Genomic DNA, 210,252 nt, shown 5'->3' with positions numbered 1-210,252 from the left:
GCCCAACTGACAACAACAAGGAAAGACATTTCCTTTGTAAATCTAATAAAAATGTTTAAAACCAAGCTAACTATTGAAAAAGCAGCTGAAATTTGCCTTTGAACTAAACCAGCTTTCATGTAAAGGCAACTTAAGTCTTCTGTGTGATAAAGTAAATAACTTTTAACCAAATAGATATTATTTTAATCTAGTCCTTGAAGTTAAAAAGTTAACTTTCTCTGTGATTTCCCCATTTGTGACAGCCCCTGGCTGTGTTTTTACTGTCGTAGCAGCTTCTGGCAGACTGCATATCTCTCACATTCACTACAAAGTAAACAGGATTTTTTTCCAAGGGCAGCTGGCTGGGCTCCAGTGGAAGAATTCAAGTTATTCATAAGTTCTGGTAGGCTCATTTCTGCTTAATATGGTCTGTTTTTATTGTAGATTTTATGAAAAAAAAAAAACCTGTGATTTTTTAAAATCCCCTGGGATTGTTTTCTTCCAATGTGTGGGAAATGGCCTCCACCCCAAGCCCCAGCACAGAGTTATGTTGCTGTTTGTCCTGATAATGTTCACCTTTTCCCACCTGAGGCCCATCAGGCTGCCAGGAGGTTCCCAAGATGCAGAGAGCACATGCTGTGCTATTTTGAGGACAGAATTGCTGCTGCAGACTGAGACCCATCAGTGTTCTGGTGAAGGGCTGCAGAGTGTGGCCAGCATGGGCCACCCTGCACACCCTCCATCCCAGCAACAGGCAGGGCAACAGCAAGGGGCTTCCTTCTGCCTGGATAACCCTGGCAGGAAAGGGAGAAAAGGCCTTTAGGGGTTCAGGCAGCTTCAGTACTGAGGAGACACAGCAGGGCCAGGTGAATTTTGCTCAGTGCCATGGCACTGGCAGGTCCCAGGTGCCCATCCACAGAGCTGGGCTTTCCCTGCTCTTGCCTGGGCTGGTCTCTGGATTTCCTTTGTAGTTCTTTCAGCTGGAGCTGGGACCTGTGGGAGTACACGGGATCACTCCTGTCTAAGGAGAGAGCTGGGGGCCTGTGCCAGCAGGGGAAAAGCTGGGAAGCTGGAGGTGAGGCTGTCAAAAGGACAAAAGGATATGGATTGTCCAAGCATAAGCTGGAAACTGCATGGAGGCTTCCAAGCAGTAATGAGGTTCTTAGAAGATTTCCTGGGAGGAGGAGGAGGGAACTTGGTGCATTAAGAAAGGGATTATATCATAATGATACAGAAACACTGATTGTGCCAACTGGAGAGAGAATTTGATAACAGGGAGGTCCATTTCCAGCTTAATTTCCTCTTAATTTCCTTCTATAGTTGCAGGAGCACAGCTGTGCAAGTAGAGTGTAACTTCTAGGAGGAGCAGATCTTCATTGACTCTCTGAAATGGGTGAGTTGTTAAGCAAAGTGAAAGTGTTATCATGTCTCTAACCTCCATCCTGGATAAATCAGCTGTTGTAATTGGAAACAGCACCACACTCAATGTGGTTTGCATGTTAATGTGTGAAAATTCAGGGCAATTAAACCAAGTAATAAACTGAATATTTTACTTTAAAATTGATAATGTTTCTGTAATACCTTTTAATTCAACATTTCAGGCTGTTTTACCATCCAAACTGTCTTGCAAAGCTCAGAATGTAAATTGTATTTTATCTGGCTGTGTTTATGGAGAGTGCAGAAAAGAGGGTGATTTCTTCCAGGTCACTCCAGGACAGCTGTATAAGGGTGAGCCACAGAACCTTCTAGCACTGCATTTTTAGGTGGGAGACACCTATGGAAGTTGCATGCAGGGAATGATGGACATTGGATGTGGCATGTGGCTGGTGAGGGCCCGCTGAGGAGCCTCTTGGGATGTTTGTGGCTCATCAGCTGGGCAGAAAATGGTTTTCTTTATCTGCCCTGTGGTTAGAGTCAAGCAGACAGGTTAACTCAGCCCAATTTGTTCCAATCCCTCTCTCCCCAGTCTCTGTTTTTCCTTTGACTATTCCGTGCCCGCCTTTTGTTTCCACTCTGCTCAGAGAGGACACTTTAATTTCACATGAAAGAGCAGATTGATGTGTGGTGCCAGGGATTTACCCAGCATTGCTGGCATACTCAGCTCTGCATTTTGGCTGCCTGTATGTATTTGGAAATTAGAGTATTAAAAAAAAAAAGGGGAGACTATTCCTCATAAAGCTGAGCTTTATGTGACTCTTCTGCATGTTCAGAGCACTGTCTAGACATCATCTAAATCATCTTGTGATCTTTCCAGGGAATGGAAATGTAAACAGAGTTATCTCTTTCCCTCACAATGAAGTAAATTGCTCAAGGCCAGCAGTGGGAAAGGCTTCCCTTCCCTTCCCTTCCCTTCCCTTCCCTTCCCTTCCCTTCCCTTCCCTTCCCTTCCCTTCCCTTCCCTTCCCTTCCCTTCCCTTCCCTTCCCTTCCCTTCCCTTCCCTTCCCTTCCCTTCCCTTCCCTTCCCTTCCCTTCCCTTCCCTTCCCTTCCCTTCCCTTCCCTTCCCTTCCCTTCCCTTCCCTTCCCTTCCCTTCCCTTCCCTTCCCTTCCCTCATTTTGATGCCTGCTTTAATCAGGAAGTGAGTTGTAAAGAAATCTCTCTCCCTTTCCTCATTCCCTGGAAGAGTTGAGGACATGAGTAGATGTGGCATTTCATGATATGGTTTAGTGGGCACTGTGGGATTGGAAGGATGGACTTGGTGGCCTTGGGGGGTCTTTTCCAACCTCTGTGATTCTGTGAAACCTGGGCATTATTTTTCATATTACTGCAACTGCTGTATCCCACAGAACTGATAGGATTCCTCCTACCAGCAAACTCTGAGAAAGCTGTACTTACTGACTTTTCCTGTTTGCCCCTCAGTTTAACATCTGTGTGTGGAAATGTATTGTACCTGGAGTGCAGAATTTGTCCATGAGGAGGGTCCTGAGCCTGCCTTGGAAGTCACACTGCATCATTTCTGCTCCTAGGGCACTGACTAATCAGCTCCTGCACCAGGGAACAGTGGAAATCCTGCCTTTGGCACCATGATTTTTGTGCCAGAAAGCTTTATCCAAAGGTGGTCACAGTTCAGGCAATTTTCTTTTATTCCTCTCCTTCACTTAAAAAAGAACAGCAGGTGGGCAGAACTACTTCTACATGAAGATGTTCCCTTTATAATACTCTTGGAAACAAAATTATTTTTGAGGCAGGATATACCAAAGATGTTCTAATTATGAATGGAGTAGATTTCTTTCCTTCTTGTTAAAATGGAGATTTCTGATACTTTCTCTTGGTAAAAATCATTTCAACTAAATTCAGTAATAGGTCACAATGTGGTAAATGTGTGCCACCTGCTGAGAGCACAACTCAAGTAGCTTGGCTAGTAGAAATGCATTTTTTCAACCTGTGCATTTGATGTAGAATCAGCTGTTGAGTTCACCTAGGCATGAATTTTCAGGTGAATTTGGCCTGGAGGTCCTGAAGCAGTTGGCTGGGAAGCTCACCAAGCATTTCAGACAGCCCCACTGTCATGGGCTGCTTTTGGTCCTTTCCCTTTTGTGTGCCCCATTGCTGATCCTGGCTTGTCTGTAAGTCTTGGGAAGTGTTGGTGTTAGTTCAGTGCTCTGGTTTCTCCATGATGTTCTCTGAAAGGTTTGTACAGGTTTTTTTCATTTTCTCTTGGCTTATTTGCCTTTTCCTCTTTCAGAGATGTTCACTTTTTCCCTCCTACTAAAGCTGAACTACTAGTCCAATACAGGATATATTTAAGCCTTCTTGCTGCTTAGGCAGAACCCATCTCATTTTTCTTTGAGAAAGATTAAAAATTAATTTTAATTGTTCAAAAGTCACTGGATTGCCTCTCTTTAAAGCTACACCACTCTCCTTTTCTCTCTGCTTCTCTTCTTCCCCCCATGATTTTCTTTTCAAAGCACAACAGACTCCTTTCCTTGTTCTGGGTGTTTTCATCCTCCTGTAAAAATCACTAATGAATCCTTTGTGTAAGTATTAGCCTGGTCTTTCAGGCAATAAATGGGAACAGAAAAAAGTGACAAAGCTAGAGTTCAGGGTTCTGTATTTCATATGAAAATGAAATTGCATCCTCTTTAAAGCAAGGTTTTTCTGCAGCTGCTTTGTCATTCCTTTAGGTGTTGCCTGTGAGCTCTTCAAAACTCCAGCCTTGCATTATGCTGTTGGCAGAGGTGGGTCTCTCCAGAGGGAGGTGTAATGTAATAAAAAATGAAGTAATGGCTCATTTTTAACAATATAAACCACCTCAAAACCTTAGTGGATGCTGATGGTCTGGTCATTTGGGCAGGGAAATTTCCAGCTCTTGTGCTGCCTTGTGTTCCTCCCTTCACAGCATCCAGGGTAAATATGTTGCCCACTCATGAGGATTTTAAACTGTAAGATTTGATGAAGTAATCCTTTCCTTACCAGATGGATACACTAACAGGGTCCTGTTATACAGATGGCACACTGCTGTCATAGCTAAGAATTTCTAGTCACAGTAAGAATTAAAATAAGATTTTAAAAAGGTAGGTCCTTCCAGAAACCTCCAAAAGGGCCTCACGCTCAGCACATTGGCCATTCTCTCAAGACCTGGCACTTGTTCTGTTTCTTCTTTCTTGATCAGTTTTATAATAAAACAATAACCATGGAACCCACTTTTCCTTTAGGGAGTTTTTTAAAAGAAATTACTTATTTTCATCCCTAGAAAGCACATTTTTCCTCTGTGAAGTAGAGGAAATGGAGTTCCTCCTAAATAAAAACATCATCTGTGTGTTTGATGTTCTGGTGTAAATGTTTGAGAAGGGGAGGCCTTCCAGTGCCTGAGGGGAACCTACAGGAATGATGGAGAGGGACTTTGGACAGGGGCCTGGAGGGACAGGACAAGGGGGATTGGCCACAGGCTGCCAGAGGCAGGGTTAGATGGGATATTGGAAGGAAATTCTTCCTTCCTTCTCTGGCACAGGTTGCCCAGAGAAGCTGTGGCTGCCCAGAGCTTGTAGAATCCAGTCACTCTGGGCCTCCAAAAATTATCTAAAGCAAATTACTAAACATTTCATGTGGCCTTGAATTGCATTAGAGTTTGCAATGACACAAAACACAACTCAAAACCTCACTTGAGAGCAGCATAAACACACTTGCAGAGTTTCTCAGTGTGATTTTCCCCAAAAGATAAACACAATAGAAGACAGTGGTGTTTGTTTTCCTCCAGTTTCTGCACAGTTGTTGAATATTTCATTCCCTTTTTCCCTGGGTATGCCATGGAGGAGCAGTTCCCAGAGAGAGTTGAGTTCCTGTTTGGCCTCTGTTTCATTAATATTTGTGTACACAAACACACTGACACACCAGACAATGCTCTCCCTGCAGAGCACTCACACACATCCCTGCTGCCAGAGCATTGTTTTCTACATGGCAGGAAACTATTCCAGAAATTACTTTGCAGTTATCTGGCAAGAAGTGAAGAGTTATAGATTCCTTTGCTTCCAGCCTCATCCTTAGGTGGAGTCAGGGAGATATTTCTGACCTGTTTAATTGGACAAATTCATCACTGGGCATGGGGATGGGGGGGTTGGACTCTGGTGCAAATATTTTCTGCTAGGACTGAGGGCTGACCTGTTGCCATGTTTTGACAGCCTGCATTCTCTCCTCTTACCACCTCCTCACCTGGGAGAGCTGGAGGCACTCAGCAGCCAGGATACCCTCTGGCTTCCTCCCAGTGGTGGAAGGACAGCTTTCCATGGGCCAGTAAGGGGAATGAGAGCTCCTGCCTTTTAGCAGGAGCTCTGGAGTCATTAAAGCAGGGCAAAGAAATGTCACTCAATTTTGAGTCCATCTCCCTACAAAAACTAAGCTAAATTATTCAAATATCATCAAACCTCGGGCAAAATGACTCCAAGAGAAGAGGGAGTCTGAAAGGAAAGAGAGGCACAAAGAGAAACTGGAGAGAGGAAATGTCTCTGTTAATCCCCAAACATTTTGTGCTCAGTGTTTCTTTTCTCACATTTTAATGATTTGGCACAAGTGGGGAGAAAAAATATGTGAGGCATGTTGATGCTCACAGAAAGCAGAGCTGTGTCCTCTCTATATACAGAGCTCATGATAGAGATATGAATGAGAAATTTATCTCTTTCTGGAATGCAAAGGATTTAGTGAACTTTGGGAACCTTCCCAGTTCTTTCTCTTCCTTAATACTCGTAATGCAGCTTTGAATATAGACGTGCAGATAATCAGTATTAGCTGCTGGTGATGGGCTCTTTGTTTTCAAAATAATTTGAATTTCATTGAGCTTCTCTTTGTTTGATCAATAACTATTTGCTACTTCACAACATTTCCTGATGTGCAGCATTTTCCAGTGGACAGAAAACGTTTTCCTGCTGGAAAGAGATTACCAAGGAAATTTTGACCTTAGCAGCTTGAGTGATGTAAGCAGGCTGGGAAGGGAACATCCCCAGGGATAGTTGGGGGAAACATTCTGCCTGCTGATGAGCAGAGATGGCAGGAACACTTCTAAGGAAGCAAAGCAGGAGCAAAGCTGCTCCAGGACTGGAATAACATTAACATTTCCTGAAGAGCTGTAGGATTCTCTGTGCCCTGGGAGGGTTGGCTCCTAACCCCCTTCCTGCCCTCCACATCCACAGCCATCCCAAAGTTTTCCTGATTGTTGAGGCAGGTGCCTGTAAAAGAGGAGGAGTGGGCTGAGGAGCAGGGAATTGGATGCACAGGTTCTATTCTGACAATAAACTGCAAACTGTGACTCCTGCAAGCCATTTGGCTGCATTTTGTATTCAGTAGCTTCATGAAAAAAATTAGATCCCTAAATAAAAACATTCCATCATAGATGAAAGTTCTGAAAAGAGAGAGACAATGGAGACTGTTTTAATGTAAAAGTATCATCTGAAAGCTGGGAGACAATAAATTAAATGACCAGTGCACCTTAATCTGAGCCAATTAACAAGCCTGTCTTCTATTTAATGAAGTGCCTATTGTACATTATTATTTTTATTATTATTTTCAGCGTTTGAAAGGTAAAAGATAAGCCTAAATGGTTCTGTTTTCTTTTCCTCTGCATTACTTGTTACTTTGCTTACAAGTGTGGGAGTGTACCTGTAAGTTTGTATTCCTGTCTAGTCATTTGGAGATTACTTGCTAGCATCACTAATGGATAGTGATAGAACAGGTCTGTGTTTCCTTTAGCCAATATTTTAAGTGGTTGATTTCTTTTTTTTTCCTTTTAATTTAAAAGCTTTAATTTTTACTTCACTCGCAAAGTGTGACTCAACCTCACATAAGCAATTTGTATTTTGCTATGCCTCTGGCCTCCCCTTTCCTTTTCTTTTCTGCTTCCAGCTAATATCATGCATTTTGGCCCTTTGATTAAATAAACCCTGAGCCTTGTACATATCAAATCTCCTCACCTTATCAGTTCCTGATTTCAGTATGTGCTGTGAGCATGAACAAGATACTGAGCAAAATCCCTGTGTGCTTAGAATACCAAAGTGTCTTGTACACAAAGCTGATGGTAAAAGGAGAGGAACTGGTTGTGTGCAAACCTCTGCCTTGCTGCTGGTCCAAGACAGGCTCTTGTGGAGCAAGTTTGGTCTTTGGTTTATTAAATATATACACCCAGCACTCAGGAAAAAAAACACCTTGCTTAGCACAGACACCCACCTGTCTGCTGGCACATGCAGCTTGTGGCCACTTCTGAACACTTTACCTGTTCATTTCTGTTCATAAATGGACTTTCATGGATTCCTTTTCTGCTTGCTAGTGAAGGAATCATGGAACAGTCCTTGCTCTCTACAGCAAGTAGGTGAGAATTTGTGCATTTAGGAATCTGGGAAGAGCCTGATTCTTTGCAGCAGTTATACTCATCACACAGCAATGTAGAACAGTTAATTGGAAAAGTTAATGTAACAAATCTGGCTGTGATTTGGTTTTCCTGCTGACATAATGATTTTACATTGAATTTGAAGTGAAAATACTATTTTCATATCCCTACTATTCATATCCCTAATACTATTTCATATCTAGGCCTGCGCTTCATTGAAGGTCAGTGAATACAAAGCTGACTTCTAAGGATGAATATTTTGTATTGGAAAACACTTAAAACTAGATAAACACAAGGCATAAATCCAGACTAGTTTCTGTAAGGAGCTGAGTAACTGCTTCATGCATATCTTCTTATCAGAATATTCAGCATTACAGAAAGGTTTGTGCCTCTAAATTACACAAGAGATTTTCTCTCAATGGTTCTATTACTATAATAGTAGGTCAACACTTTAAATATTAAATTGTAGTCTCAAAACTGCTCTTCATCAGCATATTTGTATTGACTAAAAAAATGGACATTCCAGGCTTTGACTTACCTGCTCAGGAAATCAAAGGCTGTGAGAGGAAATGAACATTCTCTATTGCCCTCTGCTGCAAGTGCCTTCAGGAGGAGCTGGAAGGACTGTCTCTGAGATGTGGCTGCATTTGGATCCCATGATCTATCAGTTGGAAGTACACAGGAAACAAGTAAGTTATGGGTATGTTACAACTATTTTAAAATTGCTTTTTTGCATTTTTTTCTTCTCTGTTGGCCTGGCTTTTTTGGAAGCATATGAATGCTCTCAAGGTAGGAGGTCTTTACAGTCTGGACTCTTTTTTATTTATCAAAGTTTTTATTGTTATGTGATCAATTAAATCTGAGATGTGGAGCCAGTTATAAGACATAAAGAGTTTGCTCAGCCATTGCCAGGGGGGTTAAATAGGAGCAGATGGTGGTGGGGGTTAGGAGGAACAGTAGGTTATTCCCAAAAGAATGGGGCATAGTGATTGACTTTATGCATGTAATGGCCCTGAAGAAGTCACAGCAGGATTTCTGGGGATTGTAGCATAAATAATAATCTCTTGTGCATTACACATACCATATATTTCATAGCCTTTGGAGGAGTTGCCTATTTTGTTTGCCAATTTGTCAACCACTTGTATTGAAAGAGATTATTCCTCCTGAAGGAGACTTTCTGTGTTTAATCAGATTATGGCACAAAGATCTTTAGTGCTTTCCAGCATTTGGGAAAAAATACTATTTCCCACTACATTTATATACTTAATTCTTGAGTCTGCATTAGATCCATGGCCTGTTATTCCCCATATATAGCCTATTTATAATCCCAGTTAGAGATATTACAGCTGCTTCTATGCCAAAGCAAAAAAATCAAACACAAGAGTATTAAATCTAATTTTCTGCCCTTCATGTAAGACAAAAATACAATGTTATTCAAGCTAAGGCAAAAATGTGGGGGAAGTTGAAACCATTCAAGCTGGCTCAGCTGTTTCTAATTTAACCAATAACCTTCTGAAATTCCTCAGAACTGTAGGTTTTGCCTTTTTAAATGGGGAAAACACCAATGGTTTGGAGGTTTGCCATATATTTGAAATGTTTGAAAGGATAAAAAGGTGACCCAGAATGTCTGTGGGCTGTTTGCTCAGTGTCAGTTCTGGTAAGAGTCCCAGGGCAAGGGAGGGCAGAGCATCAGCCAAGTGCTACAGGCTAAAGATGGAGTTTTGTGGAACACAGGCTTTGTTAGTGGCTTTGAGCTGAAGCAGGGCAGGTCTAAACTAGCTATTAGGAAACAATTCTTGGCTGGTGAGGATAGTGGGACACTAGCACAGGGTGCCCAGAGAAGCCGTGGCTGCCCTATCCCTGGCAGTGTCCCAAGCCAGGTTGGATGGGCTGGAGCAGGCTGGGCTAGTGGAAGGTGTCCCTGCCCTTGGCAGGGGATGGCACTGGATGGGCTTTAAGATCCCTTCCAACCTGAACTAGTTTATCATTCTATGCCTTCAAAAGCAAAGCTTTCAGTCCTATGACATTAATCCCTAAGAATCTCTGTCACAAAAGTGTAAATGTGTCCAGCCACACAGGTGTGTTTGTGAGCACAGGGCACTGTTCTGCCCTGCCGGTGCCACGGCTCTGGCACTGCCCCTGACCAGGGGGCACTGCCCCTGACTGGGGGACACTGATCACTGCCCCTGACTGGGGGACACTGTCCCTGACCGGGGGCACTGACTGTGACCGTGGGGCTCTGACTCTGACCGGGGACACTGCTCCTGACCGAGGACACTGTCCCTGACTGGGGGACACTGATCACTGCCCCTGACTGGGGGACACTGACCCTGACCGGGGGCACTGATCACTGCCCCTGACTGGGGGACACTGTCCCTGACCGGGGGCACTGACTGTGACCGTGGGGCTCTGACTCTGACCGGGGACACTGCCCCTGACCGAGGACACTGCCCCTGACCGGGGGCCACTGACCCTGACCGAGGACACTGCCCCTGACCGAGGACACTGCCCCTGACCGGGGGCACTGACTGTGACCGTGGGGCTCTGACTCTGACCGGGGACACTGCTCCTGACCGAGGACACTGTCCCTGACCGGGGGCCACTGATCACTGCCCCTGACCGGGGGCATTAACCAGCCCTGCGGGTCACGGTGTCCCCGCTGTGCCACGCCGCGTGTTCTGTGTGCTCCCTGGGGAGCCGGGCCGTGTCCCCCTCACACGGCCCGGGGCTCTCCGGGCAGGTAAAAAGGCTTTTGGGGTAATTGTTATAATTGGACTAAGCGTTGTAAAGGCCTCCACCTCGTGGCTGTGCTGTGCAAGGAGCCGGCAGCACACGGCGTGGCTGGAATTTAACTTACCGGTAATGCTAGGCGCTTTGCACGTTTTGCTTACTTCCCTAATGAGTCTTTTGGGAATCCTAAAACCGTGTGAGAGGAATGTGAGGGATGGTGTTAAAGCAGCGGTGTCCTGGGCTGTCCTTTGGCCCGGTCACAGAGTCACAGAATATCCTGAGTGGGAAGGGACCCACAGGGATCATGGAGTCTGACCCCTGCCCTGCCCAGGCACCCCAACAATCCCACCCTGTGCATCCCTGGGAGCTTTGTCCAAACCCTCCTGGGGCTCTGGCAGCCTTGGGGCTGTGCCCATGCCCTGGGGAGCCTGGGCAGTGCCAGCACCCTCTGGGGAAGAACCTTTCCCTGAGATCCAGCCTGACCCTGCCCTGGAACAGCTCCAGCCATTTCCTGGGTCCTGTCCCGGGGCACAGAAAACAGAGATTGGAGCTGTCCTTTGGGAAGAACTGCAGCCAGCTCCTGGTGAGCTCTGCCCTCGGTATCCTCCAACTGAACAAGCCAAGTGCCCTCAGTAGCTCCTTGTATGGCCCCTCCACACCCTTCACCATCTTCATGTCCCTCCTCTGGATTTTTCTCAAGGAAATTGAAAGGACAAGGAGGAGGATGCTGCTTGCATTCCTTTGCATGTTGAGCACATTTTGTTTAACCTCTAGAAGACCTTAAGCAGACTCAAGAGACACCAGTCTGGCCTGGCCATGCCCAGGTGCTGTGTGATCCTCTCTCTGTACCCATGAGACACCTCATGATGCAGGTCAGAACTGCATCAGGCTGTGAGACAGGTGGCTTTCTGGTCGGGCAAGGGGTAAACAGCTGAGATACCTCAGATGGCAGCCAAGAGCTCAGATATAGGCTGGTTTTGTAGACGGCTGTTGGCTGAGAGGAGACACTGAAAACTGCTTGTAGAAACCTTTTGACTAGATATGGCTGGCCAAGTTTAGAAGTTTTAGAATATAATAGAGTATTTCAGTTGGAATGGACCACAAGAATCATCAACCCAACTGCCTGAGCACTTCAGGGCCCACCAGTATTACAGTGTGTTGTTAAGGGCATATTGTCCAAATGTCTCACTGACAGGCCTGGAGCATCCACCAGTTTTTTTGGAAGCCTATTCCAATGTCTGACTACCTGTTCAGTAGAGAAATGCTTCCTAATATCCAGTCTGAAGTGCCCCTGGCACAGCTTTGAACCATTCCCACCCATCTTGACCCTGGAACCCAGGGAGAAGAGCTCAGCACCTCTCTTTGCACATTCCCTCCTCAGGCTGCTCCTCAACCTCCTTCTCTTCAAACTAGACAAGCCCAGAGCCCTCAGCTGCCTCTCCCAGGACCTGCCTTCAGCCCTGTCACCCTCTGGATGCATCCAAGGACCTCCACATCCTTCCCCAGTGTTGGGGCCAGCCCTGCACGTGGAGCTCCAGGTGAGCCCACGCTGAGCCCAGCAGGACCATGCCCTTTCTGGATCAGGGCTGTGTGTGATGCCCCCAGGATGGGATTTGCCCTCTGCTCTCTTCTCCCCAGTACTTCAGTGAGATTCTGGCCACCTCATGTGACAGAGGATGATTGAATTCCCACTTCCTTTCCCAGCCCTGCTCAGCCCAACCTTCTGAGGCAGTGATGGTGGTCCCAAAGGTGCTGTTCCCAAGAGGACAAACACAATGGTGCTGCACTAGGCTACCCCTTGTAAGCAGGGCTTGCTTTTTCTTTCTCACATCCTCCATCTTTGGCCCCTGCCCCCAAGGAAATATGAGCTGCTTCTCCAGGACTGGACACAGCTGTGGTTTAAACAATGCTGTTTGATCCTGAAGGTTGGTATTCCGCAGAGATTAGAGATCTCTATTTGATCATGAGAGCTGGGGTTCTGCTGAGGTTTGTACTAATCCTCATTTCCCACTTAATAAGGTCTTTGAATATATTCTGAAAAGAGAGTTCTGTTTAAAAAGTAAAATAAAATTGATCTTCGGAAGTCCCAAGCTACCCATGTCACATGAATATTCTCCACTTGTATGCTTCTTCCTGCTCTCTAAAAGAAAAACCACAAGCTTCATCAAGACTCTGAGTGGATTTAACTAGATCAAACCCAAACAGATCCTTTTTCTTTGCCAGGTCACATTTAAAACAATGTGACAAATCTAAGTACTGTAATTACTAATAATAATTGAAAATAAACTGTGGACCCTTTCTTGATTTTATCCATCCTGCAGGTCAAAGTATTTGTTTCAAAATTACCTTTCTTCCAAATCCAGTGAGAGAATGTAAACAACTTAGATATTGAACTAATTTTCATTTTTTGTACAGATAACTCATTTTTCTTCCCAGTTTCTTTCTCAATTCTCTGACAAAATTGTCCTGGTCTAAAGACAGTCAAAGCCCATTCTTTACCCACTATTCCCATTTCAGTGCTCAGGAGAAGAATTCCCAGTGGTTTAATAACTGAGTTGTGCCTTTGGGTTTATGCACACGCTCCTTTGTTCCGGCCCAGGAGCTCCAGGAAATGTCTCTGCCCAAGATAGCAAATCTAATCTCTGCCTTTGTTTCCACAGCCTGCCACTGGGAGATAAGCTTTCATTGAAAGCAAAGCTGTCACTGTGCTATGGGAGCAATATTTGGTGCAGCAGCTTCTGCTTGATTAATAAAAACGAATAATTTAGAGAGCCAGTAATCATTACAGCCGTGTCACTTTGAAATCAGAATAGAGGGTAACAGGTGATTCTGAGCCCAAAAGGGCAACCAGGGGAGGTGGGATGGGGCCCTGAGCAAACTGATCCAGTAAGTGGCATCCCTGCCCATGGCAGGGAGTGGAAGCAAATTATGTTTAAGGTCCCTTTCAATCCAAACCATTCTGGAATACTATGAAATAACAGAAATGCTTGTGAAGAGGGCAATTGTTTTACCTGAGAGCTCTGTACATCCAAACTCCATTGAATATACAGAGAAACAAGCTCTGAGCACTAACCCAAAAGTTATAGTGGTACCACTGCAGTTTCTATCTGATGTCTTGCCCTGAAAGCAAAATCTTACTGCCTGCCTTTTTCTGAAGGCTCTCTTGTTAGTCAAATAGTTAAAAACAATACAGTCCCAGAATGGTTTGGGTTGGAGGGACTTTAAAGCCCATCCAATCCCATCCCCTGCATGGGCAGAGACACCTTCCACTAGCCCAGCTTGCCCCAAAGCCCTGTCCAGCCTGGCCTTGGACACTGCCAGGGATCCAGGGGCAGCCACAGCTTCTCTGGGCACCCTGTGCCAGGGCCTGCCCACCCTCACAGGGAAGAGTTTCCTCTGAATATCCTATCTAAACTTACTCTTCAGCTTAAAGCCATTTCCCTTGTCCTGTCACTCCATTCCCTTGTACAAAGTCTTTCCCCAGCTTTCTTGTAGGTCCTTTCTACAGAACAACTGTGGCATCAGTGAGATAAAACTCCTATGCTTAAAACCAATTACTGAAACCTTAGAATATTTTATTTTGCAAGAGACTGTAAACCTTCTGCTTCCAGATTTTTTTTAAATTGAAGACCCTCAAGAACAGTCCCTTGATGAGGCCATCTACAGTAGAGCTTCTAAAATACATTTAGGACACTGCCTACCAGTACTTATTTATCTGCAAAGAAGGTCCACTCTCTGCTTCTTGGGTTCCTGAGCCTGTGCTGGGAAAGTCACACTGAGCATCATAGAGTGGCACTACCAGAAAAGGTTATTTGGATGCTGAATATTGCAGTTCAGCTGTGTGTTCTCTCTGTTTGTTCTGGTTTTGAGGAGTGGATTTAGAAGTACTTTAACCAGAACAAAAAATACAACAATAAAAACTCTGTAACTGCAAGCAACAGGAACTAAATGACTGTAACAGGCATTCCAAGAAGTCTGCAGAAATGCTTTGATCACAAGAACATACCCAAACCCTGCAATACTGGCACTGGTGTTATTAAGCAAGAATACATTTTATCTTGGCATTCAAGAAGTGTAACAGAAAAAATATGATGCATTACCTTCCTGTAAATTATTTTATTTTACACACAGAAGTTTATATTTTAAGTTATTAAAATGTGAGTATCTTAAAAATCTTCTCAGCAGCTCAGGAAGGCTGGGAAAAGACAATATGTGTTTTTGAGATGTTCTGTGGCTGGCATACATGGAAAGGGCACTTCCCCTCACCTTCAGCTCATCTACAAGCCATGGAAAGGAGAGGTCTCTCTGTATTATACTGACTGGATTCTAAAGCTCATGAAAATTAGTTTAGTACTGTTGTTACATGTTAATTACTGGGCACAGACAGGGGTAGAAAGGAGTCATGCAGAACGTTGCCAGCAGACCCATGGGCTTCAGCAGCAGTCTTGCTAATCTAGGCCCTGCATTTTTGGAATTTCTATACATGCCAATATACTTGGCACCCTGATCAGTTGATTCAGAAAATCTCCCAATGGAAATGAAGTACACAGGTAGGAGAAATGGCAAAGTTTATTAGGCTGCTTGTGTCTGGTGTGTGGCCTCTCATACTGAAGGAGCAGCTTATTCTGGGTCTGAACACATTGCCTGGTTAAACAGGGATGGGCTAATTGAGAGATGGCTGGGAAGGAAGTGAAGGAGTTCGTTCACCTCTTCAGGCCAGGAATGTGTTATTGTTTGTATTTAACTGGAATCAACATTATTTCTGACACCTTTCAGTATAACTGATAACATTTTTCTTTCAGACTTTCAGACCCAGGAGCCTGAAGGCAGGAGGTAAATCTACCCAGGACTGGAGCATTGAAATAATAATTTGTCTTTTTAAGCATAGCTGTGATCATTCCTTATAGGAGCTGTCCCTGTGCATAGGCCAGATGCTGCAGTTGCAGAAACAATTTGTTTTCCCAGCCCAGCTTATGTCATTTACTGATGATGTGAATTTACCAAGATTCACTGTGGTGCTTCAGAAAGGGCTTGGCATTGATTTACATGAAGTGAATCTGCTGCTCACTCTTTTGGAGCAGAGACAAACCACAGGCAGTGACCAGAGCATCACTTGATGCTCCACTGAGCTGGAGCAGAATAGGCTTGCTTGTCTCACATGCTGCTGTGGCTTGGCTCCAAACCAAATTTCTCTCTTGCAAGTCAGGCTTTGTAAGAGAAGTTCAGCCTGCCACAGGCACTGGCAAAACTCACTTAAGACTGAGGTCTTAGAGTAGTGACAGGAACCACCGCTGTGCTCAGACTGTGACCGAGGGATTTGGTGACCACAGGGGAGTGACCTCTGGTGCTTACAGCTGGCTTTAGCCCCACACTGCTGCTGCATCAACCTCCTGAGGTCCATTCAGGACCACATTTGACACCCACTAGAGCTGCAGACCAGCAGGTTGGCTTTGGTATGTGTTATAAGGTAAAGCTGGACAGCCTGTCAGGGCTGTGCAGACCGGCTGCAGGCATAGCTGTGGGTATTTGTGCAAACAATTAGATGTTTCAAGTCTCAGAAAATGAGCTTGAAATCCTGGCAGCATAGACCTGTGGCTCCTGGTCTCCAGTTTGCAGAGCTGCAAGCCTGGCTGTTGCCACCACCACCAGGCTCAGAGCTTCAGAACTTCACTCGGCTCCATCTCAGAGCCCTGCTCTGTGCTGGGTTCACTATCTGTGACCAAAGAGTCACCACAATCGAAACGGTGTCAGTTGACCTGTGCTGACTCAGGAGCCTGGTCTCAAGTAGTGCCAGAGGACATTCAGATTGGATAGTAGAAAAAATTTCTATATGTAAAGAGTGGTGAAGCACTGTCACAGGCTGCCCAGGCAGTGCTGGAGTCATCATTCCTGCAGATCAAAAACTGAGCATCCATAGCACTTCATGATATGCTTTGCTTGGCATGGTGGGATTTGGTCAAAAGTTGGACTTGATGGTCTTGGATGTCTTTTCCAATCTTCATGATTCTGTGATTCCTTCCATCTTTGATGCAGAGCTCCTGATACTGCTGGTTCCTACTTTGGACACCATTTGGCTCCCTGCACTGTGCTTTGCAAAACGGGTGCAGAGAAGGGTACAGATGGTCTTGTCTGGGGCAGTGAGTGCTCTTGGAAATGCCTGAGTTCTTTCAGTGGAAAGCCAACAAAATCACCTCAGAGCAGACTTTTACCTGGAAAATTTCAAACCAGACCATGAATCTAACAAAACAATAAGGCCCTGAAAGCAGGTTTGGAATGGAAACTGCCAGGTTACCTGATGCCAAATGATGATTAGCCATTTCTGCTGTCGTGTGTGTATGCATTAGCAACTATGTTTTGTAAGAGGAAACCTTTTTTATCACCCTTTCCTATGAAAGGCTTTTTATTCTTATTATGAATAAAGGCTCAAGTCCACTCTTACTTAACTCATCCCTTTAATCCTAGAAAATGCTGTGCCTGACAGAAGGCTCACATTTCACAGCAGAAAGAGAAACAGACAATAATGAAAGAATTTATATTCAAAACATTCCACGTTTTAAGAATACCTCTGTTATGCCAAGAAGAGTGTGACTGTGGAGAATACAGTCCATATTGGTAGTAAAACTAGCTCTCCACTACCTCGAGGTCTTGGAAATTTATCCTTGTTAACTACTGGGGAGGTGCTAACTTACAGTCTGGCAGGATTTTAAAGGATGCTTTGGTCTTTATGGGCTTAAATGTAAAAACTGAAACTGCAGACTAAAAAAAATGACTCAAAAATTATGAACTCATAAATTGGGTAAACTTGGTTTCTTCAAATGCTGGGAAAACACATCTCACATGCCTGAAGATATTTAGTGCTCTGTGGCTGAAGAAATCTAAAGCAGGATTTTTAATAATGTGAGAAATATTTAAATTAGCCAGGTTGACACAAAAATATAATATTGAGATTGGAACTGTGAGCTAACACTTTCATGCCAGTGAGGATAGGTGGGGAGAGAAGTGCCAAGCAATTTTCATCAGAGTCTCAGCCTGTACAGACAGGTGCCTGGAACCTGGACTTATGTTTGGTTTAAAACAAAATACTTTTCTGACAGGCTTAAAAGGAGCAAAACTACAACTCTGGAGAACTAAATATTTATTTCCTTCTTTACTATGCAAATGGCACAAACACCAAACTCATTCCCATTCCTGGCAGGGCTCTAGGCCAGGTTGGACAGGGCTTGGAGCAACCTGGGCTAGTGGAAGGTGTCCCTGCCCATGGCAGGGGGTGAAATGGAATGGGCTTTAAGATCCCTTCCACCCCAAACCATTCTAGGATTCTATGGTTTGTCATTCCATGAAGTAGTTTTATTTCATGATTTATGATCAAGGATGCCTGGATCTCTTTCACTTCAGCTTTATCAGAACACACCCAGAGAACAGCTCTATCTAATTTCTGTCATGGGGTGTTGATTTGATGCTGAACCCTAACTCACTCCTCCTGAGAAGTTAAAACTAGAAGGGTTCATTCCAAGGCATGAGGTGCAGTAATTAAGCTCATCTGTCAACTGCATTCCAGAGGATAGCTCCAGGTATGAGAGGAATGGGATGCTTTGTGATTTTATCTATGGTTTGAGTGTCTGTCATTGACTCCAAAACAAGTTTTTGTCTGTAGAGCCAAAGTGGCAAAGCAGCTGCCCTTTGTAACAGGATTATGATACTTGAAGTAATTTCCTCTTCTTTCAGAACCTATTCTGGATGCCAGCCAGGAAATATTGCTGCTTGCCTGGCAGATAAGGGATTGCAGAGCTATGCTCTGGACTAATTCTGTCAGCACTGTATCAAACATCTAACCTCAGGTCCTTCTGCAGTGTATAGGACTTGCTTTAGTGATAAAATAATTGAGAACAGTTCTGCATATCCAAAATTGCTGTTACATGTTATAGACTGTCATGTGATGGAACTTTTGTAGATTTTTCTGAATATCAAAGTTCATTTTAAGTAATTCAGAACTATTAAGGAGACAACAGAAAGGTATTGAATGCTAGATTTTCTCTGATCAAATTATTAAACAAATCTATCATTGGACCAGTTTTGAAAAAAAATATACTCTAAGTAAATACATTTTCCCCCCCAATATAAAAAGTACTCTTGCTTTTTGAATTCTCCTATCACTAGAATCTCTCTGTGCAACTTAATTTACTTTCCAGAAAACCTTCCTATAGAAAGGACTTATGTAAATATTAAGTACAAAACATTTGGGCATAGGGAGGGTCTGTGTGGATCTGTGGTGTTTGCTGCTATTTTAAGGTTGTTTTCAATCTCACGTGTGAAAAGTAATTTCATCTTTTATTCTCTAACTTTATTAAAAATAATGCTAAAAATCCATCCTTTCTCTAATCCCTTCTCACAACATTTCATTGTGATGTACCAGCAGAGGGAGATCATGTTCTTGTTCTTCCTCTTGCTTTCCTAACACAGCCTGGTTGCCTAATGGTAAATGTATTGATAACGCTGACATGGTCCATACAATATGTTGAAATTCTCCAGAATACAATCCTTGCCAAGGAAAAAAATTTAAAACACCTTTAAAGATTATTTTTAAAAAAATTCCTGTATACAACAGGCAATTACTCCAGTGGTGAAAGCAGTAACTGTGTAGTAATTTTATCTGTTTTCATAGAATCATCGAATTGTTTAGGGTGGAAAAAAGCCATCCAAGACCACTGAGTCCAGCCATTCTCCACTGACCCAAGTGCCTCACATTATTTGAACACCTCCAGGGATGGGGACTCCACTACTGTCCTGAGCAATCTGTTCCAATGCCTGAACACTCTTTCCATGAAGAAATTTTCCCAGAAACCTCCAATCTAAATCTCCCTTGGTGGATCTTGAGGCCATTTCCTCTCTTTCTTGTTTTTTTTTTTACATCTATACATCTAGTTCTCTATAAATATAATTTGATGTAAAGCTCATGTGTGCAATTTAATGCATGTACATGGAGATTTCTTAGAGAAATCAAATGGGAGATCTCCATGGACTGGAAAAGGAGCTCCAGGTGTTTAGGGTGGAAGTGGACACCCATGGTCAGTGGAGATAATGATATTTTAGGGGCAATGGACCCCACACTGCCTCATGCACTGCATTTAATACACAACCACATGTAAGGTTTGCATGATGACATGGCTTTAGGTAAAAAATAGCTTGGAATAATGGATAATTAGCATGAATTCCCCATGTGCAGAATTAAAAAAATTAAGTACATGATTTATTGATCTTCATGGAGCTGATCTTGAAAAATGACCTTTATTGCATGGTTCTTTTTCTGCTTCTTCAGTGTGTGATAATGTTCCTGGTGTTTTAATAAAGAAATACATTACTTTTCTCATTAAATATTTAATATATTGAAATCTCCATCTGTCAGTTTATCTTCTCTTTTGTTTTTCCAAGTAAGCAGCAGAGCAGGTCCTAACTTGGTCCTGGTCTTGCTCCATAATTGTATTAATGAAGGCAGCAACTCTGCTTCTGAGCCAGAAACAAAACTTTTGACCCCTGACTTCTATGTCATGATCACAGGATGGCCTGTTGTATAAAACAAATGTTTTATAACCAAAAGCAAAGTGATTTCATCTTGCAGATGAGAGATGATTCAGTGCTACAGCGGGGTGAAATGGTCTCTTGGCTCAGGCACAGGGTTTGTTAAACAAACTACTCCAGTTGCTACAGCTACTTAGGCCTGTGTCTCACTCTTTTTCACTGGGATGTGAGAGTTTGAAATGTGTTGAACTGTGAATCAAACTGACATTTGTATTTCAGCAAACCTCTGTGGAACAGAAAGAAGATTCAAAATGGCAGAAGTGTCTCTGCAGGACTTCTAGATTCTTCACAATGTAGAGCACACAGCATGTTACAATATCCCATTTTTACAACTTTTACATGAAAAACTGCCTGTCATCAGAAATGTTTGTAGAACACAGGGAATTGCTACCATTCACCTGTCTGCTCTGATTCTGCTGGAAAGCATTAATTGGCAAAGCCATGAAATATTAGAGCAGACTGAGTTTAAAAAGGAAGCAGGAACCATAAAACACAGGAAGGCCAGAATTCAGCCAGACACTATAGGTGTGAACATTTCAAACCAGATTTCAGTTCCCAGCTTATCTCTTTATAGCTGTAGGGTAGGAGCAGAGAACATAGCCTGTTCAGATTCAAACCTTGTTTCAGATTCAAACCTTTTGGGAAAGTAGAGATCAGAAACTTGCAAGTTCTTCAGCACCTGGATTATGTAATAAAAACATTCATTCCTACTCAGATGTTAGAATCCAAGGGTGTCCTTAACTAGAGCAGGTTGTTTCTAGTCAGGTGGATTCTGGAGAAAACTCACAATGTATTACCCTTCTGAAGAGTCAGAAGGCAGAAGTAGAACCAAAGTTACATACATCCCATGTTTATATTAAATCACAGTTTTTATATTGTTGACAAAGGTAAGGTACCTCACAGGAATCTGTGAATCCTCTGAGACTGAAAGGCCTTGAGATTGTTCAGTATAGAGGCTCTCTGGTTCTGTCTGCAGCTTTTAACCATCTTCAGTGAGATGCCTTGGTCACAGAGCAGAGAGATGAGTACTAAAAACACACTGTCCACGTGTGACAGCAGCTGCACAGCTGAAACCACAGGGCACAGGCTGGAAAAGGGTCAGGGGTTATTTGATCCCTTCAGAGTCTGAACACTCATCATATAATGGCATTCACATTTCAAAATCTCCCCCAGAAGCTGTGCAGGTCTTTTCATGGTCTCTGTAGATGAATATGAAGATTATAACAATATAACCACAGATTAATCTATCAGCCCTTTCTCTTTTCTGCACCTTGCTTATCTTTCCTTGCAGATCTCTAAGCGGCAGCTCCAGTGAGCTTCATTACCTGCTTTCAGACTCCTGACATACCTGCTAATTCCTGTTGTAGCATTCCTGTCCTGGGATGGCACTTTAACCCTGCCCTTGCCAAAAGCAGCATAGATTCTGCCTGCATGCAAGAATTTGAGACAAAAAAGGTTATTTTTAGTTTTAGAGCAGTGAATTTGCAGCTCTCATATACAGGACCAGAGTGTCTGCACACATAAAATACAAAGACAGGACTAAATGTTGGCTAAGAAAATACAGTCAGTGAACTGGAGAGATCTCACTCTACAATACACACACTTCTCACAGGGAGAGCCAAAGCCACCTACCCAAAACAAACAGCACCCATTCCCTCCTTTTCCACAATTAATCAACTTCAAACAGAAAAAAAAACAAAAAAAGGAAAGGAGGGATGGGACTTTTAGCAGGAGTTGGAATAAAAGCTTTAAATGCATAAATGCATAAAAAGCTTTATGGAGTTCCAGAGGAAACAAAATACTGTCAAATGCCTGTGACAAGGCAGCCCAGAGTATCTGGGATATGTGCAGAACTTGCTGGCCAGGAGAGAGGTGTCGTGAGAAAGAGCTCTGGTGGATGCAGCCTGCTGCGAGTGGTCCATGGGATCCCAGGAGGAGCATCTGTTTTGGGAGCAGCAGTTGCTCTGTAATTAGAGAGCAGCATCAGCTTTAAAAACAATCATTTTGATGTTCTCCTTCAGATGGAAACTTGGGTTTTTGAAGAGGAGTCTTGTTTATTATAAATGAGGATGAAACAGTCAACTCTTTCCTCATTAGCAGCCACTGGACAGTAACTATTTTTAGCTGCAAATTACAAAATGGAGCAGATTCAGACAGAAGCACAAAGGGTGAAAAGTATTTCCTTCCCAATCTTCTAAGCTAGTATACAAATTTTATTCATTTTAACTCAGATGAGCTAGAAAAAGGAACTAAACAACTTATTTCTTTACTCCACCTCAGCTAATACTTTACAACAGTCCAGGAGAAATACATAGGGAAAGACTCATGGACTGTTTGGGTTGGAAGGGACCTCTAAAGGTCAGCTTTACCCACACTTAATGTGACAGTACAGGAGTGTGGTGGCAGGGGGTTACACTATTAAGACCACATCTGTTGGATTATTCCATGCTCCCAAATTACATAAAGAAAATGCTAAATTCCAACCCCAAAACAGGCACAAAAAGATGATCAAGGTGAAGCTAGAAATGTTCAGAATTAGGAAGTGTGAATACAACTGCAATATCTGTGCATATGAAGGAGACTCCAGTGGACCTTGTGAGGGTGGCACCCGCTGTGGCAGAGCCAGGGCTGCTCCCTCTGGGGTACCCCTGCACCCCTGCATGCCCTGCCCACAGCCCCCACCCTGACAATCCCCAGGTGTTCCTGCCACGGAGCACTCCCACAGTGCCTGACCTCAGAGTGCCTGTGCTTCACTCTCATTCTGGCATCATGTCAAAACCTTACTGGAGAGCATGTCAGAAGGAAAACAAGGATTTTTTTTTTTTTTTTCCAATAGATGAGTCTTTGGCAAACTATGAAAACCATTTCATTGGAGAAGAAGAAAAAAAGTTGTTCCTCTTGCTACAGGACTTTCTGCAAATTTCAAAGGCCTGCTGTGAATAATAGTGTCAGAGCTTCCAAGCTGCAAGGCTCTTTTATAGTGGAAAGTGTGAGGCAACCAAAATAAGAATCAGTTTCCACTGTTACAATATAAAGGTTTTGCTTTATGTGGTGCCTTAAAAGCCATGTTCAGGGATGTGTGTTTTGGGACACAGAAGTAGGTACCCCAGAGGGTTATTTTTTCATACAGCCATTGGGTTTGTTCTTTCTTGTTCACAGCAAATTGGGAAATAATTTGAGACAGAAAGAACATGATGGCTTTCTTTATGATGCAAAACATAACAGGAATTTGTCCTCCTAAAGGACTGAAGGCAATCCTTAAATCCAAATGCTGCCAGTCCTTGGGATGTTCGAAATACATATTCCTATTTAATGGCGTGAGTGCATCTCTCCTTAGACAATTTGTGAGTATTTTTGACAAACCTGGTCCTAGTTTTCTGCTAGCAGAGTTACAGATGAGACAAGTTTTCCATGGTTTGGGGTTTTATTGCGAATGCTTCACACAGCTCTGGTTATGTGCTCCCTTCTCATGACATCAGTGCTGAAGGGGAGAAAGAATGTAAACATCTGCTTTTTATAATTCAATTCCAGGCTTATAACTTGATTAGGATAAGCAATGTTTCTACATGATTTATTTTCCAGTCACAACAATGCACAGTTTTAGCAGCAGTTTGAAGATTAGTAAAATAAGGATGGAAACTAATGAGGTAAATCCTGCTTCATGGTCTACCTTTCTGAGCTGCACTGAACATTGTGCAAAGGCTGGGGATTTCTCTCCCATCTGGTTTTTTAAATGATGTCCTGTTACTCCCCACAGTGCAGGAGGCAGCCCATGGCAAGGAAGATTACACAGCAGCACTGAGGTGAGCTGGAGCAAAGGGAATTTGGCTCATGACTCTCTGTGGAGCCCTTCTGTGTGGCATTGGGTCAGGACTGAGTTTTCCAAAGATGCCTGCTGGGACATTGCTGCATCCCTAACAACTGAGGCCTGAAATATAAAGCCTCTAATCTCTTTCACTGCCTGAGCAGAGTTAAAACTCCACTCTGGTCACTTCCCTTCCTTTGTTTTCCAGGCTTTTTCTTGCACCAGAAACTGACAGTGGCTGGTGCCATTGTCCTGGTTACAGTCTGGAGTCTTTTCTACTCCCTTTAAACTATTAAATTTAGGAATTTGCTCATGGGCACTGAGGAGGGCTTCAGTAGTAGTAGTGGATGTGTAACTGAAGCCAAGGGACAGCCAGGGTGGTAGCGCATGTCAGAGTGATTTCAGTCTTGTATCACGTTTCCAATAATAAAACACTAAAAATCACAGAATCCCAGAATGGTTTGGGTTAGAAGAGACCATAGAGCTCATCCAGTCCCACCCTCTGCCATGGGGAGGGACTTCTCCTACTATCCCAGGTTGCTCCAAGCCCCAGTCCAGCCTGGCCTTGGACACTTCCAGGGATCCAGGGGCAGCCACAGCTTCTCTGGGCACCCTGTGCCAGGGCCTGCCCACCCTCACAGGGAACAATTCCTTCCCAATATCCCATCCGACCCTGCTCTTCTGGGACGAGCCGGCACTGCCACCCTCACCTGCGGCAGGTGCGGACACACACCCCGGGCCGGGAGGGGATGGGGAACGAGAGGACCCCAGGTGAGGGAAGGACCCCGGCGTGAGGGAGGGACCCCAGGTGAGGGAAGGACCCCAGGTGAGAGCAGGACCCCAGGTGAGGGCGGGACCCCAGGTGAGGGCGGGACCCCAGGTGAGGGAAGGACCCCTGAGTGAGGGAAGGACCCCAGGTGAGGGCGGGACCCCGGCGTGAGGGCGGGACCCCAGGTGAGGAAGGGACCCAGGTGAGGTGAGGGATGGAAGCCCGGAGTGAGGGAGGGACCCCAGGTGAGGGAGGGGCCCCGGGGGTGATGGAGGGTTCCCCAAGTGAAGGCGGGATCCCTGCGTGAGAACGGCGACCACGAGAAGCGGGAGGGACCCCAGGTGAGGGAGTGACCCTAGGTAAGGGCGGGACCCCGAGGAGGGGGCGAGACCCCGGCGTAAGGTCGCCGACCCCGAAGTGAGGGGAGACCCCAGGTGAGAGCAGGGGCCGCAGCGGGCTACGGGAGGCAGGACGGGGGCGGGCGCCGCCTCAACGCGCAGCCGGTGCTCCCGGGGCAGGCAGGCGCAGCTCCATCCCCAGCCTGGCTGGCAGCAGCGGCCCCGCGGCACGGCCGGGGCTCAGCCCTGTCCCTTGGGGCGGCGCTGCCCCAGCCCTGCCCGGTAGGGAAGGCGGAGCGGGGCCGCAGCCGCGCGCAGACAAAAGCGGCGGTGCTTCCTGCGCCGCGCCTGAGGGGAGAGGGCGGTGGGCGACGGGGTCCGCTCTCCCCTCTCGGTCTTTACTCCCCTCGGTCTGTCCCCGCTTTCCCGGTTTATCCCAGCGCTCTCCCGGGTCCGTCCCAGGTCGGTCCCAGCACTCTCCCGGGTCCGTCCCGGGTCGGTCCCAGCGCTCTCCTCGCTCCGTCCCGGTTTATCCCCGCGCTCTCCCGGGTCCGTCCGGGATCCATCCCCGCTCTCTCCGCAGTTCGTCCCGGTCTGTCTCCGTTTCCCCGGCCCGACTGCCCCCGGTGCCGTTCCCGGCCGCCGCGGGGGCCGCCGCGATGGCAGTCGGTGGGAACCCCGGGGCGCCGGGCACGGTGCTGCTGCTGCTGCTGCTCGCCCTGAGCGCCCGCGCCGTGCCCGAGCCCGAGGCGGTGCCCGAGGGAGCCTCCACCCTGGCCTTCGTCTTCGATGTGACCGGCTCCATGTACGACGACTTGGTGCAAGTTATCGAGGGCGCATCCAAGATCCTGGAGACATCGCTGAAGAGACCCAAGCGGCCGCTGTACAACTTCGCGCTGGTGCCGTTCCACGACCCAGGTAGGGCCGGCCGAGCGGGACCTGGCTGGGGCGGGCAGGAGCCGGGAAGGGCAGCAGGGAGCTCCCGAGGGCTGGCAAAAGATTGGGTTGCATGCGCTTGCAGGGACTGGAGCCCAAGTATTCCTGTCCCATCGTAGTCGTTCTTGGCGCACGCGTTTCTCTGCCGAGGGCGAGTAACATTTTGTGACCACCACCTCCCTATCTCCCTACAAAGCTTCCCAAAGCCTTCAGGATAGACTGGAGTGGGCTCTAAGTGCCCTTTGTGCACCAAGGAGTAGCTTAAGGGATCAAATACTCCCCTTAATTGTCCAGATACGAGCTGAAGTAGCGTCACTGAACTGCACGTGTAGTACTAACGGTGCTACTGAGTTATTTTCCAATGCCCTTCCATGGGAGTGCACTTAAGAAGGTGAATAATACAGTTACATTCTTCCTCTTGTTCTATGATCCCATGTTTACATTCAGAACCTCGCAGTGAAATGAACATGGTGTGGTGTGTTTGTTGTTTTGTTTTGTTTTGTTTTGTTTGGGGTCTTCTTTCTTCCCCCCCCTTTCTGCTGTACATCGTATGTTCCTCTCTTTCAGCATCTGTTTTTTGTTCCCTTCCTATCCATTTTCTCTGGCTTTCTTCCTCTTTGCTTGTCAAATTCTTCTGTTGACTTGAAGAGGAAATAGGAACAGGATGCCTCAGGCTGGTGATGTGTGCTGTACTGTGCAGTAAAAACTCTCTTAAAAAAAAAAGAAAAAAGAATCAGAAAGTGCAAAAAAGCCCTTGAAAATGATCTTTTGGCTTTAGCTCCCATGGAATATCTCAGAATACGCTCAATGCTTAAGAGTTTCATTTTTGCAGGAATGTCAGCAAAAGAAGTGGACATCCTCTCTATTTCCCCCAGTCACAGATACTTCTGCTTACAAGATATATGTTTGCTATTGGTGTAAATACCTTAAACCAAACGCTTAGAAAATTAGAGGGAATTGCTTGTATAGGTTCTCTTTTTTATTACAGAGTTCTTCATTGTAATATCAGAGTGTTCTACCACAAAAGGGTCCCTACTGTTTCCACATTTGGTGTCATTTTCTTTTTGTTTTCCCTCTGTTCCCCTTGGCCCCCTGTTTTTTGTTAGTTTATGGAACAAACTTATTATGGGACTTAAAAAGCATCATGCCACAGAAATGAACAAGAAGGGAAAGATTTGGGTCAAGTGTACAACCTAGAACTGTTTTATATCCTTCTGGAAAATCAAGTTCATCTCTTTGGAGCTTTTTTTCCATGGAATGGCCAGAAAAATCAAGGAGGATGGGTTAGGAGTGTTTTGGTTTGATTTTGTTTCAATGATAGCTTAACTTCACTTTAGTGAGCAGAAAGGGGTCCAGGGTAGGGGTTGATAGTTCTCTTTTTCAGAGGGATTGGGTGCATCCACAAGAGCAAGAAGATCTTGTGTGGTGCACTTTTACTGTGCAGGTTTGTGTGATGGTCCTTTGTTCTTGTGTGCACTCAGTAGAAAGAAGTCTCAGCTTTCTCTCATGGGTAGTCCTGTGCTTAGTTTTCATCACAGGCACTTTCACTTCGTCTGTTTCAATAGCTCCTGTTTTCTTTCTCATCTCATATGTTTTCTTTCCATTTTTCTTCTGTACGTTTTCACTTTTTCAGTCCTTTTTTGTATCCTCCTCATTGTCTTTGCTTCCAGTGCCTCTCTAGGTTCTTTGCTTGTATTCCAGACTGACTCCTTTGACCATGCTTTGCTGTAACCATCCCTCCTTGCTCTGTACAAACCTCACCAGCAACAAATCCACTGCCACCTTCCCCTCCTTGAGTCACATTTTCCCACTTGCTGACTCCTTGCTTCCTTGCCTCCTCCCCCATTCCCTCTCCTTGCACAGGAGATCCCTTTCCTTGGCAACTGTTAGACTTCATTCAGTGGAGTGACTGAAACTTAAACCTGCAGAGAACTGACCTGCACAGCCCAGAGCTGCTGGCAAACGTGCCTCAGAGTATCCTGTTACGCCTCTCTGTGTGGAAGCCCAACTTCCCTGAGGGGGCCTTGCCTCTTAGAGTGATGGATAACTTGTGAGGGCAGGGAGCTCTCTCAAAGTGGAGGATGGACAATTTTCAACTTCATTTTGTCCTGGTTTCTGAAAACTACTTTTTTGGTCTTTCTCAGAGTTAGACACACCACAGCCCAATGTCTTGAATTTCATGTAAGGTGCAGATGACTCCTGGTTATCTGTACCGTGCATCTGATGATGACCATGCTGAGGCACTTGAAAAGAAAATGTAAGAAATGTGGTTTTGACCACTTCAGCCTCTTTTTTTTTAATCTATAGAGAAATAACTTTACTCAAAAACCTCATAAAAATATTGCTTGGCAACTATTTCACGGCATCCAATTTGTTTACCTAGTGTTGTTCTTTCTGAAGGTTGCTCAACTGAATTAATGAGCATGAAGCTCCTTTTTTCACAAGGTGTGTTGTTATTCACTCAATTCTTCTTCCAAAAAAAAAAGACCTTTTATGTAGTTGCCTCATAGGCAGATTTTCTGGATGTTTTGGTGAGGTGCTGTGGTCTTTGGGACAGATGAGATTCTACAGGGGCTACAGATACAGTTGGGGTTCAGGTCCAAGGAGCTTCTCCTTGTATAAAGGTGCCCTGATGCAGATACACTATTGATAGGTAATTGCAATTTAAATTGGGTGTGGATTTGGTTTTGAACTCTTGTTTCCCTAGTTTGTATTGCAGAGTGCACTTGGCATCCCACAGGGTACAGCTGGATTGTAAATAATTTGGTATAAATGTAGTCTAGCAGAATATAGGAGCATTTTAAAAATAACTCAAAGTGTGGCATTATTAGTGCTGTATTGAGGCACTGGAGCTTGTCCAAGGAAGGGAATGAAGCTAGGGAGGGGGCTGGGGCTGCAGGAGCAGCTGAGGGAGCTGGGAAAGGGGCTCAGCCTGGAGCAAAGGAGGCTCAGGGGGGCCCTTGTGGCTCTGCACAGCTCCTGACAGGAGGGGACAGCCGGGGGGGTCGGGCTCTGCTCCCAGGAACAGGGACAGGAGGAGAGGGAACGGCCTCAGGCTGGGCCAGGGCAGGCTCAGGGTGGACATTAGGGAAAACCTTTTCACGGAAAGGGCTTGTAAAGCATTTGCACAGGCTGCTCTGAGCAGTGGTGGAATTCCCATCTCTGCAGGTGGTCAACAACCAAGTTCATGTGGCACTTGGGGACAAAGTTTAGTGGTGGTGGTGTTGGGTTGATGGTTGGACTTGATGATGTGAAAGGTCTTTTCCAACCTAAATGGTTCTGTGATTCCATGATTGTGATGTGCCAATGCACTGGGGTGTGTGATGGTAGGTTTAAATGTCGTGTTTTCCCTGCTGCAGTGGGATTTTGGTGAAACAGGAATACAAGTATATTTTTAGTATCAAACCTGAGACTTTTGGCACAGAATTATGGCTTACGGAAAAACTTATCACATTTCTATACCATGTACCATTTGGTGGGATGCAGAGAGCTCAACTCTGGAAAAACCTTTGCTTTGGATTCTACTTTGTGAATAACCATGTCCAGTGCTTTAACAGATTACAGGGAATTTTTTTATTGTGGGCTTTCAATGCCTAAATGTGATCACAGAACTTTTGTAGATAGTGGAAAGGGCTGTTGACTAAGAAAGCTCTTGCCAGATTTGTGTTCAATGGAAAAACTGGCATGGGGGGTGGAAAATTGTCCCAAATTTAAGAAGAGTTGGCACAGGAAAATTTTGAACTGGAGCTAAAGCTGGAGATCAGCAAATGCTTTTGTAGTTGCGTGCTGTGGGTCCTGATGTCCTACTAACTCCCATTGTATCCTGTGGAAATGGGATTGGACTTGGAATGTCTTTATTTAACATCTGTGGCCAGCTTCGCTATTTTTTCTTTATGCCATTAAGGAATTTTGGAATGCAAAATAAGCCTGAGAGGACTAATTCATCCCTATTATTTTTCTGTAAAGCTAATGGAATTATACCAGTCATAACTCACTCTGTGTGATTTAATCAAGCATTCCTTTAGTGTGAATGGCTATTCTATAGACCAAACTCCAGTAATTAAGACAAAAATGAAGGGAATATGTAATCTCTGGACTTCCTAGGGTAGAGAATGGTGTTTGCCTGTTCATACTCTGCAATATCGAGAGAACTGTGAGCATCTCCTGACCCTTTTCCTACAAATCAAAGAGAAAACACTGTGTGAGAAAAGGGAAAACATTGATAATGCTAAGTTTAGATGGAAAACAGTATTGAACTTAAGTCACATAGTAAATGTGTAGGAGAACAAGGAATATTTTGTTTTGCCTTGATCCCACTCCTCTCTTTTGAGAGAGTAAGGCTCTTTCCTGTCTTGAAGTTATGCACGTAGTTATGTTTAACTGGAGTCTCCTTTAACAGACTGGCAGGGCTGTGTCTGTAACATGGTTAGGCTGCTGAACCACATACTAGCTTGGATCAAATTCAGGAGGTCATATGAAAAGTCTGGGAACTTTGGGCTTTGCAGGTTTGATAGTTTTTTTTTAGAAGTTATAATGAAGAAGTAATGTTTTTTCCAGAGGAGGAATTCTGTGAAATTAAAATGAGGCTATTAATGGAGTTAAAGTTTTTCATAGTTCCTGACAGAAAAAGGAGTGTGGGTGTGCAGATGGATAATGGAAGGGAGAGGGGAAGGCACTCCTGTGTCCTTGCTGTACCCTCAGCTGGATGGTATCACAGCTGATGTCACTGCCTCTGCCTCTCACATCCAGCTCTCCTGATAGCCCTTCTCCCATCTGCTGCCCTGCACTTTTGCATTCTTCTGTCACTTGAGGTCTTTGATCTTGGGCTTTACTCTCAGATTTATGGATGTGTAAACTTCTCAGGCAGAGGCTGCATGTGTGTAAATCAGTTGGAGAAGATGAAGAATGGCCCTTCTGGTATAGAAGAAGAAGGGGCATTGTCTTCAGCATTCCCTCTGCTTCTTTTGTGGGGTGGAAGAAGTGCTTCAAGACTTGTTATTAGGAACATGGCTGTGGAGAAACAATACTGCAGCAGTGGTTTTCAAAGCAGGGAGAACAAGTTTAAGGGAAAAGTGTTATTCTGTGCTGGTATCTGAGTTTGCCCACACCACGGAAATGGGATGGGAGCAGCATGAGAAAAGATTGGTGTCACAGCAGCTGTGGCTGTCCCTGGATCCCTGGAAGTGTCCAAGGCCAGTTTGGATGGGACTTGGAGCAGCCTGGAAGAGTGGAAGGAAGATCTTAGTGGGCTTTAAGATCCCTGCTGACCGAAGCCAGCCTGTGATTTTCTAATTTTAATGAAAAGGGAGACAGCTGAAAGAGGGAGAGGAATATCACCCTGTGTTCCTGTCTACATTCTGGAGGCCTTCTTACCTTCCTTAGTAGGTAAAACTGCTTAAAACTGTTTGAAAACTGTCTTCTGTTTGAACTAGACAAATTATTAGGTTGCCCAGAAAAAATAAACTGCTTACAAGTGAAGTTTCTGTGGGCAAATATTTCGTACTGGGTACTTATCAAAATCCCATAGTTTCTATAGGATAATGTATTGGTTTTGCATGACCTGGTTGTTTGGTAGCAGGGGTGTCACAGAGATGGCTCCTGGAAGCTTCCACTATGTCCACCATGTCCAAAACTGGGCCAATGAGAGAGGCTGGTAATGCTTCTGTGATGATTAATTTAAGAAGAAAATTGAAACCAAGTCATGGATTTTTGCTCCAAGTCAGAGAAGAAGAGGAGGTGAGAACATGTGAGGGAAACAACATGGCAACACCAAGGTCAGGGGAGAAGGAGGGGCAGGAGGTGCTCCAGGGGCCAGAGCCGAGATTGCCCTGCAGGCTGTGGTGAGACCAGGATGAAGCAGCTGTGCCCCTTCATGGGGATCCATGGGGGATGCCGAGATCCACCCACAGCCCCTGGGGATCCATGGGGGATGCAGAGATCCACCCCCAGCCCATGGGGATCCATGGGGGATGCAGAGATCCACCCCCAGCCCATGGGGATCCATGGGGGATGCAGAGATCCACCCCCAGCCCATGGGGATCAATGGGGATAGCAGAGATCCACCCACAGCCCATGGGGATCCATGGGGGATGCAGAGATCCACCCACAGCCCCTGGGGATCCATGGGGGATGCAGGGATCCACCCACAGCCCCTGGGGATCCATGGGGGATGCAGAGATCCACCCACAGCCCCTGGGGATCCATGGGGGATGCAGAGATCCACCCACAGCCCCTGGGGATCCATGGGGGATGCAGAGATCCACCCACAGCCCATGGGGGAGGTGCCCACGCTGGAGCAGGTGGATCCCTGGAGGAGGCTGTACTCCAGTGGGAGACCAAGTGGAGAGATGGATCCTGCTTCCAGGCTGGAGCAGCCTGTCCTTGGAGGACTGCACCCCATGGAGACAGAGAGCCACACGCCGCAGCGGTTTGGGAGGGCTGTGTGCCTGTGAGAGGGACTCACCTTGTGGCAGGTGTGGTTTGGCTGCTGCTCTTGAGCAGCTGGAGAAGTTCACAGGGAACTGTCTCCCATGGGAGGGCCCCCATGGTCTCACAGGGAAAGGACTCCTCTCCTGAGCAGCAGGAGAAAATCTAGGTGATGAACTGACCAAAACCCCCACACCCCGTCTCCCTGTGCTGTCAGTGGGAAGGAGGGAAGGGCTGGGGGGAAAAAGGTGTTTTAAGGGCTTATTTTACTTCTCATTATCCTCCTCTGATTCTGTTAGTAATAAAGTTCACTTTGCAACCTTAAGTTTGCCCTTGAAGTGTTTTCTCCCAGTCTTTATCTTAATTCACAAAGACTTCGTTAACTTTTTTTTCCTCTCCTTTGCCCAGCTGTGGCAGGGGAGGATGAGCAAGCAACTCTTGTGGGTGCTTGGCCTTGGGCCAGTGTCAAACCACAACAGATAGATAGAGAAGAATTGCCTCAATTCTCTTTGAAAAGAGTAAGGTCAGAAGCCAAGAAAATGATGCTCTCCGCTTAATTCAAGTAGTTGTCTTATTTGAAAGTTGAGTGGCTTTTATATTGCTACCAATGTTGAAAGTGGGAAGAAAAGATGCTAATTTAGGAAGTCTCATCTCCCTCTTCTTCTGATGGATCACAGAATACCAGATTAAAGCGGGTGACAGCTGATCTGTCAGAGCTCTGTGTTTTGGTGACCTCAAATTTGTGGACATCCCATCTGAAAACTCAAGGATGTGTAAGGATTTGGGGTTTTTAGGAAGCTGGTTTATCTTGGACTGAGATACACAGTGACAGCAATAATGAGCACATATCCAAATTCTGAGTTTTTTCCAGGTGTTTCAGGAGATGCAGTGTAAAGGTACAGCTGTTCAGTGCAGCCTTGGTATGTCTGAGAGTGAATGATAAGTAGACTTGGGCATAATAACTGGAAATTCTGCTCTTTTGTGCTAAAACTGATGAAGTATTGCTATTAATATTTCACAAGTGACAATTTCAGTGGGAAATACTGCTTCCCTAAAGCTCAAAAACTGCTCAATGTTGTTACCACTATCAAGTGTTATTGTTGCTGTCATGAGGTGAGTGGCTGTCACCAGCACTGTGGAAGTGAAGAGCTCTGGGCTGATAAGGATGAAATCTAAAGCACTTAAAGACATTTTACATCTCTGAGGCTTCTGGGATAACTGGACTAAGCCTGTGGGAAATGAGTGTTTGAAACCTTATTGTCACCCTTAACAGAGACATTGTGATATCTATAAAATGAATTCCCTGTGATTGCATGGATGTTTTCTTGTTCCTCTAGAGGGATTTATCTGGGGTCCCTCTAAAAGTAGCTGCTTATATAGATTAGAGATGACAGTAAGTATTGCCAGTGCCAGAAGCTCCAAAATCTGTGAGGCAGCCAAAATGTTGTGACATGATCCAAAAGCCTGTTAGAGCATCACTTACAACTTATTTTTCTGCTGTCTTAACTCTGCATGTCCAGCCCAGAAGATATGCACAAGGGTGAATTTCCCCTCTGGTTCTTTAATCCTTCTGGCAAAGGGAAGGATTATTCTCCCTGTTTTTATTTGAAGATACAGTAGAGATTCTTTCCTTGGGAAAGAAATGATAATGCCTCAAATACATAATTCTTTTCTGCTTTGAATTACAAATTATTTTTCATGTTACCTTTGAAATTGTTGCCTATGGAACCTAGAAGCCACTTATTCTATGCTTTGCTCTCCTCAGCTCCAAGTGGTTATAATTCCAAGGGAAGCTCTGCAGCTCAATAACAGTGCTATTCTGTCCTTATAATTACTACTGATGTCATTTATCAGGAGAGTCTTGCTGTTTGTTAGCAGTGTGCACCTTTTCCCTGGAGCTTCTGGAATTTGCATAGAGGATACTTCACCTGTTGTGTCCCATGTAAAAGTCACAGGGCCCTTGTTAACTCAGCTTTTAGGTACAATTCACAGAGGGATCTCCTCCCAGTTTCTTAACGACTTTTTAAACAAAGAAACTTCCTCATTCACCTTCCTCTCTTTTCCCTGCACTCTGAATTTATCTCCCAGGGCTTACAGCAGCTTGTATTTCACACAATCACACAGAGAAGCCCAATTAATCCTATTCACGGCAGTAATTGTTTAACACTGGCTATGGGTCTTGATGGGAGCTCTATGGTATGGAAAGCAAAGAGCAATTTCTGCTGCTGCATGCATGTCCTGGATTGGTTTAAATGCACACGAATCAAATTCCTACTGCTGTATGAAAAGCAGATATTTGATGCAGATCCTCAAGTACTTTAAGCTATGAATCAACTGTCCCTCCCTGGGGCTGATCAGTGTCCCATTTTCATCTGTAGAAAACAACTGTTTTCTGAAAATGCATGGTAATGAAGTGAATAAGGAGCCATGAATATTGTACACATCTTTATTTCACTTTAACTGAGGCAATAGTGTTGATTGTAAAGAGAATTGTCACAAAAATATGACAGGAAAGTTGAAAAGGAGGCCAATCAAAGCATTTCCCTCTTGAAATGCTGAGCTTCCTCTTTTCAAGTGCCAATCCTAGAGGAAAACTAGAAAAAAATGTCTTTGCTGTGGGGAATTAGAATCATAGAATTATTAAGTGAGATTAATTGTTAAGAGGTTGGATGACACTTCTTAAGCTCACTGAGTCCAACCACTAATCCAGTGCTGCCATGTTCACCACTGAAGCATGTTCCCAGGTGCCATATTGACATGTCTTTTGGGCACCTGCTGGGATGGTGACTCTTCCACTGCTCTGGGCAGCCTGTTCCAGTGCCTGGTGAAGACATTTTTTCCAATATTCAATCTTAACCTCCCCAGAAGCAATTTGAGCCTTTTTCCTTTCATCCTGTCCCTTGTTCCCTGGGAGAAGAGCCCAACCTCCCTGGCTGCCACCTCCTGTCAGGAGTTGTGCAGAGCCAGAAGGTCCCCCCTGAGCCTCCTTTTCACCAGGCTGAGCCCCTTTCCCAGCTCCCTCAGCCCCTCCTGGTGCTCCAGCCCCTTCCTCAGCTCTGTTCCCTTCTCTGGACATGAATTAATAGTGAATGAATGCCTTTAGGGAAGAGAATGAAGTTGAGTTCTCAAGGGAGAACGAAGGAAAAGAACCACCCAAGACCTGAAAACTGGTGAAACTGTGATCCTTAATCCTTGCTCTGTGTGCTGCACTGCTGTCCAGCAGTACTGCCTTGGTAAGGAGCAGGCATGAGGCCCTGCCCAGGTGCCTTGGAAAGCTCACCAAGGGTGATGCAGAGGTGTGCTGTGTGTTACTGCAGAGAGTGAACAGTACCTGTCCTGCAGAGGGGGCGTGGAGTGATGGGACTCCCTGTGCTGGTACAAGTTGTGTTTGAGCTTTTCTTAACCAATGGGGAGGAAAAAGGAGTTTGTATTGGGTTGATGATTTTTTTCAATGAATTGTGCAATGTTCATTCTGCATCCTGCTGGACCAACTTGTTAGAAACCTTAGAGCTATTTCCCCTGTACTGTGAAAACAGGGAATGGTCAGGACCCAAAGGCTGCCAGAGCTCCAGGAGCTTTTGGACAATGCTCTCAGGCACAGGATGGGATTGTTGGGGTGTCTTGTGTGGGGCCAGGAATTGGACTGGGTAATCCTTGTGGATCCCTATGAACTCACTTTGTGATTCTATGACTTGAGGTCTTCTCTGTCATCTTTTCTTACGTGTTCTTTATCCTTTGTGTGTGTATCAGAGGCTGCTTGGAATTCATACTAGAATGGATTCTGCTCAGTGGAGGATCTGGCTAAACCAGATTAAGGACTATGGAAAAGGAGCAGATATTTAATTTAGCTAATGTACTTTGAATATGGCCTAAAGCCTGGTAGGAGGAACCCTTCAGACAGAGAGCCCTCAGATGCCAGTTGGTATATATTTTCCAGTCAATGATTTAATTGTTGGCATATGCTGTGGCTTTGGTTTTGAAGGAGACACATGCATCAGAGGAAATATTGAGAACATATGTTTTTCAGTTTGCAAATGGCAAAACAGTTTCTCTGTTGAGAGTGATGGTGTTACTTGATCAGCTCACCATGCCTTGGTAATCAGCAGTTTTGTTAGAGGGAATAGGATGGATTCAATGAAATATGCTCTGGGCTGGCTGCTTTTTGTGCTTCATTACTCCAGCCAGGGAGAATGTTTTACCCCTCACTTACATTGTTGAACATAATGTGTTTTTTATAACTGGTGCTGGTGTTTAGGATTTCCTGTTTGAGGTGTGCTGCTCTGAGATCAGATTTACGAGATCCTTCAGCGATGCTGGCAGTGAATTCATGCCGTGCAGTTGCTGTTGGGTGAACTCTGGGTCCAAGATTTGCATTTTGCAAAGGGATTGTTTGCAGTGTTGCATTTTTAAGGGGGATCAAAAGGGTTTATGGCAATATCCCCTTGTGGTCTATGGTTAAGCTTCTTTTTTTGCTTTTTGAGGAACATGAGCAACCTACTCTTTGGTAACTGGTTTTGCCAGGGAGAAGCACAATGACTTCATGTTTCTGAAGCACTTGGATGGGATCATGTTATGTCAAGATACATGAAGCCACGGCACTGAGGACAGGATTAATCCCATTTCACTTCAGGCACTTCAGTGATCACTCTCAGCTGAGGGGCTGGTGACCCAGAGGCTCTTTCTATAAATCACAGAATGAAACTGACACCTTAAGGAGCAATTAATCCCCTGTGAATTTTGAAATACTCTTTGGAGATCTCATTTGCTTTCACTGGCTGTAGGGGAAGCAAAGGTTAGTTCAGTCAAAGCCCTGAATTTAGAATACAGGAAGTTAATTGAGAGGCTTTCTGCTTTCTGACATTCTGCACTGGGCTGATTGTCCACATAATAGTCCCTGAGGTTTGTTTCACACCTAGGTTTTCATCCTACCAATGGGTACCAAGGGCCCTCAGGGGGAATGGGTTATTCCCACATGGTGATTCCCTGGCTCCCATCAGCAGCAGAAGAAGGCCCCTGGCTGGGCAGCCTCAGCACACCCTGAGGGCTCCTGTGAGCCTGCTCTGCCAAGGGCCTTGGTGTGTGTCTGATCACGGGGCTACTCAGCAGCTTATGCACCTCCTTTGCTCTCTCCACAGATTATTGGCAGGGTTTGAACCTTGGGTGTTCAGAGACCCCGTCTGTGTCAGCTAAAGGAGTGACACTGGCAGCTCCAAGGCTGACAGTCCCTGGGACAGTCCCCAAGCAGGGGGCTGGGATGCACCTGATGCTGTGTGTGTTCATGTACTGTTCTGTGTCCCTCTGCTCCTCCATCTTGATTTGCTTTGGCACCCTTGGTACTCCTCTTCACTCTGACTGCTTTGCCAAGTTGTACCCCTTCTCCCACAACATTCCTAGCCTAGATTTCAGTCTACAAGGCATTACTGGTAAGATGTATGAATTTTTGGAAATGACATATTCCCAGACAGCGAGCCAGCATGTGTCAAACATTGCAAACAACCAGAAAGGGTTGAATTTGCTCTCAGTGATGTGTCCCTGTTAGCAGGCTCACCCATTCTCACTGGAATTGTGGCTTCCTTACCATTTGCTCTTGGGAATAGGCCAGTAAGTGTGTGATATAGGTACAATGAATGAATATTATGCAGCATTAAAAGCCAATTTCATGTAGCCTGATACATAGTGGAGCCAAATATCAACTTTATGGGGTAAATTACAACCAGCAGAGCTTGCTCAGCAATGAGAGGTAACCAAAGCAGAACAGTACCCCAGTTCTCAGCCTGGAAAAATGCTGCTGAAGTGGAGTGAGTGGGGGTGGGTTTGCAGCATGGAATGAAAATGAAGGAATGTCTTGTGTTGCTGTAGTCCCTGCTAAATGTCTGGGCTGTTTGCTCGGGATAGCAGCTCTGAGCTGTGACTGTAGGTTACTGCTGGACTCCTGCCAGCTTGTTTAAATTAGATTCCTAGCCCGGAGGCTGGGGTGGTCAGCAGGAAGCCATTGTAATTTTCATGTCTTGGACACCAGTGTATTTTCATGAGCTGAAGTGAAGTGTCTCTGGGGATGCTGAATATCTCTGAAACATTTCCTGAGTTCTCTTAAGCTCTGCAATGGTATGTCCGAGTCTGTTTTCCAAAGGATGGAGCTTTTTGTTTAGTTAGTGAGGTCTTAGTTCACTTGAGTAGTATGCTTTTGCTGTTGGAACTTAGTGAGGAACAGAAGAAGAGGAGGGAAACTGCAGGAAAAATGATGGGCTCTGTCTTAGGACAGCTAGGAGTACTGTAATTTCTTTTATGCCCCCATATTAATTTGTATTTCTGTTTACTGAGGTCTTCATGAGATTGTGACTTTAAGCTACTGTGTCAGAGCCAGGTTTTTAGGCTGTGAATAGGGGAAATGGACAAGCACACAATTTGAGGTAAAAGAGTAATAGCTGGAGCACCCAGGCAGAGAACCTGTGATTCTGCCCATCTTTGGGCAGATATTTTCCCATTTTCTGTTACTTACGCCAATACAATAGTGGTGTGATTTTTAATTAGAGATCTTTAGCATCACTGTGCACAGTAATTACTGTCATGTACCAGAGCCTGAGTACCAGAAACACAACAAGAACCCAGGGTGATGTCCCTGGTGATGCTTGTTGAATTAAGACATGGTGTGCACTGGCTGGGGTAACATTTTGGCTACACTCCTACAGCATTTGGAGAACATAACAAGCAATGTTATGTTCACAATGGTGCTTGGTCAGGATTGTTTACTCCAGATTTAACAGCACACACTTAAACCCTTACATCTCAGTGTCTTAGGATATTTCAGATATCTGTGTGCTTTGCTTTGTTTTGTTGGTTTGATTTCTTTTTTTTTTTTGAGTCTTGGGTTTTTTGTTTGTTTTGTTTTGGTCATGTCTTTCCCTTTTTAAATTTTACATAAGCTGAATCAAATCACAGGGAATTCATGTGACCTACCCCTGAGTCACAGTTCTCTGTGTTAACCACAAAACCACAAATCATTTTTTTCCTCCCTGAAATGTTTATTCCCTCTTTTCATTTCTTTCCTAGTCTGTCTGACTTCTCATCTTTTTATCTTTGTCTCTGTATTCAGCCCATCACTTCCTCAAAATTTCCACTGACCCTTTTCCCTCAGAGGTTCAGTGTCCCTTCTCAGTTACTCCCCTCCATATCTCAAGATTTCTTGGCAGTCTGGAGTATCTTTTGCATATACACACTGGATCCTGGTGGTGAAGTGTGCTGGTGCTAAAGAGAATATATTCTTGCTCTGAAAGAGGTGCTGTGTTACCCACAAAAAAGTTTGTGCAGGGGAACTCAGAATTGTGGAATGGGTTGGGTTAGAAGGGACTTCAAAGACCATCTGGAACTGCCATGAGCAGGGACACCCTGCACTAGTTCAGATTGCTCAAAGCAATCCCTTCTTTGTCACTCCAAGCCCTTGTCCTAAGTCCCTCTCCAGCTCTCCTGGCCCCTTTAGGCACTGGAAAGGGCTGTAACATCTCCCTGGAGCCTTCTCTTCTCCAGGTGAACACCCCCAGCTCTCCCAGCAGAGGCGCTCCAGCCCCAGCAGCATCTCCATGGCCTCCTCTGGACTCTGTGCAGCAGGTCCATGTCTCCAAGTATTTCTTGTGCTGAGGGTGGAGTCTCACCAGAGCAGAATTGAGGGGAGAATCCCCTCTCTCGACCTGCCAGGCAGTGTTTGCCTCAGCCTGATTGAGGCTGGTAGCTAGGACACATCTCATTCCCACTTCACATGTTGGCTATGGGAGTGAGTACTTTTGTAGATTTTGTTCTGGGTCAAAATTGGACCAACTGACCCTGATATTTTGTTTTCTGAAATTGTGCTGAATCTGTTAAGTTACACTTTCCTAAAGTTGTAAGCGTAGTGGATAAAATAATTATTGTTCTGCACTGCTTCCTGCTTCCCTCTTCTTTAAGGTCATGGCTTTTTCTGATCCCCAGCCATGAGTGCTGCCTGGCAATCCCAGATTCATTCCCAAACAGTCCAGGTTAGTAGAGGCTGAAGAAGTTCTTCAGTTTGGGAGCTTGGTTAAGAGTGCATGAGCTACCCTGGGGCTGAGCAGAGATGGTGATGATGGTTTGTGTTGTGGTGGTTCTGGCCAGCAGGACTGGCAGTGGGCTTAACTGTTAGAGCTGCAGCAGGGAGGGAGCATCCCTAGTGCTAATGAACTGGAAGGATTGAGTTACATGGGATCTGTGTATGAGGGAGAATCTGGACAGTCTCTGTGAATGCTGACAGTGGGGGAAAAATGAGGCTGCTTTGTGTGTCAAGCTTTGTTCTCAATATTCCTGCTGTGGCATATGCTTAGGGTGTGAAAAGTGGGGATCATGTCATTGCCGTAAAACGTTGGTCCTTTCTCTACTTTCCAAAGTTGATTTGAATGTCATTCTGTTACCCAAATGAGTCGTGGTGTAGGGAGGTGAAAATAATAACTGTTGGCTAAATGGCATTTTGAATAATTGGCAATTTTACCACATCAAGCAAATCTTTTAATGCCTTGGTGGTTTGTCACAGCCACCGATATGATGTGTACCTGTGGCTAGGACTTTGTCTAGAGGGAAGGCACAGAAATACTCCCCAGTCTAGAGGTGTATGGTATGGTCTGGAGCTGGAGCTGCACCTCAGCAAATGGTAAGAGTCTGTATTCCTTTCTGGAAAGGACTCAAAGGAGGCAACTGAAGAGATGCTTCAGTTGCTGTTGCATTCCTGCTTTGTGGGGATGAGTCTTGGTTCATTTCAAACTGTCCTTTCTACAAAACAAGCAAATAAGAAAAGCACTGGATAAGTGAAGCATGTTTTGAATTAACTCATTAATTTGCATAAATCTTGCTTAGGGGTAGATTTGAAGTACATAAAACTTTTTGCTCTGTAGAGAATTTTGGCTGTGGGTATTTACGGGATAACTCAAGTCCATCTCACCTTGTGTTGTTTAATGTTAAGCATTAAACACTTGCTTAGTTACTTGCAATGAAATGTCCCATTTTGTAGATACAAAGGCCTTTTTTTCCCAGTTTGATATTCTGTCTGTGATTAGGTTTTGATCTCAGTTAACATGGAGTAAATCCAGAGTAATTCCATTACAGTCAGTGGTGCTAGTTTGGATTTACACCAGTACAACTGAGCTCAGAGTCTGGCTTTGGTTGTCTGCCATCTTATTTTGCTAAATATTACATCCTTCCCAAATAACCTTTCTCATCTTGTCTTCAGACCTTGCTGGCTCCTCCTACTTTACCAAATTCCAAGAGTAACAACATAGGTGAAGTTTACTTGATGAAAGATTGTTTGAGCAGGGTCTGGTTTTTATTAGCTCAGCTGGTTTTCATTTTTTCAGCCCTGTTTGAAGTCTGATTGTGCTCAGGCTGGGATCTGGATCCATCCTGCTTTTCCTACTTGACTCAATTTTGTCCATTAGAAGTGCAGTGTTTTAAATTACAGGGTGCTCCCCGACATTATCGTTCAGTAAGAATTATGTGCCTCAGTGATGTTTTAAAGCAGTTTTTAACTCCAAAGATCAGAAAAAAGGAAAAAAGAGTACCTTAAGGCATTACTGCTAATCAGCAACATAACATGTTTGGAAGGGCTCAGTAAATGTGAGATGTGACTTTGGAGGATGAAATTAATTAAATTTTTCCTGGTTTTGTTGATATTTCCTTTGTAGAAGTGTACACTGAACTTTTTTACAGAGTATTTTAATTTATCATGTGTGAAGGACAGCTGGAATTTCATCTAGGCTATTCTGTTAGTTAATAGGGTTTATTATTCAGGTTTGCAGTTTGGACAGTTTTATCTGTGTTTATATAGTTTAGCTGGACACTGGGGTCTCGGGCCTCGTAATCATTCCAGAATTAATCCATAACATTTGTCTTAACATTTTTACAGTTGGGTTTATGCTGGTATAGTATTGCTACATTCATGTGATGATAAATAATCCTGCCCAGGATATCCAGCCCCAGCTCTAGGGATAAAGAAGGGATAGGAGATGGGAAACGCCACCTCGTTTAGTTTGGAGACCTCAGGCACAAAGTTAAGCAAAACACTTTGGAATGTTTTTATATATATTCTGTTGATTTTGATACCCTTTTCACATATCCTTAAGTGTTTCCTGAGTGAGACCTGAAGATTTTCCTCTGGCTGCAAAGGGGATGTTTGGCAGAACTGATGATTTAAACCTGAGCCATCCTGCCATAATCATTTGGATACCATTTTGTACTGTAGATACCTGAACAAGATCTTCAGGAGAGGCTGGATGACTCTCCATGTCTGTACCTGAATAGCTCCTGAATTCCATGAAATGACAAGTCTTCGCTGTGACCATTCCAGTGGGCAGTTGGTACAAAAAAATGGTGCCATGAGCCTGCCCAACAGGCTGTTGTTTAAAGAATTTTAGTGATGCCCTTGCAATCTTTGTTCCTTGGCCTTCATGTTCAGGAAAATTGCCTTGACTCCCAATGTATGCAGGAATTCCATGTTGGTTTGTGAATGTCTTAAAGACACTGGATGGGAGGCCTGAGAGAGTTTGCAGCTCGAGCACTGAGAAGCACAGCAGGGCAAAGACAGGACCAGTCTCTAAGGGAAGGATTGAAGACAGGCTGGGAGAGCTGTGGGAGTTCACCTAGAGAAGAAAGGTTTCTGGGGAGACCTGAGAGCCCCTTCCAGTGCCTAAACGGGGTTCCAAGAGAGCTGGAGAGGGGCTTGGGACAAGGGCCTGGAGGGGGAATGGCTTCCCATGGCCAGAAGGCAGGGTTAGATGGGATACTGGGGAGAAGTTATTCCTTGTGAAGGTGGGGAGGTCCTAGCACAGGGTGCCCAGAGAAGCTGTGACTGCCCCTGGCTCCCTGGAAGTGTCCAAGGCCATGTTGGAGGGGCTTGGAATAACCTAGTGGAAGGTGTCTCTGCCCATGGCAGGGGCTGGAATGAGATGAGCTTTAAGGTCCCTTCCAAACCCAAGCCATTCCATGATTCCATGCCATTCACTGGTGGCATCCTCAGTGACTGTACTTGCTGCAGCAGCTCAGGAATTAGCACTCACCCTTCACTTGTGTTGACTCATGAGGGGAGTCAACTCCTCTCAACCACTTCAAATATTCAGTGTGAGCTGTCAGACTGTATTTGAAAGGACCTGCCAGTTCAGGGAGTGGGTTTTCTTCCAGACACAATGCAGACCCTGAGAAAATATACTTTAGATTGACCTACACAAACAGTGCAAGTCAGGTGGTAACATTGATTTTTGGAGCTTGATGCCTTTATGGTCATAGATCCAAATTCCCCAGAGAAGATATCTTTGTGCTCTGTGTTGTATAAACAGGCTGAACTAGTTTAGTGAAAACAATCATCATGGTAAATGCTTCTGTTTTTAAACTGTAATCATTCTTTTAGAATAAGTTTGGTAATTATTTAGCAATTGATTATTTCATTGCCCTGTGAGAGTTCCATGTTTTTCCAGTAGTCAGCTGAGTACATTCCAGTCTGTTTGGGCTAGGCCAGATGGAGAGTAAAACTGGGAAATACAAGGTTCAAGACAAATGGGTTAGTCTAAATTAATTTCTATTGAAACATAAATAGTGGCATTATTTCAAACAAATTTTACAAGATGACTGAACAGAAAAAAAGGTTTTGCCTAATGTATTCCTGTTTAGCTGATTAGGACAAAAAAGTTAATGTTCTCATCCTCTATCCCTCTTCCCTCTCTGTTCACATCTGCTTTTTGAGTTATTTTGGAGCATGCTTGCATTTTTACAGCAGTAAAACTCTGTGGAATTTTACAACTCACAGATAATATTTAATTTTTCCCTCTCTTCCACAGCTTCCTAAAAACTACTGAGCACTGAAACCTGCATCAAGAGCAGAAATATTCTGATGCCTTTTTTCTTCTTCTTCCAAAGCCCTGAAACAGCTTTCTTCTAGGGAGGTGTCCCAGTGCTCCTGTGGGCTGTGCTGTGTCTGTGTGTCAGAGCAGGGGCACTGGGCCCGTGTGGGGAGGTGATAGAGATCTGCACAGCTGGGATTCTGCTGCTGGGCAGACAAGGCTGGGCAAAGCTGCCCGGATTAGCAGCTCCCCAGTTAAGCTCTCGTGGATCCTGCTGTAATGAGCTGCCCGGAGTTCTTGCTTGTGTAGAGGAGCTGGCAGAAGGCAGCGTGGTTGTAAGGGAGCTTGTTATAAACGACTCAGACCCTGAGTGGGGATGAGTTATAAAAAGTTTTATTGAGAACTAATAAAAAAACACAAAGCAAAAGGGACAGCACTGGGAGCGTGGTTCGATGCCAGGGGCTCGTTCACAAAATGGCGGCTACGCCTTTTGTGCACCTGGGAATTGCATCAGCAACATGAATATTTATGAGTGGTCATACATATTTTAATATTATTCTTAGATGTAGTTGGTCTCTCCCAAAGTCTGCCAGCTGACCCTGCTCCATCATGCATTGGTGGAGTCCTTCTCACAGCTTGATTGGAGGTGAGGGGTTACCATGCCAAGTTCCACCAGGGACGAGTGTCCCCCATCCCCGGCTGTCCCGTGCAAAGGGCGCAGCCTGGCCTTGGACACTTCCAGGAATGGGGCAGCCACGGCCTCTCAGGGCAAGTCCTTCAGCTTGCTGGGGCAGCTCATCTGCTTTGAAAACTTCTCATAGCCTTGAGGGTTTAGGTAGACTCTGAAGGATGATGAAGAAAGGACCTGATGAGCTTTTTAGGGTTCTGTGTCCTGCATGGATCCAGGTCACACTGAGACAGTGACATGCTCTGAGTTCTTGGCTGAGCTGCTGGTGATGAACCCTCAGAGCTGCTGTTTCAGAGCTGGAGAAGCTGAAATTCTGAACCTGAAATTCTTCCTGAAGAAGTGCATGGCTCTTCTTGCTTTTGGCTTCTTTCTGGTCTTTTCTCAGTTGACATTTAAAGCTATATTGTTATATAAGACAGGAGGGAACAGCTTCAGGTTGCTCCAGGGGAGCTTTAAATGGATATTAAGAAAATTTCTTGCCTCAAAGGGTTGACAAGCATTGGAATAGGTTGCCCAGGGAAGTGTCACCATCCTTGGAGGGATTTAAAAGCTGTTTGGATGTGTCACTTGTGGATGTGGTTGGTGGTGGCCTTGGCAGTGCTGGGTCAATGGTTTGACTCCATGATCTTAGAGGGCTTTTCCATCCTTAATGATTCCATGATTCTCTATTATAAGGTGTTTTGCTCTCTGACTGAGATGTCAATTTTATATGACAAATGACTGTGGGCAGAAATGATGCTTAGACATGGATTGGGGGATTGTTTACATACCACACAGTTTACATAAGTCAGTGAATGTGCCGATTGTCTTTCCAAAGTGACAACTAAAGATGTGCGTCTTGCAGCCAGACCCTCAGCAGCACTGAGTGTGAGACTTCAGTGCAACAGGATTCATTTACCAAATTGTCATTCTCAGGGCTTGTGTGACTACTGTGGGGAGAAGTTCTGGTTTTCAGTTCTCCTGGCAGATGAAAACCATGAAATGAGTGCAGTGCTGCGGAGGGGGGAGAAGAGCCTCTGTGCCTCTGTGTAGATGGCTCCCAGCAGCCCAGCTCCAGGGACTGCAGCCTGTCCCAGGGAGGAGAGCTGTGTGCGCTGCTGGGCCAGACTCAGAGCTGGGAAGAGCCAGAGGCAAGGCATTCTGACTGCTGTGGCCCATGGAGAGCCAGGAGACACATGAGACCACTGTCACCACTGAGCTATTCTGGCAGTGTGGAGACACTGCTCAGCCTGGCCCGACTCCTTTCCCCTTCCCCTGGGTTGTGGTGAGCGTTCCAGTTTCTCAGCCTTGGTTCTCTAGACTTCCGCAAGAAGTTTATCCCTTACTTGAATGGTTTTTGCTTAAAAATGTTTTTCTTGGTGCCATTTAGAAAATGACACAATTACAAATGATGCAGGCAAAAGTGAAGGGATGGGAGAGAGCTGCTTCCAGCTGACTCGCCAGTTACCAAAGTAAACAGTGCTGTAATGAAGCTTTTGAGAGCTCATCTGGCCATGAAAAACTTGCTATATCTTTCTTTTGAAATCGGCATTTCAATCCAAACCACATATTTTTAAAAATAGAATGAAAATGTTTCAGTATCCTCTTTTTCCTGGGTTGGCTCTGTCAGATAAGTTATTTTGCAGTCTTATTTTCTGCTTCTTTTTCCCACTGCTTTCTTGTATAATAGAGTCCTGCAACAGCCCAGGTTAGAAGGCACCTCGAAAAAATCATCTGATCCAACTTCTCAAACAGAGCCTCACCAGGAGTAAGAAATGTGTCTGATAGGTAGAAATTGAAAATTGATTATTTAGAGTCTTCACTGTTTAAGTTAGTAATAGATTTTTAAAAAGAGCAGAAAGTCAATGTTAACCTGGAACACCAGTAACAGCCCTTCTTTGAACATCCTTAAAATGAGTGTTTTAATTTCAACTAATCGATGCCTCTTTATTCACAGCAGTATTGGAGGCATCACTGGACCCTTGTTAGAGCCCTAGGGATAATATTCCCAATTGGATATTGTCAGAGTGAATAATTGGTGTACACGGACAGTGTTATCTGCTGTAACATTCCGTGTTCTGTCAGCTGTACATGGATTAGTTCTGTGAAGTGGAGACTTGTCTGGAATGATACAGAGATTTGAATTTACCGTTGTAATGCCTGAAAGGACAGGGTTGAGGTTTCTAATGGTTTTACTCTGGTAATCCTTTAGCAATTCACTTTATAGTGGAATACTTGGACGGGAGCTGGGGTCTGTTCTGACTGAAATCAATAAGAACTCTGTCAGTTACTTGGAAAGAAGGCAGATGCATTTCTAGAAGTAAAAAGGAAAAAAAGAATATTTTAGGTACAGAGTAACCTCATGCAGAATATCTGAATTTTGTACTGAATGTGACACTTCTTTCTCCCAGCAGCTGGCGTCAGATTACGTGATTTTTGTTATGTCTGGAAATATGCATTCTCAAAGGATGGCAGCTGGATATATCCTAAAGCCTTTTTGAGTATCTAAATGATGATGTTCATGCACATGTATGTATATGTGTGCAGGCAGACACAGGTCATGTCCTAGAACTTTGGTTTTATTCTCCTAGAATTTTCAAAATCGAACTTTTTTCTTTCTTCCTTGTGTTCTATTGAGAGACAGGTAGCTTGGTATGAAAACTGAGGGCTCTATTTAGTAGTGCTTGAATTATTCGAGTAGGTAGGTCTGTGTTTAGTGTCTATCTTTTCCCTTTGTTTAGGGCCAATTGAGTAATGACGTGGTTTGCTGATACTTTGCTGAGCAAAGTTTAATTAGTGTTTCAAGGATTGTGTCTGACATCTGAAGGAATTCTAGCTCAGTCTTTACTTTTTCGTGTTTCTTTTAGGGAAAAAACCCTAAAACTTACGACAATGTGTTTGAGCTTCATATCCAACAGTGGTGTTTTTGTCCCAGGCCATGTAACTCCTTCCAGCCAAAGAAACTTCCAGAGACCCATTTAAACCTAATAGACCATAGTGTATCCATGGTCAGATGCAGAGCCACCGAGGGGATCGGGGCATGGAGCCCCTCTCCTATGGGGAAAGGCTGAGAGCATTGGGATTGGTCAGCCTGGAGATGAGGAGCTCTGTGGTGACCTCCCTGTGGCCTTCCAGTGCCTGAGGGGAGCCCACAGGAAAGATGAAGAGAGACTTTTTACATGGGATGGAGGGACAGGACAAGGGGGAATGGCTTCCCACTGACAGAGGGCAGCATTGATTCAGTGTTAGGAAGGAATTGTTCCCTGTGAGGGTGGGGAAGCCCTGGCACAGGGTGCCCTGAGAAGCTGTAGCTATACCCTATTCCTGGAAGTGTCCAAGGCCAGGGTGGACAGGGCTTGGAGCAACCTGGGATAGTGGAATGTCCCTGCCCAAGGGATGGAACTAGATGAGCTTTAAGATCCCTTCCTACTTAAGCCTATGATTCTATGATGATTTAAAATAAAATGAACTTTTACCATGTGAAAGCAACCCCCAACATAAGCTTGTTAAAGAGCAGGATAGGGTTAATATGGGAACATACACTGGGAGGTCCTAATGTTCCCATGGTCTTTTGGCACTTTTAAGGACTGATGGATTAGTGCCATGGTCTCCATAAAGCTTGTTAGGAGAATGGCTTCTTGAAGAAAACACTGACTGCTGCTTTATTAATAACTGGGGGGTAATTACCCCTGTTAAGTACTGTTCCTGCCTTGGGACTTTGGTTTATGCTACATGATGGGGATGTAGAATCTTTCTCCTCATCCCAGACTGAGCAGGACTGGGTTATCCTGCTCCCAGGATGCTTGGGTTGCTGATGGTGACTTATTTTGCTTACAGGGTCTGCTTTTGTGTAGCTGTGGGTTCTGAGTGCATTAGTAGTTCGTTATCCTTTGGGAAAGCAATGCAGCTGCACTTTCAGCAGGAAAGAGCCAGTTGCTTTTCAGTTTGCTGATGTCTCAAGATCAAAAAGCTGACTTGGCTTCAGTAAGGTAGCTCTCTCCAAGGATCTTCCAAATCTCTTTGAAGGAAGTAATCTGGAAATACAATCTTCCAAGCAGAAGAAGCTTTTAATTAGCCATTGTAATTGACTTAATCTATCCTGCCAATAAAAGAAGCAGTCACTTTTTTTGCCAGTCAGCCACTGAACCCCTCTTATGGTGAGGTACATTTGGGGACACAGTGGGAGCCTGAGTTCCATGAAGAAGGAGAAGGAGCTTTATGGATGAGGCTGTGGTACCCTGCAGTGCCAGGAGGCTCCCGACGGTGGAGCTCGGACATTCCTGCCCGACAGCGGCGTGGACAGCAGCTCAAAATCAATCATGCTAGATGTCACAGTAAATAAGTTCATCTTGTAATGCAATATTAAGTATAAATTGTGAGTTAAAAATTGTGTTTTAAATCCTTCCTGATTTGACTTCAGCATGGTAAGGTAATTAATCACAAAGCAGCACTGTGAAATGAGTAGTTGCATTTGTTCCTGCCCAATTCCTCAGTGCACGTTTTTATCCAGTGCCATTACAAGTGCAGAAGGAGCAGTGCCAAAATACACAGACCCATAGATGAGACAGAAATAGACCTGGACTGAACTGGAGTTCAGTCTGGAGAAAGAATTTAAAGAGCATTATGAACTGAGTTTTACTCTGCTCAGCCTGTTGTTAACAAGGGGAAATAAACACAAACAGAAAGTGAGCTGATGACCTTCTCAGATGTTCAGTGGGAGTTGGGAGCGCGGGCCAGCCCTGGGATCCAGCACTGCTCCCAGGCTGGACAGTAAGGAAGCTGTGTCTGCAGTCCTTATCAGCTGTTTGTCCTTTACTGTAGGCTGAGTGAAGCAAATTGCTCAAAGCTTTTTCCCCTTGTGTCTGCTTGTGCCTTTTGTTGTTGGAAAAGCAAAGCAGCCCCATGAACGCCAAGCACAAACCCCAAGCTCTGGGCACACCGGAGATGCAGGAGAGCACAGGCTGCAGTCCTGGACATACTCAGTGCTGGGATGGAGCTCCAGCTCAAGGCTTGCATGTCAGGGACCACCTAGTTGTAAGAGCTTCCCATAATGTCCGTGGCTCGCTCGGCCCTTGGCCTCTCTCAGGGCCTGTCAGCCGAGCTGCCAGCCGTGGCTGGGCTGGGAGCTGGGCAGCCACCCACAGAGGGCTGGCCAGAGGCAGCGCAGCCAGCTCACACACGGCACTGTGGCCCCGCTGGGAACGGACCTCCAGGCTGTGCAAAAGGCTGAGGCAGGGAGGAGGAAGGTGGGGCTGCTCCAGATTTCAGCATTCAGTATGTTTGCTTGTCCCCAGAAAGGAAAAAACCTTGATTTGTGTGCTTTTTTTGGGACATTTATTAGCCAGTAAAGTCGTTACTTTAAATCTGAAGCACATGGACTCAAGTGTTCTTTGCTCATAGTTGTGCACCAGCAATAGACAAAAACTTCTGACCTTGCAGTGGAGCTAGAGGGGATGTTCAGATGGATTGCTTCTTCAGAACAGTAATCAACCTGTGTTTCTATTGCATTGAAGCTATCTTTTTCTCATTTCCAGCCTAAGGGAGTAGTTATTTAATTAGGATTCCTTGGTTAATGTGATGTGCCACTCATGCAAAGGGTTTGAGAAGTTCCAAGACTGTTTAGTGCATCACCTATTTAAGAGAGCATTTGTAGCAAACCTGGATTTATTTTAACTATTTCTGGGTACAGGAGGTTACTCTCCACACCCTGTGGTTTCTGACTGTAGTTCTGAGAAGGTGGAGTTAACAATGTGCTGGGCAAATCTGTCCCTGATTTTTATTGTTTCTTACTGCATGTGGTTAATAACTTTTAGACAGCTACACTTGAGGCTCATAAGCTAAACTTAGTGCTTGTTGCAATAGTCAAAAGATGAGAATAATACGTTTTATACACTGTGGGTCTCCAAGTGAGCTTTCTTTTCCAAGAAATGAAGCATGTATAATGCTTTTTTTTTGTCACTGTTATTTTTATTTAAAAAAAAAGTCATGAGCTCATAACTATTAAAACAATGGGAAATAACATCACAAATGTGGCACTTGCTAAGGCACATTGCTAGTAAAGCTTGTGTTAGATCTTTGGTCACTGAGTTTCAGCCAGGCTCTGGCCACTGTCCTGAGGTGAAGAGTTTGATGCATGAGGGTGGTGGCCCTTGCCATCCATGAGGATGGAGCTTCATCAGTTTCACTGGTGCTGGGTTGGACTGCTTAGCAGGCCTCTGCAGTTCCCAGGATAATCTATCTGGTTTGTCTGTGAACAGCCAACTCAAGAAAAACTGGGTGAAAAACTGTGAGCAGTCTGACTCCTTCCTGTCTGCTGTTACACTTACTTGTCATAAGTCATGAGGCTGAAAAATGGTTTTAGAAATAAAAAGTGAGTGTGTTAAGGAAATGTGAGCTTGCTGGGCTGGTTTGGCTCATTTCTCTCTGGTTAAGAATCTGGTAAAAGTTGATCACTGCAGTTTCTGGGCTCTTCAAAAAATTCATTATAGCCAGGTTAGAATCTGAAAGCAGCTGAGTCATGAGGAAATATCATTTAGGAGGAAACTTTAAATACCCTGTTACAGGTTCTAGTGCTAAGCATCTTGGCTTACTCAGTGCTCCCTGAATCCATTGGGATGGTCATTCCCATGGGATGTGTGTTAGTCATTGGGGGGGCTCACGGCTGTAGGCAGCATCTCCAGTGCTGCCTTATGCTCCTGGAAAAATTCATCAAGGTTTCTATCCACAGCTCCCATCATCTGAATGGGAGCTGGGGCTGTCCTTCACTTCAGAGCACAAAGCACAAGGCTTTAAGTTTGGTCTTTTTTACTCCATGGTGGAGTCAGCTTCTTGGTTTGGTAGTCTACAACAGAAATTTGCAATCAGTTAAAATGGAGCAGCATTTTTTGGTACATTAAAACATAATGCTATGAAACAGCTTCTGATCCTGTGTGCATGTACTTGTCAGCTGTGTGAGGAACAAAACCATTCACTGTCATTTGAGATGTCAGTTACAAGTGGTTTTCTTCTATGTAGTTTCACCTGTGTGATGACTCCCTTTAAGGGGAAGGAGAGCCCTGTGAAGCACTTCCAGTGGCAGCCCATGAGGGATCTGTAGAGGGAAGAGCCTGCAGGACGCAATTTGCTGTTGGAAAATTGCAGATTTCTGCTTCTGTGCCCTCAGGATGGACAGCTGGCTGGAGCAGCTCTACCATTGTTCTTATTCTCTGAATTGTTGGCAGTGGCTGCTCCTAAAGGTCTTCAGAGACATTATAAGCAGAGCTTTGCAATGGATTGGATACAGTTCTCTTCTTTCTCTGAGAAGAACATGAAATCAGATAAAAATCAGTGCTCAGCACTCTTAGGAAATGGCTCTTAGGGAATAATTGTACACCAGCTTCTTCTGGCAGGGATCTTGGTTTAGGCATTTCAGCTGTTTAATCTGATTACTCCTAATCCTTGAGCCTTGCTTCATTTGTGGTGAAAATTATTTGATATACGTGTACTCATACACACACACATATATCAGTGGCCAGGTGAGGATTTGTATATGTGGATATGTGAAACCCATAGTAATCCTCTGATCTCAAAAACTGTCAGAATTGCCCAGTGCTAGACTTGTCAGTCCACTTCAAAAATAAAAAAGAATGTGGAAGATAAATGTCACACAGGTTTTTGCTGTGTATACTGTGTTATGAAGAGATAACTAAATCTACTAATAACTATAGAGATAACTATAATATTAGTTTTTGTTAGTATATAATTTATGTAGTTATATAATGGAACAGTGTAATTATTTTGGTATATATATTATATAATATTAATATTGTTATTGGAATATCAGGGATTTGTTGCTATTCTGTGGTAGGCTTTGAGGTTTTGGTTTTTTCTATTTTCCTTTTTCATTTGTAGTGTCATTGCTTTGAAATTTATATTTTTTGGAAGTATTCAAAGGTGTGGAGGACTTTTGGGGGGATATCCTTGCTTTATTTATTTAGTTAGTTAGTTTTAATTCTGGATGTGGCTTTGCATCAGGAGAACATCCTTGCTGTGAATTAGAAGAAGGAATTCTGTGGGTGAGAGCACTCCACAAGGTTTAGTATCTCTGCCAAAATTCCTTCAGCTACCATGTATCACTTAGAGCTTTCTTATTCCTTCTGGAATAAACAAATCCAGTGTTCTGAGTTGATGAGAGGTAGCCAAAAGACTTCCATATTCCTTTGCTAGATCTCCTAAAGCACCCAGCTGTCCAGAGCAGACATTTGGTGCAGATGTGTTCCGTGGTCAGGACTAGGGAAGTGCCAAATATGCAATCACCGTCAGTGCTAATTATGTGTGATTGTGTGTCATGGGGAAATCTGTGGTTTTCCCAACATGCTTGCTGCTCAGCTTGCACATAAGCATGTGGCCATTTGAGGTGTGGCAGAAAGCCATGGAAAAACAGCAGGGCCTTTTGGAATGGCCAGTTTCTCAGGTTGCTGCAGGCTTTTCTCCTTATTTACCAGTGAGATGGTTTTTACAAGACTTTCCCCAGAAAGGAAGCATCAAAATCCTTGATTTCTGTGTTACTCAGTCATGTGTTGTCATAGTTTAATTGCTTAGGTACAAGCTTAGATGCCACAGTGGCTACATTGACTTTTGTGATTCCAGTTTCAGAAGTCCAGGCTTTGCTCAGGGATGTGCAGCCATTCCTTTAAAACGTTTCCTTTTGGCTGGTACCAGTTTGTGTGTGTGTAAATCTGACTGCTAATTCCCAAGTCAGTCTGGAAGAGCTGACATTTACACTGTGAGGCCAGAGGATTGGGTTGGTGCCTCAAAAAGACTTGCTGCCATTCTTGGGCTGTGTCAGCTTTTTTACCTTTGCACAGCTCCCTCTGGGTGACCATGAAAGTTTTGGAGTAGTGAGCAGTGGAGAGACCCCCACAACAAACCAGTTCCAAATAATCCCATATCAGTCTCTAAAAATGGATTCAGATTGCAGCATGAGAATGGAAAACCACACCTCCCCATCACTGGAAATGTCCAAGGCCAGGTTGGATGTAGCTTGGAGCATCCTGGGCTAGTGGAAGGTGTCCCTGCCCATGGCAGAGGGTGGGACTCTAAGGTCCCTTCCAACCCAAACCATTCTGTGATTCTGTATTCTGTTAGAGTATTCCATGTGTCAAGCTTCACCTAAAGAGCTAATGAAGTTAAAAAGCTTATTATTTTCTTCTGCTTGGTGTGCTTACAGCATGTAGTTTCTGAGTGAATATTCTGTTTAAACTATGCTTGTTAAGTAAATTTAAATCACTTCCCATAATGCCCTTTCTTTTTTTATATTCTGGACACTTTGAAGGCCTGTGTTCACCTGTCTTGGTGAAACAGCCTTATTTGGGCTGTACTTGGAGGTCACCAAATGAGGAAGAAAGAAACTGAAGCTGGTGAAGGCTATTAAAGCTCCTCTGGCAGGCAGGTGACATAAGCTGGTGGCACAGCAGTATGTGAAGGAGAGCTGCTGGGTTTTTTTGGACGAGCTGGTGAGTGTTCAGGTGGTGAGGAGGAGCACCATCACCATTCAGACATGGCCTCGGCTGTGGAATCAGCTGAGGGCATCTGCCCTGCATGGCTCCTGTGGGGCTCTCTGCTCTGTCCTGCCCACAGCACTCGATGCTGACTGACCATGCCTGGCTCTTGTGGCCTGGGTGCCATTTCCCAGCTGAGCTCTCAGCAGAGGGCAGCTGGAGCCCTGATCCTGCAGGAAACTGGCCAGGCTCTGCTTGGCATCGGCACTGCTGGAGCCAGCCCGTGCTGCCTTTGGGGGAATAAGGCCAAGTTCTCAGCCCAGCTGACCTGATGGGCTGTTTTAGCATAGCTGAAGGAGTCTTGCCTTTCAGATCTTTATTTTATAGGGGAAGAAAGCCTTTCCAAAGGATTTACTGCTCTAGACTGAAACACTGAATCCCTCAAGGATAGGAATAATGAAGCTAGTGGGGTTACTGTATGGATAAACTCCAGTCAGTGATGTGCTGTAGAACAGTGCTTGGCAAGGGGGAGATTGGAAGCAAAACGATTTGGAGGTAGCTTTATTGCAGGTGTTGGCTGTAAAGGATACCCAAAGGAGAATAGTGCCAGGGAGAGCGGGAGCACAGCAGGATGAGGTATGTGAAGGAACAGAGTCCTTATAATGGCTCTTTTAATGGTAGTGCAGCATTTTAGTACATGGCATTCACAGATAAATGACTCACAGCCATACAAAAAATCCCCAAGGACAGTTTAATATTCTAGGAAAGGTTTTGTGTGATCTCGTGGGTGACTTTCAAAGAAATTAAACCAAAAGACATCCATAAATAGAGCTTGCCCAGCAAATACTAGTGTGATTAGAGTAGAACTTAGTGATGGCAGTTGTTGTAACTCCAGTGAAATAAAACTTTGGATTGTTTAAAAAAGAAAAATGTCTGTATTATATGGAAGATAAGTGCGTATTAACTTTTATAGAGCTTGGAAAGTTTTGTGAGGTCTGCTGAGGCAGCACTTCCCTGCAAGCTGCAGCTGTATTAAATTGGCACCGTTGCAGTTTCATGCTTGGCTTTTACCCTGACAGCAGAATTGTGCCCCATTTGCTCTGTCGGGACTCAGCTGATCTCTGAGTGCTTTGGAGCACTCAGCTGGCAGAAATCTCTTCATTTGTGTGTGTGTGTGTGTGTTTATTTATTGATTTTTGGCATAGCACCCTGACTGCGCTTGCTGAGCTGGGTGAGTGCCCATGGCCAGGGCAGCAATGCCAGCCCGGGCCAGGCAGAGAATGGAGGGCACTGGTGCTAAGGCAGATTGAGGTGAACAGGCAGGAAATCACGGCATAGGAACCAGCTGGCTGGAATCACATGTGATACCAGTCAGGAAGGCAGCTGTGTGAGGAGCAGAGGGACAGCTCCATGGGACTGGGAGATGCTCACGTGTGCTGCTGTTACACACCCCAGGCAACTTCACTTGGATGTCCTGCCCTTCCTCAGTAGCCAGACATGGCAAATGCCATGCATAAAGTTGTTTCTGCTTTGGTTCTTTCTGACAACTCCTGCTAGATGTGCTGGACTGGGGATAGGGCTCACACTGGGATATTTCTAGAGGTAGATTTTTTTTTTTTCAAGGAAGAGATGTGGCACATGTCTTTTTTTTCTTCATTTTTTTTACACGAGTAAAATTGCAAAGCCAAGTATGTGTGTTCTGTCCAAAGAGGTCTTTACATGTTTACCTAGAATCACATAGTTGTGGAATGGTTTGGGTTGGAGGAGACCTTAAATTCATCTTGTTTCACCCACAGCCATAGGGCAGGGATACCTTCCACTACCCAGGTTACTCCATGCCCCATCCAGCCTGATCTTGGACACTTCCAGGGATCCAGGGGCAGCCACAGCTTCTCTGAGCACTCTGTGGCAGGGCCTCCTCTCCCTCACAGGGAAGAGCTGCTTCCCAAGTATCTAATATCTGCTAAGTCTGAAGCCATTTCCCTTGTCCTGTTCCTCCAGGCCATTGTCCAAAGTCCCTCTCCAACTCTCCTTGAGCACCTTTAGGCACTGGAAGGCTGCTATAAGGTTTTCCTGAAGCCTCGTTTTCTCCAGTCTGAAGAGGCTCTTTCTGGAAAAATATATTATTTCTTGGTCCAACAGCATTTGTTCTGGGAATTTTTGTTCCTTTTTTATTACTAAGAACAATTAAATGCTTGATCAGAATCAAAGGTCAAAGGCTTTATGTGCCTATGAATGTTTAAGGCACATAGAAGTTGGTGATACTTGAATATTGAAGTTACCAGATTTGAAATCACAGGTTTCAGTACTGGGGATATAATTCTCTACTACTTTGAATGCTTTTAGTTTCAATTTTTTTTACTACTGTGTGTCTTTGGATAACTCTGGGTTTTTTTTGTATTTCATTCTAGAAATTGGTCCTGTGACAATAACCACAGATCCCAAGAAATTTCAGTTTGAACTTAGGGAACTTTATGTTCAGGTGAGTAACTTGTTTCCTATGCAGTTCTAGCAAAGACTGTTTCCTCACACCAGCTTTCCTCTTGTGCTGATATTCCTGCTGCAGGAATTCATGAGGATGTAGATCACTTGCCTCTGTCATTTTGCTTGCACAAACTGTCAACTTCCCGCTCATCCTAATTTAGGGTTACGAGTCATTCCTTTGTCTACATCATTGTGTGGAGACTCAGTTCAATAACACAAGAAGGAATAGTTAGGTAATGCTAACATTTAGTTGGCATTTCCATTAGTCCTGCCACTTGTCCACAGACACATTTATGGACTTTTACTGTATTATGGATATTACATTCCATGAACACCATTCAAATGAGAGGTCTGTAAGATCATCAGATTTTCCATAGGTGCTGCCTTCCCTGCCGTGTGTTACTTGGCACTTACTTATTCAAAGGCTGCTGAGAATCACAGAATATCCTGAGTGGGAAGGGACCCACAGGACCAACCCCTGTGCCTGCCCAAATAACCCAGCAATCCCACCCTGTGCATCTCTGAGAGTGTTGCCCAGATGCTCCTGGAGCTCTGGCAGCCTTGGGGCTGTGCCCATTCCCTGGGGAGCCTGGGCAGTGCCCAGCACCCTCTGGGGAAGAACCTTTCCCTGAGATCCAGCCTGACTCTGCCCTGCCTCTGCTCCAGCTGTTCCTCCAGCTGATAGAAAAGAAAGAGGAAGTACTGGAGGGGAGTTATCCTTACTGACAGAACATATGCTCCTATTGTCCTGTCTTTAACCAAGGAAAATGCTTCTGACCTGCGGTGAACCTTGCTGGAGTTAGTGGTGCCAGACAGGCTCTCCCTCAGAAACTGGCACATGATATAATGCCTGTAAAAGCAGATTGCTTGAAGATTACTTCAAAAGTTGGCAGGAGGTTTGAAATCCAGAGAAAACAATAGCTATTGCAGTTTTCTCCTTCATGGGGAAATTTAAGCTTTAAAACTCCATCCAGTTTTCATGTTTTGTTTCCTCAATAGTTGTACTGGACAGTAATTGCAGCTGTTTCTAAAAGGTGGATTATTTAGGTAAAGCTTTTGGGAATTTCAAACTCTTAATTTCTAATCAAGTTGTTTAAAAGTTTCTGTCTAATTAATTTTAAGTTTCATTTTTTAATGCTGGTTGATCGCATATTTCATAATTGCTTTCAAGATATGCTCATTCTGCTATATAGAGGCTCTCATTGACTTGTATTCATCCACTGTAGTGGTGAAGGGCCAAAACAGAAATCAAAAAATGATTAGAACAGGACTGATAGGTCATATTGCAGTAGAGAAAACATAAACACTTTCTACAGGTTTGTTACTGGTATTTTCCCAAAACAACTGATAAAAGATGCAAGAGTGAATGTTGTGGAGGTAGAGAAAATTTCAAGCTGGGTTTATTTTGAGAAAGGGCATGGACAAAATACTCTCATTAGTGAACAAAGCTAAAATTAAGGTGAAGATAAATATTTCAAGGCATCTTGTGTATAAAACATATTATATCAAAATATGCTCAACTTGTCCTCCCTGAACATCAGGGTAAGTCCAGCTCTTGTTTTCCATTCATCTGTCACGGAATAGTTGAAGGGTCTTATGGCTGACATTTGACATCAGGTAAAAACTGGGCTGTGTACATTTCACTGCAGAAACTGGGCCCTGTTCCTTTTACATTCATTGTGATAAAAGACATCCTTGGATACAGGATCAGCTTAGGGGGTATCACCTATATTTCATCTGTAATTACCCTTGAATCATTCTTACAGACAATATGTTAAGAATGTGTACTTGGGCAGCAATGGCTCCTTAGTGTTGTTTTTGGTTTTTTGGTGGTTTTTTGGGTTGTTTTTTTTTTAAGCAGATTTTTTTATGCATTTCTGTGGCCCTGTTTAAACTGAAGGGAAAATGAAGCTTCCTGAGCTTCACTCACCTCAGCTTTTCCAGAAAGTTTCATGAGGTAGTTGTATTATTTCAATTTGGAGAGAAAGGCAGGAAATACTGAATGTACTGAATGGAAAATTTTCTACTTTTTAAAATTTAAGTAAAGACAATACTAATGTTAAATGTTAGGAAGCAATTCTGCCTGTGAAGGGGGGGTGAGGCCCTGGCACAGGGTGCTCAGGGAAACTGTGGCTGCCCCTGGATCCCTGGCAGTGTCCCAAGCCAGGTTGGATGGGGCTTGAAACAGCCTGGGATAGTGGAAGGTGCCCCTGCCCATGGCAGGGGTGACACTGGATGGGCTTTAAGGTCCTTCCAATCCAAACCATTCCATGACCATGATGTTTTGTTGTTCTACCAGCTGACTTTTAACAGTATTATTCTACATTATAGGAATAAAAAAGTCCATGCTAGTTCTCAGAGCAACCATTTTGCTCAGTAGTGCTTTTCGTGTTCTATGTAGAAAACAGATGCTGCCATACAGAATAATATGAGATGATAATCAAGTAGACTTGAAGTGGGAATAGAAATTTTCCTGTTCCAAGTAGATGTCTGTATAAATTAGCTATTATTTTGACTTTGCCCACAAATTAAAGCTTTATGTGGAAGAGTCTTCTGCTGAAAGAATTTGGAAATACTGATGTGTCCCATTGGACTGTATAGGCATTGCCAAGATAAAGTTCTGACATGTGTCAAAAATCTTTTTGGAGTTCTCTGTTGAATTTCAGGCTGTCTGGAGCCTACCACTTGCTTTTCCCGTAAAACTAAGGCTACATTTAGGAGAACTGATTTTGAAAAAGAACAGTGGTTCTTATATGACTTACAGAAAAACAGTGACCACATGCTTATTCTTTAGCATAGATGAGAAACTTATTAATATTCTTGCTTTGAAATTAGATTGAGGATACTGATAGATTAAACTTGTTCCCAACATGAACATTTCACTGAGGACAAACAAAATTCTTAAGTATGAGGGACTGCTCTCTTTTTGCCTTCTTTCCCAGCATGTGTAGATTTGTACATACGTTTGTGTGAAGGCATGTTGATTGTAAAAATAAAAGAAATCAATTTTATATTTAATACTTAAATGCAGAGATCTATTGTAGATGACAGGGCAAGTTTTACAGTTTGTATCAGTTCTTTGGAAAGTTCTGTCTTCAATATGCCAAGTTAATTTTTATGTAAGTTAGCTTTTATTTAAACAGTATTTTCCCCAAATTCTTCATTCAGTGAGAAAAATGAATCTTTTCCTATAAAGATAAAGTCATACTTGGAAGCATTTTGATTGAACACATGGCCAGCTCTGCAGCAGCTGCAGTGCAGAGCTGTGGGAACACAGCACCTGTGCCCTCTGCTGAGCTCCCTGTCCCAGGGTGGAGTCCAGGGCAGGTTCTGCCTGCTCTGGTGTGCAGAGATGCTCCTGGAGCTTGGCCCTGCCTGCCTGGGACCATTTCCCATCTGTCTGTGCCCCTGGCCTTCTGCGGCTGCTGTGTGCTACCAGAGCAGGGGAGCTGTCAGCCAGGAAGGGAGCATGTCAGTGTGGGAAATGGAACTGTCACAAGAGCTGGAGCTGAGCAGGACGTGGATAGGAGTGACCGTGACACCAGCCAACATCAGGGCTCTTCCTTTGACTTTATTTCCCTTTTGGAATTGTTGCAGTTGCTGGTTGTGAGTGTGTTACAGCACTCTGAAGAAACCATAAAATCCTTAGGGTAGAAAAGGTGAATAAATGGTTAGAGGCTGAGGAACTATCTGTTTGAATGTCCCAAAAAAAAGTAACTTATTTGGTATGGTTTTTTTTCTTAAAAGAAAATAAGTTATGTTTTATTTCTATTTGTGAACAGGGTGGCGGAGACTGTCCAGAGATGAGCATTGGGGCAATAAAGATTGCTCTAGAAATTTCCCTGCCTGGCTCTTTCATCTATGTTTTTACTGATGCCCGATCCAAGGATTACAGACTGACCCATGAAGTGCTTCAACTCATCCAACAGAAACAGTCACAGGTACTGAGGGGATTTGCATTCCCAGCTGGGTTGTGTGTTTAATGCTCTGTTTTCTTGATGACTAAGGGTAGAATTCTCCTGTGTGAAACTTGGTGAAATCTTTTTACAGAAGGGACCATAATACTGCATTCTAAGTATTTTTTTTTTAATAGAGTTAACTGATCTGGGTAAGGAAAAACTTAGTGGAAATTCTTTTATTATTGTGAATTAAATAATGTAACCGAATCTTCTACCAGTATATGTGGTTTTGGAAGCTTATCACTTATGTGGATTTTTTTGTTGTTGCTCTAAAATAGGTATTATGTGAATGACAGAGCTGATTCATTTTTAAAGGGATTTTTTTCTATTCCTTTTCTTCTGCATTGCTTTTTCCATCATTACTGAGTGCAATGCCTCTGTCCATGCAGAGTAACAAACCCATCTCAACTGACATATTCTTCTGTTGTCTTGCCTTAATGCTACCATGGCAGTGTTTTCCTCACCTATGCACCATGTGTCCAATGATTCACTGCTTTTTCTTAAATCCAGGTGGTGTTTGTGCTGACTGGAGACTGTGATGACAGGGATCATATTGGTTACAAGGTCTATGAAGAAATTGCTTCAACAAGTTCTGGTCAAATTTTTCACTTGGACAAAAAACAAGTTAATGAGGTAACTTTGCTTGAGTTTTGCAATTGATAAAGAAAATGAGGCAAGAGTTACACTGTAAATCTTTAGGAGACCTGGTGGTGGGTTAGAGAGCAGAAGGGGAACTTCTGAATATTCTGGTCTTAGTATGTGGACTCTGTTCCACCTATTCTTTCCTTCCTTTCTCCATCTTCTATATCAGGATGCAATTCTGTGACTTTTGTTGACAATAGGGAAGTGTGAAGTCGTATATCATACTATAACCTCCCCAACTTCCCTCTGCCTGTGCCAGAAGGCTTCCAGGAGAAGAGCCTTTAAAAAAGGAGCAGTTCTGGGCTCTGTGTAACGTAGTGGCTTTTCTGCTCAAAACAAGAGCACACATTTAGCTTTAAATGACTATTTTGTGAACAAGCAAAGGACTGTTACTCAGCCTAAACAGAAATGTTCCCCACAGAGGATAGATAGTGTGAACTCTCAGGTTTGCATTGTTCACAGAGTCATGGAAGTAACTTTTTAATTGAGGTTATCACTGCAATACTTTTGCCACCTCTGCTGCCCTCCTGCTAACTGTGGTTCCTGATCCACAGCCATGAATGACTATTTGCTTTGGGAACTTCGGTGAGTCTCAGATAGGAATGAAACTTCAGAAGTGCGTGAGAAAACAGTTTGGAGAGGGGTGAAATCACATTGTATTTATCTGGAGAGCTGGAATTGTTTATAAATGTTGTAAACATTCTCCTTTGAATTCCCAGTGTAGGCAATAGCTAGCTGAAGTTATTTAATAAAAATTTGCCCTGGTTTGTTCCTTCTTCTTTATGTTCTGAAATTTTGACAATGATAAATGTTGGAGATAAATTGCATTTTTTCTACAGCTGTTGCCTAGAAAAATTGAAGTTCTCATTGGGATGATAGAAGCTATTGGCAGTGATGTGAAGGTGATCAAAAGGAGAAACTTCGCAGAAGATTTATCCTTCAAAAATTAGGTTAAAATTTGGAAGGAAAGAAATTACCTGTTTGGTCTGTTCCTGGCCTGCATTTTGCTGTTATGTATAAAGCGTAAAACTTCTCTGTGACACTCCATGAAATCCCTTATACAGAAGGGATCATCATGGAACGAGATGGTCTTTAAGGGCCCTTCCAACCCAACCAATTCTGCCACCCTCTGATACTGCCAGTGGGGAATGCTCTTTGCCAGGACTGTAATTTTAGGGTAAAGGTTTGGTTGGAATGTTGTGCTTTTGTTTTCTTCTACTTTTGAGAGGTAGAAGTGAGCAGATAAAGGCAGCAGATAAAGCTAGACAGCACTGTGTTCTGGAGTGGAGCTGGCACGAGCTGCTTTCCTGAGTGCCTGCTGCTGCTTTCTGAACTTGGCACTTCCCTGTTTCTAAGATCACCAGCTTCTGCCTGTAAGGATAGACTGCCTTGGAGTTTTGGGTAAGGTTTTAAGCAGGGGATTTTAGTAGCTGCTTTCACCCCCTTCCAGCTTCATTGCAACATTTCTTTTGAGTAAATAATCGTAGAATTGTCAAGTCGTAAGGTGTCCTGTGTTGCAAGATACCTTGAAGATCATCTCATTCTACCCCCTGCCATGGGCAGGGACACCTTCCACTAGCCCAGGGTGCTCCAAGCCTCATCCAGCCTGGCCTTGGATACTTCCAGGAATCCATGGACAGTCACAACTTCTCTGGGCATGCTGTGCCAGGGCCTCACCACCTCTGCACAAGAGCAGAGGGTGAAATTAGTAGGTGAAATTTTTGCAGTGTTTTTTTGAGAGAGAGGGAAAAATACAGCCTATGGCCACTGGAAAGACATGCTTAAACAGTGTAAGAGTTTGCCTAAGGTGGAAAAAAAGCAAACCCTAAATAACTTTCAGAAGTCTTCCACAATAACTGCTGAACAATTTGTGTCAAAGCCAAACCCAAAAGACTCTGCAATTTTAGTGATTGTTGGCATTACATAAATCTGTGTCTGGGCCAAGTGACTGTGAAAATGAGTTGACCAAATTGCTGCCATCCCAAATAAAACCTTCTCTGTGGTGTCAGTTCTGGATCAGCATTGATTCCAAGAAGCACATCCACCAGTGGGTGGATGCAAACAAACAAGACATCTCAAAGAGATCTGATCAGCTGTTTGTGGGATGCCCCTCAGGCAGGATTCAGCTGCAATCAAGCAATCACGCTTGCCCTCCTTTTTCTCTGAGGAGTCAATGATGTGTAAAGAATGCAGTTTATAAACGCTGAAGCACACTCACCGTTGTGGGCCTAGAGACAGCCAGTGCTGGACTGGGGATTGGGGAATGGCTACAAAGTCCCTGCCGAGTACCCTGCCAAACCAACGACTTGTTTTGTTAAAACATTTTGATTATTCTACCCCCCAAAAACTCAAACAAAGCTATTTTTAGTATTTACAGTTTCAAACCATTCCTCTTGTTCTTGCCCTTTGAGCATTAAGTGCAGAATGAAGCAATATTCTAAGCTAGATACAAGGAAACACAGCAAAACAGTACTTGATACACATCCAATGCTTGTGTACTGAGAACTGTGAAAACTTAGTGCCTCTTTTTTACTCTGAAAAACATGTTCTGATTTCAAATACTACAATTAACTTGGGCAAAATTATTGATGATTGACAAAGTTGTGTTGGGCTCAGTCCAGCAAAGCATGAAATACTTTTGTATCTCCACTTACCTGCTGAAGGTAGCTCATCTAAGAGTCTGGGATGAAGGTCCTATTTTTACAAACTCACAGTGATTTCTGTGCATTAGATAAATGAGAATATTTATCTAGTTAGAGTATCAAGGCCCCATCCCTGGGAGTGTTCAAGGCCCATGTTGTGGGGCTGTGAAAAACCTGGCCTCTTGGAAGGTGTCCCTGCCTATGGCAGGGGGGTGAGACAAGGTGGGCTTTAATGTCCCTTCCAACACAAACCATTACAGGATCATAATATTCTGAAATGTTGTCCCCCATGTCTTGGAAAGCCTTTATCAAAGTGCTTTATCAAAGCATTGAAGTCCTGGTTTTGAAAAGTGTTTCTTTAGGTGAGATTTCTCTGGTTGCTTTTGTAGACTCAGGGCTTAATTTACAATAATTGCTTGAAATTTAAATGAATCACAGACTATCCTGAGCTGGAGAGGATCCTTGGAATCTGCAAGGATTGAGTCCAACCCCTGGTCCTGCCCAGACACCCCAACAATCCCGGGTTCTGCATCCCTGGGAGCTTTGTCCAAACACTTCTGGAGCTCTGGCAGCCTTGGGGCTGTGCCCATTCCCTGGGGAGCCTGGGCAGTGCCAGCACCCTCTGGGGAAGAACCTTTCCCTGAGATCCAGCCTGACCCTGCCCTGGCCCAGCTCCAGCCGTTCCCTCAGGTTCTGTTCTCATGGCATTGAGAATATTCATCAAGCATGGGTTAAATTCCCTGTTAGGAGCACATTCTCTATTTTCCTAACTGTGCCCAGTTTCCAAAAGGTACTAATTTTGACATGAACTGAAGTTACATTCCACCACACCTAATTATCCTTCTGTAAGGAAATTCCTGTAAATGGTTGTGATGCTCAGAGGTTTGTACTGGTGCCAGAGGGGATGCTGAGATGAACTGTGATGATCAGCAGAGTGTGAATATGGTGCTGTAGAAAATACTGGAGATTTATTAGTAATTGGTAGTTCAGGTCATGTCTTCCAGTCGTTTTGATTGTTTGTGGCAAAAATGAGTCATTCCTATGTCTGATGAACTGGATTGATCAGTGTAGAGCTAGGAGTTCACAAGGACTGAGCTGGTGAGTGGTCTTTTTCCATTTCTTTTAGTGTTGAAGCACTTGATTTTTCTTACTTCTAACCTTTCTGTAAGAAGGGAGGAATTCCTGTCCTTAAACTGCCTAAAAATACATATTTTTTCCTGATTTTTAAAATAAGTAGAAATGGATCTTCCATATACAGAATATTGATGGGAGGAGAACTGAGAATGACATGGGGGCACAGCTTGGACGTTGATGGAAGAAGGGGATGTTGTTGAGTGACTTGAAAGCTGGATGAACCTATATGGGAAAACCAGGAGAGTTTGGAATTGGATGAGAAGCCTGTGAATTAAAGGGATGCTGTGGATGAGATGAGATTGAGGGGGGACTGAAGACAAGACTGGTGACAGAACATTTAGAAAGGATGGTGCAAAAGGGGTTGTTGTTGTGGGGAAAGTATCATCTGTAAGGTCACAGGGAATGGGGTCTGGTGGTGTTCACTCACAAGTGCTCTGCTGTAGATAGAGGTCCCTACTAACCCACTGGAGAACATCCCATTTCTGCTGGCTCTTAGTCCTCCCAGGGGATGGCAGTGCAAGGGTAATACCAACACAGCTGGGGTTGGTGTTACAGGTCCCTGCTGTGTATGACCAGTGTGTGTTTGGATGATGCTGCAGAGGAAGCAGTGTGAAATCTTGTTTCCCTCAGTTAGAGGTGTAAAAAGCCCCTCCACTGCTTTTCAAGGATACAATGCAGGTGACAAAGTCAGAAGTTCAAAATTACATTATAGAATGAAAGTTTCTTGCATACCTCTGTTTCACCTTTTCTTCTCCCTGGTCCCAAGCAGGCATTATCCATTTTCATAGAAAAAGGAGGAATGGTTTCATGGGAGAAGCAGCTGAATGCGTCTATTCTGAAGATACATAATGTACAGTGAATGCCAAACAAAGAAAGGAAAAACAAATAGTTACAGCTGGTCTTTCTCTGTTTTCTATGGAATTTGGAGTCTGTGGAAAAAATAAACCATGATCATGTACCTAAGGCTTTTTGTCATAAAGCAACTGCAGAAGGGCTTTTGAAAGCAGACAGGCTTACTTCTTGTGGTTCCTAACTTTGAAGAGCTTGAGATCCAGCACTAAAACTTTTCAGTCATGTGATTTTCATACATGTTATATATATAATTCATGGTTTATTTTTACAGTATTGTTCTCTCATGCACTGTCTCAGTTATATTTTTGATGTGCATTTGAAAACATTATTAGAACATTTTTCCTCTTTGGGTGTAAGTATGAACCTAAACTTACTTCAGCAATGAAACAGTTAATCTGAAATCTGTTGCTTTGACTGCTTGAGAAATATTCTTGAGTCCCAGAATAAACAAATGGGAATAGAGGCCATGCTCCACAGATTTTCCAGGTTTCAGTATGCATTCCAAGAAATGACCTGACAGCAGGGCAGGTTGCAAGAGCAAATTTTTTAGGGAAAAGTTATAAATCATTGCTCTATTTGCCCTTCCCTCTCTAATAAAATTCATCACGTCACATTTTGGCAGAACAACAAAAGCTGCTGTTCTTTTGGGGGCTTTCTGTAAAGCTCCTGGATGAGAAAAAAACCTACTTCTAAACCAGTGTTACAGCATTATTGCAAAGCTCTTTGGAATGACAGGGTTGGGAAATGGATCTCCCAGAATTGCCTATTGAACTTACACAAGCAAGCTGCTGCCAGACTGCAGACAGCTGGGTTGTTCTGTTGCCTTCCATTTTCAGTTTTGATCTTGAAAAACTCTCAGAAACTGAAGTTTGTATGGGTTCGTTGAATTTTACAATCCATTAAAAAACTTACCTGTGGAGGTGAGATCCTGGAATTAAATGGGAACTTTTCCATATGCCTCATAGAAAAAAGTGTTGTGTTCATCTCACTGGGAGTAGAACATTGAAATTTCTTTGGAAGCATTTTTGGACCCAGATGTATAATTTCTAAAGTAGAACTTAAATGAGTTGGATCTTTTTGAAGCCTTCTGATTCCTGTTCCAGGCTTGTCTAAAGCAAACACAAGTTGCTCCCTAGCTGGTGTCACCAGCTGTTGCACAAACCCCAGTTCTCTATTGGGCCAAGTTGCTGCAGGGCTTTGAGCAGCCCAGGCAGTTTTACTGTGGTTTTTTGGGTATGTTGTTTTGCAGACATGTCCCAGCAGCTCGTTTGTGCACACCCTTGGTGAGGGGACACCTGGTCAGTGCTGTCTCACCCTGTGCTGGGAGCACTCAGCATAGCTCAGGTGGGACATTCCTAAGAGTGGAAGGGGAATGGTTGATGAAAACCTGCCCCCACCATTTCAAATGTATTTTCAATGATGTTTATTTAAACTTATTTCATCCTTGTACAAAGGTTGCTGGGCATTCATACTGTAACATATGAGAACAAGTACACTTTTATAGGAGGCTGGAATCTAGTTTCTACCCCAAAGTCATCTCACACACAAACCTATGGCATATTTCCATTTTTTAAATGACAAAGTTAGCAAATAATGTAGAATAAACCAGGGGAATGAGGTTCTTTTGGGCAATGTGTTGAATTGGGTCCTAGGTTGAAGGACTTGCCCTGGAGATCCCCAGTACTGAGGGGTAACATATCAGGTTAGTTTCTTGCTGGTTTCCAAGTCTTGAACTGACATAACCTAATGACAGCTCTCCTTTACAAGATGTTTCCCAATGCCCCCATGGTCAACTGCAGCTTAAAACCACAGTTCAGCATTACTGTGAGTCACATTCACATTGCTACACAAACCCAGTATTACTTCAGTGGGATTTAAAAAATATGCTGCAGCTCTGTGATGTACAGAGGTGATGCAAAATCATATAGTTTGACAAACCAGGTGTGTTTCTGAGGAGGCTGGGTTGGTTGTGGTGGGTTTCCCTTGGCTGATTGTCAGGCTCTCACTCAGCCACTCACTCATCCCTTGCAGAGGAGGAATGGGTTGAGGAAGCTTCTGAGTTGAGATAAAGGCAGGGACGTCACCAGTTGTTGAGGGCAAGACAAAGTTGGCTTAAGGAAAATGAATTTGTTGCCAATTAAAATAGATATTCAATTATTCCTTCAGGCAGTGGGAAGCAAAGACAGGTAGGGGCACCTTTGCGTCCACTTGCCCAACTCAACTCTCCCCTGGTTCCTTCTCCCTTCCCCAGTGCCATCAGGAATCGGGTTGTGGTCAATATTTACAGTTTTCTCCTGGCTGCTCTTCCTCCTCACACTCTTCCTTTCCTTCACTGTGGGCTCTCCTATGGGCTGCTGTCCTGTCCCTGGTGTGGGAGCCTCTGTGCCCTGCAGGGACATACTATCCAAAACTGTGTTCTCTTCCAGCCCCAGCTCTGTTCTGTGCCTAACAATAATTTGTATTAGGTGTTTTAGGGGAAAAAAAACCTGGAGAAGTCCAGAGATAGCAATTACTCAGTACATCTGGATGAGAATATTTTCCTTGTTGCTTCATGCAACTAATAATTGATGAGCAGAAATGCCTACAGGTTTGTATCCCTAATTCCTTTAAAAATTTACCTGTGGTTGTTGTGTAGAGATGAGTCCAGGTGTGCTGGTGAACTCCTTTAAACACCATGCTGACCATGGCTTTGCTAGTATCTTCTATTAAAGTTGCATTTCCTTTAAGTATTCACATTTTTTTAAAAATAAACCAATATGGAATCTCTACAAGACAGTAGAGAGAGGCATTTCAGCAGAAAATATTTCAACAGCTAGTACTGCTGATAGTATAGTTACTGTTCTTTTCTCTTCTAGGTGTTAAAATGGGTTGAAGAAGCAGTTCAAGCCTCCAAAGTGCATCTCTTGTCTACAGACCATCTATCCATGGCTGTAAATACTTGGCAGATCCCTTTTGATCCCAGTCTGAAGGAAGTTACAGTGTCCTTGAGTGGTCCTTCGCCAGCAATGGAGATTCATAATCCTCTAGGTGAAGTACTTTATACTTTCTTTTGTGGTATAGAAAAAAGGGAAGGAAAAAACCCTTCTGGTATTTTATTTTTTTTCCAATATTCCATGGGGTTTTTTCACTTGGGGGAAACTGGAAAACTTCCTTATTCTGCCCACTTCATCTCACCTCCGTCTTCTTTGTTACAATTTTACCTTGCATTCTAGATTACTGGACACTTAAGTCTTTCATCTGTTTTTATATTCCCTGAACCATCAGTTACAGGTTGTACATGATGGTTGGGTTTTATGTGAGGAAAGTTCAACCATGGTCTAGCTTTTTTGAACTGAGAACATTCAGAACCAAACCTGTCTCCCCTGCCCATCTCCAGCTGAGCAGTGTGTGATGGAGAATGCAATGACAGACTTGGAGCTAATTTGTAATAGAAGCTATTTTGAACAAATCTGTTGTTTATTATTAAGTTGATGCCCTAGGAACTTGGAACAGCACTCCAGAAATAAATTTGGATCATATTTTGTATTCTCTGAATGACTTTTGCCTAAGGATATTGCTTGAGTAGCTGGGAAATATTTTATGCCCAGGATGAGTTCCCTGCAATGTGGTCTGGTCTGTCCTGCACTGAAGCATTCTTGTTTACAGGAAAGAGATTTGCTCAATATCTGTGTTCAAGCCATGGCAACACACAGCCCTGGGTGCAAGTGTCAGGCTTCCCTGAAGCTGTGACCCCACCTCTTTTTGGCATTTCTCATAGATTAGCGCCATGATCAGGGTTCACTGAAATTACTCAAGGCAAATCTAGTAGGTTTTGAAAAGGGGCACTGGGACATCCCAGTCTCCACTTATTTTTTCCCTTTAGTGCTGTGAAGGAGCCAGATGAGTTTTAGTGCTGATGATTCTTCAGGGTCAGCCTTTAGGGAGCAAAATCCCTCTCTAGAGGGCCAATTCCTGCACACAACCACCCACATATAAATGAACATTTTCAGTATTCTGTCAAAGAATTATAGGGAATTTTGACTGTTGTAAATGTGATTGACTGCACTAAGTAGTGAGTAAGTCAAGTATCAGAAATACATTGGTCCAAAACAAAAATATTGTATTTACTCTCTGTTTTTTAAAAGCAATGCTGTGTTTACTCCATCCTGTATTTAGTTCCTGTTTCTGTTTTTTCAGGGAAGCAGCTCAGTAAGGCATCAGGACTGAATGAATTGCTAAATATCCAAAACTCTGCAAAGGTAGTAAATGTCAAGGATCCAGAGCCTGGAACATGGACAATTAAGGTAAAGTTATTGCAGAACTTCTGAGTGATTGTCCTGTAGCATATTAGTGGGTTGTATAATGATTTCCTACGTTATTTATCATAGATACTTACAGCTGAGTCTGTGTTACAGTAAATGTCCTGTGATCTTGTATTTAATATTGTTGTATACCTCTTTATGTAGGTAAAGCTGCATGATCCCAGCTTTCCTAAATAGATGTGGAAACAATCCTACTGGTGTAGATCCTTTCTGACTGAACTATTCCATTGTAGCAGTGTAAATACTCTATAGTCATTTTTGGAGGGGAAGGCACCCGGGTGAGGCACTTTATAGGCAGTGCTGAATGGATCCTGCTGTGCATTGTCCCTGCCCTAAGCACAGAGGTGCTTTGAAAAGGACCATTAATTCACACACAGCCCTGGGGGAAGCTGTTGATCCTGCTGCAGAACTGCAGCTACAAAAGCATGTTGAGCTCAGCAGCTCTGGGTAGAATTGTTTGAATGTCTGTCTAGGACTGGGGGCTTACCGAATGAGGGATAGGGACTTTTTATATGGGCAGATATATGGGACAAGAGGGAAAGGTTTTTAACTGCCAGAGGGGAGGGCTGGATGGGCTCTTGGGAAGGAATTGTTCCCTGTGAGGGTGGGCAGGCCCTGGCACAGGGTGCCCAGAGCAGCTGTGGCTGCCCCTGGATCCCTGGCAGTGTCCAAGGCCAGGCTGGACAGGGCTTGGAGCACCCTGGGCTAGTGGAAGGTGTCCCTGCGTATGGCAGGGGGTGGCACTGGGTGACTTTTTAAGGTCATTTCAAATTCCATGATTCTGTGACCAAAAGTGCTGAAAACCAGTACAGAGACAATCTGGTGGGCTATTGAAAGTGAAAAAGGTTTGGGTCCTGCTGGACATGATAATGTGATCCACATTGGGTCCTGAGACCTTTTCCTACAAGTCAGTGCAGTAGGATTCACTTCTGTCACTTGTTGGAGGCTTCTAGGGAGAGGGATCAGTGCAGCAAGTATCCAGTGCCCTGCAGTGCAGAGGGGCAGTGCAGGAAGAGCCCTGTGTGCTCCTGGCTGTGTGATGGGAGCTGAGCCACTGCTGTGTGTCAGCACCAAGTGCTGGCTGCTGGGGACGAGTCCTGGCCTCAGGGTGGGACCCCTGCAGGGCCAACAGTCCCCTCATGCCCAGGCTGCCACTGGTGGCATGCACTCCTGGCAGCAGGACAGCAGCCCTGTCGAGCCATCAGGCTGCTCCTGCAGGTAGGGCCTGCAAGTTTTTGGGGGTTGGGAGGTTTTTTTGGTTTTTTTTTCCTAATCTCAGCATAATGCTGTCTCCAGCTCTATGGAGAGCATGGACGAAACATTCAAATTTATATATTTTGGGTTAAAAAAGAAATTAAGAAAATCTCTTGAATATGTAGTTGAAATATTTAAATCTAAATTCTATGAGCAAGCCAGGTCATGCATTTCTTCATAAGATACCTGTATTTTGGGCAATTTTTTGATGTTGTTTGCAAAACAGGAAAGCATCTTTCACAAATATGTATTTGCTCTTTTGGTTATACTTATCCAACCTGGGATGGCAAACACTACAGTACAGTCTCTGTAATCCTTGTTCAACTACAAATAATGAGAAGAGACCTAAAGATAATAATCGGAAAGCAGTCCTGTGTGATAAAACTAATTCCTTGTGTTTACCTAAACACCTCCAGCTCCTAGACATGACAGTGAGAGATGTGTTTATTGTTATTAGGAAATGCTAAAATTTTATAAGGTTATTCCGGCCTTAAAAGTTGCAAATAACCAAAGGTCTGAGTAATTCATAAAGAGAAATGATTTCCCAGTATATTTTTCTGTGGATTGTTTACTTGGCTTTAGTCACTGGCTTGGTTTATTTACACAAAGATTTTAAGACTTAAGTTTTGTGAAAATTTTATTCACACCATAAACTCCTTATACAGATGCACCAAGCTATAAAAACAGAACTTTATCACTGAATTTATCTAATGAAATTTTAACTGGCAATTAACGCTTGATACCTTGAGTTGTTTGGCACAATTAAATATTTCTTTATATTGTTAACAGCTGGCTTATATAAAAAGGCTTTAGTGGTTCTTTTTCTGAGGTGAAAGGCTAACTAAATAGAAGGAAATGTGTTGTTTTAATCAGATAGACATTGATTTGTCATGGTGTCTAATGCCTGTCCAAAGGCTGTTAGTTAGAAGAAACAACTGTTTAATTTGATATTCACATGCAGCGGTGGCAGAGGGGGTTACTCTGGAGGAACCTCTCCCAGACAGCTGCAGGAATTTGAGAATGGATGAGGTAAAACTCCAGGGAAGCTCAATGGAAGCTTCCAGACACCTGAAGGGTGTAGAAGTAGGTGAGGAGGAAAAGCCATGGGTTCCTCTGCACCTTTGGCAAGTAGCCCCTGACCTTTCTTTCTCTGCGTAGAATCATAGGAAGTAAATTATAATTACTTGGATTTGTCTTCTTTAAGATGAAAGATGTGCATCAAAGCTGCTGTACTCTCCAGAACATGAAGCTCAGGCTGTTCAAGGATGATGGATGGGTGGGGGTTGTTCTGATTTGTTTTTTGCTAGTTGAAGCAGAATGACAAGGTGAGGGTACAAGGGTACAGACCAGAGGGGAGAGGTACCTGTGCATCCCCTGTTCCCCCTTGGCTAGGGAAGAGAAGCACCTTTAATGCATAGATTTTTCTGTTGAGTTCTGATTCACTCACCATTTTCTAGTGGAGTTTGTAATGGTCAGGTCCTAACTCCCAGACCAGTGCCATTGCAGGCACTAGCATGTGGCAAGGAGTTGTGGATTTGTCGGTGTGATTTCCTTCCAAGACAAACTGGCTGTTTTTGCTGACACCAATTGCAGGGCTGGGTGTGAAAGCAGAGCTTTATTCAAGGTGCTTTTCCTTACCACCTGAGCCATGAGGCTCCTGTCTGTGCTGCTGTGAGCCATGCTGGAGTCAGTCCCTGAGCTCAGGGCTGGCTCAGCTCTGTGCCGTGCCTGCAGTGCTGGTTCCACGTGCTGGCTGTTTTGCAGACCTCGAGCAGCGGGAGGCACTCTGTGCGCATCACGGGGCTCAGCACCATCGACTTCAGGGCTGGCTTCTCCAGAAGGCCCACCTTGGACTTCAAAAAAACATCCAGCAGGCCAGTGCAAGGTTTGTTTCCACTTCAATCCATATGAGATACCTTCAGGTCCCCAAAGTCGAGTAGAGCTCTAAGATGAGCCTTGTGATAACTCTGGGGATGCTGTGGGTTGGTTCCTGGAAGGGGCTTTGTATCTGTGTGACATAAATACAGATATTCTTAACTATGCCTCAAAATTGCAGTGATGTTTCTGTTCTTTTTGGAGCTTCAGAAAAAGCCTTTAACCTAGAGGCATGGTGAGGAGTTAATAAAGAAGCTGCTTTTTTCAGAAACACCTGTTGGAAATCAGTAATTTAAACTCTCCCCAGCTGGGTCTACTCACGGCTAATAAGCAGAGCTCAGCTGAGCACAATTTAGTCTTTCCCTACTCAGTAGGTAAGGGCTGGAGCTGAATGCTGCATTCATGGGGTAGTGAGCAATGCAGATGGAATTTAATCTTTCATGTTTTAATTATCTGTTTTCTTTAGCACTTAAAATAGTGTGTTTCTGTTTTTCTAGGGATTCCTACCTTCATGCTGCTGAATACCACAGGGATCCTGCTTCCAGCTAGAGTAGACCGACTGGAACTTCTGAGTATTACAGGGGAACTCCTTAAGACCTTGCCTGTGAAATACTATCCTGACAGAAAACCCTATGGACTATGGAATATTTCTGACTTCATTCCACCAGATGAAGCTTTTTTTGTTAAAATAATGGGCTATGACAAGGATGGTTATCTTTTTCAGAGAGTTTCAAGTGTTTTGTTTTCTAGTATTATTCCTGGTAAGTGACTTTAACTTGAAATGACTGTTCATTTGTCTCATCTGAGTCAGTTGAAATTGAGGTCTTGTATGCTTTTATAACTTTTGCAAGTACTTTCTGTGCTGTTTCCTTCCAACGTTCTGTCTCTAGTTCATAATGGTCAATACCTACTAAGTGGAGCTTTATCAGAAATTGAGCTTCCTTTTAATAAAAGGAAAGGATAGGATTTGTGTTAGTAGCTGTTAATATACTTTCTGGGCAATGTTTTCTTTCTTCAGATGCCCCCAAAGTTACAATGCCCATGAAGACTCCAGGATATTATTTACAGCCAGGCTCTGTTCCTTGCCATGTTGATAGCCTTATACCTTTTACTCAGCGTTTTACTAAAAATGGAGTAAAACTGGGAGTGGATCAGTTCTTCAAGTAAGTAGTGGCCTTTTTTCATAGTGCTGCTTCATTTCCTATTCATAGCTTATGCTCTCTATTATTATTTACTGCTGTGTGCTGTCTACATCCTGCTACTTCTAGTCTATTATTTTTGGTGCTCTTCATCAGGAAAGCTGTGTTTTTATGGAGATATTGATAATATTTATATACAGAGAGATATATATCTATATATGATGTATAGAGGAAGTTATACATTCTGCATGTGATGGGATTTTTAAGGTTCTGGCCTAAATTCCCCTCAAATGCGTGCTCTGAAGTTATGATAAACTGGGTCTAAAAGTCTAGAAGGCAAATGGTTTTAATTTATATTTTTAAATATTATGCAAAATCTGTAACTAGCTTTGTTTATTAAACACACCCCTCACTCTGGCCCCAGTGATATGTAGATGACTGGGCATACATTAAGTTTTGATTTTTGATGCCTTTCATGGAGGCCCCAGAGGTATGTCCTATGACTTGCCCTAGAAACCTTCATCTTCAGAAAATCTCTCAAAGAGCAAAATTTATGTGGGATGTACCAGAAAGCTCTTCAGATTTCTGTATAGAAAAAGAATTGTTTGCCCTTTCTTTGTAGGGTGAGAGAATAATAAAAAAAAAGGTTAATTAGTTAAAATACTCATAAAGTGCCCCTCTTAATTCTGTTTTTTAAAACCAAAAGGTAAGTGTGCCCTAGGAAACAGTGTCAGCAGCCTCCTGTGCAGCCCAAAGCACCTCAGGAGCAGACTGTAGACTAAATTCTGCATTCCCCAGCAGGTACAGCATACCCAAGTGAACACATCCTGCAGCTCCCCTGTGCACTGCTGGCAGTGGGAAATGCTGCAGCTTGGTGTAGTTTGGGTTTTAATGAGGTGCCACTGACACACAGTCAGCCCCAGCACAGCACATACTTGGGCTGCTGTGTAATGTTTTCCATTCCTTAGGTATCAAACCCCACGCTTCTCCTTGTTCTTCACACATCCAGCACTGCTGATTCGGCCATGTTTCTCTTTTTTCTGTTACAGAGCAGATGAATGAACACATCATCCAAGTTAATTTAACAAAACATATCTCAAGCCAGATATTGTTAGTCACGGTTAAATAGGATCTAATTCAGCTTGGCTTGTTTGCTTCTTATTTGTAGTGAAGTTCCAGGCAGGGTTTGTCCAGCTTAGTAGTTCAGTGCAGATTTGAGCTGTAGTATTCCTCTGCATTGAATGAGTTTTGTTCTGGTGTTGAGATGTCTTCACTCAACTGTTTTAATACTTATTTTAAAACCTAAATGGTTTATGAGTTGAATATTGTATTTCTATTGTGACAGTTGTCTATGTGAAAATACCCTTAGAATGACTACAGGCTTAAGGTTCATGAGGAGAACAGACTTTGAAATCTGATTTTTTTTTTTTTTTTTACTTCCAGAGGTACTATCAGCTCCAGTAATAATTCCTAATTTTAAATTAATAACATATGTTAGGAAGAAGAAATTTTGTCAAATTGTAACAGCTTTGTCTTTCTACATTTCTGCATCCTGTGGTACTGTAGTAAGAAAATTTGTGTTTTGCTTAATATCCCAGTGCACTTTTTACCAGTCTGATAAAGGAGGTCAAGAGCAGGAGTTGAGCACCTCATTCCAGTGGGCAGTGGGAGCTGAGCTGTCCATTCTGAATTATAAATAGCAGATCCCACCAATCCTGCAGAGATTAGAACCAGCAAAAATAAGACATTAAATTCTGACAAGGAAGGCAATTCATGTAGTTAATCAAAATAACAATCATGATAATTAAAAAATTCACTGATAATCAACTGCTATTTGTGGTTCCTATTCAAGTCTAGTAAACTATGCAGAATATATCCCTCCAAACCATGTGCTAGGAAGTGAAATGATAGGTTTCATTTCTGCCTGTGAGCTGTAGCCTTCTGCTGGTGAGCTCCCAGCTGGGTCTGGAGCAGCATGGTGGGGATGTCCAGGAGGTGAGGTCTGACACAACCCAAGCACCACCGTGCTCTCTGCATGACTGAGAACCAGGGGTTCATCTGGGCTGTGGAGTTTGAGTGTTTGTAGTTGCCCAGCTGCCCACACAAACAGCCCAATCAGCAGATTGCATGAAATTAATTTGGTAGATAAGGGTGGTGCTGGAAGGTGCTGAATTATCCCATGACATGTGCTGTGATTTGTGTGCAGTTACAGCTCCTCACCCAGTGCCCATGTGTGGAGCAGATGCCCTGAGCTGTGTGTTAGTCCTTGCTGCCAGTGTTGGTTTGATTTCTAGATTTTTCTTTAATAGTCCACCACTGGTCTTTGTTTTGCCAAGCTGTTCCATGCCCCTGGGCACATTTCCCTTTGTGCTTCTGTTCTCAAGGCTTCCATGTTTGACATCTGGCATGTAGCACAAGTCAGGAAGGAAGCAGAACAGGATTGCCTAACCTCACTTTTAACATACTTTCCATGAAATAAAGGAGTTTCTCACTCGTTATTTGGAAGAAACACCACCTTATTCTTTAGTGCTGGCAGTTGCTGCCATGTCCACGTGCCAGCATTGCAGTGGGAAATGTCATAGATTTGAAGTATGATATATTAGGTTATCTAGAGTAAGTATGAAGTAAGAGGGAACAAGCAGAAAGCCATTTAAGGTCACTGTACACTGTTTTCATTTGTGGTGTGGTTGGATTGTCTGTCTCATGGTGCTACAGCATTGACCTTCCATGCATATTCCAAGTCTCTTGTTCCTTCTGTATCCTTTAAGGGCTGATAAATCAATCTATTCAGACAAACAAAGGGGTCATTAATGTAGTGTTTTCCTGTAATGTGGCAATGACTTGCCAAAGCTCTCATAGATATTTTGGTGCTTATCAGTTTTGTTTATGTGCCATAGCAACAGGCCATGGGGAGCACTGGGATACTGCAGAACCACTGGTTTGCTCATTTATGTTGTCCTCTGTGTGTCTGTAGCACCAGAAGTTTATAAAATGTGGTTTTGTATCATAAGAGATCGAGAATGTTTGTTTTGAAGCACGTGTAAGCAGCCTACATAGCTAGAATTTTATTCCCTTCTTGCTTTCACATTGTGTGTGATACCAATGTGGTGTTACTGCCCAGCAGCCTTGGCCTTGCTGGGATCTAGAAAATACCTGCAGCGGTTCTCTGGATTGCTGTACCTGTGAGTTTGGGAAGCTCAGGTGGGAGGATGAGACCTTGTTGCCTTTGCTGGTAAGAGGCTTGGGTTTGGTACCACACACTGGTTCTGCACAGAAACTTGCTGGCATCAAGGAACGTGTCTTCTCAGGTGTTGAATACAAGCAGCAAATATACTGCCTTTGGGTATTGTGTGAGAACTGCTGACTCGTTAAAGGTTTATTTTTTGATGTGCAAGTGGGACATTCTGCAAAATCTTAGGAGAAAATAGCATCCATAAAATGTCATCCAATTTGATTCATCAGAGGGTCTGTCTTGCCTCTTAATGATTGTGAAACTCTCCTGTGCCTGCAGTCAGGAAACCAAGCTGGTGTAGCTCTTGGCTCTTTGAGGGATTCAGTGGGTGCCCTTTTCTCCTGCAGGGAATCATCCAGCATGAGCTGGGACATTGCCCAGGTGTCCGTGTCCGACGAGGGCTTCTATGAGTGTGTGGCCAGCAGCACTGCGGGGACAGGACGCGCGCAGACGTTCCTCGACGTGTCAGGTGCGTCCCAGCCGCCCCTCTGGGGTGGGTTACTTGGGCTACAACACTTAGGAAAGGCACATGGGGCTGATAAAATACATTCCTAGTTTTAAGTGTATTTTTAATTACTGTGTGTTTTCCTCACCCATGTCCACAAGTGAGCTGAGGTTTATTCAACAGACCTGCTTTAAATATCAGAGTTGGTTTGGTTTTGGTTCCTGCTATGAGTTGGACTTGCAGAATAGATCTGACCTGTAAAATCCAAAACCTAAATCTCAGATTTCAACTGTTCTCGTTTTTATTTCACTTTGTACCAATTATATGTTGGCTTGATTGTATGTATGTGTTACCTGATAGACAAGGAAGTATGAAAGTTGTGTTTGAATTTCTGCTTTTTTACAATACCAAATTCAGTAAATTGTTGGAAATCTCATCTATTACCTTGAATTTCTTAAAAGTGGTAATAAATTTGAGGAAGTAAAATGAATGAGGTGAAAAATAGGGTTTATCACAAAGATAATTTTGAATAAACAGTATGCCTATTTCTGTCTGTGGGTGGATGGATGCGAGCCCTGCCCATACTATAGCAAATTTTGTCACTTAATTTTTCAAAAACACTGGAGCAGGTAAACTGTGACAGGGAGGAATGGCAGAACTCAGAACAACATTTTCAACTCAGGGTTTCATTTAATGGCTTGAAATTAAAGTTGTCTCTTGCAGTAGCTACTCCAGGTAGCCACTCCAGGTGGATTATGAATCACAGAATCACAAAACAATTCAGGCTGGAGGCACCTTTAGAAGTCATCTAGTCCAATTCACGGCTCAAAGGGAATTAGCTTCCAGGCGTGATTATGTTTTTCAGGAACTTGTCCAGTCAGTCTTTGAATGTCCCCAAGGGTGGAGATTTCACAAGTTCGTGGGCAGCCTTCAGTGCTTAACTACCCCCACTAGGAAAATATTTTGTATATCTGGTCAGAATTTCCCCTGCTGCGTGTTAGGAGCAAAGACTCTCATCTTTTCTTCCCCCTCTCCTGTGCCCTGAGAACAGTCTAATTGTGTATTCCCTAAAACAACTCTCTCAGTAGCTGAAGAGAGTGGCTCCATAACCCTTCACCTTCCCTTTTCCAGGCAAAGGTGTTCCTTTCATTGTACTATGAGCAAATTCTAAGAAACCAGTGTGATGGCATTGATTTTAAGCAAGGCAAAGTTTGTAGAGAAAGAGTCCTTTTAGACCAAAGGATGCATTTGAGGAGAGGAACATCCTTTTATTCACATGAAGTAGTGAATAGAAGGGAACAGTAACATCTGTCCTAACCCAAGTCCTGGTTCTAGAGCACTAGTTTATATTTTAGCCACAAAAATTCTTCAAGCAGAAAGGATATTCCCAGATGCTTGTTTCCAACCATGGCTTAGAGGGCAAGCAGTTGTGGGCATAAAGATTCTCAGTCTGGAAGTTGCAACCATTCTCCTCATCAAAGAGAAACGTGAAGGAGAATCCTGACCTTTTTCTTGTGATGTTGGTAGCACTTGAAAGCCAAGAGTAATAAGGGGGAATATCCCATATCCCCTCGTTTACAAAGCACAAGAGATGGCCTGGAACTGAGTCACTGTGTAAACATGACAATTTGTTCTGTTCAGAGCCCTGCAGAGGATTAATGGGAGTGAGATGCTTTGAAATCCTTGTGTACAAATATTTGCAAGAAAATTACTTGAAATTTCTTCTTGAAGCAAAGTAAACAATCTTTTCAAGTGTTCTTGGTTTACCCAGCTGACAGACAGTATAGCACAGATAATCCATTCTGGCAACTGTTGTGTGAAAGGTACTGGAGCTGTGCCAACATTTTCTCATTTCACAGAAAGCGAGCACTTGAGTTTGACTTTTACTCCTATTAAATCTCTAAAATGTCAAATGGTTCATTAGCCTGTGCAGCACCCTAATTGAAGGGCCCTGAAGTGCTGGGGGATGGCTGAGTGTGAGCACTGCTGTGGGCAGTGGCTGGGGTAGTCCAAAACTTGTGTTGTCCCACTAGACTGGCAGTCAAAAGATGAGGATTCCAGTCCTGTACTGGCCTCATCTCTCTCTCCTGAGTTTAGGTAACATATTTGCTGATAAGCCTGTGGAAAGCAGTAGATTTATGGTTTCTCCCAAACACCACAAACATACAAGTACAGGGGAGACATTCCCTTCAGTAAGCAAGCGTAGCTTTCCCTGACTCTCCTCTGCATGGGTTAAAGTCTATGGATTTGGCAATGGAGTGATTGCTGTCAGGACTTTGATTGTAGGGAGGCAGAGCTGCACACCCAGCACACAGTGCTGTGCAGGGATCCAGCACTGAGCTTGTGAACCTCCTCTAAGCCCCCCCAGGAGACCTTGAGGAGGAGGATTTATGGCTGGTTCTGGGCTTAGGAGTAACTTTAACCCTTAATAAATACAGATTCTTTTTAAGAATTTCCTGTTATCCTTGCTTTTTTAGGATAGTTGTGTTTTAGTGTGTACCGATAAAGATTTCGTCTTGGTCTTACAGCTGTCTCATTTCTGCACAAGCATCCCTCTCCCAAGTATTATTTATTGCAGAGTTTTCTTTGTTCAAGAACCAGTCTGGGGAAAACCAAATGGGAAAACATGTGGTATTTTTAATGGGAATGCATAAAGTCATAAATAATTCATTTTGTTTCTTGAAATGTTGCCTCCTTGATCAATAATATCTCAAGGAGGAGCAGAATGACTGCTGCTATTTTAACTATCTGTGACTTCAAAGTTTAATTTCAGTAGAATATTACTGCATCTTCTTTTTTCTGGGAGCATGATAGAACTGTACAGATGGGTCAGGTAGAAAGAAGGTAACAAATACTGGGAGTTACAACATAAAATATGTATAGGAGATGATAATGGAATTCCAAGAGATTTGAGTGGAAGTGAGAGTTGAAGGATGTTGTGCATAGCTGCAGGAATTCCTCCTGCCTGGCTGCCAGAGCTCACCCATGTACCCAGGGACACCTGGTGTGCAGCAGCACAGCACTGCGCAAGGTCACTGTGGGCTCCAAGAGCTGGGGCTGGGACCCCAGGCCCCCAGGAGTGGTGCCACTGACATGGGGTTACTAAACCCCTGGTGTGACTCCAGCAGCTGGCACCCAGTCTACTCACACCAGTCCCCCAGTAGCTGGCACTTAATATTTGCAGGGATACGGAGAAGGGACAGGGACTGAGGTTACCCTGGGAGACTTAAAGAAGGGATTTACTAGTGAGAGAGGACAAGCTGGGGCTGGGGCAGACAGGGCACCGGCTGGTGGTGCTTTGCAGGGGACAGGCCTGTTTTATGCCCCTTCCTGCCTATTCCTCTCTTTTCTCCTCTCTGATTCACTTCCCTGCGTATTCCTTCATGAGGTTGCCAGCTGCCCCTCAGCCCCATCATAGCAGGGACCTCGGGTTTGTGTCCTTACCAGCTGCACAGCCTGGGCTGGCTCCTCTGTGCAATGATGCTGGTAACTTTTGGTGCCCTTCAGTCAGCATGAGGGGGAGTGGCTGTTGGCATTGTGTCTGCTGTCTGTGTGTGTACTGTTTATTACCTCCCCTTTTCTTACCCTATTTCATGAGGTCCTTAATCAGAGTATGGATGCTTTCTCCTTTCACCTTTTTTATAGAATCCATCATGAAAATAGCTCACTAACAGTGCTAATACTAATGGTGTTAACTTGGTTCCGTTGTTGCTCTTGGAAGCATTTCCTACTAACATATTTTTTTTCCATATACAACCTGTAAAAATCTACTACACAGCTCAGATGCCACCAGGTGGGGTCACACCTGGGGCAGAGATGAGACTCAGAGGCCTGTGGTGGTCCTGTCTTCCTCCCTCCTGTTGCTGTCACACTGATCCCTTGTTGGCTGTGCTCAAAAAACACAGAGCTGCCTCTTCTCATACAGGATGTCATTTTTCATTCCACAGGTTGTGGTAGTTTGGCTCTAGACCAAGTGTGTCCTTGTGATGAGAGCTCCTGGTAGGTAGCTCAGCATCAGAGGATGAGGCTGCTGCCTTGGGTTCTATTTGTGGCTTCAGAATGGGAGATGAAACTAATATTAAACCAGAATTATTAAATAACTCAATTTATTAAATTATTTAACACCTAACGTATTAGATAAATATTTTAATATTTAAATATTACCTTTTTTTTGTTCTGTAGTGTGCCTAGAGTTGTTTATCAGGAATGCAAATGTTGAAAAGTTGCATATTGTATTTCTGGGAATGCCCCGACCAAGGCAGGAACAATGCACCTGACTCCATGTTCTCAGAAGGCTAATTTATTACTTTATAGTACTATATTATATTAAAGAATACTATACTATACTAAAGAATACAGAAAGGATACTTAATGCTAAAAAGATAATGAAAACTTGTGACTCTTTCCAGAGTCTCGACACAGCTTGGCTGTAATTGGCCAATAAGTCAAAACAACTCACACCAGAATCCAATTATCAATTCCCTTCAGGTAGACAATCTTCCACAATGCATTCCACTTGTGAACAACACAGGCACAGCAAATGGGATAAGAACTGTTTTTCTTTTTCTCTGAGGCCTCTCAGCTTCCCAGGAGAAAAATCCTAGGTGAAGGAGTGTTTTCAGAGAATGCGCATGCCACAGTTGCTGAATTGTCTCTGACCCCATTGCTCTTGTTCCCGCAGAGCCCCCGCCCGTGCTGCAGGTGCCCGCTAACGTGACAGTGCTGCCCGGGGCCGGGGCGGTGCTGAGCTGCCTGGTGCTGAGCGCGGGCCGCTACAACCTCACCTGGCAGCGGCACGGGCGCGACGCGCGCCTGCAGGACCCGCTGCGCCTCCGCGTCCTGGCCAACCTGTCCCTGGAGCTGAGGCTGGCCCGGCTCTCGGACGCGGGCAGCTACAGCTGCACTGCTGCCAACGAGGGCGGATCTGCCACGGCTTCTGTCTTCCTCACCGTGCAAGGTAAGGACGGCATACCGCGCACGCGGCTCACTTGGCAGGGCTCCTGGTGGAACAGGCTGCACACAGCCTTGGACAGGCCCATCCCTGCGAGTGTCCAAGGCTGGATGGAACTCAGAGCGACCTGGGATGGTGGAACGTGTCCCAGCCCACAGCAGGGGGTGGAACGAGAGAGGCTTTAATATCCCTTCCAACCCAAACCCATTGTGTGATTTCATAAAAAATTAGTCAGAGCTAAAAAAGGCAGCATGAGCGGTACCAAACAAATCTAGGTCTGGGCTTTCGCTGTATACCAGGAACAAATATGTATAAATGCAATATTTGGTATTGGAGCAAATATTTTTAAAATTTGGAAGTACTGCAGGATTTTTTTTTCTATTTGCCTTGATTGTGTGGAGGTTTGAACCTTGGTTCTTTGGTGCCTGTTTATGGGTGAGGAGAGACAGAGCTCAAAATCTTGCAGAGAGAAAATTATTGTCACTTATAGGTGATTCCAACAGATTTCTGCTGGGCCATGTTCTGTGCAGAGAGGGGTACTGTCATTAATTAACTTTTCTGCTCTAATTTTAGTGATTTGTTAGCTAATGGAAACCTTAGAATTATGCAAAAAATAAATTTTGAATGATATAGCTTGACCTGAGGTGCTCCAAAACAGAGGTCGAAAGTGGAGTTGTAAAAGTTATTAAAGGGATGTTGTTTTTCCCATATTGGTTACCAAGGTAGAGCAAAGTAGGTGTGGAACCACTTGTGTAGGGTCTAGTACAAAATGCAGTAGAATGAAGTGTGGTTTTTCAATATCTGTTTGAATTACCTTAGATTGCTACAGCAGAGTTATACTTAAGTTCTAACTAACTTAGATTTCTCTAACCTAAATTTTTAACAAAGCTGAAAGGAAAAAAGTAATGAAAAAACCTCAACTCCCATCCATTTGGAAAACTTAGTTTTGAATTGTACAGTATTTTTCCATCAAGATACTCATTCAAGCATGTCAAAGGCATCAAGAGAAATGCTTCTCCCTCGTTCTTCTCTTCCTGGGATTTAGGTTTTCCTCCCTAACGTCTGTCGCTCAGCTGGGAGCTTTAATACACTGACCAAATTGCTTCTGGTGTTTTTTTTCTAGTAAATCTAACAGAGTTTTACTGCTGCCACAACAGAATATTAGGTTTCAAATCCCTTATATATGTGGAAAGATTGTATCAAATGATTGGGAATTACATTTTGGCTGGTCCTGGTAGTGCTAACAGCTTTCAAACATGTTTGAGGAGAACCCTCTTGGGCAGCTCAGACAGCCTTAGCTGAGAGTCGGAGTTGAGTTTTCTTTATTTTTTGTAAAGGATGCTTAGAACAGAATAAATACATAGGAAACACTAAGCTGCAGCTGAATTCAGCTTTCTGCAGTAGTGCCTGCCTCTTTTGTTTGGAAAAAGTAATCTACTGCCAGCTTTCCCAATGGCTGCATACAGAAGCTGAATGGTATCTGAAGGGTTTGCAAGTACTGTTACTTGTGATCCTTTTAATTTGCCTGGAAAAAATTATTTCCATCAAGCTGCAACATAGTCCTCTAGGCACCTGAAAAAGTAAGGAATCCCCTCATAAATTTATTTATGTTTCCATACAAGACCAATCTGATGGGAGGACTTGAGCAACTCACACTACATAGCCACTCTTGCACAACTCTGAATTTGAGCACATACTTTTTAGTCCTAGCACTCCATGGGCTTTATCAAACTGCATTCCAGGACCTTCCAGAGTGCTCTGGGCAGCACCCCCAGCCGACAGAGAGGCCCAAGTTTCACACAGGGCTGTGCCCTACCTGTGTCCTGGTCGTGGGGAGCAGTGAGAGATGGGGACAGTGTGTTCTCCTGAGCACAGAGCACACAACTGGGGCACAAAGTCAGCCCCACGAAGGCTCCAGGCTGTACTTGCACAGATGCTGGCACAGGAGTCACATTAATGTTCCATTTCAGAAAAAGCATCATCAAACCCAACACTTTCAAAACAAGGGTTTACTACAACCCCCTTCAGCAGGAAAAGCAGATGCTGGGTTATTTTTAGAGCCACCAGTATTTGTTCTCTGCCTTAACTCACCCCAGAGAGAAAATGGGGATGAAAGCAGTGTTTATTTTCTTATGATCTGAAATTCAGAGATCTACATGGAGCTGGTCCAACAATAATAAAGGGCTTCAGGATGAATTTAATTTGACCTTCTGAATTACTTACAACTACACAAAGCACAGACCCATCTCCATCAATAAACAAGACTTCAAGTTTCCCTCTTTGGCATGTTAATAATGACAAGCCCATAAAGCTGTAGCTCTTACATCTGGCCACCCTTTACTCTTAACTGCCAAATAAAAACTGGTTTTGAAAACTACTCCAGGCCCTAACAAGCACTGCAAGCTGTACATGACAATCACACACTGAGTACCCCCAGAAATCTGATGGAAATAATTTTTTCCAGGCAAATTAAAATGATCACAAGTAACAGTACTTGCAAACCCTTCAGATACCGTTCAGCTTCTGTATGCAGCCATTGGGAAAGCTGGCAGTCGATTACTTTTTCCCAATGGAAAATTTTTCTGCTCCTTTCTCTGAAAAGATACAATACAGAAATAAACATCCTGGTCTTTCATATCTCTCTCTAACTGATGGTGTGAATATTGCTTACTTAGGTCTGTGGATGCACATTGTGATAATGGGCAGAGAGGAACTGGTTATACTGCTCTGAGATCTTTAAACACAGTGAAAATGGGCCTCCCCACCCTCACAGGTATCCCATCACCCTTGCCAGTATCCCATCTGACCCTGCCCTCTGGCAGTGGAAGGCATCCCCCCCTTTTTCCTGTCCCTCCAGGCCCTTGTGCCAAGTCCCTCTCCAGCTCTCCTGGAGCTTCTTTAGGCACTGGAAGGGGCTCAAGGTCTCCCTGGAGGCTTGCCCTCTCCAGGTGAGCATCCCCAGTTCTCTCTGGCTGGCTTCAGAGCAGAGGGGCTCCAGCCCTGGGAGCATCTCCATGGCCTCCTCTGGAGTTGCTCTGTCAGCTCCTTGTCCTTCTGATGTTGGAGGCCCAGAGCTGGAGGCAGCTCTGTAGTTGGGGTCTCTTGAGAAGCTTTGCACATGTGTTGTTTAAAAGGTTTCATTGTGCAGCCTTGAATGAGGTGGGCACTGTAACGAGCTTGTGCTTCTCCTTTCATCTACAAATCTTCACCTCTGAGATACAGAGAACAAAGCAAAGAAATTAAATGGACCTGACATACAAGACAGCCCTTCTGTGTGCCTGCCTGATCCCTGGCATTTGGGCAAGAAGACAAGATGGTTAAATGGTGGCAAATGGGGCCTCACTGATCTTAGTCAATGTCTTGATTATTACAGCTGTGTATATTGATTTTTTCTAATAATTTTATTACAAATATAATACAAGTTAAAATTTCTTTCCTGTTCTGCTTACCTGTTAATACCATGTGAAAATACTAGCATGGACAGTAGTGTGTTACCAAAGCCTGATGTGTAATTGCCATCAGAGCCAGTTTCCTAATCCCAATAGGAGAGGAGACCTTCCTGTGACCAGAGCATGCAGAATACCCCCAGCATCTCTTGGCAGGATTTCAAACCAAATAAAAATAGGTGAGCCAGCTGTGCATATCATGAATCACTGGGGAACAGTTCTGTAACATGGAACCATTTCTGGCCCCTTCCTGCCACTCGTGCTGTGTGCTGGCTCTTGCACACACTGCTCCTTAGCAGCTACTGAAACATGTCAAGTGTCCCCTGGGCTGGTGGGATGGGGTAATTCCTCCTGGAACAAAGAAAGAAGGGCTGTGCAGAGCAGCCCTAGATGTGAGGTACCTCTACATTCCATGTGTTCAGCCTCTTGGACTTTCACAAAGGGGAGTTGGACTTAGGCTTTTGTCCTCTGGTTTGTCCAGGAATTCATAAATACAGAGTGATGAGTAAAAGACAAAGCTCCAAAGATGAAGATTGATTCTACTTATTTTGTAGCAGCCAGTTTCACTGGTCTCGACTAACTTTATCCATGGGTATGAATCTTCTTGCCCCTGTAAGATAAAGTCATACCTACCATAGAAAGTGTCTGTTGTCCAAGTGAACTGCTTTGGTGGTCATTTTTTACTGAGGATTATGGAATCACAGAATGGTTTGTGCTGGAGACACCTTAAAACCCATTCAGTGTCACCCTCTGCCATGGGCAGGGACACTTTCCACTACCCCAGGTTGCTCTAAGCCCTGTCCAAGCTGATCTTGGACACTTCCAGGAGTGGGGAGTCCACAACCTCTCTGGGTTAAAATGAATTAACTCTATTGAGTTCACCAATTGCTTTTCTAGTGAAAACACCTCTGAAATCCATAACATCCTTTACAATTGTTAACACTGCAGATTCACTTCTCTTGCACTTGTGTGTCTGCACATCTGTTGTGACTTTCATTCTTATCCCTCAGGTTGCATTCTTACAATTGACCCATATGAAGGTTTGTGGGCTTTAGTGTCCAGTAGTCTGAATAAATTTCATAGAATCAAAGAATGGTGTGTGTTGGAAGGTACCTCAAATCTCATTTTGTTCTGACCCCTGCCATGGGCAGGGACACCTTCCATGTTGCTCGTTGTCTGGTGTTTGTCAAAGTTGACTCTTTTGCTGCCTTTTTAACCCTATCTCAGGAAGGCCAATGCCTGAATTTTGACCTTATGCCCATTATAAATGTGTTTTAGTCTGAGACTTGGACTGTGCCAGTGGAAACAAGTGATTGCTTTCTCACCATGTAGCTATTTGAAAGTGGCAATGAAGTTCTTATCATAACCTGTCCTTTTTAACAAGACATTTTTAAATGCTGTTTTTAATTTCTTTTGCTAGAACCTCCGAAGCTTGTAATTTCACCCAAGAACCAGACTTTTACAGAAGGTTCTGAAGTGTCCATCAGGTGTTCTGCCACAGGTTACCCAAAGCCAACGGTTGTGTGGACACTCAATGATATGTTTATCATTGGCTCCAGCAGGTGGGACTTGAAGTTGTCTCCATTTATTTTAATATCATATGTGAGAAAGAAGGTTTGAATAGTGCCAATATATTTTACTCCTTCAACAGGAGTCTGTCAGTTTTGGAAACAGTACCTCAGTCTCTTTACTTTGATAACTCTTTAATTGCATTACCTCATCTCTAACAGAGAAACACTTTAGTTCTATTTTCCAGGTTTTTTTACAAGATTAATTTATGTACTTTTCACAAAATGTAGTACTAGATATAATAGTACTAATAGCGTTTATCATGGGGAAAAAAACCCCAGAAACAGTTATATTTATAAACCATCTGCTCATGCTTCTGTGGCTGCTTGCAATGTGGATATAACCATTGTTCTTTCTAATCATTTTGCTTGGTCCCTTGTGTGTTCCCAGGTACAGAATGACCCCAGAAGGCACCTTAATCATAAGAAAGGCAACTCCCAGAGATGCAGGAATTTATGGTTGTTTGGCAAGTAACTCAGCTGGGACAGAGAAACAGACATCTATCCTCACATACATCGGTAAGTGAGGAAAACTATGTATTAAAATTTAAAAAATAAACTAATTCGTTATCAGGGAGGAGGAGCTGTTAAAATGAGTAGAACCCTGCAGAACATTCTGGTAGAAATTTCAAAAACCTCAGAAGATATGTTGAACAGCTCACAGATGTCCCTTTTGCTTATGATTCAAACCTAAGTAGTATTGTTAGGTAGTATTTGGAGCTTGATGCTCTTTCGAAAGAGAAAACTTTTTAGGTTAAAAAACCCCCTAAAATAGGGTCTTACTATGAGATAGACTGAGAAGCCTGAGTCCTTTAGAAAAGAAATTCTGTTTCTGTATCAAAATACTGTGTTAAAATATTGATAGCAGAGTATTAAACTATTTTATGACCAGCATCTAGCTGGAGGAGGAGAATGATTTCATGTTACTACTTTCTACATGGTGAAACTTTTCTGATCTTGTCCTTATATTTCATGTACATTTTGTATATGATTCAGGTGCTCTGGACCAGACTTTACTTTTCCTTGTTTCCCAAGTGTTTATCTTCCACTTTAAGGTCTGTTTGACTTTTAATGCAAACATTCTTCCATATAACAAGAGAAAATTAGAGTCTTTCATGCTTTATATCTTAAAAATTACCTGTACTTTGGGTTCAGAGCTTATTTTTTTCTGTCTCGTTTCTTTTTAGAGGGCCCAACGTTGACCGTAGTTCAGAGTGAAATTCTGGTTGGTCTTGGAGACACGACTGTTATGGAGTGTAAAACAACTGGAATCCCACCCCCTCAAGTGAAATGGTTTAAAGGTGTGCTCATTTCTTGGTGATTGAGTCATTTATTTAGCAGCAATATTTTAAACAATGATCAGGAAGTGACTTCATTTCTCTCAAGAGCATTATGTTGTATTCAACCAGTGACAAGACCTGTGAAATTCTCTAAATCTAGAAGAAATGGCATTGACCTCTAGGGCATAAATTCCTGCTTCTATTTAAATATGGTGAATTAACACACTGTAGCATAAGTAATAATAATAGTAAAACAAAGCTGAGCCTCCTGCCTGCTTACATAAGGTTTGTTCTTTCAAAAAACATTTAGCTTTATGCTACAAAAATCAGAAACTATTTTTCTCTAGCCCTTATTGTTGTGTTTTCATGTAGCCTCTAATTAGGGAAGAAGTACAGCCTGACACACTGTCCTAATGCTGATCTCTGCCCAGAGATACTTGAATTTGTCTTTACCTTGTGGAACCAATAAATTTAAAAAAGATGTATTTAATGTAGTAATGAACGTTTCCTCTCAGTTGAGTGGGAGTCAGAGTTCTCATCTGCTGAGTTCGTGAAGCTGCTACGTTGTGAACTAACTCAAACTTGGACACTGTTTAGTGGGGATAGTTTTGATAAATATAGGCATATATTTGATATGAAGAGTTATATTGCCTTTTTTCTATCTGGACTTAGGTGACTTAGAGTTGAGGGCATCAGCATTTCTTGTCATTGATACTCACCGGGGTCTTCTGAAGATCCAGGAAACACAAGACCTGGATGCTGGTGACTACACGTGCGTGGCCACCAATGAGGCAGGGAGAGCTGCTGGCAAGATAACTCTGGATGTTGGGTGTAAGTAGTTAAAACCTGCATGGGGCACACTCAGATTGCTGAGTTGCTGTACTGGTCAGGGAGTGGTGCCTTGGCTTCTCAGTTCTTTCTGACAGATCTGTGTGTGTGCTAGGAACACCGTTTGGTGGTGTTGGTTAAGCAGCTTCCTTGTCCCATTTGGACTCCAGCTTGGAATCATTGAATAGTTTGGGTTGGAAGGGACCTTAAAACCCATCTGTTTTCAGCCCAGTCTTACGTCTTTTGCAAAGTAAAGAGGTTATGGGGAGGAAGAGAGGCACAGGAGGAGGAAGCTGTTAAAACCTCAACCTAACAAAATTCTCAAACAAAAATAATTCCAGAAACTTGAGTTACTATGTGAGGTTATTGTAATTTAGCCCTTCCTCTCCTCTTTTCCTAATTCTTTCCATCTGCCTGTGGCCTGACACATTGTATCCTGTTAAATGTTCCTGTTAGGCACATCTGCTTTCTCAACGCATGGCACTGCTTGCAGAAGACAAGGAATTTAGCAACGCTGATATTTAAAATGTTTCTAGAGTTGGGAATGTTAGAAGAAAACCTATGCACAGTGGGACATAAATTGAGGTCATCAGTGGTGCTAGAGCATGGGATGGCTGCGTTACAGTGCTCACTTTCTGTGCGTGCTCTCTCCCCAGCTCCCCCTGTTTTCACGCAGGAGCCAGGTGACGAATCCGCGGATCTGGGCTCCAACGTGACGCTGCCGTGCTACGTGCAGGGCTACCCTGAGCCCAGGGTCACCTGGAGGAGGCTGGATGGGGCTCCCCTCTTCTCCCGGCCCTTCGTGCTCAGCTCCAGCAGCCAGCTCAGGACGGGCGCACTGGCCATCCAGAGTAGGTAGACTCAACATTTAAAGAACAGACTCCATGAGGAGCTAAGACATTTGCAAGGCATTTAAGTTAATGTATGACTACATTAAGTTAACTGTGTAAAGAGACTGGATTTCTATCACAGATCGTGTTTGTGGTAGTGACATCAATGCTGTTGACATGCAGTTCATTTTGCTATGAGTTGTGTTTGGTCATTGCCTTCACTCTTCATGTAAACTATTATTAATCTTTGTTGAAGTACACATGGGCTGTGGTCTCTGATCCTGAGGATCCACAAATTTTCATTTTTGGTGGGGTTTTTTTTTTTTTGGTAGAGAATTGGTTCCAAACTCAGTGTTTTAGATCTGTCCTAATTTGGGTAATAATCAAAAACTTTGCAAGTGGCTTTGTAATTTTGATTATTTTGCAGCATTTCAGTCACTCTTATGCTAAGCAGTATTATTGTGTTTTCTTAATTAGCTTTTAATTCCTTTCTATATTTTCATTGCTTCTGTACTTGATGACTGATGGAAAGGAGTGCTTTGTTTCAAGCTGAGTGTTTGAAGGTGGTGGGAGAGACAGGGACATGGTGTCCATGTGGAGAGGGAGGGGCAGCATTATTTCAGATACTGCAGTCAGTTCTTTTCTTCCCCTGTAGATCTGTGGGTCAGTGATGAAGGGACTTATGTGTGTGAAGCTGAGAACCAGTTTGGAAGGATTCAGTCCCGGCCAGCCACGGTCACAGTGACAGGACTGGGTAAGAGCAGTGCGTGGCAGTGGGAACTGTTGGTGTTTGGGCCGCAGGCAGGATGCCTGGGGATTATGTCCGTACATGCTGACCTATCTGTGTGCTGTATTTATGTGTCATCCATACAAACTGAATAAGAAACATTTACCTGGAATATTGTAATTTATTTCAGTGGATTTTGCTTGTTAGAACATTTTTTTGACTGGCTACACTAACTGTGTAGTGAGAATCAATTCCACCTGCACTTTTATCTAGGACCTTAAAGAAGTGATTTATCCTATGTATTTTTTCTTATTCCTAAGTACATTTACTAAGGAATGAAAAATGACCATAATGATGGATGCTAATGATGGAGTTCCTGCTATTTAATTAATCTTAAAACAAACAAACAAAAAAGGCAGCAATAAATGTGGTTGTGTCAGTGTTGAGATAAGTGGGAAGGAATCTTGGTGATCCAAGAAGACAATAGATGTCTGGCCTTCACCACAGATTCCCACAATGTGATTTGAGTTGGAAGAGACCTTAAAGCCCATCCAGTGCCACCCCCTGCCATGGGCAGGAACACCTTCCACTGTCCCAGGCTGCTCCAAGCCCTGTCCAGCCTGGCCTTGGACACTGCCAGGGATCCAGGGGCAGCCACAGCTGTTCTGGGCACCCTGTGCCAGGGCCTCCCCACCCTCCCAGGGAACAATTCCTTCCCAATATCCCATTTAACCCTACTCTCTTTCAAATATCCATGCTGTTAGAGGCTTGCTTGTTATCTCAGTTTGACATCTGGCAATAAAAAGAATAAATAATGCAATGGAATGTGTACATTTGCATGAGGCTAAGAACAGAGTCTCTCTGCCATCAAAGAAACCATTTGTTAGCTACAAACTTATTGCAAGAGCCAGTAATACTGGTAGGGTTTGATAGACATGTTTTTACCTGTTTAGAAGTATTATTTAATGCCCAATACTTAATTTAATTTCTCAGCCATGTGTCCAGTCATGTTTGCTGTTGGCTTTTCACAGAATGTGCAGGTTTTCTGCTGGGCTGTGACCTCTCTTCTGATCCTTCACAATTTTATGCCCAATGGAAATTACAAATTACTTTTTGTCCTCTCCAAACCCACTACATCTATTCTTCAGTATTTTGCCCAAGTAAGGAAAAATGATAAATCAGCTTGGTGCCAGAGTTCACAGGGAAACCCTTGATTGGATCCAGTTTCAGCTGAATAGCATCTTCCATTTGCTCCCATTCCTTAGACTAAGGATCACTGTTGGTGTATTTCCCCAGCTTCCCATCTCTCCTGTGCTACCCCCACCCCTACATTTGTTTCTCTTTTTCTCATGTCTTCAATTTAATACTGATTTAATTTAATATGTTACATGAATATATAAGAATTCCTAGTAATTTCTTCTCGTTCTCTTTTTTTGTTCAAGTCACTCCTCTGATTGGAGCAAGCCCAGCCACAGCCAATGTCATTGAGGGCCAGCAGCTCACTTTGCCTTGTGTTTTGCTTGCTGGGAACCCCATTCCAGAGAGGAGGTGGATTAAAAACAATGTGGTGGTAAGACTACTTTGTTTCCTGTAAGATTTATTGGTAGAGGAAAGCTACAACTGACATCTCAAGGCATGATAACAGCTTGGTTTAATTTAGAAAAGTTAATGTGATTGCTGCCCGTGCCAGGAAATTTCTGACCCTGATGTAGAGATGAGGGAATAGGAGATGGCAGTGAGGGATGTGGAGGTCTAGAAAAGAACTTGGAACCAAAGTATTTGTGAGTTATCCTTTTATCTTCTCTTTTGCTTCCTTTCAAAGAAGTTTTATGCATTTTTCTAGCTCATGAACTTCAGCCTTGGACTCTGAATATGGGAACGCTAGTGAAATATACCTACTAGAATGACAAAAGTGGGTTTTTTAAAATAAAGGTACCGGAAAATTTCTGTAGATTTAGGATGTTTTAACATCTTGACTTTTCCTGTTGCTGATGGGCTGAATTAAATACCAGTATCCCTGTTCCATATCCTCCTTTCCTGGTGTTGCTGTACTCAGAGCATGAATGAGTGTGTTTTCTTTCCCCCTTGGGAACATACCATTGCCAGTTTATACCTCCTGCAGACACAGCTAGGTCATCTTTATGGTCCCTTCCCAAATCACTCAGAGATTTTAGAAGGATGCTGTGGGCACCACACCTGGGTTCGTTGTGTGAATCAAACTTCAGTTCTTTAATACTAAAATTTCTGATTGTACCCTATGAGGCTGCTTTTTATCTTTGTTCCTAATTTCTTCCTAAAACCCTTTCTACACAACTGGAATTAAAATACTCTAGCAAAATGCCTAATCTATTGTCACAAAGCAGAACCTGGTGCTACCTGACCCCTGTTCAGGTTTCCAGCTCAGTTTAGGTGTCTCTGGGAATCACTGGCTTTTCCTTAGGCTGTGCAAGGAGCACAGGCTGTAAAGCTCTGTGAGAAATACTGGCAGGATCCTCCTTGTTGAGTTGCTAATTCCTCTCTCTAGTAGTGCTGGTTTCCTGTCATTGTAAACTGCTGGGAAACGCTGTGCTCCAAGGAAAGTGTTGGAGTAAGTTATATTTAGAGAAGAATTCAGCTGCTTCTGAGTGTGACTGGAACAGATTTGCTTTCTAACAACTCTTTATGAGGGAGGGCTATGCTGCCAAGCTCAGGGTGTTTGATGTTGCTGTAGGATACATAACTCTTCAAGGGTTACTCCTTGGTGAAAGTTACAATTCTCTTTCACAATGGCTTGCTTCAGAGCCAATCTATTTGATGGATATGGAAGTTAGAAGGTTTTGATAACTGTAAAGGAAAATAGTCTGCTTGTGGAAGAAGAACAAGTCATTGCACTTATCAATTACTGGAATAACCAATAAAAATACAGTGAAGTAATTGAGCTAAATTTGGGTTTGCTTCATTAAAAGCAGGAGTGGCAGAACAGGATATGCTGTGGCAGTGTCTCTTGCAGTTCTTACTCTCACTCCAGCAGTAAATACAAGGTGCTACTGAAACTCTTAAGTAAAATTAGCTTTGTATGAAAGATGGAAAGTAGGAAAAGCTCTAGTAAAATTCTGCAGGAACACAATTTTTAACAATGTGACATAGCCAAGCAGAGCCACACAGCATCCCCAAGTGCACACCATCAGGAGTATTTCCCAGTGAAAGGTTCTGTCTCTCCTCTGGCAGCTGGTTCCCAATCCCTACGTGAGCGTGCGCAGCGACGGCAGCCTGCACCTGGAGCGGGTTCGGCTGCAGGACGGGGGGGATTACACCTGCATGGCCAGCAGCGTGGCGGGCACCAGCAACAGCACCACCACTGTCCACGTCTTCGGTGAGCAGCCGCCTGCCCTTCCAGCCTGGGGCAGGAGGGGCAGCACTGACCGCAGCAGCTCTCGCTGCTTCGCTGCACTTACAGCTGCCCACGGTGCCTCTTCTGGCATGATGCTGCTTTGTAAAGTGACACAGGGGAGACTGGGTCCACTGTGCAGGGAAGAGCTGAGTGATCAAGACTGTTTTTGAAGTAAAATCAAATAAAACTATTTTGTGTTCGCAGAAGATCCTCATTCAGAGGCTGTGCTGTGCAGTCTTCATCTGGTTTAATTAACAAGCAGGTGCAAGTGGGAATTGGCTGGAAAACCATGAGAAGTGCTGTCTGAATGTTTCATAACTGGTGTAAGGAAGCACAGCTCATGGGAGAACTAGAATGAAAGAAAATGAATTATGAGTTTGGCAAAAGTCATAATTTGTTTGTTGTTTTTGGTGTCATCCCCATTCTCCTCCTGCTTATTTTTTTCCCTTTAATTAAAACATACCAAAAACTGCACTGACAGCAAGACAAAGTGTTAGCATTTTGGGTAACCCATCTGTATTTCAGCTGAGCATATTTGTGTTAACTTTGTGAGGCTACAATCACTTCATAGTTTCTCACATGTTAAATTTTCTCACATGTTAAATTAATCATGGGAGATTTATTTTGAGCTTCACTGAAGATACCGAAACCTCCTTTTATATAAAGAATGACTATAAATTTTTAGTACAGGCAAGTACTCATAAGATTTTCCATGTCAACACTTATTTTCTTGGATGTTTCAGAGCTTGAGAACAAAAAGGAATATCTTTGTACGTGCTTAGAAATATCTAGGTTTTGGTATTGTACCCTTAAATCTTACCTTATTTTTGTGTTAGTTCAAAGGAAGCTCAACTGAGTGAGAGAATTCAGGTTTTTCTTGTCTTCCTGATACTGATTTTGCAAAGCAAAGCCTAAAATGTTATCAGAGGATAATGTGACAAAGCAATTCTGAAGTAATTTCAGTCAGTGGAATACCTGCAGTTGATTTAAAACTGTGTACATAATGCAGTGATGAGCCTATGGCTGGCAGGCTCTGTAGTGAACAGGGATTTATTCTGTCCTGAAAGGCTGGAAAGTGGCTCCTTGTCCATGTTAGGGTTGGAGAAGAGGCCAAAAGGTCCCAAACCCTCCTTGCCTGTAGGAAGTAGTAATTGAATATAAGGATTTTATCATAATAGTTGTTCCATGTTGAAATGTGTTCTGCATGTCTTTAATATTTGCCTGTGTTTGTAGTCGTGCCTGTCATTCAGCATGGACAGCAGATATTCAGCACCATTGAAGGAATCCCGGTGACACTGCCCTGCAAAGCAAGTGGAGTTCCCAAGCCATCCATTGTCTGGTCCAAGGTAACTCCTCACCTTTGAGCTGATCATGCTGAAAAATGGGTTGAACACATAATTTAGTTGCCATAAACACTATACTCAAAGAACATGGCTGAAAACTGCACTTGTGAGGAACCTGGAAATCTCTGTTTGTTCAGAGCTGCTTTTGTTTCTTAGAGCAGAGCTTTTGGCCGTGGTCCTGCCACAGCTCAATGTTCCATTATTTGGCAGGGCTTAGGTTATCGCTGTATCTTTATGGGGTTTACACTTTAGAAATTGTTCCTGTTCCTGTTGTGAGTTGATAATTTGATTTTAGGCAGCCTGCCACAGGCTGAGAGTTCATTTTTCTTGTGGAGCTCTGACTTTTTTCTCTGAGAAAAGTGTATTTAATAATGGCATTGTTAACCCATGACTTTTCGGTCATGGCCTTGACAAGATGTGCACTGAGGAGGTCCTCAGCCTTTGAGGGAATTTGTCTTAAAGCCAGTTTTAGGATTTTTTCCTGCTTGAACAGGATAATTTCGGATAGTAATAGGTATTTGGGTTATGTTACAGCTCACATGATATGGTGTGGAGGCACTTTTGGGTCTCAAAAGTTGTGCAGATGTAACTGATTGGGACCTTGGGAACAGCTTTGTTTCAAAGAAGAAATAGAACATGGTTAACTGTTGGTTTGGTAGGGAAGAGAATATTGGAGGATTTATTTTTCTTTATTTTATCACTTACTCAACCGCAGACATGGAGGAGGCAGCTGACCAAGAACAAGTTTCTGTAATGTATACAAGATTCATTTTGACATCAGAAATCAATGTCAAAATTAACTCAGTTAAAATCTTGATTATTATTCTTCACTATTATTTTTTAAATTTTCTTTTAAGACTTTGGGTCTGTAAAATGTAGTAAGTTTTCTGCGTAAGAATCCCTCTGCTTCTGTTCTTGTTACTGTTTAGAAAGTGATAGTCAAGGACTGTGAAAAGTCAATTGTAGTTAATTAGTTTGTGTAAATGGAATTTTATGGCCAAGTTTCTTTGCTGATATGAGATATTTTGTCCATCTCAGCCTTGAAAAAATAAAAGCAGCTTTTATTGAATTAAATAATTGTAATTTGGATTAAATGATTACAATTAAATAATTGTATTTTATTTTGGAAAATCCAGGCACTGTGGACTTTGATTATTTTTCTTTCCACAGAAAGGAGAGGTAATCCTTCCCAGCAACGTGAGGTTCTCGGCAGGGTCGGATGGAAGCCTGTATGTGGTGTCCCCAGGGGGAGAAGAGAGCGGGGAATACGTGTGCACTGCCACCAATGCTGCTGGCTATGCCACCAGGAAGGTGCAGCTGACTGTCTATGGTGGGTGTCACCTCAGCTCAGCTGCACTACCCCTGCCACCCAGCCAGTGCTTTGGGAGAAAGACATACCCAGAACACATGGCATGGGAACTCCTCTCTAGGTAGTGCTTTTGGATCCCCAAACCAGGCAGTTCTGTACATGGCTGATCCCAAAAGGCCTGTCCCTCAGTCATTATAATTCCCTTAAAGCCTCCTTATCCCTCTTACCTCAAGGTCACAGACCTTGGGCTGAGCATAATTTCAGCTTTATGGAAGTGGATAGGAAATATCTGTACAGGAGTAGAATTTCCTGCTGGGAGAGGAATGAAGATCCCTTAATCCCACCAGTCTGAAGCCTTCCTGTCATCATCAATCCAATGTTATTAAAATTTGGTTCAGGTGTAGGTGTGCTTTGCAGGGCTCTTATGGCTTGGAGTTACTGGGGCTGTTGTGTAACAGTCCAGGGAGTGGTTGCTAACTACCTATGCAGTACAGAGCTCAGCACACACAGGAATTACAGCCATTTGTTGTGTCCATCTTTTTGAATGGATAGTCCAGGCTTTCTGGTGTTTGTGGTGTTCCATGTGGGCATCAGTCTGTGTCTGAGCTACAGGCACAGTACAGCAGCATGGCAGGGATTTATCTCTATTGCAGACAGGTCATTAAAACAGGACTGTAATGTTTTATACCTGATAAAAAGAGAGATGTTGTATGGTGTTACATTTGTACAAATACGTATATTCATTGCAGCTTCTTAATGTGTTCCATGTTATAGTGAAACCCAGAGTGTCCAGGCCTGGAGACCAGCAAGGAAATGCGCATGATAAACCCATAGAGGTCTCAGTAACTGCAGGGGAAGATGTCACACTTCCATGTGAAGTGAGGAGCTTGCCACCCCCCATAATTACCTGGGCCAAAGAAATGCAGCTCATATCTCCATTCTCTCCAAGGTAACAATGTTTGATGAAAAACTAAAGAAAACTGAAACTGCCTCTAAACTGTCAGGATTTTGGAAGGGTGTGTGATTTCTGACTGCCACAGGATCGCTCAGAAGGTGTTACTGTGTTACTTTGTCCCACCTGACCTCTTGCACTGGGTCTTGAAACTCTCTTTCCCAAGCCTGCTAAGCCTGTGCAGGGTTGCACAGCTCCCATTCCAGCATGTGCTTATATCCAATCTCAGGGGGCCAGGAGGAAAGAGATCCTGGGTATTTGTACTGTGGTAGAGCCCAGAGACCAACATCATCTGTGCATGGTTATAATTGTTTAAAAACCGTGTTTCTTTTCTTATGTACTTCACATTTATGTCAGGGGAGCACTGTCTGTGATTTACGTGAAGCCTGGGCTGCCAGTAGGATACAGATGATGATGATAAATGTTTGGGTGTACTGACAAGGGCATGTTGTGTGCTGTATTTTGGATCCAAAAACTCACCAGAGACTTTCGAACATGTGAAAGCAGAGTTAAATACCTGTAAAATGTTGAGCTGACAGCCTTAGAGAATGAAGATCTGGGGACTGTGTTGGACAGTGTTGGAGTTCTCCCTTATTATTTAATGTTGCACAGAACAAGAGGGAGATGAGCTGGTGGCTATTCCCTGGACACTCCCCATTGGAGTGCCAGATAGTGTCACCAGCTGTGCTGCTGCTTTCTGCTTCTCAGAGTCCCTCAGAAGGGCCAGGCACCAGTTGTGTCCATAAAACAGGGAATGGCAAGGCTGCCCACAGGCACACTGTGCTTGCTGGAGTCTCCCAGTGATCCCATGGATGGAATCAGCCAGTGTCTGACCTAAGGAGTTGTACTGGAGGTCCTCTTTGCCTTGTGGCCAAACCTGCACCTTGGAGACGTTCCAGAGAGCCTGTGACAGCCTCAGCAGATCTTTTGCCACTATGTCTGCTGAAGGAGGCTCATGTGCAGGGATTTGGCTTGTTGTCAGTAATCCATGAGGGATTTTCTGCTATGTCCTGTGAGCGTGTTGCATGTGCTAACAAATCTGCGTTCTTCGTCTCTAAGTTGTCCTTGTTTTACCTCAGGAGACACTGATAAATTAGGGTACTTGCTCGTGGCTGTTGTGGTGAGATCCAAGTTGTCCAGAGGAACAGAAGTCCAGCTCAGCCCATTCCATAAAATTGTTTACAGATGTCAGCAAAAGTTACAGATTAGTCCAAACAGAACTGTTTGAGACCACCCAAAGATCTTGTTAGAAATGTGAACATTAAACAAAGGGAGAGGGAAATCAGATATGAAGGAACTTTTATCAGAAAGCAAATGTAATTACTGGACAAAATCAAGTAGGAGAAGTTGCCTCAGAAATTTGTCTTTCGGGCTTATTAAAAAAGTGCCAAAAAGTTTGGAAAGATACAGACAGCAGAGGAGGAATTGTAGTCTCAGACAGATTTTACACTGGAGAAAATACATTTCACTTTCATTCATCTCTCCAGCCTTACAATCCCCAAATTCACCATTTATGTCCTTGTGATAACGTTGACCTAATTAGTGCCAAGAAAAGAGAACAGATGATCCACCAGTTCTGGAGTGGCAGGCTTGGATTTCTTCTCGTCAATCCTTAGCTGTCATTTTTCTTTCCTCCTCACTTATTTTCTCTGTCTATCACCTTTGACTCTCACAGAAGATTTTGGCTTAGCTGGCCAAAGTAGCTTCTGGTGTTTCAGATCTGTGACCAGAACTGTGGGAGAACTTAATGCTGTGTAGTTAATTATTTACTGGGGAATAATGGCAATTCCTATAAACACCAGAACTGGCAGTTCTGAATCAAAATCCTGTTTTTCATCTTGAATCAATGTAACATCACTTTTTTGCCAGGATGAAGCAGTAATAAAAGTTTTAACTTTCTGACCCTACTGACCTGAGCTGAACAAAAAATTTTAACAAGAGGGTGAAGAGCTCAAGTTCTCTGCCTCTATCACATTTAATAAGTCATATGAAATAGCTAGAACCAAATTATGTAATTGGATCTTAAATTTTAGATATTTGCTGTGTATTCTGAATATGGGGGCTCCATAAAGAGTTAGAAAAAAGAGGAGTAAATATAAGTCATAGTTGTGTAATATGGTCAGAGTGGTGTTATTTTAAGCTCATAGCAAACATTAGCAGCGTGCAGGGAGAGGTCATTCCACCTTTATGTCCATATTTATACAGTTTATCTGCTTCTTCTTTTTCCAGACACACTTTCCTCCCCTCAGGGTCGATGAAGATCAGCGAGACCCAAGTCTCAGACAGTGGAATGTATGTCTGTGTCGCCACAAACATTGCTGGGAACGTGACTCAGTCAGTGAAGCTCAGTGTACATGGTGAGTTGGAACTCCAGGGTTCATCATCTGCAAGTTTCCACATGGAACTGGGCATCTTTAAGATGTTTCTAAAGTTTTTTCCTAATTGACAATAAATCCTCTCAGCTGTTTTTCTTTCAGGTTGTATTAACCTCATATGTGAGTTATTGATTTTGTTGAAAGTAAATATTGTATAAACACCCACAAATACATAGACATGTGTAAAGGTGTCCAGTGGCTCCAGTCAGGACCTGTGTCCCTCTCTCTTTCCTTACCTTTATCTCATATTGCTCCTTTGTCTCTCTCCTGCTCTTCCCACACTGGGCCCAATCACTGTCTCTTAAACACTCACACAATGTCAAGTGTGGAAAAATGTCACTTGTTATTGTTTCAGGCATTTTTTCAAGTCTTTTTATTGCCAGTGATCCTTAGGAAAAAAAATATTGTGGCAAAAGACTTATGGTGAATTGATATTATTCTGTAGGACCAGCAAAATCACTTCCAGTCATATTTTGTCTCTCTTGTCTGAACTTGTGTTTGGAAACATACAAAGATCAGGGATTAGGGAAAGGAAATTAAAATTCCAAAAGGAAAATGTGATTACCTCTATCATAAAAGCTTTTGAATTGTTTTGTGTTATGAAGAGCCAGTACCCGCAGCTCTTCCAGTGTGCTCAGAATATGACAGTGCTCATGGGAGTTGTGCAGTGTAGCTTGTTCAAATAAATTCAGCACCAAGGTATCTCCTGTCCTGTTCTGTGCAGAGAACATGCAGGGCTGCTCTTGTAGTCACCTGAGGGCATTTGATTTCAGTAAATAAGGAACATTTTGTAAAATGATAAAAATAGAAAAGAATTTCATAGGATCATAAAATGATTTGAGTTGAAAGAGACTTTTAAAAGGACATCCAGTGCCACCCCTGCCATGGGCAGTGACACCTCCCACTATCCCAGGGTGCCCCATGCCCTGTCCAGCCTGGCCTTGGACCCTTCCAGGGATCCAGGGGCAGTCGCAGCTTCTCTGGGCACCCTGTGCCAATTCCTCACCACCCTCAGCATAAATAATTTCTTTCTTATACCTGGTCAGAATCTCCCCTCTCTTAGTTTAAAATAGTTCTCCCTTGTCTTGTCCCTCCAGCTCTCCTGGAGCCCCTTTAGGCACTGGAAGGTGCTCTGGGGTCTCCCTGGAGCCTTCTCTTCACCAGGCTGAACACCCCAGCTCTCCCAGCTTGTAGAATGATCCTGTATGTTGTTTCTTTAACTTTTCTGTGGACTGAAATTATCTTCCTCAGTTCCTCCAAGGATCCAGCGTGGGCCTCGAGTTCTGAAAGTGCAGGCTGGGCAGCGAGTGGAGCTTCCCTGCAGTGCCCAGGGCGTCCCTGCCCCCTCGGTCTCTTGGTTCCGAGGCACAAGTGCCGTGCCCACAGACGGGGGCAAGTTCCTGCAGAGCCCAGATGGAGCTCTGGCCATCAGCAGTGTCCAGCTCCCTGATGCTGGTATCTACACCTGTGTGGCCACCAACAGTGCTGGCAGTGACACGGCAGAGGTCACAGTACAAGTGCAAGGTACTCGTTTGGGGCCATGCTCCTTCCCTGGCCCAGACTGGTGTGGGGTAGGGCCTTGCAGGGCAGGGCTTTCTCTCACCCACTGTTACGTGATGCAAAAGCCACATCTGGTTTAGATGTTATGTTCTGATGGTAATTGAGGAGAGTTAGAATGAGCAACTAGTCTTTGGAGAGGTTACAGAAATAAAAAAAAAAAGTGTGCACACACTCTCTCTATATTTAAATTCAAAAATGATGTTGAAATGGTAAAAGGGTAAGTGATCAATGTGCCAATTTAAATACGTAGTGCAGCTCCTCACCTGAGGGCTGACAGATGTCAATGGAGCGTGACTGAGTTAAGCTAAGCAGGAATTGTTTCTTCTTTGCAAGTCTAAAGGCAATGTTCTAATCCCTTTGGATTAGAGATGCTGAGAAATGCTTCCTACAGGCAACAAAGAACTCTCAGTAACTATTTAATTATAAAGAATATGCTTCATATACTCTCAGTCTGCACAGGAGTTTAAAATGAGACTTGAGAACAAAGGATGGCAGTAGCACTAAAATATGTGGTGTGGGGAAAAAACAGTTAAAATAATATTTTTGAAAAAAACAGTTAAAATATTTTTCAGATTATGCAGAAACATTGCTTTGAAAATAAATTTAGCAAGATTTCAAGAGAAATATTTTCTATCAAGATGGAAAGCCTCTTTGTCCTGCTTACTTCCTAAATATTCCCACTGAAATAGAAACTACTTTTGCAGTACCCATTCCAGTCAATGTAAAGAGGGTTATTGGAATGTGACCTCGTGTGAATGAGAGAGACTGAGTGTTATGTATTGTCAAACTGTATTTTTCTATTTGGAGCAGAGATCAAGCAGTTTTTTGGGTCTAATTTTCTTTCAGAGCCTCCCACTATTGAAGACCTGGACCCTCCATTCAACAGCCCTTTCCAAGAAAGAGTGGCCAACCAGCACATTGCATTCCCATGCCCTGCAAAAGGTGAATGTCTTGGTGACAAAAAGATCTTTATCTGCACATTACAATACTGCTGTAAAAATGTCCAATTCACACAGTATTTTCCATGTACGCTTTATATGGAAAAATTCAAACTAACAGTGATTTAAATCAGCACTGTGTGTGGAAGTCCTGTGGAAAGTCATTGCTAGCCAACAAGGATTTTACAGTGTTTAGGATGAAGATTTTTAATGTTAAAATCATCCTGTAACAGCTGGAGCTTCCTCTTGGAAGCTTCTGGCCTCCCTGTGTGTTGTCCTTCCAGCAAGCAGCAGGAGTTGTTTGAATCAATCTTGTTCTGAGCTGAGGGAAGCATTTGTGGTCGTTTCCCCTTTTCCTTGCAGGTATTCCCAAACCTGCCATCAAATGGCTGCGGAACGGGCGGGAGCTGAGCGGGGCTGAGCCGGGACTCTCCGTGCTGGAGGATGGGACCCTGCTGGTCATAGCTGCCCTCACACCCTCAGACAGTGGGGACTATGTCTGCGTGGCAGCCAACGAGGCTGGGAGCACACAGAGGAGATACAGCCTGAAAGTCCATGGTAAATAATACACACAGCCCTTGGGGAGCTGCCTCGGGAAAGTATCTTCTGTTTTCTTCTTGCAAATTGCATGGCCCAAATCTGCCCTTGTGCTGTTGAATTATAAAATCTGAGTACTTCCTATTTTTCTGAGTTTTTTATACTCTCTGTAGTTTTTCTTTTACCCCGTTTTGGCTGTGGCTTTATGCACAAACCATCTTTGTTTTGCTCAAGGATCTTATTTGATAGAAACTCCAGTATTACTTCAAAATTTTAATGCGAATAGCAAATGAAGCTTTGTACTGTAGAAGTTAGAGATTGAGGGCTAGATCTGCATTTCAAATGAGAGAAGAGTCATCAGATTGAACATAGACTAGGAGATTTTCTATTTGCTGGTATTCTTCCTCTTCCAGAATCCTAGTTAGTAAATAGAAACCGTACAAACTACTTTTATTCCAGAATTGTTCGCTTCCCATGACAGTAAGTTCTAATACCTGAGAAGGATTATATCCTTGTTTTGAGAAGGGCAGGAATTCCATCTTGTACCAGCAGGGCTCCTCAGTGGGGTTGGAACTTTCTAATCCACAATTTAAGGCCATTCTCTCTGCATTCATAGTGGGACAAATGATAGATGGGGTTCTTGGGCATGACTGGACCAGTGAAGAGGAAGGATAACTCTGGAATAGGCTTCCTTCATATGCTAAACAAATAATACTAGATTTCAAAATTAAATTTCAGATTAATTTTAAGATTATTCTCTTAAAATGTTGATGGTGCTTGTGTTTGAGTGAATTTCCCTGGGAGTCTGTTATTGAGCAAGAGAAGACTGTTTTTGGCAAAGAGAAGAAAGGATGCAGGGAGATATGTCCAGACCTAAAGACAAATGGAAATGTTGGGAAGGGAATGAGGAGGGTTTGAGAAAATTTGATTTATAGTGGTCCTTGACTGGGATGGAAAGGAAGAAAGGGGAAAGCACTGGAATAAGAAGACTTAAGTCATAATGTTGAGCTTTCTTGCAGTTCCTCCTGAAATTAGAGATCAAGATAAGGTGACAAATACATCTGTGGTTGTTCATCACCCTGTAAGTCTCTTCTGTGAAGTAACTGGTAACCCCTCTCCAGTCATCTCCTGGTATAAGGATGATATCCAGGTATGTTGAATTAATCAAACTGTGGACTTTTGAGGGTTTGGTATGAGAATTCATTCAAAATAAATACAGATAAATGCCTTTATGTAAGTTTAAGCGCTCTAAGAAGACCATGCAAAAAGGCAGCTAAATATGGTTCATCCATTAATTCTAAGTCAAATGTAAGCTCTTTATTTTCAGTATTCCCTTAGGAATTGACCTTGGCAATCCCCCAGTATTGTAGATTCTAATCCTTGCAGAGGGGACCAATACTGCCATTTTTTTCATTCTGTAGATGGAGAAATAAGAACTTGGAGGTGAATTGAATTCCTCAGGATTATCCTTGAGTCCTCTGTTTCCACTTGTAGCTGATAAGTCGTAGCTTAAGATGAGGACAGGTCCCTTTATGCATTCCTGGGACTGCCCATTGCTGCCTCTTGGAGTTCCCCACTCCCTGCCCTAGGCTGAGCTATAAACCATATTGAATACATTGCAGCAGGGCAGGAGATTAGTGCTGAAACTGAAAGGGGAAACAGATTATCCTTCCACTAAAACTACCATTTTCTTATAAAAATCCAGCTGTGATACTTGGCTGCTGTAGCTTGGATCACATAAGGCTAATGTCTCGGGTTCCTCTAAGGTTGTGGAAAGCAGTGCTCTCCAGATTTTGCACAATGGGAAGATACTGAAGCTCCTGAAAGCTACTACTGAGGACGCAGGACAGTATTCATGCAAAGCCATAAACGTAGCTGGAAGTTCTGAGAAGCTGTTTAACCTCCATATACTTGGTTAGTTCCATGGCTTTGGGGTTGGTTTTTGTTTGGTTTGGGTTTTAGTTGGTGATTGGAAAAACAGTTGATATTTAAGAAGCCAATAAATTTAAGCTCATTATAAATAGATTCTTCTACTCACTGCCCACAAATTATTGGCTGCTGAAGCACTGAGTGCTTAAACTTTGCCATTTTTGTAGCAACACAGACAAAATATTGCTTTTGATTTCTGGGCTTTGGTGCTTTGTTTTGTATTTGGGGTGTGCAGTGTGATGTAGCGGTGTTCCCTGGTACAGTTCACCAGTGCAGGTGTAGAAGTGCTTGTCACAATAGACACGCTGTTGTGATCTGCAGAATTCCCTCTGCAGTAAACACTAAAGGTGTTTTAAGGGAATAGTAAAATCCAGCTGCATTCCCTTCAGTCACAGGGCACAGGTTCCCTGGCTAAATACCAGTCTTTCCTTAATGTTTGTCTTTTTGAAGTTCCACCGAGCATAATAGGTGCCGATAGCCCTGGTGAAGTGGCAGTCATCCTCAACCAGGAAATCCGTCTGGAATGCAGAGCCAAAGGCTTCCCTGATCCTGACATTCACTGGTTCAAGGATGGCAAGTGAGTATATTGCAGCTTTTATAGTTTGTGTGAGGCTCTTCCTCTCCTAGAGCAGAGAGGAAGGAGGTGCAATGTTTAATTACTTCGTGTTAACTTAATGTCACAGAATTTGGGATGGTGTGAGGTAGTAAATTCTTTAATCAAAACTTAACATCCCACTTTCCTTTCTGAACTCACCCATTATTGGCACTTGCAGAGCAGATTTTGGGTTTTTGGAGAGAGATGGTGGTTGAAGCAAGATAAGCAGAACCATTTCTTTGAGTTTTTTCTGTGAGTTATTCTACCTGGATTATTTTTCAAACATTATTAATTAAAAATGTAGTTGTTTAGCTGAGGTGATTTTTTCAGTGGTAGATAGAACTCATATCAGATGTTTTGCTGCCTAGTGCCTTGTGCAGTTCTGCATATATACATTAAAGGTCTGAAAGGTTATATGTACATATATATGTTTGAAAACATTTATAGCCTGCATGTTTTCAGTTCTTCATCTCATCTTCCAGGAAAGGACAGCAGAAGAATTCTTAAACATTACCTTAAAACCCAGCTGGGCTGGGTGTTTTTGGTGTTTAACAAGGTGGTTTAGTATAGGCATTGCTCAGGACTCACAGATACTCTGCTGTGACAGTTCCTTACCCTTTGCTGTGGATGTGCTGTTCTTGTGTAGTACTTGACATTTCGTTATCAGCAAAAGCCTGGCCTGACTAAATAAATTAGGAAGAGGAGCTGAGGTCAGGTGTGTGACTCTGGCTCTGGCATCCTGGAGGTCTGAGAAAAGTACTTTTTGTGGTTTGGTTTCTTTTAGAAGTCAGGAGTAGAGTTAATCATAATAGCTTGTCACTGCATGTTGGTTCTTGTGATTAAAGCTATTAATTTAGTCTAAATGGCACTCTGGAATGGTACGATTATTGCCACCAAAGGACCTCTTCTTCTTACTGTCAGTTTAAATCAGTGCTGAAAGGGTGCGGGCAGAATTCTGTGAAGCAAAATGGTCTCTGTTTCAGGCCCTTGTTTTTGGGTGATCCCAATGTTGAGCTCCTGGACAGGGACCAAGTTCTCCAGATCAAGAGTGCTCGCAGGGTTGACAAGGGTCGCTACCAGTGCAGTGCCACCAACACTGCTGGCAAACAAGTGAAGGAGGTCAGGCTCATTGTCCACGGTAAGTTTATGGAATGCCTGATCCCAGAAGATCCTCTTGTTCTACTCTTAAGGTTTCTGTTTGAATGGCGATACTCAGGCAAATGCAAACTAAGTCTCTGATGCTACAAAGTTTGTGTGTAAATTTAATTTAATAGTCATGTGTTCACAAACCGACCTTTTTAAGTATTTTTATGTATGAAGTTAAGTAGGGATGTAGTTTTTGCAGGGTTGGAAAAACACCCTGAAATGTTGCTTATATGCTTCTTTTTCTAATTAGTGAAAGTAAAAAATCTTGAAGGTGTTCTCAGATTGTGCTGTTAGTTTCAACTGAATTTTTATTATCATGTTGTCTTCATTGTTTTAATCTTAGGGAGGGGAAAATTATTAAGATTTTGATTTTAATACACATTTGGTCTTATTTTTCTTAACCTGGTGCCAGGATGACACCCTGTACTTCATGGGACTCACAAATTCTTGTGCCTGGAGTGTGAAGGTTAGGGATTTGAGTCTGTTAGCTCTCGAGTCCTCCCTTGCTATGGATTTGTTCCTGAACGTTGTGTGTGTTTTTCTGAACTTGATGTGCATTATTTCCCTCATCTGGGACATTTGTAAAACACAGAGCACCCATAGGCACAGGAATGTGGCTGCACACCAGTCTTGGTGAGACCTTTTTCTATCAGGAACAAAGAGAATCCTGGGAGGACTTTCAGGGGATTGTGGCTGTTCTGAGATTAGAGGAATAAAACAGCTTCCCCCACTTCCCCACAGGTAAAATCCTTGCAGATGAGTAGATTTATTTCAGGTTCTTCAAGAAAGATGAATTTGTGACAGCAGAATGGAACTTCTCTTTACTTTTGTATTTCTCATTAGTCACTAGACAAACAGAAGCCCACAGAATAGGTGAGGAACCTCAGTGCTAATTCTTGCTAGTTCTTACTTTGTTTTAGCTGTTTAGCCCTGCTTTTGGCTTTGATATTTTCCCAAAACACCATATTAAAACCATTCCTCATCTCTAATAGAGAAGTGCAGTTGCCGTTGAACTGGGTGCGTTTCAGGGTATTCAGTGGATTTGGGGTTTTTGATACAAAACATGTTTAATTAGTAAATATTTCATTGTGTTTTGGTAACTGCAGGACCTGTCTCAGGTGGGGATCCATCCCTTAACAGACACTTTGCATTTCTGCAGTGGTGTTCTCAATGACCACTGTGGAAGTCAGAGGAATCTGTGGATGTACTGAGCATGTTTGGCAGCAGAGGAGTCAATGTGTCTGCCAGATGTGTCTGGTCCTTTCAGCAGCCATAAATTTAGTCGTTGCCAATTGCACTGTGTTTTTATTGCTTCTATAGAGATTTACGGACTCTTTATATTGGCTGATTTACACAAGAGCTTGTTTGCTAGAAAAATCCAAGTCCTGCTGCCTAGAGAATGAGGGAAATGACTATGGGCCAAAAAGCTTCAAAAATAGGAACATAAAGCAAGACTATTAAGCTCATACTTAGTCTCAAAGTAACTGACTTCATCCTCAAAAGTTTGAAGCATGGAGCAGTTCCCACTGACGTTGTGGAGGCTCTTGGGTGTGTTTGGTATTTTCAATAGCAGGATCCTTGCTGGGAAGATGCACCTCCCAAGGCATCCAGGGATTGCTCTTTCTTTGGAGACAGGGAAAAGGGCTACCCAACTGCATTGCAGGAGGCATGGAGGCCCAGCTGTCCTCACCTGCCTCAGGTTGGAGCCTGATGGCCTTTTTTTTGTGTTCTCTTCATGTTTTCTACCCCGTGTGGCTTGAAGAACTGTACAGGTGATAGATGAGCTCTGCTGGGCAAAGAACCAAACAAAGCACAGCAGGAAGAGTTGGAAGGCTGATGAAGATATTTTATTCTTACAGCACTCTAATGTTTTGTTTAAATCTGCACATAGTTTGTAGTCTAAGGCTTTAATGTTGTTGTTTTTGTCTTTTGAATTAGTCCCCCCCAGTATTAAGGGAGGAAACATTACCACAGAAGTATCTGTGCTCCTCAACAACCTGATAAATCTGGAATGTGAAACCAAGGGAATCCCTGTGCCCACCATCACCTGGTACAAGGATGGGCAGCGTGTGATTTCCAGCCCCCAGGCTCTGTATGTGGACAGAGGGCAGTTCCTGCAGATCCCACGGGCACAGGTGTCAGACTCTGCCCAGTACTCGTGTCGCGCCAGCAGCACTGCGGGGGCCGCAGAGAAGCTCTTCCACGTGGATGTCTATGGTGAGGGACAGCTCCTGGGCTGCCTTACTGCTCCCACAGAACGGCTGAGGAAGAGATCTTCAGCCTCTGCTGCCTGGCAGTGGCTGTGATTAAATTCTGGCCTCTGTTGGCAGGGCTGTGTAGAGGGAGATTTAGACCTTCTGCTTTATGGGACTCTCTGCCAGCTCTTGACTTCATGGAATCATAAAATGGTGTGGGTTGAAAGGGCCCTTAAAGCCCATCCAGTCCCACCCCTGCCATGGGTAGGGACACCTTCCACTAGCCCAGATTTGCTCCAAGCCCCATCCAACCTGGCCTTGGACACTGCCAGGGATCCAGGAACAGCCACAGCTTCTCTGGGCACCCTGTGCCAGGGCCTTCCCACCCTCACAGGGAGCAATTCCTTCCCTATATGCCATCTAACCCTGCCCTCCCTTCACTGGGCTTGGTGCCATGCTTTCTTCTACTTAGCTATTTCTCTTCCATGTATTTCCATTCTCTATCTCACATCTGCATGCTAAGAAATACTTAGTTGAAAGAACCATTCTGGATGGGATCTTTACTGTACTCCTTTAAGTCCTTCTTGTCTAGTTCTTCCCTCTTAAAGTACTGCATATCCTCTGTTTTGTACAGCTGGTCAATTTTGAGCTACATCGTCTGACTTCTCTGGTTTGCCTTGCCCCAGCAGCAAATTTTCACGTGAAATTGTGCGTGACGTGATGGCAGATGGAGCCAGAGGGGGTGGAACAAGACCATTTTCTCTTAATACATTTTCTGGCTACAGAATTAATGGCTTGCAATATATTTCTTCCTTTCTGCAGTTCCTCCAGTAATTGAGGGCGATGCTGACACAGCCCAGAGCAGGCAGGTGGTTGCTGGGAATTCCCTGACGCTGGAGTGTAAGGCTGCTGGCAACCCTCCCCCTCTCCTGACCTGGCTAAAAGATAGAGTTCCTGTGAAAGCAAGTGACAAGCTCCGTGTCCTGGCTGGGGGGAAGCAGCTGGAGATCCTGAACGCTGTCGAGGCAGACCAGGGCCAGTACTGGTGTGTGGCCACAAGCATAGCTGGAGAACAAGAAATCAAGTATGACGTTGAAGTCTTAGGTGTGTGAGCTGCAGATTTTTCAGGTTCCCATAAACCTAAAGTGAAAAAATGTCCATAAAATCTATGGTTTTATTTCTGTTGGTATTAATATTTTAAGATGAGTTAGTCATGCTCTCTGTCTAGCTGAACTAGCACTGCACAAGTTTTCTGTTCAGGGCTACAGGGCAGTTTAAGACTTGTACTTTCAGGTTAGTTCTTGAAGGATTTTTGTGCATGTGGTAGGTAAATATTCTCAGCAACCTCTAAAATTCTTACTTGTCTTCAGAGAAGAACATCACAGAAATCCATTAGAAATATCACCTAGCAGCTGCCTCTGGGAGAGGACATTTTTCTCTGAATTTGTGTTGTGCAAGTTTTGAACTTTATACTGAAAAAAAACCAACTTTTTCTTCTGTATATCTTGAATCCATTACACAGTCTGTATCTCAGCAGTCCCTTCTGAATGTCTTGAGGTCTTCTCCTGACATGGAAGAGAACTGTAAAGAACTGATTTTTAGGTTTTGCTCACTTGAACATAATACTGAATGCAGATGCAGAGCATCCCTTCTGCTTCTGCAGGTAAATGTCACTGGTTGTTATCGTAGAGGAGCTGTGTGGCAGTGCTCCCTTCCCAGAAGGGATGAGACAGGGTGAAGAGGACCTGGAAGACAATCCTCTGCATCTTTGTTTTGCTGACAAAGGGTGCCAAAAGCACCCTCCCTTCCCTTCCTTTCACAAGGCTGTTTTGACAGAATCTGGAAAACACAACCAAACAAGAAAGTAAAAAAGTGAGAGCAGTGATTTGCAGCCACAGAATGTCACTAGGCAGATGTTTCCCTTCAGAAAGGAACAGTGGTTCATAATGAATCAGTGTGTGTTTAACAGTGCTATTTGAGAGAGACTTGTTTGAAATTTTCTGATGTGTAAATGTTTCGCTTGGTGGATTTTCCTCTGTTACAGTGCCACCATTTGTGGAAGGTGGGGATGAGCTCTTGGGCTACATTGTGATTCTCCACAGCCCTTTGGAGCTGGATTGTTCAGCAAGAGGGACACCCTCACCAACTATCACGTAAGGGCACTGGTATGACAGTAGAAAAATAGAAATAAATCTGCTGGTTGGTTAGGTGAGTTTAATGAGCCACCTGTGTTAATCAGTGGTGGTTAATGAGTAGAAGACAAACTCCTGGCTCCAGTGATAGCACCATCAGGCACTCACTTGGCAACATCAGGATTTCATTTTAAAGTAGTTTGGTTTGTTGTGCCAATATCCATGTCCTGGAGATGAGGATAGAAAAGAAGAGCAGAGAAAACTTTGTCCTTTGCTAATGCAACTTAATGTCCCCTTTGTTCTGCCACCCATGATTGCTTTTGCTTTGGGAATTCCTCTCTGCCTCTGGTGGTATCTGCTGTCACCTTTCTGGCACTGTTTTTAGTGGCCATTCCCTAATACTCCCTTCTGATAAACCCTACAATTTATGGCACTCAGACACGAGGAATACAACCTGATGCTTCCAGACTTCTCTAGAAATGCAAACAGAGTTACTGAGACATTCTGTTTAATAGAATTGTGCCTATTTTAAGATTGTTGTTGATCTTACTTTCAATGACTACTGAAATGGAACTTTCTTTTTGGTAGATGGTTCAAAGATGGTCAGCCAGTTGGAGAGGAGGCTGGACACAAGGTCTTACTAAATGGACAGAAACTTGTCATCTCTCAAGCTCAAGTGTCAGACAGCGGCCGCTATAAATGTGTGGCTGCAAACAAGGCGGGAGAACATGAAAAGGAATTTGATGTTACAGTGCATGGTAGGTTACTCAAGGTGGGCAGGAAGCAGCAGACTGCTTTTGTTTCAAATTGCTGGCAAGAAGGTGCTCAAACTTTTTATAAATGTTTATTTGCATTAGCAGGTTGTAAAACTGGAGAGGAGATTAGATGAAATAGAATCATAGAATGGTTTGAGTTGGACACCAGCCATGGCAAGGGACACCTTCCACTAGATCTGGAAGTAGAAGTAAAGCTGCACTTACCTCTGGGACACTGCTTCTCTATATTTAAATGTGCATATTTAAATGAGGCAATGTTTTTTTCTGGTGCTTTTTGCAGTTCCTCCAACCATTAAATCGGCTGGGCCTTCTGAGAGAGCAGTTGTGCTCCACAAGCCTGTGACACTGCAGTGCATAGCCAGTGGCATCCCCAGCCCTTCCATAACCTGGTTAAAAGATGGACAGCCAGTAAACACAGCCAGGGGAAATATCAGAGTAAGCATGATTCTTTTATGGGATCCAAACCATGGAAGATAATTGCTGTAAGTTATGCATGTTAGTGCTTCCTTTCCTTTTGCTTCTCTCACACTGTAATGCAAAAGTGCTCAAGAGCCATCCTGCAGAGTGAGGGGCGTTCTGCCTGAGGGTGGTGTCTCAGGTAATAGCGGTGTTCAGTAGACTGAATCCCACTAGACACCTCATATCAGAAGAGTCCATGACTGGAAATTCAGAATCTGTCTCCTTTCAGTTGTACTTAGCCCTTCAAGGTCAAATGCTTATCTGCTGATTGTGAGGTGGCTCTAGCCACTCATCCCTGTGAGGTGGGATTAGCAGAGCTGTTCTGTGGTCACTGAAGCAGCTACCTGTAAGAAGCTGCTGAGTTTCCTGTAAGTTTCCTGGTGAGATCCTGCCTTTCCATGAAGAGCCCTCCCCAGTGCTCGCATGTTCCGGGGGTGAGTGCTTGCAGTGGCTTTGATTCCCCATGGCTGGAGCAGTTTTTGGTACCTTGCCTGCAGTCTCCTCTGCCTGTCTGCCCCTCACCAGCCAGGTCTCCTCACACCTGTACAGCTCCTGATGCTGCTGTCCCAGGGAAATCTCTGACCAAGCAATCTTTGTTCCATGGTTGGGAGGGGATGAGCCTGGCCGTGTCCACTCACCCCGAGCGGCTGTGCTGGGGGCAGGGGTGTCACACGGCTCCTCTCTGTGTTTGGGAACAGCTGGAGGCCTCGGGCCGTGTCCTGCAGCTTGGCAAGGCCCTGCCCGGAGATGCCGCCCGCTACACCTGCGTGGCCACCAACGCTGCGGGGGAGGCCCAGCAGCACACCCGGCTCCACGTGCACGGTAACGCGCCCAAACGGGGCTGTCCACGCGGCTCTTGCACCTGGGCTCACCTTGCTCTGGCTTTTCTCCTGGCTCTGCACATCCACCTCTCAGTTCTCTTTCTCTGTCCCACTCCATTAGTAAGGGAGTGAGGGCAAAAACTGGCTTTTGTGGAGTTTGGCCTCTCTCCTGTAATACCAAAGGATACAGAAATGAATGAATGTCTTTCCAGGTACCTCTGCTGCTCAGAGGTATCCCAAAAAGTCAAACACATTCCTACTAACCCACCCCTCAGAAGGGCACTCTGTGTTCCTGAATCAATGTGTGATATACCACCGCTGTCATTACTAATTTCATCCAAGGTTTTTGTGGATATTGGTATTCCCCGTGACCCTGGGAAATGGGAAATTTTTACAGGAATAAATTTTCTGAGAAAGGAACATTTTCTTGTGCGGGGATTTTTCACCCTGTTTAAGAGAATTTTCTTTTGCAGCTAAAAACAATAGAAGAAGAATCAGGGAAACTTGAGAAGCTGTTGTTTGCATGTGAATTTAATAAATGCTCTCACCATGATTTACATATATTTGGCTTAGAAGTGGTCACGAAGTGTTGTGCATTGCTGATGTGACCCAGTCCTCAAAGGAGGGGTGGGAATCCTCAGGAGGTGCAGGAATAGACTGTGGCAATATTTTCACAGAGTATGGCTACATTGACTTTTATTGCCAAACCAAGCCAGTAACTGGAAGACGTTAAATTGAAGCGAGGAGAGGTTGCAGAGTCTCTCTGGGTGGGACTTAGAAAGAGGAACCACATTCAGACTGTGATAATTGCATCACAACTAACTTCAGTGTCAATCCCATGCTCATAAAGCTCTCCTTTGCTCTGTCTTCATGTTCAAACTGTTACTATCTGGCATTTCTGTCATGTTTCAGATTTTGGAACTTCAGGAAGGGTAAAAGCTGTCTACACTACTCAGTTTACTATCACCAGCTGAAGTGAGAGGAGCTTGCCACAAGAAAGAATTGCTGTTCTGTGTTGTGTACCCATTACTTGAAAATCTTTAAGTTCCATTTTTCCTGGAAAAAAAATTAAAATTAGTAAAAATAATGTTTTATTCCTCTTACCACTAATGAGATTATATAATTAGAGAGTATTCCCATTTCAGAGATGAAATTTCTGGAGAAATTCCTTGGTCACCCAGCAGTTGAAGCTTGTGCAACTCATTGCCCAAAGTTTCTCCACGGTAGATGACTTTATGATCATATGCTCTGCTAGCTGGGTGGCTGAATTAATGGAAACCTGCTGCTTTTGTCTCTTCCCAGAACCACCCAGTTTGGAAGATGCAGGAAAAATATTAAATGAAACAGTGGTGGTGAACAATCCAATCCATCTTGAATGCAGAGCATCTGGGAACCCTCTGCCAGGTATCCATGTGCACCTCAGGGAACATCTCATCAGGAGTTTCACTTTCATGTGTCTTTGGAAAGTAATGGATATGCTGAATGTGGAGCTAATTGTGTGATTTTAAACCAGCTAGAAACTGTGTGATGGGAAATGTCAATGTATGGGCTGACATGGAGGGAGGATTGAGGAATTCAGTGATCCCCACTGATAAATGAGTGAAAACACATCACAAGGATAATCTATTCCCTTGTGATGCCCTGTCCACAGACAAGAGCACTATTTGATTTCTACTGAATGAGCTTTAAACACATCCACTTTCATCTCCTGTCAGTTCAGTATTTGTTAGTGTAGGCAGACCTGAAATACTTTATGGATTGAGTGTGCCTGTCAAGTGTGCTCATGTCTAGGACTTCTTTACCTGGCAAGATATAAAAAGACATATTATTATGAGAGCAACTTGCTGTATTAATTAATGTAGGGCAAAACAGGGGGAATTGTTAATAAGAGCTTATATCTAATATAGCAAATTATTCTCATGCTGATTATAGCAACGTTTTCAGATGAAAGCTGTTATTACATTTCAGATGTGCATCCAGCTTCTCCTTTTCTGCCTTTTTAAGAGTTAATTCACAGCAAGGTATTATTTTGTAGAATAATTTATTCTTACATTAAAAAAGTTAAAATATTGAGGAAGTAAAATGTTATAAAAGCATAAGAATTTTATGTCTATTTTACGCTCCTTTTAAATTTTTTCTCCTTTATCCTCCAAATTTTCAGTTATTGTAGTTATCAACAACTAAAACAATGGATTTCAGATAATTTATGCAGTAAGAACAGTTTGGTCACCCCTGATGTGATGCAATGGCACATCCTATTGTCAAGACATAACATGAGTCAGGAAAGTCAGAGCACAGCATCCCACTGGAAAAGAGAGAAGCTGTGTGCAAGTCTTATCTGTCAGTCAGGCCAGAGCACTTAGTGGGTGTGAGTCTTTCCCCAAAACCCCTTTGTGTATTATTGATAATCCTTCCATGAGCACTAATTTCATCTGAGTAGTGAAGTGGTGCCCCCAAAGTCTCAATGACCCATTCTCCTGATGGACGGTGCCATCTTTTGGCTGAGATGCAAAATCTGCAGATTTTCTTGGTTGTCAACTTCCTATAAAATTTTCTTCTGCAGTAACACCAAGTTTTCTGCTCTTTATTTTCAGATTTTTGATCTGCCAGTTGCACTTTGATTTGCTTGCTTATGTTTTGATTCTTTGTCCAGGTAGTTCAGTTTAATGTACTGATAATTTAAGGTAAAAGGTAAAAAAAATTGATATGTGTTATAGAATCCCTGGATGGATCCTCTATCTATACCCTATTATATATATCTATAATATATAGGGATATTATAGTATCCCTGAATGGTTTGGGTTGGAAGGGACCTGAAAGCTCATCTCCTTCCATCCCTCTGCCATGGGCAGGGACACCTTCATATTTTTGTGTGGTTTTAAACAGCTGCTCTTTACCATAGTATAAAATAGGTAAATTTCCTATAATTTGCTTTGTATGATAATTTCTCAATTTCACAACAGTTTTCCATAAATATATGGGGGGTGTGGATGATGGTGTCAGATTTGCTGTTAAATTGTGGGGCACAGTCAGCAAATCTTCCTATTTCCTGATTTTCTGTTCCATTTTATTATTCTTAATCACGACTAACGCTGCCATTGACTGTTAAACGTTGGCGTGTGCATGAAAGCTGAGGTGGCCAGCGTGACAGCTCTGTGGTGCCACGTGTTCTGGGGCTGTCAGTGATTTGTCCCCGCTCTCCCCCGCAGCCGTGTCGTGGTCCAAGGACGGGCGCGCGCTGGGTGACCGGGGACAGGTGCTGCGCATCGAGGGCGCGCAGGTGGCCGACTCCGGCCTCTACAGGTGCCTGGCTGCCAACGCCGCGGGCACGGCTGAGCTGCTCTACAGCCTCCAGGTCCATGGTGAGTGCACAGCCAGGGAACTGCCACTCCTGGGGCTCGGGGAACACTTCTGAGAGCCTTGAGTCCCAGTGAGCACTGGGCATTGCCCAGTGCTGCCAAGGCCACCACTGATCCGTGTCCCCAAGTGCTACATCCACATGGCTTTTAAACCCCTCCAGGGATGGGGACCCCACCACTGCCCCAGGCAGCTGTGCCAGTTGCTGCCTACCCTGTCCATGAAGAAACTTGTGCTAATATCCAAATTAACCTCCCTACCCCCAGCACAACTTGAGGCTGCTTCCTCTTGCCCTGTATTGTGACACTTAGGAAGAATACATGCAAGCTCCACCTTTGCTTTCCTCCTTTTCCAGTCTGCTTAACAGACTTGGTGTCACTCATCACATGATTGCAGAATCCCAGGGTGGTTTGGATTGAAAGGAACCTTTCAGCCCATCCAGTGCCAGCCCCTGCTGTAGGCAGAGACACCTCTCACTAGCCCAGGTTGCTCCAAGCCCTGTCCAGCCTGGCCTGGGACACTTCCAGGGATCCAGGGGCAGCCACAGCCTCTCTGGGAATTCCATTCCAGGGCCCTCCCCACCCTCACAACCAAGATTTCCTTCCCAATATCCCATCTAACCCTGTCCTCTGGCAATGGGAAGTCATTCCCCCTTGTCCTGGCACTCCATGCTCTTCACTCTTCTGTTTTCTCACTGATGCTGGCATAGGTGTTTTGAATGTGGAAAATGTGCCAAGGGAAAGCATTCCTAGGAAGAATGAATTTATGGAAGAGGTATTTTGTTTAAGGAATCACTTGAGCAATTTGGAGGCCCGGGCAGTTGCTGGGATTTGTTGTAGGTGACTTTGAAGCTCACAATAGACAAAGGACACAGATCAAATGCTCTTCCATAATCCAAGAGTTTTAAAGAAAAGTGTGCTGTGTCCAAGAAGATGAAGTGGAAGTGCATGGGTGTTTGCTGACATGAGACACCTAAGCAAAAGCCCAGCTGGAGCTTTTCCACTGATTTCAGTGGCTTTTGGATGCGGCCATAATCCAAATTCTTATCTTTGGTACATGCATGTGCGTGTAGCTGGTTTTCTGTGGGAGTCTTCCTTGCAAAAGTGTGGCCCAAATTTGTCACGGTGTCCCCAGCTGAGATGCACACACAGTATATAGTTCTATTAATGTTAATTAATGACTTGGGCAGCGCATTTCCATGGATTTAATGACCATCATGGGGAAAACTGATGGCACAAGACACAGTCAATGGCAATTAACCCCACCCAGTGATGAATTCCCAGGAAATCCTTAGAGCTTAAGGTCATTAGTCTAGTTAAATGGAAAATAACCCTGCAGTACACGTGTGTCTTTTTAGGGGTGGCAGAATTTCAGCAGACACGTCCAGAGTTTTCTAAGACACAGAGCTTCCCCTTCTAGAACAGAGTATATGCAGTTGCAGCCACAAGTAATTGCATCAAAGGAACAATTTGCATTGAACTGTCCATGAACCTGCTTCATTCAGCTGGTATCCTGCCAGGCAGACTCTAGAGAGGTGCTGGAACTCACCATCCACGGGTTCATCATCCACTGTCCTTGGGGTTTACGAGCTTGAGAAGACAAAACTTAAAGGTTTTGCCCTCTTTAACAGTGGAAGCAATGACTCCTTAATGGAGAACAGGCTCAAATGCCAAGTACTGGAAGTCGTGCTGAACTTATGGAAAGACTACTCTAGATTTCTGTGAGCACCTGCCTCTGTCAACTGCTGGTCTTATTCACCAGTTTCTGTTGTTAATTGTGTTATTAGATCTTTTTGGCATTAAAAAACAATGCTTGATACCTCAGGCTTAACACTGAATGGAAGGAATCAGGTGGAATGCAAGTTTAGTTAGAATTCATAGGATTTCATTGTTTTAATTTTTTTTCACTTCTTTTTCCCCACTGTAGCTTTCTCAGCTATTTGACAACAATGAATGCCATTGCACTGCAATAGGAGGAACTCTATGTGTGGGGAAAAGATGAAAAAATTATAAAATCCTGTGCCTTTTTTCTGCCCTTACTGCTATTGGTGAAATATATGTATGAGTGAGAAGAATCACAAAATCATGGAATGGTTTGGGTTGGAAGGGATGTTAAAGCCCATCCAATTCCACCCCCTGCCATGGGCAGGGACACCTTCCACTATCCCAGGTTGCTCCAAGCTCCATCCAGCCTGGCCTTGGACACAACCATAGTGGGGCAGCCACAGCCTGAGTTACAAGTTCTTAGAAGTTGCTAAATTCATTAATGAATCTTATTTTCAGTGCAGAATTTTAAACGTTTTCTCTCCTCACATGGCTGTATGTATGAGTAGCTCACACCATTCTCATCTCTTTGCAGGAGTGACTTGAAACATTAAGTTTTTATCTGATACTGACTTTTAAACTTTATCGCTAAGTTATTAATGATAGGAGCAAACAGAATAGTTTTGATTCTCCTAGTGCATGAAACATCTTCCTTTTTTAATGATTCTTGTCTCCCTTTCTACCAGAGCCCTACAACATTTGCTAGACTGTGTGCCTAGAGTAAGTGCCTTTAGATGTTCCATTGCAATGTTTTGTGTCATCAGAGCGGCAGATGTTTTCCAGTCTAATCTGATAAACGTTTCCATATGCTCTGCCAGGCCAATTTATCGCTCTGTGTATGGATTTGCTTTATGTGGTTTATATGGTAAACTCCTTTCTTTAATCCCCACCACTCCTAAAGTCTTTCACAAGGTCTAAATGGAATAGTAGAAGAGTTTGAGGGAATATTTTCTGGCTTTATGGTGCGGTTCCTGGGTTTCACAGCTGTCCTCTGGGCTGTGGGCCCAGTCCTACATACCTTGCTCACAGTAGTTTCACTGCAATTATCTGCCTGCTCATGCTAGGGAAGAGCAGGATCTGGCACAGAGCAAAGACATTACAAGAGTTCAGCAGGAATAACATGAGAAAAGAGAAATAACATCCAAAACTATGCAACCTGTTTAATGTTGTTGTGATTAGTACTCTTATGTAGCTGTTACAGCCCTTTTTTCTGTATGTTTTTTTCAGTCCCCCCATCCATCTCTGGCAGCAGTGACATGGTGACAGTCGTGGTCAATAATGCAGTGAGACTGGAGTGTGAAGCCAGAGGCATCCCTGCCCCTATCCTGACGTGGCTGAAGGATGGGAGCCCTGTGTCCAGCGTCAGCAATGGCCTCCAGGTACCAGGGACAGATCCTGCTCTATGGTGTTCCCTCTTGTGGGAGGAGGCTTTTAAGTCAGGGCAGTTTAATGGAAGAGAATAAGATGGAGGATTTGGAATAATAATATAAGGCCTTTTGGTCTGGGTTGTTTGTGTGAGTTTAGGTCCACTTACTGTGTGAAGTGGAAGATAGAGATACACTGAAATAAATGTCATGTAGCTGATGTCATACTGAGTAAATTTGCATCAACAAATTTTCCACTTATGGGCAGAAGAGGAAAATAGACCAAATTCCTCTGCTGAAGAAATCTGGAAAGCTCATTACATACAGCAGTAATTCAGAAAAGAAAACCAGCCTCTGATATAAGGAGATATTTCAGAGGTAAAATGAGAGGCTGTGGTTGGTTTTTGGAAGTTGCTTTTATAATCTGAAAGGGAAGAGGGGGAATCTGTGTTCTGTGGGACCAGCTCAGGGCACAGATAAAAGCTGTGACAGCATGTTTGAAGCTGGTGGGAGGGAGGGGTGTCCAGATCCTGCAATGTCTTGACAATGCCAGGAATTCCTTGGGGACTGGCATGAAGATGGAGTTCTTCTTTTCAAGTCTGGGTTGGAAGAGAACACTGGAGTGCAGGGAGATGGTAGGAAGCAGTGGCAAAACAAGTGTTCCATTTTGAAAGGAGCCCTAGGAGTTCCCCCACCTGTGTTTGGCACTGGGGTGTGCCTGAAGGTGCTGTGCTCCTGTTGCAGGTCCTGTCGGGGGGCCGGGTGCTGGCACTGCCCAGTGCCCAGCTCAGTGACACGGGGACATACACGTGTGTGGCAGTCAACGCTGCGGGGGAGAGCCAGAGGGACATCGACCTCCGCGTGTATGGTGAGTGACAAACGTCTTCCTTTTGGCTCTGAGAGCTTTTCTTCAAGCTTTAATGTAACACTGTGGGCCCAGACCCTGAGCAGCACTGAGTAAAAATAGTCTAAACCTGTAATGGAAGGCCAGGTGAGGAGGAGTGGTTTGTGTATGGAAGTTAAAATGTATATACGCACATCCACCTTCATTTACTAAAGTGGGTAGGTGTGTCCTTCTGTGTATCCTTGAAGAAATGTTACTACATTGAATTTATGAACTACATTGAATTTACAGCAGTGAATTTACAGGTCTAATGCATAAAAGCTCCTTTACAAATGATAAAAGAAAACACGTGTTTGTGTAAACCAGATAGGTCTGCCAGGTGAGAGATATTCTTGGACCCAGTGCTCTGTTGTGTTTATTGCACCAGAAGGAAGTACTGGGAGTTCCCCATCCAGCTCTGCAGTTCCCAAGCCACTCCCAAGCCTTGCTCTGCCTGCCTAAACGGAGGGGACTCTTTTAGTGCTAAATAGTGACACTGTATTGAGTCCAGCCAGTCAGCTCTGTCTCCTTCAAGGAGCAGGAAAGAAGTGTTTTTTCAGTTAGTCAGTTTTCCAGATTATCAGTGAGTTAATTCTGATTTTTTTTTTGCCTGAACTTGTGTAAATTCCTCCTCCCTTCTGATTTGGGCAATGCTCTCAGATACCTGGTGGCATTATTGGGACTGTCCTATGGAGGATTTTGGTGAACCCTGTGGGTCCCTTCCAACTCAGGATATTCTGTGATTCTGTGCTTTCTTGTAACTTGTATGAATTTCATCCTGTATTTATTGTAACTTGCATCAGATGCCTTTTCATATTCATAGAATGGTTTGGGTTGGAAGGGAGCTTAAAGCTCATCCAGTCCCACCCCATGCCATGGGTAGGGACACCTCCCACTATCCCAACTTGCTCCAAGCACCATCCACTCTGGTCTTGGATGTTTCCAGGGATACAGGGGAAGCCACAGCTTCTCTGGGCACCCTGTGCCAGGGCCTCCCCACCGTCACAGGGAAGGATTCTTCCCAATATCCCATCTAACCCTTCCCTCTGGAAGGCATTCTAATTGTCCTGTCCCTCCAGGCCCTTGTCCAGAGTCTCTCTCCAGTTCTCTTGGAGCCTCCTTAGGCACTGGAAGGGTCCCTAAGGTCACCCATGTTGTGTTCTCAGAGCCCTTGGATGCTGTGCCAGCAGGGATGCCAGGGAGTGTGACTGTAGCAGGTTTTGAGTTCCCTTGGACATCTCAGAGGATTTGTCCAGCAGCAAAATGAGGATGAACAATAATCTGACATTTGTTTTAGAAATGTTACAGTTCCAGATGTGTAGAGAGGCATTTGGAATTGAGGCACCTTTGGGGTTTTGCTTCTGCTTTCAGAAGGTCAGTGGACTCTGCCAGTCTCCAGCATTATGGCAATGCCCTGTGGAAACCCTTGCAAGAAAAGTTAGGAGTTTGGATGAGTTCTAAGAAGGGGCAGCTGGCCAAGTTATTTGCTCCTGAGTTTGGCTTTCAGAATTGTCTCCCTTGGTTAGGGTACCCCTGACTGAAGTCCTGGTGACTTTTGCATCTGGAAGGGGCAGTTAGAAACCCAGGACTCTGCTCTGGCAAGTGAGCCAAAGTTAATATAGGCCGAAAGATTTCATGTCTAGAGCAAGGAATATCAGGGTCTCCTTTGGACTTTGAGGACAGGTGTGTATGTCTCTGTAATGTGACATAGGTATGTTTATTATTCCTCTTTTATTTTCTGGAACCTCTGTCCGTTTTAGCTGGAGGAAATGAAAAGAGTTAGGAGTTGTGTATGTTTAAAATTAATGTTGTATTAGGAGCTGGCCAGGGTTGAGCTCAGCTGCAGGACCAGCTTGAGTGAGGCTGTCACCAAAAAGTAATATTGCTCTTCAGACTTGCCTCATAAGGGCAATCTAATTAAGAAGCCACAGGAGAAAAATTATTTGGAGTAGAGTTGGAGCTGGGTTGGTTGGAAATGTGCACTGAGCCAGGAATTGGAACAAGCTCAGTTACTTACAGTTACTATGAGCATAATTAGATTAATTTTAAACCCCTTCAGATTTCCTTCAGAAATTTCCTTCAGAAATAAGTGCTTTAGTGTCTGTGTCATAAACTCAGTTTCCTTTTGAGCACATTTCAACTCATTGAGCTGAGAGGAAAAGTAAATGGTTGAAAAGTCTTTGGAAATAAATTTGCCTTCTGCAGGAATGGATCAGCTTCCAAGTCTCAGTTCCACAATACTCATAAAGAATCTGGACCTTTGTGAGTTCTAGAAAGATAAAAAGATAAACAGATTTTTTTTCACTTACTGTATTTCTTATCCACAGGGACCAGGCTTTTCCCTAAATTATTTCCAAACTGTGAAATCAGCAGCTCTGCTCTGTACTTCCTGGGCATGAAACACCAAGCTTGATTGTTCCTGGTCTTTCAGGCCACCTCGAGAGCTGTCTTGCTGTCCCACTTTGGGAAACATTCTGCTCTCCCATGTGTGATTAACCTACTGTGCATGTTCTCACAGATGGTCCCACTGCCTCCCTTCTCACCCCAAAGTTCTGTGCACTCAGACTTTCAGTGTCTGGGGTCATGGACCCCAAAACTAAAGGACAAAGGAAATGTGACAATAAAGGTTCTTATTTATGGTCCTGGTCAACTTATTGGGAGCAGTATTTTGTCTGTGTTCTTTTTGACTCCCGCCATGAACACTTTCCCTCTGGAAAATTTCTGATTTGCTGTGTTCAAGGTTTAGTTCTTAATTGCCTTCTCAGTTATTTTTGTTTTTCTGCTTGTGGAAACACAGAATTAAAAAATAGGGGGGAAAATGTGTTTTCTTAAATTCTGGCACTGTTCAAGAACAGCTAATGGGTTTCAGTTGAAGTGTCCAGTGTTCTGGTGTTTTTTATTTCTACAAAGAAAACTTTCCTTTCAAAAGGGGATTTTTCTACTGTCTGATTTGGAAATAATAGTGTAATAATGAGGTTATCACTGAACTGCAGGACAAACGTAAATATAGCGCTTAGTGCCAACAGCGGCATTAATTGATAGATCCAAAAAAAAATGGATCTACCAAAAAAAACCTGATACATGAGCTAATTGTAGATTATTATTTGTTGATTAAGTCATTAGCCTATTGACCTGCTTGCCGATCATGAATTCTGTATATGACTTACTCAGTCAGCTGTATTTGGCCATCTCTGGACAACTTATCTTAGGTCAGAGTTTTCCTTAAAGCTAAGTATCCTTCTTGGCACTGTCTGGAACAGCTTAAGACATTTTCAGCTTCTGGGGCTGATTGTTATCTCATGAGCTTTTTCACTCAGCAGCTCTTTTTCTTTCTTGCAGGAATGCATTCCCCCATTTGTATATACTGGGGATTTTCCTTTCTAGCTACATTTAAAGGGTTTTTTTTTTTGCTAATCTTTGCTTCTCCTTATGATTCCTCTGTAGCTGATACCTCACTAGTGTGTATTTTGTGTGGAACATATTCTGTAAGTAACAAAAATTATTCTTGTGGGTTTTGTGGTAAAAAGGAGACTGAAGTTGTGTGTAACTGAAGCTGTAGTGTCATTTTATCTTTGTGCAGTAAAGTCCCTTAACTCCACATTATGTTTGCTCTGTGAAATCTTCAGTGCCCAAAGGTCCCTTGGTTTGAACAATAGGACAAAAGAGCCTCAGGTCATGCCAGGGGAGGTTCAGATTGGATATTAGGAAAAATTCTTCACAGGAGGGATGGTCAGGCACTGGCACATCTGCCCAGGGCAGGGGTGGAGTTGCCATCCCTGGAGGGATTTAAGACCTGTGGATGTTGCCTCTGGGGACAGTGCTGGGGAGTGGTTGGCCTGGATGGTCTCAGAGGGCTTTCCAAGGTAACCAAGTGTGTGATTGTGTTGGTGCAGTCCCTCCTGACATCGTGGGCGAGGAGCAGAACGTGTCAGTGCTGCTGGGGCAGGCCCTGGAGCTGCGGTGCCAGGGCAGCGCCGTGCCCCCGCCCCGCCTCGCCTGGCTCAGGGACAGGCGGCCCTTGCTGGAGAAGCCAGGCCTGAGCATCTCTGCAGATGGCAGCCTGCTGAAGGTAAGCTGGGCAGGCAGGGCAGGCTGGGGCTCACCCTGGGCAGCTGCACCCTCCGTGGAGGTGGGACAGCAGAGTAGTGTGTGAGGAGGGAGGGATGGCAGAGATGTACCCCAGCTGTCTGGGTACAGAGCTTGCTGAATTCATGCTCTTTTATTAATATTATGGACACATATGTAAAAATAAAATTGAAACCTGAGCCCTGTCTCCCTGCACATTTAATGAATAATTATGTGTGAAGAAGAAACCCAGGTTTTGCTTTTGTCCCCAGATTGAAGGCGCTCAAGTGCAGGACACTGGACGCTACACTTGTGAAGCGACCAATGTTGCTGGGAAAACTGAGAAGAACTATAATGTCAATATTTGGGGTAAGATTTATTAAGCTTGTTCCAGAAAGGGGAATGAGGCTCAGAGCTGAATTATGATGTGAGACACTGAAATCTTCTGTAGTTCATCAACACTCAGTTGCTGAGGCTCGTACAGGATATATTGTTGTATTTGCTGTAGTTGAATGGGCCCAAGACAGTGCACACATTTTTCAAATTGCTTTAATTTAGTTCTAAATTAACACCAGTTACTCTGCAGGCCTTTGTTGAGCTTGCAGGAATGTGAGTAGTGAGAACTATAACTAGTGAGTGGAATCCCTTTTCATGGCAGGGACTTGGAACAAGATAATCTTTAAGGTCCCTTCCAGCCCACACCATTCTGTGATCATGATTCTATGATAAATACCTGGGTTTGGATCCATAGCTTTAATGCCATTTAAAGTAACATACCAACTTTCCACTTAGTGAAATGCTGAAGCATTGGAAATTCAGATAAATAAAAGCTGCCTTACAAACTTATTAGTGCTGAATCATGAAACCAGCTTTAATATTTTTTTCTATGGCTCTGTGATGAATGTGGCTTAGAACATTATTTTAATAATTGCTTTTGAGGGGGTCTTCTGTACCATCATTTTCTTCTCATGTTCAAACTCCAACTGCTTTGGAGTCACAAGACTAGAGTTACAGACGAGGGTTTGTAACACTAAAATGACATTTTTCAGTTCAGATTTCAAGTCTGTCATTATAAAAGACCCAATTATGGCATTTAAGTTAGAAGTGGGTGTTGTAATACTGTGCCATTTTCCCATGCTGAAGCAAATACCATTTACTGTGCAGGTCAGCCTCTGCTCTCCTCTCTCTCTCCCAGACTTTTACACAGGACCTTTGCTGGAGGGATTTAGATTTGTTCCTTTGTGCAGTAGGACCATTCCAGTAGGATTTGAATGGAGGGATAATTCTTTGCTAGTTAGCAGCTTTGATGGGATAAGCTTGATGGAAACCACAGGCTGTCTGTGAAAGCCATCTGTGGGTAATTGTTTTGAATTATAGCTTTCATTTATGCCCCAGCATCCAAAGTCCTCCTTGCTATATTTTGAGATTTTAAATCCAGGAAATGTATCCTTCTGAGGATTTGTGAGAACTAAGTGTGGATCCAGGAGCCAGCCTATGAGTTAAATGAAGAGAACAGCACAGGCTTGTCCTGGCTGGAAGCAGGACAAATAAAGGGCTAAAGCAGACAGTACCATAAGGCCCTCGTTGTTTCAAACCCCACACATTTGGTTGCTGCTGGAGAGCTGGAGGTGTCAGAAGGAGAAGCTGGCTATTGTCACATGCATTAAAAAAGTACTGCATAAGTTGCTCACCTGGGAGGTTCTATTTGCCAAGTTCAACCTACATTCTCCTCTGCTTTTTCTTGGTCTCTACTGCTCTGTATTCATTGGATGAAAATGATTCCCTGATTCCTGAGAGGCAATTAGCCCTTCCCTAGAAATTGAACCAAAGTTTTTTAAGACTTTGAGAATCAGAGTAAAACATTGGTCCCTTTTGTCTGCAGCTGGTTTAGAGTCACAGAGCTGTAAAGCAAAGTGATCCCTCTGTTGCAGGAGGGTGATCAGAGGGGTGGGATCCATAGCTTTGGATGTGGCAGCCAGCATGCTGATGTAGGAAACATTCAAAGGAAAAGTGTAGGATGAATTTTAAAAGTCAATGATGATGATGATCTCTGTGGGTTTATTAGCTGAGGCCATGAATGAGGCAGGCTCTTAAGAGTTGGAGTCACTTGACAAAGTTCCCCAAACCAGCTTTGTTCAGTGAAGTCCATTAAAGGCAGCCCAAATTAAAGCCTGTGCATGCAGCAGCCCTTAGAGCCCAGAAGGATGGATGCAGTCATTCCCAAGTGTATTTTTCCCTACCCAGGGCCTGGTTAGCATTGAGGAGACAATCCTTGCATTGCTGCAGAGCTGAATGGGAGAGATTTGCATGAAGGTCATTTGAGGTTTACTGCTGGCTGATAATATGTTGTTTCAAAGACTGCACTTATTTGGCTTTTCTTTGCAGTGTCACCAAGTATTTCTGGCTCAGATGACAGCTCTCAGCTGACAGTCACTGAAGGGAGCTTGATTAGCCTGATCTGTGAGTCCAGTGGCATCCCACCACCCAGTCTCACCTGGAAAAAGAATGGTGGGTAACTGCCAATTGCCTGTTTTATAAAGCAGATGGGATAATTCTGACCTGCTGGGTTTGCTTTTCATCTTGTGTAGATTTTGGATGGTGTGTTCTGAGGAGTTCAAATGTGCAGATATATCTGCATAATCCTGGCATTAAATAACGTGGGCTCCAGGAATGGATTATTCCCTTCTCTCTATCTCACCTCTGCTTGGATTAGGTGTTTCTAAAGGTGTAAGAGAAATGCAGTGCTGAGATTGCTCAGCTTACAAAAATGAACTGTGGAGTACTTAAAATGCTTATTTACCATGGGTGCAGCAGGACAGCAGCACAGTGCCCCACAGACCAGGGTAGCTGTCTTCTGAGCAAGTGGAAGGTGTCTGGGCCCATAGCAGAGAGTTGGAACGAGATGATCTTTACGGTCCCTTCCAGTCCCATTCTGGGATTGTAAGACTTGTTTGTGGATCCCAGATGTCAGGGCCAGGGTCACTGGGAGTCCCTTGGTGTGAAGTTGCGTTTCTGCCCAGTGATCCACTGCATACCACAGATTCTCTGAGCTGGTTTTAAATCTACAGCCATGGCATCCTGCCAAGTGGTGAAGATAGGTGTAGTTGTAGTCATTGCTTTGGGGATTCACCAAACCCTTTCTCTCCTCCCATCTTGTTCAAGAGTAGTCTGCACACCTCGTGCTTTAGGGGTCAAAGTTACATTGCCAAACACCTCTTTAGGAGTTGGCAGACAAAGCCAGCTATTTTCAGCACCTTCCTTTAGCATTGCTGGAGAGAGAATACAGGACAAAATAAGATAATTTACTTTTCCAGTGTGGTAATTCTTGTGTTATTAATCAATCTTACTTATATTTGTGTTTTTCTAAGCAGAACAATTCAATATGGTATGTACATGTTTTAATTAATTTTGGCTCATGGAAAGAGCAGGTTTTAATTACAGAACACTTTTTCCAATGCATAACATTTGCAGAGAACAGGAAGTTCTTTTTAAACCCTGTCTCTTGGAAGCTAGAAAGGCCTTGTATGACATGTAAATGCACTGCAAGGCTAATGTGTGTACACTTAATGGCAGGAAGGAGACTTAAACCTGCTAGAAAGTCTAGAAAAGCAGTTAGAAAGGAAGAATATATTTTTCAGCATGTTTGACATTTGGTGCACTTTGTAGAGAGGATTGTAAATGCACAAGAGGGAAATGAAGATTAAGCTTCTTAGAAGTATCCATGGCAGGTGCATTCCTTCTGTCAGGAAGTCTCCCTGCAGTTTGGAAAGATGAAAATGGACAACCTGAGGTCTCCAAGACTGAAGAATCTGCTCAAAGAATGCAGTGGGAGTTTGCTGTCACGTTTCTGCTGCTGATTTCCTGAGAAGAAGCCTGTGACACACAGCATATAGATAGTGTGAAACCTAAACTATATATTTCTATATATATTTCTGGGTGAGACAATTATACACTGAAAAATGAGTCACCTTTTACTGAAAGTGCTGAGCTTTCTGCTCAGTGGCATTCCAAACTGCATGGATGTGAGGGAGAGTCAGTGTGCTTTAGCTCAGGGTATGCCATGAAATCAGTGGTTAATACAAAAAGTCCTCAGGATCTGCTTGTGCCAAGTTCCTGCTCTCTGGAAAAACTCGGACAGAGTACTTCTAAAATGGGCAAATGTACAACTCAGTCCTTTTGAATGAGCCAGTGGACTTCACACCACATGACTTTCATTTGCTCCTGGCTGCTTGTGTGGTTTTATGTGACAGAAAGTGTCTTGCAGGCTCTCCTGTGGTGCCGGAGCCATCGGGAAGGGTGCGGGTGCTGTCCGGGGGCAGACAGCTCCAGGTTGCAGTTGCTGACAGATCTGATGCTGCATCTTACACCTGTATTGCTTCAAACGTGGCTGGGAGTGCCACCAAGGAGTACAGCCTGCAAGTGTACAGTAAGTGCCAGGAAAACTCTGATCACAATTTACCAGTTGTGCAGTAATGTTATGGGAGTGTGAGCTGGGCAGTGATGTTGAGCTGCAGGGTCTCCAGAGGTGGAGTGCTGGCTGTAGGACTCTTTAGAGGTAGTTCAAGGAGAGTGTTATGTCATTAAAATTTTGGCAATTTGGACCTCTAGCTTGACTAAGACATTGCACATCCCTGTTGAAAGTGCACAATCCACTGATGTAACCCCTTTAGTGTTGTCCCCAAGCTGCAGTAGTGATGACAACTGAATGAACTTAGATTTCTCTTAATTCCCTTAGACTTTACTATATTTTTGTTGGGAATAAAAGGATGTATTTTTAAACAATCCTACAGAGAAGAAAATCTTCCAAAATCTGTAGGGATTGATAAGGCGGGGACAGTCTTTTTTAATTTAATTTTTTCTCATTTGTATTTTAAAAATTGCCCGTAAGTTAACATTTTAAAAAACATTTTTACTTTATGATGTGGGAGAGGGGGAAAGGAGCTGATTTGCCTTTTACTGACCCTGCTGCTCTGGAAAATCGACTCAGCAGCAGGTGAAGATTCTGAAGGGCAGCTCCCAGTTGACTCCTACACTGACTGTGTCCCTTGTTCTTCCCTAGCTCGACCAACTATATCCAACAGTGGTCCCCACCCATTAGAGGTTGTTGTCACCCAGGGAAGCGAAATATCCCTGGAGTGTGAGGCTCAGGGCATTCCTGAGCCAGCAGTGATGTGGCTGAAGGACGGGCGGGCGCTGGCCAGTGGCAGGGAGGTGGCAGTGCTGGCCGGGGGCCGTGTCCTGCGGCTGCAGCGCGCCCGGGTGTCCGACACCGGCCGCTACGTCTGCGTGGCCACCAACGCCGCCGGGCTGGCCGACAGGAAATACGACCTCAGCGTGCACGGTGAGTGGGGGCACCTGGGACACGTGGAGATTCGCCACTGGGTGGCCGAGCAATGGTGGGCAGCTCAGTGCACCTCCTGCATCTGCTGCAGGGGATGCAGCTCTAGTTGCGCCGTTAGGAAAAGCCCAAATGCTGGTTTATAACTCCTGAATATTTTAAAATTGTAGCCCTCTTTCTGTTAATATCAATCTACCACAAGTTGCTTCATCTCCCAAGATAACCAGGATATGGTGCAATTTTACATTATACTAGGGTGAATGTCATGGTGGGAAATATTCTGTTGTTGGAGAGAGAAATTAAGGTTTAACCAAGACCACCCTGCTACTCACCCTCAGTAAACTAATATTTGGGTGACACAATTTTTTGTGAGCAAAATAAATTTGTATTTGCTCTGAAGTATGGCTTTTCTTTACTCTTTGCTGTAGTTCCCCCAAGTATTGGTGGTTACCTGCAGCTGCCTGAAAACATCAGCACTGTGGAGAAGAATCCCATCTCCCTGGTTTGTGAAGCCTCAGGAATCCCCTTGCCAGCAATCACGTGGCTCAAGAATGGGTTGCCCATCACCTTGAACAGCTCAGTGCAAATCCTCTCAGGTACAGAAGTTGGAGGGCACATGGCAACATCTCACTTTGTCATGCCCAGAAATACTCTTCATTATCTCTCCTATTTATTTTTCGCCACTTCTTCCTCTTCACAGTTGTTTTACCATTTAAAGAGGAAAAATCTTTGAAAGAACAAATGACAAAAACCAAAGCATATCTCTAATTTCTATGGGTCTGTATATGAAATGAAAGAGAGCCTCAGAAATGAGTGCATGTAAAAGCATTTCTGGCTGTGTTGTTTCTTTGACCTTGGATTTGCCACTGGCAAGTAGAAATCTCATGACAATAACTTGTTATGAAGTTTTATGATAGCCACCATGCAAAGCCTGCATCATGAACCTAAGAAAACTATCAGACAGGTAAAGAGCTGGAAGATGTTTAAGAGCTCAGATAAGACTGCATTTGAAGCTGATCAGCTTCAGGATATTTTAATGAGTGCAGCTTTTAATGTTACAGATAGTCCTGTCCTATGCTTTCCCATTTTTGCATATGGTGTATGGAAAAAGGAGTGGGTGTCTGATTATTTCCCAGTATGAACCTGGCTCTGGGAGTGCTCTGCATTCCCTTCTGTTTCAAGTTGCCATCAACAAAAAGAACATCTTCTGGGCTTGATTGTTTCTGTCCTGTCTGTTGCTTTCTACACCCACACTAATCTCACCTCCTGGATCGAGAGTCAGGAAGGGAGAGACAAAAAGATGTTTATTGTCTCTGGATGTTGGCTGTGTGGGAGGGGAAACACGCCAGGGCTCAGGGCTTTGTTTTCCTCCAAACTTTGTGCTTCAGAAACATACATGTTGTGGTAGTGAATTGTAGCCAGCATGGCACTTGGAGCTTTATTTCTGCTTGTAAAGCTGTAAAAAACAACAACAACAACAACAAAAATCCTCCTCTAATTTTGGATTTAAATACTTTGCCAAAGCAAGATTTTGGTTCTGTTGACTGAAAACATACTTGGCATTGTGGATAATTTCAGTGTGTGGACACACTGCTGGCAGCTTTTAGTCAGTTAATTCAGATCATGGAATCACAGAATATCCTGAGCTGGAAGGGACCCACAAGGACCACCAGTCCAACTCCTGGCCCTGCACATGGGCTTTAGGAAGGAGAAGAGCTTTTGTTTAGCCAAATGTAGAAAATCTGTCCTGCCTCAGCACTGGAGGGCTGGGTGTGTGATGCCAGGGAAGGTCACAGTCGACGTTCTGCAGGCAGGTTTCTGCCTCTGCTTTGGCCTCATGCAGGGCTGGATGGGAGAAGGGATCCGGGAGACACGAGGCTGGCAGACCTGAGCCTCCCTCAGTGTCCCAGTGCTCCCTCTGGCAGGGCAGGATTCCTTGGGCAGAGGCACATCCAGTAACCAGCTCAGCAGTTTGTTCCTCCAAGTGCGTGACCAGGGTCATCACTTTCTGGGCCGTGTCCCAACTGTGATAGCCACAGGCAGGAGCTGCCCAGGGCTGGTGTGGTGTGGGTTAGGGAATGCTGCTAACCAGAAACTGGGAAAAGCTGCAGGCTGGCTGCTGCCTTTGGCTTCACACTGAAATGCTCCCTAATGTCTGTTCTGCTGTTCCTCTGCCAAAAAGCAAGAAAAGAGGAGTTACTCTGTGATGGCAAAGCAGGGATATTCTTCATCCTTGGTCAAACATACTTGCAAATCTTCATTTTAAATGAACGTGTCTGTGCAGAGGTGACTTGACTACTACAGAGTCAAGAAGAATCTGTTCTTTCAAACCATTGTATGTAAACCAGTGCTACTATCAGCTGTTACTCTTATTATTGATGGTACAATTAATGCAAATGCTGGAAGGGAGAGGTGGAATTTTATTCCTTATCAATGAAAATACCTTAAGGGTATTTATATAACAAGGTACTTATAGAGATAAGCTTATTTTTGTGTATACACACATAAAAAGCACTGATGAGACATTATTAATTTTCATGAATATTCATCTAGAATCTCAATACAGCAAAGCACCCTTGTCAGTGAAAACCCTGCTGTCTGAAGCACTGTGTGCTGTCCCAATTTCCTGCCCAGCAGTGTGTGTTACAAGCACAGTGTTCCTGCCACGTCCTAAGTGCCAATCCATGAATCCTGTGCAGTGAAGCAGGGTGTGTGTGCCCTGCCCAGCCTGGGATGGTGCTGGGTGGCAGAGCAGGGTGTGTGTGCCCTGCCCAGCCCTGAGATATAGGGTGTGTGTGCCCTGCCCAGCCTGGGATGGTGCTGAGTGGCAGAGCAGGGTGTGTGTGCCCTGCCCAGCCTGGGATGGTGTTGGGTGGCAGAGCAGGACTCTGATGCTGTTTTGGCTGTCTCAGGGGGCCGGACGCTGCGGCTCAGCCCTGTGGGTGTGGCAGATGAGGGACATTACACCTGTGTGGTGACCAACGCTGCAGGAGAGGCCAGGAAGGACTTCTACCTCTCTGTCCTGGGTGAGTACCTGCTCGGGTTTGGGGCAGCACAAGAGAGGGGTTTATACACTGAGGGGGAGGGCATTCTGTACACTTTGCTGGTATTTTTAAAAATATTATGCCAAAACACACATCCTTAGGGGGGAAAAAAGTGAATTTGTTACCACAGACTGAAAATTGGGCTGTATAGAGAAGCTTCTTCTACATAGAATCATAGAAACCTAGAGGGGTTTAGGTTGGAAGGGACTTCCTTAAAGCACATCTCATTCTAAACTTCCCCCACCTCCTCCCCATGAGCACCACTATCCCAGCTTGCTCCAAGCCCTGTCCAGCCTGGCCTTGGGTACTTTCAGGGATGGCAACCTGTGCCACAAACTCCCCACCCTCACAGGGAAAAATTCCTTCCCAATATCCCATCTGACTGTGCCCTCTGGCAGTAGGAGACCATTCCCCCTTATCTCGTCCCTCCAGATCCTTGTCCAAAGTCCCTCTCCAGCTCTCCTGGAGCCCATTGATATCCTAGAAGGGTCTCCAGAGTCTCCCCAGAGTCTTCTCTTCTCCAGGGTCAGCAATCCCAACTCCAGTACAGTGGAAACCTTTAGTCAGCAGAGCATTTACTATGACAGAGGATATAAACCAATGTGGTAGGGGGTGATCCTGCTGATGTACTTAGACCAGGAGTTGTCCAGCAGGCTCTTTAGATGCTATTTGGAACCATTAATGTATTATTCCATCACATTGCTTAGTTTCGCAAATCAGTGTTTTCCCCAGAAACACTACTTTTTGGTTTAGTAACTGTTATTTTTATCAATAACTGTCAGGCCTGGCACAGTGGAAGTTTTCTTTCAGGATTTCTGTGTAGAATTTTGTTCTTAGTTTCCTTTCTCTGAGTGCTGAGCACCCTCATCTTCCTTTGCCTCCAGCTGATTTGGGCATATTCAGCTGGTAAATGATAACTCCCATTCAAGTCAGTTCATGTTTATTTGATGAGCTCATGGAAGTGTAAGTGTGGTAGAATGGAAGAGATGGATAAACACTGGAAAGCATTCATTGTCTCACTGTTTTCTTTGGAGGGTTTTAGTAGCAGGGTGTTCTCGAGGGTTCTGGGAATCTCTATTGCATAGGCTTTGTTTTCCTTGAAGAAAAATGCTCAGTGAAGCTGATTTCAAGTGGAAAATTCCATTGTTCAGTCTCCTCTTCCCTCCCCCCAATAATTTCTTTGTCTTTCTAGAGGAAAGTTACTGGAATGGGTCCTGACAGTGGCACAGAATCCTCACCAGTTGCTGTCAGTGGGAACTGTACACAGACATGCCAGGGTTTTTCTGGGTTATTGTAGGAGGCGCAACAGTCTGCAGGCAGAACTTGGTGTAATAAGCACAATATTTATATATTTGAAAAGGGTTTGGTGTGGCTTTGCCATATTTTTGAAATTAAGATGTGTTGACGACTTACTGTATTCTTTTGGAGTCAAAGCAATGAGTTGCTGTCTTTGTTTATGAATAGTAGTAACTTCTGGCCTGACTTAAGTCCTGAACTTTATGATATTAAGTTTTGTTTTCCCCCATCTGTTTCCTTCACTCAAGTTTTAACCCTTCATTAGTTATCAGAAATCTGGTGTAACATTCTTGTCTCTGTTGACAATGAATTCTGCATATTTCCATGATTCTTACTTTTGTAAAACGTTTGTTTTCCAGCAATGAGCTAGAACACAAACAAGCTGTTAAATATATTAAATATATTTTAATTCCTTTCTTCTTAGGTCTTCTATCTAGGCTGAAAGTTTGCATTTTGCAGGATTATTAAAATATAAATCAGGCTCCTTACTCTGATTCTTTTGTTACAAAATTTCCTATATCTCCTGGAGATGGAGCACCTTTCTAATAAATACAGGTCTCCTTTCCAGCCTGTTACACTCCATGCCTACTTCGACTTGTAGTGCAAATTTCTTTTGGCCTGATCTACAAATGCCTTGAAAGAAATAATTGATCACAGCTTTTAACCAGCACAGCTACTCCCCAGCATGCTCATAATCTTCCCTCCACATCCAAAAGCACAAGTTGATCAGGATAATTTGGAAACATGTCAGCCACATCAGCCATACAGTAGGAGTTTCCTTGCCTTGGGTTGGCTGTTTGAGGGGGGGTGTGATATGTATTTTAAGGATTTTATCTTCTACTTCCCTAGAGAAATGTAATTTGTACCACAGCCAGGTGCCTTTAGACTGATGTAGTGGTTCATTCCCAAATGGAATTAGCTGTATTTGCAGAGAACACTGATCAGCTGTAGCACAGCATCCACTTGTTGAGAATCTGTTGTATTGCTCGTTTTTTTATGGCAGTTACTGTGTAACCAAACACAAACAGTGGTGAATTTGTTCTCGTAGTCTTGTGTTCCCGGACTCATCCCTCCTAGCAGCAGCATCAAGCAGCCTGTTGTATTTCAGCGTTGCAAGGAATCCATGCTGATGTTGTGTCCTTGCCTGTTGCAGTGCCTCCAGGGATTGCGGGGGAAAATGCTCTGGAAGATGTGAAAGTGAAGGAGAAGCATGGAGTTACCCTGACCTGTGAGGTGACAGGTAAAAAGAGCAGGTTATGATTTCCCTTGGCTCATCAAAGCCATGGTCAGATCACTACTGGAGCTGCACAGCCTGTTTTTAAGGGGATTTCAGCTCAGCAGGATTTTTAAATCTCAGATTTAACTGTGGTGCTTAGAGCAGGACTAAGCACTCCTTGTAAAGGTTGGACGAGATGAGCCCAGAGGGATGTTGCTATGATATTTCTTCTCCAAAGGCCTATGGAATTTCAGAGGAGATGTATGCATTCAGGAGGTTCAGAGACTTCAGAATGCATTTTCCAAAACTTCCCTCCTTGAATATACATGAAAAGGACACCTGAAACTGTATTTTCCTGTTTCTCAGAAATCTTGGTATATCCTAGAGGTTATGCACAGCTCATGTTTGCCATTTTCCCGACTCCATCAAGGGAACCCTGTGCCACAGGTCACGTGGCTGAAGGATGGGCAGGCTCTGGCTGAGGCTGGAGATCCCAGGATCGTGTCCAGCGGGCGATCCCTGCACATCTCCGAGGCGCAGCTCCTGGACATGGGGCGCTACACCTGCGTGGCATCCAACTCTGCTGGGGACAGGAGCAAAACCTACAGCCTCAACGTGCTTGGTGAGCAGCTGGGCTGCCTCTGCCACAGGAACAGGCAGCTCAGAAAGAGTCCTGTTGGAATCCTGTAGGGCTTTTTTGGCAGCAGTGCGCAGGTTGCCTGTCTGTGATTAGGATTTTACATCTTAGTAATTGATAGGTGGTAATGGTTTAATAGAAACACCAGTGCTGTGCTTTAGACAACAGAGCTGGAACACAGGGAACCTTCACAGGGTATACTCCCTATGGAATGGGCAGGACAGCACTTTGGCTTGTTGTGATTCAAGCAAGGAGCATCTGAAGAGCATTTCAGATTGTGATCTCTTCAGAAAAGCTGAAACCATCTGCACTCCTCATTTTTTGGGTTTTTTTTTTTTTTTTTCCATGAGGATTATTGCACAACGAAGTGCAAACAATGGTGAGTTTGTTTTCCACAGCCTTGTTCCTAGGCTCATCCCTCCTTCCAGGATCATCAAGCAGCAGCTCTGCTCAAGGAGTGGTGGCTGGCTTCCTGGGGAGCTGTGCTTGACAAAGGCACGAGTGGGAGTGAATTCCACTGGTTTGGGATCACTGCTGACTTCAGGACAAAACATAAAACCAGCTGAGTGTTATCTGGGTCTGGGTTTTGGTGCTTCTTGTAGGACTGCCCCCCAGCTAGCTGAGGCTGCAGCCAGATTTCTGGACTAAACAGGGACCAGAAAATAGGCTTTTCAGAGAGGGGCTTTCCTCCCTGTGGTTACTGATTTTGTTGTTCCCAGTGGCTCCAAGCATTGTGGGAGCAGACAGCCACGGGAATGCAGAGGATATCACCGTTATCCTCAACAGCCCCACCTCACTGGTCTGTGAAGCTTATTCCTACCCCCCAGCCACCATCACCTGGCTGAAAGATGGGAATCCCTTAGAGTCCAGCAGAAACATCCGCATTCTGCCAGGTAAACTCGGTTTGTATTGAGAAATAACACCTGATTACTTTATTGCATGTTTTTCTGTTACAGACTTCTTTTAAAAAAAATCAAAGGATATATTTCTGTTAGGTGCAATGCACTGGCACAGGTTGCCCAGAGAAGTTGTGGCTGTCCCATCCCTGGAGGTGTCCAAGGCCAGGCTGGACAGGGCTTGGAGCAACCTGCGACAGTGGAAGGTGCCCCTACCCATGAATGGGCCTTAAGTGCCTTCCAGCCCAAACCATTCTGGGATTCTTTGTACTTCTCTAGCACTCCCTATTCCAATATTTTTAAGTGCTTCACATTAACTGATTGTTTATTTGTGTTTTATTATGTATTTATCATTTTGTACCATCAAGCAAAATGATGGGAAAATTCATATGAGTTAATGATGAATATAAATGACTTGCAATTAAATGTGGAAATTAGATGGAGAGAGATAAAAATTAATAAAGAGAATGAGGTGGGATTTTTCTAGATCATTAGTAGTTTGCCATTTTTAGTTAGTAGAATAATTTCTCCCTAGTATCTGTGGAGATGGAAAATGGGAACAAGCTTCAGAGGGAACACTGGAGTACTGTAGATGTATGAGTAGATTACCTTGTTAACTGCAAGTGTTCAGAGAAAGAATGAGTCTTGGTTAAATATCTTCGAGAAATTCCCTGCACAAATTTCTTGATGGAATTTGTTAACAAATTTCTCAAGAATCCATATCCAACAGGAGTTGTGATCTATGGCACTGCCATGAATCATGCACTCATTTGTTACACGTGGTAGTAAGCATAGTAAGCAGTCAGGTTTTCTGCTCTTCAAAGGGCAGATTTTGGACCAAAGGGTTGGAAATATGCTGCAGGAAGTATTTAAATAACTGGGAAGCAAGAGTGTGGTGTGAGTGCCATTCAAGGTTGTGTCTTTGGCAGGTGGGCGGACCCTGCAGATCCTGAATGCCCAGCAGGACAGCGCTGGAAGATACACCTGCATCGCCACGAACGAGGCTGGGGAGACACTGAGGCACTATGAAGTGAAAGTCTACAGTATGGCAATGCTTTCAGTTTTTGAAATTCTAGTTTTGCGTTCTTCCATTTTTCCCCATTGCAGTGTTATCTGTCCTGGTGAATACAAGGTTTCCTATTAATGGCTTTGCTGAGCAGACATCTGTATAAGCTCTGGCATTGCTGGAGGAAAGACACCAGAAAAGTTGATTGTTGCATACTTTGCAATGCTACAGTTGTGCTAAAAGCCTTTATGTGACTCAGGGGAGGACATCTAAGAAACACTGAACTCCAGTATCCTCTGAAATGCTTCTTTTGGTGCTGATTTACTGGTCAAATGAGTGCAGCACAATGAGAGATGTGAGCAGAGAATCTCCTGAGCACAGAAACCATTTTAGAAAAACAGGAGAGGGCCTTTAATATCTAGTGGGACACTTTATTGAGGAAGGCAAAACAGAAGGATACTATTTTTATATCCTTCCATAAGATCCCATATGCACAAAAGTTTTCCTGTTCAAATCTTTCTGTCAGCACATTTTCCTTTGAGAATCTCTACCTACTCAATTTTAATGCTCAAACGCTTCATTATGGGCTCAATCAAGCATGATTTTTACCTTTTTTTAAAATTTCCCAGTCTGATTTGGAATTGGTTTGCTCCCTTACAGTACCCATACTGTTATTTAATTGCACCAAGTCCTTAATAAGGCCCCTCTGGGTTTGGAATAACGAGAAGGTGGCAAATGAGTTCATTACTAATGCATGGCTATGTGGGAATGTAATGCCCTCCACCCCCAAATGCCATTGCAACTGTCAGTTGTTATTAGGATACTGTAAGTATTAGGGGAAAATTTAAAAATTCCCAGTGGAAAAGAAGAGTAGAAAATTCTCTGAAAGCATTTTACATAATTTCAAAAATATTATGAGACCAAGCTGGGGGGCAGCTGAAGAATTTTGAAACATTCTATTTTCCTTCTGATTCAGAAAGAAACAAAGATTTTGCAACACTGGGATTTCAGTGGAAATGTTGAGTTTTGACTAGTTACCCTGAGTGCAGACTTGTGATCAAACATATGTTTCTGGGAATATTAGTTTCCATTAAAATGCTCTTTAATGACTACAATACCCTGAACTTTATAGAATTGAAGCCAGGCACATAATAATGAAGTGCTGTAGTTAGGTAGGGCTGTAGTCAGGTTTGCATGTTTAAAAACCTGCATGTTTCAAAGTGTTGAACACAGTTTTATATATTTTTGTACATAATAACTGTACTAAAAATAGCTGAAAATACATATATATATATATATATATATATATATATATATATATATGTAATAATTTGGCATTTGACTGTGGGCAGGAGGCAGTTTATTGGGGGAATGCACTTTCCACTAGGTTATCATCTTAGTTAATGTTGAAATGCTGCAGCAGCCAGTAAGCCATGACAGTCTGTCTCCTCTCTGCCTTTGTGTGCAGTTCCTCCCACCATTGCCAAAGGGGATGTCTCAGGGACAGGGCTGTCCCCCAAGGAGGTGAAGATCAAAGTGAACCACAGCCTGACCCTGGAGTGTGAAGCCCATGCCATTCCTGCTGCTGCCATCAGCTGGTACAAGGATGGACAGGCCAGTCACAAACTCAGTTCCTTCTTCTGAGGAGATTTGGGACAGGGACAGCTGTGTGTTCCCTGTCCCTGGAAATAGCATCCATACAGGGAGAGGAGTCACTGTCACTCCCTGCTGCTGGCAGAAGCATTGCCCAGCAGTTCGGGGTGTTTGCTGGCACCCAGACCTCTGCTAATCAACACCCTGGCTTTTGCTGGCTGCCTGGCAGTGCCTGGGACACCGGGGCTGGAGTTTCCAGGCCTGGCACTGGCCTGTGCTGGGAGAGGGAGTGCCCTTCTTCCTTCTTGGCAGGACAATCCCATGGTGTGACCACAGGGCTGTGGCTGTTGTGTAAAACCCCCAAAGGCCCTGTTATTTACAGATGGTTCTCTCAAGTGCTGCCCTTGCAGAAGTTGCAGAGCCTCCCCCTTGGTCCTGGCAGAGCTCAGAAAGCCACAAGAGCATCTGGCTGCTCCGGGGGGGGCGGGGGTAAGGCACAAGTCCTGCCACACACAGCGCTCCATGAATCTGTCTGGGGAGCTGGGAAGGGCAGGGCCACGCGGACACACTGAAATACAGCACAGGGGATGAATAAAAAAAGGACCTGTGCTGCTTCCCTGTAAGACAGGAGAATAGACTCTCTTGCTTGAGTTGTTCTTGGTAGGGCACTCATTGTGGAACAGCTCTTCCTGGATTTAAGAAGCATGTGGGAGTAACGTGGATGATCACCCACTGGCTGTTTCAGGTGTGCCCTGCTGTTCTGGGAACCCTGGGAGTCCTGGCTGTATTGCCAAAGAAAAGCTCAGTTTGGGGAGTTACGAGGTCCCCAAAGGCAGTGACTGTGCACACCTGACTGCCACTGGCACAGCAGCTGCTGCTCCCTAGGCTGCCCTGGGTGAAAGGCTCTCACTCCTGTCCATGGACTGAATGAATTCTCCCCTGCAGGACTGGAGTTCAGTGCTGACTCCCTAATCATGGAAGCATGGGCTCATGGCATGGTGTGGGTTGGAAGGGACCTCAAAGCCCATCCAGTTCCACCCCTGCCATGGGCAGAGACCTCTAGACCAGGCTGCTGATGTAGATGAGCACATGTAATGTATTCTGGACACACAGGCTGTGTCACTGCAGCCTCTGCTGTCACTTGTGAGCCACATTTGGGCACAGGAATATCTAATCCTGTCTCTCTCTGTGCTGCTGCTTTGTCTATTCTATGTTCACACCATGTCCTTGCTGGCAGCAGATCTGTAGGATGGGTTAGATCCATTTGTTCACCTCACAGAAAGCTGGGAATTTTCCAGGTATTGGAAGCTTGGCCTGTGAGTCAGGCATTGGATCAGCCTGATTGGATCCAATGCCACAAAAGCACTGGCCTGATGGGAATGGCATTGCTCCTCTCAGGAGCATCCTGGGGCTAGGAGTGATGGAAAATCACATCCTTGAGGAGACCAGCCACCACAATTGGAAGGATGAAGATGCAGAGTTTCTGACAACTGTGAAAAGAAAATTGTCTCCAGGAACTTGGAGCTTGATTGAGTTTACTCTATATCACTACCACAAATCTGGCTATTTCTGGTGTGTTCTTTGCTGAGTATTAATTTTCATTTGAATTGACATTGCAGCCAGTGCAGGCAGATGAGCATGTCCTGATCCAGGCCAGTGGCCACACCCTGCACATCAAGGAGGCCCAGGTGTCAGACACGGGGCGCTACACTTGTCTGGCCTCTAACATTGCTGGGGAGGATGAGCTGGAATTTGATGTAAATATACAAGGTAAAAGGGTAATAAAACTGTCTTGGTAGCCTGCTTTTTTAGTGTTCTGGGATGTTGGAATTCATAATTTTAGGTCCTTTACCCTTGCATGGTCAAACCCAATGCTTTTGTGTTTTTAGGGATATTTTGCTCATTGCTGACATGTAGTATTTGATTTTTCTTTTTTATGATGTGTTTATGAAATCAGTGCAAGGACATAGGAACTCTGATCTTCCTTTAAACGCCATGAAAAATTTTAATTTGTTTTGAACTAAGACATACTTCACTTTTCTGTTTCAAGTAGTATTTAGAGGCCGCAGACATAAGCATCCTATTGGCCTACTGTGTGTGAATACAAGGAAACAATCATGAATAATTTCTGAAAATTTAGACAAAATGAGAGCTTGAGTGAAACCAGATACCACATTGTTTAAGTATTTTTGTTGATGAATACCCTCTGTGTTTGTTACCAGGTCATCTTACACTGTTATTTATTACTCTTCAAAAAATACTTAGTAAATTGCTCAATTGTTTCTTCTAGGAGAAGCAGAGTTTTCCTGGGTAACTTAATGTGGGGGAGGAGTTTATTTAATACACTTAATTTTTATTGCTGCTATTGAACATTACAATACCTTCTTATGTCTTGACTTCAAAACGAGCTACTTCTGCTGCAAAATGCTAACATTATTCCTCTTCTTTGTTGTAGTTCCTCCTAGCTTCCAAAAGTCGTACAGGGAATGGGAAGCTGGGAACATGGTGGATGCAGAAAGAGGTGGAGAAAGTAAAGATGTGATTGTCAACAACCCCCTCTCACTGTACTGTGAGACCAACGCTGTTCCTCCCCCTGTGCTCACGTGGTTTAAGGATGGGCATCCCCTGAGCTCCAGTGACAGAGTGCTCATCCTGCCAGGTGGGTGTGCAGCTGGCACTCTCTGGCCCTGCACTGACGTGATCAGAGGGATGGAGCCCCTCTCCTGTGAGAAAATGCTGGGAGAGTTGGGATTGTTCAGCCTGGAAGCTTCAGGCTGACCTCATTGTGGCCTCCAGTGCCTGAAGGGGCTGACAGGAAACATGGAAGAGAGGCTGTTTACAAGGGATGGAGGGACAGGACAAGGGGGTATGGACTCAAAAGAAAATGGGTTTAGATGGGATATTGGGAAGAAATTCTTCCCTGTGAGGGTGGGCAGGCCCTGGCACAGGGTGCCCAGAGCAGCTGTGGTTGCCCCTGGATCCCTGGCAGTGTCCAAGGCCAGGCTGGATGGGGCTTGGAGCACCCTGGGACAGTAGAAGGTGTCCCTGCCTATGGCAGGGGCTTGCATTGGATGGGCTCTAAGGTCCTTTCCAACCCAAACAGTTCTATGATTCTATGATTAAGAAGTGGCCTTAGTGCTGGTATTTGTGTAGTGATGAGACACTTTTCCCCTTCAGAACACTTCTTTAATGTTTTTTTCAGACTTCATTAGCTGGAAATGTTTCTCTCCAGTCCTTGGCCTTAAGTTGTTTTCTTTAATTTAAGAAGTAGTCCCTAAAATTGTGTGAATGTCACCATTGAACTCTCACAGTGAATCATGGAATTGCAGAACAGTTTGGTTTGAAGGAATCTTAAGGCCCATCTCATTCCACCCTCTGCCATGGGCAGGGACACTTTCCACTATCCCAGGTTGCTCCAAGCCCCATCCAACCTGGCCTTGGACACTTCATTGTGTTGCAAGATGAAATGCAGCAATGATACCTTCTCTCTGATGTGTTCCTGATTTATTTCCTTATTAAATTTGCTTTGACCAAAAGATAATTGGAGTAGAAAAGCCTCTTAACCAAGGGATGAGGCATGGAAAGCATGTCTGCAGCAGAAAAATGGCCATAATCCCCTTCTTAAGCTTGTGGGGCAGGAGAAGAGCTGCCTGCAGTCATGAGTGTTGCTATGCAGAGATGGTTTGGGATGGAGTGTTTAAGGAAGGGCAGTGGTAAAAGGGGAGCAGTTGCTTGTGCATCTTGTTCATCTCTTGAGAAAGCAATGACAAATACTCCCAAAGTGTATTCCTAAGATCTCCTCTCCTTTTGAAGGTATGTATATGGCTATGCTTTTATGAAGAATAGAGTGAAAAGTTCCTCTCAGCATCAGAAGTGAATCTGTTCAGTTTGGAACAGAATATTCTGTGCTTATATTTCCTTTTGCCTATTAGTGTTGTGCCATCTTACTGAGAAATATTTCTATTTTTGATGGAAGAGTAATGCCTGGCTACATATTGCTACAGCATGATCTTCCTTTATGTGGAATTAATTGCTCTTTTCTAACATTTCAGTATGAGCATGGCTACACTCCAACTATCCGTCTGTAGAAAAAGTAGCCAGGAAATAAAAACCTTCAGCTACTTATAATTCAGACCAAATGCTGACCATTCATAAATTTGCTTGCTCAGGTCTCTGGTGGGATGTGGTATGGAGATGATGGAGAGTGCTTGATGCTGCCTTGGCCTTTTGTTTGCAGGAGGCCGGGTGCTGCAGATCGCGCGGGCGCGCGCGGCCGACGCCGGCAGATACGCGTGCGTGGCAGTCAACGAGGCCGGGCAGGACTCCATCCACTACGACGTCCGAGTGCTCTGTGAGCTCCCCTTCTCCTCTGAGTGCCAAAAAAAGGGTTCTGTGCAAAATAACCAACCATTACAGCCCAGGAGTCCATAGTGTTTTTAATGATTATTTGTAAGCGATGACATTAATGTGTTTAGGGTGCTGGAGCTGTACAGATTTGTGTGAACAGTGTTGATGTTTTTAGTTCCATGTGTGTAGGTCATTCTTACAGGAACTCAGTTGTGTTACAGCTCTCACCATTCACCAGAAAGAAAAGCATAGGTAAAAATCCAGGTTTTGTCTTGGTATCTCTTGTTCTCTCTTCAGCTTCCCATTGAGAATTGTGACCAAGACTTTCCTCTCTTTCTTTACTTTGGCCATCATTTTCTACAATTCCTGCAGAACTCCCAAAGCCTGAAGGGAACTGAGGATTTAGATTAATGAATGCCTCCTCAGCCATTTGGATGACCTTTTGTATCTGTTGATGTGTCAGTGCTTTAGCCTTGGGAAACACTTCTTTGCTTTTATGGTGGCTTTATACCACTGAAAATACTGATTTATTGTTACAAAGAGGTCATGTCTTGGAAATTATTTTCTATTTTGATGGCAAAGAACACAGTGGAATAATTGGAAGTTGAGTTTTCACCTCTCCTTCTCTCTGTGTGCTGTGAATAAGTGTAGTTCTGCTGCAGTCCTTGGAGGTAGGCTGAGTTGTTCCAGCTGAACTACTCATGGGATGGCTTTATCTGTCACTGGATTCACTGGAGGTTGAACTCTTTCCTCCTGCAAACCCAGTCTAATCTCACAACCACCTGAGAGGTGCTGAGTGAGTGTTCTCCTCGCTTTTGCTCCCTGCAGCTCCCCCATCCATCAGTGGGGCTGATGGGGACATGCCCGAGGAGGTGACTGTGCTGGTGAGCAAGGAGGCAGCCATGGACTGCATTCCCACTGGGAGCCCTTCCCCAAGGATCACCTGGCAGAAGGATGGCCAGCTCCTGGCAGAGGATGACAAACACACATTGCTGTCCAATGGAAGGAGGTTACAGGTAGTTGTCATCTTTTTTGTAGTGGAAAAACTGGGTTTTGGCAACAAAAATCTGTCTGGTTTTGCTGAGTAGGAAGTACTTTCTTTCTCCTACAAGTTGCTGCAAATAGCACCTTAGGAGTTTTTGTCCTTTGTTCCTGTCCCTCACCTGCTGCTTCTCACTCCCATGTAATTCCTCAGATCCAGCCATTTGTGGGGTCATGCTGTGAACCACATCAGTTGAAATCACTTAAATATTATTGATTTTTTTTTGAGCAAATAGTGAAAACAGTGTATTCTGAAGAACTTCCTTCCCTATTGATGAATGAAAATGGAATGAAACAATGAAAGCAGAGAGCTGGGCTTAATCCTCTCCACTTGCTTCTTTGGCAATGAATTGTCTATATATTAGCTCCAAAGCCATATTTTGTCTTTTTCTGCCTTAGATTTTGAATTCCCAAATAACAGATACTGGCAGGTATGTCTGCATTGCAGAAAACGTAGCTGGAAGTGCCAAGAAGTATTTTAACCTCAATGTTCACAGTAAGTACTGTCATCCATAACTTCTGTCTTCTGTCAAATGCTGGTTCAGCTTGGGTGTGTTATTTTTAGCAGACTGCCTAGACCCCCTCAGTATCATTCATGTGAGCCCTACTGGGTTTGATGGAGATTCTGACAGACCAGAACTCAAAAGTACCTTGACAGCATATGGCTTTTGATATCACCTGTTTTTGGCTCCTGATATGTGTTCCAGAAAGGTGGGAATTGTAATTGAGGGAGCCTTGTGTGGTGGCTGTCTTTACCCAGTTGGGGTTGCTGAGCCCTGGAATCATGAATTATAAGTAGGTTGGATTATAGCCTGTTTTGATTTATTCAGAAAATGCATTTTTTCAAAGAAATGAGTGATATAAAGCATCAAACAAAGGTACATAGCTTGTAAAAGCTTGGTTTTTAGAAATGTGCCCTTTGAGGTTCCTTTCTGTTCTCTATTTTTGGTTTTCTTGTGGAGTTACAATAGGGTTAAAGTAAATGTTGGCTTTAGGCATCAGAAGTCTAAGACAAATACAATCAAGACATTTTTCATGAAGCAGTTTTCACTACCTCCCCTTCCCTCTCCTGATAACTTCAGAAAATCAAGACATCTCTAATTAACATTTCAGAGAAAACCCAGACTTCCCTTTCTATTTCTGCCCACCTTCAGCTTTCCATCCTGAAGAGAAAAGAAGTATCATTCCCACTAATTCTTCTATACCATTCCGTGTTTCAACCTGACAAGGAGTACTGGCAGCTACATTTTTTTCTGCTTTATCTGATAGAAAGCAAGGGCTGTCTTTCTCCCATCTAAAGACAGTACCAGCATCCCAGGAAAGTGAGGAGTCAGCTTATTAAACCCAGAATAATTGCTTTTTTTCCTCTGTCACACATGCAGCAAATTTACCTACTACATGGCACAGATTTATAGCAATTTTTCCTGCTCAGTAATGCACTTAGCCAAAAATAGTGTTGTCGTGGGAAGAATTTGCCCTAAAGTTGTTCTCTGAGAAATTAGTTTCTGGTCAGACAGTGGAGTCTGCCCAGATTTCCTCATGTGTGAGTTTTGCATTTAAATCAAAATATTTCACTTTTCCTGACATTCGTGTTTAAATTTAAACTTCTGTCTTAAAAACATCTGGTTTTAGTGACTATGGCTAAATACTATTCTCTTAAAAGAAATATTTGCATGAAGTTTCAGTTCTAACTCTACAGTATTACCAACTTAGATCTATTTTTCTTAATGCAGTTTAATTTGAAAAATTAGAATGTAGCTGTTCAGGAAAAGACCACACAGGGTGAAGCACTAAGGAAAATGCATTATCAGTAAGCACCAGGATCTGTGTTTTGTCAATGTCACAAAAAGGGCTGTTTCCCAGCATTTTTATGTGTTTCTAATAGAACTGCTTTCATAAATTTAAATAAAATACTAAAGATGATCTGAGTAATAAAACTAATATAACACCTTTTAAACCATAGGAAATAAGCACCCAGATTTAAAATAGTAGGGAAATAATAGGTATTTTTTATGCTGAGTGCTGTATTTGAGCCCCTGTGTCTTTATGCACATACAGATACATTTGCATATGCAGATTACCTGTGGTACATTTGTGGGTGCTTTTTGCTACAGAAATTGAAATCAACCACTGACACAATTTAAGCAAGTTTCATTTAAGAGAGCTGAGATTTGGCCCTGTACATTACATTACCCACTGCCAATAATCCCATCTGTGGAAGATGAACTGTAAAAGTAAATAAATATAAATAACTATCAAATGCCATCAGATCCGAATTCTCCACTTGCTCTAGTGAACCATTTTATCCTCTTTATCAGGGAAATACTCTTCAGTTATTCCAAGCTGAAAAATACAGGCTGAATTCCCCATTTACATGGACTGCTCTTGTTTGTGCAGTGCCCAGAGGAGCCATAAAGTTGCCTTAATGACTGGTTTGTGTCACTCAAGTGGCAGCAAACAGCTGGAGCATTTCAGGGGAAGATGGGCCAAAATACTTCAGCGTTTCTGTCTTTGAAGAGGAGGATTCCATGTGTTCTTTGGAATGATTTTTCCACCCAATAAAGCCAAGAACATGCTTTTGCCTTCCTCTTAAGTGTTTTATGTATCCCCACTGCAAAAACATGGCAACTAGAGCTTGGGGGTTATTAAAAGGAAGAGATTTACAGTTCTTTCATTCTAAATCGTTCTTGTAGAAAGGTCACATTCTTGATTTAAACTATTCTTGATTTAAAAATTCTGGGACTTGTAAGCTTAAGGAATGCACCCCTTGGAGCAATGCTGCATGCCAGGATTTTCCAGTGCTTAGCTCACTGCTAAGCAACAGGTTTGTCTGGTTGACAGAACCACTCTGAACTGTGTTGGGAGGAATAAGTTTGGGGTCTCTGTAGGTGGAAAATGGATTGTTCCAGAGAGAACGGGAGCAACAAGGAATCAGGAAGAAGTGATAGTCATCCTACATATCCTGAAAAGGGGAATTTGCTCTGTGCTGCCTCACACAGCAAATGTCCATGAGCAGTGTTAGAAAATTGACAGTGCATTGTCAGGGTCTTGTGTAGGTTCATTAGCCCTCCCAAACTTCCAGCACAGAAGGACTGCAAATGGAGTAATTGACATTGTTGTGAAGTACAGGAGCAGGAATGACCATTAGATTGTTTCAGTCTCATTTCCAGATGCATCCAAAGAGCAGTAGATCCATTCATAGGATGTGAAAGATTTTTGCAACCTGGCCCTTTGGCAAAATGCAGCAATTCAGCTTTAATATAGTAAATCATGATCTTGTGGGAAATCCTTTGCTGATGCAGTAACAGGTGCTATTAATGTATTTCTCTCTCTCCACAGTTCCTCCAAGTGTTGTTGGGACTAACCCTGAGAATCTGACCGTGGTGGTGAATAATTTCATCTCTCTGACTTGTGAGGTCACAGGCTTTCCACCTCCTGATCTCATCTGGCTCAAGAATGGAAAGCCTATCAGTTCAAATTCCAACACTTTTATTGTGCCCGGTGAGGAATCTCAGCTATTCTGCAGCCTTTGGGCTCAGCTTCTGTCTGGTTTGTCCTGACAGGGCCCATGGCCATTCTTCATGGGGCACAGTGCCTGTGCTCAGCCTGTTGCACCTGCAATTCTAAACCAGCCTTTGGGATTGACACAGTCAGCACAGAGCAAACCTCCAGCCTTCTCTCCTTGCTCCAGGTGCTCGGACGCTGCAGATTCCCCGAGCCAGGCTGTCAGATGGTGGAGAATACACTTGTACTGCCAAGAACCAAGCTGGGGAAAGTCAGAAGAAGAGCTTCCTGACTGTCCTTGGTTCGTGTTTTACTGTTTTCTGAAATAGCATCTATTGCTTGGGAAGTGTGGGGAGGTTTATCTGCTTTATGGGGTTGTTTCAGCGCAATGCAGAACTGACTGTGGGCTCCCTCCGCAGTGCCCCCGAGCATCAAGGCGCAGGGGGGAGCGTCGGTGACAGCGCTGACCGTGCGCGTGGGCACCCCGGTGACCCTGGACTGCGAGTCCAACGCCATCCCTGCGCCCGTCATCACCTGGTACAAGAACGGCCGCCTCATCCCCGACTCTGCTGCCCTGGAGGTCCTGGCAGACGGGCAGACCCTGCGGATAAAGGCTGCAGAGGTGGGCCAGGCTGGGGGGAGGCTGCATCTGCCACTGCTCTGCCTCTGCCTGGAAATTATTTCAGTCTTTAGTGGAGTGTTTTAGTTGCTGTACATGGGAGGTGTGTTTCCTGGAGGCTTTACATCCTGTGAGAAGCACTCTGAGTTGGCAGAGGCACAGAGGCACACTTATTTTAATGCTCTAAACTGTAGCATTAAAATAAGAATCCATAATGATTTCTTTTAAAACTTGTTTTTATTTCAGGTTTCTGACACGGGACAGTATGTGTGCAAAGCCATAAATATTGCAGGACGAGATGATAAAAATTTCCATCTCAATGTTTATGGTAAGCAGACCCTCTGCATCATCTACAATAGTTATTGTAATAACACAAACTTAGCAGATCAGGCACTCCAAAATCAGTTTACATAACATTCTTACTGCTTCCATTCCATTCACAGTCCCTCCAAGTATAGAGGGCCCTGAACAAGAGCTGGTCAGTGAATCCATCAGTAATCCTGTCACCTTTGTGTGTGATGCCACTGGAATTCCTCCACCCACGTTAGTGTGGCTAAAGAATGGAAAACCTATAGGTAACATTGTCTCATGCTTTTCACTCCTCTTCTTCCTCTCTTAGAGGCAACTTTGCTGTCTGGTTTGTGTTTCTTCTTTATTTGTCTCTAGACACTCTTATGAGAACTGATTGGAATCTTTGTTTTGAAACTTTGATGGAACAATTTCTCCCAAAAGAGATGTTTGCTCCCTGTAGCTGGTTTGGAATGATGGCTTGTTTATGTATTTCAGAAAACTTGGATTCTCTTGAAGTTCATATTTTATCTGGTGGAAGCAAGCTTCAGATTGCTCGCTCTCAGCTCCTGGACAGTGGCACCTACACTTGTATTGCCTCCAATCCAGAGGGGAAAGCTCAGAAAACCTATGTGCTTTCCATCCAAGGTAAGGAATGGGGGAGGATGCAGGGAGCAGAACTGGTTGAACATTGGGTAAATGTGAAACTGTCTGTGCTGGGACGCTGAGATCACATAACCACATAGAAAAGTGGAGAATTTGGACAGTTACTTTTGGAACCAGAGGGGAGAGTGGTTGGAGAATTCCATAATTGTAGTCCAAAATTTGCATGGAAAAGAATATCCTTAATCCCTGACTGTGGAACTTGAAGAGAGTTGTGCAGCTTGTGTGTGTCTGCTGCTGGTCATATCCTTGCTCCTGCTGAGCACTGGAGCTGCCTTGGTTGGCTGTGAATCAGCACACAGAGATGGATTCAGGAGCAGTGGTACCTGTTGTGCCATGGCAGGAGTTAGCAAAGACCTACTGCCAGAATTTCCACCCCCACCTCAAATGACAAACCCTTATTTGTTATGGAATTGCCTCCTGCCTGGCTGTGAATCACCCTTAGCCTGCGATTGTTGTGTTTTCCTCTGTTCCTAATGACTCATCCCCACTAATTGCACTGGTGTACCCCTGCCTGCCAGTTTTCCCCCAAGTTTAGGAATGGAATGTCAAGCTGGTTGCTTGATCAAATGTGTCTGAAATTGCTTGAAATGCTCAGGACTTATTAGTGGAACTGACAGTCTTGACTTCATGGATAGCAGGGCTTTCATCCTTGTTCCTTGGGAATGCAGGCTGGAAATGGCTTTGACTAGGATGGAATTATTAGTGTGACTGTTCACAGGGCTATGATGGTGTTGGTCACAGAATCCCAGACTGGTTTGGGCTAGAAGGGACCTTAAAGCCCATCCAGTGCCACCCCCTGCCATTGGCTGGGACACCTTCCACTATCCAAACCCCATCCATCCTGGCCTTGGACACTTCCATAGGTCCAGGGGCAGCCACAGCTGCTGGGAGCCTGCCCCAGGTGCTGTACTCACTGCTGGTGCTCATGAGCTACTGCAGTGGGGCTGTTTCTAGTTCAGGTTACATTTCTTGCTGCTGAATCTCATCCTTCCATGGTGCATTTCCAGTTCCTCCCAGTATTGCTGGCTCTGAGATGCCGAGCGAGGTCAGTGTCCTCCTGGGGGAGAGTGTCCAGCTGCTCTGCAATGCCACTGGAGTGCCCACCCCGGATGTGCAGTGGCTGAAGGATGGAAAAACAGTTGCCAGCGATGATTTACAGAGGATAAGGCAAGAAAAACTAGCAGACACTGCTAGTATAGATTCTCTTCTATAATTTTAAGGGCCCTAAGGGGGGAATGGGAGGTGAGCCTGAACTGGAGCTTAGCCAGGTTAAGAACATCATCTCCCTCCTTAGCTTCTATAAATCAAGTATAATTTGTTAGTCCTTTGATTTTTAAAAACTTCATTTTCTTAACAGAGATAAGTTTATGATACTTATGTCTTTCTCAGTTAATAAATTCCATAAGTGTTAATCAGCTTCATGAAAGTTTATTAAGGTCATTTAGTTCCTTTGGGGGGGAAAGATCTGAGGCATGGAAATATTTTACTTAATGCTTATCATTATGGGTCCTTCAAAAGCCTGGCTGGAGTTGAATCTTAAAACCAAGTTAAGCAGGACATCTCTAGGAAAAACTTCTTAGCCTGTCTCTAACAGAAATATTTTGCAAAACACAATGCTTCTCTCATCAAGCTCCCAGGAGGATAGAGGTAGTTACTGAAATGTCCAGACCAGATTGTTTATTTGCTGTGTCAGAGGAACACTAAACAAACTCCCTGTGCTTTGTGATGGTCCTTGTAGAGTGACTCCAGATAGCAGCACATTAAACATCTCCAGAGCTCTCACCTCAGACACAGGAAAATACACTTGTGTGGCTACTAACCCTGCAGGAGAGGAGGACAGGATTTTCAACCTGAATGTATATGGTGAGTTCTGCCAGATGTGAAACCCAAGGCTGCTCCATAATCCCATCCTTGGGAGTGCTCCCACGGGAGAGCCCAGAGAGGAATGCCTGTCTGCAGTGGAATCCTGCATGCACATGTTTCCAATTGCCTGTGCTGTAGATATTACACAGGATGCTCTGTCAATGACAAAAGGGTTGAAATTGCTGGTAAATGTGTTTTGGGATAAACAGGAATTAATTCTTGGGTGGATTTCATAATAGAGGGATTCTGCTTGTGGTGATTTTTTATTTCTTGTGGGGAAGATTATATTGGGGCTGATTTCCTGTGACCCTGCTGTTTTGTTGTATTATCTTCCCTAATTCCAATCAAAGCACATCAGCTATGAACAGAGTGGTATGAAGGGAGCTGATAGTTAAAGGTCCCGAGAGTTTAAAAATGAGGGAGTGTTGGAGGAAATTGCACAGTTTGACATCCAGTGGCTAGTTAGTGTAATCCTTTAGCAGCATAGAGAGTGGATATTTTAAGTTGTGGAAAATGTGGTCATTAAGTGGAGGGAGGAGAGGAGAGTTCTGTCCAGGTAGGGTTTCACTGCAGGGTAGGTGTCTGTCCCACTTACACAGAGTCACTGGGAACACAGGCACAAGGAGAGCAATAAGAGATGACCTTTGGTATCATAAAAAACAGTGCTGAATGATCACAGCACATCTTTTTGGCACAGAATTGCTCTGCACAACAGCAGGGAGTTTGTGCTCAGTTTGCATTGGCTGAAGTTCAAGCAATAACCAACTTAAAAGTCTTATTGGTGTCACTGTCACAGTGAGTGATGGGATCCTCACTGAGCCAGTGCCTGGAGCTGCACCTGGCTGGGCTTCTTTATGTAGTGAACCCCCCAAGGCCATGGCTTTCAAACCAACCTGTAACCCCAAAGAGCCCCAAAGCAGCAGTTTGTGTCATCATCCAGAATACTTACCTAGGCATTTTGAACTTTCTCCATTTAAGAATGAAATAAGCAGATGCATCCAGACATCAACAAATTAACTTTCCTCTGTGATTTCACTGTGTTTAAGATTTATTGAAGGCCATGAGTTTGAGTGGTCCCATCTGGCCCTGGGTTCAGCCCATCCCTTCCTGCACTGTCCTCCTCTCCCCAAGAATTTCAGGCCCTAAGCTCTGTCTTGCTTGCTGCAGGCTGGCAAATCAAAGAGAAGTCTGCTGTCATTGTACAGTGCCTCTGATTTGAAATGTATAAGTGGATAATTTTTAGTGCTCAGTATTATTGTCTGAGGATTTACTCTACCAAAAATGGGATCCTCTTAGTGAATTGCCAGTGGGGCATTGGGGGCAGGATTTCCTGCAGGGTGAAATGGTTTCAAGAGCCTGTTTTAATGCATTCCTTTCCATCATCTGCAAAATGCAGTTCCTCCAACGATAGCCAATAGTAAAGATGAAGCAGAGGAGCTCACTGCCCTTTTGGACACCTCCCTAAATATTGAATGTGCTGCTGCTGGGACCCCCCCACCACAGCTCCACTGGCTGAAGAATGGCCTTCCTCTGTCTGTCTCCTCTCAGATCAAGCTCCTCTCAGCTGGGCAGATCCTCAGGTTGGTTTGCTTTTCTTTTAACAGGCTGACTTTCTGTTCTTTTTTGCAGTATCAGCATAATTCTGCTGTATTTTTGGAAGCAAGAGTAAAATTTGGTCCAAACCATCTATAATAAAGGTAACGTGTTCCACGTATTCCATTTACAGCTTGCTTGAATTGCTTTTTTCCTTAGGCTTACCCGAGTGCAGATATCTGATACTGGAGTGTACACTTGTGTAGCATCTAACAGGGCTGGAGTGCACAACAAACATTACAACCTGCAAGTTTTGGGTGAGTGTTTCTGAAATGTTTTATGTAAAGAATCTTATTTCTTGATTTCTTAAACCTACTCTTTAATTTTCTTTCTCACCAACACCTTATTGCAGATAGCCACAAGTACATCTTAGAGATGATCACTGGGGAAATACTAACTTGCAAAATGTTGGGGTTTTTTTAAATGAGAAGTGTTTTAACCCTACAAAAGTCCTTACTTGAATTGTCACTCATAACCATAAAATCACATAGTGGTTTGGGTTGGAAGGGACCTTAAAGTTCATCTAGTTCCAACTCCCATAATGTGTCACAGGTTTTTTTTAGAAAGAATAATATTCAATTTGTAAGCAAAGCTTAGCACAGCTATGTAAGTGGGGAAGTGCAGAAGGGGCAGCTTGTTCCAGCTGTTCTGTTCCTGGAATACCCTTGTGATATGTGTGACAGAGCTCTGTCCCCTGTCCCTGTCCTGTGTGTGACTGAGCTCTGTCCCAGCAGTGCCTCTCTCCTGTGTGTGACGGAGCTCTGTCCCTGCAGTGCCTCTCTCCTGTGTGTGACTGAGCTCTGTCCCTGCAGTGCCTCTCTCCTGTGTGTGACTGAGCTCTGTCCCTGCAGTGCCTCTCTCCTGTGTGTGACGGAGCTCTGTCCCTGCAGTGCCTCTCTCCTGTGTGTGACTGATCTGTGTCCCTGCAGTGCCTCTCTCCTGTGTGTGACTGAGCTCTGTCCCTGCAGTGCCTCTCTCCTGTGTGTGACGGAGCTCTGTCCCTGCAGTGCCTCTCTCCTGTGTGTGACTGATCTGTGTCCCTGCAGTGCCTCTCTCCTGTGTGTGACGGAGCTCTGTCCCTGCAGTGCCTCTCTCCTGTGTGTGACGGAGCTCTGTCCCTGCAGTGCCTCTCTCCTGTGTGTGACGGAGCTCTGTCCCTGCAGTGCCTCTCTCCTGTGTGTGACTGATCTGTGTCCCTGCAGTGCCTCTCTCCTGTGTGTGACGGAGCTCTGTCCCTGCAGTGCCTCTCTCCTGTGTGTGACTGAGCTCTGTCCCTGCAGTGCCTCTCTCCTGTGTGTCTGATCTGTGTCCCTGCAGTGCCTCTCTCCTGTGTGTGACTGATCTGTGTCCCCGCAGTGCCTCTCTCCTGTGTGTGACTGATCTGTGTCCCCGCAGTGCCTCTCTCCTGTGTGTGACTGAGCTCTGTCCCTGCAGTGCCTCTCTCCTGTGTGTCTGATCTGTGTCCCTGCAGTGCCTCTCTCCTGTGTGTGACTGATCTGTGTCCCCGCAGTGCCTCTCTCCTGTGTGTGACTGATCTGTGTCCCTGCAGTGCCTCTCTCCTGTGTGTGACTGAGCTCTGTCCCTGCAGTGCCTCTCTCCTGTGTGTGACTGAGCTCTGTCCCTGCAGTGCCTCTCTCCTGTGTGTCTGATCTGTGTCCCCGCAGTGCCTCTCTCCTGTGTGTGACTGATCTGTGTCCCTGCAGTGCCTCTCTCCTGTGTGTGACTGATCTGTGTCCCTGCAGTGCCTCTCTCCTGTGTGTGACTGATCTGTGTCCCTGCAGTGCCTCTCTCCTGTGTGTGACTGATCTGTGTCCCTGCAGTGCCTCTCTCCTGTGTGTGACTGATCTGTGTCCCCGCAGTGCCTCTCTCCTGTGTGTGACTGATCTGTGTCCCTGCAGTGCCTCTCTCCTGTGTGTGACTGATCTGTGTCCCCGCAGTGCCTCTCTCCTGTGTGTGACTGAGCTCTGTCCCTGCAGTGCCTCTCTCCTGTGTGTGACTGATCTGTGTCCCTGCAGTGCCTCTCTCCTGTGTGTGACTGATCTGTGTCCCTGCAGTGCCTCTCTCCTGTGTGTGACTGATCTGTGTCCCTGCAGTGCCTCTCTCCTGTGTGTGACTGATCTGTGTCCCTGCAGTGCCTCTCTCCTGTGTGTGACTGATCTGTGTCCCTGCAGTGCCTCTCTCCTGTGTGTGACTGAGCTCTGTCCCTGCAGTGCCTCTCTCCTGTGTGTGACTGATCTGTGTCCCTGCAGTGCCTCTCTCCTGTGTGTGACTGATCTGTGTCCCTGCAGTGCCTCTCTCCTGTGTGACTGATCTGTGTCCCTGCAGTGCCTCTCTCCTGTGTGTGACTGATCTGTGTCCCTGCAGTGCCGCCCAGCCTGGACAGCGCGGGGGGCACGGAGGAGGTGCTGGTGCTGCGGGGTGACACGGCCACGCTGGGCTGTGTGAGCGATGGCTCCCCTGTCCCCAGCGTGTCGTGGCTCAAGGATGGCCTGGCCCTGTCCCCGCCCCTGGGGGCCCGCCTGAGCTCAGGCAGGCGCGGGATGGTGCTGCAGGTGCTGCGGGCAGAGCCTGCAGACACGGGCAGATACACCTGTGTGGCCTCCAACGCCGCTGGGCACAGCAGCAAGCACTTCGTCCTAAAGGTGCTGGGTGAGTGCTCGCCTGTCAGCATGACACTTTAAACACCTCCAGGGATAAGGAGTGTTCCCATAGGCTCACAGAATCCCAGAGTGGTTTGGTTGGGAGGGACCTTAAAGCCCATCCAGTTCCACCCCCTGCCATGAGCAGGGACACCTTCCACTGTCCCAGGCTGCTGCAAGCCCTGTCCAACCTGGTCATTTCCATTATGATAAATGAGAGGAATAAGGAAATGAAAGATACCTAAAGATGTGTGAATGTGCAATACACTATGTATTTCCCAAATGTGCTATAATTAATATAATTATATGCTATAAATTAGTAACTCTGTTTAGCAGAAACTCAGCTTGACAGGAAGATGAACAGCTGAAAGCACAGCAGTAAAAAGGCTGATAAATATAATTGCTGAAATCATACAGTGTTTTATGTGTGTTTTTTAAAACATTTTCTAACTTAAAATTCTAAATCATAAAATATGAAAATTAATAGGCAGAGTCAGATAGAAATTACCTGAGTTCCTCAGTCAGTTCATGATACAGTCAGAAATAATAATGAATAATAATTAAATAATTAATAATAATTAAATGTACACTAATTATACAGACTCTACCCACAAGATCAATTAGTTTTTACAGGTGTTTTGAGTCCATAAAGAACTGGAATGTTTTTCCTTCTGCAGAGCCTCCTCATATCAATGGTTCAGATGAACCAGAAGAGCTCTCTGTCATTGTTAACAACCCACTTGAGCTTCTCTGCATCTCCTCTGGCATCCCAGTGCCCAAAATCTCATGGATGAAGGATGGGCGCCCACTGCTGCAGACTGACAATATTCACGTGCTAAGAGAAGCCCTCCGAATTACCAGTGCTCAGGTAGAGTGTTTGTTTCAAAATAATCTCAGTTCTGCAATCCCTAAAATGGTTCCTGCCTTAGGACCATCCTCAGAGGTGTCCTAAAAGCCTCTGAAATTCACCCACCTGCATTTGTAGTTAAAGAAGAGTCCAGGTCAAACAACCTTTAAAAACTTGCATCAATAACCTAAGGCTGGGTCCAGCTGTGGATGCCCAGGTGAAGTTCCTCAGACAGAAGTGGGATAGAGCTTGGGATTGATTACTGCTTGTTTTGTTTGTAAAAGAAACACTTCTGGGCTGTACAATGAGGAGTTCATAGGAAGGAGAAACCATAAAGATGTTAATGACAGTGTGCACAAAAGGATTTCCTCAGTACCCAAACCTGAGCCTTCCTTAGGTGGATCCCTATAGCCAGTTCCATCTTCAGTGCTGGACACACATTATCCAGTGGGATTTTAGGAAGTCCTGAAACTCCTGAGCCATCTCTGAATAACCCCATCAAAGTGAAATAAAGACATATTCAACAACTTCATTACTTTCTTTCTGTGTCTCCTGTCCTTGTGTTCTAGTGCTGCCTGTTGTATGTTGTTACTGTGTTTGTATTTCTTGGTTTTGCTGAATTTTTCCCATAATCTGGAGTTTCTGCTGAAATTGTTCCTGTGTTTCCAGGTGGAGGACACAGGAAGATACACATGTTTAGCATCTAGCCCGGCAGGAGATGATGACAAGGAGTATTTAGTACGAGTGCATGGTAAGTTTAATTTAGGGAAAAAAAAATTCCTCAAACTGTAAACTGTTAAGGTACATGTCAGCACCTCATTTAATAAACACATATTCCTAAAGATGAAATATTCTATGATATGATCATAATAGTGTTTCTCATTAAAGATGGTTATTCTGAATGTGATACACAATGTGGTGTTTGTGAGGGTCCCCAGGATGAGGGAAGAGATGAATCTGACTCCATGTCTCAGAAGGCTGATTTATTATTTTATGATATTATATTATATTAAAAGAATGCTTTACTAAAACTATGCTAAAGAAAGAGAAAGTAGACATCAGAAAGCTTAACAAGAATGATAAAGAAAAACCTGTGACTCCTCAGAGCCTGGACACAGCTGGACCATGATTGGTCATTAAATTAAAACAATTCACATGGAACCAATCAAACATTCACCTGTTGGTAAACAGTGTCCAAGCCACATTCCAAAGCAGCAAACACAGGAGCAGCAATCAATAATTATTGTTTTCATTCCTCTCTGAAGCTTCTCAGCTTCCCAGGAGAAAATCCAGGGCAATGAGGATTTTTCAGAAAATATCATGGTGACAACACAATAAGAAGGGAAGTTCCACCTGATTTCTGTTACAATTCCAAGTCTTATTTTGAATATCCAGGAAGCTCACAGATGTCAGTATTGGTTGGATCAAGTTTGCTGTGCTCCCTCTATAGAGATGTGAAATATACTGCTATATTTAACACAGCTGTTGAGAGGAAGAACTAATTAATGATACCTCAGCTTTGCATTTATTTTCAACTTGAGATAAACTGGAAATTTTCAATCACTACTTTTCTTGACAGTTCATATGTGTGGTGTTGATTTTGTTCTCTGTTTTTTGACCCAGTCCCCCCCAACATCGCCGGTACCGGAGGGCCCCAGGAGCTGGCGGTGCTGCAGAACAGCCAGGCTATTCTGGAGTGCAGGTCGGATGCTGTGCCCCCTCCCACCATCTCCTGGCTGAAGAATGGAGAGCTGCTGGAGGTACTGAGCTTCCAGCCTTGGTGCTGGCCTTCTGCTCGCTGCAGTTGTCACAGCAGTGCTCCAGGTCTCCTGCTCTGCTCACTCACCCCTCAGCCCGAGTCACATACCCCCAGCTCAGAGCAGCTGGGTAGCCCCAGTGCCTCTGCAGTCAGCCCCAATGAGCCCCCAGAGCCAGTGGGTGGAGTGGCCATCCCGCTGTTACTTGTTCTTTTTTCCTTTAGGGGGATCCCTTGCTCCTCCTGGATCCTCTGAGCAATGCTAGAAGCCTTCGGTAAACTCCTGAATGGCTTCCCAGGAAAGGTAGCTGAGACAAGACTGCACTCTGTGTTTCCTTTGGCTATATTATGCATCCTCCTACTCTAGTAGCATTTAGAAAGGAATTCAAAGTTATTTAAAAGAAAATGGGTTGCTAATCACCAGGTTTTGTACCAAGTGCATCTTTCCCACTCAGAATTCCATAGTGCCATGGCAAGGCATACAGTCTTTTCTGGTTGAGAGACAATTACCAAGATGAGGATGGTTTATAAAGAATTTTTTCCTTCCCACCCTTGGGACCACTCACAAAACAGGTCCTTCTTAACTGAACATTAAAGTTCAGTTACAAATTAAAATTTTTCTCTCAACCTTTGTTCATTAATAAAGAAACAAATACAGATTATGAATTTTCTCCTTTAGCTGTGACCCATCACTAAATCTTCACCCAAGTTTCAGCTTGTTTGCTTTCCTCTGACATGTCATTCCTCAGACTCTTTCTCTGTGGTTGATTTAGAAGAATTAAATGTAACTGGAAGAAAGATCTGGTGGGTGAACATGTCTTAAAAAGTGCTGCTAGGGACCATGATCTTAATATAGCCCAGGAACCAACTGGAAACAAATTTAACAGGACCATTCTACTTCTGGACAGTTGATTCTCTAATTGGGTGGTGAGGTTTTTAAATGAAAACAAGGTTGAACAAAGTTTGGAAATAAAATACAGTAATGCTTTTTGCCTTGGCCTTCATTGGAAAGCTTGTGTTTGGAAAGCAGTGCTTAAGGAACATAAACCATGAAAAGGAGTTCCTGTTAAAAATATTCACTAGAAAACAAAAGTAGAGGAACATTGTGACAGCCAGAGGTGCTCAGATGGTAACCTGGGAATTATCTTTGCACTGTTAGTTCTTCTCCTGCCTCATGAACTCATGTCAGAATGTGGGGGCTGAAGCTTCTTGGGACTTCAAAGCCCATCCAATGCCACTCTCTGCTGTGGGCAGGGACACCTTCCCCTATCCCAGGTTGCTCCGAGCCCTGTCCAGCCTGGCCTTGGACACTTGCAGGGATCAGGGGCAGCCACAGCTTCTCTGGGCACCCTGTGCCAGGGCCTTCCCACCCATGAGCTCATATGCTGGACATCAGGAGAAATCAGTGTCCTCCCCAGCGTTCAGCTGCTTTCTCAACTCCAAAGAAATGTAACAGCTGACTAATCCTGAGCAGCTGGAAATGGGTGTCCTTGGGTGTGGGAGGAGAGGTGAGGAGCTCCTTGGCAAATCATCCTCCTTTCCTGGAAAAGTGGAGGTGCTGCAGTGACAGGAGAGGGCTGGAGAAAGGCAGGTTCTCAGCCCACAGTGTTATTTCAATTTAAATCACTGGTTTTGTAAAGCAGCCTTGTGGAGTTTGTCATTCCTCCCACTTTTGTTGTCTTCCACTGGGCAGATTTTGAGGTGAGGCCTGCCCTAGTCCATCTCTATGTGCTGACTGATGGAATTGTGCAGCATCACCTTCTCTAGCAGCAGAACTATGGAAAGATCTGGCCTCCAGCAGCTTTGAAGTTGTGGCACTCTTGAGGGATTTTGGAAATGTACATTGAGAGTTAAGAAAAGAATAGGAGCCTCCTGGCCTAACCTGGCTTTTTTCAAACACTAAAAGACTTGCTGAGTTTGTATTTTTTTTTTCCAACATGAGTTTTCTGGCTTACTTTGAGTAGAGCCTAAGGATTAAGTTATAGCTTCATTGCCTTTCTTCTGTTATCTCTAGGTCTGTTAGAAACAATCACATAGGTTGTGTTCTCAACAGGAAAGGCCAGTGATAGCCCAGAATCTGCCAGTAATCCACCCTGGTGGTGAATTGTGTCACCTCAGAGCTCCAGCCCTGCACTGCAGCCTTGGAGCTGGTGCCTGGTGTGAGAGCAGAGTACCAGGGTGCTAGTGCAGAGCCAGTGGAGTTTCATCTCTCTGGGGTGCCCTTCTCAGACCCTCTAACCAGAAGAGTAGATGGGAATGTCAGCTTTGAGTTCCATCCAGACGATAGGTAGCACATACTGGAAAAGCTAAGCTTGTGCTCTTTTTCCTGCTGTTTTTTATCCAGTCAGGTCTCTGAGCACTTGTAGCTGATGTTGCTGTCAGTGATTGATGCAGACACAACCCAGGCTGGGTGTGGTGAAGCTCTCACTGAATTGGATCCTGGCAGGGGCTGTGGAGTCACTGCAGGGCTGGGAAGAGCGGCAGCCTGTGCCCAGAACTGCTGGCTGGTGAATTCCTGGCTGGTAAACTGAGCTGGCTAAGCCTGTGCTGCCTCCCAGCTGACCCAGACTGTGATGCTGGAAGTGTAGAGAAACTTTGATTCCTTCTGCCTGTGGTGTGCATAGACAACCAGATAAATTAAATTAATCTTGTGCTGTTAGGTGCCCCTTTCTATAAAAGCTCCAAATCCCTTTGGCTCTGTAACAGGTGCCTCCTTCAGGCACAAGCCTCAGTAGGGGTTTCAATGGAGAACCAGTAACCAATGCTAAGTTTTAAAAGTTTTCTTCACCCTCTTCTCTTCAGGGATGTAAAGGAACAGTGAGTTCAGTCCCTGGTTCATTGGTGCCCTTCTCTGCTGGCTCTTAGTGCAGTGCAGATGTTGTGTGCAGAGAGGCCAGCAGAGAAGGGCTAAAGCCCTGCCTGTGTCTGTGTGCCCGCAGGGAGGGCCCCGGCTGCGGATCCTGTCCAGCGGGAGGTACCTGCAGATCAACAACGCCGAGCTGGGGGACAGTGCCACATACACCTGTGTGGCCAGGAACGTGGCAGGGGAGACCACCAGGGAGTTCCTGCTGGCAGTGCACGGTAACCTCACGCAGCAGCCTCGGGCACCTTGGGCTTTGCAGCAGTTCAGGCAGCAGGAACTGAGCATTTGTGGTCACTCTCCAGCCATGTGTTGGCCTCTCAGGCCATGCCCAAACTGTGGGGCCATGTGCATGGCCTCATGTCCCACTGCTGAGCCCACAGCTGGCCCCCAGACTAAGGGACCTGCTGGGCACTTGCAATGGCTCAGGCACCATCTGTGTGCTTCACTCACCATCTGTGGCTGCATCCAGCCATCATCCTGACAGGGAGTCATGGTACATCCAGAGTGAGCACCCATATCCAGGACTGACAAATGCTCTCGAACAAACCCAGAGCAATTCTTTGAAGCATTTGACTGGCACCCTTGGGACAAGGTTTCACAGCTGGCTTGACAGGTTACTTGAGAGCTGTGGCAGCTTCTCTGCACCTGCAGAGGACAGGGCTTGAGGGGCCTTATGCTTCATACTTGTCCTGTGCTACCGTAGCCCTGAGCTGCATTTTAAACCTTTTTATTTTCTCACCTCTATTCTGATGAGAAGTTATTCTACTCTCACACTCAGGTGACTGGAAGGAACTTTCCCCCCTGTTTTCTATTCTCTTTACAGCCCAGTCATGTGGACCCTGCCTTACCCTGTGCCCCCAATGACTGGCCTTAACCTGGTCCAGCTAAAGTCCTTTTTTCTCCTTAGTGTGTGATCAGGAAGCAAGGATATCCCCACAGCCTTAGCTTGCTGAATTCCATGTGCTGAACTCCTGCTGTTTTAGCTCAGTTGTACCCTTTGCAGTAACTTGCAGAACTGACCTTTGCAATGCATTTCAGCCAAAATTTCTTTCTCCTTTCCTGCTGCACCTTGGCAATTACCGTCACCCAGAATGGTAAGAAACTTGTTCCTGTCTTTGCAGTGAGCCCAAACCCACTGCTGCACCTCTTTTCATGTGTTCAGTTTCAATCACTGCAATGTAGAGTTACTTCTTTTGTGTCATCAGCAATTTTTGCTTGCAGTGGCTCCCACGATCCGGAGCAGCCCCCAGACTGTCATGGTACACGTCAACACCTCTGCCCTGCTGGAGTGTGCTGCAGAAGGAGTTCCAGCCCCCAGGATCACCTGGAGGAAGGATGGGGCTGTTTTTACTGGAAACAATTCCAGGTATTGCCCAGAATTTTTAGCATAAATAGTCTTCATTGCTACTTAAGAATCTATTTATTACAGAAACTTAATTATACATGAAATTGTTCTAGAGAAAAGTGGCAGCACCAAAGGTTTCACCTTTTTGTTGTTAAGAAGGATAAAAAATTCCTTTGGCAACCAAATATACTCATTCTGACATTAGAGACTTTGAAGAGTAAATGTAAAAATTTTTAGATTTTTATATATGCACAGAGTTTTGGGATGAAGCCAAGCAATTTTATGTAGACCAAAAGTGATTCTGCATTTTCTAATACCTGAAACTTTTTATACATATTCTAGTACCAACTTTTACCATAGTGAATGGTTTCTGTCTCCTGACAGTTTTAGAAGGAAGAAGTTTGGCATTTTTGAGAACTGAGCAAATGCTAAGGAATTCTGTTATATCTCAAAGAAAAAGTACAGGCATTAATTAAGATTTTTAAGGTTAAATGAGAAACCATAAAAAAGGGGGTTAGCTGTTTTCTGTAAATCCAGTATCTTTTATGTGAAATCACCATGTCAGCCAGATTTCATCATTTCTTTGGGAAATGCACGTGCTGGGAAAGAGTGAAATCAGTGAGAAAACTCTGTGCCCCAATTAATGCATGCTTCATTTGGGCTGTTGGTTGTGTCCCCTGAGTCATCTCTTCTGTGCTCTGGCAGGGTGCCCTGTGGATGGCTGGAGGGCAGCCCCGTTTGCTCTGTTGCAGGTATTTGGTGCTGGAGGATGGCTCCCTGCACATCCCCTGGGCTCAGGTGGCTGACACGGGCAGATACGTGTGCATGGCCACCAACGCCGCGGGCAGCGAGCGCCAGCGCCTCGACCTGCACGTCCTCGGTACGGCTGCGCAGTCCACTGCCTGCAGGCTTCTTCTGACACAGGCAGTCTCAGTTCAGCCCCTTCCTAGCTGCTCTGGTTAAAAAAAAACAGGGGAGAAGGTGCTGGAAAATCCCAGCTTTACAGAGATGGGGCAACTGAGAGGTGTTTTAAAAGGTTTTATTCCATTATCAGTCTCGTTGAAGGGTGAGACATAAGAGATGTAAAACTCAATGCCATTCTATGAGAAGCCAATCTATTTCCTGATTACAGTACCTTAAAAATGTTTTTCTGCCTTTGGCACACAATGCTGCTAATACTTCTAACACCAATCACCTATTATTTTACCCCATGTGGTCTTGCTACAATGCATCTTTCACAGCTCTAGTTCTCCAAAATATCTGGTCTTTTTGCAAGGCCATCTTTTGAAACTTGTTTCTAGTTCAATCTCTCTCAACAATGTCATCTCTGTTCCATGGCCTTTCTAAGTCACCACACCTTATCTCAGTGTTTGCATACAAATGTACAAGATTATGTGAACTTTCAGTCAGGTTTTGAGAATCCTTTACAAATCCATTTCTCACAAGAAATGTTTCTATATATATATACACATATATATAATTATTCTAAATAATTAGGCTTTGTTTGTCCTTAGTTCCTCCAACTATTGCTCCTGGGCAGACGAATATCACAGTTACTGTAAATGTGCAAACCACTTTGCCTTGTGAAGCCACTGGAATTCCCAGACCAGCAATAAGCTGGAAAAAGAATGGGCATCTGCTTAGTGTTGATCAGAACCAGAATACATACAGGTGAGAGGTGTTTTCTTTTTCATTGTGGGTTTCAAGTTTTCAGGGATGATTTTGGCACTTGAAAAATCTGTCTGTGCCTAAACACTACATTGCCTAGCCAGCAAATTCAGTGGGCTGATCACCTGAGAAGGAAAGAAGTATTTCAATGGCTTTTACTTTCTTTTTTCTTTGTTCAGACTTCTGTCTTCAGGTTCCTTAGTAATCATTTCTCCCACTGTGGATGACACTGCTGTCTATGAGTGCTTTGTGTCAAATGATGCAGGAGAAGATCAAAGGGCAATTGATCTCACTGTTCAAGGTAGACGGGATATTGCTATACATGTGTGTGCCACCCAGAACTTCTTTGGGGTGTTCTGGTGTTGAGATGAGATTTTTATTTCATTCCTCTTTGATACCGATATTTATGAGTCTCTGGTATTTCCAAGAATTTGTAACAAATGAATGTGGACAAGTAACCTTTGCCCTGCTCTTGATTTTCAGTGCCCCCATCCATAGCAGATGAAGCCACAGAGCTCCTGGTGACAAAGCTCTCTCCAGTCGTGGTTTCCTGCACTGCCTCTGGTGTTCCCGTCCCCTCAGTTCATTGGACCAAAAATGGCATCAAGTTGCTTCCTAGAGGAGATGGCTACAGAATTCTCTCTTCAGGTAACGTGCTGCAGGAGATCAGTGCAATCAGACACATCCATAAGTAATGAATTACAGAAATGCAAACAATCCCCCAGAGATCCTCTCTCTGATGGCTTGGAATGAAATGAGGGATGCTGTAAGGGAGCACCTGTGCCTGGAGGATGCTCTGCATGTTGTGGTGCTCTCTCTGCTCCAGGAGCTGTGGAGATCCCCTCTGCCCAGCTGGCCCATGGGGGCAGGTACACCTGTGTGGCCCGGAACGCCGCGGGCTCTGCCCACAGGCACGTCACTCTGCACGTGCAGGGTAAGCCAGAGGCTGATGAGCAAGGCTGGCAGCCAGCATTGCTACTTCAGCCTGCTCAGGTTGTACAGTTGTAGTGCTCTTCTGTATTGTCCTAGCCTTGAATGTTTGCTTTTCCCTTTTTCTTTCATTCCACAGAGCCACCCGTTATCCAGGCCCAGCCAGGGGCGTTGGATGTCATCGTGAACAATCCCATTGTGCTGCCCTGTGAGGCCACGGGCACTCCTCAGCCTGTGATCACGTGGCAGAAGGAGGGCATCAACATCATCACCACAGGTATCCTCCCAAAGCCTGGGACCTTGCCTGCTCCTGTGACACAGACACCCATTTTCATTTCTGGAACTTGGGTTTCTCTTCTCCTCTATTTCACCAAACCAGAAGTGTCATCCTTTGGTTATATCTGTTTTAGGGAACAGTTACATGGTCCAGCCAAGTGGCAGTTTACAGATTGCCAGAGCAGCTGTGGAAGATGCTGGCACTTATATGTGTGTTGCTCAGAATCCAGCAGGCACCGCTCTGGGGAAGATCAAGCTGAAAGTTCAAGGTAAATCACCTTTTAAAGTCCTTCTCTTGGTCCAAATACAATTCTGAGCAACAGAAAGGGACCTGCTGCTTTCCTGTTTGATGTGATACTGAACAGAGCTCAGGAGGTGTATTCCCTTTAGTTCAATGTCTGCTTTAGGGCAGTTCTTTTCACCAATAACAAAAGAGTTCCTTGCTTCTTACAGCATCTAATTCTTTCGATAATTGTCTTTCTTCCTTTCAGTTCCTCCTGTTATCAAGTCCCACGTGGAGGAATATGTTGTTGCTGTTGATCAGTCTGTCACTCTGCAGTGTGAGGCTGAAGGCTACCCTGGGCCAGAGATCAGCTGGCACAAGGATGGGCAGCAGATAACAGAGTCCATGAGAAGGAGAATGCTGAGCACGGGAGCTCTGCAGATCCTGTTTGTGCAGCCTGGGGACAGCGGCCGCTACACCTGCACCGCGGTGAATCCCGCAGGATCCAGCACCTCCAGCACAGAGCTGGCTGTGCACGGTAAGGAGCTCTTCCTAGGAGCATGGGGGCACTGCAACAGCTGCTCCAGACAGGCTGAGGACTCCCCATCCCTGGAGTGTCCAAGGCCGGGTTGGACAGGGCTTGGAACAACCTGGGATGGTCAGAGATGTCCCTGTGCACAGCAGGGAGTTGGAATGAGATGGAATGAGATGGGCTCTAAGGTCCCTTCCGGCCCAAACCATCCTGTGATTCCATGATAAGTGGGACTGTAGGGAAATTATGTGTGTTACCAGTGTGACCCTACAGAGAATAAGGAGCTAGGGATGTACAGGGAGGAGTTCAGGAAAATTGTGCTACTTAATATAGGGGAGTGTTATTAAGTTGTAATATTGGCCAGTTGCTTGAACTTTGGCACACAGTCATTGATGGAAATGGACAATCCAGGTGGTCCAGGCAAGGGGTTTCTTCAGTCCAGTGTTGTGCTTGGATAATGCCCAGAGGAAATGTTTCGAATGATCTCCCCACAGTTCCACCCAGGATCCGCAGCACGGATACGCAGTACACGGTCACGGAGAGCTCCCAGGCTGTTCTGTCCTGTGGGGCCGAGGGGATCCCAGCACCAACAATTAACTGGAGGAAGGACAACATGCTGTTAAAAGACACAGTGGGAAAATACCAGACTGTGCCTGGTGGAGACCTCATTTTGGACAGTGTTTTGGTAAGCTCCCTGAATCTAAGCTATTACTGGACACATTTGGCAGTGATAAGGTCCACTTCTGGGTTAGTCATTGTTTTATTTTGATTTCTTGTTCTTAATGTTCTAAAATAATTACAGAAGTTTCATTTTCCACTGGGGAGTAAAATCTGTGAAGAATTTGTAGTGGTAAATCCTCAGGAAGGGTAAAAAGTGTTAGTCATCCTTGAAATTTAGGGATGTAGAAGAGCTCAGCTGAGCATTTCTGCTGAATGCTTGTTCCAAGCCTTTCAAGATTATCTTACTGATATGAGTGGCATGTGCTGTAGGATATATCCCAGCTGAAATTTCCCCACCATGTTTCCTTCCAGCCTGAAGACTCTGGCAGTTACACCTGCATTGCCACCAACGCTGCTGGGGAGGACACACACACAGTCACCCTGACAGTTCACGTGCTCCCAGCTTTCACTGAACTGCCTGGAGACGTAGCCTTGGCCAAAGGAGAACAGCTCAGGTTAACCTGCAAAGCAACTGGGGTACCTGTCCCCAGAATAACGTGGACCTTTAACAATAACATCATTCCAGGTAGGTCCCTGATGGCCATTTGGCTGCAGATTTTTTTCCCCTGTGCAGCATTGCAGTTTAGGGCAGGGAAGAAGAAAACTCTAGCTGGAATAAACTGTTAGTGATTGTGTGAGGAATATCTTTAGTGTTATGCAATCATGTAATTAAACTGCCTCTGAGACAGAGTTGTAAGGTGATTAAAAGATGATCCCTCTTCTGTAGCCAATAATGTAGCACATTAAAAACATTCCTAGCTTATGGTATTTACTCAGCATCCAGGAGCAATTGATGCTCAAAATCATGGGGTAGCTGAAGTGAACAGGTGCATGTGGGCAAATGTTACAGCAGTGACTTTCTGTGCATTCCTGGAGTGTCTCAGGGATGCACAAGACCCCATGGCTGAGCTGCTAAGAGTGCACAGATCCAAGCTGTGTACACAGCTGTGAGCTGTGTACATTTCAATCCCTGCAATGACTCTTTCCCCGCTCTCCCTCCAGCACAGTACGACGATGTCAACGGACACAGTGAGCTGCTCATTGAGAGGGTGTCCAAGGAGGACTCTGGGACTTATGTGTGCTCTGCAGAGAACACAGTGGGCTCCATCAAGGCCATTGGCTTCGTGTATGTCAAAGGTACATGAAATTCAGCAGTTGTGCTTGTTGCTGGACAGCTCCATGTAGCCACTGGGTTTGGATAGAGGAGTTGGAATGGGAGGCAGGGGAAGGGAGCCTTAAACCTCGTCCAGTGCCACCCCCTGCCATGGGCAGGGACACCTCCACTAGCCCAGGCTGCTCCAAGCCCCATCCAGCCGGAGCTTGGACACTGCCAGGGATCCAGGGGCAGCCACAGCTTTCCTGGGCAACCTGGGCTAGGGCCTGCCCACCCTCACAGGGAACAATTTCTCCCTAATATCCAACTTGAATCTACCTGCTGTTAGGTAGATTCAGTTTAAAGCTGTTCCCCCTAGTATATAATACCTTGCCAATGGCTAAATGGGAAAAATCTGAACAGATGGAAATTCCCCCTTCAGAAAGTCAGAGGTGAGTGATGCCTGCCAGCCGTTCTCAATTAGGCACACTTTATTTTGGCTCTACTATTTCTCTGCCATCTCTTGTTTTTCAAGAGCCTCCAGTCTTCAAAGGGGATTATCACTCCAGCAGAATTGAGCCCTTGGGTGGCAATGCCATGTTGAATTGTGAAGTCAGAGGAGATCCCCCTCCAACCATCCAGTGGAGCAGAAAAGGAGTAGGAGTTCAGATTAGTAACAGGATCCGACAGCTTGGGAATGGTTCCCTTGCTATCTATGGCACCGTGGTGAGTCCTGCCCCTATACTGTGAGTGTCTGCTTTGAACTTGATTGATAAAGATGTTCCTGATCATATTGGTTTGAAGGAGTCAGGCTAGACATTTACCCTTCTTTGCTTTCAACTTTAAAAAATGTTTTACTTCAGACTCGAATTAGATTCAAATTATTGAGGCAAAAATCGCCATGGGATCAGAGTTCTCCCTGCTTGTCACAAGGACTGACATTACATACTAATTGTTGGTGTGTGAGATCCTGGTCATGACCAGTTAAATGGGACCTTTGCTTCTGACCTTAAGAGAGCCTGGCTTCTTTCTACAGGTCAGCTGAAAAGCAGTTGCATTCTCCTTGTGCAAATCTCTTATTCCAAATCTAAATTCCTAATCTGAACAGCAGGACTCCTATTTCTCCCCATGTAGTCATGTCTGTATTTTGAATTGGGATTAAAATTCACTGCCAGAAGGAGCCCTGTAGACTGAGCCCCTGTTTTGTTCCTCAGAATGAAGATGCTGGTGACTACAAATGCGTGGCAACCAATGACGTGGGTGTGGTGGAGCGCAGCCTGACACTGACCCTGCAGAGTAAGGCTCAAAGGGAGGCCCCTTAAGGGAGTGTAAACTGCCTGTGGGGAGGTGCAGGCAGCTCCTGGGAGAGTGTTTCAGGTTGGGCACTGCCCTGGAGGTTTGGACTCATCTCCTCTTTCCCAGAATTGTAGAAGGGCTTGGGTTGGAAGGGACTTTAAAGATCACCTGCTGTGGGCAGGGATACCTTCCACTAGAGCTGGTTGGTCCTTGAACACTTCAGGGATGAGGCAGCCAAGAGCTTCTCTGGGCATCTTTAATTATGAATATGTGAGAGTCTGATCTAAGCTGTGATTGAAGTCAAAGAAGAGAGAGGGATGTAGAGTGGTTGAGCCTCATCATAGAAACTAGTGTGGAACGAGCTGAACTACTCTCTGAAAGGGCTTGTTTCTCTTAGTTCACTCAATACAACTGGAATAAACTAGACTCTCAATTTATATGAGGTGAATTCTAATTCTCATTGACAGTATTTTAGTTTTGGCAAAAATAATCCGTTAGAGGTTTTCTTTGCTACTGGGATAATTTCTAAATATGCCTCTCCTACTGTAGCCTCAAGCATTGTGGGTCTGTTCCTTACCTCTCAGTTGTCTCTGGACATGAATAATATCATCTTCTTGTGGGTTTTATGAAAAACAAACCATTTTAGCAATAAAGAAGAACATGGGCTCTTATAGCTGGGCCTTAATCTCAGCTTTAGTCCTCAGATTGCTGCATGTTCATGTTCAGCTTGTTGGCATTGTAACGTGTCTGTTCGGTGGCACTGGGGAACGTGGTTTAGTGGTGAACATCGGTGGTGGTGTTGGGTTGATAGTTGGACTTGGTGATCTGTTTTCCAACCTTAAGGATTCTGTGTTTCTGTTTAGCCAGCAGGGGATCAGCAATAATGATTTTAGTCAAAGTAACCTGAGTTGGGATTTCTCTGCACTCACTTTAGCACTAAATCAATCAGGCCTGTGCCCATGTGCTGTCACCCAAAGGACCCTTTCTCTTCAGGCCCCCCAGTGATCACTGTGGAACCGGTGGGCACCGTGCTGGAGGCCGGTGCCACGGCAGTGCTGGACTGCCAGGCCAGGGGAGAGCCCCCTCCTGCCATCAGCTGGTCCCGGCAGGGCCAGCCCCTGCTGGACAGTGACAGAGTGACCCTGCTGCCCAACGGCTCCCTGCGCATCGCCGCGCTGCAGAGGGAGGACACCTCCCAGTACGAGTGTGTGGCCAGGAACCTCCTGGGCTCCGTCCTCGTCACAGTGCCCCTCACTGTGCAGGGTAAGTGCACAAAACAGCAGAGTGACTTTGAAGCTGGTAGATGACAGCATTAATCTGGATCAAATGTGGTCAACATTCATCTTGCCCACGTTTTATGGATGAGATGTTTGGTCTTATCTTCTTTATTAGCATTAGGTCTCGGGTAAGCCTGGTCTGAAGTGTCAGCGGGGTTCTCTTTCATGATTTTATTTTATTATACTCATCCAGCTGGGAGAGATAGAGGCTGTGAAGGGTGAGAGACAAAAATTATAATGAAAGGATCTTGAATCAGATCCTGTCCTCAGAACATGTCATAACTGAACTGTGTCTCTAAAGAAAAGCATTTAGGAGCATACACAGTAATTGTCTTTGAACTATGGTCAGAGATTTGTGCACAGTAATGACATGAAGCGAGGTGGATTTCCAGGGGTCAGGAGGTGCAGTTTTCCCTTCTCTGTGCCTGCCTAAGGGAGCTGCAGGCCCCGGCAGTGCCCAGCAGCATCCCTGCTCCCGTTGCAGTGCACGGCGGGTTCTCCAGCTGGCTGGAATGGCGGGCGTGCAGCGTCACCTGTGGCCAGGGTGTGCAGGAGCGCGTCCGGCAGTGCGACAGCCCCGTGCCAGCCAACGGGGGCCGCGGCTGCCAGGGGCCCCACAGCGACCGGCGCAGCTGCCACCGCCAGCCCTGCCCAGGTACTGCTGCTGACACAGTCCCACACCGGTCTGGGTTGGAGGCACCCCAAAGCCCATCCAGTGCCACCCCTGCCATGGGCAGGGACACCTTCCATAGCCCAGGCTGCTCCAAGCCCCATCCAGCCTGGCCTTGGACACTGCCAGGGATCCAGGGGCAGCCACAGCTTCTCTGGGCACCCTGTGCCAGGGCCTGCCCACCCTCACAGGGAACAATTCCTTTCAAATACCTAATCTAAATATCTCGTCTTCTAATTTAAAACCTTTGCCCCGTGTCCTATTGCTGTCTGCCCATCTAAGTCTCCCTCCCTCTATTTTGTAAACACTATTTAAGTACTGAAAAGCCACAATGAATTGACAGTTTTAATGTGCCTTGCATTAAGTGCCCAAACAATGAACTTTTATCACCATGGATCTTGATGGCAGATTAATTTTTCTAAGTAGTTGTAATTAATTTTGGAAGGGAATAGGAAATTTCAATAAATACTGCAAAAATACTGTTTAATGAAAACTGGGCTTTTTCTGGTCCTTAGTGGATGGGAGCTGGTCGGAGTGGGGGCTGTGGGAAGAGTGTTCAAGGAGCTGTGGCCAAGGGAACAGGACAAGGAGCAGGACCTGCAGTAACCCCCCAGCTCAGCACGGAGGGAAGCCCTGTGAGGGCAGCGCTCTGGAGTCAGTCATGTGCAACCTCAAGCCTTGCCCAGGTAAGAGAAGAGTAATTTAACCTTATTTGCATGAGAGGCTTCACATACAGGTCTCTTTGTTTCTCTAAACCCAAATTATCTCAGCTTATTTTTAGTTGTTCATTACTTATTTTTTTTAATTGAATGGCATGAGTTCTTGGAAATAGGAATCACAAAAGTAAGTGTAAGAAATCTTAGCAATTTCTTTTGTTTTTATTTTTACACCAATAAAAATATTAATTTGTATTTTACTGTTTTCCAGTACTTGTTACTCACATCCTCACAGTGTAAATTTTCTCTACTCTAAACCTATCCTGCAAAGCCAGTTAAAATAAGAAAAGAACCAAACCCAAACCACCAACTATTTAAAGCTATGTAAAAATGATTGTTAGTAATTTAAGACCTTATCTGCGTATTTTCCTCTGTTGTTATAATTTTTAGCCATATTTTGCTCCCAGCTACCTGAATGTTCAAGTTTCCTTCCTGTACCATGAGTATTTCCCACATTTGACAGGTTGTAGTTTATTCAGAGCCTTCACCACTGTCATGTTCCCTTCTGCACAATTTGCAATGTTTGATTTTTCTATTTTTCCCTGGCTCTGCTGCCACTGTGATGCCAAATACTCATCCATAGGCCTGAGACTCATTTCTCTAGGTTTTGGCAGGAAAATCAGCTCTGGCTGCTGCTCTCTGGCATCTTTTAGCCAGGCTGCCTTGGCCCTGCTCAGGCCTCCATCCTACCCAGGGAATTGGGAAACTCCAGATTTGATTAAGTGTTCACGATGTTCCATGATGGTGGTGAGGTGATGTAGCTAAAAAACAGAAAGGGAGGAGTCAATCTTTGCTTGTCAAAGTGCTGTTTGGGCCACTGCTCATGGCATTTTGTGGGGGGTCTGGGATATCCCAGCTGTGTGTCTGTTCTGGGGCAGTGTGTGTGTGATCAGGGATATCCCAGCTTGTGTGCCCATTCTGGGGCAGTGTGTGTGGGATCAGGGATATCCCGGCTGTGTGTATGTTCTGGGCAGTGTGTGTGTGATCAGGGATATCCCAGGTGTGTGTCTGTTCTGGGCAGTGTGTGTGTGATCAGGGATATCCCAGGTGTGTGTCTGTTCTGGGCAGTGTGTGTGGGATCAGGGATATCCCAGCTGTGTGCCTGTTCTGGGGCAGTGTGTGTGTGATCAGGGATATCCCAGGTGTGTGTCTGTTCTGGGCAGTGCGTGTGTGATCAGGGATATCCCAGCTGTGTGCCCATTCTGGGGCAGTGTGTGTGATCAGGGATATCCCGGCTGTGTGTCTGTTCTGGGGCAGTGTGTGTGTGATCAGGGATATCCCAGCTGTGTGCCCATTCTGGGGCAGTGTGTGTGTGATCAGGGATATCCCAGGTGTGTGTCTGTTCTGGGCAGTGTGTGTGTGATCAGGGATATCCCAGGTGTGTGTCTGTTCTGGGCAGTGTGTGTGTGATCAGGGATATCCCTATGGCTGTGTGTCTGTTCTGGGGCAGTGTGTGTGTGTGATCAGGGATATCCCGGCTGTGTGTCTGTTCTGGGCAGTGCGTGGGATCAGGGATATCCCTATGGCTGTGTGCCCGTTCTGGGGCAGTGTGTGTGTGATCAGGGATATCCCAGGTGTGTGTCTGTTCTGGGCAGTGTGTGTGTGATCAGGGATATCCCGGCTGTGTGTCTGTTCTGGGCAGTGTGTGTGTGATCAGGGATATCCCTATGGCTGTGTGCCCGTTCTGGGGCAGTGTGTGTGTGATCAGGGATATCCCAGGTGTGTGTCTGTTCTGGGCAGTGTGTGTGTGATCAGGGATATCCTGGCTGTGTGTCAGTTCTGGGGCAGTGCGTGGGATCAGGGATATCCCTATGGCTGTGTGCCCGTTCTGGGGCAGTGTGTAAGCGGTGCTGCCCTTGCAGTGGCCGGCGAGTGGAGCCCCTGGGGCCCCTGGGGGCCGTGCAGCACCACGTGCGGGAAGGGCAGCCAGACGCGGCCGCGGCTCTGCACCAGCCCGGCCCCGGCGCACGGCGGCCCCCGCTGCCAGGGCCCCGACACGCAGCTCCAGCTCTGCTTCCGCCGCCGCTGCCCAGGTGAGACCAAACTTCTCCTTCCCTCCCCCTGTTCTGCTTTACTCGTGGTTAACGCTTTCTGGTTCTAAAAGTCTAATCCCTGAAAAAACTCCCCTTCAAGCTTTTTATTGTCACCGACTCTGTCACTACATAGCATCTGCTATATACCCTGCAAATGGACCCCTTTTCTTCTCTAGATGAACACCCTTAGCTCTCCCAGAGAGAGAGCTTTGATGTCCCTTCCAACCCTAAACTGGCTCCAGTGGAGAGGGTCTCCAGCCCTGGGAGCAGCTCTGGAGCCTCCTCTGGACCCTCTCCAGCAGCTGCATTCCTTTGCTTCTGGCCCCAGGGCTGGAGCAGCTCTGCAGGTGGGGTCTCACCTGAGAAGGGCAGACAGGAATCCCTCTCCCCTGCTGCCCACACGGGGTCAGCCCAGGGCATGGGGAGTTCTGGTCCCACCTCACATGGCCAGGGCTGGTCCAGCTCTCACCCACCCCCAGGTCCCTGGGGAGAAATCCCCAAGTAGCTGAGATGCTGTAGAGAGGCAGAGCCATCCATGTTCAGTTTTCCCCAATGCAGCACTTCTGTGCTGTGTTGCTGCTGGAGTCTGGGGCTGTAACTGCTGTGCCTCTCTCCCCAGTGGATGGGAAGTGGTCCCCATGGAGTAGCTGGAGCTCCTGCAGCGTGTCCTGCGGGGGAGGCAGCAGGCAGAGGACGCGCCACTGCTCCGACCCGGCCCCGCAGTTCGGGGGACACAAGTGTGAGGGGAGTGACATACAAATGGATTTTTGCAACAGTGATCCTTGCCCAGGTGAGTGCTTTGGGTCAGGCTGTTTGCCCACCCTCTGAGTTTGGTTGTTTTCTTTTGGGAGGAGAAAAACCAAAGAAGTTACTCTCCAACAAAAGTACTTTCCCAGCTTGACTGTCTGGTTGTAAATCCCCAAGGAAGATCAAATCTGACTTATTCCTGCAGTTCATGGCAACTGGGGCCCATGGAGCAGTTGGGGAACTTGCAGTCGGACGTGCAACGGGGGCCAGACAAGGCGGTACCGGAGCTGTGACAACCCACGGCCGGCCAGCGGCGGCAGGGCCTGTGCTGGGGCTGACGTGCAGATCCAGAGGTGCAGCACGGACCTGTGCCCAGGTCAGTGCTCACAACAGCAGTGGCAATGCAGCTTTCCCTGGAAGACATCAGGGTATCTGCCATATGAGGAATGCAGACCACCTTCCTAGACACCACCTGGCCTAGGAAGTGTCCAAGGCCAGGTTGGACTGGGCTTGGAGCAACCTGGGACAATGAAAGGTGTCCTTGCCTGTGGTAGGGGTGGGACTGAATGAGCTTTAAGGTCCCTCCAACCCAAACCAGTCTGGGATTCTGTGTTTCTGATGGCAGGAGTGTTCACACCTGCCTGTTACAATGGTTTTGTTGTCCTTTAAGCTATTCCTTTAGAACCTTGGTTCCTCCAGGAAGGAATTGACTTCAGCATGATCAATGCAGCCTGAAGCATTTAAATTGAAAAATTGCTTTCTTCATTCTTTATTCTGCAGTGGATGGAAACTGGGGGCAGTGGCAGTCATGGAGCCAGTGCTCTGCTTCCTGTGGAGGAGGAGAGCAGACCCGGGTGCGCCTGTGCAGCAGCCCGGCCCCATTGAATCGTGGCCGTCCTTGCCCTGGGGACTCCTCCCAGATATCCAGGTGCAACACCCAAGCATGTCCTGGTGAGTATTTACAGCCTGCATGCAGTGACAGTGCGCTGAAAGTCTGTGGCAATCCTGATTTCACTGGTGCTATCTCTCATCTTGGCCAGTTGACTGGGTAATTTAAGTTTTTGGGCTTAAATCTGCCCTGCAACTAAAGCCCAGTTCTCTCTTCCCTAAAATACCCAACAGCGCTTATCACATGGGGTTGTGTTTTGCCTTTCCCCCATCCCCTGCACAGGTGGGCCTGCACGTGCCAAGGGCAGCATCATTGGCAATATCAATGATGTGGAATTTGGGATTGCTTTCCTGAACGCCACAGTAACGGACAGCCCGGATTCTGACACCAGAGTGATAGAGGCAAAGATCACGAACGTCCCTCGGACCCTTGGTAGGTCTCTTTGACTTTGATCAATTTTTTCTCTGAATACAGCAATACTTTTGGTCTTCTGAAGGGTTACACTAGTTCTAGATCTTCATATTCAGCTCCTGTGCATGTGGGTCTGTGATGAGATCAAAGCTCCCCGCTTTTCTGTGGTGTTTCCTTCAGGCCCAGCGATGAGAAAACTCGTTTCCATACTCAGCCCAGTTTACTGGACAACTGCCAAAGAAATTGGGGAAGCAGTGAATGGGTTTACACTCACTGACGCTGTCTTCAAGAGAGAAACTCAAGTGGAGTTTGCAACTGGTGAGTTGCCTGGGATAGATCAGCTCTGTATCCAGTAAGTCAGATGGAGGCTGCATTTCTGAAAAGATAGCAGAGGACCATTTGGGTCTTGTGCTTACACTAATATTTTCAGACTGACTGTAGCCTTCTGAGCCTTTATTCCACCATTTAGAGCTGTAGTTTGAAATATGTCATGTTTTTTCTCATGGGCATGGTACAGCTTCCAAAATGTAAGTATAAATTACTGGTCAGGGAACTCCAGTTTCGATTCCATGTGGCTGTTGGGAGTCACTGTTGGGAATGTGTGCCAAATGAGTGTGCTGTTAAACTGCCAGGTGAGATCCTGCGCATGACGCACGTTGCCCGGGGCCTGGACACGGACGGGGCCCTGCTGCTGGATGTTGTTGTGAGTGGCCACGTGCTGCAGCTCCAGTCGGTGGCTGATGTCAGTGTCAAGGTAAAGCTGCTTCAGGTACCACCCCTGCTCTCATGCATCTGTACTTCTCTCACCCAGAGGAAAGCAGGAAACACTGAGTCCTGCAACCTGCTGTACTGTATGTGACTTCTTTTGTGCTTGGTTGAACTGATGATGCTGATGTTGCATTTGAAAGCAGAAAGTTCTCATTAGGAGGGTGGTGTTAGTCTCTCAAGAGTTTGAGGTGTTGGCAGGTAGTGTTGAGGAGGGTCTTCAGGGTAGTTATTGATGGCTGGCATGTTAGGGTTGCTTTGGGCAGAGCTAGAAAGGTGCATCTTTAACCTCTTGTAGTAATTAGTAACAGTACTTTACTGTATTAATCCCACCAGTATTTTACTGTATTAATCCCACCACACAATAAATATACCTGAAGTTGTTGATATTTTGGAAAACCGCAATTTGTAGTATGTCCAATATTTATACCCCTCTTGAGTGGCAGAATGTTTCTCCACCACTTATTTATTTAGCACATTTGTCAGCATCTGACTTCAAATAAAAGCCAAATATTTAGACCTCAAAAGATTGTTATTGAGGAGTAAGATATTTTTTAGAAATCCCCTGCTGTGGCTTCCATCATCAGGATCCTCAGTACATCAGTCTGAATTGATTTTTAAAGTAATAGACCAGGCAGTGTTAAGATTCAACAGTTAAAATAACAGTGAAAAGGACCTGTGCTTGTGCAATACTCCTTGTTCAGCAGTTAAGATAAGCCCCTTTCTCTAAGCACATCTCCCAGCTCTGAAGCACAGGCCCAGGTGGTGCTGGTGTGGGAGCAGCTGAAGGCCAGGGTTGTGTTGCAGGATTACACAGAGGATTACATCCAGACGGGCCCTGGGCAGCTGCACGCGCACTCCACGCGGCTCTTTGCGGCAGACGGGGTCAGCGTTCCCTACACGTGGAACCACTCCATCACCTACGAGCCCTCCAAGGGCAGGATGCCCTTCCTGGTGCAGACCCTGCGCGCTGCCTCCATCACCACAGAGTACCACCCGCTGCAGGAGGCCGTGGCTTTCAAAATCCAGGCTTCCATTGCAAAAGGTATTGTTCTAGGCCTTCCCAGGAATCAAACAATGGGGAAAGACTGTTCTCTCTGCCTAGAATTCATTGAGTCACCTGTGGTCTCAAAAGGAAGTTCTGTGAAACTTGGGTAGCTTTAGTGTAGATCCCAGGACTTTGTTGATGTAACCCTTAATTAACTATTAGTTAGCATTGCTGACTGCTGGCTTTTATGAACCTGAGTGACCAAAGGGGACAGGCATGGATTTAGGTGAGCACATTTTCCTTTCAGAAACTCTAATTAATGAGCAAACTGGCCTGTTACTTCTTTAAGCTATTTGGGCTTTTCTTTTAATGTGGTAGGGAAATTACTCTGGTTTGGAAGTAAATGAAACAGAGGGATTGGCTGTCTCAGTCTTTCTTTTTCAGTAACAAGATTCTAAATTAAGTAAAATAAGGTTTTTACCACTTGCCAGACTATGGACTCATTGTACAATTTGAAAACCAAATACATCTTATTCTAATTTAAAAAGAGATCTGATAAAAGGGAATCTCTGGATGAAGATATGCCTGTGATTAAATCTGGCTAAGCCTTTACTGAACTAGCATTTATTTCCTCCAACAATTAAGATACTGGTGCTTGGGATTTTTTTTAAATTTCATTTTTTAAATTTCAGTTTTCAAGCAGCCAAAGCCCTGTCTCCTTTGAGGAGTCTCTCCCTGAGTTTCTCATTGCAGTTTGTAGTATATGGTTGTCTTCTACAGTGACCTCCTAAGATTTGTGACATGGTGACATTTGTTTGGTTTGGGTCTACTGTTCTCTTGTTATGTGAAGTAAAACTGAATGCTCTTTATTCTTTCAATAAGAAACTTTCCAGGGTGCATTAGGCTGGGATGGGACTTGCAGCCCACTCTGAGGGGACCCCGACACACCTGTTCAGTGTTACTAAAACCAGCACAAGCCATGCAATTCAGACTTTTGATGCCAAAGTAGAAAAACCACTAAAGGCTGGATTTAAAAGTGTCTGGTTTGGTGTTGAAATATAGTAAAGACTGTAAAATTGCTGGGCTGCAGTTCTTACTGTTAAAGTTGTGAAATGGCCATATTTTTATCCACAAGTGATGCGTGCTTTCTTTATCATACAGGGGATCGGAGCAACCAGTGCCCTGCAGGGTTTGCCTTGGACTCATCTGGGCCTTACTGCTCAGGTAAGGACTGACATGGCTGGGTGTGACCATGGACTCCTGGACTGCTTTGGGTGGGAAGGGGCCTTAAAGATCCCCTATTTCCACCCCTGCCATGTGCAAGGACACCTTCCACTAGCCTAGAGTGCTCCAAGCCCTGTCCAGCCTGGCCTTGGACACTTCTTGGACAGCTTCTCTGGGCACCCTGTGCCAGGGCCTCCCCACCATCTCAGAGAACAATTCCTTCCCAGTATCCCATCTATCCCTGCCCTCTGGAAGTGGTTATCCATTCCGCTTCTCCTGTGACTCCAGGCCCCTGTAAACAGTCCCTCTCCAGCTCTCCTGGAGCTGCTTTAGGCACTGGAAGGGGCCTTAAATTTCCATGAAGCCTTCCCTTCTCCAGGTGAGCACCTCCAGCTCTCCCAGGCTGGCTTCAGAGCAGAGGGGTTCCAGCCCTTGGCGCATCTCCATGGTGTCCTCTGGACCTGCTCTAAGAGGTCCATGTCCACCTTGTGCTGAGGGCTCCAGAGCTGGGCACATTATTAAACCACCAGAACCTACATCCCCCTTATGTGTGCACTTCTAAAAGTGTGACTTATCCTTGCTAAAAGGTTGTAGATCCAAGGGCAGCTGAAGATGTTACTTCTGTCCTCACCTACAATAGGAGTAGTGCCCAGACAGCTTTTAAATCAGTACTTCATGTACACCTGGAGGACAATGAGCCTGCAGAGCAATGAAGGACTTGGGTGACCTGTGTGGAGGAAAGGCTGAGTGTTGGCACCTCAGACAGGAGCCCACATGTTCCTGCTTGGGGGATGGAGGTGGAGAGAAGCACATGAGTGCTGTCTCTCTAAGAGTTGGGGTTGTTTTAGGGAGAAATAATCTGAGATGATTTTGTGGATTTATTTCATTACTTCTTGAAAGATTGCAGATGAAGGGAATTACTGGATCTGGTTTTGCCCTGTGGGGTTTACTAGTTGCACACCTCTGAGGAAGGATCAGATTGGAGTAGTCTGACTGATTGGGAAGTCTCACTGGTTTTTCAAACATTTTCTTGTTCCAGATGAAGACGAATGTGCTGTGGGAAATCCTTGTTCCCACATCTGTCATAATGCTGTGGGATCCTACTACTGCTCCTGTCCCAAAGGCTTCACCATCTCTGCTGATGGCAGAACATGTCAGGGTAAGGAAGGTGCTGGGGACAGCTTGGATACAAATGCCCTTTAGATAATTGAAGGCCTTAAAATGCCTTAAGAGGCACTTAAATTGCTAAGGAGAGGTTTTATTCGGGCCGTTTTCTCATTATAAGAACACAATTTATTGGTGGTATTCTATTTCATATCTGAATGTACTTGCAGTCACGTGTTTCTAGTTGCTGGTGCTGAAGGCACAGGTTGGTGTGTCCCCTGTGCTGGCTGGGCAGGGTTTGCAGCTCGTTTCCCATTGCAGACATCGACGAGTGTGCTCTGGGGGGGCAGAGCTGCCATGCAGGACAGGACTGTGAGAACCTGCCTGGCTCCTTCCGCTGCGTGCTGCGCTGCGGGAGCGGCTTCCGACGGACGCCCGACGGCTTCAGCTGCCAAGGTACACCTCGGCCACGAGCTCTCTGCAGCTGAAACTCACTTTAGAGGGAGCCTCCAAGTACCTGTCTATATATTTTCATTCTTAAGGTTGTGGAGTTTTGGGGGTTTGGTCTTTAGGTTTGTTTTGTTTTTTAATCTTTTGCTTCTTCTGTCTTTAGAAAATTTAAAATCCTGTCAGGGAAGAAATTAGCGTTCTTGGGTTTGTGTCCCATGTGAATTTTCTTGTACAAAGATGGGAGAGCAGCAAACTCCTGAGCAGAACTCAGCCAAAGCCTGCTCAGGTAGTGCCCACAGGGTAACTGCCAGCCCTGGTGCCAAGGATTTGTGTTGTTCCACAGACATTAACGAGTGTCAAGAGTCCAACTCCTGCCATCAGCGTTGCTTCAATACCATAGGAAGTTTCCACTGTGGCTGTGACCCAGGATTCCAGCTGAAGGGCAGAAAATGTGTGGGTAGGGATGAAGTTCTGAATGTCCATTCCCTCTTTCCAACAGACCGAGTTCAACATTTATTTGTTGCTCTCTTATGAAAGAAAATGCTGCTATGGATGATATACTTGATGTACATTTTGGAATCTGGCAAGCAGTACTGAAAGCCAGAGGCAGCAGGAATTGGGCTGACTGATCCATGTGCATGAAATGATTCAATGTGTGGATGACATAATTGAGTCCAATCTTCCTTTTTTTTTGGCTTTTGTTTGAATAAGATGTCAATGAGTGCAGGCAGAATGTGTGCAGGCCTGATCAGCTCTGCAAGAACACCCGTGGTGGCTATAAGTGCATTGATCTCTGTCCCAGTGGAATGACCAAAGCAGAGAACGGGACTTGCATTGGTGAGTAGAAGCATTAATGCACTGTGTGGCTCTGGGAAACAGAGGGACAATGATGATATTTATTTTTATAAATAATCCTGAAGATTGTCCATCTCCAGTTAATAATATTTGTACATACTAAAGCACCAACTTGTTTTTGCTTATGGAGCATCTCTATTTAACTTTCTTTGTAGTTGGTATTAGCAAGGATGCATCTGCTTTTACCTCTAGTCTTCCACTGTTCTTAAGCAAGAACAGTAAGATTTCCTTTGGTGGTCTTTTCTGTGTTGGAACCTTGATTTCTCTCAGTTATTCATTGACTGAAATATTTTGCTTTGTGTGTGCATGATTTCTTAAGAGTTGGCTCAAGAGCTCTCAATCAAGATCACAGGTCCCTGCTGCTTATCAGGGAGGGTTTTAAGCACAGCTGATGTTGTAGGTGGTACCAAAGCTTTTGTTCTAGTGGAATCATGGGATGATTTGGGCTGGAAGGGACCTTAAAAATCACCTATTTCTACCTCTTGTTGTGAGCAAGGACAGCATCCACCATCCTGGGTTGCTCCAAGCCCCATGCAGCCTGTCCTGGGACACCTGCAGGGATGGAGCAGCCCCGGGTTCCTCCCGCAGCGGGGCTGTTGCAGAGCTGTGACTGTTGCCTTGCCGTGTGCTGCAGATGTTGACGAGTGCCGCTCGGGGTCGCACCAGTGCCGCTACAACCAGCTGTGCGAGAACACCCGCGGCAGCTACCGCTGCGTGTGCCCGCGAGGATTCCGCGCCCAGGGCACCGCCAGGCCCTGCGTGGGTAAGCTGCGCTCGCTCCTGTGCTCTGCTTTGCCTGGCTTTCTGCTGCAACACACCAGCAGTGCTGTCCCTGGGCGACACCACGCTGTAGAGACACCTTCGCTCTGTGTTTCCAATTGGCCGTCTAAAACAAAGTGTTCCGTTCTAAACAAACAGTCGGAGCTAAATGGTTCGAAACAGAGATTGGTTTGGGGCTGTGCTTTGAAAACAAAGTGTAAGAGGGACTCAGAGCACTGTGTGATGGATGACCACTCCACAGGAGGTTTCAGTTATAAAAATCAGGTGGGGTTTGTTGATGTGCCTGGCTGTGCTCATCTCTGGTTCATCATGCCCTGGCTCACCCCTGAAGGCAATCACACAAGGAGTCATGTGGGTTGCCCTAGGAGCACACCCCAAGAAGCCCAACCGACCCAGAACTGAGTTTGGCTCCTGAACATCCCAAGTACACCTATCCCCCCGATCAGGACTGCCAGGGGTGTTCCTCAGCCGACAGAGCACAAGGACCTGATCTGCATTTCTCCCTCAGTGCTCCACTCCTGGCATGGGTGGCTCCCAGCAGGGAAGGAATAGGATCCCTGGCACTCACAGGAATGCCAGCCATGCAGTCACTCCCTGTCCATCTTGGCATAAAGCCACCCAGGGTTTTCTCCCATATCTCAGGAGGCTCTGGGGCTCTGACGTGGGGAGCAGGAGAGTTTAATGTGTGAGGCCAGGGCAAGTGGATAAGCATAAGCACTTCCCCTGGCATTTAAGAGACTTCAGGAAGGCAGTAGAATCATTTAGCATCACCTTTACTGCATTTATGTCAAATACTTAAAATGTAACAGCTGACCTACCCTGATAGTGAGGATTTCTGAATGTGAGTTTGTGACAGCAAGTGAGAGGCTGGTTTTGGTTGCTGTTACGTATCATGTCAGAAGAGCATTCCTCCCTGATGACTACTTCAAGATAAGCTTTCCTAAGTAATAAATAGTTTTTTATTTTTTTTTTAAACAACCTAAGATTTTTGATTGTCAAAAGCCAGAAGTGCTCATCTATGGAGCACTTAAGGAAAAACCCCAATTACTAAGAGAGTATTGAGCAGTTGAGGCTGAAACAAGGCTTCAGCAGGGCTCCTGTCCTAGTGAGCACAGTCACATCAGCCTGTGGGAGAATGAAGGTCTCTTACAGTCCAGGACAGTGGATCCTGCCTGCTTGGCCTAGTGTTCTCTATGTTTTAGTGCCTCCAAACCTCGCTTTTATATCTTCAGCTTGTTCCTGACACTAAGTATCTGTGTGTATATATACGTATAGTTATGTGTTGTTGTTTGTTTGTTTTCTCTCCTTTCCACATGGTTTGGGGCTCTGGATCATGTCACATGAGCAGACATTAATGAATGTGAACAAGTGCCTAAACCCTGTGCACTTCACTGCACCAACACCCCTGGCAGCTTCAAGTGTTTCTGTCCATCTGGGCAACAGTTACTGGGTGATGGGAAATCTTGCGCCGGATTGGAGAGGGTGCCAAATTCGGGTGCCTTTTACAGTAGCTATAACTATGCTCAGTTCTCCCCTGGGAGAGACAACCAGCAACTGCAGCACTATTACAGGCACTCCTCAAATCTCTACAGCTCCTTCTCAGAGTATAGGAACAGCAGAATACCTTTCTCCAGGACTAGAAGGAACCTTAGAGAAACTTGTCCTGAAGGCTATGAGGCAAGAAATGCCAGATGTGTAGGTAAATGTCAGTCCTATCTATGCAACTCTGTTTTGGGCCTTATTCTTAGGTTACTGTGTGATATATACCAGGGCTGAGGGTTTGTGGTGCTGGGGTTGTGTTTTCTATTACCCTGGTCAATATTCAGAGGGTTCTGCATGTTCTGGTCTCTGCTGTCTTGGCTCACATTGTAGCAAAAATGTTCTCAAACCTCCTTACAACCTTTTTTTAATTGTGCTGCTTATTACCTGTGTGCAAAGTATTTCCCTCTGTTATTGTCTTTCTCCTGATCATGGTAGCTCACCTTGGTGAATCTTCTCACACTCCAAAAGCCACCAGAAGCCCCGACCTAGTTACAGTGCTTCTGTCAGACTCCCACTGGCAGCAGTAATCCGTGTCAGAAAGGTTTGGAATGAACATTTTAGAATCAATCACACTGGGGCCACTGCCAGCACTGCCACTGTCACACAGGCAACAGGCAGAGAAGCTTTTAAATTATTATTATTATTTTATGTAAGAAAACAGGTTGCAGTGTAATTCAGTGAGCATGGAGAAGACATCAAACCTTGTGTTTAAGCTACAGAGAGGTTTTGATAGTCACATCCATGTGGATTGTTATGGTATAGGAGTTTGAGAGACCCAGTATACAACGCTGAAGGAAGGAAGGGTTTGTTTCCAGTTTTGATCTTCATCTCAGCTTCCAGTTGGAATTAGTTAGTATGCCATGAATATTAATAATATTAATATTCCAGGAAACTTGCATTTCATTGAATAAACATCTAAATTTTAAAATTATTGTTTAATATGAAAAATGCTCCCAAGTGATGCTTTTGTTAAAGAAAATCTTTTCAATAGGCAACCATCAGGATTTGCTAACAGCACAAATGTTTGTAGTCACATGTGTTTCTCTTTTCTGTTTGCATTTTGATCTAATGCAACCCCTGCCAGTCAGACAGGGGAAGCAAAGACCTTCCTTCCACTATTTAACCATGCAAATCTGAACTCCTGCTTGAGATTACTTTGCTGCTGTCCTGAACTAGCAGATGTTTCAAAAGCCATTATAATTAGAAATTATCTGTGTCTAAATCATGCTAATGTGCTCTAAAAACTTTACATAAGGAGCCCCTCAAAGCTGCCTTTAGTGCCTGCAGAGTTACAAGGAATGGCACAGGTAAGGGAAGAGGACACTCTGGTCTTAGATGTTCAACCCCATCAGAAAAAGAGATCCAGACAACTCCCACCAGCTCTGTCTGTACACTTGCAGTACCTAAATAGGGGAGAAGTACCTGTGTTCATGGCAGGCTCAGGGAATGCTGAGGTGTTGGTGCTTCTCTCCACAGACATTGATGAGTGTGAGAGCAGAGACACGTGTCAGCACGAGTGCAGGAACAGCCTGGGCAGCTTCCAGTGTGTCTGTCCCGCCGGATACCGCCTCATGCCCAACGGCAAAACCTGCCAAGGTAGGAGAGCTGTCCCTGCAGGGCTCTGGGGGAGCTCTGCAGAGAAACCTGACACTAGCCAGGCCCAGCACATGGCTGAGCCACCTCTCTGACTTGGCTATGTGAGTGTCAGCATCCCAAATTTCAGGTTTCAGAAGTTTTTACGTGCCACACTTATTGTTTCATAAAACATCAGCAAACTAGACAATTGCAACTTCTGATTCTCTGCAGTTCCCCTGTGACTTTCTCATTACACACTGAGCTTCAAGCTCTAGGGTCAAACAGAAGCACATTCTGAGCCCTGCTCAACCTTTACCCACTTTGATTTTCACCCTTAAATTCTTCTACCAGCAGTTGATCCCTTGCATGTTTTTCCATCCAGATATTGATGAGTGTCTTGAAGAGGACATAAATTGTGGATCAAATCAGATGTGTTTCAACATGAGAGGAAGCTACCAGTGCATAGACACCCCTTGTCCTCCCAACTACCAGCGAGAGCCACATTCTGGGTATGTTTTATTCTCAGCCCCTTCTCACCTGTCCCAAGCTCAGCTCCTTAATTTGTGCTTGTTAAAGGAGAAAATTTAAGTTTGCCTGACACCAGTAGAGCTCACAGTAGCTAAAGGTAAGGCATTGCCATTGGAGGTCATAGAGTCAGAGTCCTGGGATGGTTTGGGTTGGAAAGGACCGTAACAGAACATCCAGTTCCACCCTCTGCTGTGGGCAGGGACACCTTCCACTGTCCCAGGGTGCTCCAAGCCTTGTCCAGACTGGCCTTGGTACTTCCAAGGGATGGGGGCAGCAACACTTTCTCTGGGCAATCTGTGCTACTGCCTCAACTGCCAGGGAAGAATTCCTTCCTAACATCTAATCTGAATCTCTCTAATGGCTTGACTTGCTATCAGCTTCAAAGCATCAGATACCTTCTTTTAGTAATGAAAATAACTCTAAGTTCCTGTTAAGCTTTGTTATTTCCCTGTTCTGGGAAGAAATCCCATATTGATTTCTTTTAATCTTTCAATATCCTCAAAGAAAAATAGCTTTTTTCATGGTCAGAAACCATCTTTTGGTATCAAACTCAACCTGCAGTGACTTCTATGCTGACATGGAGGTCATGCCCTTTGACCTCCATTAGCACTGGCAAACTGCACTAGCAGAGATTTCATGTTTTAACTTTTGATTAATAAAAGTAAACTTTATTCTGCCCGTCATTCCAAATTCTTTATTTTATGACCCAACAGACACATACCTCAAATGCTGCCCAGAACATTTTAAACTATTCTAATGTTTGAGAACACAGTCACTAAAACTTACCCTATGGACATCAATGACATCAGTACAGCCAACATCTTTCTGAAATGATCCTGTTGAGGCAAAAAGGGACATTAAACTGGGCTGCAGTGGCTAAGGAAACAGTGGATAAAGAATGCATGAGCACTTCTAGAGAACTTCTGATCTGCAGCAGGGTAAACAGGGGAAGAATTTCTCCTCTAAGACCTATCTCAGTAGTTAAGATACTGCACCTTCTCTCTGGGCTAAAGTCTTCTGCTCCTTCCTAGGTTCTGTCTCAAGAGCTGCCCGGCCAACGACCTGGAGTGTGACCTGAGCACCTACGCGCTGGAGTACAAGCTGCTGTCGCTGCCCTTTGGCATTGCTGCGGGGCAGGATCTGATCCGGCTGGTGGCCTACACTCATGACCAAGTCATGCACCCCAGGACCACCTTCCTGATGGCGGAGGAGGACCCTGCAGTGCCGTTTGCCCTGCGGGATGAGAACTGGAAGGGGGTGGTGTTCACCACGCGGGCGCTGCGGGAGCCCCGGACGTACCGCATGGGCGTGCGGGCCCTGTCCTACAGCGCCGACGGCAGCGTCGAGTACCGCACCACCTTCATCATCTACATCGCTGTCTCCGCCTTCCCCTACTGAGCTCAGCCTCCTGCCCAGGGCCACGCCTGCTCCTGCCTGCTCTGCTGCCTGCCCCACACGGGCAACCACCACACTTCAAAGGTGCTGTGCTCTTTTCTCCTCCCCTGCTTCCCAGAGGCTGCCTCTCCAGTTCCGTTGTTCTAATTCAAGGGGAAGATCCATGGCTTTGAGGACCTGTTACCACTTGCTTTATTTATTACACTGGAATAGTCACTTTCCACAGTACGTTCTGAAAAGCAGCAGAGAAATCCATGTAGGCAAAGCAAGTAAGCAAGGAGCAGCCTCCACTGAAAGAAACTGAAGAAAATAAACCCATAATTTCAAGTGGTCTACTTATTTTAAAGGTTGCTAAGTGTTTTAAATTTTATATCTATTAGATTTTTTTCCTTATCAATTACCCAATAGAATTAGGGCTGTGCTATACTATGTTGTATGCTCCAACCCACCAAATGCCACTGTGCCCAAGGGTTGCAAATGCTGAAACAAACTACGTTAAAGTTTGTTTGCAGCTAATGAATCTACAGGAGAATTTGGAACTGGTATCTTTGGTTTCCATGCAAGTGTAGAGATGTTGCTATTTCTTGGAAGAAAAAACCAAAATGGCTTCTTCTACTTTATAGAGCAGGTATTTTGTAACTTGTTTTTACTCTGCCATTCTGGTATAGCCATTTATTTAACCCAAACCCATATCCACTGCCATACTCCCAGCTCAGTAAATGGTCTGGGGTTTTACGCACATGGAACATTTTTCTCCAAAGGTGATGTAAGTTTGGTTCAATAATGTCAATACACTGTACACAAGTAATTTTGCCAAGATGTATTCTATTTTTATGGACGTGTATATATGTGGTTTTTCCTATGTGTATTTTCTATGCAGTATCTCAAGAGTGTTTTACAGTTAAGTTTGCATAAAAGGACAATGTCAGTACAATGAAAATAATCAAAATAAAGGTTCCCATCAACTTTGAGACTGCTGGGAGTTTTATCTTTGAAAAAAATCTTTTCCATTTCTAAAGCTCTCACCCTAAGTGCCAGGGGACAATGCAGAAGGTACCATGCCCAGCAAACCAGGGAGCAGCTGCAGCTCTTTTCCCTCTTCCTGGCACCTTGGGGTAGTAAGAGACTATCACCAGCTTTAAAGTAGATTTTCAGCCACAAGAACAAATGGTCTCCCATAGAACTTCGTCTCTATTCTTGTATATTATTAAATAATGTTAGACATCCCTATCCCCACTTGTTGTCCCCTTGTTTTTTCTTCCCTTTCCAGTGCACTAAGTGAAGTAGTCCTGTGTTGTTGTCATCTTATAGCAGGGGTTCCATACTGCTGTCTCCTTATCACAAGAGTTCCATACCTCCTTGGTGTTCCTCGTGGGCAGCTCCTCAGAGCACTGACTCTTCTTCACAAAGCAGCCACTGACTCCAGTTCCCCTCTCAACCAGCCACCCCCACTCTTTTATAGCATCTTCTTACAGCTGTGGCCTGTTAAAGTCAGGCCTGTTCCTAATCTTTGATAATTGGCCAAGCTGCAACTCCTTAGGGGAAAGATTACTTTCTACACTATCTTTATTTTCTTATATTCCATCCCCCTACAGTCCTGCAAAACCAGGATGACTTAAAAGTGCTTTGCACTTTATACAGATTTATCTGAGTTACAGACTTTAAACTGAACAGGCTTACTTCTTGGAAACCTGACTTGAAAAATAAAAGCAGCTCAAAGAAGATAAATCCCATAAAAAAGACATGAGGGAAGGAGAAATGAGAGTAAGTTATAATAGGTACAGGTAATTACCTCAGTGTCTTTTAAGAATGAGACTCAGACTGAAAGTGATGAACTTAAGGGAATCTTCCTGGGAATTCCACTCCCAGAACACAAAAAATTCTACTGTGACATATTTGGTGAGAAGGGAAATAACCCAACAGAGTTGACAGCTTTTCTGACCAATCTGACCCTAAAAGTAACAGTCACTTACCAGATGGAGGCACTTAATCAGAACCATGGCTCCAAGTTTGCCTTCTCATCCAAGCTTTCCAGGAGCCAGCTCAAGGAGGAGCTGCTTGTCCATGTGGAAGGTGTTCCTTACCCTGAGATGATGCCAGGACTGAGGGACCAGTGAGATGTGGTCACTGTGGGTGTGGTGGTTTTCACTCAGGGACTCAGAAGGGAAGTGCTGAGTAAAGGAAAAGTGCTGGAAGTGCTGGAAAAGCTGCTGCTTATCATTACTTTTCCTAGTCTAACTTGAGAGGCAGGTTAGTACATGTTTATGTGCCCACATGAAATTGTGTGTTTGCTAAAGGTTAAAAATCCTGCTTTCAAAAATTCAAATTATAAATACAATAAATATTCTACTGTACATATTAGCACTTTGGATAAGGCTTCCCAACCCTTAGATGCAATTTTCAGTGTCTCAGGGCTGTACAGTCACTTTGTCCAAGCCCCTCTATTAGTCTGCAGCAGTATTTGCACAGTTAAACGTTCCCATAAGAGGCTGATATGGTCACCACAGCATTTGTCACAAAACTATTTTTAAATGCCCTCTTATCACAAACAACTTACTCTCTAATAACAGTATCCCAAGAGCAATGCTACCAGAAAAATACTTCAAAAATAAAGGGAGGTCTTAGGGAGAGCAGTTAATGAACAGATAGTCAATGCTGCACTGCTACCTCAGGCCTGTGCTTACCTTCCTTCTGCACAAGCCTATTGTTCCCTCAGCTTATTGGATTTCCTGGAGCAGCATTTTCTCCTGGCATATTTATCCCTGGAACACTGTCCTGTGCCACAGGCTCCTGCCTCTGTTCCTGGCCCTCACCACTGTGCAAACATAGCAACATTTCATTAACTACACTTACCAGGATCAAACAAATCCTCTTTTGCCATCTTCCACGGTGTGTATCTCCCATAGTGAGGAATTGGTACACAGGGGTGGTTTCAGGGTGACATCTGGTGGCACAAGTCTCCTGAAGCTCACCTCCTTGTGGGTACACCTTGGATCCCAGCCACCTGCTGCTGCAGCAGTGCCCAGAGCACTCAGCCCATGCCTGTATTCCAGGAGAACACCTGCTAAACCTCAGCCTTTACCAGAACACAACCAGACTCACTCTTCTCCCAAAAACAATCCTTTCTTGGTAAAGCCTAAAGGAAACTGCATATTAAATACAGCCCTTTGGAAAAACCCATGTGATTCTTCCAAATCTAAGGTCTAGGAGAGGAGCAAGGCAGGAAGAGGAGTTCAGGGATGAAACCAGGGCCAGCTGGGGCCAGAAAGGAAGGAAAATTCACAACCAGCATCTGTTAAAGGTGACTGATGCCCTAATGCCAGCCCTACCACAGCATCAGGTATCTCACACCCACCATAAAAGGCAAGTGTTCAGGAACCAGAGGCAGGTAAGGAATGCCCATCATACCTTCTGTAGAGATCTATCTTGCCAGCCCCAGGAGAGAGGAAATGCACTGGGGTTTTGTTTTCCTTCACACACTGGCTGAAGTGAAAAGCTACTGCATGGGTACAGTAATGAGCTTGTGCTGAATGCACAGTGCTGTTGGCTAAAGGGAAAACATGTCATCAGGTGAGATGGATGCTCAGCAAAGACCAGAGCAGCTGTGCCTGACTGGAAATGTCCACTTCCAAGTCAGATCCAGACAGTGGGTGCGAAACGCAGGCGGATGCTGAGTAATGCAGCCGTCACTGCCCACATCGGCGGGGCACTTCCAGGCAGGACGCTGCTCCCAGGGTCCAGGGGGGAGTTCTGGAGCCCTTTGCCTTCAGAGGCGTTTCTAGTTCTGGCAGCTCAAATACAAGGCTGCTGCCAATAAAAACTTGGCCCAGTGCAACAGTTGAAATCCATGGATTATTTTACAAGGCTGGAATCCCAGCGCCTGCCCCGCTGTCGCCCACGAGTGGGAGCAGCACACACAGCACTGGCTGTGGGATCCCCCAGCAGGGGTGCAGAGGAGGCACCTGGCACATTTCCACTTACCTGTCAGGATATGGGATGTACAAATGCATGGATGGGTGAGGGCTGCTGTGCTTTGTTTCTGTGGAGAATCCTGCAGGCAGATAAGGCTCCTCTGGCCTTGTGGGCTTCGGTCTCTGACCCAGTGGAGAGCTTTGATTCAGCCCAAAACCAAACGGATCTCACCGCCATCACTCAGCACCACAATGAAGTCTGGAAACCTAAAGCACCTTCTTCACCAACTTCCATTAATGGTGGAGAGTCTGAATGGCTTAAGTGCAGCTCCTGAGGAGAAATCAGAGACATTTTCAGCTCTTGCACATGCAGAAGCTCTGCATTCATGCAGAGCTGCTGCTCCACAGGGACTACAAGAACTCTTGGTGAATTACTTCATTTGCCCCTTGTAAGCCTGGTCAAAATGAGAGGCACAGGCCTCTGGGTGAGAGCTGGGACAGCAAGGAAACACCGGAGAGTGCCAGCTGATGGCCAGAGCTAAATGGGTCCTCAGACACCACACCTTCAGCAGCACTGCTCTAATCATTTCAACATCCAAGCAGTGCATCCAGCCAGGTCCTCTGAATAGGGTTAAATGTAATCCCTAGCTGGCTGCAGATTTTTATAAACAAATTTGCATGTCTGGACACACTTAACACAACTCCAATTGTTGTTCTTCTATTATTTCTAGAGTCCCATATTGTTGTTATTAGATTTCTAAAGTCCATACCTCTTTGGCATATTCTCATGGCTGCAGATCTTCGCTGCACAGACTCCTTCTTCTACATGCTATTCTCTCTCAGGTCAGGGCTCCTCCAAGGCTCTCCCTGACTGGCTATCCCACCCCCCTTTTATCCCAGTCATCTTCATTGGTTACAGCTGCAGCCCAATTAAGGACATCACAGCTGCAGCCCATCAAGGGCAACCGGGACCTCTGGGGCAAAGCCTCCATACAGATATTCTAATACAATTCCTCTACTATATCCAATCACTTCTCAGATCATTGGGTTCAATGTTCAAATCTTCGTGGCACAACTGGTGCCAGATTATTCTGCTTTGATAAAGTTTAGTGTTAGAAAGGGAAGCAAAGGAGACTTGCTTACAGATAAAGGCATATGGATAAAAAAGGTGCACTTCAGCACTAACAGATTCAAATTATAGTTTATGAATAGCTAAATAATAGGGGCATCATAAATATTACCAAGCCAAGGGGCTGTTCAGAGTACACAGCAAAGGTTAGGAAGTGCACTGAAGTAATGCTGTGCAAGGAGAAGAGGATCTGTTATTTTTCCCTGTATGTATCCAGAACCACTGCACAGCTCCTGTGGTTCTGGATAGCTTCAGTAGTCTTGCAATGCAGTGAGATGCAGCTGGCTTCCTTATTAATATTCTCATTGCTAAGGACTGAGACAAGCTCCCCTCCATACCTTTGAATAGCTCACTGCACAGCAGTCACACAAATCAAGTCCTGCCCTCCTGCTCCATCACAAGAAGTGTCTCAAGGACTCCACTTATAGAGAGCACCTGAGAGGTATCAAGAGATCTGCACTGCACAGCCCATAATTCAAGCAAGGCAAACCCTTGCTATGCAAAACTGTGGCAGAACCACTGGCAAACACAAAGCTGTATGTAAAAACTTCAAAAAAAGGAATGTATCTAATTTGGGATCTCCAGCTTCAGAAGCAAAGCCCACCAGCATCCCTGAAGTAAAGAATCCCATGAGTATTCCCCATTACCACTGTCCCTGATAAACACAGTGGCACGTGAAAAAGTCCAGTTCCAAACAGCATCAAGGTTCCTTCACAACTGCCTCTTCACATGAAGCAGGCAAAGGAACAGGACTTCCCCATGTCCAGAGAAGAAAATGCAGAGGTCTCTGGTGCCACTGCATGCCTAACTGAAATGGAAGAAGCAAAAATAACATAAGAAAACAACATTAAAACATACACTGAAGGGACTGCAGGAGCCCCAGTGATAAGCAGGGGAGGACAAAGCTTCCTTGCACCAGAACCAGATGGTTTTTGCTGAGATGTCCTAGCAAGTCCCATGCTTGAGAGCTTATGGGAAAGAGATGGGCTGAAAAAATCTGCAACAAAACCATCACTTCAATTTCTCTTTCACTTAAAAGAACTGGACTTTAAATATAAACCTTGTAAATAACTCTGATTGCATCAAATTTATTCATCCTTCCTCATCTGTCTCATCCTTCCTCATCTGTCTGCAAGCAGAATTAGCTCACCAGTATTCACTATTTACCAACGCCTCAGGCCAGCCTGCTTTTCTCAGCTGCTGGGGCCTTGTTGAAAAGGAAATATTGGTGGTTTTCTTACTGGTTACTCTGCAATGCTCTCAGTGATGCAGAGACTGATAGAGAACCTCAAGTTGGGTGTAACCCTGCAAACCCATTCCAAAATATTACCGCTAACATTTCACAGCTCGTGTTTTGAAAATTTTTTGGATGCATAAACAATGTTGTCCTTTAAAAGATGAGGCTCTAAGACAGAAGTGGTTTGTGTTCACCAGCCCAAATGCACAGCAAGGTAATATCATGGTGTTTTTACCACCTGTAGTAGCTTTACTACAGACAAGCAAAGAGCCATCAGCAATTACCAAAAAGCCACTTCTAATGAAAGCCAGCCACGACCTTGCTAAAATCCTCCAAATGCCTTCAAATTGGGCACCTCAGCTAATCAAAATCTCTCTTAATCATAGAAAAGGTCTCAGCAGATAGTACAAGTAATAGCAAAGCTAGGTTTTACTTAGAGCTGATATAGCCCAAATGGTCTTGATATAGATTTGAAACTGATAAACAGGACAGAAGAGCCCATTGCAAAATGAATTACCACAGTATGTAAAAACACACCAGCAGAGCAGCTAATGGCAACAGGCTGAACCCAGCTGAGAATCAGCTTTTTGGAGAAGAAAAGCTGTTTTTTGGGCAGTGAGGTTCAGCAGTGAAGTTCAGCACCACCAGATTAGCCCCTGTTTGCTTACAAAGCCCTGCTGGTTATCTAAATAAATCACACAGCACTGGTTTTGCTCCCACCTTGTGTACTAGAAAGAAATCAATAGAAAATAACAATCAACAAATCTCCAGCCTCAAACTGGAATTTAAACCAGCCATGCTAAAGTCTGAGACATTTTCATGATTTAGAGCTGCATGAGTCGATTTCCCATTTCCACAGATTTTTTCAGTATTTTGACAAAGTCCCTTGATCACCTAAAGCTGAACTGGGAAAAACAATGGATGCTTGTTCACTCGGCAAGCCCCAATCTCTTCCACTTTTCTGTCATCATTCAGCAAATGCTTCTGACACTCAGATACACATTCAGACAACATATTCAAATTAGGTATTTGGTCCCAATTATACTGAAGTCAAAGTCTGAGCTTCATGTACCTATGCATCAACTTCCAACCACCTCTCAATTACAGCAATAACCTCTCCTGTGACTACAGCAAATCCTTTCCCCTCACTTACAATAACTCTGAGTAGTGGTACAAAGACTTTGATCTTAGTCTACAAACACAAGCACTACTTCTTTCCTTTCAAGTTCAGCCTGTCTTTACTGCCAGGAATCAGCCTTGCTACACTTCCAGATCTGTTTGCCCTTCCTCTCAAATTGGCCTTTTTTCCCTTGGCAAGAGTTTGCTCCTTGCACAGAACAACTTCATTTTGCTCTTTCAACTCTTTCTTCAGAGTCCTCCTCTGTGGGCTGTCATTGGAGATAAATACAAGATAGTGAAATGCGTAACTACAGGAAATGAGTCCAACACCATTTTCTGTACAAGTTATCTAAAAAATTAGTTTTGGAAGCTATTAAACACCTTCCAGTACACCATCATGTTGGTAAACAGCGCTTTCACAATTATTTCCCTTACGAGAGGCTTGGTTTTTGAGCTGTTTTTTCCAGTTTTACAAACTCTGTCCAGATAAACTCCATTTAAACTCTAACTAATTAATTGATAAAATGAGAGTTAATGTTCTCACATAGAGATGGAAAAAGCTCCTTACACATACGTGAAAAAAGCATTGCCTACATGCCATGCATTCTTATTTTTCATTAGTTACTATACAATTTCACCTGGAGTGTTATATTCTGTGTCCCCAGGTTCCAAGTGAGCTGTAGATCCCCTTTGAGAGAGACTGACATGAAAACTAACCATTGCTATTGCCTGAATGGTCACAGGTTAGATAGCCCTCCTCTACTGATAGATGTTCTCAGAAGACTGAGATTTTAGATTAAATCTGTTGTATTTTAACAACAACAACAAAAAAAATCAAATATTTTGAGAGTTGTAATTTCTGTGTCTGTAGCAGAACTGATATGTCAGTTATTCAGTCCATTTCCTATTTCAGTTTTCCATAAACAGATTTTGTAAGTAAAGATAATCTTTGTTTGCATTTATTTATTATGCAGTCATTGTTTATTTTTAAGCTGTTCTGGTCCTGCATTAAATACACTTATTTTAATAAGATGAGCAACAGTACTTGTAAATCAGAACATCTGTAAATGCCTGCAATCTGCCAGACAGTCTTGTGCAAGAGTAATCACTCCAAATAAATGTTATTTGTAATGCTCTTTAATATTATGCCAGATAAAGTGATAATAAAAATGTAAAAAGCCTAAAAGGATAGGAGTAACATCGTATCCCTGAAATCATCACCAAGTGTCCCTGTTTTCTGAAGTTCACATATGAATCACAAGCAAACTACTGTCTTGGCAGGACAGTAAAGATCCCAGAAGGGGAATATGCACAATGTTCATGGAGGAAAGAAAAGAAAAGAGAAAAATGGAGCAAAACCTACCGATTATCATGTTCTATGGACAACTCAATGGTTCAAGGGAGTGTTCATAGATTAACTGAGACAATTAAGGGTGATGCTTTTGAATTAAACTGCTTCATTAACAAATGCAAAGTTGGAATGGACTTCCAAAGATCATCATAATCTTATTTATCATTAGGCCAATACCAATATTTCCTTTCATTAGTACATAAGTTATAAGGTTATAAGGAGGAATTAATGGCAAATATCTACACTTTCTCATTCTTCACTATTTAATGATGTGATTTTGCTACAAACTAGGCAAGCTGCTTTTAAATTATCTTGCATTAACCTAAAGTAGTCTTTCAGAGAGATCGTCTTTGTCATTGAGGTATAAGTTTAAATTTTAGCTTTGGTTTCAAAACGGAGTTAAAAGGCAAACTAGTACTGTGATCTAAATGCTCTAACAGCAGCTACAATTATCTACTTAAACATTGCTTCTGAAAGTGAAAACACCCAAAACAAACCACTGGTTGGGAAACTGTTGAGCAGCAGGAATGAATATTTTTCACAATTTCATACACAGAAAGCTGCAGATGCTACATTACAACCACTGAGTGATTTTTCTGTCTCTTATTCTCGTCAAAATTTGCATACATTTCACAGTTAGCAAGAGAAACCAATAATTGAATGACAGAGTTCACAGACATGGAAGGACAAATTTCGGAAGGGTGACTGAGGCATTCTCCCCTCTCACCCCAAGCCACTGAGAAAGCAGAAATTACCCTAGCAAAGGAAGGACTGAAGTAAAATTTTGGGGTCATTGGCGGTTGCTCTGCAGTAGCAGGAAGCTGGGAAATGAGTGTTGTTGCCTCTCCATTAATGATGAAATGGCAAGGTTTTACTGGCTGCCCAAAGAAGACTGACAGACGGCTGTGATAGACGACTTAGTAAATGGAAAAACATCAGATCCGTTTACATTGCAGTAATGTCTCCAAAATAACTGTCCCTGCTCTACTGTCTCACAGCAAGAGCCTTCCAAAATCACCTCAGGTTCCAGCCTTAGCTTCACTGCACCCTTACAGCAATGCAGCCAGGGAGGGACACTGGGAAGGAACTCCTGCCACCAAGATCCTTCTCCCACCTCATTCAAAAATGCATCCAACTCCATCTTAAAGTTAATTTAGTCAGTAGGCTGTTGCCAAGTTTCAGTGATATAATGCTTAAGAACATTGTTCTAACTTCCTGCAATCTTACTTACAAAGTGCTTAAAATGACTGGGCTTTGGCTGCTGTTGCTAAAGGCTTTATTAAACTAAAGGTTCAAACAATCCTCTTCTCTTGGTGCCCCATATCCTTATTGCCTGGAGATATTTACACACAGAAATAAAGCCCTTCTTTGCTGGAATTAACAAACTGAACTCCTCCGTGCTTTCCTCTTGCATCTTTCCATTACTTTATTTATTATTGCAGCCTCTTCTCATTTGTCTTACTTTCAGTACCTTGTGCTCAGGCAGCCAAAGCTGCTCACAGTATCCCATATCAGTATAAAAATATTAACCAAGCCCCATGGTCTGCTTTCACTGATTCCAGGCCCCTGGATTTCTGAACTGTGCTGGTCTAAATGTCACTAGAACAGCGTGTCACAATAATGGGGCAGTTTTATCTGGCCACACAGTGAAGTTCACTGAGTAACCTGAGCCCTGAGGAGCAGAGCACCAGGGCGTTGCCATGAGGTAAGGCAGAGTCATCAGCCCCAGCCAGAGCCCTGGAACAGAATGTTATGAATATAACATCAACCCAAAAATGATGCCAAACTTCTGCAATCCTTGCAAATTCCACAGCCATCTCCCCCATCCCTCAGGATTCCCAAAGACAAAAACACTTTAGCCTATCTGCTGTCAGGGAGGGCTATTCCCAGCCCCTCCATCAGTGAGAATTCCAGGCAGTGCTGGCTGCCCATGGCCTGGTAGCTGCTCACTGACGCCAAATCCTCCTTCTGCTCTCATGTCCTGTGTCTGCAGCCCAGCCCATTCCCATCAACGCCCCGCTGGCCAAACAAGCCAGCACATCATCTCCACCAACACTGAGGGACTCATTGAGTGCCCAGAGCCTCTCAGTCTCTGCTTACGCCTTCCAGAGTCCCCTTGATCTTCACTGCCCAGGTTCAACCGTGCCTCCTGCTAAGTTCTCATTAAAGCCATATTTAAAATTCTCCTGAACTGGCCCCATTTCTCACTGGATCTAACAACGCAGCTGGTTAAAACCCCTGGCACAGTGCACCCTCTAGCCATCTGTAATTCAGTAAACTTGAGGTGAAATAAAAAGGTTCATCCCATATGACACTATCTACAAACCAGGATAGCTCAATACTAGTCTGTCCTTCATGTTTTCCACATCAGGAATACTGCAAAGGAACACCACAACCATCTCAGCAAAGCCTCAAGACAATATTCAGGATTTGTACATATTCTGAAACCACTGTGAAACTGGGAATTTAAAACCACTGTAAACTGGGAATTTAAAAGCATCCTAAGGTTTAAAATTTATTAGATACAGATGGGAAAAAAACCCTTGGATGTTTTGTGGTTTTTCACTTAGAGGTAATAGGCTGGAATACATTCCAATAACATCTATTATTTTATGTGTATATTTTACTGACATAATTAATTTATGAAATTTTCCTAGTTAAATTATCCTTTCTTAGGATCATTTAAGTAAATACTTGTTGCAAGGGCCTAAAGGAAATATTTATCATCACATTTATAAAGTACTGCAAATAACTGAGTTTTCTGTTTGGTCTTCACTCTGGGCAAAATAGGCACAATTAATATTCAAGCTTCATCAGAGCTTGATATAAGCTTGGAAAAATATCCTGTATTATCTGTGTTCTATTTCAGAAATAAACCCCTTTAACCTAGCCTATGCTCACAGCTCTAGTATTTGTATATAAAAATCACTGTAATGTATTAAAAGTAAACCTCAAATAGATTTGGAATTTAAACACTTATGTCTGATATCTGGAACACTTAGCTTATAAAACTAATTTCACTCAAGCCAAAGTTATAAATTTATCTTTTTCTAGGCTTAATGGAGCTAAAAAATATTCATAGAAAGACATGAGACAATGTAGCACATTAACCCACCTAAAAAGATTAAACATGCCCAAAACACAAGGAGAAGCACCTTATCTCTATAATTTAGTTCTGTCTTGTTTAAACTCATCTCATATTTTCACATGACAACAGTTTTATATAAGATACAGTGTCTTCACAGGAACTCTTTATCTGAAAACAAAAGTTGCATCTTTTTAGGCATTCTGAAATAAATTTCCTAGAATTTGACAGACAGCCTGCAGTCCCACTGCTTTACCTTCTCCATCCTTAAACCTTTTCTAGCAATTCTTCCTCTAGTAGATGTCCACTTCATGGATTCTAAGGATCATTTTGAAAATGTGGTGTTCATATCACAGTCACAACAAATTACTTTAATCTAAGAGTTATGCTAAACACTTAGAAGGGCTTGCTATTCTCCTGAACACACTGGTGAGTTTGGAGCACATCCTTAGTTGAAACGTATATGATATTCTTTAAGAATTAAGGAAAAAAAATAATTAAAACATCAAGAGATCTGAATTTCCACTAAGCTTAGCACGAAAGGCTGAGCAAAATGCTTCCCTTTCCAGCTTCTTTTTCCTTTCAGTGTACTCCGGACAACCAAGAACCCATGATCAGGTACCAGGAAAGGAGCATGGTAGGATCTTTCTTTGGGCTGTTCTTCCTCACGTGCCCCCCACATTCATCTGAGAGTTCATTTTCACTGCTATTTGACATCACAGTGTAGTCACTAAGCTCCTGTGGGATTGGCTTTGGCATGCTGTTACACTGAGCTTTCCCATAAATTGTGTCTCTCCATCCTGCTCATTTCTCACGTCCTGCATTGAACAGCAGCAAGAATTGGCCTGAATCATTTACTAAAGCACAGGCAGAGCAGGGGCTCCAATGTTCATTGTCAGTACTTTGGCACATGCACCTCCATCTCCACCCCATGCTCAAGGTTTTCACTCCTCAGCAGAAAATGAAGCAATTAGCAATGTAATTTTGTTACTGACAGGATTTCTGGAGGGCCGTGCTTTTAAGCAGCAGTTATTGTATATTATCATAGTTATGCAAATTCTTTTCTTTCCAGTCTGATTGAGCCTTTATTATATTTGTTTCTCAGGCACAGCACCCATAAAAACAGGATAAATTGTGTTCTCTTGTAAGAATATGCTTATGTCAACCAATATTCTTTACCAGCACCCCTAGGATTTTCTCTTATTTTCTGAAAAATAACTTTGAGCAAAGAATGTTGCCAGTACCCTGAGCTCAATCTTTCAGGGATAGAATTGTCTTAAGGGTGGTGCATTATTTATAATTTTCATCTTCAAATCAACTGCTTTGGTCACAAAAACATATGACTCATTCCAAAGTGAATAAAAGAAGGCTGACTGTAAAAAGTCCCATCCTCCAGATACATCTCTGATGATGTACTGAAACAAGATTGTTAAGTGCTGAGGGAAAGGACTTTTTCTTGTTTGGTCTGCAAAGCACCTTCCTTTTCCTTTGGGAGAAGTTTTTAAGGATGACCTTCTACTTCCCTTAAACACCCTCTCCTAGGATGTCCTTTACAAATGCACCTCTCTCCTCATGTCAGATCTGACATCCTGTTCTAATCTTTTGGGATGAGAGGAAAAAAAAAAACAGATAAAAAGAGGGTCCTTCCCACTGTCTCTGCTAGAAAGGGAATCTTCACAGTCCAGCCAAGGGAAATAGTCTTTCTTCAAACTAGGCTTTTATTACAGGCAGGTATTATCTATAAACCTGTCAGCCCATCAGAGAGTGATGCAGACTGCTTGATTCTCTGCTGCAGAGATTTTATTTTCCTTTTAAGTCCTCATTACAACTCAGAGTCCCTCAAAAAGTTGAGTTAAAGAGCCATCAGCACAGAGAACACTATGACAGAAACAGAGCAGACCATGTTTGGTGACACCAACTCATTCTCAGGTGTCAGTCACAGAAAATACAGAATACTGTTGCCAGACTTTGGTGCTCCTTTTCCCTTGACAGTCATGCCAGTCAAGGTACAAAATCCTGGCAGATGCACCTGCACTCCCATGCTGTGCCTTGGGGAAGGGAAAGGTGTCTTTTCCTGCTGCTGACTGGTGATTCAACATGTCCTAGAGCACAGCAGTTGATAGCTCACATTCTTCTAGACATGCATCATGTTCATACACTCCATATGGGGATGAGTGAGCTGGGATGGAGAGATGCTTCTGTTTTCTCTTTCTGGGAACACGACAAGGATTTGCTCCCTGGCTGTTATTAAGGCTACAGTTTGTGATGGGTTTAGTCTAAGCCCTGGTAGGATAAGTATATATCAATAACAGCAATCAATAAAATGGGTTTCTGACACTGTAGTTTCCTAAATGGCAAACCAGACTATAACATACCCATCTATGCAGTAAAAAATATTATTACATGTTTAAATACCACATATTTGCACCCAAAGGTTGGCATCAGTACAAATTATAGCTCTGTAAAGTACACCAGAAAAGCAGTTCTGGGAACTCCAGACTCTAAATACAAAGGCAATCCCCACTAAAAACATAGACATGGCAAAGGCCAAAAACCTATACCACAGAGGGCTCCAAATTTCATAATCCTAATTTGAAATCCTCTAAACCCTGATCTTAAGTACCAGATAGGATTTCTCCTAACTCTAATCCTATCTCTGCAATCCCCAGATAATGTATATATTGATGTGCTGAATTGATAAATCCAGTCTTCCTTATAGGCAGAGGTTAGTGCCTCTATAAAAGTAAAATACATGGCTGTGGGTCATGTCTGCTGACATCTTTTGGGCTGTAGAAGCCTAAATATTAACCCAGCCTACCTCCTTAGGCTAACCTCAATAAGGCAAATCCCTACAGTAACATGTGAAGCAACTGAAACACACAAATCTCTGAAAATTTAAACCAAAACTGAAATATATAAATTGAACTTTAATTAAATATGCTGAAATGCTGTTACTAAGAACATACTGAAAGTTAGCCATAAATTTTAGTATCATGAAAACCCCAAATTGGGTTTTACTGTGGAGCTCAATTCCTGTGATAATGCAGAAGGCTGGCGTTTGTCAGCCCTCCTTTTAACCTCCTGGTGCCAGAGCTCCAACACCAGAAGCCCTGGCTGTGAGCCCAAATAAATGCTTAGTAATATCAGTATATTGATCAATCCCTACAGTAAATGAGAGCAGCAGGGCCATGCCAGGCACCTCCCTAAAACTGAACACCACAAAGTTGAATCACTGACTTATAATCTAACTTTAATTGAAACCATAAAATTAATTTGAAGTCTAGAAGGGGGATGAATCATTTTAACAGAAAAGCTGCCAGCCCTCTTAACTCCTTGGGCTTTTAAATTCCACAGAGGCTCATCTTTCCAAAACTTGACCTTGACCCCAGCCTCCAGCACAGTCACCCCTCAGGAAGGATATGGGGACTAGTTCATATCCCCAGCACCAACAGCTGTGAGTGCTGGCAGCCCATGCTGTGAAGGAGAACTGCTCAGGACAGGTAAGGAACTCCCTGCCAGAAGGGAGCTCCCAGCACCCATGCTGGTGCCCTTGAGAAACAGGGAATTACAGGGGCTTTCAGTTTTAGATTTCTAAAACCTAATGCTCAGCTCTAACCCCAGACTTAATTAAAGACAAACAAAAGCCAATGCCTAGAAATTTCCTGATATATCAGAAAGATATCTGGATAACAACTACAGCTTGGGAGATTTTTTGAATTTTATTTTCCCTCATCAGTTAAGGTCAAGAATTTTGCCTTTGCTGCAGATCATTCCTACTTCAGATCAACACTGCATAACCTCTGATATAACATAGCCTTGCTGAATAATTTACATATTTGCCATAGTTTCATTTGTAGACAGAAAATTCCTGTTATATTTGAAGTACAAACTCAGAGCTGCTGAGCCTCAGTGCCCTGCTTGGAGCTGCTGCAATCATGCTGTGCTTGTGCAACTCTTGCAGGAGGTCTGAGAAGAAAACTGATTTTTTAGAGGCAGAGTTCATATTGAAAGTATTTAAAAGAGAATACAACAATTTCAAAGGTCACTGAAACTGAAGGGGAAATGAACATTTTCTCGTGTTTTAAATACCTTTGCCTCTGCCAAAGAAAAGGGGATTTATCATGCTGAGACAATTCACTCTGCCAAACACCCAGGCAGCCCTTGTTCACTGTAGGTGTCTTTTAAACTACAGAATCTGAATAGACAGAAGTACTAAACATTTCACAGAAATAATTCAGATTCCTGTAAAACAATATTTACAGTAAGAAAGAAAGCAGATTCCACAAGCTTCTGGCAGCTTTAACCAAAGCTTTCTCCACTACCATTAATATACAGTATTCAATAGTGCCAGGAGAAATTTTTGTACAGGAGCTTGATATTCGACCTTTGAGAGCTTCCTGTTGAATGTGCATTAGGAGTTACTATTCAGTTCTCACTCTGAAGTCAAGCAACAGCAGAAAAGTTCCAAAAAAAGAAAAAAAAAACCAACCCTCTTCTCAGAACCACATACATTAAAATCTACTCTTCTGTACAATTATGCTGATCCAGGAAGATTTCCCCCCTTGTATATACACATTTAAACAGATTATTTTTGCATGAGGACATAAGAAGGGAAAGCTTGAAAATGTGTTAAAAGAATTATTTATGGTAGCCTGAGTGTGATGTCTAAGAAAGATGATTCTTCATGTTACAAGAAAATTACCTCACACCAAGTCTGACACCTTTTCACTGCTCTTTTGCCAAACTCAGGGTGTTATTTGTCAGCCATATGAAAAATGGTGACTATTTCTGGGTGTCTCTACCATCTGTCCTGAAGGGGTAATGACGTAACTAAACTGAAAGAATTGTCTGCATCTTTCATTTTCAAGATTTCCAAGAGCCAGTGCTAATTCAGCTCCTACTGTTGAACTGAGAATTCTGGTTTAACTGCTAAACATATTTTCCTACATTATAGACAGACATATACAACTTCTTACTCTCCTAGATATACCTTTCTCATGTTATTTTCCTTCATTCTTCTTATCCTGGGCCTTCACGTTGAAATGCCGCTTGACTTTTTTTCTTCCTATAGGTAAATCTCTTGCTTTCTTGCAGCTATGATTCAGTAGAACTAGTCCATACACTGTATGAATAAAAAAGAACCAACAAGATGAAATATATTTCATTTTGTGAGACATTTTTTATGAAACAGAACTCACTTTTATCCGCTATCTGTATTCAAATCTTTAACCATTTCACCAGGCCCAGGTTCAGAGAGAAATAATTCCTGTAGGGGAAAAAAAAGAGAAGTTCAACATTTCTTATTTAATGAGGTCCTGTTCTGCCAGACATTCTCCCTAAGATTTCACCCAGTAACTTTCTGCCACTAAGTCTGCCCTGTTGTATAAACCAGAGCACAGATTCCACATAAAATGAGATCCCAGTATAGCTCAGATAAACCCATGCTCTAGCTTTGGGATAAAACCTTTAAAATTATTTTATAGAAAATTGTGAGGAGCCACTGGGAAATATGACATCTATAAAGTGATGTACTTACAGCCAAGGCTCCAGAGAAGTCCATTACATCCACAGATGTAACCAGCCAGCAAATCTGCTTCTCCTCCTCCTCCTGCTCTTCAAGATGTTCCATAATGTCTGCAGCTACACTGACTTAAAAGGCTGTTCTGAAATAAAAAGATTTCTGCTACTGATATTGGTAATACAATGAAAATAACACAGACCTAGGGATTCTACCAGTCTTCCACCTATCATTATGGGCTTGCCTGAGATTTCTGTGAGAACAACTATTTTGTTCTCATATTTTCCTCTCTAGTTTTTCACTTTTAAAAAAATTAATCACCTTTTACAGAATTGGAAATACAATAAATCTGTATTTACATCAGCCGGATGATGTATGCGAACACTTTGAGCCTTGGTGCAGCAAGAATTCATTGCACTACCACTGCTACTCATAAACCACAGAAAAGCTAGGGTGTTAATATTCCTTTTTCTTAAAAGCCAGAGGTGCTCTTTCAAATTAACTCTTTTTTTCCCCCTACAATCAGATAAAATGCCAGTGAAAGGTAGCCAGCTGTACATGGAAGAAAGCGACAGACTGTAGAAGGCAAGACAAGGAATCAAACCTTTGATCAATTATCAGTTGTCCCAGAATTGCAATCCCATGAGCTTCCCACATGAAGGCTTTTATCTCCTCTGCACCACCCCCTTCTTTGCCCCTCCAAGACCCCAACCCTGAAAGTCTATCAGTCCTTCCTGCAAGACGAACATTTTTCTGTGATTCTTGATAATTTTTCTTAGTAACTTCAATGAGACCTCCAGCATTCTCATTTAACTTGCAATTACATTCTTTCTACTATTCCTTTTATGTGAAATAAGGGTTCACCAATCTGTGAATATTTAACAGGCCAACACTACTCCAAATACCTTTTCCCTTTCTCCTGTTGCTCAGCTCAGTTTGTCTGTATCACTTCTGCTGGGATTGCCCAGCAGCTCTCCCTGAATCCTACAGGGACTCAGAGCACCCAAGGTAACTTAGTGTCCTATCCAAAAGTCACAGGATATTCTGAGGATTCTGATGGGTTTACAAAGGGGACCAATGAGGGAACTGAAAAATCAGTATGGCTTCTGTCAGACCAGGCTCAGATCATGCCAACAACTGTTGTCTGGAATTTCACTGACTTACATTTTCCATGTGATCCCAGTGGATATGATCACATCCCCAAACCACTATCATAAATGTGACTGACTGATGAGCTTGTGGAAAAGCCAAGGCCTGAAAAGGCACTGCTGGGTCACAGGCATCAGTGTAAGGAATCCATCCAGAAACAAAAAATAACAGCAATTGTGCTGTAATTGGGATCATTGCAGTACACAGGCAAAGGAAGGGCTTATTTTTCACCTCTTCTTTTTTTTCAAAATGCAACCTACTAGGGAAGTTGGAAGTTCAGATAAGATTTTGGATACGCATGCCAAGGTTTGATGAAGGGTTTGCGTTGCCTGAAAGCCTTGCCAAATCAAATGACTGGCCAGTTGATATTAAGTGAAGCAATAAAAATCAGACAAAAAATAAGGTTCTCTCTTTTTGATTGGAGTGACTAACCACAATATTAGGTCCCATGTGCTTCTTTAGGACAAAATAAAATGCTGGTGAAGCCATGTATCCTTATTTACTCATCAGGAATGATGAGCAAATGTAATGAGTCTTGTTTCCCTAAAGGCAGCTGAACTCAAAAGAAGGAAATGAAACATTTTGTACTTTCCCTATGTTATATCTGTGTTTGGGATGCAGCTCCCCATTCCTCTCTGGGCCCTTCTCCCTGGCACTCCAACCTGGGCACAGCAGCAGGAGCACACTCTGCCCAGCACGTGTGCCCTGAATACTTTTCTTGCCACCTATGACAATCTATAACAATAATTAAAAGCAGGATTTCAAAGTCCATGCCTAAAAACAAAGGGAAGACCAGCAAAAGCTGGTCAGGATCAGCCCTCACCTTAGTGTTATCTGCCCACCCATCTCAATGTCACAGTGACACTGCAATGTTAAGGTGACTTAGGTGCTCTTCACAGCCTGTTGATCCACTTACCAAATTCTTTTCACTCAAACTTTGCAACTCCATGTGACCTCTAACAACCCAAAAGTTCAATTCAGAAGAGAAATTAAAAACACAATCCTACCAAAAGGAACATCCAAAACACAATGCAGCAGCCAGTCACAACTACCCATTTTTCAAGTGTGTCTGTACCCAACTGTATGATTCAGTTGAGCCCTGGCATGTTGACAGAAAAATGATAATAATTTTGATCTTCTGGGTTTTTTTATTGAGTCATACACACACATACACATATATTCACCTCAAGTAGCCAGCCAGTATTTACTGGGGCTCACAGCTGCACCAGCTGTGAATTGATGGAAAAAACAACAAATCTACTCAATGTCATGGATCTCAAAGTAAGGATACACTCATTAATTCAGTCTTAGATGTTTTGCTTGATCAAATTATAAATTAAGTTATAAGGATTTTAGTACTTTTCTAGGAAACTTCTCATCTTATTGATCCTATTTGGCTACTCTAACAAGAACTTCTCCCAGGCTTCAAATAATCATAGACAGGTACCATTCAACCCAAGCCAGGGTTTCTTTATCAAGGTTATGGTCCACTAAAGAAAATAAGATGTCTTATTAGAAGACATCTACTATACATTTCTTTTTGTATGACCTTGAATAAACTCCATAAAAACTCAGTCTTCCCTTTCCCACAAAGTAAAGTAATAGTTACTCCATTTAATTGAAGCAAATAGTTCTTCCATCTGCACACTATGCAGAAAAACTGAATGGAAATCTCTCTATTGTGATAATACAGAAATTAGAAATTCTAGCATAAAATTACTAAAGCTTTCAGTCAATGAACCAAGTGAGGGAAACATTCAAACACATGTTTAAACCCACTCCTGTTCTGCATTATTTTCCTTAAGAGACTTATTCTCATTTGAAGTGCTTTCCTCAACTAGGATCAGTGTATACTATACCATATTTATTTTTGGGGTTAACAGAACTACTTTGGGACTCAAGTAATATAAAAAAGGAGGTATATTAAAAGTTTCCTGGCCTTTAGGATAATTTCTGAATAAAAGATCCCTCCTAAAGACCAACAGTCAGGACTGTAAAAACCTACTCTGTCTCTGAGAGTTACAAAAGACCATTTCCACTATCCCAAATCTGGAACCAATGAACACAAAGACCATTAAAACAATTAAGGCCTCTTTCATTCATTTTTGATGTCTTACATATCGTATGTTCAATAACTTTGTCATTTGACTCAGTTCTTTGATTTCTAGCCAATGCCTTGGCAGCGTTTCCATTCAGTTCAGGGGAAAGTACAAAATATTCAGTGCAAGTGGTGAATTACTTATGTCTGTATGAATTAGCTCTCCCAACGTTTTGGAGAAGATACACCATCAGTAGCAGATAACACTGCATCATTTCAGGCTACTGTCACCTAAGCTCCATTTGACAGGAAAGAAAATACACTCAGCAATTGCCTGTGATGATTTTTTATTGCTCTGCAATACTCTCTAATGCCTTCCAGCTGCATTGAGGACAATTTGTTCATTTCTCTCAGTAATCAAAATGTGTTTTGACTAGTAAGTCCCTATTTAGTTTTTCTGTAATCGTTTTTCTTAATGGGAGTATTTTCCAGATGTTGTGTTAGTCTAGTCATCTGGGCCCTCTTCCAAGCCCTGTGGAAAGTTTGCTGTCATGAGCTGTCATTGGTGGTGTGTTTAACAAACTGCCTAATTACCTGACCCCAGCACAGCTCCAAAGCAATATATAAGGACTCTGGAACAGCCCTGGGAGCAGACACACTCTCTGCTAGGTAAGTGCTACACCTGTCTCTACCCAGAGCTCTTCTTCAGTAGGAGAACAAGGAACTGGGACAGAAAATCCAAAGTTTTCCTTTTGAAAGAAGATTTA

At 44.2% G+C, this 210,252-nt stretch overlaps 1 protein-coding gene across 1 annotated transcript; it reads left to right on the top strand.

The window, feature by feature from the left end:
- The first annotated feature begins 25,669 nt into the window (after positions 1 to 25,669).
- HMCN1 (hemicentin 1) lies at positions 25,670 to 189,914 on the top strand. The gene is made up of 107 exons (XM_036388148.2): positions 25,670 to 25,928; positions 56,758 to 56,828; positions 60,613 to 60,771; positions 61,300 to 61,422; positions 68,915 to 69,086; positions 70,236 to 70,342; positions 73,379 to 73,499; positions 73,987 to 74,250; positions 74,508 to 74,652; positions 78,208 to 78,329; positions 82,987 to 83,262; positions 88,123 to 88,264; positions 88,662 to 88,789; positions 89,458 to 89,571; positions 90,223 to 90,381; positions 91,035 to 91,229; positions 91,864 to 91,962; positions 93,378 to 93,505; positions 95,143 to 95,287; positions 96,539 to 96,651; positions 97,819 to 97,978; positions 98,732 to 98,906; positions 101,139 to 101,266; positions 102,536 to 102,808; positions 103,691 to 103,786; positions 104,146 to 104,340; positions 105,339 to 105,469; positions 106,086 to 106,233; positions 106,699 to 106,825; positions 107,827 to 107,981; positions 109,928 to 110,206; positions 111,007 to 111,288; positions 112,229 to 112,337; positions 112,905 to 113,074; positions 113,373 to 113,527; positions 114,250 to 114,373; positions 115,675 to 115,776; positions 117,582 to 117,734; positions 120,780 to 120,931; positions 121,661 to 121,784; positions 125,693 to 125,868; positions 126,137 to 126,233; positions 128,250 to 128,372; positions 130,129 to 130,290; positions 130,924 to 131,205; positions 131,631 to 131,798; positions 134,115 to 134,228; positions 136,696 to 136,782; positions 137,189 to 137,380; positions 138,115 to 138,288; positions 139,221 to 139,334; positions 140,766 to 140,911; positions 142,510 to 142,660; positions 143,346 to 143,549; positions 145,128 to 145,241; positions 146,066 to 146,253; positions 146,678 to 146,774; positions 149,618 to 149,779; positions 149,970 to 150,083; positions 150,202 to 150,404; positions 150,648 to 150,729; positions 150,845 to 150,976; positions 151,188 to 151,337; positions 152,363 to 152,522; positions 153,094 to 153,218; positions 154,615 to 154,798; positions 154,971 to 155,068; positions 157,176 to 157,460; positions 158,128 to 158,318; positions 158,967 to 159,048; positions 159,921 to 160,057; positions 162,993 to 163,134; positions 164,138 to 164,282; positions 165,014 to 165,141; positions 165,776 to 165,932; positions 166,109 to 166,230; positions 166,413 to 166,577; positions 166,756 to 166,863; positions 166,999 to 167,136; positions 167,270 to 167,404; positions 167,627 to 167,896; positions 168,385 to 168,575; positions 168,923 to 169,136; positions 169,613 to 169,747; positions 170,239 to 170,429; positions 170,918 to 170,999; positions 171,993 to 172,262; positions 172,761 to 172,931; positions 173,462 to 173,632; positions 175,525 to 175,695; positions 176,315 to 176,485; positions 176,648 to 176,818; positions 177,223 to 177,393; positions 177,614 to 177,763; positions 177,923 to 178,060; positions 178,375 to 178,496; positions 179,315 to 179,552; positions 180,657 to 180,719; positions 181,759 to 181,878; positions 182,145 to 182,279; positions 182,617 to 182,730; positions 182,985 to 183,110; positions 183,763 to 183,891; positions 185,257 to 185,607; positions 186,927 to 187,046; positions 187,408 to 187,534; positions 188,585 to 189,914. Exons 1-107 carry the CDS (start codon positions 25,670 to 25,672, stop codon positions 188,949 to 188,951), a joined length of 16,893 nt encoding a protein of 5,630 aa, XP_036244041.1. The 3' UTR covers positions 188,952 to 189,914.
- The last annotated feature ends 20,338 nt before the right edge of the window (positions 189,915 to 210,252 follow it).

This window comes from Molothrus ater, chromosome 9 (assembly GCF_012460135.2).
Source record: "Molothrus ater isolate BHLD 08-10-18 breed brown headed cowbird chromosome 9, BPBGC_Mater_1.1, whole genome shotgun sequence".
Classification (NCBI taxonomy): Eukaryota; Metazoa; Chordata; class Aves; order Passeriformes; family Icteridae; genus Molothrus; species Molothrus ater.
This window is presented reverse-complemented; position numbering and strand designations above follow the sequence as displayed.

Excerpts from the sequence above, each read along its gene's own strand:
- HMCN1 (XM_036388148.2), top strand. The coding sequence starts at position 25,670 with ATGGCAGTCGGTGGGAACCCCGGGGCGCCGGGCACGGTGCTGCTGCTG. Across the intron at positions 137,381-138,114 it reads CTACAGCCTCAACGTGCTTG|TGGCTCCAAGCATTGTGGGA; the intron begins GTGAGCAGCTGG and ends TGTTGTTCCCAG. Across the intron at positions 183,111-183,762 it reads AGAGAACGGGACTTGCATTG|ATGTTGACGAGTGCCGCTCG; the intron begins GTGAGTAGAAGC and ends CGTGTGCTGCAG.